This window comes from Pseudopipra pipra, chromosome 18, assembly GCF_036250125.1.
Source record: "Pseudopipra pipra isolate bDixPip1 chromosome 18, bDixPip1.hap1, whole genome shotgun sequence".
NCBI lineage: Eukaryota > Metazoa > Chordata > Aves > Passeriformes > Pipridae > Pseudopipra > Pseudopipra pipra.
The window spans coordinates 14,746,340-14,972,370 of NC_087566.1; the positions used below are offsets into that span (position 1 = coordinate 14,746,340).

General features: G+C 46.8%; 6 protein-coding genes and 4 long non-coding RNA genes across 24 annotated transcripts; 6 read left to right on the forward strand and 4 right to left on the reverse strand.

The window, feature by feature from the left end:
- Positions 1-240: 240 nt before the first annotated feature.
- On the reverse strand, positions 241-24,736 carry PPM1F (protein phosphatase, Mg2+/Mn2+ dependent 1F). 2 transcript variants are annotated; one of them, XR_010435132.1, is made up of 8 exons: positions 24,531-24,736; positions 14,819-14,949; positions 13,578-13,777; positions 12,072-12,260; positions 10,794-10,937; positions 9,805-9,898; positions 8,262-8,764; positions 241-1,338 (listed from the first exon to the last, which is right to left on the reverse strand). XR_010435132.1 is itself a non-coding variant. In XM_064675345.1 (7 exons), the coding sequence occupies exons 1-7, from the start codon at positions 24,704-24,706 to the stop codon at positions 8,391-8,393; spliced, it is 1,308 nt and encodes a 435-aa protein (XP_064531415.1). In that variant the 5' UTR covers positions 24,707-24,736; the 3' UTR covers positions 241-8,390. The 2 variants fall into 2 exon arrangements, 1 of the variants encoding a protein (XP_064531415.1); XM_064675345.1 differs by having other exon boundaries at positions 241-8,764.
- A 2,323-nt stretch (positions 24,737-27,059) lies between these two features.
- On the reverse strand, positions 27,060-117,693 carry TOP3B (DNA topoisomerase III beta). 4 transcript variants are annotated; one of them, XM_064675343.1, is made up of 18 exons: positions 117,586-117,693; positions 41,484-41,621; positions 40,675-40,806; positions 39,575-39,681; positions 38,685-38,759; positions 37,564-37,760; positions 36,387-36,543; positions 35,170-35,283; positions 34,202-34,292; positions 33,208-33,362; positions 32,924-33,029; positions 31,618-31,764; positions 30,725-30,898; positions 29,776-29,904; positions 29,401-29,550; positions 28,886-28,986; positions 28,459-28,660; positions 27,060-27,577 (listed from the first exon to the last, which is right to left on the reverse strand). In XM_064675343.1, the coding sequence occupies exons 2-18, from the start codon at positions 41,551-41,553 to the stop codon at positions 27,096-27,098; spliced, it is 2,589 nt and encodes an 862-aa protein (XP_064531413.1). In that variant the 5' UTR covers positions 41,554-41,621; positions 117,586-117,693; the 3' UTR covers positions 27,060-27,095. The 4 variants fall into 4 exon arrangements, with proteins under 4 accessions (XP_064531413.1, XP_064531411.1, XP_064531414.1 ...); XM_064675341.1 differs by lacking the exon at positions 117,586-117,693 and adding an exon at positions 41,704-41,835; XM_064675344.1 differs by lacking the exons at positions 41,484-41,621; positions 117,586-117,693 and adding an exon at positions 41,371-41,394.
- LOC135424264 (uncharacterized) lies at positions 105,590-111,086 on the forward strand. Its single transcript, XR_010435134.1, has 2 exons — positions 105,590-109,248; positions 110,442-111,086. It is a non-coding gene; the product is annotated as an uncharacterized LOC135424264 (long non-coding RNA).
- Positions 114,204-119,240, reverse strand: SDF2L1 (stromal cell derived factor 2 like 1). The gene is made up of 3 exons (XM_064675354.1): positions 118,894-119,240; positions 117,586-117,782; positions 114,204-115,584 (listed from the first exon to the last, which is right to left on the reverse strand). Exons 1-3 carry the CDS (start codon positions 119,060-119,062, stop codon positions 115,306-115,308), a joined length of 645 nt encoding a protein of 214 aa, XP_064531424.1. The 5' UTR covers positions 119,063-119,240; the 3' UTR covers positions 114,204-115,305.
- Positions 119,241-119,346: 106 nt separating this feature from the next.
- On the forward strand, positions 119,347-139,760 carry YDJC (YdjC chitooligosaccharide deacetylase homolog). 7 transcript variants are annotated; one of them, XM_064675353.1, is made up of 7 exons: positions 119,347-119,454; positions 122,447-122,659; positions 126,795-126,967; positions 134,350-134,509; positions 135,269-135,368; positions 136,052-136,229; positions 138,191-139,760. In XM_064675353.1, exons 3-7 carry the CDS (start codon positions 126,810-126,812, stop codon positions 138,519-138,521), a joined length of 927 nt encoding a protein of 308 aa, XP_064531423.1. In that variant the 5' UTR covers positions 119,347-119,454; positions 122,447-122,659; positions 126,795-126,809; the 3' UTR covers positions 138,522-139,760. The 7 variants fall into 7 exon arrangements, with proteins under 7 accessions (XP_064531423.1, XP_064531422.1, XP_064531419.1 ...); XM_064675352.1 differs by having other exon boundaries at positions 119,365-119,494; XM_064675349.1 differs by having other exon boundaries at positions 119,369-119,694.
- An 873-nt stretch (positions 139,761-140,633) lies between these two features.
- UBE2L3 (ubiquitin conjugating enzyme E2 L3) lies at positions 140,634-158,493 on the reverse strand. Of its 4 annotated transcripts, none has more exons than XM_064675355.1 (4): positions 158,363-158,493; positions 149,839-149,934; positions 145,781-145,967; positions 140,634-143,350 (listed from the first exon to the last, which is right to left on the reverse strand). In XM_064675355.1, exons 1-4 carry the CDS (start codon positions 158,387-158,389, stop codon positions 143,196-143,198), a joined length of 465 nt encoding a protein of 154 aa, XP_064531425.1. In that variant the 5' UTR covers positions 158,390-158,493; the 3' UTR covers positions 140,634-143,195. The 4 variants fall into 4 exon arrangements, with proteins under 4 accessions (XP_064531425.1, XP_064531429.1, XP_064531428.1 ...); XM_064675359.1 differs by lacking the exon at positions 158,363-158,493 and adding an exon at positions 158,032-158,051; XM_064675358.1 differs by lacking the exon at positions 158,363-158,493 and adding an exon at positions 157,764-157,920.
- A 3,276-nt stretch (positions 158,494-161,769) lies between these two features.
- Positions 161,770-162,822, forward strand: LOC135424263 (uncharacterized). The gene is made up of 2 exons (XR_010435133.1): positions 161,770-162,075; positions 162,757-162,822. It is a non-coding gene; the product is annotated as an uncharacterized LOC135424263 (long non-coding RNA).
- A 41,821-nt stretch (positions 162,823-204,643) lies between these two features.
- On the forward strand, positions 204,644-211,958 carry LOC135424361 (uncharacterized). The gene is made up of 7 exons (XM_064675550.1): positions 204,644-204,779; positions 204,987-205,120; positions 205,869-205,907; positions 206,630-206,731; positions 209,459-209,530; positions 210,212-210,329; positions 211,619-211,958. The coding sequence occupies exons 1-7, from the start codon at positions 204,644-204,646 to the stop codon at positions 211,669-211,671; spliced, it is 654 nt and encodes a 217-aa protein (XP_064531620.1). The 3' UTR covers positions 211,672-211,958.
- Positions 211,959-214,112: 2,154 nt separating this feature from the next.
- Positions 214,113-217,599, forward strand: LOC135424266 (uncharacterized). 2 transcript variants are annotated; one of them, XR_010435137.1, is made up of 4 exons: positions 214,113-214,497; positions 215,042-215,115; positions 215,220-215,321; positions 216,460-216,991. It is a non-coding gene; the product is annotated as an uncharacterized LOC135424266 (long non-coding RNA). The 2 variants fall into 2 exon arrangements; XR_010435136.1 differs by lacking the exon at positions 216,460-216,991 and adding an exon at positions 217,515-217,599 and having other exon boundaries at positions 214,114-214,497.
- Positions 217,600-218,013: 414 nt separating this feature from the next.
- LOC135424265 (uncharacterized) lies at positions 218,014-220,546 on the forward strand. The gene is made up of 3 exons (XR_010435135.1): positions 218,014-218,120; positions 218,802-218,919; positions 220,209-220,546. It is a non-coding gene; the product is annotated as an uncharacterized LOC135424265 (long non-coding RNA).
- Positions 220,547-226,031: the final 5,485 nt, after the last annotated feature.

Below are 226,031 nucleotides of genomic sequence, written 5' to 3' on the forward strand. Positions count from 1 at the left end.
GGTAAACAATACAAGATAGTTTTAGTGACATTCATCTTTTTAAGCAAGCACGCTGTGTGATTCCAAGGATTGTTTCCTTGTAGTGCTTCCCCTGGTTTCTTTTCCCAGAAAAGCCCTATGGAAGAAGGTAAGATGCGGTGACAGGGTAACCACTCAAAGATGTGCAACATGACCATTGTGGATCCAGCTATTTGAAGTATTAAAATGAAAGATATATTTAAGGAAAGAAACAAACAGTGCTTTGAATCACTATACTTTATTAATACTTCAGAAACATCAGATCCTACAGTGGTGAGTTCTTATCCCCACCTGTTTCCAATCACTGCTTTGAAACAATTTCTTGCAATATGCAAATAGATACATGAGGCACTGTGTGAATACAAAAGTGACAATACAAAAAATCCCAATTAAACCTCATGCAATACATACATATATAAAAAAATATGGCAATGTAGCATAATACACACAAGCACTATTAGAACAATCCATGTAAATGGAAGTACAATATGCACAGCATTTAATGCTCAGTGACAACAGGGTTCTGACCTGCGCATAAAACCAGTCAGTTTAAATCAGTTTTAAGAGACTAGATAACTGGTTAAGCCACAGCTTATAAAACCTGCTGTACTGCAGCTTTTCTGCTCAGAGTCACAAGTGCAGATTAGCATACAAAATAAATAAGGACTATGATTCTACAACACTTGGCTAACAGCTCCTATTTCAGAGCCCCTGGCCCTCTTACTTTCATTCAAGGTTCGTTAACCAACACAGTGGCAAGAAATGTGCCTAAAGCAACAGCTCTGCTTTTGTACTATTTTAATACTGATAAGAACACATATTTTTTAAGTCAGCAGGAGTAGTCACAGAGGTCTAACTTACCACTACATAAGCCCAGGACTGACATTACCTTACAGAGCAGACCCTGAAGAATGACACTGACTGAAGGGCCGACGAGCCGTGGGACGTGCTCTGTTACCAGCCTGTCTGCTTGGCCAGCTGGGGTGAGAGAGAGAGAGCTGAGGAGGTGAAGGAAGTCAGAAAGCTTTTCCCCCACTCTAAACAGTGCAAATGTTTGAAAACAATCTGCAGGAACAGGGAAATACAGAGACAAGAACGTTTCTGAAGTCCTGTAATCAGGATGAGAACTACTGTTACCTGAAATAAGCTTAAGTATTCCTATGGAGTAATATGCAAATAACAGAATTTTCTTTTTAGACATCCAATACTGGTCCATGCCAAAGACACAACAGCTATTGTAGTCTCTTATCTTCCTAGCTGACATAGCACTGTTTACACTCTGGTTGGTGTTGCAGGCCTCCAAAAATCGGACCACGTTCCCTATGGACACAGATGAAATTAAAATTATAAAATGGCAACTAAACTAACTTAACAGCTAACAGAGTTTACAGTCTAAGAAGCACCATGGTAGTGAGAGGGGCTAGGGTATGACAATGTAAAAGGACATAAAAGATAGAAGAGAGAAAATCGGGAAGAGAATAAGGAGACAGAGCAGAACAGACTTTCAGAAGAGGAAGTTGAAAGTAGTTGAAGTCATTAAGTTAAAAGTACTTAGAGTTAAAACTTAATACTGACAAAAAAGAGGCCAGTATAAACTTTTAACCCACAATAAAACAAATATCTTGCTATTATTAAACAAGGTGAAAGGAAAAAAAAAGATTAAAAGAAAGAAAAAGGGGGGGAAAAAAGCAGCATTAATCATCCAATATTCAGCAGAATACCTTTTAACAAAGTTCAAAAGGGCAGCATGAAAAAAAGGAAATCACAGTATTTTATTGCCCTGAGAAACTCCCCATAGGATCAGTCTAGTTCCCTAGCTATTATCTCTTTATCCTTGGACATCCAAAAAGAACTATCATTGCTTAGATAAAAGGATAAATAGTTCCTAAAGGGAATGATGGTCACACCTTCCAGCTCCATTTGCCAAAGCAACAAACCTTCCACATGCCTAATGTATTGCCTCAAAAGTGATAATTAACTTCAAGAAGCGACACGATAGATCAGGAAGGACCAATGAAGTTCCTGTGCATGGAAATTCAGAACCATTTAATCATTAACAAGTTCAGTACTTCATATATTAATGTCCCCTGGCAATTAGTAATCAATAATCATAATCTAACTAGTCACAAAGCAGAGATATATTCAACTTCCTAAGGAGCTGAATGTATCTTCTCTCTTCAGACTAAAAGCACACAATAAGACATAAAACTCTGACTGAGAGGAGTTTGTTATCAAAATAAAGCAGATGTTACAAAGCAGCCAAATTCATTTGCTTAAAGCAGTGGTTTTCAGCAGACAGTGCACTGCCAGTTCTCCAAGGCTGCTTTTTTTATTCCATTGTTTGCACTCCAAGAAGCCTGAAAACATTTCTTTTCCTATTGATTTTGTCCTCTTCTTTTTAACAAAAGCTGCATCTCACTAAATTTTCTACATGGCCAACACAGCTGGCTCTTGTTTATTTTTGTGTGCATCAGCAACAGCTTGGAAAACACATTAAACCAGGGACACTGAACAGCTTGTGAGTGTTCAGGCTCTGAGGGGTCACACCAAAATAAAGGCTTAAGTGATTCTCTGTAAGATTTTGGTTTCCTGTTCCATCCAGAGATAAGGTTATCTATCACAAGAACCTACCAGCTCATTTTAAGGCAGTATTTTAATAAGTGTCTATGGCAGACAGGTGTTCAGAGGTCCAGTCGCTCCTTCATGTTTCCATTTGATTACTTTTCAGCTGACATGACTGATAACAATAAAAATAGCTTTAGATAAAATAAACCCCAAGAAATATATTAAAACCAATCAAAACACATGCAGAAAGTGTCTGGCTTAGTTCAGAGCTGTCAATGCTGCAAAACAAATACTCCACAGGGCTGGCTGGTTTAGAGGCTCAATTTAGTAACGTGGAGAGGACCAGCTCTTGGTTTTGGTGCTGTTTGAAAGGTTATGATGAGCTTGGCAGAAACCCCACTGCTTTTCAGCACTGTTCAAATGCAACCAGACCTGCTATAAACTTGTGTTTAGGAAGAATACATGACTTCATGTAGATTGGGAAGGTTTGCACACATTTAAAAGCTCATTTTTCTCCTTCTCCAGCCCTTCCTGGATGGCATTTTGCTCATCAGGAAGGTTTGCTCTTCAGAAAGGGGAATGGAGCACTTCTTCCTAGTAGGATTTTGTCTGAAGGTCGAATTGCAAAAGGGACAGTAATAGAACTAAGCAGTGAAATTTAATTCAGGCTTAACTAGAGCTAAATTATCCATGAATCATCTGCAATCTGCTCTGTTGTGGCTAACATCCCCCCACCTTCTCCCTAAAGCATTTGCTTGATACTTCAGTACTATAAGACTAGAATAGACCCTGGCTGGTACTGTGCACTCAGTACCTGCATCTGCAAGAATACGAGTAATTTACCCAACAGAGTCAAACTTATACAAAGAGTGAAGCTGGAATACTAATTTAGACTTTACTGATTATGCCCTATATAGGTTGAGGGTATTTGCTGGTTACCATTTACAAATACCCGTGTTCCTCAGCCACCTATTTTGGAAACACCTTTTTGTTAGTTTTTAAGGCATTGCCTGGGAGGGAATCTTCAACCCCAAACAGTTGCTTTAAGTTATCAACTGAAAATGGGTTTTCTAGTGCAGACAGACAACTTATCTCCAGAGCTGAAAAAGCAAGAGAAGCACTTTTCCCAACATCCAACAGAAAAATGGAAATTTTAGTGGCTCTTCATGACAGAAAGTTAGTGGCATTGGAAATTGTTTTTAAAAGAGCAGTATTGCATCTGACTCTGAATTCAGATAAGTGTCTATTAAATGCTATTAAAGTCATCACTGTGATTAACACTATTCAACTGCCAACTCTCCTGTAACCACTCCCTGCCCAATTACTCATCCTCCAGAGCTCACGGACACACCCCAGGGTGTTTCCTCACAGCAGCACTTGCAGTGAGCAGGAGCTGCAGACCCTGGATGCTCCCTCTCAGCACCACTTTACATGGGAGGATGCCTGGAAAAATCCATTTAGTAGCATTTGCTTCCAAGGCAGTGCTGAGGGGTCACAGTAAGTCACCTCAGACACTGTCAGTGTGATTCCTCCCTTGGCTGTTTGAAGATAGAGTTGCCTCAGCTGAGTTCTGCCTTTTTAATGGGTGTGTTTCTAATTCTTTCAAGCACTGGTATTTTGCTTTAAAGAACTGACATTTGTAGCTCCATTTTCCAGCCCACTTCCTTTTTAAAATAGGCATTAATAATACTTAAATGCATTCCTGTCTCTCACTCCTCCATCACTCAGAGGGTGGATTTTACTTAATCTCTGTTCTAAAAATTTGCCTGCATTTCTATCATATCTTGAGGGGAAAAAAAAGCCAAAATGAACCCCCCCCCAACAAATGTCACTTGTAAAATTTTAATCTTGTCTGTGTCAGACCCAGAAGATTTCACTGCCTTAGGTATGTGCCTCTGTAGGAGAAGACAAGGCAAGGAAGGGAAGGTAGAAGTATGATTTACCCATAAGCTAAAGAGATACTGAATACCCACAAAATGACAAAAGCCAGTTTCCAATCAAGCAACACAAGAATTTAACTGTGCTTGGTTTTACAAATGCAGGCTCCTTTGAAGAGCAATTTTTCTTATGCCGGGTGCTAAAATGCAGCAGCAGATGTTCATTTTGAGCTTAGTAAGACATGAAAATACTTTCATTTTTCATGGAACGTTTGTCTTGAATCCTTCAGCTAACTTCTACGGCCTCAAAGGTTTTGGCTACACTCAAGAACTGCTTTTGTTGAAGGCCCATCAGAAAGACAACATGAAAAATGCACAAATTACTCAATTTGTCATTAGCTGATTTGATACTGGTGGACAACTACTAATATATTGTAGATGGCACTGGGAAGGCCCAGAGAGGCCAGAGCATTCTCTCACCAAAATTAGATCTTATTTTTAGATATAGGAGGGAAGAAAAACAGAACAGTCAACACCAGAAATCCAAGAAGCTTTAAGAGAAAAGATAAGAAAAGGTAACAGTAGTTTAGTACTGCAAATTCAACATACAGCATCATTCCATATTTTGAACTATTTGGTTCAATTTCATACCTTCTGCTAGAGCTCCTTCCCCTCTCTCCTCACCACCCATACTAGTGGTTTTCCTTGTAACAGTATTGTGCATTAGAGACTGTGGCTTCTACAAGTGATATCAAAATGAAAAGTGAAACCAAAATTGATTTCTTGTATCATTGCCATCCCAAGAATAAGACCATCCTGATGATCATTTTAGAAGTGCACTTCCAAAATCCATATTTGCATCCTGTGTCATACTTTCAACATCAAATTGAATTTTTTTTTTTAGTTTAAAATAAAACAAACAAAAAAACCCCAACAAGTTTCCATAGGTTTTGATCAGGCTGTCAAGAATAGATAAGACATCACCAAAATCTATTTTCCCCCAAAACTGCATTTGGGATTTTCCTGTAAATGATACTTAAAGACTTATTTATTCCACTGATGCGATTTTTGACCCATTACAACACCTGCAGACCTGACCAGACTTTTTAAAGTTAGTAAGAAGTCTCTGAAAATGGAATACTTTTAATCCACATTGCAATCTGTATGAGTACCCAAAGACATCTCAAAGAAATGAGGCACTAAGTCATTCAGAATGAATACACTTATATAAGGGAACAGCTTCACAGAATGTAGAATTTTTTCCCTAGGGCACAGCTTGAGAATTGGATTTTTTGATTGCTACAGACAGCTTTCTAAAGGCCCATTTCACTTAGCTCCCATAAAACAAAAATTATCAAATTTGAAACAACAAAGGACATTCTCACAAAGCTGTAAGTATCCATCCTAATGCAAATCTGCCCAGAAAAGGTCGAAATAAAAGGATCACCACAAAGAATTTGGCTTGTTCAGTCCCCTCCATCTTTGAGGAAGTCTGGCAAATTTCAGAAACTATTAAACCATACTATGAACTTACCAACACTTCACACCTCCCTTCATGAATACAATAGCTTCCCCCTCTCCTGATAAACCTCAGATAGCAATGAAATCAAACAATTCTGTGTGATTCTTACCATATTAATACTGAGAACTATTTCCAAGACACCAAGAGGCACTAGTGGTCATCAGAATTTAGCATGACATTGAATATCTGGGTTAGAAATCAAAGAGAGATGAGACGATAAATCCAAAGGGATTACTACAAAGGGTTTTCTTAACTGAAGTAGGTTCACTACAAAAACTGATACCCACCCTCCCAGGCTGCCATCACAGAAAGCCTTCCCCACACATTTCAGGACACCAAAATGTAGGATGGAAAACTGCTCCCATCCTTTTCAGAGGAAAAGCTCCCGTTGTCGCATAGCGAAACAAGGCAGTCACTCTCTCAGCTGCTGTGTCACGAGAGAGTAGCTCATTGAGGAACTGAGCAGTTCCTACATTAAACCACAAGATCATCTGTAGCATTCCAGCAAAAACCTCAGCTCACTCGGGTCACTGCATTGCTCCACACCAGTCAATGATCCAGAGACACTGGGAACACAACCAATGCTGCTCTGTTCTTCCCTTGAGCCATCCCTTCTACCTAAATTTCCTCCCTAAGCAACATTAATGTTCAACATATTTTAATCAACAGGACTGGCATGTTGCAATAACATGTGCTTCTAAGTTAGGCTTACAATCTTGCTGCTAGATGCAAAATGCTTTTTGTTTAGACACTGAAATTAATAACAAATTTACCATTGAGCCTTCAGATCTTGCTGAGTCCCGCGAGCCAGGCAAGACACAACACAACCAGAGGCTCTAGCACGGAATGAATGGAACAGCTGTGCAACACCTTCCACACTCATTAAGACTCTTACATCCTCTGAGCTTCACAGTTCCTTAGAAAGTTATCTAGACTCCAAAGGTTCAGGAAGTAAGGCCAAATTAAGTATGTATTAATAAAAACTGTTACTAAACTGTTTCTAGTTTGTGTTACTGAATTTTCTTGTGAAGGTCAGAAGTTACTTGTTTTTAAATGAAAGGCATGGTGAGTCAGATTGTTACTTTATGATTAACTCACTACAGCTTTTTGCACTGGGCAGGGAGTAATTCAAGTGAAGCTTAAACCACAACATTTGGCAACAATGAAAGACATGTTTTCTTGAAGCCTAGTTACTACTACGATAATTCACAAAACTGAAACATTTAAGTGCATTACTGAAATAAAAAAGTCACATTTTAAAAACAGTAAAAGCTAGCTTATCATGTGATAGGCAGCCAGCAATCCTTGGGTGAAATATTTAAGGCACTTGAGGGTAGTCAGTTTTTTTATACCAGATAATAAACACAGAGCCATCTTTAAAATTCCAGTTTAAATAAAAACCACAACAAAATAAAGTAACACTGCAAAACATTCCTCCAACTGTAAAGTTCAGAAAATTAAAAAGCCACTTACAATAAAAATAAAATTCTCCTTTGTTATAGTACACAAAATAGTGGCAGGAAGAGCACATTTACCTGCTTGAGCACACGTACTGTAAAGATCTCTCTCAAATACAACCTGAGGGGTCCTTTCTTTTCAGGTTGCCAAACAGCCAATAAAGCATGTTTGTTAGGGAGAATAATCCACTGCAGTTAAATATCAGATTCCAGTTTATAAACCAGAGCACCACAGAAAGCAGTTCATTTTCTACCATTTTCCCTGGGATTTTTCTAGTTAGCTTTCCTGCTCTTTTTCTGGAGCATCCAGTTTTCATTTTCTGCTCTCCATACACACAAAATTAAATGTTTCTGTTTGAATAAAGAGGCTGCACCATTCTTGTAATATCATCTTTGGTACAAACCAAAAGCACCTTACACAGCACTCTGGTCACCCAGTCCCTCACACAACAAGCGTGTTCCTACAGAACACACACAGGAGGAAGTTTTCTGTGATGGGAACAGCTTCTCCCCTCCAACCTCCAAAGTAACATTACAATTAAATACAACATACAGTGTTCTTTCTAAGCACTAATTTAAATTTTCACTCAGAATTCATAAACAGGTATTCTTACCCATTAGCTTATACATATTATGGTTTCTTACCACTTCCAAGGTAGAGGGATATATGACCAGCAGCCCTGGGACACACTTTAGTGTCTGCTCCCAGAGATGAAATAACTGTACAAACCTCCACGTCTGCTCAGTGTTTTTTGAAGGGAGGAGGAAGGAAGGAAGGAAGGAAGGAAAAGACAAATGGGAACATAGTAAAAAGGGCCTTGCCTTTCTGTTCCATGTTTGTCCATTTGTCATTTTTCCTGATACATTTTGCCTACTGTATTAGAGGCTTCTTCAGTGGAAAGTAGTTCCTTATGTGAATTTATCTGACCATTCTGGACTAAACAGACTCTGTCACTGTGTGGCTGCTGGCTTGCAGCCGAGGAAATTAAAGGGCGAGCTCTGAGCATCAGCAGCAGCCCCAAGGCTCTTCGGGTCTCTGAGACAGTCTGCCAAGATGTCCTGGGGATGCCTCAAGAACACCACTAGAACAGTGATGTTGTCACTGGATCCGTTCTCCTTGGCAGCAGCCACCAGTCTTTCTGCTGCTTTGAGCCCCTCTCCTTTGGTCTGCATTAAGTGCTCCAGGACCAAGTCTACAACCTCATAGGGCTTGATGGCATCAAAGAATCCATCACAGGCCAGGAGCAAGTAATCTTCTGAACCAGTCAGCTCAAAGGAATCTCCATCTGCATCCCCAGAGATATAGGGCTTCTGGCATATGTCACCTGAGACAAGCAACCAAAACAAAGGCTTTATTACTTCAAATGTAAACAGGCACGTCTTCACCCACCAATCGCTTTTACCGTCCTCAAGGACAGCCAGATCATATTCCAGAGGTACCTGATGCAGGATAAGAGTAGTCAAAAGCCATGGAATAAGCATGGAAGACCTTTGTCTTCGGAACACTTGGAATCTACCTAAATCCAGTGGGTTGCTTTAATTTATGCTTTCCTAATTTTGCAGGGAAACTAAAGAAATTATTACTACGTTTTTTTCTCTCAGAAATATATTTGTGCAAGGAGATGGTAAGGCCTTCATTTTGCAGGTGTGCCTCTTATACAGCCTTTAGCATGCTATGAAAATAAGATTTTTCTTAGCTATACAGTATACAGTACAATGTCATCAGAATCTGTGTTTAGTTCATCAGTTTTATATGGACATACTTAGTAAATATGGGTTGCTACTGACCCAAATAGTATTAATGCAAATTTATACTAATTTGCTTCCACTCATACATTACAGTTATCTACTGTAGTGCCCATGGTTTTTTCTCTTTTTTGTCCTAATCGGTTAATAGCAAAGTAAGCTTATTTAATAAGATTCTGGAATACTAAAATTAAAATACTCTAAATTGCTGGATATGTGTGATTTGAAAGAGAAAGATCCACAGTCAAGGAGAAAGATACATTCATATTAAAGTGGACAAACTCCCCCAAAAAGCAGATATTCGGGCACGTAAAGAAGAATAGATAAACATTTATTGCTTCATCCACTTTTACAAATTAAATGCAACACATTTGTCAAACTACTATAAAACACCACAGTATCAAAGGCATTTATAAGAAGTAAAAAGCTTAGATGTAGAAAAGAATTAGGATTATCATGGCTAGTATGTAAAATAAGTCCTATAGTTTGCCTTATGGGAAAGACAGTAAGAGTCGTTTATTATGTGGTTGATGCTGAGCAAAATACCATTTGCAATCTCGGGTGGTGTATTTCAATCAAATATAATCTGACATTTACTAATTCTTATGGTTTTTCTTACCAATTGCTCTGGAAACAGCCAGGGTACCATTAACCCTCCAGCAGTCCATGTAGGTTACACAGCCACCCAGAGTCTCAATCCGTGCTCTCTCATCCTGAAAAACAGTGGAATACATTTTTTTATGCTGTTTCAGCTTCTGTATTTCTACTGTGAATACAGTAAGCACACATAGCAGAATCTACTGCAGAAACATGCACATAGGGCCAATTCTTCCCAACCATGCTATGGCCTGGCCACAAAAAAGCAGAATTCTTACGTTTCTGTATTGTCATGATCTTTCCCACATGGATGAGTACTCTTTCCTGACACTTCTTGCCATCTCATACAGCAATTGGGTAAATATATTTGGAATGAAATACAAGATAAGTAGGTAAAGTAACAATAGCATTTGCCTTGATACTTCTTTAACTACTCAGTTATTACAAATATTTATGCAATGAAGGCAAAGGGTCATGCAATGCCAGCTAAACTTGCAAGGTCCCCATCCAATTTCATGTAATAAAATATCTGGCTATTCAAAACAGATAGGAAATGCAATACACTTTAAGCCAGTTAGGTCAGTAGATTAGTGTTAGCTTTTCATTGGCAGTACTGCATACTATGAAAGACTTGCATTATGATAACATTTTAAATAGCTATTAATCTCAAAATAGTAAGTTATTTTGAAATAGGCAAATTTAAATTCACACACACACACAAATATCCTGTAAAAGTCTTTAATTACTACAAATTTCAAACAGACAGTCTGAGCAGGAACTGAAGTCAGGACTACCAGTACCATCAGTACTTTCAAGCAGCCAAGGTGTAGGAATCACCTTGTCAAGACACAGGAGTGTACGCAAAAAAAATTTGTTCATTCTCCAGATCCTCTCATACAATATATGTAATTATTTAAAGCACCAAACACTTAACAAGGCTTGATTCCAAAAGGTTTCACGAGAGATTGTGACAACACACATTTAGGAGAAAAATTAACCAGTCAGACTTACTTCTCTTTCTGGTTTGTGAGGTTCCATTAATGTCACAGCTTTTCCTTGCTGCACCAGCATCACCTGTGAGTCCCCCAGCCATGCTATGTGCAGCTTGTTCCCTACAATCAACGCAGACACCCCTGTTGTGCCACTCCGCAGCTTCTACAGAAGGAAACAGGGATGTCTGGTGAACACTCAACATGCCCTACTAGGATATATGGCAATACAGTAAACTTAGGTTTAATCACACTAAAGGCAGCAGAGTAGACCTGCCAATCCTAATTCAGGTACATGAAAAAAAGGTACAAGATCATAGACAAAGTTGAAATAAACTGTTTATAAACATATTTTCTAGCATGCACGTGGTTATTAGGACCTCTGTTATGTTCTTCCTTCTCTGCTATTAATTCCAAAACTGATCTAGGAGAATAAGAGCTCTATTGTTTAAAACACAGAGATATAGAAAAGCAAGAGGATCTGAATTTCAGTATTATGAACACAAACACACACAGGTCTCTCCAAACCCTTTCACATCTTCCACTCTAACACTAGAAACTACAGACACCTTGCTCCACATACATCCCTTTATCCTTGGGTATTTAAATAAGAATGTCAACAAAGGAAAGAATCTAACTGTCCTAGATAAGTGATTCAGACCTCCTGGAGATGCTGGTCCCTCTTTTGTACCTAAGTGACAGATTAACCATGAATACTTCCATATACCACCATAATAAAAGAGTTCTCAAATTGTGTAATAAACCATCCTCCCACTACATAGATTTGAACAAAGAATGTTCATCATACCAACTTGATTCAAAGCTGATCAATAAGTTTAATGAACTGAAGAGTCTGATTTAAATAATAGAACTCTTTTTTCACTTACAAGCACCTGTGACACTAATGGTGGCACAGGAAAGAGGAAGATAGTGCCCATATTATAAGGAAGAGCAAAATATCTTTTCCAGATAAGAGGTAGAAAAATAGAACATCTAGAGGCTCCCCAATTTAGGCAAAGAGGCAGCAGTGTTCTCTCAAATAACTGGTATGTCAGAACCATTTAAACCACTTTAACACCTCTTTTAAATTACTCATCTTGAACTTTCAAGCACTGTCATTTTGATTTTCTTCAAAACAAGAAATGAGTTGATCAAAGAAAACCTTTACATGTAGCATAATTTCATAAAGAAGCCGGTGATTCAAAGAAACCGTACTGTCAGAATTTTCTGGATAATACCACGTTGTCCAACAGTTCTCAGTGTTACTTAAATACAATGGAATTAATCTCTACCCACTCACCTCTCTTTTGGCTTTGAAAAGAAACATTTCATCTGTTTTCTGGAAAGAGCATTTCAAGGCCTCAGCTGGATTCTTAACAATCTCTTCATGTAACCCAACATTTACATGTAAATGGGTTGCTGAGTAATTGGCAGCATCCACTCCACCGTGGCCATCAAATACCGCAAAGTAAGCACGGTCAACATCATCCTTTTGCAGGGAAGGAGAGAGGAGAAGACACGTTCATGTTCAAAAACAATACAGCTTGCAGACTGGTACCAACAAGCAAAGATTCTTTATTCTGGGCTTTCTTTCACACAAACAGCAATTTAAATCCGTTTACACATGTACAAAATGGATAAAATGGGTACTTTGCAAGGGAATTGCTTTTCTTTGTTTACTGGTAGTCACTTAATGCCCTTGAACATAACCTGGAATTGAAACAGCAGATGGCTGGTTATGTAGTCCTACAGCAGTTTCATTAATTGGTATTTATGGTACTTATACAACTGCTGTTCTCCCCTCTTCTGTTCTTAATGTCACCGAATGGTTTGGGTTGGAAGGGACCATATGGTCTCATTCCAGCCCCTCTGCCATGGACAGAGACACCTACCACCAGACCAGGTTGCTCCAAGCCCCATCCAACGTGGCCTTGAACACATTCAGGGATGGGGCAGCCACAGCTTCTCTGAGCAACCTGTGCCAGGGCCTGCCCACCCTCACAGGAAAGAATTTCTTCTTAACATCTCAAGTCAATCTGCACTCTTTCAGTTTAAAACCACTCCTCCTTTTCTTGTCACTACATGCCTTGTAAAAAGCCCCTCTCCCGTAACCCTTTAGACCCTGGAAGGTGCTCAAAGGGCTCCCCAGAATCTTCTCTTCTCCAGGCTGACCAACCCCAGCTGTCTCAACCTGTCTTCACAGCAGAAGTGCTCCTGCACTCTCATCACCTTTTTGGCCTCCTCTGGACTCACTCCAGCAGGTCCATCTCATTTTTTTGTTGTGGGTCCCAGAGCTGGATGCAGCACTTCAGGTGGGGTGTCACAAAGACAGAGCAGAAGGGCAGAATACCCTCCCTTGACCTGCTGCCCATGCTGCTTTGGATGCAGCCCAGGGCACGTTTGGCTCTACGGGTAGCAGGTACACGCCACCGGGTCACTCTGAGCTTCTCATCCAGCACCCCAGGTCCTTCTCCCCAGGGCTGCTCTCAATAAATATCTAAGTTGTGTCAGTCACTAGAACATTGTAACTCCAGCAACATAACACTAGATGAACTTCCCATCTCCCTGTATCACTCATGACATGAAACCCAAAGTCACAAGATCCTCCCTATATCACTTCTTTATCAGGGCAGTAGTTGGCCCCCAGCAATCTGAGTCACTAAGTCCCTGCTCCAGCACAGACATGATAAATAACTTGTGGCAACAAATCTTTGCCATTTCACAGGCCATCAATCACTAGGCCATTGTATTTACAGCAGTGCTGAAAAGCTACCCAACTGGCCTCCCCAGCCGTGTCCAGACTTACTGATAACCCAAACAGCTGGTTGAACTCCGGGAGCAGAACGTGGCGATCCTCCATTTTCCGTCGAGCGTTACGGATGGCGTGAATGGAAACAAGCAGGAACCGCTCCAGGGGTCTCAGTGATGGCAACTGCTTGTGCCACTCGGAGCAAATGTCCCGAAGCTTGTTAAAGAAGCAGCGCTGCAGCGGCTCCCCATCCAGCACTGACAGCACAAAGACAAAACAGTCACTGCTGTGCCCTGGGTTCCTACATTACCTCATCTTTTGGCCTGTCTTTCCTTCAAATTTCTTTCCTTACAGCTACATATACACATCCAGCGCTCTGCCTGTACAGGCTCTGCAAGAATGAAAATGGGGTCCTGAGAGGAAGTTGCAATGGTAACTAGGATGACATCAAGGATAATAGCAGCTTCATTACTTGCTAGTTCTCTTTCAAAACAGAGGCGTATCAAGTAGGTACAAAATCGTAAAGAGACCCAAAAGTCAGTCTGGCATATTAGACATAAATGTTATCATTATGTAAGTAAAATTAATAAGATATAGTGGTAGGAGTTTCTCCCTACTGAAAAAAAAAAAAGAAAAGGAAATAATCAAGTGTTCAGAAAAGCCTTCAAGATGATATTGCTGTTGTCTTGGACACAAGGGTTGAGAAAGCATTAGCCTGGCTTTGGGTTGGTTTATGTCCTACTGAACCACATCCACTGAAACAACAAGGAAGTCTGAGAATATAGGGAGGGTGGCAAGAGAAGAAATCATCGATAAGGCCAGTGACTATTGAGAAACTTGCCAAGAGAAAAATCTGGAGTTTCAGGATGTTCAAGTTGTGGAACGCTAGAGGTCCCAAAATCTGGTTCCCAAGACAGAAGCAAGATGGTTTATACGGATGAATTTAAGGTGTTGGCGTGGCTGCATATCAGCAGCTGTGAAGATGCCACTGTCAACACATAGGAGTCTTAGCTAAGGTCAGCCTACCAATGAGAAAAGGGCACTCTCTTCCTTTTGCAGAAAGCCAACCCACACGATCAGTCCAGGGCTCCAGACATCGCATTTGCATGTTGCCCACAAAACTAGCACAGCTTCCTTTCATCCCACAGATACCCAGCAGAAGCAAATAAAGTTCTGCTCACTGCTGCTTGCCAGGCAGCCTAACCAAATAATCTGGGAAACATTTCAAAACACTGAGGTCTTCTGACAGACAGCCTCTGGGAAAACCACAGATGGAAAGAGTGAAAGAGTATACTTACAGGTGAACCTTTCCTCATCTCCTTCTCCCTCTGTTTCCACATTTTGCAGCTTAAATTCAGTCAAGTCTGTTTGCAGAACTTCATCAACAGCAGCATGGATCAACGATGCTGCAAGAAGTGGTGAAACACCTCTGCTGGCAAGAAAAGGAAGGGAAAGCAAAAGAGTGCATTAGTTTAAAATGAGCTAAAACCTCACTGTGTATGGCTGGTGACCTCAGAAATTAGAGAACTTACACACAGTAATTCCAACTTCGTTAGTAAACTAGTAGAGGAAACCATATGTTCAATATTTATGCATACAAATCTTTAGTAAGATCCTTAGTTAGACAACTGCTTTCTCAAGAATGCAAAGAGGAAGAAGCATATGAATCACATTTTCAAACTGTTTCCTCACACTCCAGTCACAGATGGTACCTCCTTCTCTTGAGCTCTCAAATGGGAACTGCTACCTTCAATTCCAGCCTCTGAACACAAACACTTTGTTTTTACTCACTACACAGTGTTTCTTGTTTGCAGTCCCACAGTATCAAGACCTCTGTATTGTGGTACATGCAAGTCTCCAAAAAGGTTACTTCGGACTCCTCTTCACAAGACAAGTCCTGCTTAGGGCTAACCTAACCTACAGCCCTCGTCCTCTCCTCCCTGTAAGCTCCTCAGAGAAATCACCCAGGAAGAAGGTGCAAAGAGTCTGCACTGGGGACTAGGACAAGAAGAGATTCCAAACTTGTGAGTCAGGTGAAGCTTTTGGGTAAGCATCTAGAAGACAATAATGCTACACAATCTACTCACCCCCTCCTGCATACTGAATGCTTTATTCAAGCTTTATAGAAAGCACACAATTGCTACAATGCCTTCGAACCTGTAAACAAGTAAGTCCCATCCAACTTTAAAATGGGGTTACTAGAAAATAACTCTCTTATATTCACTATATTCCCATGGCAAGCACTAACAACTACAGTACCTAACACAAATTCCACCCATTTTCTATGAGCACAGTGAACATCCATAAAAAGCATTTTATCCATTGTTCATGGAGTGTTTGATTCCCCACAAAATATCAAATTATACAACCAAAGCAAATACCACATTAGGGCACCTGCAGCAAGTCAAGGAGGAGATATTGTTTTGCCAGGAAACAGTCCGAAAGTCCTGCATAAAACTGGTTTGCTGCAGAGGATGAAATGGAGGAAGCAACTGGTGTGTGCAGATGTTGCACAGCGATGACTGGTTTGTGTGTGTACAGCAGGGCAGGGAGGGGAAGACTGCGAGGTTTCAGACCTCAGTGACAACAAGCCGAAATGCATTTTGCCATTGTGTTTCTGAAAGAGAGGCCTTGTCACATCCTCCCAGCCCTGTACGAGTACCTCCCGTGGCAGCAAACAGAAAGCATTGTGTTAGTCAGCAGGCTGCTAACACAGCCCTGCTTTATGCTCCGCGTTCTGTGGCACTGACGACCTCCTTTAATGAGTTATTTCGGTACTTCAAATAGATGGCAATGTGTTTGCAGCCCTTTCAGTGCTAGCTGCAGTCATGTCACATCAAGGGAAAACAGAAAGTGGCTTTTATTTCTTTTTAAAGGCTAATAAGTTTAGGGGAGTCATTCCTTTCCTAGCCTAGTTAAAGTAACAATGCCTGCTTATAATCACTGACACTGATAGACATCCTTTTAAAAGGTCAGGCAAGAAATACATCCAAAAGGGATATGTCAACTCCCCCCTCCCCCAAAATCCTGCTTCCTGTTTTTGTTTGTATAGGAGAAAAAGAAAGGAATATGAAAAAATAAGCCCAACAAACAATGTCAAATGTGTAGCTGACGCTGCTGAAAGTCAGAAGCTTTAGTCAAAGCAGGTTTCAGCTCCAGGAGCAGAGAAAAAAAACATTAAGTGAAGCAGCTATGAATGTAAATGCACAGTGAGAGCCACAGCTTCGTCATCTTCAGGATTTCTCTGCTATGCTGGAACTAAAAAAAAAAAAAAATCAAATCTAGCTTGGGTTTCCAGTTCAGCATCAGAAGAGGGCTTATTACTTTGATTTTAAACTTCATAGATTTATGCTTTCCAGAGTCCTGACTTGCAGAACTGGGTCCATAAAAAGCAGCTTAAACAACAGGCAACCTCCTAAGTGCTATAATTCACAAGTCCTGTATAAACCTCTGTTTACAGGATGCCTGTAACAAAGAAAAAGTTTACAAGTTATTATGTCACATCCTTCAACTTTTTCCAGTTGCCACCCAGCTCCTAAAAAGGAAATTCAGAGATTCCTCAGTACTGATACACTTCATTCAGCTTTGCTTCCTGTGCATTTCCTCCTCCTCCATAGTTCTGCAAATCTATAAAAAAATGCTTGTTTATTGGGATTTTGCCATGCAGTCAGCAACAACATGGAACAGTTGATTCTGACACACTGAACTAAATAGGTAGGGTCATTTTTCAGACCTTTATCTTTTGTCAATGTCAATTCTGAACAGAACATATTTGTGATTTCTTTGTAAGTTTTTTTATAGCACTACCATATTGGTAAGACTGTTTTTTACTCCAGTTCAGGTAAATGGAGCTCCAAGGAATGGCATCTTCCATTCAGGTTCAGTGTTGACCAGTTCTAATTTCATCCTCTAAGTCAGAGACTTCAAGAGTTAACAAAATATGTGATTAAAAAAGAGTAAGAAACGCTGCTTTAGTTGAGGGCTACAAGGTCTCACTTGGCTGGAGAGTATCTGGAAGCAGCCACAGTGCCTACAGCAACAAGGGCAAAAGTAGAAGTCCACTACAACCACTATATCAGACTTCAAACCTTTTCTGTAAGCAAAGAAGAATGTCACGTATTGTTAAAATCTTCCTTTCGAAGAAGCCCAAGACACCCTGGTGATGAGCTGAACCAAGCATAATTTAATCTTCCTGATTCAGAAGGAATACTGTAGCTGTTTCCTAAGAGGGAAAGCAAATGTGTTGGGAAGAAGAGGGCAGCTGGTGGGGTGTGTTATGTGCAAAGGATGTTACCTTAAGAGAGTCTTAGAAGAAGCATGTGTCAGCCCCCTTTCTGTGGCACATACAATACTAATTACCCAGCCCCAGCACAGGCTGGTAGCAAACAGACTTTAAATTTCTTTGCCACAGGCTATTTCTTTGCTAACAAAAAGGGTGTGTTTTGACCACAAAAAAAAATATTAAAAAAGAATTAAAGCATGTCGTAACAGTGTAGATGAGGCATGGTAGCTTCACCAGCAGCTGAAGCCAGATTGGCAGGGGCTGGAGCATGGAGTTCATATCCTCCAGCCACTCAGGGTAAAATACAAGCCTCATTTCAAAAATCCAAGTAAGTGGTAAGTTAAAGAGTAAAGCAAGACTTATACCAATAAAGGGCAGAGATCTGAGCTCTATGTCACCTGGTGGAGGGTGGCACAAGCCTCTCCAGGACAGGCCAAACACCCTGTGTTAACACAAAGCCTTCTGCATTTTTTTTTTCTTTTCGGAAGGAAAAGAATTCAGATCCTCCCATCCCAAATACACACGTTCTCCCACAGTATTGTCAAGAAATCTGTTCATAGAAAGCAAAGCACAAGAGATTACCAACTGTATTGGCCAAGTATTGATCACTTGTCATCTTTCAAATTACAAAAAAAAAAAAAAAAAAAAAGTTACATGATGATGTGTCTAGATATTATTACCAAAGTCATGGCAACAAAGCAGTAGTGGCACTGCAGGCCAGAACACCACTGTATGAGCCTCTTCTCCTCTCAGTGTGCATATGCATATACATGCATATGTTAGGGAAAAAGAAGTGCTATATCTGCTGGCACAAGCTTGTCAGTCAGTCAGCTGCAGCTGCTGTACACTTGAGGGACGAGACGTTTGCGCTCTTATTTGCTACAGAGGCTCTCTAACAGCAGAAGATCACACACGGCACAACTCTGCCAGTAAAGCAAAGTCACTGTGGACTCAGTGTGTGTTTCTAGCACGTTACAGCTCTATCAGCAGTGGGTTTAGAGCAGATCTGCAAATGCCAGCAGTTCTCTAGCAAGTGAAAGATCCTCTCATACTGCCAAAATAATAGCAGGTCACAAGGTTTCTCATAAACAAAAGCTGCTTGTATTCACTATTTTCTCCCCAATCTGCTACTTTTATTTCCCTCTCTCTTTTTATTCTTATAATCAACTACAGAATGTTTCCACTCAAGCAGCATTAGTATTTATTAGAGCAGCACTCACAGTTCCCAGGGTGATGGTGACTAGGAAAGTACAAAAATCTATCTATCTATCTATCTATCTATCTATCTATCTATCTATATCTCCATCCATCGAGGAGAGAACATCTGACATCCTAAAATGCCCAGGAAGTTGTTTCTTGTGTTAATGACATTAGGTCTTTAAAGGAGATGAACAAGATGGAATCAAAACAAATACATAAACAATGCCACACAGAGAATTTCCATCTCTTATGTTTACACGAAGCAGGGCTTTTTCAGCTTTTCTTATGAAACTATGAGAAGCAGCAGCTTTAGAATCCAGAATCCATCTGTTCAGGCCCTTCAGTCATCATGGAACAGTTTTTATAGAAAATGTGCAACAGAGAGTCACCTGCTACTTCCATTTCATTCTCAGCAGGAAGAAAAACCACACAGCAGAACGGGAGAGGTTTAATTCCACAAAAGCCACTTGTCAATTAAGCCCTAAACATGTTGTTTCAAAATTGGGTATTTCTTATTTTGATATCCAATTCAAACAACAACAGAAAGGGTGTTTCACAAATGTTACGAGAGCAAAATATGAAAGCTTTGGAAGACAATTTCAGTTTTCCAAGTAGAACCAAAGAAACTGATTTAAACATCAGCAAGCCAGCCCTGAAAGTTTCCTCATTGTTATGAATTTGATCTTTTTTTTTTTTTAGCATTTCATCAAGTCTTTTCTTTCTTGAATTGCAGGTGTCCCCACCCACATGCTTTTTTTTTTAAAAGCAAAGTGATTCTTTCACAAAATTACTATTGGGAGTATCTTGTAACTGGGAAAACTCCCTGAGAGTTTTGAATTAGGAAACACACATTGATCACAAAATTAACAGTTTATCCAGCCTCTCTGTACTGTTGAAGGTAGGACAGAGCTGCCAAAACCTTTACTATCCAGACACATGTACAGTGTGGGCTGCACATCATTTCTCCCAAGCTGTGTATGATCCTGCCATCAGCTTTAGCAGCAGCAGTGGACAAACCACACACAACAGAACACAAGCTAGTTTTGGTCACCACCCAATATTACTAGAGCCAGTTTGTTAACCCTTTGCCCAATTAACTAATAAATAGTAGACGTGCCACATTCCTCTTACACATTAACTTTACCAAAGCTACGAAAAACTGTAACATTGTTAATCACAAACCAGTGAGAGAGCTGGTGTTCCAAAGCAGGTTGTTTCTGATAAACCCACATTTGCTTCTGCTATGGAGCACAACTGGTTCCATGGAAACTAGAAGGTTTGTTTGCAGGCAATCCCACCTAACATTCACTGTCTTGTCTGAAGTGAACAGTGACACTGCAAACATGTTCCCAGCAATGAGAAGTATTAATACATTACACTAAATAGTACAAATTAGGAATAAGGAAGTATTTATTAAAAGCGGGGGTCACAGTAAACGGGATTAGTAGTTTTCACAGAGGAAAGAACTAAAAAGAGTTTTAAGAAGAGACTGGGGAAATAAGAAGCAAGATAAAATTTCTTTTCTCCCTCTTCATGCTTACATCACGTACAAACATCAAAACATCAAAATATCAGAATTGCTGAATTAACTACTCTAAAAGAAGGGAAATGCTGAAAATAAAGATGCTAGGACCACACCTTGGGTGTGAGTGCTACAGTGTAAAACACAGACACAAAACAGGATGCTGAGGCAACACAGCAGATCCTTTGGGAGGGGGCAGAACGGGAAGCTCAAGTCTCCCAACTGTTTGCTATTGTAGCAAAGCTCCTCAAACAGGAAGGCTACAGGAATTTCACATTGTTCCACAGATATGTCACGGGATGGCCATACAAGTTTCAGGTCCTACCAAGGGGAAGAAGAAATTTCTATATTTGGGGGTCTGATTTTATCTCATGTTCTGTTCCAGTGCAAGTCAGGAATGTTTCAGGTTGATTTCTAAAGCTCTGTAAGTAACTAATGGACTATTCAGTCACATCGATCTGTTTCCACAGACTGTTAGAACACACAGCTCTCACCCAAAAGTGTATGTTAATTAAAATTCTGCAAAACAAGATCACTAAAAATTCTGAAAAATTGGGGCAGGTTATGTACTGCAGTTAGGAGCAGGCAGTTCCATTGATTTAAATGAATTATTTGAAGCAGAATACTGCAAAGCTTCACTAGATAAGTGATTTAAGCACAAGGCCTGCCAGGGAGCAAAAGAGGTTTGCTGTCTTGGCTGGTGTTTGGCCATGGTAGCTGAGTTTGGAGAAGTTTGTTAAAATAATTCATTTTAGATTAGGACAGACATTCAGGAGGGTTAGTCTGAGGTATCCAACTGCTTCCATGTAAAGAGATGTGTGCAGCCTTAGAGAAGCAACAGCACTCAGAGACTCCTTGTTGGACCTCATTGATGTTATTCCTTTGCCCATTCTCTTCTCAACAGCAATCCTGAGCAGTAGTGGAGAAACAATGTTCCTCATTGCAAAGACACAGAGGTTTGTGCCTTCAAGCAACTGGAAGAACAAGCTTAACATCACCATATGTTACCTCATGAGCCAAGGATATTAGCTCAGGCCCTTCAGGGCATGACCCACACATCTGTGCACATGTGAATGAAGTACCTGACAACACAGAAATGAGAAGCAGAACAGCAGAACTGTGTGTCAAACTTGATTCCCAATAACGCTTTGATCTACAGAGAAATCCTTCATCCTTGCTAATCACCATGTAAAGTACATTCTGTGATGCTGGAGTGTTAGAGAAATGAAGGAAGTACACTGAGGAAATACAGGACAAGCATCAATGCCAGCAGTCAGTGAGATACATCCAATAACATCTCCATAGTGTTAAACCTCTTAGATCAACACTGTGATATTTGAAGGCGAGTATTTTCCATTGAGCTGCCACCCATGTGTTTGGGATGCTGCTGTCACAGCCTGCAACAGGAGATCACTGGATCTAAACTACAGTGACCCCTCATGAGGTCACTAATCTGGCACCACTTCTGCATCTTCAACAACTTTATACAGTCTTCTAAGTGTCATCTCCTCCCTTAATTTTCCCATTTTTTAAAATCTTCAACATCCTTCTTTCTCTTATCCCCTTACTATTCCCTCATCTATTTTATTGAGGATTTCAGGGATTCACATCAACCGAAAAGTTTATTTAATCTTCAAAACTGCATTTTGAGTTGATCCACAGTACCAAACATGGGAAAGAAAATGTAATGTTTGGCAATTTCTCACACAATCAGACTTCAGTTTTAGTTCCTAATTACACAGTTTATGAGAAGAAGGCCGGCAATTTCAAAACACCAGATTTCTGGCTTGGCCTTAGGCTGTACCAGTCTTTTGCTGCACACATAAGAACTTAGCCTACCCAACAGGAAAATGCAGCCTTTCTGCATCTGCAAAATGGGGTTTCTCATTGTCACAGGAGTCCAAAACTGAGCTGTAATTCTGTGGGGATCCCTATATTTGACACTTCAGGTATACTACACTATACCCAAACACATGGCTTCACACATGGAGCTGCCTGCAGCCAGCCATGAGAATTCATAAAAATACTTTCCACATCTATTTCTTGTTTTCAATACATTTTGTGAAAAGAAGGATAAGTAAGTAGATTGCTGAATTTATATTCTGCTTTCCTTTCTTTAGCTATCTTTCCCTTTTTTTCTGTTGCCAGCTGAGGACTTGGGCAGCTCCACAAAACAGGCTGTGTAACCTGAACTGGCTGCAGGGCAGGTATGTGAAAAATGCAGCTTCTGACACTGGCAGGCTCTGCTGTGTAAACACGGGGAGCGATAGGTGAGGTGAAAGCACTGCATAACCAGCATGTCTCTCGTGTTTCCCCTTGTTGCTGTGCCCACTAAGAGCACAAGAGAATGTTAACAGATATGTAACTCAGAAATACTGATTTTTAAATCACTACATACGTTTGAATAACATATCCCATAACTCTAGAGCTGCATACCCTCCTCTCTTAAAGAACTGGCCCACGTGGCAGAGGGGTTGCCATGTGATAAGTATTTGTTCAAGACTGCCATTACCCTGCTCTTTAAAGCACTCACCCGGAACCACTCTTGCTCTACAGAGTTCAAAGATTCAGTACATGCAGTGAATTTGCAGTTTCACAGGGGAATCCGACAGCTGTGTTTTGTTCAAGAGCAATTTAGTCAAAGCACAACTAAGTAATGCAATAATCATCTCGGTCTTTTTAAACTACAGCTTAAAAAAAATCATATTTTTTTGTATGCATTTCTTATCTTCAGGTTTAGGCATACCATTTAACTGAGTGATATTATGTTCCGAAGCATCTCTGTAATATAAAGCAAAGGAGTAACTTGATTGTTTAAGGCAATTTAAATATTTAAAAATGACGTATACACTTTCAACAACAACAACAACAAAAATCTATCTGGTGTTTATAAACTCACCAAATGGTAGTTAAAGAGACAAGTAATTCAAACCATGTTTTCTATCTATCAAATTCCACTAGTAACCAGGTAACATTCAGCATATACCTAACCAGAACTAGTCCCCCTTCACTCCCTGACTTCACACTCCCATTACCACAGCACAGTCAGACCACCACTAAGATTCTTTTAGACCACCCACTATCCCTGTTATTGACTCTTACAAACAGGTGAATGAAGCAGACTGTGGTAGGAACTTCGTAAAACCTGGAATGCACAGGCCCTACTGCTCAAGTGCTTCAGAAAGAAAGAAGGGTATAAGCAGACAAGAGGTTGGATCGAGACAACTTGTACTCGATGAAGCAGTAATTTGCCAAAAGTAAGTCACATCCAAATTCTTAGCAGTGTTAAAGTGTAAACCATTCAGGGTGAAGGTTATAAGAGGTGTCTCCCAAAGTCAGGGGATGACACTACTGATGAGCAGCTGTGTGTTCCAGCAGTGGTGTGACTACACTCCTGAAGTTTTGAGAAAACATCCACTCGAGAAACCCACACAAGCACATCCCATTCCCCAGGCCTCAGAAGGGCCGAGGAGCTGAATACCCTTGTAGCTGCTTTGCTTCTTACCCCTGACAGCCCTGCGAGGCTGCAGTTCACAGACTCCCTCCCAGACTTTCAAGCAGACCCACACAGGTGCCCTTAGGGGCTTGAATTCCCGCTATTGGTACTTCCACCACAAGAATCGCCCCATCGCGATAATTGCAGGCTTGTAATTGAATCCCTCCTGCACCGGGAGCGGCAGAGGAATATTTCCGAAGCGCACACGCAAATAATATTATAAAGGCACGGGGCCGGGGCGGCAGGCCTGTGACAGAAGCACGCTGTTAACAGTCACAAAAAGCAATAAGGAGGGTAGTAATAAATAAACAAATAAGTCTCCAAAGGTAACGTTCCCTGGGAGACGCCGGGGGCTCTCCCCCGCTTCAGGCGGGCCTCGCGTCAGGAGGAAGCGCCTCCCGCTCCTGCACCTGCCGCGGCGGGGCGGCCCCGCTGGCTCCCGCCCGCTGCCGGCGCTGCCCCCTGGGAGAGCCCGGCCGGAGCCCCCCGCCCGCACCGCCGCCCCCTCACCTGCCGCCCAACAGGCTCCTCGCCCGCTCGGCCAGCGCGCCGGGAACCTCGGCCCTGCTCAGGGCGCCGCTCCCCGCGGAGCTCCAGGGCAGCGGCTCGCCCGGGCCCAGCGGGGCCGGGAAGTCCCTGAGGAAGGCGCCGAGGGGAGCGGCGGACGGCCCCGGTGCCCGCGCCATGGCGGCGCCCGCTGAGGCGGCGGGGCGGGACCGGCGGGCAGCGCTGACGGCCCTCAGGGCCGCGCGGGGCGGGGCCTCCGGGGCGGGGCCAGAAACACGTCTGGAACGCGGGGATGGAGCGCGCGCGTCCCGGTGCCGCGGGACGGACGGACGGACGGACGGACGGACGGACGGACGGACGGGCGAGAGATTTGTCTGAGGACAGCTTCTGGGGCCCCTCTTCCCCGCACCATCTGCCATCAGAGAAGGGCTGAAAGCAGCAGAAAGGTGTTTCCCAGGGACGCCGCTTCCCCGAGCTCTCCCGGTGCTCAGCGCTCACAGAATATGCTGAGTTGGAACGGACCCATCAGGATCATCGAGTCCAAGTCCTGGCCCTGTGCGGGACACCCAAAATCACACCATGTGCCTGAGAGCGTTGTCCAAACGCTTCTTGAACGCAGACAGGCCCGGTGCTGTTACCACTGCCCTGGGGAGCCTGTTCCAGTGCCCGATCACACTCCGGGGGGAAGAAACGTTTTCTGATATCCAACCTAAACCTCTCTTGACTCAGCTTCATGACATTCCCTCGGGTCTGAAATCTGCCAGATCCTGTGAATGGCTCATCCTAAACACTTGAAATTCCCAGCACTTTATTTCCACTGGGACTAGCACAGCAAAGACATTTTGTGAGCCAAAGTTTGTCTGCAAATAGCCAAAATAAAAGCCATGCTCGGAAGAAGAGGAAAGCATTCCCACTCAGCTCAGAAGCCATGGAGAATGACTAATGACAGGTTCCCCACACTTCCAGGACCATCTCCAAGCACCACAGAAATCCCAGCTGACAGACAGCTCCCAGCAGCAGCAAGCTGGGCACACAGGGACATTTGGAGCAGTGGCCTGGTGTACCAGAGCAGACTACAGGAAATAAGAGGATTTGAACTGAATCAGTACATGCAGCCTGAAAGCCATTATAGTTTAGGCCAAGACCTATGACTCTAAGGCACTACAGCAAGATGATTTTTTAAAGGTGTGGTTCTTTCTAAAAAGAAGCTATTTGCTCCAGGACAAAGGATATGGAAAGACTGTTTTTTACCAGAAAGAACTAAAAAATCCACCAAAAACAAAAAATCAAACTACTGAAAAAACTTTTACCTATGGCTGGATCTTTTAAGCAATTAAAACTATTAAAACACAATTCATGTTTGAGCTGTAACTGCATAAACATTTGATCAGAGGAACAGGCTTGGGGCTGTGGAGTTTGGGCTGTGTTCTCTGGTTCAGTTAATGCACACAGTAGAGTTGTACATTACCTTTGTAGGGACTTGTCTTTCCTCTCTGTTGCCAGTAAATCCTGTGTCAGGTTGCTCTGCACATTCTGTGTTCAAATGCAGCAGCCTCTGAACTCTCATCCAAACACAACTAGTACTGACGCTGTTTTGGGGGTACAGGTGACACAAACTGTACTTGACCAGACAACCAGGCATGCTCAGCCATGCGCACATGGAAGGAAAGGAGAGAGTATTATATATTTGTACAATTAGATTTTGCAGTGTTGTACCCAGTGTCACAGTGGTTAGATACAGCTCCACACAAAACCATGAGGATACCCTCCTTTTGATAACAGAACTAGCCAACTGAAATGATAATTTGGGGAACAGACAGTACAAGCTGTATTTCATCAGGTATGATCTGCTGTGTGACCACAGAGGAAAAGAAGCGCAGGGGTACTCAGTCTGTCCTCCAGCAGCAGAAGATCTCATTTAACTGGGCCCCATTGACAGAAGATACTAACTTGGCTGCACAGGTCGTAAGTTGGGAATCGCTGCTCAAGGCAGATATTCACTTTCACATTTATAATTTCCATCTTGCAGGTCTCAGCATTATTCACTTATGAAGCAGAGTGACAGATTTGAAGTAGTGCTCTTGCTATTGCAGATGTAATTTAAAAATCTGACAACTACTAGTCATTTATTATTTTTGAAGACTCAAAGTCAGATGAAGCAAGTCGCATGCCACACTTAAAGACTACAGCAGCATAATACCAATCTTAATCAGTTCTTATATTCCTGGCACTTGTATCGCTGACAAAGGCACCAGAAATGACAGAAGAGAGAAATTTCATTTCCCTTCTACCAGCCACAGGTAACAGTCCATGTAGACTCCTTGAGTGTCCCTATTGTTTGTGAGCTCTCTTTTTATCAATGAATCCCAATCAAAAGCTTAAAGGTTTACTCAGTTACTAATGGATCATCCAGAAAAATTTGTTTTAAGATTAAATCAAGGCATACAACAACTTATGGTGTTCTAACTGTTCTAAGAGCAGGAAAGCAGTGAAGATTAAAACCACTTAAAAATGACCTCCAAGAGAAACAAATTTTTGTATGAAGTTTATTTTACTGTTGTGTGGCCATTACACAAAGTAAGCAGCCAGAGCTGCCATTTTGTCCTTGGGTTTCTTTGGGTTGACCCTTCCTCCAGGTCTCCGGCTTTTCCCCCTTCCGCGCCCTTGCCTTTTCCCTTGTCCCCCTCGGTGCATGGGGTGCCTCATGGCTGCATGTTTCAGCTCCACCAGATCTTGGAACACAGGGTCACAGAACACGCAGCCGGAGTGCTGGGTCTCATCACCAGGTAGAGGAGATTTGGCTTTGTTAAAATCCACGTCCACGAGCCCAGCCTCACACAGGTCGCAGGTCTCCGGCGACACCCGCACCTTGTGGGCGTTCTCAAAGAAGTGCACGACGACGTTGCACTTGTTGCAGGCCATCTTCCACTTGGGCCCCGACGTTGAGTCCAGCACCAGGACCCCATTCTCACACTCAACGCACTGCCCAATTCCAAGCATGCTAAGGGAATGCTGGCACGTGGGGTGGGTGCATTCATTACAGCCCATTCCTGGCAGGAGAAGAGTAAAACTATACCACAAGGAACCCATTGCACTACTCACACTACACAGTTTGGAGGAAGTGAGACACAGAAGTCAAAAAACTTAGTATATTATATGTTTTCGAAATCACTAAAGAATGAAACTGTTCCCAAAATAGCAACTTGCCTCTTCACACATTCAGAATAATCCCTTTTTCAAAAATTTCTCTATAATGACTTTCAGAGTTGCCAGATACTGTCACCGTACACTACAGGCAGTTTAGACACGAGTGATGAAATTAGTGAAAACTAATTACATTTTCAATTAAATGCATGGCTTCTAGCTACCTACCACTTTATATTTGAACTACTCACTGGTAGTCCAAGACATTTTTAATTAAAAGATGATAATAAAATATATGCCGAAAAGCTCCTGTTACTCAGAGCTTTGATGCACTACTTTAAGTAACTTTTTGTCTCACAGCTACCAAAGTAACTGTAACCTTAACCCCTTCTTATATCCTTCAACAGCTTTTGACACATCATTTAACTCAGTATCATAACATTCTCAAGACCTGGTCTTCATCTAAAGTCCTACCTACGCCTACTCCAATTTACAAGGTGTCAGAATCTGTGTCTTTCACTGCATGCTGAGTGTTCTGAAGGTCACCTACAGTGCCTGCAGGTAAATTAATTTCTTACTTCTTTTATAAAGAAAAAAATTGTAAAAAATTAATTAACTAGTAAATTTTGGTAAGTTTGACGTGAATTTTAGGTATCCAGAATCTAATTTGAACAGCACTTTCTTACTAAGCAACGCTGATTTTAGAACTCCTAAAAAGCATATTGTAGGGACTGTACCTGATTTATTTCAAGTGTGGGCGATATCTGCATGTTTACAGAATTCCTACCTTTTTTCATGTCCCTGAAAGGAGGATGGTTGTAACAGTATGGACACAGTGGATAGCTCTTTCCTCTGGATCCAGATGACCACAGCACCAGCTCAAAGTCATCTAGGGGACAACGCAGCTCTTTATAGAGTTTAATGGTACCGTTCTGTGGGAGACTGTAGGTGTCATCACAGTGGGAGCAGTGCAGGCGACTCGGCTTGGCCTGGAAACAGAACACAAGTCTTCTGAATAACTTCTTTACAACTTGCAGTACATCCAGCTGGAGCTGCTTTCTGATTTGTTCCCCATGGAAAAACTCCATCAGGCATTTTGTTTCAGAAACGCGCTTTGAGAACAACATTTTAACCCAAATTCAATAATAGAAAAGGAGTTTCTACTCAATGCCCCGCCCCCAGCAAGTGAAATTCAAAGTATGAAGTAAACTTACCTGAATATACTTCATGAAACGATGGCATTTACCACAGCGGGAAAGGGGTTTTCCAGTGGCAGCCAAGGGTGAAAAAGAAACTTCCATCAGTTCATCCATACCTGCAAAAGAAATAATCCCATTTATGTTAGAATTCTAGTTCTTAAGAGGAAACTTGAACAAAATCATCTACAAGACCTGTCAAGAAGTCAGAATTATTTTATTCACAATGCCCTTCCTTGTTTACAAAGACATTTTAAATACACTGCGTTTTGCACTGAGCATGCACAAACCCTAGGTTCAGTTAGTCTCAAGTTTTCAAAAACTCACCACTACACAGACACAAAATAAATCTGCAGTAGAGTTTTGGAGACAGGATTCAGTCCATTTCCCTTTGGAGAGCAACTTACTTTAAAACTTCCAGTCCTGGTAGGACTTTTCAGAAAGCCTAAAACTTTGAAAGGAACCTAATATATAAGTATTTTCTATGCAACAATCAAATAATTGAAGGGAACTCTCCATGTAAAAAGTTTTACCTGCAATAGAATCCACAAAATAGTGAAATTTCCTTTTGAAAATGTCAAGGGTGTGCTCCAGGACCTGATGATAATTTGCTTTACCCAGAGCTATTAAGTTGAGTTGCTTCTCTACAGCACTGCGGATCGTAGGGAGAACCAATTCTGCATCTAACAGAAAACCAGAGACAGCAGCAATGCAAGGTTAAAAATGGAGGTAGGAAACTGTCATCAAAATAAACACACAAGTTTTAATTATTATAGTCTTTGGTTAGTAATACTTTCCTGGATACACTGTTTTGAGACAGAAATGCTACTTACACAATGACAAGAGCCCTTGAGATAGTGAAGGGAAAAGAAGGCAAGAGAATGGAAAGGGAAGAGTATTTAACTGACCTATTTTGTAATAACCATGAACCAGAACAATGCCAAGGTTTGTAGGCTTTAGTCTCCGACCACTCTCCACTGTGACATAGTTTCGCTGGCAAATGTTGTTAATGTGGACTGGAATACTGGCATCAGTTCCTGGCACACAAAGGAAAACAAAAGATCCATCTTGAACAAGACAGAGTTGTCATCAAATTACTCACTTCTGACTTCTCCAGTTTCATGTCAAATTGTAGGGCACCTAAGACAGCTTAAAATTCAGATACCTTCTTACTGTTACCCAACTTCCAGTGCATAGCTACTCTCTCTCCAGTAACTTTGATGTTCCTTTGCAGTTCTTAGAAGTCTGAAAAATATGTCTTAACCTTAATCCTTTCATTTCTTCCAAGGAATTACTATTGGGAAGACACTTATTCTCACAATCATTTTTTCTGGAAACACGGTGGAGTAAGAGGCTATGTTTGCTCTAACTGGACAAACTTCATAAAAATACCTCAAAGGAAACAAGTCAGATTGATAAAGACAAGTAGCATTGTGGTAAATGGTATAATAAGATATAGAAGGATTACTGAAGACAGCAAAGCTGAAGCAAGCTGTAAAGACAAGAAATCATTCCTAAGAATGGGGAGGTGCTTCCTTCTCCACACATCAGCTCTTTCAGACAGAGAAGTGACAAGGATTTGTTATGAAAGGATATTGCTTTCTCAGGAAACCTTTGGCCAGAAACTACTGAAAATAAGGATAAGAAAGGGAAAGGAGTGTGGGGGAAGAAACAATCTACCATCTGCTGAGAGGAGCTACAGGCACTGTGGTTTGAAGGGGAAGAGATTATCACTGCATCTACCCAAATGCATGCTGAGGTGTCATTACTGACAGAGAGGGTGCAGAGGAGCAATTGTGACTCTTTGCACTCTTGGTGGATGTATTACAGGATAATGTAAGTTTAACAAGTTCCTACCAATGCCATGCTTTTCCATCAGAGTGATCAGTTCTGCTTCTGTCAGGTAATCAGGGGGACTGGTTTGCTTTTCCAGCAACTTTATTTCACCGATTGGAAAAAGATCTCCTTTCTCACAGCAGGGAAGGCTCTCTTCTAATGGGATGCTGTGCCACGGCATAATTTCTGTGAACCCTGGAGGTAAAGAAAGACAGAAACAAGCAATGAGGGCTTATCTCCACAGCTTTCAGAAAGTCAAGGTATATGTTTCTAGTTTTAACATGGACTGCATTTTACAGATCAAAGTTATGACATGTCTGCCATACCAAGCAGAAAATACATGAGGTCAGGAATGCTGAGGAAATACAGAATCTCAAGACAGTATCTCTCACTACGCCACATCAGATATATTTTTTGTGTGACTTCAATCAGTCTGATGACTGAAAAAAGCAAATAGTTCACATGAATGAAAGCACAGTGCCAGAATGATGGGAAGAGTTTCTTAAAAAGGAAATACAGATAGGAAGTCATATTAATGCAATAAGGACTATTAGGCCAGTTTACCATAAAAATCTCAGTACTAGTGCTACATTCTTTTTACAGAGGCCCAAAAAAAAAAATCTGCCTTTGTGTAATTTATCTCCCACAAGGCATTTACTATCTGCAAAAAGGCTGGTCTTCACACTGGCAAATGTGGCATTAAATCTTTGAGACTACTACATGAAAAATAAGACTTTTCCTATCATAATTGCAGTATGGAAATGAAGACAAGATTTGGTCTCTGGTTTTGACAGACCAAAAAACGTCTTCAAAATTGCAGTTGTCCCCAATGCTCCACTTTTATATACTTTCAGGGTATCAATGGGAAAAAAAATTAAATCTGTAGCCAACTACTTACTCCTGATTAGTTTTACCTGGTGAAGTTACCACCTTTCCAACACAGGTGAATCGTTCAGGGCCAATGCTGAAGGCAATGGTGGTTTGCAGGTACTTGCAGTCAGCACTGACAGTGGCAATGAAGTGCCGAGTTATGTACTCGTAGAGCCGCCACCCGTCTCCACCTGGGGATTACAACACCTCAGCCATGGAACTCCAGTCCTGCAGATTCACATAAAATCTACTCTACAATGTACCAGTTTCCCACAGGTATCACAGGAAAAACTGGCAGCTAAAAGAAAGTAACATTCAAAAGTCTGTCCAGTTCCCCTTTAAAATTTCCCGCCTATGTCACAGGCAGGAGCTGCAGATGCACTTGCAGAAGAACTGCCAATTTAGCCAGCCCCTCTCCCAGTTTTGCAGTGTGTTTGAATGAGAGGGCAAAGTAGGAAAGACTTTTCTATTTTTGCTAAAATAAAGACATATGAACAAAACCAAAATTATCTACTGCTTAGTGCCCCTAGAGACCACATTATAACGTAAACCATAAAATGTGATTCTGGTGGCAACTGCCACTCTGGGCAGCTTAAAGAGATCACTCTAAAATAATACTTATTAACACTAATACACATTAATTTGCAAAACAAAGTTTCATTATTCACAATCTACATATAGGAAGTGGAATATTTGAAAGGTTACACTGCTATGAGCAACTCCTAGTTCTTAGTCCTGTGCTTTGCATATTTTGTCTTGCTGTGTTTAAAGAAAAACGGCCATTCAGTAGCCCATACAATTACTTAAAATTTTAAAGCATTTATTTTTTATCAGAGATAATTTCACCACAGGTATCAGTTTTCTACAACCATCCTAGCTATTCTTAATAAACAATACAATTCATTCACTACACTTAGAACCTTAAAGTCCTCTTTAGAGGGAGCACAGTGTACAAAAAGTCAAATGTTATATTTTAATATAAAACCCAGAAACCATACAGACTAAATTAAAATGCAGTTGAAGTTTGGTTTACAAGCACAAAAATACAGTAATGTTTCCATACTTGGAAGCTACTATTCTGGGGCAAATTTCTCCTAGAAAAGTAGGCATTAAGTTGTTTTTTTCTTAGCAATACTATAGTCCTGAGGATCAACTACCAAAAAGCAGAGCAGCTCTGAACTTCACTGTCACCAGAAGTTTTACTGAGGATCAAGTTTGCTCTCTCTTCATTTCCTGCCATTCAAAGAATTTTATTTTCTGTTGAAACTCAGAGAGTTTCAAACTGGCACCTACACCTCGAGGAACTAATTTCTTCACACAGTGTCCCAACACGACTGAATTTGCCTGTACCTAATTCTGCTTCTGTTGCAGCTCTCATTGGGGTGATGGGAGGATGGTCTCCTGCATCATGGCCTTTCCTTGGATGATTAATGCCTTCTGATAGCAATGCATTTACCTGGGTGAAGAAATTGCTTACTCAGATCCAATCCATAACAATACAACATCCATAAACAAAAGCAATTAGAGATATTTATAATTTCCAAAGGGCTATAGGTTTTAATACACCAAATAAGATTTATTCTAAACACACACTAGCGAATGATGCTAGTACAGGTTTTGCTTCATGTACTCACAGTTTCTGCCCAGTAAGGATTATTGGCTTGTTGTCTCAGACATCCTTTCAAGTCAAAGTTTTCTGGGTAATGGGTGGTTTCTGTTCGAGGGTAGCTAATATAACCCTGAGTATAAAGACGCTCTGCTATTTGCATGGCATGTTGTGGACCCATTCCTAAGATGGGATAGGACAAAACAAAAATCATCTACACATTCACTGTGATTATGGTTTGCTGCATCTTAAAATATACCTTATCCAAGCACCCAAATAAATCACAGTTTGTTCTTTCTGTATTCTGTCACCTTGATCTTCCCAAACGTTTCACTTTTGACAAGCTTTCTAAACTTGATCCTTCTCCCAAAATCATAGAATCATGGAATCAGCCGGGTTGGAAAGGACCTCTGAGATCATCAAGTCCAACCCTTGATCCACTACTGCTGCGGTTACTAGACCATGGCACTGATGCCACATCCAGTCTCATCTTAAAAACCTCCAGGGACAGAGAATCCACTACTTCCCTGGGCAGCCCATTCCAATGCCTGATTACCCTCTCTGTAAAGAATTTCTTCCTAATACCTAACCTAAACCTCCCCTGTCACAGCTTAAGACCATGCCCTCTTGTCTTACTGACAGGTGCCTGGGAGAAGAGACCAATCCCCACCTGGCTACACCCTCCTGTCAGGGAGCTGTAGAGAGTGAGGAGGTCTCCCCTGAGCCTCCTCTTCTCCAGGCTGAACAGCCTCAGGTCCCTCAGCCTCTCCTCGTAGGACTTGTGCTCAAGTCCCCTCACCAGCCTTGTTGCTCTCCTCTGGACCTGCTCCAGGACCTCCATATCCTTCCTGAACTGAGGGGCCCTGAACTGAGGGGCCCAGAATTGATCTATAACGATCTAAATGATCTATTATAAGGAGAGGAAAGTATCAAACTACATTTGATATGTCCTTGATTATTTCATTTGCGAAGCCAAAATATTTTGCTTTAAAACAGTGTGAAAATCTGAACTTTGCACATACCTAAAGCAGCACTGGCCACTCGTAGCATTTCTACCGTGTTCAGAGCCAGTGGTCTCTGCTTCACCTTCTCTTTTTTACTCACAGATTCTACCTAGAAAACAGCATTTTCCCAGTAAAAGTTCTGAAGTTTCCTAACTGGTAAATGTATGATTTCAATCATGACTATAAACACATATCATACCTACCATTGTCTACTCTTGTATCTGCCTTGTTTTCTTAAAACAAGCCACTAATATATTTTTACTTTAGAAAATCTGACTGGAGATAATTTTACCAAGTTCCAAAGTTAAAGTCCTAAAGAGCCTTTGTGCTAAAGACTAGATCAGGTCTATAACTGGGAATGCAGCAAGGCAGCCTATTGCTGTCTTTACTTCCCATTTACCTCAGCAGCACATACTTTCAGTGCTACAAGGACTTAGTGCTCATGACCCTAACTATAAGGATCCAGATTTTTAAAAGCTCCAAGCAGTCTTTGAACCTCAATGTCTAAAAGCACTGAAATCCAAACATATTGTCAAACAAATATTGAATAGAGCAGAGCTATAAGTTAATTGGCTATAAAGACTGTACCATACACATGATTAAAAATTTAACTGCAGGAATATTGCCCTACACATAATTAAACTCTGATTTGTACAATGTCCCATGGGAAATAAGAGGTCGGCTTGGAGAGATCTGAACAGTATTTCCTAGCAGGTCTAGTAATGAAGAGTTCCTATCAGGAGTGATGATCACTTCTAAAGTCAGTATTAAGAAGAGGCTTCTGCTGAGATGACCACATCAGCATACGAACTACAACAAAAAAATCTCTTGCTTTTTATTCTCATTCACACAAAGCTGAACGAAGTAAAAAACAGGATACATATACTCTGCACTCTGTAACAAAGACAAACAAAAACCCCCAATATGCAGCAAATGAAATATTAATGTGAAATATGGGTCTACTGACACTTGGTAAATATTCTTACCCTTGCTTCTTTTGACATCTTTGTTATATTCAGGAACATTTGAGCAACTTCACGATCAAACACTCTCACTCTATCCCAATCTAAAGTGAGAGAACTTTCTTTTTCAGGGTTCACCTATTGGACAAAATAAAAAAAAAATCAATTCCCACCAACTCTACTACTGGAAGTGTGAGAATGCATATTCCCAACAATAATCCAACAAGCAAATCCTAGGACATAAAGGATTTGTTAGGACAAATTTAGGACAAACTCACACTATGACAAGTGATTCAAACACACAGTTCTGCTCCTTTTCACAGGGGCTTTTGAGAAAGGTGGAGCACTTCGAGTTCTGGGGGCTGGAGAGTGACTGTAACTATTCCTGCAGTGAACTAAAATACTATCCTTGTTTAGAGAGAACAGTAAAGGCTGAAGTGGGCAGAAATTCAAAGTTTACCATTTTGATTTAGCAAAATCAATCATTTGTATTAAACTGAAACTAAGTCATGTTTTAAGTCCCATATACAAAAATTAGTATGAAGCAACCAATACAAGAGAGTACAACATTCCCTGAAAACAGGCACCAAGCATTTCCTAGCATGACACGAGACACATCAGAAGAGATGACAGTAGACACCCAATTTCGTCTTTTTTTTTTTTACCTTTAAAATCTAAAAATGGCAACTTTTTACCATGCATCCCTTATTTGTTTAAAAAATCCCTGTGATCACAAGCTGTTGGTTTGCTCTCAGAGCTTGGACAGCAGCGAGGCTGTAAAACTGCTCTAAGCTGCCAAAGTACTCTGAGGATTCAGTTGCCAGTTAACACAATGAGCATTTTATTTGCTTTAAAATTCTAACACTCAGTAATGCCAATGTTTGTTCGCAGTCTAATTAATTCCTGAATTCAGATTAACAACAGTCAGTCCAAGGACCCCAGGGAACAAAAGAAAACCATTTTAAGTAGTCTTTTTGGCTGAATCTAAGCTTAGACGATCAGCACTGAAGAATTCTTATAAGCAGTAGACAATAGCCACTTTAATACAAAACTGACATCGTGGAATCTGTTCTTGAGAGTGGTGACACATGTGAACAGAATGAGAGCACATGAGTAAACTATAGGCATTGTGAATTCCTGTCAGCAGCTTCAAATTTATGAATGAATGAAATGAAAACACAAATGCATTTTTTTTGTAAAAATATATGTCCTCATATATAAACAAGTACTGTAACACTTACTTTAGCTTGCAACACCCAGTAAGTCTCAGGCTTAAATGACTGGATTTTGTCATGCCGTTCAACACAGAACCCAAGTGTTGGGGTCTGACATGGCCCAAAGGAGATGAGGGAACTGTCTAAATTCCCATATTTCCCCTGAAAATATTTAGTCTGAAACCTAAGAGAGGGGAGAAAAAAAAAACAGACTAGGAACAATTATATTAATATCCTCATTCCCATGAAAAATTTTTCATTAACATACACACACAAATATGAGAAATCTATAAAAGCATTCAGGCACTAGGAAAAAAGCATTCTGAGAAACACCATCTCTTACAGCTAATTAAGTCACAATCACTTTGCCTCACTGAATCCTGTTTATTCCCAAAGAAATGTGAGAGAACATTATAGCATAAAATCATACCACATTTGCCAATAGTACTTTACCCAGTTCAGGTAAGTCCACACACAACCTTTTCATTCTTTTTATTTGTCTGTGCATAAAATTGTTCAGTTTGGGGCTGAACAGAATCAGCCAGTAGAGTTCTGAGACATATTCTGGGGTGTCCCGTGTTAGGCTGTGGTAGAGTTAATCTTCTTCATAGAGGCTGGTACAGGGTTGTGCTTTGGATTTGTGCTGAGAACAGTGTTGATAATTCAGGGATGTTTTCACTATTGCTGAGCAGGACTCACAGAGTCAGGGCCTTTCCTACCTCTCACCCCACCCCACCAGTGAGCAGACTGGGGGTGCAAAATGAGTTGGGAGAGGATACAGCCAGGACAGCTGATCCCAACTGACCAAGGGGATATTCCAGACCATATGACACCATGCTCAGCATATAAAGCCGGGGAAAGAAGGAGGAAGGGGGGGAATGTTAAGAGTGATGGAGTTTGTCTTCCCAAGTCACCACTGTGGGTGTCCTGGGGATGGCTGAACACCTGCCTGCCCATGGGCAGTGGTCAATTCATGTCTTATTTTGCTTTGCTTGTGTGTGCAGCTTTTGCCTTACCTATTAAACTGCCTTTACTCTCTACCCATGAGTTTTCTCATTTCTACCTCTGATTCTCTCCCACTGCCCCACTGGGGTGGAAGCAGTGAGTGGCTGTGTGGGGCTTGGCTGCCATCTGGGGTTAACCCACGAGTGGACAGAACCATTCCTTAGCCTTCCATAAAACCGTCTGTGATCCGTGCTGTCACCTTGTGAATGCACAGCCAATCCTCAGATCCAGCTCCTGACGGGCATCCACGGACAGAGCCTCGTTGCGATTGGGTTCTCCCAAGTGATTCATGGCATTGCAGATGTCTGTGTCAGTGATGGAGCTGAATTTAGCTCTGTAAATCGACCTTTCCGTGCCACGAGGTTTGTTCATGACAGGAAGAACAGCATCAAGAACCTAATGAAAGTAAGATTATTTAAAAGATAAAGGGTTCAGTCAGGTTTTCTCTCTAAAGAAACAAAGAAACCAACACTCTCCACAAAATATTTGCCTATATGACACTACATAATTCAGCAAGATGTCATGTCAATACACTAACTGATAGGCCAGAGCAGTATTTGTCCATCCACTCGAAAGTGCATTAAGGATTACCAAAACTGAAGGATTTATTCACCATACAGCAACCGCTGGAAGCAAATCACTATTGTTGGCCAAATACAAAGACATTCACCAGTGCAGCTGCAGCACCTTTTGATGAACATGTACCACTTTCTCTCTGGGTTTATTCTACGTATTGCTAGGGCCAAGCAATGATACAATGGTATATAAAGAACTTAAAAGAATTACTTGATAAAATGTGCTTCTTTAAACAAAAACAAAAAACCCCAAAACAAATACTCTTCGTGTAGACTTCTGGAAATAGGATGTTAAAAAAAAAATATTAAGAAAGTTTTAGTTCTATGTTTTTACATACAGAAACCAAATTCTTGCAGAAGGCCTACACTTAAAAGCAGCCTCGGTGCTCTAAAGCATCTAATTGCTTAATAAACAAAAGATAACAGAGATGAAGTTTTACAAGGACAGAAAAATAACTACTCCAGCTGTGTAATACAGACCAACTCTGAAAGCACTGGAATGTTCTAACATTTAGGAGACCTGACTGTTATCTCAGATGAGCAACATCTCTGAAAGCGATTTTTACTCTTTAACTGACATCTTACAGAGTTCAAAGCACGTGAGTTTTTCCACCAAGGCCCTCCACGCCTTTAGTTTGAATTTTACTGTATACTCATAAACCAATGCATTGATAGTATTGTCACAGACAAATATATTACAAATAATAAATACATATATTATATGTCTTAAAAAGAGACATCTTACTTCAAAACAGATGTTTTCTCCTTCTTTATCACAATCCAACCACAAGACAATACAATCACAGCCTCTTCCCTCCACCTGTGAAAAAAACTAGCAGAGTTGTTCAGCAACAAAAACAGCCCACCTTCCCTCTCTGTTTTGAAGTACCGGAGATAATTTACTCGGTGCTAAAAGGATTGCAAGAATTAACCAGAAGTAATAAGAAGTCACCAGGTACCCAAACAGCGGTTAAAGAGAGGAGCAAGCTGTACTCCATGGGACCAGAAAACTGCATATAAGATGCTTTTCTGAAAATAATAAGCATAGCTCTATAGCAGTGGAAGTCTCCTGAAACAGCTCCAGTCTGCATGCACAGCCTCAGGCATAGCCTCTCCCCTTTCTGGGCCCTCATTTCCAGATATAAAAAAAAAATCCAAAACACCCAAACAAACTGAAGAAACACCTTCCTAGTTCATAAAGATACTGCTAAGTCTAAATTTGTCTGACAGAAATAATTTTTTCACCACATACACTTGCCCTTCAGACAACATATTATTTTGTAAAAGCAACCAAAGTCCTGCTTTCCTCTCAGCAGGACGTGTGAAGGGCGAACAATAACCAACACACTTATTTTAAAGAAGGCATTTATAAGCTCTGCCTTGCACTTGCTGTTAGAAACTAAACATCCATCTAATTCTACAATTCTGAAAGGCAGGATATCAACAATCCAACAACTCAGAAGGCAAAGGTAAAAGCAAATTTAACAAGGCAAGGATTTCAGACAGCATAAGAACCAGCAAAATAAAAAAAATAGATGTAACTGTGACAAAAACCTGCTCCTTGCAGGGGAGAAAATCCTAATTTAAGAACATAGAAAAAGATCTCTCTGAAATACTACTCAGAAGAAAGAATACCTGTAAAAACTTCACCATGGTCAGTTTGGGATTAGCTTCTTTCTTTTCTGTGGGAGCTTTGCTAAAAAGTTCTGCTGGATCCACCTTGTCCCAGCTGTTATATTTTCCTGAAAAGCAAAAGTATATTAAGACATATTAAAAAAAACCACAAACAAACAACAAACAACTTTATTTTGCAAAACACTTGACTTTCAAAATTTGTATGGAAAATTTTCTACCCTAACAAATCTTGCTTTATTGCATATCAAGGGTCCCCTTAGCTTTTTCTGTGAATTGCATCTATCACTTAGAAACATGAAATGTGAAGGAAAAAAAATACTGCTCATCTTTCAGAAATTTTAACATGGGCTATTAAAACACCTTCTCTTGTACAATCAATTGATCAAGGGGAAGGGCTTGTTTATATATACATACACATATATATCATGTATATATACATATAACATGACCGCTGTAGTCTGTTTTACTGTTCATTACATGGCCAGTTATGTCTCAGCCCTAAAGTGCCCTGTGCCATCTGCTCATATCAATGCATTTGTTCATTTTCATTTCTCTCAAGTAATGTCAACAATATTGCTCAGCAATTACACAAAACTGTACTTCTTTAAAGCACTGTGTAAGTAAAGTTCTGAGGCAACTATAATTAGAAGAACTACAACAGTCACATGACTAGTCCAACGTTTCAGAGCAGGTTAGTGACAGGATTCTTTGTGCATAATCCTTAGCAGATCTCTGTTTTGCAGTAATGCACTATAATGCTTAAGAAAATATCCTTTTGGGGTCTGCGTTCTTTAATCATCTTTCATCCTAAGTACCAAAACACTTTTCCAGATAGGCAAACTAAGCCTCATCTCCCCTCATTTTCCAGGGATGTAATTCAGGCACAGAAAAGACAAGTAACATGACTGACTCATGCAAGAGAACTAGAAACAAAAATATAGAACTGCTGACCACAAGCAATCTTTTTGTTCTCCTTTTCTTGCTCCTTCTCTCCCGAAAATCCTTTCTCATTTATTTCCACAATCAGTATTTTCCTATTAGGAATCCTTGACAGCTCTACAAGGTACTAGCAGCAGTTAAAATATCTTATGAACAAATACCTATGAAATCCAAAGTCATGACGTGACCACACACAGATGTCATCTTGAAGTGGGCACTCTGTCCAATAAAGGATCCTGTGTATTCATGCACAGAGCAGGCACCATTCAGTCCCTTGCGAGAGGACATGTTTCCTGTGAAAATAAAACCATAAATACCAATGAGATTAAATTAAACAGCTATTGAAATGAGTTATTTTGTGTGAAATTACATTCCCCTTTTCTTAGATTTTTTTTCCTGATCACAAAAGTCTACTTATGGATCAAGTTTTTATTTCAGTTAACTACCACTTTAGGCCTTTTTTAAAATATATTTCATTTTCAAGTTAAACTATACACTATCTCCTCCATCTTTTCCCTCCCACCAGGAAACCTTACAAAAATATAGACAGTTTCCTAGATGGCACAGTTATAATCAACTAATTTTATTTTCCATGTAATTTACAAAAGTTTTACTATTGCTTCAAAAATCTCAGAACAGCAACTTGCTACTCGATTGGCACTTTCCAGAAACCAGATGCACTAACACACATTACAACAATATTTCAAAACCACATTCCTTTATTATTGAACCATCAGCCTATAAAACCAAACAGAATGTGATGGGACACCCAGCTCTTTTATGAACTGTAACCTGTCCCTGAGACAACCAAGTCGCTGAGCAGGGTAATTCTTAACCTCCCTGCAAGGACAGCAAACCTGGGAACCCTCGCAGACGCTTCCTGGCGGCTCCCACACCTCTCCCGGCGGGGCTGTGCCTCCGGAACGCTCCCGCTGCCGCCGGCACAACAGCACAGCCGCACCCGTCCTACCTCTCGAGAGGATCTTGGCGATGGATTGCGCCAGGGATGGCTTCTCCGCCACCATCAGCACGGTCTTCATCTTGGGCTGGGTGACCCGCGGGGCCGCGGGGCCGGGCCGGGGACGCGGGGACGCGGCAGCTCCCGAGCCTGAGGGGACAGAGCATCAGCGCGGACACCGCGGCGGGCGGGCACCCACAGACCCGCACTCGCGGGCCGGACCCGCTCCCACCTGAACTCTGAGAACAGAGCGCGGCCAAGGAGCCACCGCCCGCTCCGCCGCGCTCCGCCCCGGGCCCGGCCCGCTCCGCGCCTCAGCGGGCCGCCATGGCCGCGTCACTGCCGGGTCACGGCGCCGGAAGGCGCGGGCGGGCGGGTCCGCGGCGGCACGGGCGGGCGCGGCACACACAGGCATAAACACAGATACAAATGCAGACAGACACATGGACACACACACGGCTACAGACACATGGACACACACACGGCTACAGACACATGGATACACACACGGCTACAGACAGACACATGGATACACACACGGCTACAGACACATGGATACACACACGGCTACAGACAGACACATGGATACACACACGGCTACAGACAGACACATGGATACACACACGGCTACAGACACATGGATACACACACGGCTACAGACACGGATACACACACGACTACAGACAGACACATGGACACACACACGGCTACAGACACATGGATACACACACGGCTACAGACACATGGATACACACACGGCTACAGACACATGGATACACACACGGCTACAGACACATGGATACACACACGGCTACAGACACATGGATACACACACGGCTACAGACAGACACATGGACACACACACGGCTACAGACAGACACATGGATACACACACGGCTACAGACACATGGATACACACACGGCTACAGACAGACACATGGATACATACAGACACACACAGACACACACATGCATATACAGAGAGACACGTATACATACAGACACACACATACACGTATATAGACAGACACCTGTATATACATACACACACATACATACATACACACAGACACACTCACATACACATGTATACATACAGGGACACACACATACACATGCATATACAGATAGACACATGTATACATACAGAGACACACATGCACACACACACATACACACACACACACTCCCCCCATATACACACACCCACCCATATGCACACACATCCCCCATACACGCGCCCCCCCATATAGGCCCCCCCAATACACCCCTCCACACCCCATATACACACACCCACACCCATATACACCACCCCCTACTATGCACACACACACTCCCCCCATATACAAACCCACCCACACGCACACCACCCCCCCATACACACATGCTCTCCCCATATACACCCCCTCATACACACCCACCCCCTCATACACACCCACCCCCCCATACACACACACTCCCCCCATATACACCCCCATACACCCACCCACCCATACGCACACACACCCCATATACACCCCCCATACACACCCCCCCATACACACCCACCCATACACCCCCCCCGTATACACCCCCCATACACACACACACCCATACACACACCCCCCATACACACACACCCATACACCCCCCCCGTATACACCCCCCATACACACACACCCCCATACACCCACCCACCCATACGCACACACACCCCATATACACCCCCCATACACACCCCCCCATACACACCCCCCATACACACACACCCCCCATACACACACACCCCCCATACACACACACCCCCCATACACACCCCCCCATACACACCCACCCATACACCCCCCCAATACACACCCCCCCATACACACCCCCCCATACACTCCCCCCCATACACCCCCCATACACACACACCCCCATACACACACCCCCCATACACACACCCCCCCATATACACCCCCAATACACACCCCCCCATACACACACCCCCCCATACACACACCCCCCCATACACCCCCCATACACACACACCCCCATACACCCACCCCCCCATACACACACCCATACACACACCCCATATACACCCCCATACACACACCCCATACACACACACACCCCATACACCCCCCCCATACACACACCCATACACACACCCCATATACACCCCCATACACACACCCATACACACACACACCCCATACACACACACGCTCCCCCCTGACTCTAGCGCCCTCTGGCGGCGCGGGGTGGGGATGGGGGCTCGACCCCCTCGGTCAACTCTGAGCCCGGAGCTGGGCACGGGCAGAGCTGGTGGCACATGCGGGACCCGGCACAAGAACATGGGCAAAATGCACGGCCATCCCTTCCTCCCACAGCCCACGCGCAGCGCTGTGCCGCGGGAAGCGCTTTTTCCGCGCGGTACAGCCGGGCGCGCGCGGCTGCCTCCCTTCCCTCATCTACGCAGGTGCGCAAACCACGTATCGTCAAACTTCTCTAAGAGAACACGCACACAAATTGTGTCTGCTTTGTTCAAGCGACTGCACCTGTGCCCAGTTCGGCACTCAGGTTCCGGTTCTCATACACATGAAACACTACAAACAGTCTCTGACACTGACAGCATCTCCTTCAGTGAAAATGAATTTGCCCTTGAAGTATTAGGAGCACCTGGTACCCTTGCACTCAGATGAGGTAATGGAAACAATACTGATTTTTTGAATGATTCTTGGAAAACTTTTTTTTCCACGTTATATTTAAGTTCAGTATTGATTTCTCACTTAAGCAGAAAGTGAGAGGAGGAGAGGGAAGGGGAAAGAAGGGGAAGGAAGGGGAGAGGGAGGGGAGGGGAAGGGAAGAAGCACACGCTTCCCTCAGCCCACATTTTCCCTGGGAGGAGGCGAAGACTGCCTCAACCAGGTCCTGCTCCAGGGGCTGCATCTCCTTTCCCCAAATCCTGGAGGGACCCTTTGCCCTGGCTGTCACTTCCCAGGAATGCTGAGCCCTGCTAAGGAAATTTGCTCAGTGGACTGGAACAGTTTCCAACCTCTCCTGCAGCCTTCAACCCTTCCACACATCCTAAAATCTTTCTGTCAAGGGAAGAGCTACAGAAGGAAGCCCCAAGCTGATGTATTTTATAATCCTCCACTTAATTTTTAATTCTCCACTTTGTGGAGGAACTCAGCTCTCTATTTTTACCCCTATGGTTGTGCATCAGTTGCTGCCAATGTTTATAGCACTTTTCCAAGAGCTGCTCAGTACCATACAAACCCAGTGAGAAGGGATTAGGAAGCAGCCAGAATCAGGATGTATATCAACTTCATGCTGTCTGGAATAAAAAGGAACTAATTCACCTTCAATTTGATTAGTAGACAATTAATAGATATTGAAGTTATTATTATGAAAGGAAAAATTAAAACAAACTCAAGGCTTTTAATTCTTTGACAATACTGAAGTTAGAACATCTTAAAAAAATGTGTTCTGCTGGTTCAATGCCTGGTTCCTTTTGACATCTGGACAACATCTGGAACAATCAGGATGCAAGTTAAAACTGAGTCTTCAGATATGTCAGATACGTATTTTTTAATTTCCTCTAGTAAAAGCCCTATACAAAACCCAACCTTCCTTTTCCCTTTGAATCCACAACGTAACATGAAATTCCAACTTGTGCTCACCCAGGGAAACGCAGCTAGGTCTCTTCCACACGTGGCCGAGGGACTCCGGTCACTCTGAGTTCCCGTGTACCCCTGCGCTGGTACAGACGCGTGTGTGGCTGGTTCCTTGGGGCCACACAGAAGAGGCTTTCCCGGCCCGAAGAGATCCCACTGCTGAACACCCACATGCGCCAGCTCCGCCTCATGAGCGGACGCTGCAGGGACAGTGGGTCCCGACAACTGCTTGGAAGTGCTTTGGAAAGACCTTGACAGTCTGAAAAGCCTCACCCTAGTGAGGCTGCAGCCTAGTTCTCCGGCATGCAGCTGCATCAGTGCCCGCGGTGCCGGAGGGCCGGGGAGCAGGGCGGGCAGAGCAGCGCGGGCGGGCGCTGGAGGGCGCGGGCGCTGGAGGGCGCGGGCGCTGGAGGGCGCGGGCGCTGGAGGGCGCGGGCGCTGGAGGGCGCGGGCGCTGGAGGGCGCGGGCGCTGGAGGGCGCGGGCGCTGGAGGGCGCGGGCGCTGGAGGGCGCGGGCGCTGGAGGGCGCGGGCGCTGGAGGGCGCGGGCGCTGGAGGGCGCGGGCGCTGGAGGGCGCGGGCGCTGGAGGGCGCGGGCGCTGGAGGGCGCGGGCGCTGGAGGGCGCGGGCGCTGGAGGGCGCGGGCGCTGGAGGGCGCGGGCGCTGGAGGGCGCTGCCGCCGCAGGAGCCGCCCGCGGTCCCCGGGGCGCGGCCGCACTCGGCGGGGACGGGGGTTCGCCGCTCCCGTCCTTCCCATCGCCGTCATCGCTCCCGCCGCTCTCTCAGCGCAGCACTGCCTCTGCACCTCGCACCTTCACTTCGCTCCGACGTGCAGCGCGTTTTCTCCGGGAAGGGGCTCCTTCCCGCTGCGCCAGCCCGGGGAGCCACGCGGAGCCCCCGCTCCCGCCGCCACCTCCTCGCAGAGGCTTCTCTCACTGTGTGAAACGGCCACCTCAGGCTTGGCCCCCGTCTTTAGAAACACTTCTCACCATACTGAGGAGGCTCCAAAAATCGTCTTACCAGACCCCACCGCCCCTGTAGCGAGTACCTGGGTCTGGGAGGCTTCTTATTCCAATCAGGAGGAGAAACTCCAGGGAGAAGAGGTCATGTTTGCCCAAGACACCAGTTGCTCACAGTCCTGTCATCCAGGACTACTAACACCCTGCCCTTCACTTTGCCCAGCTCTAGCTGGTGTGCCTTCACTTTTCCTTTGAAGAGCTGAAGGCCTAAGCACAGCTCTCCAGCTGTGCAAATGGGGCAGAATAATAAAACCCCCAGGCAAGTGGCCTCTCCTGTGGTTTTCACAAAGAAAACCAAGTTTGTTTCTCGCTATAAATAATTAGAAAAGGTTTGGTTTACATCGACTTGGTAAGCATATCAAATCAAGAAAGCTACAGCTCTGGGGAAGCACTTTGCACACTGAGGACACATCAATCTCCTTCCTGGTCCTGCTGCCCGTAGAGTCACAAGTTTTTCAACACCGTTTATCCCTCTGGTGGATGGTTATTCAAGTAGTCAAATCCCTCAGCCTGATTAAGACAATGATGTTTCACTTCTCCATTAGAAGATCTTGTGCAAGGATTAGAGCCCTGGACCTCCTCGTACTGCCACTGACTCACTGATTCATTTTGGTAACTTATGCTTTGGTGCCTCCTCCAGAGCTCAAGTAGCAACTTCCCTCTTCAGGGATGCTTTACTGATCTGTATGCATAAAGCCCACTTTAAGTGCAAGATAGAAAAAGCTACAGAAATACCATGCTCTCTATTGTAGAGAGCAAGATCCTTTCTGTTTTACTTCCCTGGGCTCATTCTTGACCTTAGAGTAACTGTTCCCTGTTTGTTTCCAAGCACACTTGAAAGATTGCCATGAAATTAATAAGTATTGACAGGAGGGTCAGGCAGGCAGAAACATATCTGGAAGGATGCCACAGATATTAGAAATTATGAAAATGCAGATCAAATTATTAAAATAGTTGGGATTTTTTTAGAAAAAACTACATAGGAACTACGAGGCCACAAAAATGTGCCTGAACTCTTGACTACAAATCTGGGCTCCAAAAACTTCAGTGCTGGGAAGAAGATAGAGCCTACCACATGCAGAGCAACAACAGCACTTGAAATGTTTCGTGCCAGAGTGAAAGTTACGCTTGTGCCCCTTATTAGAATTTTTTTTTAAATCTTTGAGGAACGGAAGGGAGAGAAGAGGGCGAATGCTGACGAAACAGGGTATTGCTGGGACACGCACACGCGACACATGACCTATCATTGAATCTTGACTGTTTTCCCCTTAAGTAGTAGCCTTTTGTTCAAAGGAAAGTGCAAAACTTCACTGATAACCAATGCACCCATTTTTCATATGCAGCGTTTCTTCTCACAAAGGCCACTCTAAGTTGAGGAAGAGATGTAGAAGGAATCTGTGAATGGGAGTTGATCCACAGGGATAAAGCAGGTGAAACAAAACACATGCTTTTGTTCAGGTCTGATTTTGCACCAACTGTTGTATAATCCAGCCTGGTTTTGGTATTGACAATAATCCATAATCCAGATAGGCTGACACAGTTCCTCCCAGTGCAGTCTGCAATAGCAAAAACAAAAAGCAGAAAGAAACCCAAAGGCAATATGATGGTGACCATTCGAAAGTCATATCCCATGTGTTTGCAACTGCGCTGCAGACCTGTGAGCATGGCCGGAGGAGGCACAGACCTCAAAGGTCTTCAGGGGGTCATCTGCAGATTAACAGCAACTTTGTAGCTGAGACCTGAGCAGTGCAGCCCTCCTGGGAGCTTATCTGAGTACAAAGATCTACACGAGTTGCAACCTCACCACTTCGATGTGGGCTTGCCTTGAGATCATCAACCATCAGCAAACTCAGCTTCACTGGGAGAGCTCATCCTCCCAGCGCTGCCAGGGGAGGTAATGGTGTCTTCAGGTCTCATATCAGGGAAGGCTCTGGCACAGGGACACTGATATGCAAATCTTCCAAGAGCTGAGCTGGCTCCCCAACCTGCACAAGCCTCTCCAGCTGTGGTTGAGCGTCACCTGAGAAAACTGGCTTTGTTCTGGTCTGCCCTGTGGAACTTCTCATTTCCTACCCTGAAGACCAGCTACTGCTGCCCACCCTCCCTTACACTGGCTTAGGCAAGGCTGGCACTGAGACCAGGCAGAAAACTACCCAGCTGAGCTGGGTCAAGTAGAGTTGCTCACATCTGCTCCGTGTCCTCTGGGAGGACCCATATATACATTGTAGTTCCAACTCCAGTTGTCCTGTCAGAACCCCAGCACTGCTCTGTTGGAACAGACTCTTGTGCTCTGGCCGTGCTGTGCCTGCACTGGGTATTGACTATATTTGCAGTTTCAAAGTCCTTGTTCAAATGATACAAAACTAGATAACAAAATAGCATGCCACAAACAACCTCGTTGCCAAAAAATAATACCTGGATGTGAGGAAATACATAATTTGTAATTCATAACTATACATGGAGGTTTAGACAGCATTTCAGTGTTTACTGCCTACCTCGTTATTCATGTCACTGCTTTCTAAATGTCCAAGTTGTGTAAATTAGGGGTGAGGTAAATTCTTGACTGTCACTTTGCAGAAATAACACGGTTTTGAACAACAGGTTTTATTGTATTTGGAACTTGGAATTTCTGCTTTGAATTGCATTGACTCCTCAGTGCTGAGAGTGCTCCACCAGCTGAACCCAGGTGGAGCCAGCCAAAAACTCATCTTTGCCTTAGTTTCATATCTCACTCGTCACATATTTTCACATGTTCTCTCCTTGTTGCAACCACATTTTCTTATGGCCCTTCCTTATCCTACATCTTTGAAGTTAAAATGATCCAAACAACTGTAGCTATGCTGCTCTTTCTTTGGAAAGGACCACCTGTCTCCCCTCAAGTCTAGGACCTTGCTGAGGTTGAAGTAGCTGTGAAAAAAACTAAGAATCAGCTTTAAAAAAAAAACAACAAACCCAAACCCTAAGACCTCTTATTACAAGAAACCTCTCAGAATGCAGTTCACAATTACAGTGTATTTTAAATTATACCTACATGAGATGCTTATATAGCATCTTCCTTCTGCTGGCTCACTCTACCATCCAGCCTAATCCCAAAATTTTTTGAGTTGTATGGTTGCTCTTTCCCTGGTTGTGGCCCTGGTCTTTGAGCTGTGAGTCAATTTTGCATTATACATTTTGAGCTGACACCCACGGTTGTGCTGAAGTCCAAATCCGCCTTGCATCTCTGCTGTTTGGAAGTTGCTTTGGATCTGGATCCATGCCATAGCTCCCTCACTGCCAGCTGCAAGTACACACAGAGTCCAGGGAAAAGAGCCCCTCTTCTCAACTGACCCAATTGCTTATTATAAAACCTTTTACTTCTCTCCTACAGGACACCAGCGCTGCCCTTGCTCTTAACAATTTGAAGCAAACTCAAAAACCAACTGGTAGAAACATGGTAGAGAGGAAGTGTTAGCTACCAACTCTCCTGTTTTGCAGCTCTTGGCAGCACATTGCAGTCTCCATTGGTACAAAGTGGCTTCAAAATCCTACTAGATGCAGGCTGCAGAGCTTAACATCCCCTGAAAGAGCCCCTGAAGTTTGGTTCCTTCTGTAATGCTCATATGAGTGCCTGCTTAGCCTCCCCACCAGCCTTGACCTCTCTGCACACTTCTGGTCCCAAGGCAGTTCCATCATTCCTGTGTCTTTTCTCCCCACTTCACTTCTGAACAACTGCAGCACAGCAAAGGTACCAAACGAGATCTCTGTAGCCTAAACTGTTGAGGGTTTGATTAACAGAACTGCTCCATTGTGGCTGCCACTTGCAGCAGTGTTGACACTTCATGAAACACGTCCTATCAAGACTATTTTACTATAACAATGAAAACCTGTTTTTTTATTTTCTACAGCTGAGGCCACCTAACTCTACCTGGATAGTAAAGCTGTACAACATCCATTCAGACTGCCTTCAATGAGTTTGTTAGCCCATAAATAACATCAATCAGCAGTTGTTTTTGAGATAGGGGAAGTAACTTGACAGATTCTTTCAAAGGAGAATTAGATTCCTGATTATCTGTGACCTTGCGTATTTCAGAATCATTACAGCCATTACAGGACGTCACTTGCCTTTATTTTGACCGTTCCTGCTTCCTTTGCATTCTCCAACATTTTTCTATTGATTTTCAAAGACTCTGATGGGGTCACGCTGTGGCCCTCAGCAGACAAGAATCCTCAGTACCTCCAGCAGCTCATAATCAGAGTGTGAATGAAAAGCCATATATTGCAGGACCAGTCAAACTCTGCGGCCTGTACTGCTGCCTGGGAGATTGCATCAGAAGAAACCTCCTGAAGGGGATTTGCCAGTTAGGGCAATTGCCTGGAAAATGGGCCGACACCCCGGGGAGCTACTGGGATAATTCAGCCTTCCCAGGACCCTCCTGATTGTGCTGCAGTTAAACCAAAAAGCGACACTCGGGCACACAGCCCGTATTTTCACAGATTTCCCAATTGCCTGCTACAGGCACTTGATGGGAGTAGAGCTGTAGCTCTGGCAACAAAACTTTAACAGAGCGGAGAGCTCTGTGTGGTGACAAGGTGCTGGGGCTGGTCCTGAGTATTTTGAAACCACAGTCATGCCAGCAATTTGATAGCTCTGGAGGTATTTTAATGCACAGCCTGCTGCCATCGTGCTATCACCTGGAGTCCAGGGGACAGAGGCTGGATAAGCCAGGGCAAGGTGGCTGAAATCAAAGAGCAGCCAGCTGTCACAAACATTTCCATGAGAGGTGCCTGAAGTAATTTTTCCATAGTTTTCAGAATAACTCAACGTATCTGCAGGATTGTCTGGAAAATATTGTGCGCAAGACACTCTCTTTCCACTTCCGAGCCTCCATGGGTTGAGTGATGGAAGGGGTTAACTGGGCGAGAGGCACGTGAATTCTGGAGACATTTTCAGATACCTGGGGTACCTTTGGCTCCAAAGTGTTGACCTCTGACTCTCTAAGTTTATCAGCACGTTCATTAATCAGGGGTGTTTAATGGAACAGCCACATGGATTCCTGGCATTCTTGAAACGTTATGACCCTGTCAGTTGTATGAAGACTAAAAGTCTCTTGCTTTTGAACTCGCTGGAGTTTGCACTGTCTTAGAAGCCTTTGATAAATACTTGCTGGATTTCTTACCTAGCTGCTCTAATCTGCCCAAGGTCATCATTCCAGAAAAGAAAACATTTTATTTTGTGGGCATCCATCACTTAAATGGATCAAATTAATGTTTTCTCTAATTCTGGAGTGGTAAAGAGCATTGTGTGTCATGTTTAGAAAAGCCAGCAGATTAAAGATTTATTTTCATGCTACATATGGAGGGGTTTATGTTCACTGTCAGTCTCTAAAGACCAGTGAAAACCAAATGTAAAATACGTTTTCCCATGAAAAACCCCTAACATTACTTAAATACATCACACACAAGTACCCAAAGGTTTTAGCAAAGGAGTCCACATGCATGTTTTTCCTCCACACTACAGAGTTTAGGCACAAAGGTCTGGATGGTCTTACAGGGACCCAAGCCTGGAGGTATATGTGATCCAAACCTTGTCCAGAATTTAAATGGACCCAAATTCGAATGGGTTGAATTCCCCATGAATGAAGTACCCAAGTAACTTTTAAAAATGAAACTAGAATTTATCAGTCCATTCGATTACTTTTAAATTTTCCTTCAAGTCAGGATACAGACATAATAGCAAAGGCCAAGTAAAATAGCTTGAATTTTGAGCAAGAAATATTTTTTTTAATTTCTTGTGAATAAGCTGCATAGAGAGCAAACCTTGCTGGGCCAAATAAGACAGGATAATTCATCAGTGTAAGAAAGCCTTGTAACCAGGGTACTAGCAACAGGCAGAGAAAAGAGGCTGGAAATATCGAGACTTAACAGGTGACTTGACATGGATAGCTGTCTCTGCTACAAGGCTTTTAAAAGCAAACAGTTCACATAATTTATGAATGGTTTCATAGGAAGGCTCACATTTATCCAAGAGGCCATGCCTTGGCAGAGCAGACCTCCCAGGAGACTTTTCAGGTGACTCTTCCTTCGTCACCCTGATTTTATTACTCCTAGTTCTATTCTTCTGGTCTTCCTCATCATATCTCTTGATATTTTTAAACTCGTCACCTACTGGCAGTTTGTCATTAGAGGACATTTTTCAGCTGAGCCATACACCCTTATTTTAAGATGGGCAACAGCAAGAGCCTGACCTTTCCCAGGGCAGGGGGAAAGCACATGAAAAGAATTGAGGAGATCAGATCCTGCACATGGCGGGAGCTGAGATGCTGCTGTTAAACCGAGCACTGAGCAAAAGCATCTCCCTTGCAGGCTGACACAATGCTCACCCGTTGTTCCACACACACTGTCCTCCACCTGTGGGCTTCTACCTGCTGTTGTGAGGAGCTAAGGAATGGGGACACACAGTGAACAAGACTATATTCCCTGAGCTTGGCCCCAGCACCCAGGCAGATGCCAGCTCATACGTGATACAGCACAGCTACCTTGTGTTTCCTGGTGAGCCTCCTTATGGGGGCTCAAAACCTCGGAGGAATTTTGTAGCAATCCTTGGGATGTCTTGCTGTCCTCGTTACCTCTCCTAACCTAGCAAATGGGGGGCAGGATGGGAATGATTTTTGTATCTAGGTCAGATCTTAATCTATTTTCCTTTACTGCAGCATCACTCTCTCCTGTTTCCTCACAGCTCTTGTTCAGGTTTGCCTTTCAGCTCTGGTTGAGCATTTGTCTCTCATTCTCTCCTGCCCTCTTCAGCCCAGGGCAGAATCATTTATACTGAACAGGATGGCACTTTTCTTTGTTTTCTGTCTCACATTTTTCTTTTTCACCCCATCTATTATATCCTCACATCTAACTCATGCAACACAATGAGATATTTAAAACCACAGAAACTGTGCAAACCAGATTTACTTTTTTCCTTACCTAGTGACAGAGCAGAAACCAGCTGGTGTAAAGCTCACTTTACCAGTGAGACTCACTTATCTGTCATGAGGCTGAAGCCTCACGTTCCTTTGGTCAATGAGGCCCTGGAGCAGGTACAACCACTCTGTCTTCAGACTAGAAACTGCTTCACCCAGCATAGAAGGCATGGAGGGGGATTATGCATGTCACCTTGCAGTGCCCTGAGCTCAGAGGCCAAGGGATCTATTGACTTTCACTCCATACAGTTCTGATGTTGGGCACATCTCTGCTGTCTGATCGCTCATCCTGCTATGAACTGTATAACCATGAACACAACACTCATAGCTGCCTTTCCAAGGTGACTTGGTCCAGTGTTGGCCCACAGCTGCACTGGGACCTGGGACTTGCCGCACACCTGATATGCAAACCCCTGGGCAAAACCTCCTCTTTGCAGCCTTGATTTTCCCTTGGGTAAGTGCCAGTCCAACTCCCTAATCATTGCTGGTAAAACCCTGGCACACAGCACATGAAGCTTTGAGTAGAGCAAAATACAATCACAGATTTAATGAGTATCAAAATAAAACAAAAAAATTACCACAATACAGGAAATTGAAGAGCAATGGCAACCACAGGAGGAAAGCAGAATACCACAAAGGCCTTGAAAGGCTGCAGTCGCCAGGCAGAGACATGACTCTTCCTGACCCCTCTCTCCTTGCAGAAGGGGAGAAAACGCCCCTTCTCTGTTCAGCCAGAACAGCCAACTAGAGAGAAGTAAAACTTTTGAAAGAAGCTGCAAATAAATCATGGAACCCCAATGTATAAAACCAGGCAGTGTGATGTGACACCTCTGCACAGGGCAGCTGTGACCTGTGTTAATCTGCCTGGGCTCTGGCACTTGAGAAATTCCAGGAAAAGAATTTTTAGAAACAACTGCTAACTTCTACAAGAACTGCTGTCACAAGCATCCTCTTTTATCCCTCCTTGGGAAGGGGCTGGAAGGGCAATCTGAATCTTCCCTGTGCTTGTGGACTCTGATCCACAAGGTGCAGCAGAGTCAGGCTGTGGGCATGCACCGGTAGCTCTCCTGGTTTGCCCTCATTTCTCATCTCCACAGTTGTCCTCTTGACTTTTAGAGATTATTGCTACGTGAGAGATGAGCATCTTGTGTGTGGCATTCAAGAGGAGAGGAGTTAGTGTAAAGCAGCAGAGCTTTGCTGAGCTGACCCGGCTCTTCTAAATCAGACTATCCCATGAAGGGAGCAATCAACTCCAGCAAAGGGAAGGAGAGCAAGCAGATTAGAGCTGGGGAAGGCTGGAAGAAGAATCAAACAGGGGATGAATCTACAGACACAACAGCTAAGAGAGCCCTGGCTGCCAGACTCAGATTCTACAATCAATGGAGACAAGTAGGTCCATATTTTGACCACATACTTATTTGCTGTTGCAGTTCCTTAGGGTTGTGCACAGGGATGTGAGAGTGCCAAGCACCAGGCAGGTGGATGGTCAGCTTGGACTTCAGCCCACTGCTCAAGAAATGCATGGCAGAGTGGGAAAGCTGCAGGGCAGCCAGGTCCTGTCTGGCATCCACCTCCCATCTCGCCCCTCTCTCAGCTTGCCCTCTAAGAGTGAGTTCTGCCTGTACATTAAACACTGCCTGTATTCCTGCTGTCCTTCCCTGTACATTAAATGCTCAGTAATGCCAGGGAAGTACTGAGTTTTATTCCTTCACATTTGTCCTTTCATCCCTTGATCATTTTAAGAGCAGGGAAGCAAACTCTAGGAAGTGTTTGAAACCTGCCAGTCCCTTGGAGGCTGAAAATCACACGAGTGTTACTGATTTGAGGCTATCGGGCAAATTGCTCATTTATGGCAAACCTAGTGGAATGGTAATGAGGCTGTACCTCTGCTAAGGCTGCAGGATACTTTGGCTACTGGTGAAAGTTTACTCATCCAAGCTTAAGTGAACAATTTAGCTGAAGTGAGCAGTTGGTTTCATGCTTCGCTTATGAAAATGCTCTGAGCTGTGAGACTGCCCGTTTGCTGCAGGTTGCTGTGGCTTGCTCTCCACATGTGTTGCTTGTGTCTGCTGCTCTGATTCTTGAGCACATTCTTAAACTGGAGCAGTGAGAGACTTTAAAGTAGGCAAAGTGGTAGCTGGGAACTTCAGTCACTGCCCAACAGTTGGCACTTGTGGAAAGTGCCACAATCTCTGTGGGTTCCCAGCAGAGAGGAAGTTCAGCCAGAGGAAGGTTGGCTGGGTCCAGCTGTGCACTTGAAGGCGGAGGCTGCTTCCACAGCTCCTCTGCTTCAGCACCTGCAGAGTTCTCCCTCTTTTGCTCCTTGGATAAAGTTATTTTTGGCTGTGTTTTGCTATATTAAATATTAGCTCTAGGGTTTCCCCTATGTACTCTGTAATCCTGTTCTGTGTGGGGTTTATATATTGTTCTTTTGACATTATCAGTATTGCATATTAATAAATTAAACTTTCAATTCATGTTACTCTCTTGGGCCAATGTATATTGCTAGGGGGTGAAAAGAGGGGATTAAACTGGCTTACAGTATTCTGCTCTTGTACCATGTTACAGCAGGCATGTAAGAAGGATCAGGGAGCTTTCTTGGCTTGGAATTGTTATATTAATAGCAGAATTGTGGGGTCATAATTTTTATTACACTCTTTTAATAATTGATGCAGACACATTTTACACCTGTGGGGAAATATAATTATGCTGGAACCGTAACACTGCATGTTCTTAGAATATCTCAGAATATCACAAGGTATTAGGAGGAGAACGAGACTTCAGGTTACGTTGAATGAAGTTTTAGCAAGCCTAGTGGGGAGCAAAGGTTCAAGGTAGAGAAAGAGGAATAAAATCAGCCTGAATGTCTCTAAGTTTGGGCTTTGAGTTACTAATAAGCATAGCCATTGGGGAGAAAAGCCCTTGGTAGGGTACAGCTTATACTGGGGCTTCAGGACATATGTAGCATCTCTGTCTTATCAAATGCAGTGTTGAGTTCTAGAAAGATGAGGCAGGAAAGGAATCAATGTCAGATGCAAGAGCCTCATCACCAGCTCTAAAATAAGGGAAAAGTTGAAGTTGACTGAAAGATTGTCTTTGAGATAGGATTTGATGAGGTAAAAGAAATTACATACTCTGTGAAATCCCTAATAAAAAGCAGAATGACAGGGTTGAAAGCCACAGACAAGGAGAGGCAGAAAGCTCTGTGGTGGGCAGCTACTCTCTGTTAACTCCCACACACCAGAGGAGCCAGTGCACATCCAGCTGCTCTGCAAACACAGTCTCTGTCCAGCTACCTCCACCCCTTCACTTGAAAAAAACTATAGTGGTATGGAGCTGAAGCCACATACCTCCCCCAGAAACCCCACACCCTGTTAGGCTGTTGCAGGGTGTCTGCTGGGAAAGGTGACTTGTTTTGAACAGATTTGATGGCTTTTACGGCCATTCTTACTCTAGTCTGGATTATATTCAAGCAACCAACAGCACAAGCCCTGCATCTGCATTGTCAAATATATTCTGTCCATGGCTTAAAGAAACTCCCCTCAGAAGATAAGATGTTCCTGTGGCCTAATCATCATACATCTAAAATATGTACAGTGCCATACGTAGACAAATATGACTTATTTATACTGTGATTTATTTTATATTCTGTAGCACTATAGTTGTGACAGCATTAAATGAAGTCAATACCTTGCTCTGAAAATTTCACCAAGATTAACTCTTGGTCTTAACTCTTATTTTGTGGTTTAACATTTGCCATCATGCAACAGGTGAGATACAGCCTACTTCTACAGCCAACTTTGCATTTGTGTCCCAAGTAGTGACTCCTGGGTTATGATTCCTGCTTGAATTCCTGTCAAAGGTATCTTAATTTGTTAACAGTTTTGCTCCATTAGGTTGACTCTGCTAAAGGCTATAAAAAGTAATAGTCCATTTGTGAGTTTACTGCTATTAGCTACAAGTGTTAATTCATGCACAAAAACCTATATAGCTGTAGACATGCAGCCAGTAAGAGTAGAGATTACATACTGAGGGAGGAAATTCTTTGGTGCATATTCATCTGCAAATGGTCGCCCCTCCCTGCCTCAAGAAAAGAGTGATAACTTCTTGGTTTTAATCACAATCTGCCAGTTCTAATTGCTTTACAACATCACAGGGTGGGTAATTGGACTCTTCAGCTTCTCCATCATAACAAAGTGACTACTCCGGGGAAGAAAACAAAACCTCACCCATTCCAAAAGCTAAAATAAAGCAAGTGATGGAAAGGGAGCCTTCTAATTTCTATTCAAGGTAACACTTACATTTTGATGTCTAATTATCCAAGTAAGAACACAGATGTCCCCAGTGAGCACGCTTGCCAGGGAATGCATAGACAAAACTATTGCATTTGGACAAGGACAGCCTTAAGTCTGCCACCTGCTTCCACATCCCCGCAAGGAAAGATTAGCCCCTAACCACCTTTCACTGCCCAGTTTGCCAGTGCTTGTCCTTTCTCCAGGACATACAGAGAGGAAAATTAAGCCTGGCAGGTGCTGGGAAGTAAATTTTTCTGCAGAAGCATCTGTTGCTCCCTGAAGCACCGACAGAGCAGCCACCACTCTCCTGACTCCACACTGCATGCCAGGGCTGTGCAGAGCCCATACAGAGGCCACCAAAGTGCCTTTGCAGGAGATCTGCAGCAGCAGGAGGTCAGTCAGTGATACCCCCAGACAGGCTGACATCACCAAGCACTAATTCTTTTAAGTAAGCCCCTAAATTAACTCAAAATATTAGGGATTTATTTTTCTTTACCAGCAAGAACAAAATTCTGCAAAAGTCAAATTCATCAAGGATACCAACTGAACTCAATGCTCCCTAGTCTTATAGGGCAAAGAGCTATAATTTCCTAGCATGGTTACTAAACTCATGCCTCTCCAGGAGACCATAGAATGAGGAAAGCCTGACAGCTCAGCATCCCATTGCTGCAGCAATTTTATGGCTCAAACACTTTGCAAAACTGCATCAAGGAAAAACCTCAGTCCAGCAAAGTGCTCTGTGTGCACCCAACTTCACTTGTACCTATAAGCCATGTTTCTTGAGAAAGCATTTTCTGGCTTTCTGGGCACAACTGCATCAGCTCTGTAACACCAAGACTTTTGCCTGGCTTTACATAGGAAAAATAAATGTGGCTGTGAAGATAAGATAGAACAGGAAAACAAAAGAACTTATCATAGCTAACAAGACTCAAGCGCAATCACATGGAATGAAACAACAGGGAAGCTGGACAAAGAAAAATATTAGAAAAATACAAGTTATATTTGATGGAACGAGATCTTGAAAATCTGAGGATATTTGCAAAACAGTGCTAGCTCCTGTGGATATCAAGTACTAAAAACCTGCCAGAATTTGTTATCTTGAAAAAAAGTAACAATGTTTTTAATTATTTTATTTTTAAAAAGTGGTAGCTCTGTGTACAAAGGTCTCCAGAAGTGAAAAACAGGTTGTGAGCATGGGTGCCAAGAAAACAAAAGCAAAGCAACATGCCTGCAAGAATCTTGCACTACATCACACAGAGCAGAGAAAGCCCAGGGAGCATTACTTTGACTGTCCAATGCATAGAAGCAGGAGACACTGAATCCCATTTTAGCATATGTCTGGAGAAATTATTCTCACCTCACTTTATGAGAATGGGGAAAACAGGACTACTTCTATGACACAGTGGTCTGCAGTGGCACATAGACACTTTTTTTTTGTGCCTTAGAACCTACTTCCTGGTCATATAAACACTATGGTGATTTCTCCCATGTCAAATCTGCCCGAACTGAAGCTGTCCTGGAAATACTTTGTTCAATGCTTAGTTCCTGAAAAACAACATTTGCTTGGTACAAATTTCTTGTTCATTCTTATATGAATGAATTTTAAGAGGGTCACATTTAATGATGTTTTCATTGAGTTCCATCCTGTTTGCGTTACGTCACACAAAAACGCATTGCAGGAAGATTCTTCAGAATACCATTATGCTATTAGTGATAGTGGGAGGAATTGTGATATTTAAGTATCAACGGAAATAACTTCATTGGCTTTCAGAAGAGATGGGAAAGAAAAGAGAAAAAGGGACAGTCAGCTGATATGTCCAACATTCATATACAAATAATGATTCAGAGAAGAGTTATAATGGTACTAAAGCTAATGAGACACTACAGATAACATAAGAGACACAAAATAGAGTTCACTTTATAATCTGAGTGTATTATAGAGCTAATCAAGAGGAAGGAAGAAAACAAATCATTGCTTGTAGAAGTGGAGAGGGGGGAAAATGTCAGCAAATGACTCAATATTCCTGGGTCATTCCAGTTTCAACTATCCATCCACCTGCCCAGGGAAGTTTGAAGAGCGTGTGCTCGCAGTGGCCAGGGCTGCTCTGTTGATGAAACTTTTGTTTTATATCAAAAAAGTTTTGCATGTGCTAGTCTTTAAATAACAAAATTTTTTTTTTTTTTTTTAGTTTGAAGTTTACATCTCTTTCATCACCCATGGGTATAGGAAGGAATATTTTGCACTTTTACACTTTCTATGCACACCTTGCTTGCCAAACTTGTGACGGCAGCAAGCATCCAGCAGTCAGGCAGCTGAAAGGTTTGAAAACACCCTTCCAGGATTCACGTCTGAATATCAGAAATGAAAATGAGCTAGGCTCAGGGTGCATCCAACTCACTGTACCTCTGGGAACAGAACCCAGTACAGTGAAAATCTGGCATTTCTGTTTGCCTCTCTTGGGCTTTCCAGAAATCTTGTTCCTAATCACTGAAAGTCAGAAATTTTTCTCATGTTTCTCTTCCCAAATTTCATGCAAGCAAAGAAACCATTTTGCAACTTCTGTAACAAAGCATCTGATGCTGTCTGGATACACTGTGTATTTGCACTGGGTTTAGATTCTTCAAAGAAAAATGTTTGCAAGCTTCTGTAACTGGATTCAAATAATCCTGTATCAAGTTAAAGAAAAATTCACTAATACATAGTAGGCTGTTATAGACAATGCATTATATTAGCCTGTGTGTCTTGTCATAATATATTCCAACTGATGTGTGATGATGGCAAATCTGTTATCCATTAAAAAGGTGCTGAAGACCAGAAGACCACATCCACTTAGTCCTTTCTTAGGGACTTCAAGATTCATAACAAAAGATTTTGCACATCCACCTTTTGGAAAAAAAGACTCCATGCCAAAGTTTTTATCTTTGCATGTTGCTTCTATGCCTTAATACATCTGATGAAAAGTCTATTATAGACTTTTGTAGGATCTATTTGGAGACAGAGTTCAATGCTATAGATTAGAATTTGTGATGATGGAGAACTATTTTATAAATCAAATGAAGACTGACAAAGAAATGAGTATACCTCAGTATTATCTTGTTCAGAATGATGCTATTAGGAAGTATCACACTGGAGATAAGAGAAGCAGAAACTTATGGAATTCAGAGTTCCCTGGCACAACCACAGTCCCCAGCTGCACCAGGGGCAGAACAGAGATAATGAGTATCTGTTACAGAATATGATGGGTCCCACCACATCTGGTAGGACTCTGAGAGGTCTTTTCCAAGTACTTGGACAATAAGTTTCTTATGGTATACACACATTTTACAGGCTTTACTTGGTGCAGGTAACACTTGTCCCCAAAAAAATGTATTCCAGAAAGTCTGTTATTAAGCATTCAATAGTCAGCATTATTCGGGCTTCTCCCCAGGACTTCTGCCTGCCCATGCAGCTAAGCACAGCTATAATAGTAGGAGTGAGCTCTGTTATAGTAACAGAGAAGTGACTCTTGGAGCTTTATCTGCTCCCATGTAAAAAGCAAGCCTTGGAAGAGACTCTCAGAAAGCTTTCCTGGTCAGACACAGCTATTCTTCTTTCCTGAAAAGAAAAGCAGCTATTCTAAGATATCTCATTGTAAGGACAACCCTGTGAGAGCATATGGCAGCTTTCCAGTATCAACGTGTTTTACTAAAGGTGAAAGAACTTCATCAAGTAGTTGGGCTTTCCTGATCCCATAAGTGATCTCTTGCAAGTCCCTCTATGTATTTGTAAAGGTTTTTAAAGATGTTTCTTTAAAAGAGGGAAACACAATGGTAGAAGACTTCTCTGTGTCAGGGCTCCCAGAAAGAAGATTTTACACTTCTGTTCCCCAGTAGTCACCTTCAGCCTTGCTTTTGCCTAGAAAGTGTTGGAGACCTTCACTCACATTTCTGAGTACAAGGAAGTTCCAGGATCATTTTAAAGGGTGGGAGCTGACAGCAGGCACCACCTACAGATAGAATTGTTTATGCTGATGCAGGAAAAATGGATGGTGATCTCCATTAGCTGTAACCACTGGAGTAAACCTGGAAGTGTTTTCTTGTACAGAGAGATAGCAATGCAGGCTAGGAGCACAACAGGAGCCATGCTGGTGCTGCAACTGGCTTTTTGCAGGGAAGGTTCCTGCTATTAATACCATGGCTATCACACCAGATAACACAGTAAAAGGCAGCAGCCTGCAGAAAGGCTTAGGCCAGAGTAAACCTAGGAGTACTCTCTGGATTACAGTGTGGGGTAAAGTCCACAGGGTATTCTCGTCTCCCTGCAAGCCAAACAGTCCCCGCACACCAGGACAGTCCCACTGTTTGTGCTGCAGGGACACTGCTGGGCATGGAGCTCATCCTGCTACATGTGGTGTAAAACAGCAAGAGTCAGGCCTGTGCCTGCCCCAGAGAACAGAGGCTCCCCTGCTTGAGTCCTTTGGAAATGGCTAATTTACTACAACATAGTGAGAGAAAGAAAGGATAGTGAAATACAGCCCAGCCTGGGCCTCAGGGCCATCTCAGGTTCAGGAGGGAAGAAAAGGACAAAGAGCTCAGAGACCCCCCAGTCTGGCTTTTTGCAGGACTTCAACATATCAAATTGAAACAGGCCTCTTTTTGCCCCTAGCTGTTCCTATAGTTTAAATGCTTTAACCTTTAAAGGTAGCATTCAGGAACCGTGGTACTTAAGTGTTAAAGCTAACTCGGATGATATTTTTGCCAAGGGGAAGGAGTTTTACAGGGACTTTTACCTCCCAGACTTGCATTTCATTTCAGTATAGGTCATGTGCAGTGCTGGCTCCATGGATAACCTGCCCATGGTCCCTCGTCTCACCAATTTCCTCAGTCTTGTCCAGAGGAGATCAACAGATTAAGAGCAAGGAAGATTTAAGGCTTCTTTCCCAGTGGTGCTGAGTGCCTGCTGCTCCTGGTAGTTCTGATAGGAAAGGTACTCAGCACAGCTGCAGGAGGCAGCAATTCATCTTTATCAGTGCTGCTCTTTGCCCTGGTCTTAAAGATTATTTGAGGCACTCGACAAGAAATGAAGAAAAGCCTTTCCCTATCAAAAACCATCAAAACTCTCCTGAATTTAGTTGATCCTGGTATCTCTAACTACAGCCCCTGTTCATTCTCAGAGGCCCTGTACAGCCTTTTTTTCCTCTTAAACTTTTCTCTTGTTCTGCTGTTAAGAAAGCCCACGTCAGATGTGTCACTTTCTCTCTGCTCATGCAGTTGCTCATCCAATCCCCTAATTCCCATTTTTGATCTCCCTGTCCTTTTCTCTCATGTCATCTCCACTATTATTTTCTATGTCCTTTGTTTGCTCCTATATATGCAGTCCTTGGAAAAAGCTCTCTTGACACGATCAGCCTTCTGCCTCCACTTTTCTGTTGTTTTCTAAACTTTGCTATTTTTCCATGTTGAATCCCTTTTCCATTCCTCCTGTGGCTTGAAATGTCTCCTTTCCACAAGCACATTCAGGGGTTCCAGTGGTCTCCTTACAGCCAACCCAAAAGGGGACCTTTCTCTTCTTACACTTGAAAAATCTCATCCTCTCTGGACACAGGTCTGTGTTCCTTCTTTCCAGACCTCCTCAACTACTCATTTCCTTTTTCCCTGTCTGATGCTCAGGCTTCAGTAACTTCTCTTCTGTCCTGCCAGTATCCTGGCAGTGTCCATGGAATTCTGACCATCTGTCAAGCTCTCTTACACAGTGCTTTTTTGCATATGTTACCTACCAGTGCCTATCTCTGCAGGTGACCCCCCACTCATCAGGCAGAAAGAAAGGAGCTTGTTTTCTAGACGCTTCACCTGTTAGAGTCTGTTTGCTGAGCTCAGTGAGAGGATACATTTTCTCATAAGGATCCCTCTACATTAAGAATAAGAATCAATCGGTTGGTTTCAGGCTCTGAAATGATATAGTTACGTTTGGGATTTGCAGGTCATTACCTGCATTTCTTATCTATGAATACAGCAAAATTTCAGCAGCAATCTCCCTCAGACAGGGTAGTCACTGGGAAACAGGCAGCTGCTTCTCAGCCTGCCTTGCATCTGAGAGCAGGGTGGGGAGGTGAACATTCCCAAATGCCATTACAAAACCAGGCTTCCAGTATGACACAGCAGTCAACAGCTTTTCCATGTTTCCATGACTGTGTAGCACTAAGTGTGTAACTGACCATGCACACTGTACAAATAATCCCACTGTTGGACACCCAATTTCAGCAAAGCCTCCCAGAGCAAATTTATTTCAGGTTCTTAGCTAATTCTTCTCTAAAATTGGGAAACAACATGTGATACCTCCACTTAATCAGATATAAAAAGTCAAACCTAATGCCACCAACACTTCAGCAAAGCCCTCCTACTACTCTCACATTCTCATGATTTTACTATTTTATTTATGACTTCTCAGGGCAGAGGAAGCCAAAGCAAAACATTAACTTTAATAGAAACCAAAGCAAGAATTACTGGGGGGGCTTAATGGCATGTGGACATAGCCTGGAGTCAGATGGTCCTAAAAACCCACAAGACACTCCTCCCAATAATTAAGGTGGTGGAGCAGAGATTACAGGTCTATGTCTTCCTTCAACCAAGGAATGCAGCCGTTAGACTCACAGACACACACAGAAGTTAAGACATATGCAAATTGCCTCTGAAATGAGAACAAAGATGCACAAAACACCCTTATAACAGAGCACCCTTAGCCTCAGCCAAGTCCCAGGGCAGTCAGCCTCCAGCACTCTCCAGATGCCTCAACACAGTCCTTAAGATATCAGGCTCTCGGCAAAGAGCAGAGGCCACATGAACTCAGCAGCACTGAACGGCTCCAGCACTTGAGACATGAGCAAGGCCCAAATCCTTGGCATCCCCAGAAGACACAGCAGTTGGCCAGAAAGCAGAAAAAGCTTAAAAATGCAATTACTGCCTGTAGATCTGCATTAGATCACTACTGAAAAGCCTAAACAGGTTTTCAAATCAAAGGTGGTTGATTGCATTTTTCCTTGGTTTTCCTCTTTCTTCTTTTTTTTTTTTTTAAAGTGGCTTTTTACAAAATAATCTTCATCGTTCTGAAATTGTTGTTTCCTCTCTTTTTCTCTTGTTGGTTAAATCTGGGCTGAAGTTTGATTGCTGTAGGACAAGAGTATGTTAGGAAATTTGATGCAAAGGACAATAAAACAAAAATCAGAGGTATTTGGTCTGAAAAGAGGCTTTGTCCAAGGCATAATTCTTGTGTATTTAAGGACAGAGTAATAGATTTGGAAGGATAAGTCATATATCTTAGGATTTTCTTCCCTGCCCCCTTTGATTGATTCATTCCAGTCTCTTCAGATCTTTGCCTGTTCCCACAAACCTGGAATCTCAGGATTGTTTGATTAAGTCATGGTTACCATGACAATAAAAGTGCCTCTGGCCAGTTTGACCTTTGACTGGATTCAATTCACTGAGAGAAATGGACAGAGACTATAGAAAAAGCTTCAGCTTCATGACCACTACTGCATAAAATGGGCTCTCCCGCACTTTCAGAGAGTGAGCTGGCTGCTCTTTTAAAAATATAAATTGGGCTGGAATACTCTGGAACATTTCTAAGGTTTTGGTAACCAATTTCTTGATGAATATCACTTCAGATATAAAATGCACACAGTGGTATGGTTGGAGACTTATTTTAAAATGTGGCATTTAGCACAACAAAAACCAAAAGCTGAAATCAGGCTTCACAGGTCTGGCGCATACACACAGAATTTAAAATCACATCATATCCATAGAATATTTTATAGGTACTCACAAATACCTAGCTCTTTGTAAGTATGTACACATGTATAAAAGCAGATTTCAGACTAAAGGCTTGTTTCTTCTGATCGCAGCCCACCCTACTGCTGCGGGCTGCAGGCATTGTGCTGCTGCTGCTCATATAGATAATTATTCCTTTTCAAATACTTTCATTGTAAATCCATTTCAGCAAAAATAAGAGGAGGGGGGAGGAGAAGAGAGAGAGATTTCAAAATTAAAGCTGTTACGTGATTTGTAAATGGGGCTGACAGAATGACAGCCGAGTGGCCGTTGCAAGGCAATTCATGCATGCAAGATTTCCAGATCCCTGGTGGGAGAGTACGCGGTGCCAGTGCGTGTGGGGGCTCCACTTGTGCTCCTCTCCTGCCTGCCTTGCACTGGGCAGCTCCTCTTTTTTTATTGCTTTTTCCTTGCAAAGAAGGAAAATACTTTCTTTAAGTGTAGCTCAGAATGGTAATTAGAAACAGCTAAAAAGAGGGCTTGCTTCTGGAATCATTGGCTCCCCAAAACACTAACATGGTGGCAGAAAGAATCAGTGGCCATTTGGGAAGAGTTGGCTTCACTGGGCACACCGTGGAGAGAGCAGTGAACAACCCTTCTCTGGGATATCCAGCCAAGGGGAATGTTAGCCAGCAAAATGGCATGGAGCCAAATAAAGGGAAGTAAAATAAACCCAGGCACTGTAAAAACAAGGGGAAAAGGGTGTCTGGGCTGAGGCAACACCTCACTTGGGTTGACCTTACTTGGGTAACAGATGACACTTGTTTAAAAGACAGAGCAGAGTGGGCAAGATAGACCTTAGAAATTATTTTTTACAGTTTAAATAATTTTTTTTTTTTTTTTTGCTTATTTACTGTGATAAAGTTCTTCCTACTTCTCACCTAGTTACTTTCAATTCTGAAGCCATAGGAAATAACTGAAGGGGATTATTTGAGCCCTCCCACACAGGCTCTCGGATGCAGAATCCTCCTGTTTCCATGCTGGCCATCAGGACCGTATTCTGTCAAGTGGCACAATTTCAACAAGTTCAGTAGAGAGCTGCCATTGTTATAGGATTTTGGTTCCCAGAGCAAGAATTGGAAGAGAGATTTGTTTGGAAGGGAATAGGGAATGGAGGATTTTTTTTGGCACTTTTTCCCCCCCCTCTTCTTTTTTGGTGAAAGATAGTGGGGGAAATGTCAAGAAGTGCATACAGGAAAATGATCAATCAGAAGAAATCTGTCCCTACTGGAAAAGCATTTTTGTCTCTAGAAGTCAAAACAAAATTTTCAAAGGCGCTCACCTGACTTTCAAGGAATACAAACTCCTAGAGATCCTTTGACTTTGGAAAAACATATCTGAACCTTCCATGGTTCATAAATGAAACTCTTTGATTTGGTTGATGATGATTTCACCTCTGAAGAAACAGCAGGCACCCACCCCACTGACTCATTCACCATTCGTTGCTACAAAATGGGAGAACATTAATAAGCATCGAATATGCCTGATCCATCTAGGCCTTTCCCTCCCCTAATTCTTTTGATGCTGAGTGCTTCCAGTTGTGCCAGTCTGTAAACTCTCAACAGTATTTTGTATTTGCCTTCAGTCTCTCTCTCCCTCTCTGTAAGATTTCACCAGCCTATTAGTGTTAGAATGCGAGTGTTTATTAAATCCAGATATCTATTTATGTATTGGTCTATCTTTATGCAATTCATACACATGCATGTCTGCTGAGGCATGGTCCTGGGTATAATGTTCCATTAGAGTGAAATGTTTACATAAAGGAAACTGAGGAGTTTAGCTATTATAAACCTGGACACTGTCAGTTTACTTACAAGAATGTCATATACAGTCCATGGCCAACCTTAAACTGAGACCCTATCACATCTCTCCTTTCATATCTGTCCCTTTTTGTCTTCACTTGTGGCCCATTGCAGGCATATCTTGGATTAGTTCAGATGCAACAAGAATCTTAATATTAGTGACTACTATGATTATTGGAAAGACACAGTGTCTGCAGAGAGAATATCAGACCATTTTTTTCTGTCTGAGAAGATACCTATTCCCATAAACTCAGAAAATTATTCCACAGTCTGTTACATCTGTCTCTCCCTCAGAAATAAATTTACACACAGCTACTAATTTTTTTTTCCTATTGAATAAAAAAATACATGATAAGTCCCCAGTCCCAGTTCATGGAAGGTAAGCAGGGATTTGAGAAGGGTTAGGGAAGAAGCAAGGATTGTTGGATGAACCAGAGATACCTACCACATGGAAAGGAATTTGGAAATACCTGCCTTTTCCTATAAGCTATATGCTCTGCTCTGCGAAAACACACTTTATTTTTAGATCTCGTAAATAACAGGATGTTCAGTGATCACCAAAACCAGGAACTGCTCTGTTTAAAACTCTGCCAGCAAGCTGCACTTATCTCCAGAGTAGCTCTTGGCATAATCACAAACAACTGGTGTGATTTTAAACATAAGTGCCTGGCTAGCAATGACATTAGCTGAGGAGAGTGAAATCCAGCCCTTTTCCCCTCTTGTCCCTGCTGATCGCACGGTGGCTCTCGCTCCCGGCAGCGGTGCTGCTGCCTGCCCATTCCACAGCCCAGCTCCGGCCTGCCTCAGCCCCTGAAAGGCAGCAGAGCTCTACTGACCTCCCATGCACTTACATCTAACGGATATGTTTGCCAAAACAGAATCAGACTTCGCACATCTACAACCACTTTAAAAGCCTTCTCACTACACCTTCTACTCTCTATTCCCTACACTCAAGTGGAAGGACTGAACAAAGACCCCCCCTCTCCCCTTCCTTTTTACCTGCCTCTTCCCAACAGCACAAAAATCTTAGAAGAGCCAAAGGAAAGCTAAAGATACAACTCCAGGTCCTGTCTGCTCAGGGAATAATTTCCATATCTGGCTTTTGCTGCTGTTAGAGGGCTGGGCGCAGCTTTACTATCACTCCTCTCCCTCTGTTCCCTCTGTTTTCCGTGGCTTCGTGAGGATTTTGTTTGAGTCAAGCCAGTCAAAGGGAGAATCTTTCCATCACCCTTCCCAAAGACTGTCCCTCTTTCCATCTGATGCTTACCCACTCATGAAAAGGGGAAACGAAATATATAATCCCAGAATCGGTCTTGGTTCACCTCTTCTCCCTTTCTTTATTACTCTGTTACTCCAATAATCAGTTTTACGAACTATCTTTTATTGACCACAGTGGGCTGAGTCATATGAGGACAAATTTACAGGGATGCATTAGACACACCATGTGTCAAAAAAGGTGTATGATCAGAGGCTGGAGATAAACATGTGCATCACTGATACGTTACTGGGACTTGTTCAGAATTGCATTGGTTAGTGCAAATACTCAATATTGTGCAAGAATATAAGAGGGTTTTTCTTCACACTAAAATAAACAAAAGCTCTGTGATAATGAGCCACAATATCCCACCTCAGCTGGTACACATTTGTACCATCTCTGTGACAGAAATGAGATGATGTGCTATAGCTTTGAACACGTAAATGGATAGCAAAGCTGAAAGGTCTACTCAGTCCCTGGTAAGTCAGTAATATAGGGGAAACTAGTTGGGAAGTTTTTAGCATTGGTTCAGAAAAGCCACAGCCTGATAAAAATCATTGCTTGGATATAAACTCAGTCTACAAAGTCTTAACTGATAACAGTTTGACAGGGCAGTCCTTGTGTTGAGAAGTTTTACACCATATCAGGCATCATCTCTCTGTGCCTTTTCCTTGGTGCTGTGCCAGGTGTGCAGCAAATCCAGCAAAACCCCTTGTGCGTGCTCTGGGGAATTCCGCAGGACCACAACCACAGAAGTTATTTTGCCAAGTAGACCAAAAGGACAGCTACAATCCATTTACATTCAACTACGGGAGCACAACACACCTTCCTACATAGGCTCCTCTGCTTTGTTACAATCACCTCCTTCCCAGCAGTCACCTCTGAGGCTCTCTCGGTCCAGCACCACTTGAACCCAAATGGGTTCTTGGAAAATGGTTTCCCTTCCCCAAAGGAAGAGCTAAGGTACCAGTTGCTTCTTACAAACTTCATCTCTTCCACTAATTATTGCCCTCACTTTCACAGTCCCGTTTCCTACCGTTCATCTCTTCCCTAATACCTCTTTGGTGACTAGAAGAGAACAGCAGCAGAGGAGGTGATTCATACAAACTAAATTGGGCATTGATCTTCCTTCAGTTCTGCATTTTTCTTTGAAATAGAGCTGGGGAAACTGCCAGTCAAAGGAGAGCCTCCTCAACCAGTCTATTCCCTCGCTGCCACCCCACCGTTAGCCCCATTTTTCTAGAAGCCTTACGATTCGCTCTTAAGAGGAACCTGAGGTGATGATTTTTCTGTCATTCTCAGGTCAAGGAAAGACTCTGGCTTGGTTGCATGCAAGATGGCAAATTTAATTCTCTTGTCTTAACTGCTTCTTTTCTAAATCTACACTGCTTGCTAATCTCCTGCATCCCTGAAGAAAAGTCACGACTGAAGACTGAAGTTGTCAAAACATCACTTGTCTTTTCCACCAATGCTGGTAGAAGCATGGCTGTACTCAGCTGGAGCAGAGTTGAGCAAGCTTTGAGAAGGTCCCTGTTTCCAATTTAGCACAGCTCCCAGGAGGTATTACATTTCCTGGTGCAGAGCAGAAAATGCTTTGAGATCCTCAAGTACAAAGCCTTGTTGTTTTATTCATTTGTGGTGCTGAGCAAATTCTCTTTTCAAGACTTCCAGTGGGGAAGTTTCCTTCAGTTTCTCCACAGTAGAGTCCAGATTAAAGCTACTTTTGCCCTTTTATTGTCTAGAAAGCACGATTCCTCCAAAGACAGGCTTTATTTCCTGTAGTCCTGGAAGATCTTTTTAATTGCAAGGAATACTCTCTTCCTAATTACAAAAGCATTTGAGCTCATGCTCTGTTCTGTTGTGTTCTTGGCAAAGTCTCTGGAAGAGTTCTCCAACCTGAAACTTCCAAGGAATCTATTAGGAAACCCATCCCAGCTTCCAGATAACACACTGCCAGCTTTATTAAAAGAGCACTGCTGAAGCAGGCTTGCACTCGCATTGCAGTCATTCTTGGCACTCCTGCAGCCTCCTCCATCCAAGTATTCTGCACCACTCGTTCCACTGGCTGCCTCTGCCTGCCATCCCCACAACATACCAAGCACCTCCTGGGATCACCTGGAGCACATGTATTTTACAGAACTTCAGGAATTGTACTTTCATAAAGACCCTCTGATGTCATGCCCACTTCTCCCCAGAGAGAAACTGAGGCAGGGGGCTGAAGGAGCAGCAGCAGTGGGAGAGGGCTTTGCTCCAGGGGACACGGGCTGGATGTCTCCTGATCCTGGGACAGTCTCGCTGATGTTTCACACCTTTAATACAACTTTGTCCCAAGCACTGTGCTACCACTGACTGACCAGATTCCAGGATTTTTCTCTAATTTTCCCCAGATTACAAGCAGGGCAAGTTTATTGCTGCTTCAAAACAGTGTTTCTCTGATTACTACCTGGGCTGACAATTATAGTGATTTAAACCCAAACTAATTGTGGAGTACTTTGATCATGCTTAGCACAACTTGTGGTTTGTAGGCTGCAAACAGTTGAAAGGAACCCTTGGGTTCACAATTTCCTTGAATATAAATTTTATTTTGATACATAATGTATTTTTTTAATATTAAAATTAACTTTTTGTTTTTGTTTTCCTCCTCAACCCTTTTATAACCCCCTGGTATAATTTTCTCTCCCTGAGCTTAATATTTACCACACAATTTGTTTTAGCTTAAACCTACTTTCCTTGTTTATTTGCTTTATTAAGAACAGTTTTCTAAAGGTGTAGTGGTTTCTGTTTGGTTTTTTTTTTGTTTTGGTTTGGTTTGGGTTTTTTTCTTTCAGCCATGTAAAGTTTTGTTTAGTTTTTTTGTGTTTTTTGCTCTAAGAACATGGATTAGCAGTGTAAATGGCTTTCTCTGGAGCAGAGAGAAGGCACCCAACAGCACACAACTGACTTGTGAGGGGTTACTGTGAGGATCTCTGCTGGCACTGCTAAAGTCCCAGCAGCAGTTTGCACTGCATCAATTCAGCCCATGGAGTTTTTTTAATGCAGTATAGGCAATAAATCCTTCCATTTCTCTCTCCTTTCTTTGCATTTTAAAGAGTCCAGGAAGTTTGATTTTGCAAATGATACAGTGACAAGTTGTATCTGCTGGCTGCAGCCAAAACGCCTCTAAATGCTCTTTGCCAAGCACTATACAGGGATCTGTACTGCAAATCACACTTGCCTGCAGCATTCCTAGAGTACAACTAAAAAGTGGTGCAGATTCTGACCCTCTCTAGGGAAATTTTGTGTTTCCTTCCATTATATTCTGCTGCTTCTGCCCATTGCCGGCACAAGCCTCCATCCTGGGCAGCCCTGGACCTTTCCCATCTCCAGCCCAGGGCATGCTTGCTTTCAATGTGGTTGCAGGTATGAGTGGCTGGTTCAAAGGGAGGTGCACATGTTGGCCCCATCCCCGAACTGGCGCCTCTCTGCCTGGGAAACCTGAGAGTTTCTGTCCTTGCTTATGAACCGTGACATCTGCACATTCCTCAGGCGCTGACCCCCGGGGGCCAGAGGTCGCCCCAAGGTCAAGCAGTTTCCTCTTTCACCACCAATAGAGACCTTGACTAGAGGTAAATTATGTTGCAGTTTAAGGAAATAATTTGAAACACTCTTGTAATTATAATAAATTTTGCTGTTTACATTTTAATCTTCAACCCTTTCACCCTCTGGTTCTCTTGTTTAAGAAAAAAAAGTGGGGTATTACATATTTAACAGAAAAACTCCTGCCATGGTGGACAGTTGAATAAATAACTGAAGTTTCGATAGCACAACAGCTCCAAGGTCTTTGTCTGCCTTCAGCATGAGCATGCACTTTTGTAAGTGCAAAATCTACTTAATCTTCAGATAAGTATGTTCCTGCAGCAAGAATGGAAACATAATATTGTGTCAGGAATGTCACGTGACTCCCAATTCTCCATGTTGAGTACCTGTAAAGTTACTTGAAAAATCTCAAGCACCTTACTCAGGCAAAATTCCAGTTGACTCCAGTGAAATTTTGCAGTAAAACAGACTTTGAGTTGTGGCTATAGCAAGAGCTTAGCCACGAGCATACATTTACTGAGCATACATTGTCATTTGATCGTTTTCTCTTGCTGCTCACGAGTGCTGTTGGGCTTGGAAAATCTTCCATTGAAAGGCAAATGCTCAAATAATCACAATAAAGTCCTTTCAGTTTTCAGCTGGGTATCATCACCATAACTCCATCCGATATTTTAAAACCTTGGACATGTACAACTATACCTCATTTATGCAATACACATTGTCATCCAAAAACTAAATTTAGAGCAACACATGGAAGAAGCAGAACAATTGCAACAATAAGGTCTATGATGATGTTAAGAGCTGCAAGAATGCACACTTGAGGAAAGCAGAGAAAACAGCAAAACTCTTTGGCAAAAACTAACACACAGGGATTTCTTTGCAAAGATACCTGAACTGTGTGCCCATCACCGCTCTGAAAGAGAATGAACTCGGGTTCCATCTGTAGGTTTCGGGGTGTTTGTAATCCTACCTCACTCCAAGGACCCTGCTCATGTGCTGTGCAATGTAAGCATAACACAATAAGGCCAAGGGAGCAAACAGAGCAAGTGCAATTGAGATCAGCACTCTCAAATCTTTGTTCTGTCACAAAGATGTGTGTCCAAGGACAGGCGACTTCACTTCTCTGCTTTAGCAATGGCACTTGGAAAACAGATATAAAAACACCTTCATAAAGTTTACAATTGCAAGCTGGTACTCTCAGCAACATTGTGTCTGCATTAGGTATTATTGCAGAGTGTTTTGAGAACCTTGGATCACAACAGCTTATGAAGTGCTATACATTGCCTTTAAGAAAGGAAAAAGGAAATACAGAGAAATAACACAGGCTAAAGGTACTCACTCACCAAGAAGCAGAGAGGAGCCTGCAGCAAGGAACACTCAGGATAAAGCAGGTGGCCTAGAACTAACGAACTTAAAATCTAACCCCTGGTACAGTGGGGCTTTCTGGGAAGAGGTTCCTATAATGGGAGCCTCAGTGCAGCTGGATAAGTGCTAAGTGGATTTGCCTGCTGTAATGAATAGCTCACTAACACCAGGTGATCCTAAAGCATGGGCAAGATAGGGCACAACATCGTTTACTGGAAAGAGAAAAGGGAATATAAGGAATCCCTGACCAATCAATTTATTTGATCTTTACGTACTCACTCCCGAGCTGGGCTGTGTGAACAGTCTCTGCCATAAGAAGCTCCTGCTTGACTATGTAGCTCTGCAGGGTCAGGGCCAAGGGGCCACTTCAGTTCCTCACTTCCCTGAGCACAGCCCTGGCTGGGGCAGCACTTCAGCCCTGGCTGCCTCACTGCTGCCCCCGCCCCACACTGAATTCTGTGCGCTATGCATGTGATGGATGCACAAGAGGTTCCCTCGCTGTTCCCAAATGAAATAACCCTCAACTGAAATAACTTTTGGCCTGAAGTGGTAACTGTGGCAGAGAGCAAGAGCGGACATCTTCTTCTTCAGGAGCATGAGAGGAAGGCATCTCTTCTCTGCTCGAGAGCACAGGGAACAGCAAGACACTGCTGTGAAATGTGGCCAGTCTGTAGCTGGTGAGTGCCATCTTTCTGTTGGCAAGGCATGTTCTAATTCTATCCTTCTTTTCCTTCCTGGGGGAGCCCTTCCCTGGCCAGCTGTAATAGGGTACCAATATCTTGGTCTTCTGTCTTGCCACAAAAAAACAAATCACCTTGTAGCAAGCACTGAGGACAGCAGCAAGCACTGAGGATATTGTCCTGAGATTTGAATTGATATTCCACTTTGAGACACACACGCAGTCTCCAGGATGAAAACTGTTGTGTCCAGAAGCAGACTTTCAATCGTCACACCGATCCACATCAGTGATTTCAGCAGGAGACATTGTTGGCTGGATAGGAACTGGAAGCTCTCCAGATCTCAGTTCTGGACTTTAGCAGAAAGTATGTTTCTTTAGGACTCTGGTGCACTTGTCATACTGCACCGACCGACATAGACTGACAGTGTATTTCTACCTGCATTCAAAACCAGCAGCAAAAGTCTCACTACTTTAGATGGAAACCGTTCCAAGCTCTTAATCTCAATTAAGTGTCCAAAATAGAAATTAATCAGCCTTCCATGTTCAAAGAGTTGGAAACAGTGATACCGTGTCTTCTCAAAATATGACAAATGAACCATTATAAACACAGTGTATAAACCAAACCTGTACAGAAAAGCGCTGAGCTGGTACCCAGGCAGCAAAATAGAAACTCCTTTACCTTTGACGGTATTGCTAAGTCTGGTCAGTTCCCAGATCTGACCTTACTGACAGTCTGTGCGGAGTATGGGAAATGAAACTTAGCTTCTGCGTCCTCATTTTCCATTCAGAATTCCCATCCGTTGCTGAGAGATTCCTGAAAAGCAATCACCATCTCTCAGTGCAGAGGATGCCCCAGCAATAGCTGGAGTTTGACTACAGGGACTAAGAGAGGTTTCCCCATCCCTAGTTTCTATGAGTACATTAAATTAGATCAGTATTTTGTTTTGGGACAAACATACATAGATGCCCATGTTCCTCTGATGACAGGATATCACAGAAGTCATGTAGGAGTTTCCTTGGATCCTCCCAAGGAGTAGCAAATATCTGTCATTCCTATCAGTAGTACTCAGAGACACAGCAGCAGGCTGATCCAGAGTCCCACTGGACAGATGTGCATCAGTGGAGACAGCATCAGACTCTACACTGCAATGAAATGTTTTATTGTTTAATTTCTGAGAGGTTTTTGGAAATAATGTAAAGGGAAGGCAAGCGAAAACTTGCCAATAGACTGGACCATGTTTTTGTCCAGCCCTGGGCTGAACCCAGAAGCCCACAGTGACTTTCCCCTTTCAGAGAAGACAGGTCTCAATCAAATTCTAGTGACAAGTTTCTCTGGGAATTCAGCCACGGAACTCCTGTCCTACACTGGCTGCAAACATGAGACGAAAGGATATAACAAAACACCAAGAAGCCTGGAGTACAGACATGCCAGATTATGAAAGCATCAGGGTGTGGTGATCATTAGCAATCTCAGTATCAAGTGCTAAGAACATGTATTTAAGCAGAACCATGTTCTAAGAATCCTCTCATTTATTTTTCTGTTGACCAAGAGACAGTTTATAAGATTCATGAGCAAAACTTCAGCTCCCTCTCCCATTTTCTCTCTGGAGTGGACAGCTGTATGCCCTACACACAGCTAACCAGATGACATGGTCATGAGGAGTAGGGATCAAGATGTTTGCTTTTCCCGGGAACATGTAAGTACAGCTAAGACCAGGGTAAGACTTGTCTGTGGTTTTATCCTCTGAGAAGGAAGCAAGTGTCCTAGTGACAGACCCACAGGAAACCAGTATTACTCTGAGCATTTTCTCTTCTCTTGCATCTAAACCCACATGAACATGCACATCCAAGATGTACTCATCTCGCAAGAGGGATGTTCTACCACGGGGAGATGGATCAAGGAACAGGAGGAAAGATGTGGAAACATCCTCCTCAGAACCGCTTTACCCAGCTGAGCCAGGTCCAAGGTGCCAAGGATGGCTGTCCAGCACAGGAAAAGGAAAACACAACTTCTCTCCAAGGAGTACCCCAAGTCTTTCACTTTCTTAGGAGAACAATTTTAAAAACCTGCTCTTTCCTTCTGTGGAGACATCTGAAGTCTTTATGTTCCATGTCATTGTATGGAAGTTTTTAGGCTGGTCTGGAAAATGCTTTCATCCCTCCTTCCCGATAATTTGTTTTCTTCTTTTACCTTCTCTAGTTTTAGTTCTGTTCTTACAATTGATCACTATACCTCTGACTTTCGTTTTAATTTACTGATTAGAAATCTAACAAAGAGGTTTTTGCACCATAGGGTCAAAGACTTAATTTCACTCATTCTAGCTACTTTTTCTTGAAACAGAAAAGTTGGGTATTAAAATATTTTGGTAGGTATTCAAGCAAACCTGAAACTCAGGTGGTGCTTAGGTAATCCTGTGGACCACTGGAGAGCATGGCGGGGAAGTGAAAGGAGAGGGCAGCTCGTTCATCTTTCTAATCTCCACATTTCTGTAAGTGTCTGGTACTGACAGGAGAAGCAAAACATGCTGCCTGCTATTGATATGATGTCCTGGTCATCTGTAAAACAAAAACTGGTTGTGTTGGGATAAACTCCTTGCCTGAACTTTAAAGCAGTCACAGGAGTGGGAATGGTTGGTCCCAGCCAAGAATCAAAGGAAAATCAGAGTAAGAATGTGCACCCTGGCACAGAGGAGCTGAGCCAACCTACCTCATATCCTCTTCTGCCTGACTCCAAATAGACTCCTCAGCTGTTCAGCCAAGGCTGCTTCCCACAATAAAAGGGCTCTAAGCCCTGTGGTGCTTGCACAGGATAAACTTTGCCCACTCTCTCCTTTATTGAGACAGCTATTACTGTCCTGAATCAGTGCAAGTTGTCTGGGCTCTGACATTTCTCTCACCCTTCCTGGAAGGCACAAAGTCCAGGAGCCCACTTCTGCTTCTGTTCAGGCAGTGAGGATTATTCACGTCCCTGTTGTCTGACTCAACCCTTTTCAGCTCCCGTATCACCATCAAATGCAGAACTTTTGTTCTATTGTGTATGATAGTGTTGTTGGGAACCAACATGTCCTGATGTTAGATTTGACATCTAAATAAGGATGGAACTTCAAATTTTCATAGGAACTGAAGAAACCACAGTAGAGAAAAAAAAGATTTCAGTCACATCTCATATATACAAGGGTTGCCTTACAATGAAAACGTGAAGCACCTGGAACCAGAACCCCCCACCTCATCCACTGCTGAGAGGCACAGTGGCAATGCAGGAATAGTGGGAATCTCACCAGGATAGATATTTAGGAGTGACCTGTTCAGCCAGTGAAATCATTTTGAACAACAAGACAGCTTTTTTCAGTCTGAAGAAATTGGTACGTTCACCCCAGCTACTATTTATTTTATAAGTGTCCTGCTTATAATGAAAGGAACAATCTTTCTTACCATCTGCCTTGCTGAAAGGCACATTTTGTGTGTCGAACAGTTTCAGAGAGCTAATGGCAAAGTGCACATTACTACCCCAGCAGTGAAAGCATTTGTAAACATCATCATCATCATCAAAGGGGCCTAGAACTGCAAAGGCTGTTTTTTGCCTTGTGAGTTTATGTCTGTAAATGACTAATTGGTAAAGTTTTATCTGCAGAAGGTGGTTGGTGGCAGAAGATATTTACAAGAAAGAAAAGCAGGAAATAATTCATCTTGAGAAGCTGAATCTAATCTGAGATGTTCATGAATTAAAATGGGCTTTAAAAATGAGTCTATTTTCTTTTTTAAAAATACATAAAAATACAATTTTGCTTTTCATGAAATGAGAAACGAGAATACTCAGCCAGAGGGTATAAAAACCTGGAAAACAGGTGAGAGTGAGACCATATGTCTCTTGCTGTTAGATCATGCAAGAGACATCACACAGGAGTGTTTTGGAATGCTGGAGCTGAGCACTTGCACCCACTTGCTGCACTTGCCATAATTTATTAAAACCAAACAAGATACCACATTTTGAGTGAAACAATAGCTTCATTATGGAAAATAACCACTTGTTTTATTTAGTACGACCTCCAAAAATTATTCTTCTTTGAGACAAAACCAAAAAGGAAAAAAAAATGGTTATTGCAAGATGGGGAGCAGTATTTTCCTTTAGCCTATGAAGTTGTTAAAATAATTTTAGTTGAGCTTGGTGTTTAGTCTTCACTGCGGGAGATATTATTCTACTGTCTGAAATAACTCTTACCGGGAAAATAATGCTCACTACCTCTGTTGAAAAATCAAGGGGTGACTCTTTAAAAGTTATATGACCTCTAAAAAGTACCCAAAATAAAGGAACAACAAGGATGCTGGAATCCCTGTTAGTTAAATGGCCTCCTAGGCTTTCATTGGGTTATGGATGTTTAACTAATAGAAAACATCACCCAGCCTGATTCCTGTTCTAGAAGCAAAATAGCGATAATTTAGTAGCAGGGGTGATTAATGTCATTTACTTACCCATTTTGTTATAGCTGTTACTGAATTTAAAATGCTACTCACAAATTAAATATTTTACAACCATTTTGCTCCTAATTAGTTGCAGATCACAGATTTCCTTTAAACATAATGACTGTTTAGGTGGTGAGGTTTGCAATGCGTTGTTTTTTTACAATCGCTTCTGACATTTTGAGAATTTGTTTAATTTTGATTAATTTCAGATAAATGGGAAGAGAATGTACAATCTCTTTGGAATGGTCTGTTGTTTCAAAGTGCGGTTTAAGTGCACAACATCCTTTAGCTATTAATTTGCACACTTTGCCATATACATGTTGGAATTTAAGAGTCTGAATTAATGTAGCTTAAAGAGATGTTATCTTGATTGTTATTTGGATCAGGATAGTTTAACATGCCCTTAATAAAAACAAATACCCTGTCACATAATGGCCCCAAAGTTTTTAGGGATTTCTTTTGATGATATCTTTTAATGAAATGTTTAATTCAAATGAGAAATAGTAAAGGAAAGAGTGCACATCCTCTATATGAGCAGCAGAGAAAGCTGGTTACTTTTTTCCAGCAGGCTAACAAATAGTAAATTTAGGATGCCAGTGACTTCTGAAAGTTGTACTGAAGCCAAGGCAGGTCTGCCAAGAGCCAGGTAAAAGTAGTAAACAAACTTGATACTCTATTTTAGTCTACCCCTCTTAGAACAAAGTTTACATGTATACAGAACAAAGCTTACACATGTACTTGGAAGAAACCTTAATAATCTGTTTAAAATATTATCAAGGTGTTCCTACTGTGTGGTAGTGGGGGTTTTTTGGGTTGTTTTTGTTGTTGTTGGTTTTGGTTTTGTGGTTTTGATTTTGTTTTCGTTTTGTTGTTGTTGTTGGTTTGTTGTTTTTTTTTAAATCACAGTCGATCTACACCTTTATTCTCTTAAATGTATGCATGGCGAAGAGAAAAACTGCCTGAGCTGAAACATAATGACTGAAGTTTTCGCTGTCAAGTCTTAACAGAGAAAATTCTCTCTTAAATTCTGGACTTCTAAAATGATACTGGTGGTGTTCACAGCACCAGAGTAGTTTCCTTCTAAACTTAGGTCCAAAGAAGGTGTTGTCTCTGGTTTCTGCTGCAAATGCACCTCTTTACAGGTGATATTAAATCAAGTATTTGGAAGAATTGGTGAACTGATTCTGTCCTATAGAATCTGTAGTTCCCTTTTAGTATTGTCCACACAAAAATCAAACCTTCCCTGAAGGTAGTGCTAACGCCTCACAATTTTTCTCTGCCTAGTCATGAAATCCTTCCAACACTCTCTGACCATTTGAATCTGCTGCCCTTTTCTCCCCTTTCTGCAGCAGCGCTGCCCTGTGACAACCTTTGCCCACCTCAGAACGTGTGTAATGTGCTACAGCGACCATGCACAGGTTACATTTGCCCCTTCCTTCCCAAATTCAAACATTTGCTCCCAGATCATCCAAATACTGTTTTAAACAGTCTTTGATGTCATTTGGGGAAAAGCATTTGAATGTTTTAAATGTGGACTCAGTCCACTACAAGGAATACTCAGAGGATTGAGACAAACAGGGACCCTTTGCACTCTGTTAACTAATGTCATATTCCCTGCAGCATTTACTAAAATAATTTAGTCACAAAGATAACATTGTGGATAAGGAATATTTTCAAATGTTTTGAAAAGACACTGTTATCTGTTTGATTTTCTACAATCTTCACCAATAGAAAAAGCTCCTATTCTGTGAGAGAGTGTTTATGGAGAACTGTATCTGAATTTGTCTTGGGTTTGGTCACAGGCTCCTAACTTGTTTGAGCTCCAATTGAAAAATTAGTTCTTCTTGTGGGTTGTTATTTTCCAGGTACAGATTTCAATTAGCACGAAGAAGCTCTCATTCTTGCATAAATGTTCCCAGCTACAGATTGGTATATTTAACCAGGACTTCCCAGCTGTAAGGTGTATAAACACCAAAATTTCATTGCTATTTTTCCCCCATTGACATGAAAGGCAAACATAAACATGCTCAAGAGCCAGCAGCGTTGACTGAAATATTTCTAAAAGGTCTTTTACACCTTAAGCACCACCACTTCCCTGTGGTTAAATGCACAGTATGTGTAAGATATGAAGCAAAGAAATTCTGTAATTGCAAAGATAATTTTTCAGGGCTTGTTAATTCATTTATTTTCATTTTCCTCTTGTGCCAATAAAGTCTTGCTAAACTAATTCAGTATCTTTCACTGCAAGTGATGAGGAATGTTAGATTATAACGGAAGGTAGGTGCTCTGCTTGGTTAACCAGAGGTGCCTGGAAACTGGGTGTGTGTTTACAAGTGATATTTTAAATATAATTGAACCATTAATCTTTGATGGTCTTGAATAATTGGCATGAAACTTGAGAGAAAATAATTTAACAAAATGCCAATATTAATTGTTTTGGATTTGTGAGAAGAGCAAACCATACAAGCTGTAAGGGAAGGGGAAATTAATCTTGAAACAAAGTTTTTAATAAATGTTGTTTAAAATTAAGCTTCACCGGTACTAGTGAGCCATGCAAAGATTGAATTTAACTTTGGAAACCTTCACGAAGGCTGCAAGCTTAAAACAAAGTTATATTGGTTAACAACTAAAAGCAATGGAGATGAGTTTTCAGTTCGGTTCTAGACCGCAATTCAGTAGCCAAGCCAAGCTGTGAACATTTCTTTCTGCAGTTCTCTATTGCATTTTGAAAGGACAGTTTATGAGATAGTCAAACCAAGATCGCAGCCATATGTTCATCCCCCTAAATCTCCCAAATTTAAGCTGAATCTTCATGAGCCCTTTGAACTGAACAGTTTGATAACTAAACCATAATTTCATAATTCCATTTGTATAGATCAGCTCCTTTTAAATGTACCAACTGCATCTGCACAAGTGTTTAGTGGTGGAATATTAGAGTTAAAAAGGAAAGGCTGATATCAAAATTTAGCAGAGAAACAAAAACTCTGCTAATGCTGCCCAGACACTGCTCTCACACCTCAACAAACACAACTATCTTCATATCTAGCACCTATTTTACAGATACCATAAGAATACCTTTATAATTATTTGTTTTTATATAAATTCTTAACTCAGAAGTGAGATGTGACCCTTAGAGAAATCTCCCATAATACCCCACTGACTCCTGTTTGGTCAGGGCTAACAGAATCATATCAATTGGAAATTCTGCTGTGGGGGTGGGGGGAGGAAAGAGGTGGTTTTCTTCAGTTACTTTTCTTGAATGTCAAACAGATTAGTGCCATAAAATGTCTGGGAGATAAATATGTCTCAGTTTTCAAACAATGAAATTCCAAAATAGTTTGTTAAGGTGAATTCAGTGAATGAAGGAAATAACCATCCTTTTTTCATGCTTCCTGAACTGCAAGTAGTTCACTTTATTTTGTTTTAGGTTGGTGTTCAGGGTTTTTTTAACTATTTGGAAAAAAAAACAATTAAGCAACAGATTTGGAAAGACAGAAAACTGAATCCTGTGTTTTGCTTCTGATTAAGTTCTGTGGATTGTCTTAACCTAAAAAACAAATAAAATAAAATAATCTGAATGTTCTTCTTGACACTAAAACAAAGAACAAACTCTTAAAACACTGAGAGCGCAGGTTTTGTAGCTGTAGCACTCTCCTAAAAAAATGTTTCAAATCTGTCACAGCCCAACTCCCTTCTCTCTCTCCCTGTCTCAAAGCACATTTTAGTTGCTTGCTACAGCAAAATGACCCCTTTAATTTTCTTACAAAAAGAGCTTAAAGTACAAATCAATAGAATTTCGAAGATGAGCTCATCCTAGGGATTTTAGGAAGGCATTTTATTTTGTCAATATTTTGTTTTAAAATGTCTGTATGAAAGCTTGTAGAATGCTAAAAGGATGAACTTAGAAACTAGTTAACCCTGAAAAAGATTCTTTCTATTTAAAATTTTGTTTGTTACTAAGAAATATGGGGTTTTCTAAAAAGAAAATGTCCTGGAAACCTTCCTTTTGCTTATTCTGGATGAGATAAAAATAAGTGTTGCACATTAGTATGAATTAATGCAAAATGTTTGGGCAGTTTGCTGTAAAAAAAATCGTCAAATAAAATTAGGAAGCATTTGAACTGGGATTTAAATAAAATTTTATACTAAACTATATTTTAAAACATGCTCTTTAAATTTGATAGTGAATATTAGATATAAAAATTAATTTAAAATACTTTTTGTGGTTTTTTTCATATACAGCTCCACTTAAATTATCTCATTCAAAGTAGTGCACTTTTGAACCATTAAACTCATTCTTAAGTTAGTGTTACACTGATAAACTAATTTCAAACAAATGTAACTCAGTGCCAACACACAATTTCAACAAGAAGCATAATTACAACAACAAATATCAAACAATTTGACTGCTTGAGCCTGTGTGAAATCTGAGAAAGGTGGATTTCTCAAACAATTATTATAGGAACTTTGAGTTGTTTGTTGGTTTGGAGCTTTCTTCTGTTTGGTGCAGACATTACCTTTTACTGATGAAACACTTCCAAGTTGTGTTTTGCTTTTAAATTTTAGATTAAAATGAAGCTTCAAGGCACAGATATGAATTTTCTTTCAAATGATTACTCAAAATTGCTTGCTTTCTAAGGAGGAAACACAGCTATTTGCTTTTATACCCATGCCAAACCTCTGCAGTATTTCTTTGAGCTAACCTTTATCCCCTTTCTGGACTTGTACTGGTCTCTGCTAGAAAGCAAGTCAGCTGTAATTACTTACAGGTGAGTTGTTCCATCCTAATGAAATAGCTCCATGAAAACGATGTTATTGAATTGAAATGTAGATGGCAGAAATACATTGATTTATTTTGCATGGATTTTTAAATGCTTAACAATCGCTCCCTCTCCCCTCAGTGCTAAAGAAATTAAGATCCAGCAGAGAGAGAAGTGAACGTGAAGTTCACTTGTAACTTAGACTGGTATCATTTTTGCACAGTTTGGGGATAGAATGAAAAATAAACTTGGTGTAATAGTTTCCTAGTAAAATCTCTCAATTTTTCTTTTCCAAAAGCCCAGTGCTGGACACAGCAAGGCATGGCACCCTTACAACTCTTACCTTAGTCCTGACATTAACTGAAAGATGAATTTGTTTACTCTGTTGTGCTTTTTTTACAAGTGTGGATAACTCCACCCATAACCCTACAACTTCCCACTCACCCAGTCCTTTTTAACCTTTTAAGCACTGCTCCTGACCCTCCATCCTTCGTGCCACTGGCGCAGGCATTTTCAAGCCACATCCATTTTTATTGACCAGAACCACACTGAAACCTCCAGCTCTCAAACTTCAGCCCCCTCAGAAAGTGTCCCCAACAGCTGTAAAAATAGGGACTCTTTCCACACCAGCCTGAAACTGCCTCTGCCCTGGGTTGGCAAAAGGAGCCAACTGTCCCGTCGTCCCCCCCTCCCCCCCCCCCCCCGGTTTGTCTGCAGGCAGGGGTTGCTCTTTTGAGACTCTTTTCCACTCTCTCTCCCCCTATATATATATGCATATATATATATATATACATATAATTATTTTTTTGGCGGAGGAGGGACAGGATTTTGTTTTGTTTTTACAGCAGCCATCCAGAGCCCTGGGTATTGACTTTCGGGCACATGAAAGGGATTTTTTACAGGCCTTCCCTGTGGAAGAGAGCAGCAGTAAAAGGTGATACCACCCACTCCGAAGGAATGCTGTGCATGCAATTAGGAGCAAGCTCCCAGCCAGGGGGTTAGAATTCAAAGCAAGGCAAAAGCTCCCCACCTCCCACAAACAACAAATCCATTAAAACTACCAAAGCCATCAATACTAATCAATGCATCCAGGGGCCATTAACTATTTCGGTGCTCGTTTTTTTCCCCCGGCTGCCTCACAGTCCTCCTTCCACCGCTCCGTAGTCCCTGGGGCTGCACCCCGCTGCTGAAACCCCCCACTTCTGGCTCGGTGGCGAATGGTTTGACCACTTCTGCCCGCGCCCGGAGCCGGCCGGGCACTCCTGGCGCTGCAACAGCCTCATTAAATTCCATTAAGTGCCACTGACTTCAAAGGGCTGGTCAGGAGCGGCGGGAGCGCCAGGACCCGCGCTGGGGCAGCGGCCCTGGGGCAGCCGGGGCTCGGCAGCTCCGGCCCGGCTGGACTCGGCTCGGCTGAGCTGGGCCGGGCTCGGCTGGGGCTCGGCAGCGCGGAGGGGTAGCAGCGAAGTGGTTAATCAATACCAGGGCTGCAGGCAGGGGAGGGGCGGGGTAGAAGGGGGATAAAAAATGCAGAAAGGAAGGAAATGGAGGGAGTGAGAATTAGACTCACTATAAAACCTCCTCGTTCTGATTTACAAAAGAGGAAGGGGGGAGAGATGGGGAACGAGTAAAAAGGGGGGGGAGAAGAAAATGTGAGCCGAGGAGCACAATGCCCCTCTTTCCTGCAGCGGGGATGTGTGTCGGGGTTTGGGCTAAGATGAGTTTAACTACGGGTCCGCAGACGCGGTGGGACCGAGGGAAAAATCACATCCATGTAAACCCGATGGAATTAAACTGATTTTTGCATTAGCTGCCTCTCTCTTCCCGCCCCCCCCTTTTATTTTTTTTCCTCCCATCCAATCCCTCATTCATAACTCGCATTTAGTGACTGGTTTTCTCATTGCCGCTCCCCTCCCTCTCGGACACTGTCAAGCCGAGCACAAGAGCCTGCTTTGTAGAGGTTTGATCGGGAGAGAGCTGAGTTCTTTGGGCTGACTGCATTTTGGTTACATTCAATCACTTTCGAAGCTATCGATTGGATATGTTTATGGAAACATGTAAGGTATTTTTGGCCATCTACTAGCTAGGAAATGATTAAGATTATTTATTTTTAGCGAAAGGAACGAGATCTCTCTCCCTTTCTTGTTTTCGATCCTGCAGATAGGAAAATATCCTAAAGAAAATATTGCATTTTTATCACATTAAAACGATTGCTCCATCTAAATAAAGATGTGGTTGGGGAGTGGTGAATTTGGGTACATTTTAAACTTTTAGAAATCATTTCTGACAACTTTTAAATTACTAAAACGTTTTGGAGGATGCTTTTTTTGTTGTGAATAGAGCTTTTGGGTTTTGTGATTTTTTTATTTGATTAGTTGCTCTTTTTACTTAAAAATCCTTTAACAAGTTGTATTTGTTGAAAAACTAAGAATCTGGGGAAAAAATAAAGGAACAATTTGAATTTCAGTGATACGTAGACATGTGGAGAGAGACAGGCATACACAGAATAATCTTAAATTGTTTTATTCTCATGGGTTTGAATGAAAGTCCATTCAAAGAAAACTTACTTTTTTTTTGGTGTTTTTTTTTTTTTTTGGTAAAATACTTGAGTAAAAGTATGGGAATTGTGAAATCTGACATGTTTTAGGGGCAAGTTTTAGGATCATCCAGATCAGTGTTTAAATTAAGGGTCCACTTAATTTTTCAAGTTAGTGTGTTAAAAAAGAAGTCAAGGTAGCTGTGCTAAATGAGAAAAGAATTTTATAGCTTTTAGCTGAGCTCAGAGGTGTCTTTGATTTCCAGCCTCTCAGAAGGAGTGGTACTGATTTTCTGAAGTTGAAGCAGACCAAAAGTCCAATCTGTTTAAGTTTAAACATGAATAGTCAATGCTGCCCTGTGAACATTTTATGAATCTAATTGTTCCTGTCTCCCATGGAGTTTTATCAATTAGTTTTGAATCCAAACTTATAGTTTTGTCCTAAGAAGCAAATGTTTGCAGCTAGGGAGCTGGGAATAAAAGACAAAATGTAAAAATCAAATCTATCCTTCCTAAATGTAGCAATCTTCCACAAGGATGAAGTTTAAAGTTAATTTGTAACTGCTTCTGTAAATATCTTTGGAAACTTCTGTGAAATTTTTCTTGCCCTCCTCTCTTCTCTTTGTTTCTGTCTGTCACCCACACCCACAAAGTGTATGTATGTTCAAGACCTAATTAAGAAGGTTTTATAAGAGTTTGTACATGTGTTTTCACACAGACGGTAAAGGTGCAGTGTGTTACTATGCTGCTCATGTGGGACTGCATTAACCCTGCAGATGGGAAGAGTGTTATGAAAGAAATTGTAATTAATAGCATTAAGAAGCTGATTAAAATAAAAACCACGTTATTGCAGCGGGGGTCTCATTAAGGAATAGTCATGCCTGTCTGCCACAGATTTAAGAACTTTCAGCCACAAGGCCTTGAACAGAGGCAGCTCCAGTTTAAGCAAACGCAACAGAGACTCCACCCCCAGTGACATCAGATTGAGTTACACTGCAAAAACACCCCAAGATCTGCAGAAAAAAAAAAATCAACTTTTCTCCTTCCCCTCCTTGATGTTTAAAAATTATAAAAACGCCATTCTTCTCCAGCATTAGACGCTTGCAAGAAGCCCTTCTTGAAAGCAAACTAACAGCAGAACAAATGACTTTCCTCAGCCTCCTTTCCGATGGGAGGGGACAGCACAACCGCACATTTGCAGCAAAACACCATCAAAAAAAAAATCCAAAGAATTCCCCAATGTCCCCCAGCCCTGAAACACAGAAATTAAATCAATCAATTCAGCATTACAATAGAGCAATTCTCCTTTCACGGAGCTGGCAGGAGCACGTGGAAAGGGCTGTGGCACACAGCGACAAATCTGGGTCTGGGGATGGACGGTGGGCAGTTGGGACCTTTCATTAACTTTATTTGCAGTTTGTCCAAAGATAAACCGACAAACCCGTTCGGAGCTTGCTGTAAAGTTACACGTTTTTCACATAAATATCCAAGGCAGTTGTCTTTCTCTAGGATGTGTCATTTCCTGTGTAGCTATAATAATATACTAAGTAAAGGGATAGCAATGAGTTTACATATGTATAGACGATGTGCATAGGAAAGATAGCAGGATGTTGCGTATATACAACAGCAAAATTCGGCAGAAAGCATTTTGTTAAAAAGTTTGGAAAATGACCACACTGAAATAAGAAACAAGCTTCAAGTATGCTTGGCATTCAAGACAAGACTGGCAAGTAAAGATTTACGGAGAAGTCAGCGTGGGACAGGAAAGGCTCCCTGTTCAAAGATTTGGGGAGGTGGATGTCATGCTCAGGACACAGGTCACCAAAAAGAGCTACAAAACCAACTTACTTCTTACCTGCGCCCCACGTGCTTTATTTTACTCTGAATCGTACAATGCTGAAAGTGTAGCAAGGCATAAGGAAACTCTCTGGCGACTGATAGCAAGCTGAGGGAATTAACTGCGGGGATATAGGACCTCACCTTTGCTCCAGGAAGGACATCTTCCTTTTTTTGCTGTAAGATATCTACTTTTTTTTTTTTTTCCCCCAGCAGTAAAGTGTCAAACCCACAAAGGAAGCAATATAATTAGTGCTGGTACCTACTACTAACTCGGATCTCTGAAGACAGACCAGTACAGCTTTTCAAATGTCTACCATTTTGAAATCAGAAAAACGTTTTCTAACAGACAGAAGAATCCCTCTTGAATCCCCCCTGGCCCTTTTGAATTCACGCCCTGCCTTACATCAAACGTTTTTTTGCTGATTAACTGCACAATCAGGTCCCCACAGATCAGGGGAAGAATGGAGAAGAGAAAAGCAACCTCTTTTCCAGAGAACAATACCATTATTTCAGCTCCATTGGACAGGAATGTGTGATTTCACAGCCCACTGCCCTTCTCTCCCATCTCCAAAAACACTGCCAGAGATCCACTGCTCCAAGTCCCCACCCATTAGTACCCAGATCCAGCATTTACAACTTGGGTTCAATGTTTGTGCATGGGGGGCTACACACATACATGAATACATATATGGAGAAAATATCCAAATCAGAACCAACTCACAAGCCAAAGAATAGATACAAAGGAAGTTTAGTTTATTTTTAAAAATAGCTAATATCCTTTTTGTATAATGTAAAATTCTAGTTCATACCGACAAAAGTTATATTTTGGGGTTGGATTTGGTATGAAGGTAGTGAACAAATGAAAGGAAAGGATATTTTAAAATTAAATAATGCAACAATTTAGAAAGAAATATACTTCTTTTCCCCCCCAAAAAAAGACAGGTAACTTCGTAAAATGCCAGCAAATACAGTTGAAGGGGAAAAAAACCTCTTTATCCCCACAAAAGTGTACAAAAGTTTATTGCTATTTCGCAGCTCACCCAGTTCCTTTGCTGGTTTGTCTCACTGGTGTATGGAAACATTTTCATTTTACAAACATCTGTTGAAATCGACTGTTGAAGAACTGAGGAACTATGTATTTGGAAGGGGAAATAACTGTACAGTTGTTTGTTAGTTAACAATACAGCAGAAACCTTTCCAAAAGAGAGACTCACCAAGACCTTTCCCTGTGAGAAGGACTGTCTCTCAATACTCTCTCAGTCTTTGTTGATGAATGTTTCAATGATTCCTGTGTTTTGTATTTGCAGGACAAGAGAAATGCTGGAAACCTCACCTCCCTAGCCTGTAAACTTTGATATCGCCTGATTTCAACTCAACGGCGTGTACAAAAGGAAAAGCTCTTGTCATGAAAGTGCACTGGAGTGACCTGGTGTGTTCCAATCGGTCACAATTAAATCCCCTGCTTGGCTCAGCCCGCGGCTGCGGGACGAGCGGGAGGGGAGCGTGGCCGTCCACGCCGCTCCAGGAGGGAGCGGAGCAGCTCCCCCGTGGGCACGCACCCACGGAGCCCCCCAGGGAACGCTCCTCACCCACAGCAATAATTACTATTCTAAACTTGACTAATTTAGCGGTTTGTTTAGCCCGGGCAGTGGTCGCTTTTCTAATTGCGGGAAATATGTCCAGCTTTGAAACCGAAATAGACACAAAATAGCTGCAACCTCTTGGGCAAGGCACCCTCCCCCCCGACCACACTCCTCCGATCCGGGACGGCTGGGGATCAGTTTTGTTCCCCCAACACAGCACCGCCGAACAAAAGAGAGAAAGAGAGAGAAAATAATATTTGCTCAGGTCCCCCCTCTGCTCGCCTTTGATTTATCTGTTTACAACCGGGGACCCCCTCAGTTGAAACAAAAAATTCAATGAAAATGTAGTTGGAGAAAAGGCGGGCAAACTACTGGAAAAAAAAATTTGTGAATGGAAGAATGTGTTTGTGCATTCATTGTTAAAATAAAGAGCGTGCCGTGACGTCGGCACGGGGCAGCCAATGGGCGGAGGGGTAATATTTTTAAATATCCTCCCCGGCAGCCAATGGCGGAAACGGTGGCAAAGACTAGCGCAGGGGCGAGCCAATGGCGGGCGGGTATGCTAATGAGGAGCTGGTCAGGCAGGAGCTGAATGTCAACTAGTCAAAGATGGAGGCTGGAGCGGGGAGGCCATGAGGTTGGTACCGGAGGATTTGCCCACGTTCCGATCGATGAGGGATCGGCGCCCTGGCGCGCCCGGGGCGGCGGCGGCGGGAGGCGGGCGAGGTGTTTAGAGGGGCGCGGAGCCGCGCCGCTCCCGCCACCTCTTTTGCGCTTCTTTTGGCAACTTTCCCCCCCGCGGCGCGGGGACCCCTCGTTCTCTCCCGTGCCGCAGGTACCGCGCGGGGACCGGGGCCCGCCGACCCCGCCGCCGCCCACGGCCGCATCCGCCCGCCCGGGCGAAAATGGCGGGAGCGCGGGCCCGAGGGGGCGCGAGGGGCGCGGCGCTGACAATGGCCCGCGGGGCGAGCGGCGGCGGGACGGGAGGCCGGGGGCGCCCCCCGCCCGGAGCAGAGAGGGCAGGGGCGGGGGGACCTGGCGGGGAGCGCGGGGCGAGGCGAGGGCGGAGGGAGCCGCGGGACGGCGGCGCCCCTCGTCCTCCTCCCGTGAGGAGGCTCCCCCGGCTGCGCTCCCCGGAGAGGTTTCTCCGCGGTGCGGGAGGCTTTTCCTCTCGCATTGTAAGTGCGGCGGTTCCCCGAGTGAAGTTTGGCTGGTCGGTTTGCGTTCTGTCGTGCGATCGATGCGAGGTGTTGAAAGGAGCGGGCGGGCGGAGCCGCCGAGGGCGGCAGCGGGGCTGGGGATAAAACTTGGGAGCGGCAGGAGTGGGGAAGGGGCGGCTGTGCCCGCCGGCAGCGGAGCGGGGAGCGGGGACAGCGCGGGGCGCATCGCCCGTGCGCCGAGCGCGGAGTAGCGCCGGGAGAAGCAATGCCGGCGGGCAGGGCTGGAAATCTCTAGATAGTGGTGAGCTTTTTTTTCTTTTTAACCGTCTTCCTCTCTCAACCGTTTCACCCATGCAAACAGTCCTTAGAAATGGAGTGGGACCCCACGAATGAAATTCTTGTCGCCGGGGCCAGGCGCGCTCCCTCCCCACCCCCAGCCCGCGCTGAGGGCTGTTTCACGGGAGGATTCGCGGGTGCTGCCCGCTCTCATTGTGCCACAGCGCTCCTCCTGCAAAATGCTATTCCCAATTTTAAACGTAGCAAAACTCCTACTCTCTAGATAGCATGTAGAATTGCTTTGCTAAAAGATCCTGTCTTGGAAGCTCCCTCTTTTTTTTTTTTTTTTTTTGGCTAAAGCCCCCCAAAGAGCAAGGCAGTAAGTCACATGCTATCTCCAGCCAGTATTTATATTGGCTTAATATATAAATCTCGTAAAACTAATACTTTGCTTAAATAGTCCAGAGTTTTTGCAATAAACCAGGGTGTGCAGCCTAAAGTGTTTCTTTGGCATTCTTGCACTTTGCCCCAATTCCGCTCCGTTTCCCTCCAGTGTGTGGTCTTCGAGTTGTGTAAGGAAAGCTCGTACCCTCAAACACAAACCTGGGACTCTGGAATTAAAAAAAACCCCACTTCCCAAAGTTTAACGTACACTCTTCTAGTTTTCTTTTTCTTTTCTTTTTCTTTCCTTCTTTCTTTTTTCCTTTTTTTTTTTTTTTAAAACATCTCCAAACTAGCCTAGGTTTCTGCATTAGGGATAAATTATTGTTAAAAAAAAAAAAAAAGGAGGAAAAACTAAAATGTAATAATAAAATAAGAATGATACAATTTAAGATTCTAACTGGGCTGGGACATTTCCAAATCAATTAGCTTTTAGTTAGTACTACTATGATAAAGTGACAACTGCAGTTCATGTAGTGCATTTTCTCACTCAGCCCAAATTCCCCCACAACCAAATCAGTTTAATTCATTTTAGCATTTAGTACAGTTCTTACTTGTCTATACAGTTCATGGAAAGTTGTTTTCTTTCAATCCAAAGTCTGGATTTCTTTGCATAGAAATCCTTTGCATTGTTTGAAATAAAAGAATTTTATAATTTCTCAAGTGATTCTTATTTAACAAATAGTTATATTTTCCAGCTTTAAGTAAATGGTAAACAGTTTAAGCCTAAAGACTAACGAGTTGACTTTTAAATGTTACTTATTGCTAAAATTATTTGGAATCTTTGATTTTTAATGATTAACTGATGTTTTCTCCTTACCACCCATATATTCTTTTGAAAAAGGAAAAATTATAATAGTAATGTTTTCATGGTACAAGTAGGTGATTTTTAAAGGTCTCACTGCTGAATTGCAGTTGTGTTGAAACCTTGCTTAGATGCCTGTGTGAAATAGCAAGACTTCCTTAGCAATTAGAAGTGAAAAATTTAAGCTACTAGAAGCATATATGTCATAAATACCAAATATTTTAGCAGCTGATTCAGATAAAGACAAGAAAAAAGGATATTAACTTATTGTGTCCTTAATATTTAGTTCATACATCTACTTTTGTAAAATACTGGGGTGCTAAAATGCAAGGAGGACAATCCCTATTCTGGTATTTGCTTTCACATGCTCTAATGCAGTAAATTTGTAATTGGTAAGGGAAAAAAAGTCCCTAAAGCAACCTTATCTAAACTCTTGCTGAAGTTAATTCAAAATGCATTTGTGAAATATTAAAATCTAATTTTAAAGAATGACATTGTTTCAATGTGGTTGTTGAAGAAACTCCTTTTTTTTGAATGTAACGAATCTGTTTTAGAGTAAATCATGCACAGAAGGCCATCACTTGGAGAAGTTTCTAACTGATTTATCACTTATTTTGGAAAGTCTCTGAAGTATGCTGTTGTCCAGAGCCCTTTTTCTGTTGTACTACTGGCAATTATGATGAGCAGTGCAATATTAAAAGGGCATTGGCTGGCAGAAACATGACCCCCTTTAGCAGCCCACCCTCTTCAGAGTGGGCAACAACCCTAAAATAGATGCCTCCTCCAGTGTATCTATGCACGTATGTGAAATAAGGTTTTATAAATGTGAGAGTGGTTTTAAATAAGGAGAGAGATTCTGGTTATACATTTTGATGTGTCTGTCTATACAAATGGGCTGGAATAATTTAAACACATCCTATTTAAAACATAAGCTCCAAACATTGCTGGGAGCTTTCAAGGCATCACATTACCTGCTTTGTTTACCAATAGCTTGTGAGTAATTAATTATTAATTTCTACAGACTTCCATACAATATCTACATTGAAATTTTATAATGATTTCTTTATAGTTTTTCCTCTTAGAGAAACTTTCCCCCTTACGTTCAAGGTGGTCCCTTATCAATGTCTATAGGGATTTAGTGCTGATGATTTGTTTCTAAGAATCTGTGGTGTTTATACTGTGATTTTTGAGTGGTGACACACAGATGCATGTGAGATTCAAGCACAGGCACTAGGTATTTTTATACCTAAGTTTCATCTGATTTGTAACATTTCTCATAGCAAATCAAAGCACTGTGTATGTATACCATTCTATATGTATACACCCCCCTCCCAGCTTTTTTCATCTGTATTGGTCAACCATCATAAAATCACAGCACAATTAAGAAAACTTCTGAAGGCACTGGAAAGGGTTGGCACTTTCTGTGATTTGTTTAAATTGTGTAGTTCATATTCACTGACTGACCAATTTGGGGCTTATGGAAACACATACATTTGGGGATGCCGAATTATGTCCCTTGTTGTTTTATTCTCCATTACTGCAGAAAAATATTTTATCGTATAAAACCTTTATAACATATCGTGCCTAGATATACTGGGCATGTAGCACAAGACTTGAATGGTTTGTTTAACAAGCCATACTAACAGTGGTCTTTTTCTATCTCTCTCCCTTTTTTTCTCTCTATCATTTTTTAAACTAACTTTTTGGGGTTTGTTGTTTTTTGGTTTTTTTTTTTTACCTTGTCTAATTACAATTGCAAATAAACTTTGTCATGCAGAGTTTTATTGAGGCTAAACATAAAAACGTTATTGTGGTTAACACTGTAATGTAACAGTCCCTTACAAAAGGATGCAGGGACAGCTGTGCAGAACGTGACAGCGGCTGCTGGTATCGCTGGCTCTGACAATGTTGCACTACTGTCTGCACAAATAAAGCAGTGCAATAATATTGTCAAAGCATTTGGTTCCAGTCCTAATACATCCTTTATGATCAGTTACTGTTGCACACACAACCCTTGACATTATGGCATTCTGTAGTTATTTAATGCATTTTAGTAGGGAACCAGCCTCCTACTCTGATTTCTTCCCTCTACCACAAAGGCTCGAACTAGCATTAAAATGCCAAGATCATGTAGAAATTGCCTAAAAAATCCCTACCCGTGTGTTTGTTTATTTTGTGTTTGGGTTGAGTGGTGTGTATGGAAATTCCTTGGGTTTTGTTCCCCATTTTGACTGCTTCAGTGTACAAAATGGATTGCCCTTTCTGCCACTAGCCTGGGTTTGTGTGTCCAAGTTGTAAAATAAAAAGCTGGCCTATTCACATTTTAAAGCCCTCTTGTCCTCCTTCAGAGCAATCACCACCTTTAAAAATATCTTGACCAGCTTTGAATATTTTCTTGCTTCTGCTCTAAAAATTAGAGTTTTATGAACCTAAGGATGTTACTGTTGTATAAAGAATTCAGTGATTTAATATATATACATGTATTTACACACTATTTAATTTTTGCTTCCTATTGATGTATTTTTCAAGTTCCATCATATTTCACTTTTAGAGAAATTATTGTTAAGATTAAAGCAATATTGATACCTTCATTTTCATTTTAAAAAATAGCATAAGATACCTAAATGATAATCAATTTGGATATGAAAGACAATCTTTCCCTGCACTTCCTAATATCAACGGGGAGCGAGGCTGAGAGACGTGGGGATGATGTAGGCCTAGAAACAGGAAGACTGCATTCAGAATTGATCTTTAAATAACAATATGATGGTGACTGTCACTCGTGGTGTAGTTGGAGGCAGATGTGGTATTTTCCCTTGCAGCTGCTAAGAAAGGGGTTTGGAGGGCTGGGGGATGGGACCTTCCTCTCTCTTTTTTTTCTTGAAGCCTTGAGCTGTTACCTTGGGAGCAAAGGGTGGGGGTGGGGAGAGCCGTCATACTGGAAATCAAATCTAGGTAAACGAGTGCTTTCAGATTGCACAGCACATCCCAAGCCATGCTGGGGTGTGCTGGTGAGTGAGCCATGGGGAGGCAGAAAATGGAGGACCACATCCTGAGGAGGGGAGCGTGTCCCATTTTAGAGGGATGAGGGGAAGCCGAATCCTCAATAACTCCAATTCTTCAATGAACAGGGGAGCAAACAAAAGACACCTTTTCAATCCCTCTGTTTCTGGGGGGAGCTGAAGCCTGTCTCCCTCTCACGCCCAGAGGAGAAGGCTAAGCCTCCATGCCTGATCCGGAGGCACAGTGCTGGTGGCCCATGTGGTGTACTCCCAGGCCTCAGTGGAGGTAACCTGAGCCGGCACGGCTCCCTTTCTCCAGAGCTTTTCTTTTTGTCCATCTCTGCATTGTAGTACGGTGTCCATTTTGGTATGCATTAAAGAACAGGGAGACCTGTTTACCTTTGACACTTTCCCCTCTTCCTCCTTCTAAATCTTGATCAATTAATAGGTAGGAGAGAGCAAAATCTGTAAGGGCTTTGCTGGGGGGTGTCTTCCCCTCACATCATCAAAAGGAGCACAAGAGTGACCAGAGTGAAAGCATAAAGGGCCCTTTCCTGCCCCTGACCAGGCAGGAAGAGAAGGAGAGTGGACCAGTGAGAAGCTGGAAGCCACCCTGGAGCAGGGCAATGCTTTGTTCTCTGTGTGTGTGTGTGCTCATGGAGCCCATCAGTGAGCAAAAACAAGTGCTAGTGAAAGCCCTGGTGGGGCTGATGCAGGGCTGTAAGATGGCCTCTCAGACATGTGAGCCTGCCTTGTTTGGAGGTGGAGAAATCACAGGGGGAATAGATGCACAGTTGTTTTCCTGTATGAAGTTATGTCTTTAAAAATAATATGGTCACTACACTTGAAAACCTCCCTTGGGCGTGGGGGGAATTTGAGGCGTGTGATACAAGGAAAGGCCTGTGCCATGACAAGGACCAAATCCCATTTGCAGAGGGAAAGGGACAACCTTCTGAGGCCTCCTGGCTCCTGCTGGGGCTATGGAGCTCACGAATGCTCTTCACTGAGTGCCAGCTCTTGGGAAGGCAGGCCCCAGGCGTGTGAGGGGAGAGGACGAGGTTCCCTGCAGATTTGGGCCTGGGATGGAGATTACACATTCCAAACCCTCCCTTCCCCACTTTTTTTTTTTTTTTTAACCCTGCCTGGCTGAGGAATGTAACAGGGAAAAAAAAAAGCAGTGGAGGAAAGAAAAAAAAAAGAGGGGGGGATTCGGAAGCAAAGGCCCCTTCAGGAGTCTGTATTTGTGCAAGGGAAACCATTTGCATGTGTGTGGAGATGCCAGAGTTTGTCTCCAGTTGGGTCGGAGGGGGAGGGCGCGGGAGGAATGCGGGGAATCAGGTCGGGCTGCGGGGGGAAGGGCTCCGGCAGAGCTTCCATCCTGTTGTTGCATAAACTTGTTAAAAGAACCCCTCCTCTGTGGAGGCAGCACACATAGGGTATTAGTGTAGTGGAGGAGGCCAGACCTGTGCCCTGGCTACACAACCAATTGGAGCGGAAAGTGAAATCAGATGGTTTAAGTTTTCAGAGGGATTTTTTTTTCAGGGGGACTTTTTGAGTCATTGAATTGAGTGCTAGATCTCTGTTAAGGTCGCTCCTGCTCTGGCCGCTCTTGGGTGGTTTGGTGAAGGGAGGTGGCCGGGCGGGGGCAGGAGGTGCCTCTTCCCCTCCTGTTGTGCCACTGGCCCGGCTGTGCACACTTGGGCTGGGCCCCAGCTAGAAATCGAACCTCTGCCCCTGCAGGCTTGGGGATGGGGGCTTTGTGGGCAGGTGGGGTGTGTGGTGCTGAGGGGAGTCTGTCCCTTGCCATGGGGGAAAGAGTTACTTGGGGGACCCCAAGATTAGCCCCACGTACGCTCTTCCCCAGGCAAGGAAACTACAAGGCCTTTCACTTGCCCTGTACACGCAGGGCCAGCAGTGGGATCGGCACTTCCAGGGTGATAGTATTTAGCCCTATTTTCCTCCTGCATTTAGAACCATAAGTCGTCTTTTTTTTTTTTTTTTTCCCATCAGACAGCAGAGCACTGGTAAACACCATGCAGAAAAGCCGTATTGTGGGGTTACAAAGTCTGGGCTGTTTAAGGAGCTCTGTCATTCCTTTTAATGGAGCTCACTGACGCAGGTCTGGGTTCTGCCAGCCGAGGAAATACTGCTGCTGAGAAAAGGGTTATTGAAACCCACAAACTAAATATTATAAGCAAGAATCAAATGGCAGGACATTCTGGAGTGTAATCCCTCCTGATTTCAGGAGAAGGGGAATGTATTGGTAAGTGGCTGTGGGTGACAGAATCTGTGAGCTTGGTGGGTGAAATGCACTTGGAAAGGTGATGTTTTCAGAGAGGATTATCAACCCTTACTCTCTCAAGTCTCTCACACCTGGACAAGTTGACTCTTGCATGGAAGCAAGAATCCCCTTTTTCTCTGGACAGATTTGTACAAACTTGCTAGATAGACTTAAGGAGCCAGGACTGGAATGCTAAGAATTTTTTCCTCTCTCTTAAAAAAAAAAGAAGGAATTAAAAAGGCAACACTTCCCAGTTTTAAAACAATGATAAAATTATTAAATAGGATGGAAAACTCTAAATCAACTCTCAGCCTACAGCTGTTTCCAAAGTGTTTGCTCTGGCCTTTGGTAATAGTGTCAATTCCACTGCAGAAAATATATTGCAGACTATATAATGTATTTAATTGCAAGATGGCTTTTAAATGGTCTCCTTTCCTCAGGCTAGAGAACTGGCAGTGACCAGGGAAGCAAGGCTGGACAAAGCTTTGTGCCCTTCTATGTTTTGTGAGATTGCAACTGAGATGAAAATTTAAAAAACCTGCTTGCCCCGAGTGACATCTTTAACCACAAGAGAAACAAGCAAACAAAACAGCAACAAAGGGAAGGGGAAATGGCTCCCTAAGCTAAACCAGGGAAGGCAAGGTCTGATCTCACAAGGACCAGAGGCCTCTCAGCTCCAGAGACTCAGCTCACTACTTCATTTATCCCAAGGCTTCATTGTAAGGACACTTCAGTCTATTTGTCTGCTAACATCAGAAAAAGGGGACTTAAACACATAGCAGTGGCTCGCTAAAGTAAGATTCCCCATACGCACTGCCAAATAAAAAGCTTCCATTATTGAGCAACATATAAAATGCTATTTCCATACCAGTCTGGGTGACATTTCCATTTAGTTTCTCTAACTGTGATTAAAGGCAAGAGAGGTTTCTAAACATATCTAGAGATGCTGAGCCTCCTGGTGTATAAATAGCATGCATTTCATAATCTCGTGTTTAAACGTTTATTTTAAAATAACCCCCATATACATTCCAGAAAGTCTCCCTGCTATAGGACATAGTGCAACCCAGGCTTTGCATATTATTTGCAAACTCAGAGGAATATTACTGGAATAATAGTGGAGGCTGATTCAGTCTTTTATTTTTCCTGTTTTGTTTAAAAAAAAAAAAAGGCAAGGTGTGGGGAGGCCTGTGCCAATACACCACTTAGAGATAAGGACATTTTTGAGACACATCTAGGCTCTCAGCACAGATCCAGAAGCATAAAGTAACTTAATTGCCTTTGCTTGGAACTTAACTTGAGGCTGAGGTTTCTAATTACATCTCTTACCCTCCCGTGCCAGTTGTAGCTTCTGCAACTACTGAAGTACTTAAGTTGTGAGGAAGTCATCAAATCGTGCTTCCCCCCCCCACTATCCATGCATTAGTAACATCACTTGATGTGCAGATTGTGTGTTTCCACTGTAAACTTGCCAGTGGGTTTGTCTCTTGGGCCATTGGAGAAGTTAAATTGTGTGTATTAAGTCTAAGTCTTGTTTGAGATAACATCGAGGCTGAAGAGTGGAAAAGACATGGTAAACAATAAACAAAATAGACACCGGATGAGAATAGATGGAAAGGTAAGGCTGAGCCTAGTTGCATCTTTTTTAATGTTCTCAGTCCAACTGGATGTCTAGGTTGCAGGGATTGTTGGGAAGTAGTGGCAGGATTAAACCTGAGGTTTTGCCAAGGTAACAAGAACACAGAAGTTTGATAAAACTCAATTCTGAGCTGCTTTCAGCAATCTCTGAATATAGCCTTCTAATTAGTGTGAGCAAAGATTTAATACAAATAATGTGGAAAAAACATACCTGTTTTCTTCCCCAGGCATCACGAAGGATGGGGAGAGGAAGGGATTGGAACAGATTAGAGATTTTGTTTATCAGGCATTAGAAAAAACCAAACATTGAATGGAGCTTGCCCAGCTCCTCTTTCTTTGGCATGTCAGGCAACATCAAAGGGGATGCAAGGCTGCCTCACCAGCATGCTAAAAGCCAGGAACCTCTAATGGCAAAGACCAGATAAATGTGGCATGGATAAATTAGCCAAGAATCCATGAATTAGGGGATTGTCTCTCCATTACACTCTTATTTAATCCACTGGAAAGCAGACTGAGGAAAGAGAAGCTTAATGTGTCAAAATCATGACCTGGTTTGGGATGGCCTGGGAATGAAGCTTCCTTCCTCTGGACTCTCAAGTGTTCCTATGTGACAAATGTACTGGGGCAGGTTAACTGGGAGCCAGAGTGCAGAGGAAGAGTCTAGCTGGCAAAGCAGCCCTGAAGTCGGAGGTATCTCAGCTCTTCCCTGGGGATCATTTCTGTGGCTGTTAGTGTGTTCAGCACTAAGCCAGCCGCAGTTGAAGATTGTGCCTTCCAGCCTAGGACAGAAAAGGTGCTGGGGAGGGGGAAGAGAAGAAAAAGCCAAACAAAACAAGCTAGGGCAAAACACGTGTGCGTCTCCAAACACTGTTTAATCTGTGTGCATAAATGTGAAGTCAGTGCTGGAGAGCCAGCCCTGGAGATCCTGTTTCACTTTCTAATTTTTGGTGTGTACTTAATCCTGTGATTTCCAGTGAAGGGAGGGGTATTTTAAAACACTGGGCTCTCCAAGTAGGAAAGCCCTAGAAAGGAAGTTCTCTGAAGGCTTGACGCCTGTTACTAAGAGGTTCAAAATACAACTATCAGTTAATCAAATAAATAACGCTTCCCAGCCTCTAACAGCTAGGCAGCTAATTGACTGAGGCTATTAATAAAGGAGAGAAATTTGCACAGAAGAATGTGAGAACTGGGGATGGAGGGAAAAATCTGTTCTGGAGCTAAAAATGTCCTGGGAGAAAGGGATAGCACCCATACACAGATTCTGTGGGTCAGAGATTTACTCCGTTCCTGCATCCTCACTCTCTCAGGAGCACATGGGGCTGTCATCCATAGGGCAGTGCACAGCTTTCTAACTTTTTACCCCTTCCCCATTTGCAGGCATGGAATGAAGCTCCCTCCAGTCACCTGCCGCAAGACACATTATCCAGCTTCCTAACCTTAAGGATGAGACCCTATCAATATTGCCTCTGCTTTTGTGATCAGGGTAGTAGTGCAATATTGCTTATAGGGTCTTTTCTTTTGAGGGTTATTCTTCACGGAGAGAAGAAAGCCACATCAGGAAAAACTAATCCCATGTGCCCACCGAGTTAAGGGAAAAGTTGTGAAATGCTGACCGTTGTTAGATAGGCGAGTAATTGTGCAGAGATGTTATTTGTGACAAATAATCGTGCTATTCTGGTGACTCAGGTTGTGAGTAATGGGTATATTTCTGATGCTATCACACAGGATTCAAAACGGCCTCGTGTTTAAAACACATCAGCAGTGATTGAAACCAGAGAAACCCATCAGGGCTCCTTTTTAAAATACTATGAGTCCCGAGACATTTGAAGGGTGCCTATATTACATACTGATGTAAACACCCACCAAGGGATGGGAGGAGATACATTGCCATACTTGCTGTTTCCGTGCCTGATCCCAGCCCGAAAACGAGTGCGATGCGAAGCAGAGCACAGCACAAAGAGGCCGGGGCTCTAATCCCAATAACCTCCTCGAAACAAAGCTCATGCTTCTGCCTGGTGAGCGCGGCCCGCCGGGCTCCGCAGCCGGGTCCCGCAGCCGGGGCTGTTCCGGGGTCGGGCGGCGCAGCGGGGCCGGGCGCTGCCTCCGGCCCTTCCCAAGAGCTGCTCTCTGAGGTACGTGGGAACGGAGCAGGGATGGGGGTGTTAAATCTCCTCTCCGCTTTGTGAGGATCAGCTGGGGGCTGACAGCAGCCGGGATGGCCGAGTGGGTGGCCCTGCCTTCCATTTCAGGTGGTCCCCCCGGTCCCTTTCGGGACCTCAGGGGCCCAGGGAAAGGGGTGGTGGGAGGGGACTGAGGGCCGGATCAGGGCGCGGCGGAGCAGCCGCTGCCGCGGGGCTTTCCGTCCAGGTCCCCGGGCGCCGCGGGGCCGCTGCCGCGCGTCTCCCCGCGGCGACCGGGCTCGCCTTGCCAGTCCGGGGGTGTGCGGGGGAGGGCCCCGAGCCATACGGCGGGGCCGTGCCCCCTCCCTCCCCATTGTACGGCTGACCCTGCCGCTGCCCTCGGTTTAAACCCTCCTCCTCCCCTCCCCGGCTGCCCCCCCCGCATCATTCCAGTGAGAAGCGGCCAGCTCGGAGACAAAGCTAGGACCTCCCCACCCCACTCAGGCTCTCCCTTCGTGCCCTCAGCCCGGCAGCCGGGCTGCAGGCCGAGGGCTACTGCAGCTGCTGGGCCAGCGCTGGGACCACCGGGCGGGCTGCCCCTCTTTCCCTGTTGCACTACTGTCACGGTCGCAGCGAGCAGTGCAATAATGAAAGGGCGTCAGTGCGCTGGGGAGCGGCGAGAGCCGGGGACGAGCCGGTGACAGCATGCGGGGACGGGACGTCCCGCCCCCCCCCCCCCCCCCCCGAGAGCCACCTTAACAGGGGGATGGGGGACACACATACCACTCTGACGGACGGACTTTGGTTGTGCAACTTTCTTTGTTTCAACACGCAGCGGCGGTGAGTGTGCGCGCAGGGACAGGGCAAGGTGAGCGGCTCCGCGCACCGCTCGCCCCGGGCCTGCGGCCGCCGCCGCTTCCCGCCCCGCCGGCTCCGTCCGCGCTGCCTGGGGCAGCCCCTCTGCTGTACGCGGCCAACACCAAATAAATAAAGTGACCCCAAGTCCCCTGTTGCTGCTTTTCTTCCTAGAGGGGCTTCTTGCAGGTCGGCAGCCCCTCGCAGATAAAAATCCCCTCGACGGGTTTTTGCGCTGTGGTTCGGTGTGCTTTTCACCCGTTTGGTCTTTGTGGGGAGAGACCGAAAATGCGAATAGGAAACGAGCATCTTCCTTCACTGTGGAGCCTGAAAAACGGGCTTGAGTCGTGCCCTAGTGCGGGGTTCAGCAACGGGGGAGCACGGGTAGGGAAGCAAGTGTGGGGCGGGAGGGGAAGGGTTTGCAATAATGGAGATGATAATAGCGTTTTGCATCTGGGAGCTGTGCTGAGAAGGCCAGGAAATAGCCCTTTGATTATTAGTGGCCATGGTGAAATGGATACTTCTGTAAAACAGGGCTGGGGAGGGGTATTTCCTTTAGCAAAGGACCTTTCTGCTCTGGCCTTTTGAACCTGTGCTTCTCTCTGGCACTGTTTCTGCTTCATCATGACTTTTTGCAGAGGTGAGTGCAGAAAGCAGGCTGGAGAGGGATGCAATCTAATCCTGATGAAAAGGCTTTTACAGTTTATGCTTCATTTCCTATTTCTTTTGGGTTCTCTCTTTCTTCCGTTCCTCACATGCACAAGCTGATACAAAAGCTGAATCCTTCCCTGCAGTCTTTCTCCCAGGGAAAAGTCAGCCCCCTCCCCAGCTTCACCTTCAGGCTTTGCGCACACAAAATGGCTGCAGCAGCCTGTGGGTGGGCATGGAGAGCTCAGGAAGCTGCTTTTCTTTTTCCCACCCTGCCTGCCCAGGAAGACCTTCTGCTTTTATTTTCTGTGGCATTTTGCTCTTGCATAGCTCTGTGCAAATCCAAGGGGGTCTCCTATGTGTAATCTATGCATGGAATGGGAGCTGGGGAGGGAAATGGCCAGTTTGCATGAGAAGGGGACCTATCGGGCCCCAGTGTTTATTTTTTTGCTGACCTTCTGGGGATATGGTCAGTGAGAGCTGTGACAGCTGCTGGAAGCGGCAGGGGCTTTGAAGATTGTGAAGGTTGTGACCTCGAGGCCCCTTTCCTCTCTCTATCCCAGGAGCTGCTGAGTCAATCAGGGAAAAGGGGAGGTTGAAATGGGGGCTGCTCTTTAGCCATTTTTCAATCAGTGAATGAAACAGGAAAGGACAAATGCAAGAAGAAAAAAGAGTGATTACTTCCACTTTGGTGCATTACTGAGAAGGGGGAATCTCTCTTTGGCAAAAGATTATAACAATAATGGGAAACCACTGTGCTCCTAAGATCTAGCACCTTGAATAAAGGATTTAACTGGGCAAGGAGCTGATGACAGATCAATAATGGTAAATTAGGGGGAAAGCCTATGAACTTCTCTTGGTTCAAAGCAAGAGGATATCCACCTCTCATTTCCACATGATATCAGCTCTAGATATAACAGCAGCAACATATTCCCAGTTGGCCCACTAGCTCCCACCATCTCCTTGACCCTACACTAACACACCTTCATCTTTGCTGAGCTCAGCTGAACCCTATGGCTGAGACTGCAGAGGCCACTGGGAATGGCTGCACCACACACGCCAAAATAAAGGGACAAAGTACATTGAGCAGGGCTGTTATCCTCGATTGTGTGTGCCTTCAAATGGCACAAGCTCCCCTGGCAATAGATACCCCTGGGCAGCCCACGAGAGGGCTCTCAGCCCCAGACCACTCTCTTAAGCCTAGTGAGTGGGGTTTAAGTCTTTTTCAGTGTCTGGATAACATGATCCTATGGATCTTTCCTTTTAAAATACTAATCAGAACAGCAAACAGAGCACCCGGCTTTGGTTGACCAATACACAACAGAGGCAAAGAAAGCAAATAGCAGGCTTTTCACTTAGTTTACACAGGGGGCACTTAAATACTGTATTGGTTACATAATACCATTTGGGGGTTGGGGCTTTACACATTCTTCTACTAAATATATCTGTGAGATTTGTTTTAAAGTGATCAAAACAAATGCAACCACAGCTTTGAGGCTATGATTAGACATAATACCACTAGGTATCTCATAGTACATTTACTGAAAACCAAGGCACAGTAGAATTCTTTCCCTGGACCTGCTGATCAGTGTTCCACTCGCTCTACTGCAGCAGAGGGTGTACGTTGCCTCTACAAGGGCTGTCATAGACAGCCACTTCCCTGCAGGAAGCACAAGCTGCTGGTTTTTAGGGCTATATCCTGCCACTGCTATACATCCAGTCCTCAGAATTCACCTCAGCACAGAGTGGACAGGACATGTTTTGGCAATTACAGTGAAATAAGTGCTAAGAAAGAGGATGAAGCATATAAAAAATCTAAATCCTAGCTGCAATTGATTAGGGAAAAGGTATACCCTGTTAACTCCTCTAGAGGACGCTGTTCAGATGGAGTACCTGAAAGTATATTCCCTTCCTGAAAAGCCCTCCACTAAACACCCTGTTTCCATCCAAAGGGAGTAGCAGGTGGCCAAACTGCTCCACTGGAGGCTTGACAATGGCATTATCTACCCAGCTTTTCAGCTGAAGCCTGGCTCAGTCTGTACACAACTTCTGAAACTTCAGCTAAACCCTTCCTGGGAATGGAAAGCTTCCCCAGGCAAAGCCTGGATCTAGCAGCCCTGCGTTCTTGCAAAGGACCCATCCCTCTCTGCTCAGAGGTGAACAGAGGGGGGAAAAAAAGCCTCAGAGCATCAGAGCTTTAAAACCATGCTCTTCTCTTTAGTGTGTTGTCACCAGAAGCTTCATGGGCAGAGATCTCTTCCATAAGGAACTGGCAGAACAGTGGGTGGGCAGCTAATTGAGAATGGAAGTTCCTTGGGGCAAACCAAAATAACCTTTGCAGCACTGCATGGAACTGGGTACGCTGCCTGGGCTCAGCATCAAAAACAGACTCTGTAAAACTCCTGCTTACTCATTCACCTGGAAGGTGGGTGAGCCCTTGTCTTTTAAACCTCCTGAGATACAGAGGAATCAGATGACAAAGATAAGCCGCTGTGCACAGTGCAAACTCGAATGTATCATTTTTTATGGGTGTAATAAGTCAGATATCTTAAAGAGCCACCCTGCTCCTGCTACAACAAATAGCAGACCTCTGCTTCCCTCAAATACCAATCTGCTAAGAAGTAACATCTTTGCCAGGAGTCACTACATCTATGTGAGCAGTTTACCCAATTAAAATCGATAGGCAGTTACACTGAGTACAAAAGCCACCTTCACATAGTGCTAGAAACAAACTGGTTTGTTCCCCCATTGTGAATCTCTGTCATATTTCAGAACAAGTTTGGAGTGATGGCACTCTGGGTTCACACAGCCTTCCAGCAGAAAATTCAGTTGCTTGGTTTTTCTTTTACAGCAGATATACCTTTAATACATCTCTACACTATTTTGAAAAATTCAAACAAAAGCGAGGCTGTGCTCTGGGAGAAGCAGAAAATTAAAGATTTCATGTTCTGAAGGAAAAGGGGATCTCTCACCAGCCCTAGGGAAGTATGGAGGTCACCATCATGTGCCAGCTGTTACAGACACCAAGTATGAGCAAAGCTAAGGATTCCTCACTGTCTATCCCCAAACACCAAGTGATTCACTTCGAGCATTTATAGCAGTGTTTGGAGCAAGTGAAAGAGTCATTTTGGTTCCCTGGTTGAATCTCTGGCCAAATTCTCTGGTCAGAATCGATCCTCAGTTCTTCCCCTTGTTTCACTGTCTACACGCAGACATCCCTACTGCAAGCTAAATGTTTACAAGAAAAAAACCTAACAAACCAACAACCACAAATCCCCTCCAAAAGTTTCTCTCTCCCACATACACAGACACACAGACACACAGACAAAAAAAAAAAAAAAAAAAGAAAAAAGGCAGGAGTGATTTTCATTAGGAGCGGGGGAATCAGAATAATATTTAAATGGGAAAAAGTGAAGCCGAACTGTTTTCCATTTGCACCTTGTATTAAGGAGGCAGTGGGGTAAGGGGTCTTCTTTAAAGTCTCGACTAGCTGAATGAATGGCTCTTGGCACTACAGTCAAGAGTGAAGTCAAGAGCCTGCCTCCCCCTCTGGCTGCGGAGCGGTCGCCGGGTCGGTGGTGCCAGGGGGAGGCTCTCCCGGGCTCCGCTCCGCGCCCGCTGCCCCGACCGCACCCGCACGGCGAGCACCGTGCGTCGGGGAGGTGCACCCTGCACCCGTGAAGGAAGAGATTCAGTGCCGCGGGCTCATTTTCGGTACTAGGCAAAGGCCAGTGCAGCGCAGTCGGTCGAGTCCGACAGCTGCCGCCCAGTGAAACCGGCCTCTGCAAACGGGTTGCTTGGGGGTTCCGAAGGGTCTCTGGCTTGTGGCTCTTGAGAGGACCTCGCTAAGAGTCAGCCCCGCCGCTTTGTTCGTAGGCTCTGTCCAAAGGGAAAGCCCCTGGAGCTTCCCCCACGGGGGCAGAGAGATGCAGAGGGAGGCTCCCTTTCCGTCGGGGAAGGTGCGCTCGAAGCCACCCCACCGTCTTCCCCTCCGTTGGGAGGCTGACGAAAAAATCACGCCCGCCGGTCCCAGCAGAGAAGGGCAAAGAAAACCTATGTCCCATATGGGACAAAGAAGTACCGACACGTTTTTGGGATCACTCAGTTCTGCAGCTGTGCACTGAGGGCTGGTCGTAAGTCCTAGTCCAGCACCTTAAGCATAGGTCCACCTATTCCTACCAAAAGGTCCCTTTGACCTCAAATAACACTTTATGAGGATGGAATTTTATTTTAAGGTTGTCTTAAGGCATTCTTTCAGTATGAACCATAGCGTCTCAGAGTGAATAACAGATAATCATTTTCCTTCAGTCTCTAATCGGCACCAAATATAAGAAACTATGATCTAGTTTCAAGGTGGTTTTCTGGCAAGAACAATCTAGGGTAACTTTCCTATGGAGAAGAACGTAGAAAGTAGGTTGGAAATAAAAGAGACATTCTGCATTATTATTATTTTCCCTTCAGAGCACCTTTTAATGTAGCGTCCCACACCAGCCTTCCCAGCGCAGCGTCCCCTCCCCAGTGGGGACAGTGCCGTGGCACGCAGCCGGCAGTACCTCCGCTGTCGGAGCTCCGCCGCGGGGTCCTAGCCAGGGGCGTGCTGTGGGGCAGAGCAGGGGCTGCCTCGGCAGCAGGTTAGCGCTGAGGATGCTGAACCACCCTCCCCGGCCGGCTCTCACTGTACGTCCCCTCCACGCCTGCGCCCTGCCCCCCGAAGCCCCCGCCCCTGCCTTGCTGGGGAACGCCGGGCTCGGAAGCCTTCGTTCTCCGTCACTGACAGGCATATTCACTTTGTTCTGGTGTTCCCCACATTGGAGACCCCACCTTCCTGTCCCGGCACAACAGGATCTGCGGGGGTCGCTCGCTCCCTGGCAGGACTTTCGGGTGGCACTGGGGAGGAAACCGTAAAAGCCGCATTGTCAAACTTCCACTCTTTGGAGGGTTTTCAGGCTTTTTCTCTGCTACCCATCACTACTCTCCTGGAGGAGGGTGTCCCTTCAACTCCAGCTGCCACTTCCAAAAACCACAACAACCTCTACCTTTCGGAGTAGGAACGAATGAAGTTGTGCTCTCCCAGCTGAGAATTTACACCTTAAAGAGCAAATCTGTTGCGGCCGGTCCGGTCGCCCCTCTCCGCCCCTTGAAGAGCAGCATCCCTCCTGTCCTCCAGCGCCCGGCTTTAGTCTTGGGAAAGGCAGACTTCCTAAGGGGCGTCACGAAGCTCTTTACCCCCCCAGAGCCAAGACGGGGGGGGGGGAGGGGGGGCTCCGAGGCTGCTGGGACTTTTTTGCAAGATTTCAGTTAATCACTCACAATAAACAGACTCTCATCTCATAAGGGAAAACAGCGGCCATATAGAAAGACAAATATTTTATTTAAGCTATTTCAGTCTTAGAGACTGAAGTCTCCGAACCTGACCGAGAGCCACTCCCATCACCATGGGTTTGTATTTGCTGAGGAAACGTAGCACAACACAAACGTGTTTTGCTGTGCAGCTTTATAGAAAATTGCCTGCAGCTCGACAGTAATCATCTGCACACCCGCACCCCGTGAAAGCAGAGGTAATGCGTTCAAAAGTATAATATTTGCAAGAGAGAGCAGATGGTGCTCCCTTGGGTGCAATTTCAGGAGAAGCCTTGCATTCCGCACTTCTCGAGGTCTGTTTTAGCCACACAGGTTTAATGCTACAAGAGCTTTTTTTTTTTTTTTTTTGCTGTGGAGTCACAAGCACAGCGTAAGATTTTGCTGGCACGAATCATGACCCTTCCCGCTTTGAACAAGACGGAAGGACACAAGCGGAGTAGACCGGTGATTAAAGGAGAGCCTATGCAATTCTTTTATGACACTCCGTGTGCCCACTGAAGCCAGTTACCGAGCTAGATCGGTTTGTAGTAGGATGGGAACTGCTGGAGTTGCATTAAGGCGTGTTTCTCTCACAGTGCAGCAGCACGGTTAGAATATCCATAAGCACGGAGCCCTCTGGACGTCCTGGATGCAGGACAAGCGCCCGGGAGTGCTCGTGCGCCTCTCGGCTCCCACACCCGGGCAGGTACTGACTCGCTGCTGTGTTTTCTCGGCCCGAGGAGGCACAACGATCCCGTTTGCAGCCTTTCGGACTCTTGAGCTACTGGGCTTTAAACCTGCCGCTCGGCCAGAGAAAGTCGGATGAAGGCAGAGGAGGAACAGGGGAGGGACCCCCGCTCTCCGCCAGCCCACCGGGCACAGGGCGACGGCGCTGCCCAGCGTAGCCCCGTCCTTCGTCTTCGGCCCTGCGGCAAAACATCGCCGCGCCCACGAGGAGCTTCCCACGGGAGACGTGCTGCGCAGCGCCCAGGGCTTCTGCCGGGGGCCGTGCTCTGCTCGCAGCCGGGGGCTCCGGCTGGCCACGGGGCCGGCGCATGCGGTGGGACCTCCCCGCTCCCTCCACGCCCCGCTGCGGCGGAGACGAGAGGGGTGGGGAAGGGGCAAAGAACTGTGAGGACAGATTCGCTACGGGAATGAGGGTCTTGGAGGAAGCCTCTTGACATCACCCAAGGATCGCCGTTAGCAGCGGCTGGCACGCAAATACTGGTACCCGGGATCGCAGAAGGTTCCTGTGCGAGAGCATCTTTCCGCTAGACATGAAGGAATATCAGCAGGCAGTGGATGGTGAGAAACCAAAATTGCACTGCCAGGGAGATCTGCAGAAAAAGAATCTCTGTTTTTTTGGCACATGAACAAAACCCTCGGCAATAACGGCGCCGACAGGAAGGGGAGCTGGACTCACCAGCCCCCGGCCCCCACCGAGGACGGCTGGCGTAGCGCAACGTGGGCGACCCACGCAGCCAGTGGGAGCTGCATCCCCGCAGGATGGCAGGGAGAAGCCTCTCAGCGGCTCGCAAACCGATACCGCGTCGGTAAGAGATGGCAGCTCCTCATGCCAAAGGGAAGCCTCGGCGGGTGGCACGGGATCCACTCCAGGGGAAGTGGTCCAGGAAGAGCCGAGGAGAGCCAGGTGAGTCACACTAAGGACAAGAGCCGTTCACGTAAGTGTTACCACTGACGAGCAACGTATTCTGGCCAGGAACAGATCGTTCAGTTTTCGCTTTTGCTGTCGAGATCTTGCAAGATGCAATGAGTTTTGTTGTAGATTACGGGAGGAGGTGAGCTCCCTGTTTAACCACTCTTTTGTGCCTTTCCTTCCCCCACCGAGCAGAAACCGGTATTTAATTTTACAGTACAGGTAATTGCCTTAGATGTGTACTATAAGCAAATAGACTTCAACCTTGGCCTCACTTTATCGATCCTAAAGAAAACAGGAAATAGAAACGCCTGAAGCACCGCTTCAGAGCCTACGCTACTGTTTTAAACTTCCCTTTCGAATAACCGAGCAGTACATGACTTGGCAGAGCGCACCTAACGCGAGGCACGGCCGCACGGGAGGTCTTGCAGCAGCAGATCGCCTTAGCAGTGTAACGCGGAGGAAGCGGATGTTATTTGTTTCCCCCTGAAGAGTATAAATCCGCAGCGATCAAAGCTGCGCAGCTGAAACACCGCCGGGCTGCCAAAGGCGCTCGACTCCCAGGGAGCCGGCAGCGCTCGGGAGCAGCAGGCGGAGGAGCAGCGCTCACTAGCGGCCGCCGCTCCCGGCCCGCTCCCCGCTTCCAGATGGAGATAAGGGGAAAGACGCGCCCGCCCCTTTCTCCTCAGAACGGCCCTGCTCGCATATACTCCACACAAGTTTTCATACAGCTCATCCACAGGACTGTTCCCTAGGCAGGACAGAGTAGTCACTGGCCAGTCCAGGGAGCCGCGGGCAGGGGGCTGCAGTCAGCCCGACCCTTCCAGCCTGCAGCGGCCGGGCTGGCAGAGATGGGGCCGACAAGGCATCAGCAGAAGAAAAATAACAACACTGGGTACCTATTGCATCTTATGTTTAGCTGTGGTTTGAGATACTTCGACATTCAGTACAGCACACACTTATATTACTAATCAGCAGTCTCAGAAAATGAAGCTTAGGTGGATAAATACATAACCATCACAGAGATCAAGCAAAGAGCCTTAGATCCCAGTCACAGCTCAACAGTCCTCCAGACATGCAATGCCAGCACCCGCACATTATTTTTATAGTTTAAAAAAGCACATAGGAACTAATCAGGCAGCTTTGCAGCTTGCATGTATTCTGATTAATTTCTAATGTTTTTTAAGGGTTTGGTACCCTTGAGATGTCATACAGCTCCTAACGCTTCTTATCCTAATGAAGCAGGACACCATTTTCCCAAAGGATTGAAGACAGCTGAATCCCTCACAGAACAGTGGCTTGAATCAGTATCAGAGGAGGATTTCACTGGGAACTTTGTGCTAATTTAGAATTAGCACAATACCAAATATAGCAAGAAGGTTTTTATAATCAGTTTAATTTGATGCAATTTAAAGAGAAAGAAGCATTGAATGGTGCAGCAAATAAAGTCTACTTTTCAAGGTGGTCACTACATTCCCTCCTTGTCTCATACACACCCAAAGTAATTCAGTACTGTCCTCAGTGGAATTGGTTGACCATCTCAAATAATTCCCACACATTACTCCAATTACTGCAAGCTTGATTCAGGAAACAGAAGAAAAGGAGCTAACCCTGCTGTTCCATCTTTAGAGTAAAAAGAAACTATTAGATACAAATACTCCAGGTCCTGCTAAAGCATTTATAAACATGGGAGCACTAAGATGCTTAGAATGGCAGTGGGAGGAGGGGGAAAAGTATAAAATATTTATTCCTCTAAGCATTTAAAAAACCTTAGGACCTTAAAGTTTATTACTGTTTGTGATTTGCATACATAATAAATGCTACGTCCCCCAGGTTTGAATTGCCTTGTGTTTCCTATGCAACTCCAGGTTGGTAAGGTTCACCACTTTATTCCTCCTTGAGGAAGCAAACCACCCCCTGTGCTTCCTATCCCCCAGGATAGAATCAAACACAATCAAGAGGAAAGCACTTCCTTAGCTCCAAGTATTCCTGTTTAAGGGTAACTTTTTTGTTGTAGTTGTTTCCTAACAAAGCTTAATGACAGAACCACAAGTGCTGCCTTGTATCTCCAAAAACATGGGTTCCTGAAAGGCAACTGACGAAACAGCCACGTTATGAAGCAATTAATGATCAAACATATTTGAACAGTGGCCCAGAGCTGTATTACAGGAAAATGTGTTTCAAGAGAGAATTGCAAAACCAAAAGGACACAGACGAAAACTCAAAACTAGGAAAGAGGGACAGCAGCATCAGGCACCCTACATACAAATTCTCTGCCAGCAGGAAATTTAACAAAGAGGCACCAAGAATGTCAAGCAGGGATTCAGACACGTAGCAAGATGCTGCTGCTGGAAAGAAGGTCCTGATAAGGTTCAGCCTCTGTCTAGTACAGGTGTGAAACATGGCGCATCTACAGTGCCAGCTACTGCTTCAGTGCTGGAGAAGAGAGGCAGAAGAGAAAGAAGATTCAGTAAAACTCACAGGCTTAAAAACACTGCTGAGTAAGCATCACTGTTACAGGGTTGTTTCAATAGTAGATTTTTTTTCTTCCTAAAAAGATATGCTAATTTAACTTATTAAGAGCAGATATACTCAATTAGTATTCCCAAACAAATTAAATTAAAACATCGGTTTATATTTAGGCTCAACATTCAGAATCAATGAGCTGTACATCCCTTCCAGCACTTTTGAAGAACTAAACCCAGTCCTCATTCACACTGAGAAGCCAAAACACATAGCAAGTGTTCATACGCTTAGCAGTTACAGAAAGTTTTAAAAACCTTCCAGAAATAAGAGTAAAAATGTTTGTAGACACATACTTGCCTCCAAAATTAGCACATCTAAGGAACTTTGTCATTTTTACATTGAACTAGATATATACATGTGTAAAATGCAGTATTTGAGAGATTGTCTTCAACATAGTTCAGAGTAGATAGTCTTTAGCAACTATTCCCACTAAGAACAACTATAAATACAGATTCCCCTAATTCTTTCCCCAAAAGTCTTTCTAGTTTACTAAAGGAAAAGTAACAACATCAGTGCACCTTTTCAAAGACTTCTTGCAGTAGTAAGCAAGAAATTTGGAAGCATTTGTTATTTAAAAGAATTATTTGCTAGCATCAGAAATCAAAATAAACAGCTTTCACTTAACATTGAAGCATACAGAGGATTTTGACAGGAGATATTATAAAATTTATCACCTTAAAATAAAGGAAAACAAATAAGCAAAACAGCAATCCCGAGTTTTATAGCTACATCTCTCAGTATTTCATGCTTTATTCTAGAGCCCCAACATCCTTGGGCAGATGATAAAATCACATGGAAAACAAACAACAGCAATATAAAAATGGAGATTCTCCATATCTCTAGAGCTCATCTGTGGTGGAAGGGCTGAAAAGTTGAACTGTAAACAGCTGAAGTAAATAAAAACACCTGAACCACACTCTGGATCTCAGTACTTGCACATGAGCAAGAGCCATCATTTTTCACAGCTATAACTTTAGCACTTCCTACATTAACATGACCTTTCTTCCTAGCCAGCATTTAGCATGCTGGGAGTACCAATGGTTCTTGAAGTCCTATATTAGACCTTTCCAAAGTAAGATGTACTTAAACTGGCCTTATTTAAGAGTCCTTCATTTTTATAGTGATAAAAATCAAGAAAAAAACCTAACCAACTAAAAAAAAAGCCAACTCTTGTGACACATACTCAAGCGAAACATTAAGGCCAAGTTCTTTTACACTTTGGTCATAATAAGAAGTGGAGGAAACTCAGTTCACAGGAATATTGTTGAATATGTCTTTAAATAAGGCATTAATAGATACATATGTGTGGGGAAGTTTGGTTCTTTAGGAACAAAAGGTACAAATATTTTTCAAAATTGAGATCATATCAGAAATTAAGCAATAAGGACTAAAATTATTTTTTTTCTCAGCCTCACTAAACCAATTTGGCTCAAATCCAGAACAGAAAGACAAAGGTCCAGGGAAATCCCACTCAAGCATAATAAATAAGATTGATAAATACCTTTGCTTCGGACAAACATCCAGGCACAGAGAAACATTGGGTAGGGATAGTGCCTGACACACAGACTGAGATGAGCCCCACAGCTCTGTCCCTTTCTCAGCCAACTGTATTCCACAGGTGCACAAACACTAAGCCCGTATGGTTTAGGCATAAAGCATTTTAGCTCTTGGTGACAGAGAACTCATTGCCCAAATTATTTTTTCCTCCTGTCAAATACTCTCACTCTTTTTGTTTTTACTTATATACCATCTTCAAAAGAAAAAGCCCTCCTTTTTAATAAAGGAAAGGAAAAGTCAGCTTGTTTATGCAGAAGGTTTGGTTTGTTTTTAAACAGTTATCCTTTATAGCTACAACTCCAATATCAATTAGTCAGGAATATCAGTGAACCTGAAACATTAATCTCATAAAAGTTTACTTCTATTACAAATCACCAAAATCCAGCCTACTTAACCTCCAAAACACCTGCAATCCTTAAATACCCACGTTCAACTAAAATTAATAGAAAAACATTCTTACCTTCTTCTTTGAAGAAAAATAATGAGCTACACAGAGCAACTGTGACCGGGGTGCTTTGTTCCATAGGGTACAAAGAATCTTCCTTGGTAGGAAACCCTTAAATAAAACCTGGAGCTGGCCTGGCCAACACCTGCACAAGGCACAACAGAGCAGGACCTACAGAGTAGCTGTTGTATTTCTAAAGCTGAACTGCAACCGCTTGGTGCACCTTCTCAACACAACCCTTAACGCTGCAGCACGTGACTGGGGCTGTAAAAGCAGTAAATCACTTTCCTGCTTCTTTAACTGATTGACTAATGAGCACTATAATCAGTAAACTATTTACACATGGAAACAAGGACACCTGAGTTTTCCGACTTTTCTCACTCATTTGGTGAGCTTTTCTGTTTAAAGCAAAGAGCAAATGTATGGTATTTTGAATTTTAATCGGTATTTCCAGTAACACTGTGTAACAAACACATTCAAGAATTAATTTCTCTTTTCACAGAGCGAGAGGAACACAGAAATTCTTAATTTGTTCAATGAAGATTCCCTGCTAGCACTCCACCACACACCATTCTGTCAAAAATCCAGGACCAAACTATTGTCTAAGATTCTTTTTGCTCTTCTGGATTCACACACAAAAATCCCCACATGGGTATATGCCACACTATTTATTCATCTGAATTCTCATACTGATCTTCCAGAGTGACATTGAAGTACAACATAAGCCAAACTCAACTGTCCCTTCGCAGCATAAGGAATTTTATAAAATTCTAATATTAATTAGACAAGCAACTTTCTGCACCAGTTCATAGAGCAGATCAGCCTTACCAACGGACAATTAGCAGTACCACCATTACCAGATCATCTGAACTTCTTGGACAAAGTAAATATATTAAAATTTTGTCTTCTTGTTCCAACATACACAATATTTTCAACTCTTCCAATACAGTACAGAACGAAACTCAGGAAGCACATTGGAAGCTATTTTCAAATGGATACTTTCGTTTACTCAAAGGCTTGATAACTGACTTCAAGCCATTCAAAAAACACCATTTTGATAACCATTTTTCCCTTTCTAGACTCAATCCATCTCCTCATCAATGACATTCTTTCACTAAGAAGCGGAAATCGGTTTCCAAATATTTAATTATAGTTGGAAAAAGATTACAAAATACAAAGTTCTATTGTACTTGGGACTACAGAAATGTATTACTTCTATTTTTCCATTTCCTTCGAATTCAAGAAAAAGTAACAAGCAAACAAACGACAACAAAAACTAACAGATGTATGAACTAGTTCCACCAATAAGCTGGAAAATTCAGAAAGGATTTCACTAAATAAATGTCAGTGGCTGAACCTGGCAGAAGCCATTCCCCGCAGAAGTGCTGCATTTCTAGAATGAACTAATGCCCTTCAGTAACACAGAAAGTCAGTCACCCGGGCAAGACGGGACTTAGAAGAGACCAAGGATTAGCATCTCTGAACTCTGGAGTCAGCTAAAGCTTTTTGGATCCTCTGTCAATTCAGAGCTCATCATGTTTTGCAGGGTCCATACTGGGTTTGATGAAGACTCCCTCCATTGCTTTCCAATAGTTGTGATGATTAGCAGCAGGCATGCCATGGACTTCCCGCTGGCCTCTAATGGGGTGGCCGTACTGTTCTCCTGTTATCGACAGGAACACCTCGGTCCCCACGTGCTTGAAGCGCACGGCGTCATCCCGCTCCCAGTAAGTCCCACTGCACTGCACAATCCAGATATCCAGGTCATCTCCTTCGCCATCATCACCAAAGGCACTTACTTCCTGTTAGAGACACAAACTCCCTGGAGTGAAAATGTAAGCAGACACCTCCAATACACACAAATACCAACCACAAAGTCAGCAGAGTTTAAAGACAAGGATGGGGAAAGAAAAAGTGCTGTTGCTTTGCTTTGCCAACAGTTATCAAATCCAGAAGCAGAAGTTTCTACCATTACAATCTGATCACGAATTGCCAACAAACTTCACCGTGTAATCTGAGCAAAAAGTGCCAACGAATCCTAACATACAAATGAAATAAAAGAGGATTTAGCACAGAGAGACCAGAATAATCCTCCTGAGAAAAAAAATTCAAAAGAAACAACTCTAATGCTGACACAAATTTTCTCCCCACAAAATTAAGTTTGTAACTGTAGACATTTAGCTTTGTAGTATGACTGTCTTCATAGTTACCATTGCAACAGCTTTCTCAGCATGTGTTTTTATCACAACATCCCAACAATTTAGCTCATTAAGTATCATATTCCCTTTATACTTAATTATACCAAGCTTACAGTTCGGTCACCAACTATTAAGGTGACCCAACTCTTTCTTCAGATAGACTGCTACATAGCTCTTTAAAATAAATAAAGATAATGATTAAGACAAATGAATTGCTGCTAAAACAAAATTGAGAGATTAGATTTCATCATGCACCATATAAAAACAAAACCAAGCATTTACAGAAACAGACAGACTAAGCTCCAACTGTTTGAGACTCTAAACAGCCTTTAATTCTTAAAAACTCTGAGAACTAGAAGTGATGAACAACTTGAAAATAGAATGGCAACAGTTTGTACCCAGCAACCTAAAATTTTAGGGTCATGTTAATTCAAGTTTACGTAGCTCCAAAAGTGTGAAAGATAATGCACTAATTGAAAATCCAACTTCTGTAAAGAATATGAAATAAAAGTTTGCATTTATAACTGCATCATATGTCAATAACCTCAATGACCAATAACAAGTCACAGTCCTATAAATCTCTGAGGGACTCAGGCAAGCTTTCCTTTCACTCAGACATTGTACAAACACATATATAAAAAAAAAAGAAACACAATGACAGTTGCTGAATGTTTTTACATTACTGACAGTGTTATACAAAGTGTCTACAATGACAAAGGAAAATTAGGGGAAGGTTTTAGATGCAATCTTTTCTTTAAAGAATTCTTCTGAAATGCTATTTTTCCATCACTTCTTTTAATAATGAGATTATCTAGACACCCTACACAAAGCTGGACCTTATTGTTTTAGCCACTTTACTCATGGTGAAAGATAAACCTTTTTCACAAAGAGTCAGGTCTTCCAATTTTGAATGTGATGACCTATCTACAAAGCCTGATGGAAGACTGAAGTGACTAACAATGACAAACTTACGACAAGCTTGCATTATTTATTTTAAGAGAGATTTTGAACCTTGGAGAAGCATTTGTTCAAGGACAGGACCGGGACTTAATGACAGAAATTACACTCTTCTAGATATGTACAAAATTATAAATAAATACGATTATGAGAGTAGATTCAATTTTCCTGTGGAAGGAGGACAGATAAATAAGAATAGTGAACTGAAATAGGGCTAGCAAGAAGATGGTTGAAGGAACTTGGATACAGGAATGCCTAGTGTTATAATATATGATTAGCTGCCTTGCTCTCAAGCAATCTTCACTGTGTTGAGGGAGGTGCCCATTAAACATTTCAGAACAATGCCAGCAGCAATGGTGCAGAATTTAAAAAAAAAAAAAAAAAAAAAAAAAAAAAGAAAAGAAAAAAACCAGATTTGTTAAAACTACTGCGAAATACCAATAGTGGTACATATTAAATTTCACCTGAAGAACTGATATACATTATTTCAAGATGAAGAAAAACATGTACTCAAACTCTGGATACGCACAGACATACTGCTGCTGCCAGCTGGCACCCAAGGCTGGTTCTCCAAAAACATGAGGAACTGGAGAGACTGTTGTCAATACATTGCACTATTCATAAAAAACGTAAAGATTTACAACTCACTTGGTTATTGGACAGTGGTGATGGGAAGTGATGAGTGTGCAGGTTTTTCCCTGTGTTAACGTGGGTCAGTCGTATTGCTTGCCCACATTTCACCGGTGTACCACGCTGGCAACTGCCATCACTCTTCCCACGGATCCGCCAGTAACTGTTGGCATCGTCTGAAGCTTCAACTCCTGTCACTGACTGCTGCCCACTTCCTGTTGGAGTAGAATTAAATGACAGGAGACTTAACCTGCTTCCCCAGTTCAAAAAGTCCTGAAAGAACTAAAGAAATTTTCTTTAATGTTCTCACACCTTCACGTTCAAGAAATGCTTAATTCTCATAGTCCATTTACCGACTGCAAAGGGAATGCAGGTACCAAATACTCTTTCAGACTGAGGAAGTCGAACACACCATGTGTTAGCAGATGCAAACTGTCAAAGTTTGTGGCGAACACACGAGAAGAAAATGTGATTCATGGCGGACACTATTCACACCATCCCGCCTTTCTCAAAAAAATACCAAGTTCTTTGTGTCCCCAAACAGACCAGCACCCTTGTTGCCTAAACAGACACTGCAAGGTCCTGCTGAGGCCCTTGACACAGAGCAGGGCTCCCCTCAGGGATGGGGGCAAAGCACCCCTGTCACATTCCGACTGCAGGGCACACACAGCGCAGCTGACACGTCCCACACCCCGGGCCTCGGCATCCTGCTGTCCCTGACAGGTCTCCAGCGCACCCCAACACCCCAGCCCTGGCCTGCTGCTTCCCCTTGCACCAAGGACATGAACCTCTGGAAGCTCTCACCTCCTTCTCCTTCCCTGATACCCTCACTGCCCACTCCTCGCAATTTCCCAGCCAACCCCCTGCCGGGCACTGCCTGTCTCCCCCACCTCCTTGCCCCCCTCACAGACACCTCCTTGCCCCCCTCACAGACACCTCCTTGCCCCCCTCACAGACACCTCCTTGCCCCCCTCACAGACACCTCCTTGCCCCCCTCACAGACACCTCCTTGTCCCCCTCACAGACACCTCCTTGCCCCCCTCACAGACACCTCCTTGCCCCCCTCACAGACACCTCCTTGTCCCCCTCACAGACACCTCCTTGCCCCCCTCACAGACACCTCCTTGTCCCCCTCACAGACACCTCCTTGCCCCCCTCACAGACACCTCCTTGCCCCCCTCACAGACACCTCCTTGTCCCCCTCACAGACACCTCCTTGCCCCCCTCACAGACACCTCCTTGCCCCCCGCCATTTTCCCGGCCCCCTCACAGCCTGTGCCCCCAACACCTCCCAGCTCCCGACACCCCCGGCCCGGCCCTGCTCACCGGAGCCATACTTGACCTCATGCGAGTGGAGCCGCACGCTGTGGCGGGTGTTGAGCAGCTTCAGCACCGAGCCGCAGGTCACGGCGCCCGGCGACGGCTCCCTGCCGTGGCACAGCCCGCGCAGCAGCGCCAGGAGCACCAGCGGAAAGAGATGGCGACCGCCCCGCATCGCGCCCTCAGCCTGGCTGGCACCGAAACCGCCACCCCCTCGACCCGGCCGGTCCAGGCGCTCTCGCCCCTCGGCCCGGCCGGTCCCCTCACCGCCGCCCCCTCAGAGCGGCGCTTCCGCCCGGCCGCCCGCGCGGGCCCGGCAATCACCCCGCCCGCCGCCGCGACCAGCCAATCCTCGTCTGCTTCCCGCTCCACCGCGCTCTCGGATTGGGCTACGGCGAACGGGCACGGAGAAAAGCGGCCAATGAGAGCCCGCGGCGTGGCGGCCCCCGGGGGAGGACGCGAAGGAGAACCGCGGGCGCTGCTCCGTTAGAGTCAGTCCCCCGGAACGGGCGGCCCGGAGCGGTGTCACCGCCGAGGCAGCGCTGACACGGCTGTGCTGATCTCACTGTGAGTTTGCCCTTGCCGAGAATGTCGGAGGAGACGCCAGGTCTGTTGCTGCTGTCCACTCTGGGCTGTATGAAAAATTATAGCCAGGTCACACTGACTGGTTGCTCAAAGGCCTTGCGGGAAAACGTGCTGTAAGGAGGACTGTCCAATTAGCATCAGAGCCAGGAGAAGAAAAAAGGTCCTCACAGCGAGAGCACTGTCAGGCACAAAGCTGCTCGGGGGTCACCAGCCCACGTACAGGTAATGGTTTAGATACAGCCTCGGGCAGCCAGAGGTGGCACTAAGAGGCACTAAGTGCTGCTGCGTTCAAGCCACTTTTAGCTCAGAGCTGGTAGGTGGCACATTTAGGACTGCTCCTCCCTGCAGTTCCTGCTCTTAAAGTTGAGTAAATATCTACCCATTTGGAGGATTTGCAGAGAAAAGTAAGATAGTGTTGAAGAACAAAGGGAATTCGTGTTTGTGAATTGACTTGCATGATAATACATCACTGATCCAGTAATTCCTGGATTGTATTTGAGCTTCTGATGATAGGACATAAACACTACACAAAGAAGAACTCATATTGCTTGCTGTAACAGTAAGTTGTAGCAATAACATCTTTGCTTTTGGATCCTGAAGTTCACTTTCTGTGCTTCAGTCTCGTGGAGTTCTAACAAAGAGATTACTAAACTCTATTCTTTAGAAAAAACACCTGCATAAATCAACATACACACTGTCCTTCATTGCATAGTTTTGCAAACTGAATACCCCCCCCCCCCAAAAAAAAAAAGAATCTGAATAGGAAGCGGCCATGGACAAAGGACACATGAACTTCTACACAGTTTGTTAACTTTTGCCTCTGAAACTGCTCATTGGATTGACCCATGTATCACATCAGAGCCTGCTGCGAGTCCTGAGTAACACTCTGAGGAATACAAAGTAATTTGACAGAGCAAAATATTTGGATCTTCTTAGTGGCAAGGAAACGGGAAGATGGGCACCTGCCTTGGGACTTAAGTTTTGGTAACAGTGGTATTATGTGCCTGCAACAGCAAAGAATTGAAACGCTGCACTTTCTATTGCAGGATGATTTAGAAAGCATATTAGTGTTGCTGGCTAGTGCAAACGTCATAAGATGCTCAGCTGACTCTCTTCCTCTTCCACCGGTCTTGGAGCTGCAAGGCTTTTTCCAACCCATGTGATACCACTCAATTGAATGGTTAGTTTTCTTTATGCTGGCTTTGGACCATTTTTTTAGCTATACCTACACCTAAGAAAAATCTCTGACTTAAATGCCAGGTCTGCTTTAAAACAAGCCCTAGTACTAAACTCTGTCACATGCACATGTGTGTACACACACACAGACACACACTGTGCTTTTCTCAGGACTGAAAACTCATTTCCTGGTACTGGAAGTATAAAGGTTTACTCACAGAAAAGCAAAAGATCCCCTATTGATAGTCAAATACCATATTTTTATGTCATTCTAAGTGGCCTTGCTGTTCCAAGACAACATCTCGCATTTGCTGCTGTTGTTTTAAGTGGGGCAAACCCAGATGTCTGTGGTTGCCATTTTAGCCATGGAAAATCAATCATATGGGGCTTTAGCTGGCACCTGTCTGTCTTTCTGGGAGGTCGCTCAGTCTCAGTGCATTTAGTGCCATTTACATGGTGCTCCCTACAACGCTTTTCAGTCCTACTTTAGAAACATAATTGGGTTAGAATGGTTGCCAACAAAGAACCCATCAATGCCAAACACCCACGGCAACTAACAACCACCCATTGTGACAGGGCCCACTATTGTTTCCAGTAGATTGTTGTAAGATACAGGTAAAATTGCCTCAGAAATTATGTGACTGCACACTGGTCATGGAAATATCAGCTTTTTTGATAGGAATCTCATTATGAACAAAATAATTCAACAGTACTGTAAAAGGGGAGAATGTAAAATGTAACTAGAAAACTTTCTGCCTTCAGTCACTTAACTCTGCATTCCTTATGCACATTTGATTTTCAAGGATTTTAAAAATGCCTGCCATTTCTACTCAGGTGCAGCTGTAGGTATAACACAGCCCTCCCTGAAAAACAGGATTTGGTACTGCCAAATGCTTTTAGCATACAGGAATGAAAAATCTGTGTCGCAAGAAAATTTCAGAGTATGCTGCCCCAATGCAACAGATTATAGAAAAAAGGGTTTCCTTTTTATATTGGCCTTTGTTAAAGATGCTTTAAACTTTCTGTTTGCTTTGCATGACAAAAACAGTGACTGACAACTAAGATAGCAGAGCTGGCAGCTCCTGGGCTTGATCTACACCCCAAAAAGCACGGATGCATCTATTGGTATAGAGAGCCTTTGATTTACAGAAAACATTGCAGTAACACCTGGATTCTTTCTCAGACTGACATGAACCTTAGGCAAAAAAGACAGGGCACAATTCCGAAGACATTAGTACTTGATACAAAGACAAATCCACACAAGCTCTTCCACTGATTTTTCTCTGCATCTGATCCTTTCTCTGATATCAGTAAGGAAGAACTGTACTGAACTCAAGACAGTAACAGTAGAGAACCAGGTCTGTAAACATTCTGTGTTTTTTTCTGTCTCCTTCTTTCACCCTACACTGATGAATAGCTGTTCGTAAACCTCACTTCAGATCAAACATTCATCTCCACTGGAATACCTTACAACAGAGCTCTTTTAACTGTGACCCCTAAGCCTGATACAAATAGTGAACAGTAAATAAAAAAATTGCTTGCCAGAAATTTATAGAATTACAGTTCCTTATCACTCAGCCTAAGTTGTTTAAGGACTAGATATCCAAAATAACTTGTTCAGATTTTTGCATTCAGTAGATATAAACATAATGTAAGAACAAGCAGAGTAAGTAAATAAACAGATTAAAAAAAAAAAGAAAAAAGTATTAACATATACATTTATACATGTTTAAATTGAAGATTTTTCATCTGGGGGAATAGAGTTGAGGATTTTTTAATCTCTGTCTTCTGTTTCTAGTCTTTGAGGTAGAGAAGATTTCCTTGGAAGTTCTGCAGAGTCCTGGCAATCTGTGTACAGTAATGTTGTCACCATCTCTCAACGAACCGGATTGGTGCTTCAAGAACGTGGGATCTCCCCTCAGAACTCCAAAGAAATTAATGTGCATTTCCATTCAATCAGCTGAGGTTTTCCAGGTGCTTTCAGTGATGCCGGGAGACAACAACAATCCCTGTGAGTGATCTTCCAGATTAATTTATGTTACATTGCTGAGGCATTCCCAATGTTTTCATTGGTAGCACTAGCTTTTCTGGAGAAGGAACTCTTTTGAGATGACAAGGAATACTCATGCTCCTACAGCCATCTCTTCTTCCATGTCTGATCAAATAGATACTTCTCCCTGGCTGTCATTTGTACTACTAGACTTTTTAGAGGTTTTTTCTCTTAAAGGTTCAGCAGTAGCCTGCTTCATTGAGTGCTCTGCTCTCATGGTAGACTTTTAGGGACTTTTGGAGACATTAGTTCTGTTTTCTAGCAGAGATATTTTGGCTAATGGGTTTCTTGATTAATTCTACTTTGTTGATACTCATTTTCTGATTAGGCAAAAATCTTTTTGTCTCCTACTTCTGATGTAAACTTTTGATATTTGTAAGAACTCTTCAGATTTTCTTACTTCAGCCCTATTAATTTATGCTGATGGTCTCATGCCATTGCCATTGAAGCCAAATATCATTTCAAGGTGTACCTTTGTAACAGGAGCAAACATAAACCAAAGATAATCTGAAAGTATTTTTTCACAGATGAAAGTGTGTCTGACTGCAATTTCAACAGGACATTCAACAATCTCCTCATGACTTTTGAGAAGCCTGAACGCTCCTAACTTAATTTTTTTTCCTTCCTCACTCCATCCCTTTAGGAAGGAGAGTGCTTAGAAGTAAAGGTTGCATAAACTATTTCCAGCCACTGGAAAAAAAACCAACCCAAACCATACCAAAAAACAAAACAAAACATGCCAAGAAATGATAAAAAATTTTATTCATTAATACTTTATATATAAAATATAGATTTTTCTTCTTTTTTTTCCTGAACATGAGGACCTGCCTCTGGTATCTTTAATTCATTTTAACGGCTCTTGATCAACATTTGTGAAAACCGATTTCAGGCTTAACTCTGCTCTGCTTTGGACAGTGTAATTTGAAGCTGAGGAAGTTATTTGGAATTTGTAGGCATGGACTGGAATTGTGGTTTTGATTGCTAACTTTCCGTTTCAGAATCAGAATGTAAAAATGCATGTGTGTTACATCAGGCAGCTTTTACAATTATTTAGTTCTTTATGGGATTTGAAAAACCTCTAGACATAGGTTTCAATCTTAGGTAAATATTAATGTAATTCTGAAAATTCCACTGAACATCTATGCATCTTTTATATAACCTGCCCCTTTCTGACCTCAATAAAAGTGTTATTCTGCCTAGAGATAATTTCTTCTAGGAACCTTTATCATAAATACCAAGAAATGAACTCCAGATAGTATAATAACTTTCAGAGAGGGCAAACTGAAGTCCTGAATTTCAATGCAGAGGCATTTCCCTCCCAAAGTGCTGTAGCAGTTTGCTATGTGGTGTGCAGTTGATGAAGCCTAAAGATCGACTGGGTTCAACCTACCTCAATTCACTGATTCCAAATTCCTTGTGAGGAAACAGACCTGGAAAACCACTAGCTATGCAGGTGTTCATGCCCCCACATACAGATCTTTCATACCTCAGCTACAGGTGTGAAAAGAGTGGAATTCCCCGTGTTGAACTATGCTTGTTTGTCTCCAAACTGATGATTCTTCCTTTGCTGAGGACAGCCAGTCTCTGGTTGTGCCTGCACATCATATCTCTGACTTTGGGGTGTGGATATGTTGTCTGCCTTTCAGGAGCTGAATTCTGCTGATAGAGGGGACACTTGGAGGCTTTGGTTTCTTTATGCAAGGACTGCCCAGAGTAAGTAACCCGAATAACTTTGCCTTATCTATGAATTAAGCAGCAGGATGGTCAGTCCACATAAACAACCCTTGAAGCTTTTTCCAACCTGTTTCACCCAGCTGCTCTTCCAAGAAGCCTGCGCTTGCGCTTAACAGCTCTTTCTTCTTTTACCTCCATACTGGCACAGATTCAGACATGGATATCACCATCAGCCATGCAAGAGTCCCAGTCCCAGTGTGATCCCTGCTTCCTGGAACAGGTTAGCAGCGACCACCAGGACAGCTACCCCAGATCCATGGACATGTTACCGTGGCACTTTCTGACCTACCACACTCCCTGCCCCAAGCATGAGTTTGTTGTTTCTCCTGCAATATCAGAAGCAGGGGTGAATATTTTGGGAAAACATTACAAACCAAAAAGGGGCTCGTTCGGCTTTGATAGAACTTCTTCTTCTTCCACAGGTGAAAAACACAGGCTGTTAGTATCTCCCACTCACCATTTCTAAGCTGAGTACTCGGCACTTTCATTTTGGTAGATCCAGAATAGCTTTCTGCAATAAGAAAAAGCAGCAGTTCAATGCCAGGACAAACAGGATTTTACATGCAGACTGATGGAGAACTGGCTGACATCCAGACTGAACGACAGCATCTTAGAAGCTGCCGTTTGTGAAACTTTTCTGTTCTCCCTGCCCTTCCCCAGCCCAGCACCAAGAACTGTGGCACCTTCTGGCCAGGGTTTGCTGACCTATGGCTCTAAACTCAGACTGAGTGCACACTGCCAGCAAATCAAGGTGGGGAAAAACAAGCAAGTGGCTACTGTGAGAGTCATGGATGGCAGGATTATATATTCATGGCCTTGTTGGGATGATCAATTTTGCACTGAAGCCACCACAGAGCACAAACTGAATTGCTTATCCCACCAGCAGCTCCAGGCAGGTCCCACCTCAGAAGTGTCTTGTACAAGAGAGACATGGAGCTTCTGGAGGGGGCCAGTGGAGGGCAACAAAGATGATTAAGGGATTGAAATAGTTCTCTTACAAGGAAAGGCTGAGATAGTTGGGCCTGTTCAGACTCAAGAACAGACAACTGAGGGGGGTCCTCATCAATGTATGTGAGTATCTAACGGAGGATGCCAAAAAGATGGAACCAGGCTCTGCTCAGTGGTGCCAGTCAGTAGGATGAAGCAAAGGGCAGAAACTGATGCACAGGAAGTTCCACCTGAATACGAGGAAGAACTTCTTTACTGTGTGAATGATCACACACTGGAACAGGTTGGCCTGAGAGGGTGTGAAGTCTTCCTCTCTGGAGATACTCAAGAACCATCTGGATGCAATCGTGTGCCATGTGCTCTGGGATGACCCTGCTTAAGTGGGGAGGTTGGACCAGATGACCCACTCTGGTCCCTTCCAACCTGACGCATTCTGTGGGGAGAGACGTCCGATCCCTGCGCTGCCAAGAGAGCCGGCGGCACAGAGAGCGGCACGGGGCCAACTCCGGGCCCTGCGCCAGAGCACCCCGGCACGGGTCCTGCGGCAGCCCGACTGCAGCCGTGCCGTGCCGTACCGTGCCGTGCCGTGCCGTGCCGTGCCGTGCCGTGCCGTGCCGTGCCGTGCCGTGCCGTACCGTGCCGTGCCGTGCCGTGCCGTGCCGTGCCGTGCCGCCGCCGCCAGAGGCCGCCAGCAGGGCGGATCCCGGTGCTCGGCGCGCTCGGAGGCGCCGGCGCTGCGGCGGGGCCGCCCTGCTCTCGCCTCTTCGCGGGGGAGCTCCGGGCCGGGGCTGCCGCGGGGATGCGCGGCGGGGCGGGCGGGCACAGCTGGCGGCGGCCCTGGGACCGGGACCGGGCTGCAGCGGAGGTACGCGCCGCCCCGGGGGCGGGAGGGGGCCGGCGGACCTCGGTGCCCCTGCCGCTGTGGGAGGGAGAGCCTGGGCCGCCGGAGGCCGCTCTGCTCTCCGGGGACACGGCCCGCAGGCGGGCATCGGTAGCGGCGAGGACGTCACGGCTGCGGGGTGGCCTCAGGTGATCCGCACCCGTGGCCATTTCACTGCGCACCGCGGGCGGGGGTGTGCCCGAGGAACAGAATTTGAACCCCTGACGCGCCCTCGGTCGATAAAATCATTCCACCGAGTCCCTGACCTCTCGCCCGCTCCCCATCCTCGGCGGTACAAAGTGCAGGCAAGGCTTTCCTTCCTCAGGCGAGGGCAGGGCTGGTGTGAGCCCGGCGGCCACACGCAGATCCGGCCCCTGCGCGGCGAGCCAGCGGCGGGATGAGGTGGAGCAGGAGGAGTTAGTCGGGGGCTGAGTCACCATCGAGTTCGACCCCGGTGAGCTTGTCTTTTCCTGTTTGCCTGTGATCTGCAGACTGACGAGTGTTCCGATCTAATCTCCTTTACTTTTTTGCTAGGGATGACATCTAAGGATGCTTCAGGTGAAGCTAATAGTAACTGGAGATGACTTTGGCTATTGTCCTCGGAGAAACCAAGGCATCGTGGACTGTTTCCTGGCCGGTGCAATATCTAACGTGTCCCTTCTAGTCAACGGAAGCGCTGCAGCAGATGCAGCGAAGCTGGCAAGGAGGTAAGCTACTTTCTTTAGCTCCCTCGGGAGCCAAGCCTGGAAAATTTAACATTTTGTGGCCCCAGAATAAATACTGTGTCATAGCTCAGGCTGGTATAAGAAAACTGGATTCAGGCACATTTACTAAGACTCTTCATAGTAAAATCAGTGACCTGCAACCATACCCATAATGGTCTTTCTCTGGTATTAGCCACCACACCTTTTTTCCCTCTCAGGTCAGGAAGCCACTTATACAGTTTGACTAGTAGAATTTGGATTTGCTAGACTTTCTCTTTCCACACTTCTAAAAGATGCATCATCAGAAAGAAAATGCACATTATACACTCAGCCCAATCTGCTACCCCTAAAACTATTAGAGCATAAAAGCACAAATCTTTAAATCTCATTTAATTTGATCCATTTCAGCCAGGATGAACACAAGGTCATCTGGGCTCATTGCAGAATCAGGGAAAGGTGTGATTCTACAAGGGCTTAGTTATAAACCAGCATCTCTCCTCAATTTGCTGTGGTTTTAGGGGTACTTGGATATTGCTTGTAGCTTCTTCAGTGTAGGATGATAGAGGAAAGGCAGGGTGTGGTGTTAGTGACAGACTGGTCTGTTAAAAAGGCTGGAGATTCCACACAAACATCGAGAGAGGAATTGCCTGGGGATGATAAGGGGAGGGGCACCACACTGTTAGGATTCCTAAAGTCCTGTTAGTAAATGAAACAAATGAAATACAAAACACAGAGATAAGGCCAGCACTTCTCTCAGACACCCTGTGAAACCCTTTAAGACCCAGTGGTCCAGCAATGTTGTCAGCTATTTTAGCCATGGTCTTTAGAAGGCTTTTAAAATAGCATCCACCTGGCCTCGTTTCCATTGCCGGAAAGTAGGCCATGTAATCAGAGATTTAAAAAGCATCTTTGAATCCAGGTTATGACACTTGTGCTGAGAGCAGATTTGGGTGTGAAAAGCCAGGCTGGAGAGCAGGTGAAAGCAGAAGCTGCAGCCTGCTGCTACAATTTCATTTTCTTCTTTGGGGGTGGGGGTAATTTTGAATTGTGGATGTGAATAAAATGGATTTAAATCTATTTCTGAACATATAAGCAGGGGTACTTTGGGAACATCTGCCAACACTAAAGATCAACAGCCCAGGTTCTACAGTTCCTCATTTGTGTAACTCTCTGCAGCTGTATTCAGCTCTACCCAGGCATGGGGGGAGCATTTGCAGGTGTGGGGAAAAGGGTTCCTCATGTTCTAATGCAAGCCCAGCCTCAACTGCTGCTTACTTGGCACCTGTGTGTGTAAATGAACTCCTGTGTCACCCCTGAGATGTTCTTCTGTTGCAAAGGCTGATGTACACGAATGCCAAATAGGTCTGACTTACTAGAAATGTCATTGAATCCTCCTCATCTTGTGGTGCAAAAATCAGAAAGCATCACTTGCTTGACTGTCCTGCCATTCTTATTCCCTCTTCCCCCTGCTTGGTGTCATTTAGCATACTACTGTGAATATTGAGGCTTTGTGTTTTAAGGGATGAAAGCCTGCCTGTTTTTTTTCTCCCTGAGTTTATCTTCCCCTATTCAGCCTTGATCAGTGGTGCAAGCAGGAAGAGTGGATCTATCACCAGCTGAGAGAAGAGGCTTGAAGGAAATAGCTTGTTCTTTCCTGGGGCCTGTTCCAGTGCTGTGGAATTTGGTCTTTTGCACCAGAGTGCTAACGTGACGTGGTGCACGTGTGCAGGATTGTCAGAGTGGTGGACTGCTTCTTTGGCTTGTGAAAATCATCTGGGTGGTTCTTGATTAACTGTCTGTGACATGGTGGCTTGTCACTGCAAGTCTTGAGCTCTCTTTCCTCCCCTTGTTTTCAGGAATTGGACACAGGCAAAGCTAATTAGTAGCAAGACAACTTTTCCACCCTAAGCACCTTGTGCTGCCCTGCAAAGTTAGAACTCAGCATCCTTCAGAAAGGAACATGGTTCCTCTGAAATTTAGTTCTAGCTTTCATTTTCATGGTAATTCTGTAGGTTTCTGGGTATACCATCTGTTGCCCTGAGTTTTAAATAGAAGCCTTGGCAGAAATGTGATGATAATCAGCAGATCTTAGTACCAGCTCTAACACAAACTAACTGCAGAACCTGCAGCAGAACCAAGAACTAAAAAATACACCTTCCCTAACATCCAGACTCAGGATATTGGGCTTTTCTCATTCAGTGTCACAACTGGGCTAAAAGAAGGAACCCACTTGCTTCAGACAACAGAGAAGTTTCAGCAGAGGGCTGATCCATCACCAAACGACAAACCTACTGATAGCAACTGCCAGAGAAAAACAAAACCGGAACAGCAGGTGGGAGAACAGGCTACCATTATGGGTTAAAGTTTTTTTCAGTAACTCAAAACTTTTCTCTTTGTGTGGCATTGACTGACTGTGACTTCCTCATTATCCATATAATATAATCTCAGTTTTCTACTTAGCAAGCCCTATCTTGAAGTTAGCCAGTCTTCTTGGTGATTATTCCAGAGCCTTTCCCTGAAATTGGAAGGGTTATTTTGTAACCTGAAATGAATAAATCCCTTCATTTTTCATTGGAAATACAGAGATAGAAAGAGACAGAGATAGAAAGATAGTTTGCTGCCATATCCTGGGTGTTTTTTCACAGTCTAAATGCTGAACATCAGCTACACAAAAGCTGAAGCCCCTACAACATCTGGCTACATTTAACAAAAGAATCTTAACAAACCACATTTAATTGCTCTTTATGTTTTCACTTCCTTTCCCATCAACACTAATTGCAAAATGTGTGTGTAAATTGTGACTTAATTCTGACACTCCCAGTTAACATCTGACTAATCTAGAAATCTCTCATGCTTTCTCATCACCCTTTTATGTGACTGTTAATCACACAGCAGACAGCACCATTGCTGAACTGTTTGGATAGGGGTGGAGCCCAATCCAAGGTCTTAAACTGTAATTCCAGATCATAGTGACTTTACTGGCAACAGCACTTTTTGCTGATGTAAGGTTATAGACACAGGAGCTTCACTTCATACAAAGATGTAATTACAACAGAAACTCAGGTCCCTAAGCTATGTTACAGCACCAGTTCTTAACACTGCAGAGGCTTTGGAGCATTTCTTGCAGCAGAAATAAGGCTTTAGCGGTATTAGAGCAAGAAAAATGCTATTTGAGGAAAGACAAATCTTACAGTTTGCTGAATGATGAAAGTGTGGGGGGGAGGAAGTATGCAAATGCCAACATAGAGAAACTAAGACTTGCATGTTTTTGCACAAAGCACAGACTTGCTTTGTCTGGCCTCAGACTTTGGCTTCAGACGTGGATGTTTACTGAAGCAGGGTGTCTAGGTACATCTAACTTGTTTCACCCTTGGGCTGAAACCTGATGAACAGTAATTTCCTGGATGGCACAAACAGGATGTTGAAGGTGGGAGCTGTTTACACATCAAGGAAAAGGTAAGTGCTATTGTTATGCCAGAGCCTGCAGCATTCAACAACTCAGTTGGGACTGTTCTTGGTGAATCAAGTAATTCCCTCAGCCACTGCAACTGCTCCCAGGAACACAGGGACTGCACAGAGTCCCCTGCCATGGCCAGGCAGAACCCAGGACACTGTTACTCGTCCACCAAGCTCAGAAATGTGCAAAGCTGGTGGGCACTTTAAAAGAGTGACTCAGGGTGGTAACCATCTCCAGGGTGCCTTTACTGCTAAGGATGTGAATGAACAGGGATTGCAGCTGCACAGAGCACTTTGCCTCAGCAGAGACTGTTCAGAGCACCCGTGTGGCAAAACAAGCAACTACTTGAAAAGGAAGCAGTTTAGCTGATTGTATTTCCTCTGTCTGATTACTGGACTGAGCTTGCTGACTCAGAAATCTTTCCAGGGTAAATTCCTTCTTGCCCCTTGTAGCACTTGTTGTGAGGGTATTTCCTTCTTCCCACAACTCCCTCTTTTTTTCTCTACCTCTACAAGAGATGTTGAGCAGAGAACCACAGAGCCAGGCTGGTTTAACAGCCAAATTTGGGTGGAAATAAATCACTAGCAGAATAACCTCAGTGGCTGCAGAAGCTACTGCCCTGAACCTCTTCTCAGCAAGCTCCCAGGCAGCCCAGTCTAATGCTGCTCATGCTGTAGGAGCACACACTTCTAGACACTGTCCTTTGGCTTTATCAGGAGTGAACTGAACCCCCGTGCTAAATCCAGCTTCACATCTGTGCATTCTCCAGAGCATTGGGATGGACTTGAAAACATATGGACATGGGCTTCTCCAAACAGGTTGTGGAAGGGTTGCTGCTGCTTAAAACAACCACCAAGAAGAGCTTAGAGACACCAAGCAGATTCCTCAGCATCATTTTGCTTTGGCAATGGTAGCTGTTACTGCAGTGTTTTCATTGCAGAAACTAAACTACTGCCTGAAGTTCAATGCCAACCCTTTTATTTTGGATCTTACGTGAGCAATTAGCAGTTAGACCTGCCCAGCAGTGAGCGGCAGGGCTCACCCTATCCCCTCTGGAAAGGGCTTGGGCACAACAGCTGAGCTCTGTTGCCAGGGCAGCATCACATGCTATATAAGCTACTTGAGCTGCTGGTCTCAGTATTTCAGCCAGTAAAATAACAGATATTTTACAGCCTTTGAAAAGATATGGGCAACTATAAAGTATGTTTGGGTAGCAGAAACAATCATCTGCCACTCTGAAAAAGGGGCCCTTTCAGGATATTCCCACTACCTGACTTTTCTCCTTTCCTTTTTTACAATGCAGCCTGTCTTGGCATTGCCCTTGGGTTGCAGGATCTGCATTTCAGTAGTGAGAGGTGCTCAGCAGAGTTAGTCCCTTGTGTATAACAGTCTGTGGGGAGAAGAGCTGGCTTGCAGCAGAACTCTGCTGTACTGATTGCATTGTCCTCCTTCCCATAACCTCACAGCCTTCCCAGTACTCCTGCTTCTGTGCATCTCCCACGGAGTGATATTTCTAATCAAGTTTCTCACATGCTGCTTTTTGAGTTTTGGTTTCAGTCCCTGTATCCCAGAGCCATTAAACACGAGCAATTCCTCTTTAGATGCCTCAGCCTGGGCATTCTGTCTAACCAGCCAGGACTAACTCCATGAGAAAACTATTAAGATATTCAGCTGGTGTTGGCCAAAGCTCTGAAACATGCTCTAATGTTACAGTCAGGGTCTCCCCTTACAGCCAGGACAAGGCCAGCTCTCTCTGCACTTCCACATTCCACACATTCCCCAGCTCTGGGGCTGAGTTTGGCTCAGGCAAGGAGCAGCTCTCATGTTCCCCAGTGCAGCACTTGGCTTCTCATTGTCCCACACTTGTTGGAGGGTCTTGCCTTCTCCTGGAAATAACTTAACAAAAAAATTCCATCTGCTGATTCATGGTAACACATGAATCCTTTTTTCTTGCAAACAGCAGTGACTCTGGTACAAATAATGCTCCAGCTGATGCTGGGCAGCTTCCCAAAGATGTGAAAAAGAATCTGGGGTGGACTTCTGAAAAAAGCCAAAACAAAACCACAGGATCTCCCTCTGTCTTTGGGCTCATGCAGGGTGCCCAGCAGGTCACAGGATGGAGGGGAAGCCCTCCTCTCACAGCAACCCTTCTGTAGCTGCCTCCTGCCCAGCTGCCTGCCCAAGGGCCACACTCGCAGTGACAGCACCTTCCACTTCTGTGGAGTTCCTGTGCATGTGTCGTGTGTTCAGGCCTCAGGTGTGAACACCAGAGGAATATTTATCATCAACAAAACAATCAGGCCCTGCTGCACAGAAATCACTAGGTCAGAAAAAACAGTGGAGATCCTTCTCCCCATAAGCTCTTTTGCTCCATTAAACAAACATTCAAACTCCTTAATCAGACAGTGGACTGGAAAGACATGGACTCATTTTGTTCCAAAGATCTGAGCATATAACTTGACTCTTAACATTTATGTCTTTGAGAAGTAGTATCTAGCAACTAACTGCACCATCTACTTGGAGCACGAGACATGGAGGAGCCAGGAAAGAGACTTTCTGCCCTGTGAGGGTCAAAGCTTTAGGACCTGAAGGAGCTAAATTACTCTGACTTGGACCAATCCATCCATAGTCCTGTCTCCAGTAACTTGCTGTTTTACCAGTCAGCTTCAGGGCAGCAGACAGAAGGGGAAGATCTGGTTTTTGCACACTTTGCCTAAACGGAGATTGGTTTTTTTTTCCTCCCTGTGGTACAAGGGCTGTACCAGGGACAGACCAATCTCAGTTTTAGCAGCCTCATGCAGAAGTTCCAAGAACGATTTAAAGCATCACAGACTTGTTGCCTTGAAATTCACTCTGCACCATGACTCAGCCTGGGCAGCACAGGTGGAACATTGCAATTCTGTCACGCACTTACTGGGTCAGCCGGAGGCCAGGGGTTGTCTTGGAAAAAGTTTCAAAGCGTCATTTTGGCTACTGATTCTGAGGATTTGCAGAAATGCTAATGAGACCCAGCACAAATCTGAGCACTCACAAGTCCTGTTTTCACTGCAGGGGAATCCACAGCACAGACCAAGAAGGAAACACCAACACTCCCCTAAGCCCTGTGGCTCAGAGGGGCTCTCCAGCTACGCCAGCTCCAGAGTTTCATTTTTTTAAAAAATGTTAGAGTGCAACTAGTTAATCCGTTGTACCCTTGTGCTTCCTTAGCAAGGTTCTACACTTCACTATGAGCCCCCTGCACTATTCCTTTGGCTGTGCCAGAGAGGTGTTGCTCTATACTGCTCAGCTTTGTCACTCGCTGAGTGATCATCTGCACCAGTACGTAGGAACCATGACACTGCAGGCAATTCCAGCTGCAGCCCCTTGGACCAGGAAACTCTTAAACTCAGACAGTATTTACACTTGTAGCCTGTGCTGTTGCCATAACAGCTGCCTTGGGCACTGGATTCTACTTAAGGGCAGCTTTAGAAGTTGTCAAGTAAAACTCAGATGTCTCAAATGTACCATCTTTAATATGGTGAACAACTCAATGGGATACCTGGCAACAGCTAATGAAGTGTTTTAGAAAAGGATACAAGGTCCAGATTTTTCTGTTGATCGCTGGTAACTGCAGTTACTAAGTGTAGTTACAGCATTTAGCCCAGAGTACCTCATGATGTGAGCCAGGGTGGGAGCAGAGTTGGGAAGTCTCACGGACTGGCCCCTGGCAGACTGCACAGGGTGGTTATCTGGAGATATTCCGCTTTGGTTAGGGTCACTGTGCTTTTCTTTCTAGCAGAGCAGAAATACAAAGATGTGCTCCAGTGAGTACATCAACACTTTTGAGATCAGTCTAGTTCTTTCACTGAAATCTCCTCCCCCCCCCCCCCCCACTTTGGCCACAGTAAGGGAGGTGCAAAGCTTAGCAGATATTTCATTCTTGTTACAGGTACAGCATCCCAATAGGCCTTCATGCCAACCTTTCTGAGGGCTCCCCTGTGTGTGAGGTGCTCAAAACAAACTCTTCTCTGCTCAACCAGGATGGATTCTTCCATGGAAAAATGGGATTCAGAACAGCTCTATCAAGAGGTCTCCTGAACATGTCAGAGGTAGGAGAAGACCACATACAACCCTGCAACTTGCTTTCCTGGTAAAGATCAGCCTGCATTTATCCCAGCACATAACAGCTGAAGAAATTTCCCAGATCCCAGCTGTGAGTAAGCTTAGAGATGACTGTACTGCCTGTGCAGCTGGAGATGGCTTTCCAGGACCTGGGCCTCCTTCTGCCAGAGGCTCTGCAGCCTTTTAGAAGTCATTCCTCCCCATTTCAGTGCCTGCATACGCTAATGTCCTGTTAACTACTTATCTGAGGGGGCAGAAGAGGCACTGGAACTGGTATTTACAAAAAAACTAGAGATCACTAAAGGGCAAATGACAGAGAAGTCCTAAATAGGCACTAGGCTTTTCATCTGCTTGTAACAGGCTTTTGTTCTCTAGGGAGATGGCTGGTTCTGCTCTGTGAGCACTAACAAACGTGTTCAGGTGATCAAAACTGCCTATGGGATATGAGCACCCATTTCCTCAATCATTTTAAAGGGAAATGGGTATTCAAATGCTCTATGTATTTTAGAAAATCCCAGTATCAGCACCATCCCTATGACCAGTACCACAAAGAGCCCTATGCCTGGGGGAAGGCTCTGGGCAACCCAGCAGAGCTGCACATCCATTTGATCCATTTATAATCACAGCACTTGGTGCCTCACAGGGCCAGGTCCTGACTCATGGCCAGTGATGTCCCCAGCAGCCCCTCCACTCTCCTGCTCTGAGCCTCCTGACAGGTCTTGCTCTGACCCTTCTCTGCGGCACAGGTGAAGCAGGAGCTAAAGGCCCAGGTGGAGCTGTTCCATGAGCTGACAGGTCACCTACCTCCTCACATGGATGGGCACCAGCATGTCCACGTCCTCCCAGGTGAGAAGGAAATCTTCCTCTTCCCAGTGCCAAGCAGGTGAGGGAGTCAGAGAGTCACTAAAGAGGGGCCTCCCCTACCACAGCTCCCTGTCTGAGCAATAAGACACTTGCTCTACAGTTTGCAAAAGCTGGTGACTCTTCAGGTGCTACAAGAGCTCCATCCTGTCAGTTAGTTCCATCCCAGTCCCTGCCCACAGGTCCCAGCATGTTTAAGAGATGACCGAGTACCTTTTGTCTTCATTTTGAAAATAAGGTCACTGTGGTACAGAAAACTGAGTAAAAAAAGAATCCAGGTTTCCCCACTCCAGTTCTAAACTGCCTCTGGATAACATTGCTCTGACTTGCAGGGACTTGATGAAGAACTCATTCCTGACAATGCAGTCACCTCTGGTGCACTCTTAAGACCAGAGTCACTCACTTAGAAGGGGGGGCTGGACTAAATGCTCAGTGCTGAAGGGAAGACCTACAAGGCACCTACAGCAGATGGTGAGGGAGAAATATTTCCAGCATAGAAGGTGACCCCTATCCAGACGAAGAAAACCATTTCAGCAGAAGATAAACCAAATGTGATTTTATTTTCTTGAACATGGGAAGGAAAGAAGCCTCTGTGCTAACATCTCACAGGGGAGATGATGAGCTGGTTACCCAATTCCTGACTATACTGTCCCTGGTTATATTTGCAGAGGTCAGGCATGTGTTTGCAGAGGTGTTAGAGGAATATGGGATTAAGTACACTCGTGTCCCAGTAGAGCCAGGCCTTCATAACTGTGACTGGATTCCACCATCCCTGATGGACTTTTATCTGGGAGTAGAAGAAGATTCTTTTAACACAGTGGATGTGTTTACAAAGCACGGAATAAGGTAAGACAGGCATTACCCATCCTTTTTGCAGTAAAACTTTAAGATCTTATCAGTTCCTGATAGTATCTTTCAAAAATGGAACACCACCTTTCTCTTTCCTTTTCTGGGCTTACAGAGAGATTCAGGAGGAGTACAAAAGTGTCAGGGGCACTAGGGCTTGGGAAGTTCTGTTTGAACAGAGATGACTCACTTCCTCACCTGAAAGGGAATGTTCTTTTCAGGGTATGTTTCTCAGCCTTCCTAGTGAAGCTGCATTAGCCTGGCATCTGGGGTGGCAAGAGAAATGCTGCATCAACACTGGAATACTAAAAGTATGATCTAGGGAAAGGTTTCAAGAAATAACTTTTCATCTACCTGGCAGAGTGAAGAAAGGGTTTTAAGTAGGAGGAAAGAGACTAATTAGAAACAAGTGTTTGTCATTAAGGGGAAGCAAGAAGCTCAGAGCTCGCAGTGCCACAGCTAGCAGTCACTGCTCTAAGCAAACAGCCTTGTCTGTCCTGCACCTCAGGGGCCAAGTCCGAAAAGCTCAGCCCTTCCCCCAGTAACATATTTTTCTTATAAGCTTAAACAGTGCCTTATGGATTAAAGACATTTCACTTGATACCCTTGCAGTCACCTGTCCTTTGGGGCAGATTTTGTTACTTTCTCAGTCCACTGAAAAAGTTATTTTTTTAGTTAATTTTTTTGGTATCAGTTGTCCTGAACAGCAGCATCAGGCTGGCATTTCACCCTGCCTCATCCCTCCAGAGCCTGTGGGCTGTGCTCCAGCCTGTTTCTAAGGGAAGGAAGGGCACAACAACTCACAGGGCAGTTCAGCAGGAGAGTAACGCACCTTTCAGGCAGGTGCACACCAGGACAGCGCAGTGGAAACCTTGCATGCTCAGGGGCTGCCTGGGGGACAGGGGAACTGGTGGGGCCACCCGAGGACCTGCGTGTTTGTATCCACCCTGCTCCGGCCGCTCCCGGTGAGGCAGGTGAGAAGGGGTGAGCTCTTACCAAAACATGAACACGGGGAAACCCAGGGAAACACAAAGCACAGGCGGCCGAAAGCTCGGGGAACTCAGTGCTGCAACTCGACTTCAGCACCTGTGCAGAAGGACCGCTCTGAGCCCCTGGAGCCGGCTTGTGATGCCAGAGAGCACAAGGCTCTGCTCATTGCACAGGTGTCGGCAAGGGTACTATATTCACACTTCAAATTCTTCTGCTAAGTCCTGCAGACTCTTTTCAAGAAGAGCCCAGCGTTCAGCTGGGCTGTTCTTTGATCATGCAGGTAAAAACTGCAGCCTTGGTTTCTTCCAAAAATGTTCTCATTCTGCCCTCACATGTACTTGGCTCACCTGCCTTGGGCTTGTTCAGGCTGCACTAGGGCCAGTCTTTGCAGCCAGACTTGAAAAAAGATCTGTGTCAAAGCTACTAAGAACCAGCCTGTAGCTGTCCTCTAGTAGTAGCATTTTGTCCAGTTATTATGGCTCTTTGATACATTCTGGCAGAACGCTTCTTTAGCTGAGTGGTTTCCATTTTATTTCAGTCACTTTTGTTTCTGCTTACCTGAGGGTTATTATTCAGGTGTAAGATTTTGATAGTGTGGCATTTCTGAGTTTAGCTCTGCTCTTCCCCTTTGGGCCAACAAAATGCACCTGTAAGCTCACAGATACCAAACAACCCCTGTGCTGTGACACAGTGTATGTCAGTAGTCTCAGCAGCACTGCTGATGCTGGGGGGTTCCTGTCACTGCAGAACTGCTGCTGGAAATAGGATCCTCGTTTCAATAAGGAAAGAGAAAGCATAACTGGTGTGAGGTTCTGTTTTCACTTTTGCTTATAGTTAAAAGTTTTAAAATCCCCTTCCCCCTTTTTGGTCTTACATTGTAGGTAAATTTTGATTCCTAATCCACTGGACATAACACAGTTCTCTACCTACCTCGTTAGCATTAATATCAGTATTCTCTCCCCTGGCTCCAGGTGGCCTGACATTTATATAGGCCTGAGCACCATGGGCAAGAACATGTCTGTGAGCAGCATCTGGAGTGCCATCAACTCTGCCATCGTGGAGGTCACATCCAGGGCGCCCTCGCCTGCACACCCAGCACTGCAGAGCAGGACAGTGACCATTGAACTGATGGTGCATCCGGGGTACCCCAGTGTCCCACCCGTTGGTGGCTGTGGGGAAGGACCGGATGATTTCTCCCAGTCCTGGGAGCGCCTCCATGAACTCCAGACGTTAATTAAGCCAGAGCTGCAGAGCCATTACAAAAGCAGGAACATTCAGCTGTGTTCATTCAAAGATCTTTAAATAAATGAGCAGACATCCACCCACCCACCCACCAACCCATCCCTCCATCCATCCATCCATCCTCTGAAGCCAGGTAGTTGCTGGTGTCCAGACAAGCCAGACCACTGTTACCAGTGTCACACTCCCTGGCACAGCTGACAGGAGCTGAGAACAGCCTGGGAATGGAAGAGCATTACCCTGTGAGCAGCTCCAGGCAGTGCCCCAGAGCCACGACTGTCAGTTTTTAGGCCACAGCATCTGCTCTGAATGTGACATACCCCTTCTATGACACCCCAACGCAGTGCAGGACAGCGACCAAGGCCCAGCTGCCTCCCAGGGCTCAGCTCCTGTCAACGAAGGAGCAGCACAGAGGTGTGCTCTGTTGTGAGACGCTTTGCACCATCATTTCTCTTTTTAGACTTAATGGTCCATAGGTACCATAGGTACTATCATTTCTCTTTTTGGATTTAATGGCAAAAAAATAAACATTCTGGAGGAGCAGGTGCTGCTTTGGAGCAGCCGCTTGGTGTAGGTCATGGGAGGCCTGGAAACCTTCAGCATTTGGTTTTCCTAAAGCACTGTTATGGTCCCTGCCCCTCCACTTATCCCTGCTCGTAGATGGGGAGAGGTGCAGGGCACGTCACCTTCAGAGTATTCCTCTGCTCAGAGCAGTCAGATAATACATGTGGCACAGTGGGATCTGCAGCCTCTTCCAGGAGCCACCTCAGCCAGCAGTAATTTTGTCCCTGCCTATTTATGTTGCCTCTTAGCATTAAGCTCCTATAGGAAAGTGACATCGGCCACAGCCCTTTCAGAGGTGCTTTCTTATTTTTTGGATGACTTTGCAAGAACAGCAACTGTTGACCCATCTGCTATTTCAGTAACTGCTGTGTACAAGAGCAGCAGCAACTGATCCTGTCCCGCCCACTGCCCCTCAGGACAAACACAGGGACAGCCCTGTGCCAGCTACAAGCAGGTCTGCAAGGGAACAAGGTCCCTGTATCTGTCCCTTTTATTCCTCCCACCAAAGCATTTGAACTCCAGTAAGCCCCAGCAATGCTTCACGCTCTTAACTGCAGCCCTGTCACTCCTATAGAACTTTCACATGGGGAGAAATTATTTTAGACTGTTTATGCTCATTTTCTGCACATAAGTGATTTAATGTAATCGGTTTTGCTAACTATGTTTTTTAATATTAAAAATGTCAATATGATTGTCATTCTTTTAAATGAAAAATAAACTCAGGCCTTTTCTATTGCAGTGCTTCAGGAGGCTTTTGGGTTTGGTTACAGCTGGTGAGTGAACTAAACCCACCCACCTTTCTGCTTCCCCTGTGGCTGCCTGGGAGCTCCAGAAGGGTTTCCATTGTCTTTCTATCCTTAATGGGAACTATCTGATCTTCCCTGTAACACATCTGAGGACATTTTTGTCCTGTACAAATAGGAAAAACAAGGATACTGTAGAGAATATTTTTCCAGATTCTTTCCTAAATCATTGTCAGAGAATTAATTAGATATATGACAAGTTTGTTTTTAAAAGCACTCCCGGCTGGGTCTGACCAGGGCAGTTGTTACCTTTTGGGATGACGTTCTCCCAAAGGTTCTCCTAGTGGGGACAAACCCGCGCTCCGAGCAGCCCCACCCGCCAGCGCCGCCCAGCGCCCACCGCGATCACTGCAACCGCCGTGACGGGACAGAGTTCAGCTGGTCATGCAATGTCATCGTGTTTTCATGGATATTTTTAAGCCTTATTTTTAACGTTTAAATTGCTTCATGTTCTAACCGCTGAATTTGCCCTGATCACAACCAACTGGACGTTACACACCTGTTGATTTTTGAAGGCATTTCCTGGCAGCTGAGCACTAGAACCTGACAGCAGCAGTACCCGAGCACTGTACTGCAAACACAAAATGCAAACAAACAGCATTAAACCCCAAATTTTCGTTTAATTGGAGAAATGAATAAAGAATACTAAAAGACTTCTAAATAGGGAACCTTTCAATTGCATGTAGGGTGATGAAGAAATTTCTCAGTGGTTCTATGAAAGCTTTAAAGGCAACTCAAGTCCAAATTACAAACGATACTACAGTTCCAGTTAACCCCCTCTCTGAAAATAAAACCATGCCACAAAGCCTTTGAGAGCAATTTTTATTAGGGTAGCAGAATGGACTTGCAGGAAGCCTATACCAGTACTCCTGGGTGTAGTTTGACCAGTGCGCTGCTTTTATTGTGGATGTTCAACTGCACGTTCAGAATTCAGCATGGCTTAGGGAACCAGAGAGAACAAGAGCTGGATTTCCTGAGTTAACATAGGACTTCACACTTGGATTTCTTCTCCTCAGACTTCAGCCAAACAACAGTGTCGGATCCCTTTGTTCAGAGGCTGCCCCCAGACAGCATCAGCACTTGGGTTTCACATCTCACAGTTTAGCAATTGGACTATGGAGAACACACCAAGAGAACTGATAGCAGGATCTGTCTTCCATGTGACCTCTGCAGCTGGAATTGGAATGGCTGGTGCAGCACTGCATGACTCGAGTTCCTTGGATCACACAGCCCTTCCCTTCCAACGGCATCCGAGTCACAGCAACGCAGACAGACGCAGTCTTTGACCTGAGAGGCTTTACAACCACAGAGTAACTACTGAGTAGCAATGAGGGCAGCAAACTAATGCTACAGTTTTGTTTCAAATAAAATTTAGAGAATGGTACGTTTCCATGCCAACAGACATGATCAAAGGTACAGTGACTCAGGTGATGTGGAAGTTACACACTTCAGTTTGACAGATAATTTGGCATTATTTTATTATGAATCCAAGTGAGCGTGAATGAAACAGAATCGGTACCAACTTTCTGCAAATGAAGACACAAAGCTGTGAAAATTTGGTAATAGTGCTCTCACAAGCCTGAAAACACTTAGGAAATGCAAGTTTCTGTAAATAAGGTGAATGTGGTTTAACTTTATTTACCTGCCAAAGAATCTGTCTAAGAACACTTAAACATAACATTTCTTAGCTCCCTAACTTATAAAAAAAAATTACTTTCAACAGAGGTGAGGTACTGGGCTGTCATTGTTTACACTAAATCAGAAATGAAAGCCAGATGAGAGGGGTGAATGAGGGAATAGCAAATACACAAGACATTAAAACCAAGAGAGACTTACTGCTTGACACACTAGTTCTGAAAGGTTGCAAAGGAAGAGGCTGTATTAAAACTGAATTTGAGAGTACAGGCAACCACCTAGGTGTCAGGGATTTTCTAACTCAGCTTCTTGCACATCAAAATGATATGTGCTCCCAGATGGATTTCTGGAGATAATTTGTTTGCTCAGTAACAGACCCCAGCTGGAGAGTAGGGGGGACATGGCAGTTTGACTGTGTGGCAGTTTGACCATGGAGCTACAAATCACACTGAACTGGGGAGAGAAGGCAGGTGACAAGCAGCAGGGACACAGCCAAGGATGCTCAGGTGTGAACAGAAAGGGCTTCCTTCAGCATGCGTAGGAGTGCCCCAGAGCAACTGGCAAACAGCTCTGCCTGATTAAGCCACAATGCCAGAATGACACTTGAACACTCACTGAATCACCCAACCAGTGTGTTTAAACACAGGAGCAGCAGCAGCAAAGCACATTCACACATTATTACTCAGCCCTGTCCTTGCTCCAGTGCCGGCAGCAGAGGGCCTGGGAAGGGGCACAAGTGCCATCCTATAAACACAGGTGTTTCTTATGTATTCTGATGGAAAACGTTCAGAGATGACAGCAGTGCTGTCAGGTTTAGTTCTTTAACTCCAAATGAACATCTCCAAAATACCAACTTTAAATTCAAAAAAAGTTTATCACTTTGGTACCTCTTGGTCCTCAGTTTCTAACACTCTCCTGGATTGGTTGCAATGTTGTTCTGTGCACATTCCTGCTGCTCTGCATAGGTATTAAGGATAGAAGTGAAGGAAATTTGAAATCACATTCCACTACTTGTTTGCTACAGATTTTTTTTCCAAAGTATTCCAAAAGCAGAACATAAGCCACATTCTAATTCAATGACGGACACAAAAACTTGGGTTTCCCCGTTTAATAGACACTGGCCAGATTTACATCAGACCCAGACATTATTTCTGATTGGTTTTGTAGGGTTGGGTTGGTTTTTGTTTATTATGTTACAAACTGAAGTTCAGGGGAACTTGCAACAAGTCCCACAAAGCACAGTGCAACATTTAAAAAGAAAAGTAAACGAAACTGCCAAACACTCAATCATTTTCTGCCAGAACTGGGATATTTTTCCTAAGACATCACTTTGAGGAGGGGGTTTAAAATTCAGTGAATGAACTCAAGATAGTGGGAACTGCAAGGAAAAATAAGAAATGACAGCCACAACCTTTTCAATTTAAGGGCAGAATATAAGTCTAAGATATTTTTGATAAATTCTGACAAGAAAAAGAAAACAGCGTACTTTAAAGTATATTGAAGCAGTGATTTTTAAACAAAGAAAGCAGAACTAGAACATCTTAAATTTTAATCCTTTCTTTACAGGTTACCTAGCCCACTTTTGATTAAGAAAACTGTAGAAAGTTAGTAACAGCCACAAGTTCACACCGAAAGGTGGCACTTGTCAATTTTCCATAGAGTCCTGCTTTACGGGGTGTCTCAAATGCACTGCTCCGATCTTCTATCATACGTTGCTGACAGCAGTTGTGTCAGATTAGTCCACTGGTCGCTTTTCACCATATTTCTTTGTAAACTCTTCAGCGTTCTTACAGAATTTTTTACGGTCCTTAGAGTATTCTTCAGCTAGGTCAGCCCGGAGGGGGTGCTCGGGCTGTGGATCATTCACCAGTGCTATGAGGGACTGGATTACTGTCAAAAGAAGTATAGAGACCATCAGACACTAAGATGGTTAATTTTTAAAAATCAAACTATAAGCAAAATTCCCCAGTAAGAAAAGAGCTTTAACTGCATTTAAATACATCCCCATAAATCTCGGGCCTTTTCAAATGCAGGGTATGAGTAAGCTGGAGCATTATGCCAAGATTTTGTTCAATGACCATGAATGAACACCAGAAAATTGTATTTGTAAACAAAATCAACATGAATAGAGACCAAAGTGCACTACAAATGATTTCCCATAACTGGCATCCCATCTGAAATACTCTCCTATGGCTCAAAAAGAATCAAAGTTCCCAGACAAATTCATCTAAAGGGATTGGGTAAAGATGGAATTTCCACCATGAAGCATTTTTCTCAACACCTGTCACAGTGATGCAGCTGTGACTGGGCCTACTTCCGGAAACCCTTTTTTCCAGCTTTATTTCCCTAGGACTCTTAATTCCCCTGCGAACAGCAGGCAAGCCTTCCCTTTACTCTCATAGTTCTTGACCGAGGTAGCCACCAGTAGAGATGCACCAGGCAGACAAAGGGGTGAGAGCTGGAAGGGGCCTTTCTCCCCTGCTCACAGCTGCCCTGGTCACCGAGGAAATGTCATTCCTCAGGAAACAGAAATGCCCCTGACATTTACACAGCGAGCCTCACGCACCACAGTGACATTTACTGCTACATTTTCCTCACACATTCCTCATGGCCACTGAAAGCTCACAAGGATGGGGAGTTCCCCTGTCCTGTCACTCAAAGGTGTCCTGGGGGCAGGTCTACACGAAGAGCACCTCCCTGGCCAACAGCTCAAGCAGCATGAGCAACATTCGTTTGAGGTAAGTCTGTGCTACTCTGAGTAAGACAAGGCAGCACTCCCGGCGTTTTTAATGTGAGTATAACAAACCCTCTTCACTTCATGTACTGCACACCAGGGCCAGCTGTTTCCTCCTGAACTCACTTCCAACGCTGACACCTGCCCCATCCTGCAGAGGAGTGTTCCACAGCTCAGCCGCGTGTGTGTGGAAAGGCAGAGTCCGTCCTTTGTTCTGAAACATCTACTTAGCAGTTCAACTGGGTTCTCCCTTGCAATGCAAGTTCCTACAATGCTTATCACTCCAGCAGAATCAGGAATACTAGAGTGGCTTCTTTTGGAGCATTGATCTTGTCAAGCTCATACTCTTTTCTACCCTTAGCTGACAGGAACGGGAACATACCTCAAACTAAATGCTCAACTCTGGACTGCTAAACAGGAACATTTCTTACCAAAAATCCCGAGTTGAAACTGCAACAAACTATCTAAGGAATGTAGAATTGCTATTAGCTTCCTTCACAGTAACTCGCCAGTCCTGGACTTACAACTGCCATCACATTACTGACTGCTTATGAAACCAGCAGCAACACTGCATGGGACAATCCCTTCTCATTGAGCAAAACATGCTAAAACGCTAGAGGGAAAATGTGTGTTCAATAACCTTAAGAACACAGTAAGAAACACACATGCCAGAAAAAGTCATAACAGAAACTGCCTCAATATCCACAGCATTTAAAAACTATACTGCCACAACAGTCTTTTTTAATATTAAGCATAAATAAATAAAAAGTACAGCAGTAAGATGCACATTTAGTATGTGAATGAAAGGTGAGTTAATGATTTATGATGAACCTAATCTCTCCACTTTCTTGACACCTCACTAAACAAAACCAATCACTTTGATGTTGTACTAATGATGTCACATTATTTCATTGAGAAAGGCCCAAACAGCAAACAGACTGAGGGTGATTTTTTAGTGCAGAAGAAATGTGAAGCAAAAGGAACAGGCATTTAAGCAGGGCTGTAATAACACTGTCACAGGTTCATACAGCCATGTAGTAACAACAGATGCTGACACTGAAACAACTTTTTGAAGAACGAGTTAAAAGACAAATGAAAGACCATAACACAGCAGATCATGAGAGATTTGCATTATTTCTAGCCGTATCAAATCACTGAACCACATGGCAGATTATAAAATATACAAAGCCTTGAAGTATTAGACCCTTTCTTTCAAACATCCAGAAATGTACTGAACACCTCTGGATTCTAAAGTCACTGTTTAAAAAGAAACACAAAATAACCCCCACACAAACTACCACCAAAATTTTCAAGTATACCAAGGACACCACCTTAATAAACTCTTCAGTCATGAGGAGTTTTGTGGTTCCCCAAAGATGGAAGTTGCATGTGTCAGTGCCATCACCTCACATGCCAGTAACAAAATGAGATTCCACAAGTTTTGCATACCTCATGTGATTCATGACACAAGCCTTAGAACAAATACATCCCAAGAGCACCAGCAGCTGACAAGTTGACATATTATTAGCTTTAAACACACTACGAAGTTTCTCCATACCCAGTTCTCTCTCCACATGGAGTCCTACCTTGGTCAGTTTTGGTTGCTGGCTTCCAGTTTTCAGCACTAATTACTGGCAGACAAACCTGCCCCTTTTCATCGATGTTAGGGTGATAGATCTTTGTTTTAAATGTAATCTTAGGAGGTTTGAATGGATATTCTGCTGGGAAGTTGATTTCGATTCTGAAGGCTCCTTTATCATATGGAGGATTGTCCTGCAATAAGAAGGCGGAATGTCAAGAATGTGGCACATGTTAATGGACTCAGGTAAAAAAAGCATGCTCCAGACTTGGATCTATCAAATGACCACTTTGAAAGGCACTTTCTTCCAACATGTACTGTCATGTCTGTGTGTCAGGAAACATCAAAACCTGTTTGGGGACAGAGGCGATACAACCTATAAGTTTGCATCCACCGTGGAAAAAGCAGACTGCCATTGTCCTGCAGCTGGCAGACACTTCTACTAGTGAGAAGGTATCCAGCCCCATTTACTCCCAACTCAAGGCCCTATTTAACAAGTAGTTTTATTCCTACTCTGTGTTTCAAAAAACATCGTAAGCCCTTTCCAAGACACAAACAGGAAGGTTGACAAGGGAAATAGGTTTTCTGAACACAGTTATTTTGTGTGACTTACAACATGGTGGCATCAGCAGCAAAGCAATTCGATTTGTCAGATCTCCCTAAATGTTCTGAGAACGTTTTTGTGCTGACTACACAAAAATCTGCTGAGCATTCATGGGTACTAAAGATAGATATTCACTGCGTCTGCTGATGAGAACATTCTGAATTTGTGTGCAGTTTTAGCACCCACTGTTATCAGATCAGTTTTGAAGAAGCATGATGAGAGAACTGTGAAGTTCTCCATGCTGAAAGAGAAAAAACAATGCCCAGAATCTCACTTAGAAAATCTGTTAGACTATTGATACTGCTTCAGATACTGACTGCAGAAGGGAGGCAGAAGAAAAATAAATAAACCATTGCTACATTTAAAGCTTATGAAAATACTGTTCTGCACTGAAAACAGTAACTGTGGAATGAAGCCTTTTCAAACATGCTGGGAACATGAATCAAAGGATGAGAGTTTCCAGTTGGTGTAAAGTATAATCACACACATTCTTCATTAGCAACCAGACCATTCCCTGCAAACCCACTCCAGGATTTACCAGTATTGGAGGGCAGGGAGTGTTGCATTAAAATATTAGTCAACAGAAAACATTTAAGTTCATCCATATGGAGAATCTGGTTGTGCATTTGTAAGAAATACAGCACAATTTCTGCACCCAAGGGAAGAAGTAACTACAGTGGCTTTAAAATCACTTTTTACCGAAGCAATCCTAAAAGCTTTGGAAGTTTAACAAATAATTTTTGGTGCTGGTGACAACTTAAGCAGTCAGTGCTCTCTCCCCCCACAACTCACTTGTCCTTGCCTCCATCACAAGCTCTAATTTGTGAGGATATTCAGTGAACTGACACGGGAAGTGACCTGCCTTAAAAAATCCATTTTCTTCACTGTACCTGACCAATGCATTGAAACAAAAGTGTATGTAGACTATTCAAGCAATTAATTTCCAATTATTTGTTATATTTATTTTGACACCGACAAGAGAAATAGAATTTTAAACACCAAAACACAACTTGCATTCTCCTGGAGTATTTTTGCTCTGTAAAAGTTTGTCCATAGTCAGCAGTTTTGATTAAGTGAAATGAAATTCATGGTACATCATCAGTACCTTTTACAAGAATAAGGAGCCTGGGGTAGAGATAATCTTGTTTTGATGTTGAAATCAAACAAATAATGTACTTTGGCCACCCAGAGTACACAAATTACCTCATACTACAGTTCAGAACAGGAAAAGAAGTTGACCAGATACCTTCAATTTGCTTCTCAATTGAGTGAACACTCTTAGAAACTGATAGTTGTGCCGAAGAGCAAAATATGTTAGAAACAAAAGCTTCTAAAGCTTTACAGTTCACCTTTACATTACCTTTCACATTAATTCTGTATGAACACAAAAATATTAACCTTTATCTTTAATACCTTTATTAAGCAGCTGACCAAAGTAATGCCTAGTTACAGAGTTTAATAATCAGTAACTGGTTACTCCTACTGAAGCGTACTTCATAAAACCTTAAGCAAGAACATTTTCTAAACGCAAACAGCATGTGAAATTTCAAAAGCAAATACTCAGAGAAAAAAACTCAAAACTTGCAACCAGTTTGTGTGTTGCATTTTTGAGCCATCAACTCTGATACCAAAATAGTTGAAGAGGTGTTAAGACTAAAACATCTCCTATAAAGTATCCTCAGAATAAAAACCTATACTACTGTTTGAATGCATACACAACATTAATCACTATAGGAAGTATAATTTAATTACAAAATTTTCCCTTAACTATGCCAGCAGTGAATTTAACTTGAATTTAACTTCTCCTGTAACAGGGCATATTACAAACCAAAAGGCAGGTCTGGAGCACAGTTAACTTCATCAACATTTAAAGATTTGTGATGCTTTGAATCTTCGCAAAACAAACAACTACACTCATACTCTGGTGAGCAGAAACTGTTAAAAATAGCTGCTGTACATCATACATTCCTAATTTAACAGGAAAAGCAAGTATTTTTGTGTTTTGCTTTATTAGTCGCATTTACCGACCTTACACTGCTTCAAAGTATTATCAAAGCACTAAACTGTTACGCACGAACCACAAACACCAGAGTGGCTGATTAAAGCAGTTGCTCCTCAGCTCTGTCAAATTTCAGTGTCCCATCCCGCTTGCTTTATTTGCAAGAGTAGCGTCAACCACTCCAAGGAATCATTTGCAGGCACATAAGTAAACAGTAACTAAATGTATTCTACAGCATTTAAAGCACAAAGGCCCAGCCGTTATCTCAGCCTGTGCCTTGTAAATTCCAGAACAGCATCCGAGTAAAAAGGCAGAGGCATCACTACAGAGATGTCTCAAAGTCTTATGTATATATTAAAAAGATAGACTTCCACTGGCTGGGGGGGCTTTTTGGCAGCATCCACAGAAAAGCAGAACTGCTGCCCCAGTGGTACAGCCCCAGTTGCTGCAGGCTTAGAAACAACTCATAGAACCAAGGGAGGCATTTCCCGCTGCTACAGCCACAGCAGTGGGAAACAAGAGGTGAAAATCCAAGAGACTTCAACCAAGGGATTCAACACAGCAGATTTCCTGCTTTCTCCTTAGTAATAAATCCCTCTCTAATTGAGTAACATAGTGGTTATCTACTTAGACGAAACATTCTCCATAAGAAGACTGTAGTGTTTATAAAAATATTCAATTTTTTTAAAATTAATTTTTTTGGCACTAACTAATGCCTAAATAAAGACATTTTCTTTTATAGAGCTGACTTCTGAAAATACAAACCCCTTCCTTGCATCAAACTTTTCCCAATACTCAATTTTATCCTAGAAATAAATCTAGTCAATTAAAAAAAATAAATACTAAGGAGTAAAAGTATTTCATATTTTCTTTTTTTAATTATTATTTATGTTGATGTAGATTTTGTACTTTAAGTTTAATGTAAAAAAATTCAATGTAAAAACTTAATATAAAATAAAAGGTCATTTGCTTCCCTCTTCAAACACTCAGTGCCACCACTGAGCTCCACTGTTGGACCAGGCCTACAATAATGCAGCATCCAGGGATGGATCAGAACACCTTGCAGTTACAGAAGGATTTTTCTTCAGGCTAGTTATAACAAACACAAAGTAACATTTATCAGACTTGGATAAAACAAACCACAGAAGACACTCAAAGGAAGATTATGCTCTTTGCCCCAGATTACACAGGGTGTCTGAAGAGAGACAAGATTTAAAACCAGGAGCACATTTCAGATGCTGCAGTATCACCTGTGTAAACTCAACTTGTATTTATTAACAACCAGCTGCTGCCCAAATGAACAACTGCGAAGGATAGGTTTTATAATAATAAAAAAAGATATCCTTGTCAGGGTGCAGGAATTATTTCATGGTCACCAGCCGCACTACTAAACTGTAGATTTGTGACATACAAATGATCCTCATTTTAAAGCTCATAAGAATAAGGAGTAACCTATACTCACAGGAACAATGAGCCCTTGCCAGGTCAATAAATTAGCTTCATCAACCTGGATATTACGGAAGTTTTTCATTCCACATTTGCGGATTTCTTCAAGCTCCTGAAAAGCAAAGTAAAGTGTTAAGTGTAAGTTAATAACTGTATTAAGCAAGGTGCTCATATTTATTTTTCAAGATCTTTAGAGGTCAGTGTGGGTTTCTTTAATGTTAAAGCAGCTTGAGGTTGTAGTGGTGGCAACCCACACAAATAAGAAATAAAATTTTGCACCTGTAAACACTGAAATTCTCTACGACAAAATATTAAAAAGCTTATTTTTTTGTCAAGAAAACACAAGAATACCTTGTTATTAACAGGATTAGAGATACAACAAAGCAAAAGTATTAAAAAAGTACATTTTAAAATGTTTTTCTATCTCAAATGTAAATCAGTGGCTTTGGTAACAGACCATTGATAACACTGTGAGGTGCAGAAATAAAATGCATCCAAGGACTTGTCTGAAGGAGAACAGTGATTTGGAAAAACTATTTCGTAACAGTTTTAAACACAGATAAAAAACACTGAACAGGCCAATTATTTCAACTGAAAACAAAACAAATTCCTGCATGATCAGCTGAAATTGATCCAAATCCAGAAAAATATCAATCTAACCCAAACAAGCCTTGTTCAGACCAGTGACTTGAGAAGATTCAGCTTTCCCTCTCTTTGGTACCTCAAAGCTCACAGTACACATTAAGAGTCCTCTCTTTATAGCTGTGTCACTCTTCAACAAGGTATCTTTCTGCAACAGTCAAACCATTTTTAATCAGTTAGTGATCCAGGTATCACCAAAACAAGTATTTCAGCATTTTTCTATTTAAAATTATTTATAAACCCTAGTGTAGGGACTGTTTCCTGGAGTATTTGCAATGGTTTCACTTTTATTTCCCCCATAACAATTACAATCCTTTGCTGTTTAACTCTGCTGTTTTATCTCTAAAGAGAACTTAACTGAATACAAATTCAAAAGTCATCCACAGTCAAACATGGAAGTTTCCCAGTGCTTTCAAAAGTGCAGCACATGCCTGGTGGCTGCATAGGTTAGGAAAAATGTTGCTTATACAGCAGCACTCGTGTGCTCTGACAGTGCTCAGCTCTGCAATGAGTGCAGGCACCTTGCAAAATTAGGCTGGGTATTACTATGATAAAACCACCAACTACAAGCAAAGGCACTACAGACTGGAAAACAAAACCCACCACTTTTCCTGCTACAAGTGCTGTACTGTCTATTTTTTTTTTGGGTTTAAGGTTTTTTTCCCCTAAAATAGCTCTATGTTCATATTGGATCAAATGCTTCTGCATCTGACTGGTAGATTTAATACTTGCAATAAGTTCTTGCATAAACTCAGCACAGTGATAAGCTCGAAGGGAAATGAGATTTCCAAATGCACAGGAAACAAAAATCACATAAGAGCCACACATCAGAAAACGAACATTTACATTCCCACCCACTGCACCCACAAAAGCAAGAACATACTCCAAACACGGAAGTTTAACCTTGGAGTCTTGGACACTGAATTGATGCCCAACACAGTCTTCATGACACTAAAACTTACTATCCAGTCTAGACCCATGGATTAATCCCCAAATTCCACTGCTGCTAGATTTATGCAATGTCACAGACAGTTTGGGTGGGGTTTTTTTTAAAGAGGTAAGAGGATTATCCTATATCCTTAAAGCAGAAAAACATATAAAAGCTACACAAAAATAATCCCATGAATCATATTTATAGGGATAAGGAGCAAGCCAAAATATTCACAAGAAAATAAGCTTTATTATCGTAGCTCTAAGTGATGCTTTACCCTCACCAAAAGCGCAAATCCCCCCAGTGCCTTCCCTCGAGCGCTCCTGCACAAAGCAGCAGCTCAGGGAGAGCTTGACTGATCCCAGACTGACTCTGCCCCAACAGGGTCAGGGAAGTAACTTGCTCCAAACAGTTTTGATGCTCTCTCTCATCACACACAGAACTGTGAAGTCCTGGCAAACTACTACTCCATAGCATGTAAAAGGGATAAATTCCACTCCATACTAGATGTAACACATCAAACATTGGGAACAAAATAAACTAATTCAGCAGTAAGTATTTAAGCATGAACAAACATGCACAAATAAGCATTATCACAAGTGCCTTCACTCTAAAACAAGGAAAGGAAAACGGGTTTAGATTATTTTCTAGCTACTATATTAAAACATTATGCATATGATAGAAATTTCCCCCCATTATGTCTCAGTGGGAGTGCAGATTTCATGCAGGAGCTTTTATCCTGGGTTCAGACCAAGCATTACGCTGTTGCTGGCCCAGAGAACAACTGTCCAGAAACACAAAAAAAGGGAGGACTGTGACTCTATAATTCAGGTATGTCATTAGGCTAATAAAACAAATTAGAAAAGCGTGGCTTCACATTTCTGGAAGATTAAATGCCCACGTTTTATAGTTAGATTCAGGTTAAAAAAATGGATGCTGAATTAAGAAAAGGAAGAATCCCATACAGAGATCATTACAAAATTGTAAAACTTGGTATGCAAGCAACAAAAAGTTTAAAATAAACATGCGAATAGCTCCTCATTTCCCCTCATGAAGGAATTAAATAAGAAGACACTAAACAACAAGCCAAAAATTATCGAGGCCATCTTCCTCTTTAAACTGACATGTGAGGCCTTTGCAGGAAATCACTTCCAAAATCAGAGAAGTGGTAAATTACTGGAGTGTGTCAGGGTTCTATCCTGCCCTTCTCCGGCGGTTGGAGCTGACAGCTGAGCCAGGGACAGACAGGATAAACCTGGCAGTTCCATCCCTCACACGCAGGCAGGACTGCAAAGGTCATGGACAACCAAGCCACCTTAGCAGGGCACGTGCCTGAACCATGCACTTGTGACAGATCCCAATTTATATGAGAAATTACTTTTCTTATACTAGAAGTGTTTAAGATTTCATTTGTCACTCCAAATGAATCAGTTCCATGTCAGACTTATTTACAAAAAGCTTTTTTTTCCACACTACCGTCCCCACAATCACAATACTACACAAGTCATTTAGGAGTGGTAAGAGCTTAACCATTCACAATTTAAGGGTGTGAGGGGAGGTTGTTTTGTTTTTTTTTTTTCCTTCTGGCAACTCCCAAAGCCCATAATAAAGATTTAACTGCTTTAGAGCCATGGAGGCAGCCACAACTACAGTATAAATCTACGGTGAAGAAAGTGAATGAGCTAACTAAATACTTTCAAGCAGTACAGATTAAAGTTAACATTACATTTAACATGGGCTTGAGCAACTCTAAAGGAACAAAAAGTACTTTATGAGGTAAAAGGATACAATCCAGATATTTATTTCAAAATAATACTTAAGAGTCTAGGCAGACAGTAAATAGATTAATACCCTTTCTTGTCCTCCACCCCTTAATTTTGTCAAGTTACATAATTAAAGGAGCACAGGAAGAGCGTAAATAAAGGGTAGAAGACTGCAGTAAGAATTTCAGTCTTCATTCCCCACTCTGTTATCAACCTTGCATGTGACCTTGCTGCATTGGCTTCCCCACTTACAAAACTCAAAGGTCTTACTTCACAAGGGTCTCTTGAGAAATGATGTTTGTAGTTTGGAAATGTTCAGAGAAAATGTTATACACAGCACATGAAATGGATAAAACATTGTTCCAGAGGTGGTATTTGATCTTCAAGTATATAATGTTGAAGACAGTCACAAAAGTCCATACTACCTCATATACAATGATTAAGGATTTGAAATTGTTATTTTCAGTATTGTGTAATCATTTGTGCTGTTCAAATAAAAAATTAAATGTTTGAAATTAAAAAGAAAAGCAGCATCAGCTTAAAATGCTGTTAAGTCTTTCAAAAACCCTGCAACCTTTTTATCCATGCATCTTGCAAGTTTTGGGACTTCTCTAAATAAACAAGTCAGATAGGAAAATGCAGTTAAGGCAAATATTTGTAAGAGTACCATCCTAGAATATAGGAATAAGTGTAAGAGCTCATACTGATTTTGATAAGTTCTGCATCAAGCCCAAAATGCTACTAAATTCACGAATAAAAACAAAAGTCTACTGAAATAACTAAACCATGATTCTCTAGTGTTTACAACTTATGTTTAAGTCTTTATAAATACATTCTTTAAAAGATGCCTGACAAAGCTAAACAGGCTCTAAAACACTGATCAGGAACTGACCAGTTTCACTTTCTGAATTTACAGTACAGAGAAGTGTTAAAACACCTAAAAATATAATTTTACCACAAAAAAAAACCCCAACACAAACCCAACTAAAACCCCAAATAGAATCTATCTCTTATAAGAAATAGCAGTAAGTTTCCTCTACAAAATTACAACCTTGTATACTCACATCTTATTGACTGAGCAATCTACTTTTTGGCAAAGTATTTTCATTTGATTAAAAATCCTTTTGTCAATTCTCTGTTTCAGAAAGGGAAAATTAATCAATATTCTCACTTCTCCATAGGGACAATCATACATTGCTCAAAACTACATTTCCTTTGTTACTGAGAATGGAAATTTGAATCAATTTTGAACTATTTTTCAAATAATAAAGTTGTCTAAAACCTCTTTATTTGGGAGGGTTACAGTGTTTACAGGACCACAGCATCCTGGAGATAGCAGGTCACCTACCTGGGTGTGGCCTCATGTTTGTGTTTTATCATGGAGTGGAACAGTTGCATAAATGTTTGACTATGCAATTATGGAAACGGAGCAAAAACTATAAGATTAAAACAACTGTCGACGTATCTCACTTCATATTTACTCTTTAAATCTATTTTCAATTTTTAACACTAAAGATACTTTTGAACATCCAAAAACCAGGAAACTAAACCATGGATCTTACAGACTATAGGCAGCCACCATGGAAGGGCACAGCTCCACACCTGGGGCAGCACAGCCTTCTCCAACACCACCCAACACCCTGTGGAATGTGCAGCTCGGCATCATGTTACTACACCTGCAAGTAAGTACTATGAGTATCCAGCACCAAAATAGCTGCACCCTCTGCAGCCCCCCACTACTTCTCCACACAGCATTTAGCTATGGATCTCACATGGAGAACAGCTTGTTTTACAGTAGTGGGTGGCAGCTGTGAAAAGCCTTCCCCTGAAGTCTCCGGGAGATCCGTGATCCCCATCACACGTTTGGAGACAATCTGCTTTATACAGGAAAGGACCTTGAAGCCTCGTACCCCCTTAAAAGAGAAGCCTTAGATCCTTTCCTAAATATAATCACTCCATATCTGCCTGTTTTAACCCTGAGAGATCATCCACAACAGAACATCTTTGACAAAGACTCCTTTATTCCCACCACTCACATTTCACAAGGAGTCAAGATTCAACAACTGTGGCTCTTTGGAGAGGTGTAATGGTGGCTCACAGATCAAACCTCCACTTCAGATGTCACTGCAATACGAGTCATTAGCAATGTTTATTTCCCATTTTTGCTAAGCTAGGTGTGCTCCTGGAAGGGCACACCTCCCTTGAGCTGCTGTGAATCAGGAGGGAAGACTTCAGTTAAGACTATTTGATGCTCTAAAGTTCAGCAAAAATAGGCCATAAATAAGCTCTTTGGCCTAGGGAACATGATTTGCTCAAACACACCCTCAGATAACAAGTCAACCTTATTCTCTTTATAACTTGAAGTCACATTTAAAATTGAATTGTATGAGTACAATGACAAAATTTGTAATGGCTTCTTTCACATAGGGGTTTGCAAATGGCTTCCCCAATCTGTAAAGGACATCCATTTCTACCTGCAGAGCAGAAACTAGACTCATACTTGCAGTTTTCTACAGGTAGACAGCAAGTTATTACGGACGTGCTGCATCCAGCCTCTTTGAGCCACAGTGGTTAATATGAATAACTATGATGCATGACACGAGTCCAGAAAAAAATGCAGTACTTCGAAATGTTGGCAAGACCTTAAAGAAACGGGTGACCTATAAAAGGTTTAAGGTTTAGTCTCACTTATCAAAGACAAACTTGATATTTAGCTCAGAGAAAAGACAGTTAATGCTTATCCTAAATTATTTCAAACATAGTTGAGTGACACAGAGAAAACCCCTATTTCCTTCAGTTATAATCACTCATCATTCCAAGACCCTGAGAAAGACAGCCCACAGACTCTTCCCAATTGCAAAACTTCAACAGCGAATAACTTTAATTTAAAGTGGACCTGTGAATTTGGAACTTCGACAGCGATATTAGGGTGATACACAGGTGAGTTTGGACCTTCAAAGCATCATGCTGCAGCAATCCAGATGATGTCACTCATATGAGCTCTACTTTGTTCCTACTGAGATGAATGGCAAAACCAAAGCCATTTGGGCTGACTCGACTCTCCAGAGGCAGGAAAGGATCTGCTTATTTAACAGCCTTTGCAAACTGTGTGATAGAGCATCTCGCAGCTCTTAGGCCGCATAAAAACCACACACAGCATGAACCCACAGATATTAGGCAATAAAAATGAAACTAAAAATGTAAGACGTAAGTTATCGATGTCTCTCTCCTTCCCACACCCCTCCCTCTGAGGAACAACTGCCACACCAATTTTCTAGAAAATATGGTTACACCGTCAAAAACCGTTTTTACTGCATTTTAATAAAAGATGAAAGTACTAACTAATGTTTCAGAAGTACAGTGAAAATGAGGAGGGGGGCTGAAAAGCAAGAGGTACTGTTGATATTATGAACAATTTTTCTTGCCTTTCAGATTTTTATTTTCTATTTTAAATGAAAGAAAAAAATAATTGTAAACATATATTTTCCCTATCAGAGTAGTAGTGACGTGCTTTTGAACAATTAATGCATTTTTTTCAGAAAAGGCAGAAAAACTGCCTTACAAAAATATAGAATTAAATGGCTGTTTACTATCTCAAACTAAGGGGAACCTTACTTGAGTATACAGCAACAGACATATTGATTATGATACTAAAGCCCCGACAAAACATAACAGCTATCAAAAATGAAATAAAAACCTAATTCCATCTTGCCAGGTTCCTTAGGGACAAGTAAAGGTTTTACACCTACTGATTTAATATATATGAATGACACTGCAAACAATGTATCTACTATTTAATTTTTAAATGCTCTATAGCACATTTAAACTGACAAGTCAAGCCTTATGGAAGCACTGCTGAGCTACTGGTTTCTTCAAAAACAACCAAGTTATAACACTTATTTATATATCTGTACCATTAAGGAAATGCAGTTTCAGAACCTACCATCTACATGTCCTGGTGAAATCCCTGTCCTATTGGGGGTCCACATCTTTGAACCCAGCTGTGAAACTGGTATTAATAGATTAAGTTTAGTAGAATTGCCCAAGTATCTGTCAAATCCTAGTGCAGGGTTATGTTGCACCCCACAGGGGCAGGTTTTTTAATAAGGCTGAAACGTCACCCAATAGTTACAGGATCTTTCCCTTCCATTTCCCTGGACTGGCCTGTAAAGTTCATTGATTTCCTCACAGGCACTTTGTATGCAAATCCTGCTGGGTATTGTCAGAGCATTTTACAGATGACTACATTTTATGCCACTACATCTGCGTGTCCTGGGCAAACCTCACTGCTCACAGTTTGTGATGTTAATTGGGAATTATATACAGCACATAAAATAAATTTGTGTGCTTTGGGGGCAACGGTTACCATTTTCCTCCTAAGTCCCTTACTCCTCAAGCAAAATAACGTGAAACATAATCCCAAGCGGTATTTTACAATAAGCCAAACGTGCTCTTGGTTAAAACCCAACCGGGGCCGAGTTTCCATTTCCAAGTACCATCCGCGGCTCAGAACAAATAGAGCGAAGACAAAAACGTTACCACGTCCGCCGCGAATAAGGAAACTTCTGAACCCAGGTCCACGTTTCAGTGCGATAAACTTCTTACTCATACAAGGAAGAGGCTACTCTCCGAAACAACGAAAACGGAATTATTTCATCCCCGGGTGTTTGGGGACGGTTCCTCACCGGGGCGAGCGCGGCGGGAGCGGCGAACCCCCCCGCAGGGAAGGAGGAAAAGAGGGAGGGAGGCGACGGCGCTTCCCCGCCGAGTCCTCCCTCGGCAGGGTCGGCGCCCCCTCCCGCCACCCCGGGGATGCCCCGGCCCCGGGCGGCAGCGTTTCCTTCTCCCCGTCCCTTCCTCTTTGCTTAGTCACCGTGGAGCCCCCCGAGGGAGGGGGTCAGGGCGGCCCGCGGCGCCCTCCCAACGTCCTCGCCCAGCGCCGGGCGTTGTTCGGGCCCGCGGAGCGCTGCCAGAGCGCGAGGCGGCGGCGGGAGCACGGTGGGGCCCCCCACGGCCGCGGCCCGAGTGCCGGTTACTCCCGCTCCGGCCGCTACGGTGCGGGGCGCCGCCGAGAGGCGCGGAGGAGGCCGGAGGGCCAGGGCGCGGCAGGGGAGGCGGCCCCGCGGTGCCGGATGCGCGTGGGGCGGAGGGGCGGCCGGGGGAGCCAGGCCCGCTCGGTCGGCGGCCCTGCTCGGCGCTGTTACCTTCATCAGCCTCCTGCTGGCCGCCATCTTGGCTCTGCTGCCGCGCCCCACAATGCATCGCGGCGCGGGCCAGCCCAGCCGCCCTGCGCTTCCTGCGGCGGCGCGCGCGGGGCGGGGGCGGGGCCTGCGCTCGGTTTCGGCTGCGCTCGGCTCCGCTCGGGTTAGGATCGTCTGCGTTCGGCCTGGCTCGCCTCGGGTTCGGCTCCACTCGGCTCCGTTCCGGTCGGGTTCGGCTATACTCGGCGCCGCCCAGGTCGGCGGCACTCGGCTCGGCTCGGCTCGGCTCGGCTCGGCTCGGCTCGGCTCGGCTCGGCTCGGCTCGGCTCGGCTTCTGCTCCAGGCGGCTCTGCGGTCCTCGACGGTGACTTTTGTACGACTGCGTTTTTAATCATCGTTCTGAAGTGCTGCTGTGCCTTATTCTGTGTACTGTGCACCCCCCAAATCTTCGTCGGGGGGAACAGACAACCACCTGTAGTCACAGGCTTAATCAAACAAGCCCATGCCATGCTCAGAGCCCTTCTCCGCCTTTATTTCTTAGTTTCTTCCCATACTTAGTTTCTCCCCCTCGAAAGGAGAGGGAAAGGCGTTTCCGGAAGGCGTATCTGATCACAGAACCACCCCCAGCCCCGCTGGTCTCCCATGAAACCCATCCCGGCCTTACCGTACGGTGCCTTGCCCGGCCCAGCCTCGCCCCCCTGCTCCCAGCCGGCTGTGCCCTGCTACCATCTCTGGGAGAAAAGAGCTGTGGAAGGGGAGAAAAGGTCACTGTCAGGATTAATCAGGACTGTAATTTGCCATGCGCTTTTTAGCCCTTTAATGGAGCTCTAACTGTAGCTGCCCTCCAGCTCTGACCCTTCCCAGCTGTGGAGCTGTTCACTGTCAGTGCAGGTGCCCTTAGGTATCCAAGACACAGGACTGGCAGGTATGAAATAGGACCTAACTTACTACATCACATCTAAAATGACATCAGACATCATGACTAGCCCTGAGTCTGACTTCATACCTGGCAGAGTGCTGTGAGTTGCCCTCCAACCTGTCGCTGTCTCCTCTAAATTCTCCCACTCAAATGATGGCAAACTGTATATACCCCTGCGAGGGTCCCCCCTCACGAGTCCCCTTTGCCCCTTGCATGCCCTGCTCTCATCTCTTGACTCACCTTTTTTCCCCTCTTCCTCTCTATTCTCCCCGTCCCTTCCCTTTTCTCTCCCCTTTCCCCCCCTTTCCCTTTCCGGCCCTTTGTCTGCCCTTTCCCTGGTTTCTCTCCCCTTCTGCTCTTATCCCTTCCCTGATCCCTCCCTTGTGCTCTCGACGCTCTCCACACCTTCTCCCCTCTCCCTGCTTTTTCCACCCCTTTTCTCCTCTCCTCTTCTTGTCCCCTCTTCTCCCTCTGTCTTGTGACCCCGATCTTGTACCCACCCTCCCTCTCTTCTTTTCCACCTTTGGGGGTGAGTAAAAAGGGGGATGTAGGGGAGTCTGGAGGGGTGATGAGGTCATTAGAGGGATCCCAATGCCTCTGGGAGAGCGAGGATGCGGCAGAGGAGCAGGTGAGTGGGGGATGAGGAGGGTCGTGTGGGGGTCCTCCCAAAAAAGGGAGATTACAGCACCAAAAGGCCTGAAAATTTATAGGAGGTGGATGTGTGTTAAATGTACTAAAAACTGTAACATTTCTCTTTTTCATAGAATCATAGAACCAGCAAAGTCGGAAAAGACCTCTGAGATCATCAAGTCCAACCCTTGATCTAACATCACTGCAGTTACTAGACCATAGAATCATAGAATCATAGAATCGATTGGGTTGGAAAAGACCTCCGAGATCATCAAGTCCAACCCTTGGTCCAAATCCAGTCCATTTACTAGATCATGGCACTCAGTGCCACGTCCAATCTGCATTTAAAAATCTCCAGGGATGGTGAATCCACCACCTCTCTGGGCAGCCCATTCCAATGCCTGATTACCCTCTCTGTAAAGAATTTCTTCCTATATCTAACCTAAACCTCCCCTGGCAGAGCTTAAGATGATGCCCTCTTGTCTTACTGATAGGTGCCTGGGAGAAGAGACCAACCCCCACCTGGCTACAATCTCCTTTCAAGGAGTTGTAGAGGGTGATGAGGTCTCCCCTGAGCCTCCTCTTTTCCAGGCTAAACAACCCCAGATCCCTCAGCCTCTCCTCGTAGGACTTGTGTTCAAGCCCCTTCACCAGCCTTGTTGCTCTTTTGCTATATATTGAAAAATAATATTAATTTACATATAAATTGATTTCAAAATACAGCCCTGTATATATTGCATTATATACAGGATCCTAGAATATAAGAAATTCTAAATATAGACATATAGGGCTTGAAAATACAAATATAACTTTTGTATATGTAAATTAAACAACAGAGGGCTCAAAAATGTGACAAAATGTGACCGCTTTGGTGGTAATAGAAAGGGCTCTGTGTGTTGGGAGGTTTTTCCGGTCCCCTCTCGCTGCCCCCCCGCTGGGGCGGGAACCGCTGCTGCCGCCTGGCGGCGAACTCGGGTAGTGCGTGTGCGCGGTGACTCGCGGGTGACACCTGGTGACTGAAAGCGGTACTGCAAAGAAGGGCAGTTGTCTCTTTTGCACTTTAATTCTAGTACACTGATACTTGCTAACCACTTATAACCCTAGATGCAGAATGAGAACTTGGGTTATTAACAATAAAGAAGTAAACAGCAGAAAGACTTGAGCTTTCTTTTGAATTGCCCTACAGTGTTACAAAGTACCAAACAAACCTCCTTCCCCAAAGAAACACCCCCCAAAATACCCCAACAACTCACCAAACACAAAATCACCGACAACCAAAAAGCAGAAGTAACAAACATGAACAGCAAGTGGAGGAAGAGTTTGAAAGCGGGCTGGACAGAAGCAGAAGTGTTACTGCCCACTCTTAGGCCACTGTGCTGATTAAATGGGTGTTGTTAGGTTTAGATTAGTAGTTCGTTGTTGTTGGGTTTTTCGGTGGTGTTGATTTTTTTTGTTGTCGTTGTGGGGGATTGTTTGTTTGTTTGTTTTTATTTTGGTTTTTTTTCTGTATTAAAAATCTGGCTCAGTTACTCTCTAGTTCTGGTGTGTTCTCTTTTCCAGGTGGTTGGTGTTTCTGCAGTGTTTGGCACAGGACTGGGGGAGATTTTTACCCAGCTTTCTAAAGCTGTAGATGAGTAGGAGAGGTAAGGGGATAACTTCTGGTCCGCGACCCAGTGACCACTTCCTGAAGGTCCTGATTCATGAGTCTGCTCCTTTGATTTGAAGGAGTGTACAGTTGCCATAGCCAAGGTAGCTTAGGGTGTCCAGTATCAGCATAAAAAGCAGCAGTAAAAAGGAACTATTCAGAGATGAATTTTTTGTGCTGTTCCGTGAAAAAGTAAAAGTTATCTGTGCCAGCAAGTCTGTGAAGTAATTTTTTTCTTGTAGTTCCATACCAAGTTTTGAATTGTTGCTGTTTTAATGAAGTATGTTCATTGATTTTGCATCCATTGGTTTCAGAATCCAAATCTGGGGAAAAAAGTACTATCTTTCTGAAATGTCTCTCAAACATGAAAGCCTAGAGAAAACTTTTTTTTGTGAGTAAAAAGAAGCCTCCAGGATGATCCTTATGCAATACAAATCATGTGTTTTTCAGACTGAATGCACTCCCTTTATTCACCTTTTCAGAGAGTATCGGCCAGAATACGAGCGCCTGAGAAAAACACTGGTAAGTGTTTTTAGCTGTTTTACACCTGAACAGTGTATCTTGGGTCGCTTTTAGGCACACAATTGCCTTTATGTTGAGAGGGTCTAACATTTCATTTACTAGTCGTACTCACTGTGGGAAAACTCCTGTCCTGAAGGAGTCCACCATTTGCCTTTTTTTTCCTAGATGTGGTGGAGCATATCTTTACAAAACTAAAGATTTTGTAAAACAGATGTTGCTCACTGGTTTAGTGCTAATATTTGAGCTAATTGTGTGAAAATGATTGGGAAATAAGATTGTGTCTTCCATTCAGATGGACAGAGAGTTCTTAAAAATAAATTTCCAAAGGGATTTGTTGAGACTATCCCTGTATCTTCCTGCACCAGTGAAGAGTACTAGTTTGACTTAGTAAGAAAGACTGAATCGCAGTGCCAAAATCAGTAGCTCTGCTCACCTTGAGTTCTGGCTGTCCAAAGGACAGTTCTCTGCAGGCACAGCTACACAGAGTTTGGCTTCCCGGCGCTGCTGAAAACGTCCTAGAATCCCACCTGACTGGAGGTTGCTTTCCACGCTTAGTCCGAAGTTCTGTGTAACCTGAGTTGAAATGTAAGACCTGCGTAGTGACTTCTGCTCTCTGACTGGGGGACAGGCTGCTGGGTTTGGGTGAGGTTTCTCTTCTCCTGATGTTTTAAATGTTCTCAGAATCCACAGGTAAATCTTTGTCTACGGGAGAAAGCTCAAAATAAACAAAAGAGAGAGCAGCTGGAACACTTGTGGAAGGACATGGGCAGCGTGTGTGTGCAGGGCAGCACACTGGCAGGTACCTCCCCAGGAAGATAAAGTTTACTGCAGAAGTTTTCTGAAGAGTTTGCCTTGTGAAGTAGTACAGTGCTTCTTTGTCCTCACAGCAGAAATGTGAAAGCAGCTCCATGTTAGAGGAGCGGGGCTTTAGTTCCTGTGGGATTGGTCACACTCAGCTCTTCCTGTGTCAGTCACAGGTTTGGAAGAAACCCCGCTGTGTAGCTAAAGCAGTGGACCTACTAGAAATAATGAAATACTTTAGAAAAGGCGAAACAGTCAGATCAGAATATGAGAAAGCTCTGCTGTTGGCTGCACTGTTCCTTAGATGAGGCGAGTAGGTGCTGATGGAGTCTGTCCTGTGTCTGGGATCCACAAGTAGCTTTCTGTCCCCTTAGAGCAGGTGTTCATTGCTGGGTTTCTGTGCAGGGGGATGGGGGTGGGGGCGGGCACTTAAAGATTTCGGCCAGGGAGCTGATTTCAGCCAGCACCCAGTCGGGGCAGTCTAAGTCCCCGCAGGAGCAGAACTGCTGCGTGGGGAGAGGCGGTCAGAGGCGCACTGCCGCTCTGCGTCCTCCCCGCTCCCCGCTGCCGACTCCCGGCCCACCACGTCGCCGCTGCTCCCCGGTCCCCCATGCCGCACAGTCCGCCTTCGCGATCCGGAACCGCCCCGTGTGCCGGTGGGGGGCTCCCCGAGGGGCTCTGCAGGGGCCTTGGGGCCGGGACCCCGGGGGTGCAGCCCGACCAAGGGGCGGGGCAGGGGACGGGGGTCCCGGGAGCGGGACCCGGGACGGCCACGGACCCGCGGGAAGGGCCCCTCCGATACGGCCCTAGTCCCTCCTCCTGACCACCGAGCACCTCCCGCCACCCCGCGGGCTCCAAGCCCCGCCAATCCGGGCCCGAGGCAGCGTCTGGCCCGCCAATCCCGGGCCGCCTTTCTCGGCACCGTCCAATCACAGCCCGCCTTTTCAATCCGGCAGCGGTCCCGCAAGCTCTGCCCGCTCAGCCGCGGCGCGGCCCCTCCGCGCGGCACCGTCCCCCCGTTCCCCTCAGGCGCTGCTGGGACCACGGAAGGGCGGTGGGAGCTCCGCGGTCACGTCCCCTCCGGGAGCTCTCCCAGGAGAAGGAGAGGGAGGCGGGGAGCGGGCGGGAGGGGCTCCGGGAGCGGGGCCTGCGGGACCAGCGGGGTTCTCGGGAACGGGCGGGCGGGGATTGGCTGGGCTGGAACGGGGGGGCGGGGCCGTGCGGGCCGCGGGCTATAAATAGCGGGGGGGGGAAGCGGGGGGCGGCAGTTCGGCGGCGGAGGTGGAAGCGGCGCTGGACCTGCGGGAGCCGGGGCGAGATCGGCGGTGAGCTGGGGCGGGACTCCCGCGGCTGCCGCTCCCGACGTGCAGGTCCGATCCCGGCCCGCTTTTCTCCGCTCCGTCCAATCGTAGCCCGCCCTTTCAATGGGGCCGCGGTCCCGTAAGCTGTGCCCGCTCAGCCGCGGCGCGGCGCCGCCCCCCTTCCCCACGTTCCCCTCAGGCGCTGTAGGTGCCGGCGCCTTTGCTTCCGGAGCAGCGCCTGCGCTGCCGCAGCCCCCGACAGGCCCTGTTGGGATCAGGGAGGGCGGGTGGCACAGCTCCGCGCTCACGTCCCGTCTGGGAGTTCTTCCGGGAGGCGGGGAGGTGGCGGGAGCGGCGGCGGCCCTTTCAACGGGGCCGCGGTTGAGCAAGCTCTGCCCGCTCAGCCGCGGCGCGGAGCCGCCCCCCTCTCCACCTCGTTCCCCGCGTTCCCCTCAGGCGCCGGTCTCGGCGCCTTTGCTTCGGGATGCGGCGGAGCCGCGCCTGCGCTGCCGCGGTGCCCGCAGGCGCTGTTGAAAGGGCGGGTGGGAGGTCCGCGGTCCCGTCCCGTCCCGGAGTTCTCCCGGGAGAAGGGGAGGGAGGCGGGCAGCGGGCGGAAGCGGAGCAGCCCCTGGGAGCGGGGCCTGAGGGGACAGCGGGGTTCTTGGGGACGGGCAGGGCGGGAACGGGCAGGCGGGGATTGGCGGGGTCGGACGCTGCCGGACGCTGGGATTGGCTGGGCTGGCACGAGGGGGGCGGGGCCGTGCGGGCCGCGGGCTATAAATGGCGTGGGCGGGGGGCGCTGGGGGCAGTTCGGCGGCGGGGCTGGGGGCGGCGCTGGAGCGGCGGGAGCCGGCCCGGGATCGGCGCGGCCGCCGGGCCGAGGAGCGGCGGTGAGCCAGGGTGGGACCCTCGCGGCTGCCGCTCCAGGGAGCGGTGGGGAGTCATGGGGCAGCACCCCCTCGGCTGCCGATCCAGGGGGAGCCGGGGTCGGTCCCCCACAGCTGCCGAGGCAGGGCGTTGGGCAGGCGGTGTCCCGGGCAGCTGTGCCGGCCAGCTTTGGTCAGTGCTCAGTGGGGGAGCAGCCCATGCTCAGGGGTGCTCCCCCGAACCAGAAGGACTAGGATGCAGCCTCTCAGTGGGGCTGGTATTGAAAGTATTGTTACAAAGAAAAGTAATAAAAGATGTTTCATTCTATTATAATTTTATTTTACTTTTATTTTCATCTTTGACTACTTGATTGTTTATTCTATTGTTTTGTTGCTGTTCCCGTTGGGATGGGTGGGACAGCTCCTAGAGATATTTAAGTGAATGACAAAGACTGATTTGTGACCTTGTCAACAGCCCGGGCCTGCAGAGATACCCAGGAGCAGATTTAGGCAGAGGCAGCAGAAAGCTGAGGCAGAGGCAGCAGAAAGCTGAGAACCTGAAGCTCAGGCAGCAGAGCTGGTGGAGACATAAAGACGGTAGGACTGAGGGCAGAACAAGAGTGGGGCTGGATTAGGGAGCATGGACCTGGCATAAGTACTGCGGGGATGGAGCTGGGATAAAAATAGTCAGGCCTGGCCTGGAATGTGGGCTTGAGAGCTGGGGTGGAAAACTCAGACCTTTAACAAAAGAAAGATGCTAGGACTGGAACGTGCAGCAGCTTTACTGGGAGCTGACAGCAGAGCTGGCAGAGAAATAAAGGTTGTGGGTCTGGGTATGGGATAGGGAGATTGGTGCTTGGAAAGGGACTGTGGCACTGCAGCAGAAATCACTGTAGGATTGAGACAGGGACTGGCACCGTCGCTCAAACATCTGTGTGTGAAATAGGGATTGATGGGCGGGAACGTGGACGGGAGGAAGAGCTGAAATCAGTCTAGGGCAGGGATCTGGACTTTGGAGTTGGGATCAGGTCTGTGGGGCTGGAGGAGCACCTGAGGGACTGGGATTGGGAGTGTGAGGGTGGAGCTGGAAAGTGGCAGAGCTGGAGCCAAGCTGAAGATCCTGCAGTGAGAACCTGGAGCAGCTTCCCGTGGCGGCGAGGCAAGATGCAGAGCTACTGCTGAGAGAGCAGAGCTGGCAGTGCAATAAAGCTTGTGGGTCTCGAGCTGAAATCACTGAGGGGCTGGGGTAGGGACAGGGTTCTGGGCTTGGGACTGTAACACTTGGGGCAGTAATCAGAGCAATCACTGTGAGATAGGGCCTGTGGCACCGTCGCTGCAGTGGCTGTGTGTGTGATATAGGGATTGCTGGGTGGGAATGTGGATTGGGTGGGAGAGCTGAAATCAGTCTAGGGCTGTGCTTGTGTCTTTGGAATTGGGATAGGAATTTTGGGGCTGGAGGAGCACCTGGGGGACTGGGATTGGGAGTGTGAGGGTGGAGCTGGAAAGTGGCAGAGCTGGAGCCAAGCTGAAGATCCTGCAGTGAGAACCTGGAGCAGCTTCCCGTGGCGGCGCTGGCAAGATGCAGAGCTACTGCTGAGAGAGCAGAGCTGGCAGTGCAATAAAGCTTGTGGGTCTCGAGCTGAAATCACTGAGGGGCTGGGGTAGGGACAGGGTTTGGGCTTGGGACTGTAACACTTGGGCAGGAATCCGCGTGGGGAGGAGATAGGGCCTGTGGCACCGTCGCTGAAATCTCTGTGTGGCTGTGGAATTGGGATTATAATTGGGAATGTGGACTGAGAGGCTGGGGCTGAAATCAGCATAGTGCTAGGATTGCATCTGTGGAGCTGGGAGGGTGTCTGGAGCTCAGATAGGGCCTGTGGCACTGTCGCTAAAATCCCTGAGTGGCTGTGGCATAGGGATTAATGGGCGGGAATGTGGATGGGGTGGGTGGAGCTGAAGTCAGTCTAGGGCTGTGCTTGTGTCTTTGGAATTGGGATAGGAATTTTGGGGCTGGAGGAGCACCTGGGGGACTGGGATTGGGAGTGTGAGGGTGGAGCTGGAAAGTGGCAGAGCTGGAGCCAAGCTGAAGATCCTGCAGTGAGAACCTGGAGCAGCTTCCTGAGGCGGCGCTGGCAAGATGCAGAGCTACTGCTGAGAGAGCAGAGCTGGCAGTGCAATAAAGCTTGTGGGTCTCGAGCTGAAATCACTGAGGGGCTGGGGTAGGGACAGGGTTCTGGGCTTGGGACTGTAACACTTGGGGCAGTAATCAGAGCAATCACTGTGAGATAGGGCCTGTGGCACCGTCGCTGAGGTGGCTGTGTGTGTGATATAGGGATTGCTGGGTGGGAATGTGGATTGGGTGGGAGAGCTGAAATCAGTCTAGGGTTGTGCTTGTGTCTTTGGAATTGGGATAGGAATTTTGGGGCTGGAGGAGCACCTGGGGGACTGGGATTGGGAGTGTGAGGGTGGAGCTGGAAAGTGGCAGAGCTGGAGCCAAGCTGAAGATCCTGCAGCGAGAACCTGGAGCAGCTTCCCGTGGCAGCGCTGGCAAGATGCAGAGCTACTGCTGAGAGAGCAGAGCTGGCAGTGCAATAAAGCTTGTGGGTCTCGAGCTGAAATCACTGAGGGGCTGGGGTAGGGACAGGGTTTGGGCTTGGGACTGTAACACTTGGGCAGGAATCCGCGTGGGGAGGAGATAGGGCCTGTGGCACCGTCGCTGAAATCTCTGTGTGGCTGTGGAATTGGGATTATAATTGGGAATGTGGACTGAGAGGCTGGGGCTGAAATCAGCATAGTGCTAGGATTGCATCTGTGGAGCTGGGAGGGTGTCTGGAGCTCAGATAGGGCCTGTGGCACTGTCGCTAAAATCCCTGAGTGGCTGTGGCATAGGGATTAATGGGCGGGAATGTGGATGGGGTGGGTGGAGCTGAAGTCAGTCTAGGGCTGTGCTTGTGTCTTTGGAATTGGGATAGGAATTTTGGGGCTGGAGGAGCACCTGGGGGACTGGGATTGGGAGTGTGAGGGTGGAGCTGGAAAGTGGCAGAGCTGGAGCCAAGCTGAAGATCCTGCAGTGAGAACCTGGAGCAGCTTCCCGTGGCGGCGAGGCAAGATGCAGAGCTACTGCTGAGAGAGCAGAGCTGGCAGTGCAATAAAGCTTGTGGGTCTCGAGCTGAAATCACTGAGGGGCTGGGGTAGGGACAGGGTTCTGGGCTTAGGACTGTAACACTTGGGCAGGAATCCGCGTGGGGAGGAGATAGGGCCTGTGGCACCGTCGCTGAAATCTCTGTGTGGCTGTGGAATTGGGATTATAATTGGGAATGTGGACTGAGAGGCTGGGGCTGAAATCAGCATAGTGCTAGGATTGCATCTGTGGAGCTGGGAGGGTGTCTGGAGCTCAGATAGGGCCTGTGGCACTGTCGCTAAAATCCCTGAGTGGCTGTGGCATAGGGATTAATGGGCGGGAATGTGGATGGGGTGGGTGGAGCTGAAGTCAGTCTAGGGCTGTGCTTGTGTCTTTGGAATTGGGATAGGAATTTTGGGGCTGGAGGAGCAACTGAGGGACTGGGATTGGGAGTGTGAGGGTGGAGCTGGAAAGTGGCAGAGCTGGAGCCAAGCTGAAGATCCTGCAGCGAGAACCTGGAGCAGCTTCCCGTGGCTGCGCTGGCAAGATGCAGAGCTACTGCTGAGAGAGCAGAGCTGGCAGTGCAATAAAGCTTGTGGGTCTCGAGCTGAAATCACTGAGGGGCTGGGGTAGGGACAGGGTTTGGGCTTGGGACTGTAACACTTGGGCAGGAATCCGCGTGGGGAGGAGATAGGGCCTGTGGCACCGTCGCTGAAATCTCTGTGTGGCTGTGGAATTGGGATTATAATTGGGAATGTGGACTGAGAGGCTGGGGCTGAAATCAGCATAGTGCTAGGATTGCATCTGTGGAGCTGGGAGGGTGTCTGGAGCTCAGATAGGGCCTGTGGCACTGTCGCTAAAATCCCTGAGTGGCTGTGGCATAGGGATTAATGGGCGGGAATGTGGATGGGGTGGGTGGAGCTGAAGTCAGTCTAGGGCTGTGCTTGTGTCTTTGGAATTGGGATAGGAATTTTGGGGCTGGAGGAGCACCTGGGGGACTGGGATTGGGAGTGTGAGGGTGGAGCTGGAAAGTGGCAGAGCTGGAGCCAAGCTGAAGATCCTGCAGTGAGAACCTGGAGCAGCTTCCCGTGGCGGCGAGGCAAGATGCAGAGCTACTGCTGAGAGAGCAGAGCTGGCAGTGCAATAAAGCTTGTGGGTCTCGAGCTGAAATCACTGAGGGGCTGGGGTAGGGACAGGGTTCTGGGCTTGGGACTGTAACACTTGGGGCAGTAATCAGAGCAATCACTGTGAGATAGGGCCTGTGGCACCATCGCTGCAATGGCTGTGTGTGTGATATAGGGATTGCTGGGTGGGAATGTGGATTGGGTGGGAGAGCTGAAATCAGTCTAGGGCTGTGCTTGTGTCTTTGGAATTGGGATAGGAATTTTGGGGCTGGAGGAGCACCTGGGGGACTGGGATTGGGAGTGTGAGGGTGGAGCTGGAAAGTGGCAGAGCTGGAGCCAAGCTGAAGATCCTGCAGTGAGAACCTGGAGCAGCTTCCCGTGGCGGCGAGGCAAGATGCAGAGCTACTGCTGAGAGAGCAGAGCTGGCAGTGCAATAAAGCTTGTGGGTCTCGAGCTGAAATCACTGAGGGGCTGGGGTAGGGACAGGGTTTGGGCTTGGGACTGTAACACTTGGGCAGGAATCCGCGTGGGGAGGAGATAGGGCCTGTGGCACCGTCGCTGAAATCTCTGTGTGGCTGTGGAATTGGGATTATAATTGGGAATGTGGACTGAGAGGCTGGGGCTGAAATCAGCATAGTGCTAGGATTGCATCTGTGGAGCTGGGAGGGTGTCTGGAGCTCAGATAGGGCCTGTGGCACTGTCGCTAAAATCCCTGAGTGGCTGTGGCATAGGGATTAATGGGCGGGAATGTGGATGGGGTGGGTGGAGCTGAAGTCAGTCTAGGGCTGTGCTTGTGTCTTTGGAATTGGGATAGGAATTTTGGGGCTGGAGGAGCACCTGGGGGACTGGGATTGGGAGTGTGAGGGTGGAGCTGGAAAGTGGCAGAGCTGGAGCCAAGCTGAAGATCCTGCAGTGAGAACCTGGAGCAGCTTCCCGTGGCGGCGAGGCAAGATGCAGAGCTACTGCTGAGAGAGCAGAGCTGGCAGTGCAATAAAGCTTGTGGGTCTCGAGCTGAAATCACTGAGGGGCTGGGGTAGGGACAGGGTTCTGGGCTTGGGACTGTAACACTTGGGGCAGTAATCAGAGCAATCACTGTGAGATAGGGCCTGTGGCACCGTCGCTGCAGTGGCTGTGTGTGTGATATAGGGATTGCTGGGTGGGAATGTGGATTGGGTGGGAGAGCTGAAATCAGTCTAGGGCTGTGCTTGTGTCTTTGGAATTGGGATAGGAATTTTGGGGCTGGAGGAGCACCTGGGGGACTGGGATTGGGAGTGTGAGGGTGGAGCTGGAAAGTGGCAGAGCTGGAGCCAAGCTGAAGATCCTGCATCGAGAACCTGGAGCAGCTTTCCGTGGCAGCGCTGGCAAGATGCAGAGCTACTGCTGAGAGAGCAGAGCTGGCAGTGCAATAAAGCTTGTGGGTCTCGAGCTGAAATCACTGAGGGGCTGGGGTAGGGACAGGGTTTGGGCTTGGGACTGTAACACTTGGGCAGGAATCCGCGTGGGGAGGAGATAGGGCCTGTGGCACCGTCGCTGAAATCTCTGTGTGGCTGTGGAATTGGGATTATAATTGGGAATGTGGACTGAGAGGCTGGGGCTGAAATCAGCATAGTGCTAGGATTGCATCTGTGGAGCTGGGAGGGTGTCTGGAGCTCAGATAGGGCCTGTGGCACTGTCGCTAAAATCCCTGAGTGGCTGTGGCATAGGGATTAATGGGCGGGAATGTGGATGGGGTGGGTGGAGCTGAAGTCAGTCTAGGGCTGTGCTTGTGTCTTTGGAATTGGGATAGGAATTTTGGGGCTGGAGGAGCACCTGGGGGACTGGGATTGGGAGTGTGAGGGTGGAGCTGGAAAGTGGCAGAGCTGGAGCCAAGCTGAAGATCCTGCAGTGAGAACCTGGAGCAGCTTCCCGTGGCGGCGAGGCAAGATGCAGAGCTACTGCTGAGAGAGCAGAGCTGGCAGTGCAATAAAGCTTGTGGGTCTCGAGCTGAAATCACTGAGGGGCTGGGGTAGGGACAGGGTTCTGGGCTTGGGACTGTAACACTTGGGGCAGTAATCAGAGCAATCACTGTGAGATAGGGCCTGTGGCACCATCGCTGCAATGGCTGTGTGTGTGATATAGGGATTGCTGGGTGGGAATGTGGATTGGGTGGGAGAGCTGAAATCAGTCTAGGGCTGTGCTTGTGTCTTTGGAATTGGGATAGGAATTTTGGGGCTGGAGGAGCACCTGGGGGACTGGGATTGGGAGTGTGAGGGTGGAGCTGGAAAGTGGCAGAGCTGGAGCCAAGCTGAAGATCCTGCAGTGAGAACCTGGAGCAGCTTCCCGTGGCGGCGAGGCAAGATGCAGAGCTACTGCTGAGAGAGCAGAGCTGGCAGTGCAATAAAGCTTGTGGGTCTCGAGCTGAAATCACTGAGGGGCTGGGGTAGGGACAGGGTTTGGGCTTGGGACTGTAACACTTGGGCAGGAATCCGCGTGGGGAGGAGATAGGGCCTGTGGCACCGTCGCTGAAATCTCTGTGTGGCTGTGGAATTGGGATTATAATTGGGAATGTGGACTGAGAGGCTGGGGCTGAAATCAGCATAGTGCTAGGATTGCATCTGTGGAGCTGGGAGGGTGTCTGGAGCTCAGATAGGGCCTGTGGCACTGTCGCTAAAATCCCTGAGTGGCTGTGGCATAGGGATTAATGGGCGGGAATGTGGATGGGGTGGGTGGAGCTGAAGTCAGTCTAGGGCTGTGCTTGTGTCTTTGGAATTGGGATAGGAATTTTGGGGCTGGAGGAGCACCTGGGGGACTGGGATTGGGAGTGTGAGGGTGGAGCTGGAAAGTGGCAGAGCTGGAGCCAAGCTGAAGATCCTGCAGTGAGAACCTGGAGCAGCTTCCCGTGGCGGCGAGGCAAGATGCAGAGCTACTGCTGAGAGAGCAGAGCTGGCAGTGCAATAAAGCTTGTGGGTCTCGAGCTGAAATCACTGAGGGGCTGGGGTAGGGACAGGGTTCTGGGCTTGGGACTGTAACACTTGGGGCAGTAATCAGAGCAATCACTGTGAGATAGGGCCTGTGGCACCGTCGCTGAGGTGGCTGTGTGTGTGATATAGGGATTGCTGGGTGGGAATGTGGATTGGGTGGGAGAGCTGAAATCAGTCTAGGGTTGTGCTTGTGTCTTTGGAATTGGGATAGGAATTTTGGGGCTGGAGGAGCACCTGGGGGACTGGGATTGGGAGTGTGAGGGTGGAGCTGGAAAGTGGCAGAGCTGGAGCCAAGCTGAAGATCCTGCAGCGAGAACCTGGAGCAGCTTCCCGTGGCAGCGCTGGCAAGATGCAGAGCTACTGCTGAGAGAGCAGAGCTGGCAGTGCAATAAAGCTTGTGGGTCTCGAGCTGAAATCACTGAGGGGCTGGGGTAGGGACAGGGTTTGGGCTTGGGACTGTAACACTTGGGCAGGAATCCGCGTGGGGAGGAGATAGGGCCTGTGGCACCGTCGCTGAAATCTCTGTGTGGCTGTGGAATTGGGATTATAATTGGGAATGTGGACTGAGAGGCTGGGGCTGAAATCAGCATAGTGCTAGGATTGCATCTGTGGAGCTGGGAGGGTGTCTGGAGCTCAGATAGGGCCTGTGGCCCCATCGCTAAAATCCCTGAGTGGCTGTGGCATAGGGATTAATGGGCGGGAATGTGGATGGGGTGGGTGGAGCTGAAGTCAGTCTAGGGCTGTGCTTGTGTCTTTGGAATTGGGATAGGAATTTTGGGGCTGGAGGAGCAACTGAGGGACTGGGATTGGGAGTGTGAGGGTGGAGCTGGAAAGTGGCAGAGCTGGAGCCAAGCTGAAGATCCTGCAGTGAGAACCTGGAGCAGCTTCCCGTGGCGGCGAGGCAAGATGCAGAGCTACTGCTGAGAGAGCAGAGCTGGCAGTGCAATAAAGCTTGTGGGTCTCGAGCTGAAATCACTGAGGGGCTGGGGTAGGGACAGGGTTCTGGGCTTGGGACTGTAACACTTGGGGCAGTAATCAGAGCAATCACTGTGAGATAGGGCCTGTGGCACCGTCGCTGCAGTGGCTGTGTGTGTGATATAGGGATTGCTGGGTGGGAATGTGGATTGGGTGGGAGAGCTGAAATCAGTCTAGGGCTGTGCTTGTGTCTTTGGAATTGGGATAGGAATTTTGGGGCTGGAGGAGCACCTGGGGGACTGGGATTGGGAGTGTGAGGGTGGAGCTGGAAAGTGGCAGAGCTGGAGCCAAGCTGAAGATCCTGCAGCGAGAACCTGGAGCAGCTTCCCGTGGCAGCGCTGGCAAGATGCAGAGCTACTGCTGAGAGAGCAGAGCTGGCAGTGCAATAAAGCTTGTGGGTCTCGAGCTGAAATCACTGAGGGGCTGGGGTAGGGACAGGGTTTGGGCTTGGGACTGTAACACTTGGGCAGGAATCCGCGTGGGGAGGAGATAGGGCCTGTGGCACCGTCGCTGAAATCTCTGTGTGGCTGTGGAATTGGGATTATAATTGGGAATGTGGACTGAGAGGCTGGGGCTGAAATCAGCATAGTGCTAGGATTGCATCTGTGGAGCTGGGAGGGTGTCTGGAGCTCAGATAGGGCCTGTGGCACTGTCGCTAAAATCCCTGAGTGGCTGTGGCATAGGGATTAATGGGCGGGAATGTGGATGGGGTGGGTGGAGCTGAAGTCAGTCTAGGGCTGTGCTTGTGTCTTTGGAATTGGGATAGGAATTTTGGGGCTGGAGGAGCACCTGGGGGACTGGGATTGGGAGTGTGAGGGTGGAGCTGGAAAGTGGCAGAGCTGGAGCCAAGCTGAAGATCCTGCAGTGAGAACCTGGAGCAGCTTCCCGTGGCGGCGAGGCAAGATGCAGAGCTACTGCTGAGAGAGCAGAGCTGGCAGTGCAATAAAGCTTGTGGGTCTCGAGCTGAAATCACTGAGGGGCTGGGGTAGGGACAGGGTTCTGGGCTTGGGACTGTAACACTTGGGGCAGTAATCAGAGCAATCACTGTGAGATAGGGCCTGTGGCACCGTCGCTGAGGTGGCTGTGTGTGTGATATAGGGATTGCTGGGTGGGAATGTGGATTGGGTGGGAGAGCTGAAATCAGTCTAGGGCTGTGCTTGTGTCTTTGGAATTGGGATAGGAATTTTGGGGCTGGAGGAGCACCTGGGGGACTGGGATTGGGAGTGTGAGGGTGGAGCTGGAAAGTGGCAGAGCTGGAGCCAAGCTGAAGATCCTGCAGCGAGAACCTGGAGCAGCTTCCCGTGGCAGCGCTGGCAAGATGCAGAGCTACTGCTGAGAGAGCAGAGCTGGCAGTGCAATAAAGCTTGTGGGTCTCGAGCTGAAATCACTGAGGGGCTGGGGTAGGGACAGGGTTTGGGCTTGGGACTGTAACACTTGGGCAGGAATCCGCGTGGGGAGGAGATAGGGCCTGTGGCACCGTCGCTGAAATCTCTGTGTGGCTGTGGAATTGGGATTATAATTGGGAATGTGGACTGAGAGGCTGGGGCTGAAATCAGCATAGTGCTAGGATTGCATCTGTGGAGCTGGGAGGGTGTCTGGAGCTCAGATAGGGCCTGTGGCACTGTCGCTAAAATCCCTGAGTGGCTGTGGCATAGGGATTAATGGGCGGGAATGTGGATGGGGTGGGTGGAGCTGAAGTCAGTCTAGGGCTGTGCTTGTGTCTTTGGAATTGGGATAGGAATTTTGGGGCTGGAGGAGCACCTGGGGGACTGGGATTGGGAGTGTGAGGGTGGAGCTGGAAAGTGGCAGAGCTGGAGCCAAGCTGAAGATCCTGCAGTGAGAACCTGGAGCAGCTTCCCGTGGCGGCGAGGCAAGATGCAGAGCTACTGCTGAGAGAGCAGAGCTGGCAGTGCAATAAAGCTTGTGGGTCTCGAGCTGAAATCACTGAGGGGCTGGGGTAGGGACAGGGTTCTGGGCTTGGGACTGTAACACTTGGGGCAGTAATCAGAGCAATCACTGTGAGATAGGGCCTGTGGCACCGTCGCTGCAGTGGCTGTGTGTGTGATATAGGGATTGCTGGGTGGGAATGTGGATTGGGTGGGAGAGCTGAAATCAGTCTAGGGTTGTGCTTGTGTCTTTGGAATTGGGATAGGAATTTTGGGGCTGGAGGAGCACCTGGGGGACTGGGATTGGGAGTGTGAGGGTGGAGCTGGAAAGTGGCAGAGCTGGAGCCAAGCTGAAGATCCTGCAGCGAGAACCTGGAGCAGCTTCCCGTGGCGGCGAGGCAAGATGCAGAGCTACTGCTGAGAGAGCAGAGCTGGCAGTGCAATAAAGCTTGTGGGTCTCGAGCTGAAATCACTGAGGGGCTGGGGTAGGGACAGGGTTTGGGCTTGGGACTGTAACACTTGGGCAGGAATCCGCGTGGGGAGGAGATAGGGCCTGTGGCACCGTCGCTGAAATCTCTGTGTGGCTGTGGAATTGGGATTATAATTGGGAATGTGGACTGAGAGGCTGGGGCTGAAATCAGCATAGTGCTAGGATTGCATCTGTGGAGCTGGGAGGGTGTCTGGAGCTCAGATAGGGCCTGTGGCACTGTCGCTAAAATCCCTGAGTGGCTGTGGCATAGGGATTAATGGGCGGGAATGTGGATGGGGTGGGTGGAGCTGAAGTCAGTCTAGGGCTGTGCTTGTGTCTTTGGAATTGGGATAGGAATTTTGGGGCTGGAGGAGCACCTGGGGGACTGGGATTGGGAGTGTGAGGGTGGAGCTGGAAAGTGGCAGAGCTGGAGCCAAGCTGAAGATCCTGCAGTGAGAACCTGGAGCAGCTTCCCGTGGCGGCGAGGCAAGATGCAGAGCTACTGCTGAGAGAGCAGAGCTGGCAGTGCAATAAAGCTTGTGGGTCTCGAGCTGAAATCACTGAGGGGCTGGGGTAGGGGCAGGGTTCTGGGCTTGGGACTGTAACACTTGGGGCAGTAATCAGAGCAATCACTGTGAGATAGGGCCTGTGGCACCGTCGCTGAGGTGGCTGTGTGTGTGATATAGGGATTGCTGGGTGGGAATGTGGATTGGGTGGGAGAGCTGAAATCAGTCTAGGGTTGTGCTTGTGTCTTTGGAATTGGGATAGGAATTTTGGGGCTGGAGGAGCACCTGGGGGACTGGGATTGGGAGTGTGAGGGTGGAGCTGGAAAGTGGCAGAGCTGGAGCCAAGCTGAAGATCCTGCAGCGAGAACCTGGAGCAGCTTCCCGTGGCAGCGCTGGCAAGATGCAGAGCTACTGCTGAGAGAGCAGAGCTGGCAGTGCAATAAAGCTTGTGGGTCTCGAGCTGAAATCACTGAGGGGCTGGGGTAGGGACAGGGTTTGGGCTTGGGACTGTAACACTTGGGCAGGAATCCGCGTGGGGAGGAGATAGGGCCTGTGGCACCGTCGCTGAAATCTCTGTGTGGCTGTGGAATTGGGATTATAATTGGGAATGTGGACTGAGAGGCTGGGGCTGAAATCAGCATAGTGCTAGGATTGCATCTGTGGAGCTGGGAGGGTGTCTGGAGCTCAGATAGGGCCTGTGGCACTGTCGCTAAAATCCCTGAGTGGCTGTGGCATAGGGATTAATGGGCGGGAATGTGGATGGGGTGGGTGGAGCTGAAGTCAGTCTAGGGCTGTGCTTGTGTCTTTGGAATTGGGATAGGAATTTTGGGGCTGGAGGAGCACCTGGGGGACTGGGATTGGGAGTGTGAGGGTGGAGCTGGAAAGTGGCAGAGCTGGAGCCAAGCTGAAGATCCTGCAGTGAGAACCTGGAGCAGCTTCCCGTGGCGGCGAGGCAAGATGCAGAGCTACTGCTGAGAGAGCAGAGCTGGCAGTGCAATAAAGCTTGTGGGTCTCGAGCTGAAATCACTGAGGGGCTGGGGTAGGGACAGGGTTCTGGGCTTGGGACTGTAACACTTGGGGCAGTAATCAGAGCAATCACTGTGAGATAGGGCCTGTGGCACCATCGCTGCAATGGCTGTGTGTGTGATATAGGGATTGCTGGGTGGGAATGTGGATTGGGTGGGAGAGCTGAAATCAGTCTAGGGCTGTGCTTGTGTCTTTGGAATTGGGATAGGAATTTTGGGGCTGGAGGAGCACCTGGGGGACTGGGATTGGGAGTGTGAGGGTGGAGCTGGAAAGTGGCAGAGCTGGAGCCAAGCTGAAGATCCTGCAGCGAGAACCTGGAGCAGCTTCCCGTGGCAGCGCTGGCAAGATGCAGAGCTACTGCTGAGAGAGCAGAGCTGGCAGTGCAATAAAGCTTGTGGGTCTCGAGCTGAAATCACTGAGGGGCTGGGGTAGGGACAGGGTTTGGGCTTGGGACTGTAACACTTGGGCAGGAATCCGCGTGGGGAGGAGATAGGGCCTGTGGCACCGTCGCTGAAATCTCTGTGTGGCTGTGGAATTGGGATTATAATTGGGAATGTGGACTGAGAGGCTGGGGCTGAAATCAGCATAGTGCTAGGATTGCATCTGTGGAGCTGGGAGGGTGTCTGGAGCTCAGATAGGGCCTGTGGCACTGTCGCTAAAATCCCTGAGTGGCTGTGGCATAGGGATTAATGGGCGGGAATGTGGATGGGGTGGGTGGAGCTGAAGTCAGTCTAGGGCTGTGCTTGTGTCTTTGGAATTGGGATAGGAATTTTGGGGCTGGAGGAGCACCTGGGGGACTGGGATTGGGAGTGTGAGGGTGGAGCTGGAAAGTGGCAGAGCTGGAGCCAAGCTGAAGATCCTGCAGTGAGAACCTGGAGCAGCTTCCCGTGGCGGCGAGGCAAGATGCAGAGCTACTGCTGAGAGAGCAGAGCTGGCAGTGCAATAAAGCTTGTGGGTCTCGAGCTGAAATCACTGAGGGGCTGGGGTAGGGACAGGGTTCTGGGCTTGGGACTGTAACACTTGGGGCAGTAATCAGAGCAATCACTGTGAGATAGGGCCTGTGGCACCATCGCTGCAGTGGCTGTGTGTGTGATATAGGGATTGATGGGTGGGAATGTGGATTGGGTGGGAGAGCTGAAATCAGTCTAGGGTTGTGCTTGTGTCTTTGGAATTGGGATAGGAATTTTGGGGCTGGAGGAGCACCTGGGGGACTGGGATTGGGAGTGTGAGGGTGGAGCTGGAAAGTGGCAGAGCTGGAGCCAAGCTGAAGATCCTGCAGCGAGAACCTGGAGCAGCTTCCCGTGGCAGCGCTGGCAAGATGCAGAGCTACTGCTGAGAGAGCAGAGCTGGCAGTGCAATAAAGCTTGTGGGTCTCGAGCTGAAATCACTGAGGGGCTGGGGTAGGGACAGGGTTTGGGCTTGGGACTGTAACACTTGGGCAGGAATCCGCGTGGGGAGGAGATAGGGCCTGTGGCACCGTCGCTGAAATCTCTGTGTGGCTGTGGAATTGGGATTATAATTGGGAATGTGGACTGAGAGGCTGGGGCTGAAATCAGCATAGTGCTAGGATTGCATCTGTGGAGCTGGGAGGGTGTCTGGAGCTCAGATAGGGCCTGTGGCACCGTCGCTAAAATCCCTGAGTGGCTGTGGCATAGGGATTTAATGGGCGGGAATGTGGATGGGGTGGGTGAGCTGAAGTCAGTCTAGGGCTGTGCTTGTGTCTTTGGAATTGGGATAGGAATTTTGGGGCTGGAGGAGCACCTGGGGGACTGGGATTGGGAGTGTGAGGGTGGAGCTGGAAAGTGGCAGAGCTGGAGCCAAGCTGAAGATCCTGCAGTGAGAACCTGGAGCAGCTTCCCGTGGCGGCGAGGCAAGATGCAGAGCTACTGCTGAGAGAGCAGAGCTGGCAGTGCAATAAAGCTTGTGGGTCTCGAGCTGAAATCACTGAGGGGCTGGGGTAGGGACAGGGTTCTGGGCTTGGGACTGTAACACTTGGGGCAGTAATCAGAGCAATCACTGTGAGATAGGGCCTGTGGCACCATCGCTGCAATGGCTGTGTGTGTGATATAGGGATTGCTGGGTGGGAATGTGGATTGGGTGGGAGAGCTGAAATCAGTCTAGGGCTGTGCTTGTGTCTTTGGAATTGGGATAGGAATTTTGGGGCTGGAGGAGCACCTGGGGGACTGGGATTGGGAGTGTGAGGGTGGAGCTGGAAAGTGGCAGAGCTGGAGCCAAGCTGAAGATCCTGCATCGAGAACCTGGAGCAGCTTCCCGTGGCAGCGCTGGCAAGATGCAGAGCTACTGCTGAGAGAGCAGAGCTGGCAGTGCAATAAAGCTTGTGGGTCTCGAGCTGAAATCACTGAGGGGCTGGGGTAGGGACAGGGTTTGGGCTTGGGACTGTAACACTTGGGCAGGAATCCGCGTGGGGAGGAGATAGGGCCTGTGGCACCGTCGCTGAAATCTCTGTGTGGCTGTGGAATTGGGATTATAATTGGGAATGTGGACTGAGAGGCTGGGGCTGAAATCAGCATAGTGCTAGGATTGCATCTGTGGAGCTGGGAGGGTGTCTGGAGCTCAGATAGGGCCTGTGGCACTGTCGCTAAAATCCCTGAGTGGCTGTGGCATAGGGATTAATGGGCGGGAATGTGGATGGGGTGGGTGGAGCTGAAGTCAGTCTAGGGCTGTGCTTGTGTCTTTGGAATTGGGATAGGAATTTTGGGGCTGGAGGAGCACCTGGGGGACTGGGATTGGGAGTGTGAGGGTGGAGCTGGAAAGTGGCAGAGCTGGAGCCAAGCTGAAGATCCTGCAGTGAGAACCTGGAGCAGCTTCCCGTGGCGGCGAGGCAAGATGCAGAGCTACTGCTGAGAGAGCAGAGCTGGCAGTGCAATAAAGCTTGTGGGTCTCGAGCTGAAATCACTGAGGGGCTGGGGTAGGGACAGGGTTCTGGGCTTGGGACTGTAACACTTGGGGCAGTAATCAGAGCAATCACTGTGAGATAGGGCCTGTGGCACCGTCGCTGCAGTGGCTGTGTGTGTGATATAGGGATTGCTGGGTGGGAATGTGGATTGGGTGGGAGAGCTGAAATCAGTCTAGGGTTGTGCTTGTGTCTTTGGAATTGGGATAGGAATTTTGGGGCTGGAGGAGCACCTGGGGGACTGGGATTGGGAGTGTGAGGGTGGAGCTGGAAAGTGGCAGAGCTGGAGCCAAGCTGAAGATCCTGCAGCGAGAACCTGGAGCAGCTTCCCGTGGCAGCGCTGGCAAGATGCAGAGCTACTGCTGAGAGAGCAGAACTGGCAGTGCAATAAAGCTTGTGGGTCTCGAGCTGAAATCACGGAGGGGCTGGGGTAGGGACAGGGTTTGGGCTTGGGACTGTAACACTTGGGCAGGAATCCGCGTGGGGAGGAGATAGGGCCTGTGGCACCGTCGCTGAAATCTCTGTGTGGCTGTGGAATTGGGATTATAATTGGGAATGTGGACTGAGAGGCTGGGGCTGAAATCAGCATAGTGCTAGGATTGCATCTGTGGAGCTGGGAGGGTGTCTGGAGCTCAGATAGGGCCTGTGGCCCCATCGCTAAAATCCCTGAGTGGCTGTGGCATAGGGATTTAATGGGCGGGAATGTGGATGGGGTGGGTGGAGCTGAAGTCAGTCTAGGGCTGTGCTTGTGTCTTTGGAATTGGGATAGGAATTTTGGGGCTGGAGGAGCAACTGAGGGACTGGGATTGGGAGTGTGAGGGTGGAGCTGGAAAGTGGCAGAGCTGGAGCCAAGCTGAAGATCCTGCAGTGAGAACCTGGAGCAGCTTCCCGTGGCGGCGAGGCAAGATGCAGAGCTACTGCTGAGAGAGCAGAGCTGGCAGTGCAATAAAGCTTGTGGGTCTCGAGCTGAAATCACTGAGGGGCTGGGGTAGGGACAGGGTTCTGGGCTTGGGACTGTAACACTTGGGGCAGTAATCAGAGCAATCACTGTGAGATAGGGCCTGTGGCATCGTCGCTGCAGTGGCTGTGTGTGTGATATAGGGATTGCTGGGTGGGAATGTGGATTGGGTGGGAGAGCTGAAATCAGTCTAGGGCTGTGCTTGTGTCTTTGGAATTGGGATAGGAATTTTGGGGCTGGAGGAGCACCTGGGGGACTGGGATTGGGAGTGTGAGGGTGGAGCTGGAAAGTGGCAGAGCTGGAGCCAAGCTGAAGATCCTGCAGCGAGAACCTGGAGCAGCTTCCCGTGGCAGCGCTGGCAAGATGCAGAGCTACTGCTGAGAGAGCAGAGCTGGCAGTGCAATAAAGCTTGTGGGTCTCGAGCTGAAATCACTGAGGGGCTGGGGTAGGGACAGGGTTTGGGCTTGGGACTGTAACACTTGGGCAGGAATCCGCGTGGGGAGGAGATAGGGCCTGTGGCACCGTCGCTGAAATCTCTGTGTGGCTGTGGAATTGGGATTATAATTGGGAATGTGGACTGAGAGGCTGGGGCTGAAATCAGCATAGTGCTAGGATTGCATCTGTGGAGCTGGGAGGGTGTCTGGAGCTCAGATAGGGCCTGTGGCACCGTCGCTAAAATCCCTGAGTGGCTGTGGCATAGGGATTTAATGGGCGGGAATGTGGATGGGGTGGGTGAGCTGAAGTCAGTCTAGGGCTGTGCTTGTGTCTTTGGAATTGGGATAGGAATTTTGGGGCTGGAGGAGCACCTGGGGGACTGGGATTGGGAGTGTGAGGGTGGAGCTGGAAAGTGGCAGAGCTGGAGCCAAGCTGAAGATCCTGCAGTGAGAACCTGGAGCAGCTTCCCGTGGCGGCGAGGCAAGATGCAGAGCTACTGCTGAGAGAGCAGAGCTGGCAGTGCAATAAAGCTTGTGGGTCTCGAGCTGAAATCACTGAGGGGCTGGGGTAGGGACAGGGTTCTGGGCTTGGGACTGTAACACTTGGGGCAGTAATCAGAGCAATCACTGTGAGATAGGGCCTGTGGCACCGTCGCTGCAGTGGCTGTGTGTGTGATATAGGGATTGCTGGGTGGGAATGTGGATTGGGTGGGAGAGCTGAAATCAGTCTAGGGCTGTGCTTGTGTCTTTGGAATTGGGATAGGAATTTTGGGGCTGGAGGAGCACCTGGGGGACTGGGATTGGGAGTGTGAGGGTGGAGCTGGAAAGTGGCAGAGCTGGAGCCAAGCTGAAGATCCTGCATCGAGAACCTGGAGCAGCTTCCCGTGGCAGCGCTGGCAAGATGCAGAGCTACTGCTGAGAGAGCAGAGCTGGCAGTGCAATAAAGCTTGTGGGTCTCGAGCTGAAATCACGGAGGGGCTGGGGTAGGGACAGGGTTTGGGCTTGGGACTGTAACACTTGGGCAGGAATCCGCGTGGGGAGGAGATAGGGCCTGTGGCACCGTCGCTGAAATCTCTGTGTGGCTGTGGAATTGGGATTATAATTGGGAATGTGGACTGAGAGGCTGGGGCTGAAATCAGCATAGTGCTAGGATTGCATCTGTGGAGCTGGGAGGGTGTCTGGAGCTCAGATAGGGCCTGTGGCACTGTCGCTAAAATCCCTGAGTGGCTGTGGCATAGGGATTAATGGGCGGGAATGTGGATGGGGTGGGTGGAGCTGAAGTCAGTCTAGGGCTGTGCTTGTGTCTTTGGAATTGGGATAGGAATTTTGGGGCTGGAGGAGCACCTGGGGGACTGGGATTGGGAGTGTGAGGGTGGAGCTGGAAAGTGGCAGAGCTGGAGCCAAGCTGAAGATCCTGCAGCGAGAACCTGGAGCAGCTTCCCGTGGCAGCGCTGGCAAGATGCAGAGCTACTGCTGAGAGAGCAGAACTGGCAGTGCAATAAAGCTTGTGGGTCTCGAGCTGAAATCACGGAGGGGCTGGGGTAGGGACAGGGTTTGGGCTTGGGACTGTAACACTTGGGCAGGAATCCGCGTGGGGAGGAGATAGGGCCTGTGGCACCGTCGCTGAAATCTCTGTGTGGCTGTGGAATTGGGATTATAATTGGGAATGTGGACTGAGAGGCTGGGGCTGAAATCAGCATAGTGCTAGGATTGCATCTGTGGAGCTGGGAGGGTGTCTGGAGCTCAGATAGGGCCTGTGGCCCCATCGCTAAAATCCCTGAGTGGCTGTGGCATAGGGATTAATGGGCGGGAATGTGGATGGGGTGGGTGGAGCTGAAGTCAGTCTAGGGCTGTGCTTGTGTCTTTGGAATTGGGATAGGAATTTTGGGGCTGGAGGAGCAACTGAGGGACTGGGATTGGGAGTGTGAGGGTGGAGCTGGAAAGTGGCAGAGCTGGAGCCAAGCTGAAGATCCTGCAGTGAGAACCTGGAGCAGCTTCCCGTGGCGGCGAGGCAAGATGCAGAGCTACTGCTGAGAGAGCAGAGCTGGCAGTGCAATAAAGCTTGTGGGTCTCGAGCTGAAATCACTGAGGGGCTGGGGTAGGGACAGGGTTCTGGGCTTGGGACTGTAACACTTGGGGCAGTAATCAGAGCAATCACTGTGAGATAGGGCCTGTGGCACCGTTGCTGCAGTGGCTGTGTGTGTGATATAGGGATTGCTGGGTGGGAATGTGGATTGGGTGGGAGAGCTGAAATCAGTCTAGGGCTGTGCTTGTGTCTTTGGAATTGGGATAGGAATTTTGGGGCTGGAGGAGCACCTGGGGGACTGGGATTGGGAGTGTGAGGGTGGAGCTGGAAAGTGGCAGAGCTGGAGCCAAGCTGAAGATCCTGCAGCGAGAACCTGGAGCAGCTTCCCGTGGCAGCGCTGGCAAGATGCAGAGCTACTGCTGAGAGAGCAGAGCTGGCAGTGCAATAAAGCTTGTGGGTCTCGAGCTGAAATCACGGAGGGGCTGGGGTAGGGACAGGGTTTGGGCTTGGGACTGTAACACTTGGGCAGGAATCCGCGTGGGGAGGAGATAGGGCCTGTGGCACCGTCGCTGAAATCTCTGTGTGGCTGTGGAATTGGGATTATAATTGGGAATGTGGACTGAGAGGCTGGGGCTGAAATCAGCATAGTGCTAGGATTGCATCTGTGGAGCTGGGAGGGTGTCTGGAGCTCAGATAGGGCCTGTGGCCCCATCGCTAAAATCCCTGAGTGGCTGTGGCATAGGGATTTAATGGGCGGGAATGTGGATGGGGTGGGTGGAGCTGAAGTCAGTCTAGGGCTGTGCTTGTGTCTTTGGAATTGGGATAGGAATTTTGGGGCTGGAGGAGCAACTGAGGGACTGGGATTGGGAGTGTGAGGGTGGAGCTGGAAAGTGGCAGAGCTGGAGCCAAGCTGAAGATCCTGCAGTGAGAACCTGGAGCAGCTTCCCGTGGCGGCGAGGCAAGATGCAGAGCTACTGCTGAGAGAGCAGAGCTGGCAGTGCAATAAAGCTTGTGGGTCTCGAGCTGAAATCACTGAGGGGCTGGGGTAGGGACAGGGTTCTGGGCTTGGGACTGTAACACTTGGGGCAGTAATCAGAGCAATCACTGTGAGATAGGGCCTGTGGCATCGTCGCTGCAGTGGCTGTGTGTGTGATATAGGGATTGCTGGGTGGGAATGTGGATTGGGTGGGAGAGCTGAAATCAGTCTAGGGCTGTGCTTGTGTCTTTGGAATTGGGATAGGAATTTTGGGGCTGGAGGAGCACCTGGGGGACTGGGATTGGGAGTGTGAGGGTGGAGCTGGAAAGTGGCAGAGCTGGAGCCAAGCTGAAGATCCTGCAGCGAGAACCTGGAGCAGCTTCCCGTGGCAGCGCTGGCAAGATGCAGAGCTACTGCTGAGAGAGCAGAGCTGGCAGTGCAATAAAGCTTGTGGGTCTCGAGCTGAAATCACTGAGGGGCTGGGGTAGGGACAGGGTTTGGGCTTGGGACTGTAACACTTGGGCAGGAATCCGCGTGGGGAGGAGATAGGGCCTGTGGCACCGTCGCTGAAATCTCTGTGTGGCTGTGGAATTGGGATTATAATTGGGAATGTGGACTGAGAGGCTGGGGCTGAAATCAGCATAGTGCTAGGATTGCATCTGTGGAGCTGGGAGGGTGTCTGGAGCTCAGATAGGGCCTGTGGCACCGTCGCTAAAATCCCTGAGTGGCTGTGGCATAGGGATTTAATGGGCGGGAATGTGGATGGGGTGGGTGAGCTGAAGTCAGTCTAGGGCTGTGCTTGTGTCTTTGGAATTGGGATAGGAATTTTGGGGCTGGAGGAGCACCTGGGGGACTGGGATTGGGAGTGTGAGGGTGGAGCTGGAAAGTGGCAGAGCTGGAGCCAAGCTGAAGATCCTGCAGTGAGAACCTGGAGCAGCTTCCCGTGGCGGCGAGGCAAGATGCAGAGCTACTGCTGAGAGAGCAGAGCTGGCAGTGCAATAAAGCTTGTGGGTCTCGAGCTGAAATCACTGAGGGGCTGGGGTAGGGACAGGGTTCTGGGCTTGGGACTGTAACACTTGGGGCAGTAATCAGAGCAATCACTGTGAGATAGGGCCTGTGGCACCATCGCTGCAATGGCTGTGTGTGTGATATAGGGATTGCTGGGTGGGAATGTGGATTGGGTGGGAGAGCTGAAATCAGTCTAGGGCTGTGCTTGTGTCTTTGGAATTGGGATAGGAATTTTGGGGCTGGAGGAGCACCTGGGGGACTGGGATTGGGAGTGTGAGGGTGGAGCTGGAAAGTGGCAGAGCTGGAGCCAAGCTGAAGATCCTGCAGCGAGAACCTGGAGCAGCTTCCCGTGGCAGCGCTGGCAAGATGCAGAGCTACTGCTGAGAGAGCAGAGCTGGCAGTGCAATAAAGCTTGTGGGTCTCGAGCTGAAATCACGGAGGGGCTGGGGTAGGGACAGGGTTTGGGCTTGGGACTGTAACACTTGGGCAGGAATCCGCGTGGGGAGGAGATAGGGCCTGTGGCACCGTCGCTGAAATCTCTGTGTGGCTGTGGAATTGGGATTATAATTGGGAATGTGGACTGAGAGGCTGGGGCTGAAATCAGCATAGTGCTAGGATTGCATCTGTGGAGCTGGGAGGGTGTCTGGAGCTCAGATAGGGCCTGTGGCCCCATCGCTAAAATCCCTGAGTGGCTGTGGCATAGGGATTTAATGGGCGGGAATGTGGATGGGGTGGGTGGAGCTGAAGTCAGTCTAGGGCTGTGCTTGTGTCTTTGGAATTGGGATAGGAATTTTGGGGCTGGAGGAGCAACTGAGGGACTGGGATTGGGAGTGTGAGGGTGGAGCTGGAAAGTGGCAGAGCTGGAGCCAAGCTGAAGATCCTGCAGTGAGAACCTGGAGCAGCTTCCCGTGGCGGCGAGGCAAGATGCAGAGCTACTGCTGAGAGAGCAGAGCTGGCAGTGCAATAAAGCTTGTGGGTCTCGAGCTGAAATCACTGAGGGGCTGGGGTAGGGACAGGGTTCTGGGCTTGGGACTGTAACACTTGGGGCAGTAATCAGAGCAATCACTGTGAGATAGGGCCTGTGGCATCGTCGCTGCAGTGGCTGTGTGTGTGATATAGGGATTGCTGGGTGGGAATGTGGATTGGGTGGGAGAGCTGAAATCAGTCTAGGGCTGTGCTTGTGTCTTTGGAATTGGGATAGGAATTTTGGGGCTGGAGGAGCACCTGGGGGACTGGGATTGGGAGTGTGAGGGTGGAGCTGGAAAGTGGCAGAGCTGGAGCCAAGCTGAAGATCCTGCAGCGAGAACCTGGAGCAGCTTCCCGTGGCAGCGCTGGCAAGATGCAGAGCTACTGCTGAGAGAGCAGAGCTGGCAGTGCAATAAAGCTTGTGGGTCTCGAGCTGAAATCACTGAGGGGCTGGGGTAGGGACAGGGTTTGGGCTTGGGACTGTAACACTTGGGCAGGAATCCGCGTGGGGAGGAGATAGGGCCTGTGGCACCGTCGCTGAAATCTCTGTGTGGCTGTGGAATTGGGATTATAATTGGGAATGTGGACTGAGAGGCTGGGGCTGAAATCAGCATAGTGCTAGGATTGCATCTGTGGAGCTGGGAGGGTGTCTGGAGCTCAGATAGGGCCTGTGGCACTGTCGCTAAAATCCCTGAGTGGCTGTGGCATAGGGATTAATGGGCGGGAATGTGGATGGGGTGGGTGGAGCTGAAGTCAGTCTAGGGCTGTGCTTGTGTCTTTGGAATTGGGATAGGAATTTTGGGGCTGGAGGAGCACCTGGGGGACTGGGATTGGGAGTGTGAGGGTGGAGCTGGAAAGTGGCAGAGCTGGAGCCAAGCTGAAGATCCTGCAGTGAGAACCTGGAGCAGCTTCCCGTGGCGGCGAGGCAAGATGCAGAGCTACTGCTGAGAGAGCAGAGCTGGCAGTGCAATAAAGCTTGTGGGTCTCGAGCTGAAATCACTGAGGGGCTGGGGTAGGGACAGGGTTCTGGGCTTGGGACTGTAACACTTGGGGCAGTAATCAGAGCAATCACTGTGAGATAGGGCCTGTGGCATCGTCGCTGCAGTGGCTGTGTGTGTGATATAGGGATTGCTGGGTGGGAATGTGGATTGGGTGGGAGAGCTGAAATCAGTCTAGGGTTGTGCTTGTGTCTTTGGAATTGGGATAGGAATTTTGGGGCTGGAGGAGCACCTGGGGGACTGGGATTGGGAGTGTGAGGGTGGAGCTGGAAAGTGGCAGAGCTGGAGCCAAGCTGAAGATCCTGCAGCGAGAACCTGGAGCAGCTTCCCGTGGCAGCGCTGGCAAGATGCAGAGCTACTGCTGAGAGAGCAGAGCTGGCAGTGCAATAAAGCTTGTGGGTCTCGAGCTGAAATCACTGAGGGGCTGGGGTAGGGACAGGGTTTGGGCTTGGGACTGTAACACTTGGGCAGGAATCCGCGTGGGGAGGAGATAGGGCCTGTGGCACCGTCGCTGAAATCTCTGTGTGGCTGTGGAATTGGGATTATAATTGGGAATGTGGACTGAGAGGCTGGGGCTGAAATCAGCATAGTGCTAGGATTGCATCTGTGGAGCTGGGAGGGTGTCTGGAGCTCAGATAGGGCCTGTGGCCCCATCGCTAAAATCCCTGAGTGGCTGTGGCATAGGGATTAATGGGCGGGAATGTGGATGGGGTGGGTGGAGCTGAAGTCAGTCTAGGGCTGTGCTTGTGTCTTTGGAATTGGGATAGGAATTTTGGGGCTGGAGGAGCAACTGAGGGACTGGGATTGGGAGTGTGAGGGTGGAGCTGGAAAGTGGCAGAGCTGGAGCCAAGCTGAAGATCCTGCAGTGAGAACCTGGAGCAGCTTCCCGTGGCGGCGAGGCAAGATGCAGAGCTACTGCTGAGAGAGCAGAGCTGGCAGTGCAATAAAGCTTGTGGGTCTCGAGCTGAAATCACTGAGGGGCTGGGGTAGGGACAGGGTTCTGGGCTTGGGACTGTAACACTTGGGGCAGTAATCAGAGCAATCACTGTGAGATAGGGCCTGTGGCACCGTTGCTGCAGTGGCTGTGTGTGTGATATAGGGATTGCTGGGTGGGAATGTGGATTGGGTGGGAGAGCTGAAATCAGTCTAGGGCTGTGCTTGTGTCTTTGGAATTGGGATAGGAATTTTGGGGCTGGAGGAGCACCTGGGGGACTGGGATTGGGAGTGTGAGGGTGGAGCTGGAAAGTGGCAGAGCTGGAGCCAAGCTGAAGATCCTGCAGTGAGAACCTGGAGCAGCTTCCCGTGGCAGCGCTGGCAAGATGCAGAGCTACTGCTGAGAGAGCAGAGCTGGCAGTGCAATAAAGCTTGTGGGTCTCGAGCTGAAATCACGGAGGGGCTGGGGTAGGGACAGGGTTTGGGCTTGGGACTGTAACACTTGGGCAGGAATCCGCGTGGGGAGGAGATAGGGCCTGTGGCACCGTCGCTGAAATCTCTGTGTGGCTGTGGAATTGGGATTATAATTGGGAATGTGGACTGAGAGGCTGGGGCTGAAATCAGCATAGTGCTAGGATTGCATCTGTGGAGCTGGGAGGGTGTCTGGAGCTCAGATAGGGCCTGTGGCCCCATCGCTAAAATCCCTGAGTGGCTGTGGCATAGGGATTTAATGGGCGGGAATGTGGATGGGGTGGGTGGAGCTGAAGTCAGTCTAGGGCTGTGCTTGTGTCTTTGGAATTGGGATAGGAATTTTGGGGCTGGAGGAGCAACTGAGGGACTGGGATTGGGAGTGTGAGGGTGGAGCTGGAAAGTGGCAGAGCTGGAGCCAAGCTGAAGATCCTGCAGTGAGAACCTGGAGCAGCTTCCCGTGGCGGCGAGGCAAGATGCAGAGCTACTGCTGAGAGAGCAGAGCTGGCAGTGCAATAAAGCTTGTGGGTCTCGAGCTGAAATCACTGAGGGGCTGGGGTAGGGACAGGGTTCTGGGCTTGGGACTGTAACACTTGGGGCAGTAATCAGAGCAATCACTGTGAGATAGGGCCTGTGGCATCGTCGCTGCAGTGGCTGTGTGTGTGATATAGGGATTGCTGGGTGGGAATGTGGATTGGGTGGGAGAGCTGAAATCAGTCTAGGGCTGTGCTTGTGTCTTTGGAATTGGGATAGGAATTTTGGGGCTGGAGGAGCACCTGGGGGACTGGGATTGGGAGTGTGAGGGTGGAGCTGGAAAGTGGCAGAGCTGGAGCCAAGCTGAAGATCCTGCAGCGAGAACCTGGAGCAGCTTCCCGTGGCAGCGCTGGCAAGATGCAGAGCTACTGCTGAGAGAGCAGAGCTGGCAGTGCAATAAAGCTTGTGGGTCTCGAGCTGAAATCACTGAGGGGCTGGGGTAGGGACAGGGTTTGGGCTTGGGACTGTAACACTTGGGCAGGAATCCGCGTGGGGAGGAGATAGGGCCTGTGGCACCGTCGCTGAAATCTCTGTGTGGCTGTGGAATTGGGATTATAATTGGGAATGTGGACTGAGAGGCTGGGGCTGAAATCAGCATAGTGCTAGGATTGCATCTGTGGAGCTGGGAGGGTGTCTGGAGCTCAGATAGGGCCTGTGGCACTGTCGCTAAAATCCCTGAGTGGCTGTGGCATAGGGATTAATGGGCGGGAATGTGGATGGGGTGGGTGGAGCTGAAGTCAGTCTAGGGCTGTGCTTGTGTCTTTGGAATTGGGATAGGAATTTTGGGGCTGGAGGAGCACCTGGGGGACTGGGATTGGGAGTGTGAGGGTGGAGCTGGAAAGTGGCAGAGCTGGAGCCAAGCTGAAGATCCTGCAGCGAGAACCTGGAGCAGCTTCCCGTGGCAGCGCTGGCAAGATGCAGAGCTACTGCTGAGAGAGCAGAGCTGGCAGTGCAATAAAGCTTGTGGGTCTCGAGCTGAAATCACTGAGGGGCTGGGGTAGGGACAGGGTTTGGGCTTGGGACTGTAACACTTGGGCAGGAATCCGCGTGGGGAGGAGATAGGGCCTGTGGCACCGTCGCTGAAATCTCTGTGTGGCTGTGGAATTGGGATTATAATTGGGAATGTGGACTGAGAGGCTGGGGCTGAAATCAGCATAGTGCTAGGATTGCATCTGTGGAGCTGGGAGGGTGTCTGGAGCTCAGATAGGGCCTGTGGCACCGTCGCTAAAATCCCTGAGTGGCTGTGGCATAGGGATTTAATGGGCGGGAATGTGGATGGGGTGGGTGAGCTGAAGTCAGTCTAGGGCTGTGCTTGTGTCTTTGGAATTGGGATAGGAATTTTGGGGCTGGAGGAGCACCTGGGGGACTGGGATTGGGAGTGTGAGGGTGGAGCTGGAAAGTGGCAGAGCTGGAGCCAAGCTGAAGATCCTGCAGTGAGAACCTGGAGCAGCTTCCCGTGGCGGCGAGGCAAGATGCAGAGCTACTGCTGAGAGAGCAGAGCTGGCAGTGCAATAAAGCTTGTGGGTCTCGAGCTGAAATCACTGAGGGGCTGGGGTAGGGACAGGGTTCTGGGCTTGGGACTGTAACACTTGGGGCAGTAATCAGAGCAATCACTGTGAGATAGGGCCTGTGGCACCATCGCTGCAATGGCTGTGTGTGTGATATAGGGATTGCTGGGTGGGAATGTGGATTGGGTGGGAGAGCTGAAATCAGTCTAGGGTTGTGCTTGTGTCTTTGGAATTGGGATAGGAATTTTGGGGCTGGAGGAGCACCTGGGGGACTGGGATTGGGAGTGTGAGGGTGGAGCTGGAAAGTGGCAGAGCTGGAGCCAAGCTGAAGATCCTGCAGCGAGAACCTGGAGCAGCTTCCCGTGGCAGCGCTGGCAAGATGCAGAGCTACTGCTGAGAGAGCAGAGCTGGCAGTGCAATAAAGCTTGTGGGTCTCGAGCTGAAATCACTGAGGGGCTGGGGTAGGGACAGGGTTTGGGCTTGGGACTGTAACACTTGGGCAGGAATCCGCGTGGGGAGGAGATAGGGCCTGTGGCACCGTCGCTGAAATCTCTGTGTGGCTGTGGAATTGGGATTATAATTGGGAATGTGGACTGAGAGGCTGGGGCTGAAATCAGCATAGTGCTAGGATTGCATCTGTGGAGCTGGGAGGGTGTCTGGAGCTCAGATAGGGCCTGTGGCACTGTCGCTAAAATCCCTGAGTGGCTGTGGCATAGGGATTAATGGGCGGGAATGTGGATGGGGTGGGTGGAGCTGAAGTCAGTCTAGGGCTGTGCTTGTGTCTTTGGAATTGGGATAGGAATTTTGGGGCTGGAGGAGCACCTGGGGGACTGGGATTGGGAGTGTGAGGGTGGAGCTGGAAAGTGGCAGAGCTGGAGCCAAGCTGAAGATCCTGCAGCGAGAACCTGGAGCAGCTTCCCGTGGCTGCGCTGGCAAGATGCAGAGCTACTGCTGAGAGAGCAGAGCTGGCAGTGCAATAAAGCTTGTGGGTCTCGAGCTGAAATCACTGAGGGGCTGGGGTAGGGACAGGGTTCTGGGCTTGGGACTGTAACACTTGGGGCAGTAATCAGAGCAATCACTGTGAGATAGGGCCTGTGGCACCGTCGCTGCAGTGGCTGTGTGTGTGATATAGGGATTGCTGGGTGGGAATGTGGATTGGGTGGGAGAGCTGAAATCAGTCTAGGGTTGTGCTTGTGTCTTTGGAATTGGGATAGGAATTTTGGGGCTGGAGGAGCACCTGGGGGACTGGGATTGGGAGTGTGAGGGTGGAGCTGGAAAGTGGCAGAGCTGGAGCCAAGCTGAAGATCCTGCAGCGAGAACCTGGAGCAGCTTCCCGTGGCAGCGCTGGCAAGATGCAGAGCTACTGCTGAGAGAGCAGAACTGGCAGTGCAATAAAGCTTGTGGGTCTCGAGCTGAAATCACGGAGGGGCTGGGGTAGGGACAGGGTTTGGGCTTGGGACTGTAACACTTGGGCAGGAATCCGCGTGGGGAGGAGATAGGGCCTGTGGCACCGTCGCTGAAATCTCTGTGTGGCTGTGGAATTGGGATTATAATTGGGAATGTGGACTGAGAGGCTGGGGCTGAAATCAGCATAGTGCTAGGATTGCATCTGTGGAGCTGGGAGGGTGTCTGGAGCTCAGATAGGGCCTGTGGCCCCATCGCTAAAATCCCTGAGTGGCTGTGGCATAGGGATTAATGGGCGGGAATGTGGATGGGGTGGGTGGAGCTGAAGTCAGTCTAGGGCTGTGCTTGTGTCTTTGGAATTGGGATAGGAATTTTGGGGCTGGAGGAGCAACTGAGGGACTGGGATTGGGAGTGTGAGGGTGGAGCTGGAAAGTGGCAGAGCTGGAGCCAAGCTGAAGATCCTGCAGTGAGAACCTGGAGCAGCTTCCCGTGGCGGCGAGGCAAGATGCAGAGCTACTGCTGAGAGAGCAGAGCTGGCAGTGCAATAAAGCTTGTGGGTCTCGAGCTGAAATCACTGAGGGGCTGGGGTAGGGACAGGGTTCTGGGCTTGGGACTGTAACACTTGGGGCAGTAATCAGAGCAATCACTGTGAGATAGGGCCTGTGGCACCGTTGCTGCAGTGGCTGTGTGTGTGATATAGGGATTGCTGGGTGGGAATGTGGATTGGGTGGGAGAGCTGAAATCAGTCTAGGGCTGTGCTTGTGTCTTTGGAATTGGGATAGGAATTTTGGGGCTGGAGGAGCACCTGGGGGACTGGGATTGGGAGTGTGAGGGTGGAGCTGGAAAGTGGCAGAGCTGGAGCCAAGCTGAAGATCCTGCAGCGAGAACCTGGAGCAGCTTCCCGTGGCAGCGCTGGCAAGATGCAGAGCTACTGCTGAGAGAGCAGAGCTGGCAGTGCAATAAAGCTTGTGGGTCTCGAGCTGAAATCACGGAGGGGCTGGGGTAGGGACAGGGTTTGGGCTTGGGACTGTAACACTTGGGCAGGAATCCGCGTGGGGAGGAGATAGGGCCTGTGGCACCGTCGCTGAAATCTCTGTGTGGCTGTGGAATTGGGATTATAATTGGGAATGTGGACTGAGAGGCTGGGGCTGAAATCAGCATAGTGCTAGGATTGCATCTGTGGAGCTGGGAGGGTGTCTGGAGCTCAGATAGGGCCTGTGGCACTGTCGCTAAAATCCCTGAGTGGCTGTGGCATAGGGATTAATGGGCGGGAATGTGGATGGGGTGGGTGAGCTGAAGTCAGTCTAGGGCTGTGCTTGTGTCTTTGGAATTGGGATAGGAATTTTGGGGCTGGAGGAGCACCTGAGGGACTGGGATTGGGAGTGTGAGGGTGGAGCTGGAAAGTGGCAGAGCTGGAGCCAAGCTGAAGATCCTGCAGTGAGAACCTGGAGCAGCTTCCCGTGGCGGCGAGGCAAGATGCAGAGCTACTGCTGAGAGAGCAGAGCTGGCAGTGCAATAAAGCTTGTGGGTCTCGAGCTGAAATCACTGAGGGGCTGGGGTAGGGACAGGGTTCTGGGCTTGGGACTGTAACACTTGGGGCAGTAATCAGAGCAATCACTGTGAGATAGGGCCTGTGGCACCATCGATGCAATGGCTGTGTGTGATATAGGGATTGCTGGATGGGAATGTGGATTGGGTGGGAGAGCTGAAATCAGTCTAGGGCTGTGCTTGTGTCTTTGGAATTGGGATAGGAATTTTGGGGCTGGAGGAGCACCTGGGGGACTGGGATTGGGAGTGTGAGGGTGGAGCTGGAAAGTGGCAGAGCTGGAGCCAAGCTGAAGATCCTGCAGTGAGAACCTGGAGCAGCTTCCCGTGGCAGCGCTGGCAAGATGCAGAGCTACTGCTGAGAGAGCAGAGCTGGCAGTGCAATAAAGCTTGTGGGTCTCGAGCTGAAATCACTGAGGGGCTGGGGTAGGGACAGGGTTCTGGGCTTGGGACTGTAACACTTGGGCAGGAATCCGCGTGGGGAGGAGATAGGGCCTGTGGCACCGTCGCTGAAATCTCTGTGTGGCTGTGGAACTGGGATTATAATTGGGAATGTGGACTGAGAGGCTGGGGCTGAAATCAGCATAGTGCTAGGATTGCATCTGTGGAGCTGGGAGGGTGTCTGGAGCTCAGATAGGGCCTGTGGCCCCATCGCTAAAATCCCTGAGTGGCTGTGGCATAGGGATTTAATGGGCGGGAATGTGGATGGGGTGGGTGGAGCTGAAGTCAGTCTAGGGCTGTGCTTGTGTCTTTGGAATTGGGATAGGAATTTTGGGGCTGGAGGAGCAACTGAGGGACTGGGATTGGGAGTGTGAGGGTGGAGCTGGAAAGTGGCAGAGCTGGAGCCAAGCTGAAGATCCTGCAGTGAGAACCTGGAGCAGCTTCCCGTGGCGGCGAGGCAAGATGCAGAGCTACTGCTGAGAGAGCAGAGCTGGCAGTGCAATAAAGCTTGTGGGTCTCGAGCTGAAATCACTGAGGGGCTGGGGTAGGGACAGGGTTCTGGGCTTGGGACTGTAACACTTGGGGCAGTAATCAGAGCAATCACTGTGAGATAGGGCCTGTGGCACCGTCGCTGAGGTGGCTGTGTGTGTGATATAGGGATTGCTGGGTGGGAATGTGGATTGGGTGGGAGAGCTGAAATCAGTCTAGGGTTGTGCTTGTGTCTTTGGAATTGGGATAGGAATTTTGGGGCTGGAGGAGCACCTGGGGGACTGGGATTGGGAGTGTGAGGGTGGAGCTGGAAAGTGGCAGAGCTGGAGCCAAGCTGAAGATCCTGCAGCGAGAACCTGGAGCAGCTTCCCGTGGCAGCGCTGGCAAGATGCAGAGCTACTGCTGAGAGAGCAGAGCTGGCAGTGCAATAAAGCTTGTGGGTCTCGAGCTGAAATCACTGAGGGGCTGGGGTAGGGACAGGGTTTGGGCTTGGGACTGTAACACTTGGGCAGGAATCCGCGTGGGGAGGAGATAGGGCCTGTGGCACCGTCGCTGAAATCTCTGTGTGGCTGTGGAATTGGGATTATAATTGGGAATGTGGACTGAGAGGCTGGGGCTGAAATCAGCATAGTGCTAGGATTGCATCTGTGGAGCTGGGAGGGTGTCTGGAGCTCAGATAGGGCCTGTGGCACTGTCGCTAAAATCCCTGAGTGGCTGTGGCATAGGGATTAATGGGCGGGAATGTGGATGGGGTGGGTGGAGCTGAAGTCAGTCTAGGGCTGTGCTTGTGTCTTTGGAATTGGGATAGGAATTTTGGGGCTGGAGGAGCAACTGAGGGACTGGGATTGGGAGTGTGAGGGTGGAGCTGGAAAGTGGCAGAGCTGGAGCCAAGCTGAAGATCCTGCAGTGAGAACCTGGAGCAGCTTCCCGTGGCGGCGAGGCAAGATGCAGAGCTACTGCTGAGAGAGCAGAGCTGGCAGTGCAATAAAGCTTGTGGGTCTCGAGCTGAAATCACTGAGGGGCTGGAGTAGGGACAGGGTTCTGGGCTTGGGACTGTAACACTTGGGGCAGTAATCAGAGCAATCACTGTGAGATAGGGCCTGTGGCACCATCGCTGCAGTGGCTGTGTGTGTGATATAGGGATTGCTGAGTGGGAATGTGGATTGGGTGGGAGAGCTGAAATCAGTCTAGGGCTGTGCTTGTGTCTTTGGAATTGGGATAGGAATTTTGGGGCTGGAGGAGCAACTGAGGGACTGGGATTGGGAGTGTGAGGGTGGAGCTGGAAAGTGGCAGAGCTGGAGCCAAGCTGAAGATCCTGCAGTGAGAACCTGGAGCAGCTTCCCGTGGCGGCGAGGCAAGATGCAGAGCTACTGCTGAGAGAGCAGAGCTGGCAGTGCAATAAAGCTTGTGGGTCTCGAGCTGAAATCACTGAGGGGCTGGGGTAGGGACAGGGTTTGGGCTTGGGACTGTAACACTTGGGCAGGAATCCGCGTGGGGAGGAGATAGGGCCTGTGGCACCGTCGCTGAAATCTCTGTGTGGCTGTGGAATTGGGATTATAATTGGGAATGTGGACTGAGAGGCTGGGGCTGAAATCAGCATAGTGCTAGGATTGCATCTGTGGAGCTGGGAGGGTGTCTGGAGCTCAGATAGGGCCTGTGGCACTGTCGCTAAAATCCCTGAGTGGCTGTGGCATAGGGATTAATGGGCGGGAATGTGGATGGGGTGGGTGGAGCTGAAGTCAGTCTAGGGCTGTGCTTGTGTCTTTGGAATTGGGATAGGAATTTTGGGGCTGGAGGAGCACCTGGGGGACTGGGATTGGGAGTGTGAGGGTGGAGCTGGAAAGTGGCAGAGCTGGAGCCAAGCTGAAGATCCTGCAGTGAGAACCTGGAGCAGCTTCCCGTGGCGGCGAGGCAAGATGCAGAGCTACTGCTGAGAGAGCAGAGCTGGCAGTGCAATAAAGCTTGTGGGTCTCGAGCTGAAATCACTGAGGGGCTGGGGTAGGGACAGGGTTCTGGGCTTGGGACTGTAACACTTGGGGCAGTAATCAGAGCAATCACTGTGAGATAGGGCCTGTGGCACTGTCGCTGCAATGGCTGTGTGTGTGATATAGGGATTGCTGGGTGGGAATGTGGATTGGGTGGGAGAGCTGAAATCAGTCTAGGGCTGTGCTTGTGTCTTTGGAATTGGGATAGGAATTTTGGGGCTGGAGGAGCACCTGGGGGACTGGGATTGGGAGTGTGAGGGTGGAGCTGGAAAGTGGCAGAGCTGGAGCCAAGCTGAAGATCCTGCAGCGAGAACCTGGAGCAGCTTCCCGTGGCGGCGCTGGCAAGATGCAGAGCTACTGCTGAGAGAGCAGAGCTGGCAGTGCAATAAAGCTTGTGGGTCTCGAGCTGAAATCACTGAGGGGCTGGGATAGAGCTGGGGGCTAGAATATGGACTGGATGCTTTGGTCAGGTACTGTTGGTTTTGAGTAGAAATTACTGTGGGATTGGGATTGTATTTTTGTGCGCATTGGGGAGTCTAGTAATCCTATTGCAAGCCATTGGAGGGAACTGGGAGTACTGGGTAGAGTCAGCTGTTCTATGGGGAAGGCCCAGGTGTTAACAATGAGGGGGAGGAGGGGCCAGGACTTGGGCTGAGGCCCCTTGGCTGTTGTTCGGAGTCAGGAGCTGTAGCAGGACTTCTTAGACCATGACTCAGGTGAGTGTTTCAATTTCACCTTTCCAGTCCCTTCCCACTGTCCCCAGTCCCTCCCTACTCTTCCCAGTCCCTCCTGAGTCCTTCCCAGTTTCTCCCAAGTACCCCAAACCCCATCCCAGTGCAGCCAGTCCCCTCCCTGTTCCTTCCCCAGTGCTTCCACTACTTTCCAGTTGCTCCCACTGCACCCCAGTCCCATCCCAGTCCATCCCTAGTACCCTCAGTCCAACCAAGCTCCCTGTGCAGTTCCCTCCAGAACCTCCCCAGTGCTCCCAGTCCTTCCAAAGTTGCCTCAAACCCATTGCAGTCCCTCTCCAGTGGCCTCAATCCCATCGCAGTTCCCTTCCCAGTGATCCCACTTGCTCCCAAGTGCCCCCAGTGCAGCCCAGTCCCAACCCAGTGCCCCTGGTACCTTCCCAGTGCCCCCAGTCCCTCCTAAATGATTCCTAGTCCCTCCCCAGTGCTTCCAATCGAATCCCAGTCCCTCCCCAGTCCCTTCCCAGTACATCTGCGCCCCATCCCAGTGGTCCCAGTCCCTCCTCAGAGATTCTCAGGCCCATCCCAGGCACACTCTCCAGTCCCCTCCCCAGTCCTGTCACAGTCCCCTTGCAGTCCCTTCCCAGTCCTATCCCAGTCCCTGCAGTCCCTTTCCCAGTCCCATCCCAGTTCCCTTTCCAGTGACCTCAGTCCCATCCCTGTGCCCACCCAGCACATCTCAGTCCCATCTCAGTGCCTGTAGTCCCACTGTCCCCAATCCCTCCCCAATGACCCCTGTCCCATCCCACTTCCCCCAGTCCCGTGCCCCTAGTGCCAGCCCAGTTCTCCCCAGTCCATCTCCAGTGCCCTCAGTCCCATCCCAGTCCCTCCCTACTACCCCCAGTCCCTCTCCAGTGCCCCTAGTCTCAGCCCAGTGCCCCTAGTCGCACCCAGGGCATCCAACTCCCTTGAAGTGTCTCCAGTCCCATCCCAGTCCCTCCCCACTGCCCCCAGTCCCTCCCCAGTGTGTTGTGCTCCTTTTCCCTGTGCATCCCATTCCCATCCCAGTCACTTCGTAGTCCCTCCCTGCTCCCTCCCCAGTTCCCCCAGTCCTAGCCCAGTGCCCTCACTCTCATCCCAGTCCCTTCCCACTTCTCTCAGTGCAAGCCAGTGCACCCATTCCTTCCCAAGTGTCCTCCTGCAGTGCAACCCAGTCCTTCCCCAGTTTGCCCAGTCCCATCCCAGTCCTTTCCCACTGCCCCCAGTCCCATCCCAATTCCCTCACCAGTGATCCGAGTCCTATCCCAGTGCTTCCCTGCTGTATTACCGTCCCTCCACAGTGCACCCCTGTCCTTCCCTACTGGCTCAGTCCTATCCCAGTTCCCTCCCCACTGACCTCAGTCCCATCCCAGTGGTGCCCCAGTGTGTCCTAGTACCTCCCCAGTGCCTCCAGTCCCTCCCCAGAGAATCCCAGTCCCAGCCCAGTTCCCCCACGTGCCCCCAGGGCCTCTCCAGTGCCCTCAGTCCCGGCCCAGTCCCTCCCCAATGACCCCCAGTCCCATCCCAGTGTCCCCTCCCCGAAAATCTCACTCCTATCCCAGTGCATCTCACTCCTATCCCAGTGCCCCCAGTCCCACGGTCCCCAGTCCCTCCCCAATGACCCCCAGTCACATCCCAGTGCTCCCAGTCCCCCCCCCCTAAAAATCTCAGTCCCACCCTAGTGTCCCCACTCCCAGCCCAAATCCCCCCAGTCCCTCTCCAGTGTCCCCAGTCCCATCCCCATCCCTCCCCATTGCCCCCAGTCTCTCCCAGTGCATCCCAGTCGTTTTCCATGATGCAAGAGGCACAGGGGGCATGAAATCCCTCAGCTGCTCTGAGGTTCTACAATTCAGTTGTTCTAAATTAGGTAATTTTCTTGGTGACCAATTTGAGTTGTTAGACAGCGCAGACTGCAGAAGCATTTTTCGTTGAACTGATTGTTTTTTAGTTTATTTTAAAGCTGTCCTAAAAACTCTACACTGGTGTGTGTTCGCTGCACCTGCACTGGGGGCTGCAGGGAGAAGCAGATGGGGGAGGTTTGCTCTCTGCCCCTTTCCCACCTTCCCCTCGGTTCCCTGGGACTCCAGGGAATCCCAGCTCCCCTTGGCTTCTCCGGGGGCCTCATGGCAGGGTTTCTAAGTGTGACCCTGAGATTTTCTGGCCTTGGAACTTATTGCTGTTTCAGGGCATGGCTCACCAGGCAGTCTGACTTTTAACACTTCCTGGGGCAGGAGAATTGCAGCAGAAGAAAGCAAAGGAAGCCCAGAGCCAGGACTAGGAAGGCCCAAGCCTCTGGCAAGCCCAGGCCTTGCTGCTCGGTGCTGATTGTGCTTGCGGCTTGTTCCTCACCATTCGGTTCCCAATGAGAGGGGAGCAAGAGGCAGAACAGCCCGCTGCTGCTGCTGCTGCTGCTGGGGCTGAACTGTCTGCAGTGCCCGGGGGCCGGGCAGGACTTGGCCCCGATGCCTGCATTGCTCTGCAGCGGCCAGGAAGGGGTCACAAAAGTCATCCCCCCGCCTGCTGTGCTGCACAGCAGGGGCTGGCTAGGCCGGTTCCCGGCCGGGGGAGCCCGGGGGAGGCCGTGCTGGGGCTGAGGGGCTGCTGCTCTCTGGGCCTCTCGGGGTTTGCCTTGGAATCCCAAAGCCTGGGCCTGCATGGGGAGATGAGACAAAGGTGACTCTAAATTGGTTTCTTGTGGAGTGTTTTGGGGCCGAGTTAATGCTCTTGGCTTGTTGTGTGTCAATTCCCAGCCTCGGTCAGGGCTTCCCAGGGAGCGCTGCTGCTGCTGCTACCGCCGGGAGAGAGAAGTCCTTTGGGAAGCTGGGCTAGAAGGGCAGGTTTCAGGGAAGAAAGGCCCGTCCTCGCGAAAGGCGCCGCGGGTCTCGCAAGGGGGGGGCGCGGCTGCAGTGCCGTTCCCGGCCGTGTCCGCCAGGCGGCGACTGCGAGGCAGCGCCCGGCGGTCGGGGCGGGCTGGGAAGCGGCGCCTGCGCAGAGCGAGGCGTTGGCCGGGCCGGGCCTGGAGCGCTCGGGGCGGCCGGGCCGGGCCTGGAGCGCTCGGGGCCGCCGGGCAGGGCAGGGGCGGGGGGTGGTGGTGGTGGGGGTAAGAGCAAGTTTTAGGGAAGAAACGCCTGTAGTGAGTAATCAGAAAAGAAGGGTGAAAGCCAAGAGCCTTTGACTTCCCCAGTGCACTTAATTTTCTTGTTCTCCTCTCTTTCAGGACAGGGAAAATCATTGACTTGGGTCCAGCAATGCCAAATGTGTTGGGGTGTGAGCAGCCAAAGCAAAAGGCTCCAGCCCCACCGACCAGTGCTGGGTGCACCTGGTGCTGCCCGTGGGGTGGGGTAAGTCGGAGGGAGACGTTTCTCTCCTCCTGGCTGTTGGCATTTGCTCTCTGGGCTCTGTTTCCCACTGCAGGCTGGTCCTTGCCATGCTGGGAAGGGTGGAGAGGAAGGGGCGAAGGGCTGGGTGAGCGTGGGGTCCCTGAGCTGTGGGGTTGGGCTGTGCTGAGTGGGGCAGGTGGGTCCCCATTGGTGAGCCCGAGCCTTGGCTTGGGGGTTCAGGAGCCCGGGGGGCCGAGCTTTGCAGCTCTGCCAGGGCTGGGGCTGACACAGCGCTGGGGGAGAACCTGGAGCTGGGCTGGGCCGGGGGACAGATGCAGGGGAGCTGGGGGAGGGTTTGGGACTCCCTGGGGGAAAAGGAGGGATGGATGGGCTGGATGGAGCCACAGGCCTGTACTCCTGGGAACACACTTGTCCAGGGCGCTGGGATCTGGGTCAAACTCTAGTTCCCCTCGTGTCCAGGGGTGCAGGGTCTGAGGGATTGGATTTCCCTGGGGGTTTGCAGGAGACCAGGAGTGAGAGGAAACGCAGTGCCAGAGCAGGCTGCGTTTGCCTCTGAGGACAGAGAGCCTGTGGGCTGAGGTGAGATTGCTGTGAGTGTTGGGATGAGCATTCCAGGGAACTAGGAGCTTGGAATTCCAGGTGCTGATGGAACCATTGCCTTAGGTGTGTTTAGTTTGTGTCTGTGGGAGCTGGGATTCGGGCTGGAGAGCTGTTGCTGGGAACAAAGGGTGGAGAAAACCTGCTCCACGGATGTGTAAAGAAGGATGAAGTAGCAGGGAAGGGGAGTATTTCTATACAGTATCAATATTCTCCATGTGGGATGGAGCAGCAATGGGGGTGGTTGGGTTTGGCCTGGGCCGGTCAGGATCTGCCATAAACAACCCACCAGACCCTGAACCCTCACTGGACATGTCCAGCCCCTCAACAGAAACCCAATTTCTTCATTAACTGTTACAGAGGAAAAATGGTTGGTAATTGCTTCTGATCTGTGAAGAATCTCCTTTGGAATGATCAAGCAGAGAGCGTACCAAGGCAGGCAGAGCATTTCTTTTGGCTCTTTTTTTTTTTTTTCTGGTTTGTCATTTTCTCTTTGGCTTCAATGCGGTTTGTGTGCTCCTGTTCAGGAAGCAGCATATTTTTACCTTGAAATTCAGGGTGGTTTTGTTTGTTTGTTTAGGGTTTTTTTCTTTCCCAGTTGAATCAGACCTTCCGTGCGTAGTCCGGTGTTGTCCTACAGGTCTGCTTTGGTGCTGGGTCAGAGACAGAGAAGGGAAATGACTTTTCATTCTCTTCCAAGCAGAAGTGGGAGGTTGTCTTGTCCCTCCCCAAAGCACTGCAGGCACATGGGAGTAGCTCAGTGCTACTCTGAGAAACACCCGTGAGGGAGAGGTTTAAGTCTTAATGTCAACGCTCTGGTCTCTTAGTGGCAAAGACTGGGTCCTACAGTCCCAGCCTGATGAGGGAGAACAGGAACCTCTGTTCTTCGTGGCAAACCTTCTGTTACTCCTTGTGCAGTCTTTTCTTTCCGTTGTATGTGTTACTGTCCAGAATCTCTCTAAGGAAAGCTGTTAGAAATTTAGAGGTAGGACTGGAATTTGGGTCTGTTCCCCACAAATTCCTGCAAAGCCTGAAGGACTGGGCTGATGACTGCTCTTAACAAAGGTGGTTTATTAATATTCCTTCAGATTTCCCTCAGCTCTGGGCAGGACAGGCAAGGGTTCGGGTCGGGAATTGTGCAAGCAAGACCTGTTATTTCTCCTGTGCGTGTGTCAGTTTGGCAGGGCTGGGACAAGGAGGACTCGTGCGGGCACCTCCAGAGACAGCGGGAACGGGAGCGTGCTGCAGAGAAGGAAAGTTCCAGGGGGTGGGTGCTGAGAAATTTGTCCTTCCCTTGCCCTGTGCTCTGCACTTAGCAATGGGTCAAGTGCAGAAGTTTCCTGGGGACCCTGGGAAATGATGCCGGGTCTGCTAAGAAAAGTGGGGCCAAAGGAGCAGGACCTGGGTCTGCGAGCGTGGGAGAAACAAGGGCCGGGTCATCCTCTGCCTCCAGGAGGGAGGGCAGCAGGAAAGGCCACGGACTAAAGCACTGAAGTGCCGTTCCCCAGGGAGCCCCTGCCCAGCACTGAACTTGCTTGTGCACTTGCTGTCCCTTTCCCAGCGGAGCCGAAGCGTCGGGTGCGGGTGCCGGGGGGATGGAGCTGCCAAGGACAAACTGGGAGGGTGTTTGCGAAGGAAGGGGGTAGAAGGAGCTCTTGACGTGCTTTTTTTACTTCTTCATCCCACAGAATTGCCACGAGAGGAAATACTTCAGAGGGGCTTCCCTCCAGATAAGCCCTGAATGTGCCAGGAGGTTTCAGCCGGGAGAAAGGAGCTGTGGAAGAAAAGCAGCCTAAAAATAGCCAGCGGGCATCATCAGGTTTTCCAGGCAAGAAGAACAAGGAGAGAGATGAGGGAATCGGGTTCCAATTCCTAATGATTTGGTGGGTGCAGGAATGATTTGTGTGTGTTTTCCAGTCCCTTTTGATTCCTGAGATGATTTTAAAATGATGGCTTTAGCAATCAACTAAATCGGAGGTGTTGTTTTTGAGAGGAAATGATGCCAAATAAATGCAGAGTTTTGGGTCAGTTTTTGGGATGATTTGAGTCAGTTTTTGGGGTCAGTTTGGGGTCATTGTTTGGGGTGATTTGGGTCACTTTTGGGTCAGCTTTTGGGGTGATTGGGGTCAGTTTTGGGTCAGCTTTTGGGAAGATTTGGGTCAGGTTTTGGGGTCAGTTTTGGGTCAGCTTTTGGGGTGATTTGGGTCGGTTTGGGGTCAATTTTTGGGGAGCACTGGGTGTTACTGGGGGTTGTTGGGGAGCACTGGGTGTTTCCTGGGGAGCACTGGGTGTTACTGGGGGTTGTTGAGGAGCACTGGGTGTTACTGGGGTGCACTGGGGAGCACTGGGTGTTACTGAGGGTTGTTGGGGAGCACTGGGTGTTACTGGGGAGCACCGGGAGAGCAAATGAAAAATAAAGGGAATAAAAAATAACCGAAATAAAAAAGGAAATATAAAATAGAAAAGAAAATTAAAAAAAAAAAAAGGCAAAAAAACTAAAAAGGAAATAAAATGAAAATGAAATAAAAGAGAAAAAAAAAAAAAAAACAACCCCTTCTTGGGCACCCCGTTTCCTCTCCTCCCCCCCCCCCCCGAACCGTAAATTGCGGGGTCATCACCCCTCGAATGTGAGAAGGGGACCCCAAAATGTGGGTGAGGGAACCCCAGGGAGCCGAAAAAGCGGAGGGGGAGCCGCAGTAAGAAAGCGAAGCCGGGCGGTCGGGCGGCGGGGTGGAAGGGGGGAGCCAAGGTGGCGACGCCGGCGCGTGCGCAGTCGTTGGCAAGACGCCGGCGATCACGTGGTAACTGAGGGCAGCCAGGAGAGGGAACGGCGACGCATGCGCGGTGGCTCTGGTGCCGGTGCAGCGCTCCCTGCTCGAGCTAAGGGCCGGTTCCGGCGGCAGGGCGGGACTGGCGGTCTCCCGTCTCTCCCGGGGTGCGTGTGGGGGGAATAACATGAAGATTTTTTGGGGTGAAAGCGCAGAAATTAGCGAGGAGGGACGCTAATTTGGGTAAACTCGGTCACCGGAAGTAGAGAGCGACCGGAAGTCCTCCAAGGCCCCGGCGCGGAAGTCCGCCAAGCCCACAGTAAAGATGGCGCCGCCAGGACCGGAACGACCACACTAAAGATGGCGGCCCCGGCCCGGAAGTCCGCCAGCCCACAGTAAAGATGGCGCCGCCAGGACCGGAACGACCACACTAAAGATGGCGGCCCCGGCCCGGAAGTCCGCCAGCCCACAGTAAAGATGGCGCCGCCAGGACCGGAACGACCACACTAAAGATGGCGGCGAGAGCGCCCCTCCCCCCCCCCTCCCCCCTTCGCTTCAGAGAGGCGTTTATCCTGTTGCCTGACCTCCGCCGCCACCCGGACCCCCGCCCCGCGCCCGCAGCGCCGTCTCCCCGCGCCGCTTCCCGCTGTGGGGACAGGGCGGGGCGCTCCGCGGCGCCGGGCGCAGGCGGCAGGTTCGTGGGCGGCGGCAGGCACCGGCGCGCGCAGCCCCCGTCTCGGCACCGCCCCCCGCCCCGCTCCCGCTCCCGCTCCCGCTCCCGCCCCCGCCCCGCTCGGTCCCGCCGTGGCCTGGAGATGCTGTCGGGGTTGCGCCGCCGCCTTCCCCCCCTGGAAGCGACCCACGGCGGCAGATCCGACGGAGATCGTCCCCGGGGTAACCTGGGCGCGGTGGGGGACGCGGCGGGGGGGCGCGGCCGCTCTTCTGCCTCTCCCGCGGCCATCGGCGACTGCAGGCAGGGGAAGCGACAGGCAAGTTTCTCGCCTCTGCGGAGAAACTTGCACCTGCGTGCCGCCGCAGGGCCGGGTTCGGATGTGCCCTGGCATTGCGCCCCCCCCTCCCCCGCGGGGAGGGTCTGCGCTGCCTCGGGGCCCCTGTGTGTGCTGCCGGGAGAGAGAAATCCTTTGGGAAGCTGGGCTGGAAACAGCAACTCTGTGAACTGCTCAGCTTTTCCTAGGGAAGGGCAGGTTTTAGGGAACAAAGGCCCGTACTCGCGAAAGGCGCCGCGGGTCTCGCCAAGGGGTGGGGGGGGCGCGCGGCTGCAGCGCCGCGCGCGGCTGCAGCGCCGCTCCCGGCCGTGTCCGCCAGGCGGCGACTGTGAGGCGGGGCCCGGCGCTCGGGGGCGCTCTCGCAAGCGACGCCCCCGGGAAAGCGGCGGGCTTTGGGCGCTGCCGGCCTTCCCCCGCAGTGCCCGGGCTGGCCCGGCGCCTGGCAAAACCTCTGAGGGAAAAGGCAAGCAACAGCTGCGCTTCTTCTGCCCTTTCTTTAGCCAGGGACTGGAACACGGACAAAATCAAGGGGCTCTTTGACCTGTGCAGGCTCCGAGCATTTTTCAGCCTTCCCTAGCAGGGCATTCTCACCCTCTGGAAAGCTGAAAGGCTTTAACAGCTGGAGACGCGCCTGCAGCTGTGCAGATTAATGTAGTTTCTTTTAGGAAACAAAGGGGAAGTTTTCCTGTTGTGAGCCTAAATACCGAGTCTACTCTGCTTTTTCAATCAGGTGACGAAGCTTATGGAAAAAAAGACCAAAGGCCTCGAGGTGAGTACATTCTACCGAGTTCTGCTTTTCTGGGATCGGTTTGGGAAAATCACGTGGAATTCTAAAAAGCTTCTCTCCGTGTTTTCTAGTTGTTTTTTCAGCCTTGGTCTAAGTTTCCTGTAGAAAAGGGCATAGAATTATTAGAACAGACAAACTAGGCTTTCTCGGGAGAGATGGAAGAAAAGGCTGCTGATTCCAGTTCTGCTTTTCTCGTCTTCCCTTCGACTGTCATTTTCTCTCCCCTGCTGTTCAAATAGGCAGCAATTAATTGCTCTGCTGAAGAGTCTGCTGTACTAAGTGTCTGTCAAATTGATGCCTTCAACTCAAGACAGCACCTGCTACTTAGTTACAAAAAGTTCCTCACAGGAAATTTCCAGGCGTGCCCATAAATCTCCTTGCTGTTTGTTTGGGAGAACAGGGTTTTCTCGTCTGTAACAGAATAGTCGTGGCATTTGCTATGGAATGCTGGTGGCAATCTAGTCAGAAGAGGACCCCGTGCTTCACTAATTTTGCCTTTTTGCTGTTGGGGGTGACTTCTTCCCAGGGATGTTCTTCTTGATCCCCCGGGGCAAACGGAGGTGTCAGCGTCAGGAGCCATCCTAACTGAGGCCCTGGTAGGTCAGTGCTTTTTGTGTGACTGGACGGTGAAGCTGTCTGTGGGAATGACCTGGCTAGTGCTCAGTGTAGTCCTAATTAAGGTGTCTTTTACTCCGTGTTCCCAGGCTCCCTCTTTCCCTTCGGTCGCCGTGGGTGTGCCGGCCGCCTCTGGCAGGACTAACCCTGTGGCTTTTATGTCCAACGTGCTGTGCTGTGTGTGCCTGCAGGTAAGAAAAGCTGGGAGTGCAGTCCCTCTGCTTTGATTGCTGTGTCTCTTGGGTAGTGATTTTGGAAGCGGCGCCCGCGCAGGGCGAGGCGTTGGCCGGGCCGGCGCCTGAAGCGCTCGGGGCCGCCGGGCAGGGCAGTGCCCGGCTGGTGGGTGCCTCGCAGAGAGAAGAGCCTGGCCCTGGGAAGGCAGGAGCCTGGTCTCAAGCTGCTCTGGACCGCTGTGGGGATGAGTTTGAAGTTTTGGGATCACTTGTTTCTGTTCCTACCTTCCCACTGAAAACAATAACTTAAGAAGTTCTCCTCTGGACTGGTCCAGAGAAATTGTGGAGTCTCCATGCCTGGAGATGCTTAAAACACTTTTGCTCAGGCAAAGTTGTGAGCAACCTCTTCTGCCTAATCCCGCTTTTTGAGCAGGAGAGACTGGACTAGATGATCTCCAGAGGTATTGTCCAACCCCCACCATTCTGTCCTTCTGTAAAGGGGCTTGGCACTGCCCTTTTGAACTGTAATCTGTTGATGACCTGTGTTGAGGTCACACTGCAGCTTGTTACACTGCAGCTTGTCACACTGAATGGCAGCCTGAATAATTTAATATTGAACTGTGATTAATCACAAGATGAAAGCTCAGATAGGCTGGTAAGAGGCAGTGTTCTTTGCTGCAGCATTTCCCACCTGAGGTAATTTTCCTTGTTCTGAAAGTGTCAAGTACAGTTGGGCAATGTACTACGTAGGAAGAAGGGAAAGAATCTCAAAAGCAAATAAATGAACAAAAAAACCCTTTATATTTGCTTGTGCAAGAAGAAGATTGTTATTCCACTCAACCAGGTTTTGAGAGGACAAATTAATTGTTTCTCTGACAACAGTATACACTGGAGGCTGTTAATGATCCCATAGTCTGTGCTAAAGGTTTTAGCTGATTGTGTTTGTCATCAGCTTTTACTAAAGAAAAAGCAAGCCTTCTTGGCTGTGTGGATATTACAGGAACGAAATGATTCCATTCATGTAGATAATGATAACAGAGCCAAACCAAAACTATTGTAAGTGTCCTGTGTGGAACAATATACAGAATTTCAAAAGGGATTGTAGTGGTCCCATATACAGAACTAACATACTTCCTGTTCCTTATTTGCTGATCAGGTCATGTTTATCTGCCTGTCAGGACTGTTGGAGCACTGGATGGAGAGCAGGTCATATGAGGAGGATTACGGAGTAAAAGGCAGCTTGTACTGAAGTGCAGGGAAAGTATAAATATTGATATATATTGGCACAGCGCCTGGCCTTAATGCTTAAAATCCTTTGGAGAGCTGTCTGCATATTTACTGTATTAATGATCAAATGCAAGGCTGTGTTGGGAAAGGTCTTCCATTTGGAAGTCAGTAGTTGAGACTGTCTTGCCTATGAAAAAGAGGGAGAATTTTCGTTAGAGGATGTAGGATTCTGGCTGGTAATAGTCTTAATTCAAGGTATTTTTAGAGAATTGATTTAATACAAGCAGAACAAATGGCCAGAAGTGTAACGAGAGACAAGTTGAAATTAGAAAGTAGATGTGCATTTTGAATGTATTGTCATAGCAACTGATTAAATTCTCCCTCTCTTGCTGTTCTGGGGACCTTTTAAATGTGCTTTGGCTAAATAAAAAGTATTAGACTATTTCAGAGCCAAAAGGTCAGTTCTTGTTGTCTCTTTTGCACTTTAATTCTAGTACACTGATACTTGCTAACCACTTATAACCCTAGATGCAGAATGAGAACTTGGGTTATTAACAATAAAGAAGTAAACAGCAGAAAGACTTGACCTTTCTTTTGAATTGCCCTACAGTGTTACAAAGTACCAAACAAACCTCCTTCCCCAAAGAAACACCCCCCAAAATACCCCAACAACTCACCAAACACAAAATCACCGACAACCAAAAAGCAGAAGTAACAAACATGAACAGCAAGTGGAGGAAGAGTTTGAAAGCGGGCTGGACAGAAGCAGAAGTGTTACTGCCCACTCTTAGGCCACTGTGCTGATTAAATGGGTGTTGTTAGGTTTAGATTAGTAGTTCGTTGTTGTTGGGTTTTTCGGTGGTGTTGATTTTTTTTGTTGTCGTTGTGGGGGATTGTTTGTTTGTTTGTTTTTATTTTGGTTTTTTTTCTGTATTAAAAATCTGGCTCAGTTACTCTCTAGTTCTGGTGTGTTCTCTTTTCCAGGTGGTTGGTGTTTCTGCAGTGTTTGGCACAGGACTGGGGGAGATTTTTACCCAGCTTTCTAAAGTTGTAGATGAGTAGGAGAGGTAAGGGGATAACTTCTGGTCCGCGACCCAGTGACCACTTCCTGAAGGTCCTGATTCATGAGTCTGCTCCTTTGATTTGAAGGAGTGTACAGTTGCCATAGCCAAGGTAGCTTAGGGTGTCCAGTATCAGCATAAAAAGCAGCAGTAAAAAGGAACTATTCAGGGATGATTTTTTGTGCTGTTCCGTGAAAAAGTAAAAGCTATCTGTGCCAGCAAGTCTGTGAAGTAATTTTTTTCTTGTAGTTCCATACCAAGTTTTGAATTGTTGCTGTTTTAATGAAGTATGTTCATTGATTTTGCATCCATTGGTTTCAGAATCCAAATCTGGGGAAAAAAGTACTGTCTTTCTGAAATGTCTCTCAAACATGAAAGCCTAGAGAAAACTTTTTTTTGTGAGTAAAAAGAAGCCTCCAGGATGATCCTTATGCAATACAAATCATGTGTTTTTCAGACTGAATGCACTCCCTTTATTCACCTTTTCAGAGAGTATCGGCCAGAATACGAGCGCCTGAGAAAAACACTGGTAAGTGTTTTTAGCTGTTTTACACCTGAACAGTGTATCTTGGGTCGCTTTTAGGCACACAATTGCCTTTATGTTGAGAGGGTCTAACATTTCATTTACTAGTCGTACTCACTGTGGGAAAACTCCTGTCCTGAAGGAGTCCACCATTTGCCTTTTTTTTCCTAGATGTGGTGGAGCATATCTTTACAAAACTAAAGATTTTGTAAAACAGATGTTGCTCACTGGTTTAGTGCTAATATTTGAGCTAATTGTGTGAAAATGATTGGGAAATAAGATTGTGTCTTCCATTCAGATGGACAGAGAGTTCTTAAAAATAAATTTCCAAAGGGATTTGTTGAGACTATCCCTGTATCTTCCTGCACCAGTGAAGAGTACTAGTTTGACTTAGTAAGAAAGACTGAATCGCAGTGCCAAAATCAGTAGCTCTGCTCACCTTGAGTTCTGGCTGTCCAAAGGACAGTTCTCTGCAGGCACAGCTACACAGAGTTTGGCTTCCCGGCGCTGCTGAAAACGTCCTAGAATCCCACCTGACTGGAGGTTGCTTTCCATGCTTAGTCAGAAGTTCTGTGTAACCTGAGTTGAAATGTAAGACCTGCGTAGTGACTTCTGCTCTCTGACTGGGGGACAGGCTGCTGGGTTTGGGTGAGGTTTCTCTTCTCCTGATGTTTTAAATGTTCTCAGAATCCACAGGTAAATCTTTGTCTACGGGAGAAAGCTCAAAATAAACAAAAGAGAGAGCAGCTGGAACACTTGTGGAAGGACATGGGCAGCGTGTGTGTGCAGGGCAGCACACTGGCAGGTACCTCCCCAGGAAGATAAAGTTTACTGCAGAAGTTTTCTGAAGAGTTTGCCTTGTGAAGTAGTACAGTGCTTCTTTGTCCTCACAGCAGAAATGTGAAAGCAGCTCCATGTTAGAGGAGCGGGGCTTTAGTTCCTGTGGGGTTGGTCACACTTAGCTCTTCCTGTGTCAGTCACAGGTTTGGAAGAAACCCCGCTGTGTAGCTAAAGCAGTGGACCTACTAGAAATAATGAAATACTTTAGAAAAGGCGAAACAGTCAGATCAGAATATGAGAAAGCTCTGCTGTTGGCTGCACTGTTCCTTAGATGAGGCGAGTAGGTGCTGATGGAGTCTGTCCTGTGTCTGGGATCCACAAGCAGCTTTCTGTCCCCTTAGAGCAGGTGTTCATTGCTGGGTTTCTGTGCAGATAGAAACCTTACCTTTAGCAAGCTGCTGTGCTGTGTGTGTGCCTGCAGGTAAGAAAAGCTGGGAGTGCAGTCCCTCTGCTTTGATTGCTGTGTCCCTTTGGTAGTGATTTTGGAGGGGAATCCCAGAGCGATTTGGTTTGAAGGGGACCTTCAAAAGCCAGCCTGTCTTCCGTGGGCAGGGACACCTTCCACTGTCCCCGGTTGGATGCTCCCAGTCCCGTCCAGCCTGGCCTGGAACACTTGCAGGGATGGGGCAGGCTCAGCTTCCCTGTGCAGTGTGCTCTAATATCTCTCCACTGGCATCCTGAAAAATGTTGTCAGCGTGTTTTGTTGGACGACGGTAAGCAGGACCTGGGTGAAAAGGACATTCTCTGAGGTGCTGGGAGAAGGAGGACTCGTGCGGGCACCTCCAGAGACAGCGGGAACGGGAGCGTGCTGCAGAGAAGGAAAATTCCAGGGGGTGGGTGCCGAGAAATATGTCCTTCCCTTGCCCTGTGCTCTGCACTTAGCAATGGGTCAAGTGCAGAAGTTTCCTGGGGACCCTGGGAAATGATGCCGGGTCTGCTAAGAAAAGTGGGGCCAAAGGAGCAGGACCTGGGTCTGTGAGCGTGGGAGAAACAAGGGCCGGGTCATCCTCTGCCTCCAGGAGGGAGGGCAGCAGGAAAGGCCACGGACTAAAGCACTGAAGTGCCGTTCCCCAGGGAGCCCCTGCCCAGCACTGAACTTGCTTGTGCACTTGCTGTCCCTTTCCCAGCGGAGCCGAAGCGTCGGGTGCGGGTGCCGGGGGGATGGAGCTGCCAAGGACAAACTGGGAGGGTGTTTGCGAAGGAAGGGGGTAGAAGGAGCTCTTGACGTGCTTTTTTTACTTCTTCATCCCACAGAATTGCCACGAGAGGAAATACTTCAGAGGGGCTTCCCTCCAGATAAGCCCTGAATGTGCCAGGAGGTTTCAGCCGGGAGAAAGGAGCTGTGGAAGAAAAGCAGCCTAAAAATAGCCAGTGGGGATCATCAGGTTTTCCAGGCAAGAAGAACAAGGAGAGAGATGAGGGAATCGGGTTCCAATTCCTAATGATTTGGTGGGTGCAGGAATGATTTGTGTGTGTTTTCCAGTCCCTTTTGATTCCTGAGATGATTTTAAAATGATGGCTTTAGCAATCAACTAAATCGGAGGTGTTGTTTTTGAGAGGAAATGATGCCAAATAAATGCAGAGTTTTGGGTCAGTTTTTGGGATGATTTGAGTCAGTTTTTGGGGTCAGTTTGGGGTCATTGTTTGGGGTGATTTGGGTCACTTTTGGGTCAGCTTTTGGGGTGATTGGGGTCAGTTTTGGGTCAGCTTTTGGGAAGATTTGGGTCAGGTTTTGGGGTCAGTTTTGGGTCAGCTTTTGGGGTGATTTGGGTTGGTTTGGGGTCAATTTTTGGGGAGCACTGGGTGTTACTGGGGGTTGTTGGGGAGCACTGGGTGTTTCCTGGGGAGCACTGGGTGTTACTGGGGGTTGTTGAGGAGCACTGGGTGTTACTGGGGTGCACTGGGGAGCACTGGGTGTTACTGAGGGTTGTTGGGGAGCACTGGGTGTTACTGGGGAGCACCGGGAGAGCAAATGAAAAATAAAGGGAATAAAAAATAACCGAAATAAAAAAGGAAATATAAAATAGAAAAGAAAATTAAAAAAAAAAAGGCAAAAAAACTAAAAAGGAAATAAAATGAAAATGAAATAAAAGAGAAAAAAAAAAAAAAAACAACCCCTTCTTGGGCACCCCGTTTCCTCTCCTCCCCCCCCCCCCGAACCGTAAATTGCGGGGTCATCACCCCTCGAATGTGAGAAGGGGACCCCAAAATGTGGGTGAGGGAACCCCAGGGAGCCGAAAAAGCGGAGGGGGAGCCGCAGTAAGAAAGCGAAGCCGGGCGGTCGGGCGGCGGGGTGGAAGGGGGGAGCCAAGGTGGCGACGCCGGCGCGTGCGCAGTCGTTGGCAAGACGCCGGCGATCACGTGGTAACTGAGGGCAGCCAGGAGAGGGAACGGCGACGCATGCGCGGTGGCTCTGGTGCCGGTGCAGCGCTCCCTGCTCGAGTTAAGGGCCGGTTCCGGCGGCAGGGCGGGACTGGCGGTCTCCCGTCTCTCCCGGGGTGCGTGTGGGGGGAATAACATGAAGATTTTTTGGGGTGAAAGCGCAGAAATTAGCGAGGAGGGACGCTAATTTGGGTAAACTCGGTCACCGGAAGTAGAGAGCGACCGGAAGTCCTCCAAGGCCCCGGCGCGGAAGTCCGCCAAGCCCACAGTAAAGATGGCGCCGCCAGGACCGGAACGACCACACTAAAGATGGCGGCCCCGGCCCGGAAGTCCGCCAGCGCACAGTAAAGATGGCGCCGCCAGGACCGGAACGACCACACTAAAGATGGCGGCCCCGGCCCGGAAGTCCGCCAGCCCACAGTAAAGATGGCGCCGCCAGGACCGGAACGACCACACTAAAGATGGCGGCGAGAGCGCCCCCCCCCCCCCCCCCCCCCCCCCCCCCCCCCCCCCCTCCCCTCGCTTCAGAGAGGCGTTTATCCTGTTGCCTGACCTCCGCCGCCACCCGGACCCCCGCCCCGCGCCCGCAGCGCCGTCTCCCCGCGCCGCTTCCCGCTGTGGGGACAGGGCGGGGCGCTCCGCGGCGCCGGGCGCAGGCGGCAGGTTCGTGGGCGGCGGCAGGCACCGGCGCGCGCAGCCCCCGTCTCGGCACCGCCCCCCGCCCCGCTCCCGCTCCCGCTCCCGCTCCCGCTCCCGCCCCCGCCCCGCTCGGTCCCGCCGTGGCCTGGAGATGCTGTCGGGGTTGCGCCGCCGCCTTCCCCCCCTGGAAGCGACCCACGGCGGCAGATGCGACGGAGATCGTCCCCGGGGTAACCTGGGCGCGGTGGGGGACGCGGCGGGGGGGCGCGGCCGCTCTTCTGCCTCTCCCGCGGCCATCGGCGACTGCAGGCAGGGGAAGCGACAGGCAAGTTTCTCGCCTCTGCGGAGAAACTTGCACCTGCGTGCCGCCGCAGGGCCGGGTTCGGATGTGCCCTGGCATTGCGCCCCCCCCTCCCCCGCGGGGAGGGTCTGCGCTGCCTCGGGGCCCCTGTGTGTGCTGCCGGGAGAGAGAAATCCTTTGGGAAGCTGGGCTGGAAACAGCAACTCTGTGAACTGCTCAGCTTTTCCTAGGCAAGGGCAGGTTTTAGGGAACAAAGGCCCGTACTCGCGAAAGGCGCCGCGGGTCTCGCCAAGGGGTGGGGGGGGCGCGCGGCTGCAGCGCCGCGCGCGGCTGCAGCGCCGCTCCCGGCCGTGTCCGCCAGGCGGCGACTGTGAGGCGGGGCCCGGCGCTCGGGGGCGCTCTCGCAAGCGACGCCCCCGGGAAAGCGGCGGGCTTTGGGCGCTGCCGGCCTTCCCCCGCAGTGCCCGGGCTGGCCCGGCGCCTGGCAAAACCTCTGAGGGAAAAGGCAAGCAACAGCTGCGCTTCTTCTGCCCTTTCTTTAGCCAGGGACTGGAACACGGACAAAATCAAGGGGCTCTTTGACCTGTGCAGGCTCCGAGCATTTTTCAGCCTTCCCTAGCAGGGCATTCTCACCCTCTGGAAAGCTGAAAGGCTTTAACAGCTGGAGACGCGCCTGCAGCTGTGCAGATTAATGTAGTTTCTTTTAGGAAACAAAGGGGAAGTTTTCCTGTTGTGAGCCTAAATACCGAGTCTACTCTGCTTTTTCAATCAGGTGACGAAGCTTATGGAAAAAAAGACCAAAGGCCTCGAGGTGAGTACATTCTACCGAGTTCTGCTTTTCTGGGATCGGTTTGGGAAAATCACGTGGAATTCTAAAAAGCTTCTCTCCGTGTTTTCTAGTTGTTTTTTCAGCCTTGGTCTAAGTTTCCTGTAGAAAAGGGCATAGAATTATTAGAACAGACAAACTAGGCTTTCTCGGGAGAGATGGAAGAAAAGGCTGCTGATTCCAGTTCTGCTTTTCTCGTCTTCCCTTCGACTGTCATTTTCTCTCCCCTGCTGTTCAAATAGGCAGCAATTAATTGCTCTGCTGAAGAGTCTGCTGTACTAAGTGTCTGTCAAATTGATGCCTTCAACTCAAGACAGCACCTGCTACTTAGTTACAAAAAGTTCCTCACAGGAAATTTCCAGGCGTGCCCATAAATCTCCTTGCTGTTTGTTTGGGAGAACAGGGTTTTCTCGTCTGTAACAGAATAGTCGTGGCATTTGCTATGGAATGCTGGTGGCAATCTAGTCAGAAGAGGACCCCGTGCTTCACTAATTTTGCCTTTTTGCTGTTGGGGGTGACTTCTTCCCAGGGATGTTCTTCTTGATCCCCCGGGGCAAACGGAGGTGTCAGCGTCAGGAGCCATCCTAACTGGGGCCCTGGTAGGTCAGTGCTTTTTGTGTGACTGGACGGTGAAGCTGTCTGTGGGAATGACCTGGCTAGTGCTCAGTGTAGTCCTAATTAAGGTGTCTTTTACTCCGTGTTCCCAGGCTCCCTCTTTCCCTTCGGTCGCCGTGGGTGTGCCGGCCGCCTCTGGCAGGACTAACCCTGTGGCTTTTATGTCCAACGTGCTGTGCTGTGTGTGCCTGCAGGTAAGAAAAGCTGGGAGTGCAGTCCCTCTGCTTTGATTGCTGTGTCTCTTGGGTAGTGATTTTGGAAGCGGCGCCCGCGCAGGGCGAGGCGTTGGCCGGGCCGGCACCTGAGGCGCTCGGGGCCGCCGGGCAGGGCAGCGCCCGGCTGGTGGGTGCCTCGCAGAGAGAAGAGCCTGGCCCTGGGAAGGCAGGAGCCTGGTCTCAAGCTGCTCTGGACCGCTGTGGGGATGGGTTTGAAGTTTTGGGATCACTTGTTTCTGTCCCTACCTTCCCACTGAAAACAATAACTTAAGAAGTTCTCCTCTGGACTGGTCCAGAGAAATTGTGGAGTCTCCATGCCTGGAGATGCTTAAAACACTTTTGCTCAGGCAAAGTTGTGAGCAACCTCTTCTGCCTAATCCCGCTTTTTGAGCAGGAGAGACTGGACTAGATGATCTCCAGAGGTATTGTCCAACCCCCACCATTCTGTCCTTCTGTAAAGGGGCTTGGCACTGCCCTTTTGAACTGTAATCTGTTGATGACCTGTGTTGAGGTCACACTGCAGCTTGTTACACTGCAGCTTGTCACACTGAATGGCAGCCTGAATAATTTAATATTGAACTGTGATTAATCACAAGATGAAAGCTCAGATAGGCTGGTAAGAGGCAGTGTTCTTTGCTGCAGCATTTCCCACCTGAGGTAATTTTCCTTGTTCTGAAAGTGTCAAGTACAGTTGGGCAATGTACTACATAGGAAGAAGGGAAAGAATCTCAAAAGCAAATAAATGAACAAAAAAACCCTTTATATTTGCTTGTGCAAGAAGAAGATTGTTATTCCACTCAACCAGGTTTTGAGAGGACAAATTAATTGTTTCTCTGACAACAGTATACACTGGAGGCTGTTAATGATCCCATAGTCTGTGCTAAAGGTTTTAGCTGATTGTGTTTGTCATCAGCTTTTACTAAAGAAAAAGCAAGCCTTCTTGGCTGTGTGGATATTACAGGAACGAAATGATTCCATTCATGTAGATAATGATAACAGAGCCAAACCAAAACTATTGTAAGTGTCCTGTGTGGAACAATATACAGAATTTCAAAAGGGATTGTAGTGGTCCCATATACAGAACTAACATACTTCCTGTTCCTTATTTGCTGATCAGGTCATGTTTATCTGCCTGTCAGGACTGTTGGAGCACTGGATGGAGAGCAGGTCATATGAGGAGGATTACGGAGTAAAAGGCAGCTTGTACTGAAGTGCAGGGAAAGTATAAATATTGATATATATTGGCACAGCGCCTGGCCTTAATGCTTAAAATCCTTTGGAGAGCTGTCTGCATATTTACTGTATTAATGATCAAATGCAAGGCTGTGTTGGGAAAGGTCTTCCATTTGGAAGTCAGTAGTTGAGACTGTCTTGCCTATGAAAAAGAGGGAGAATTTTCGTTAGAGGATGTAGGATTCTGGCTGGTAATAGTCTTAATTCAAGGTATTTTTAGAGAATTGATTTAATACAAGCAGAACAAATGGCCAGAAGTGTAACGAGAGACAAGTTGAAATTAGAAAGTAGATGTGCATTTTGAATGTATTGTCATAGCAACTGATTAAATTCTCCCTCTCTTGCTGTTCTGGGGACCTTTTAAATGTGCTTTGGCTAAATAAAAAGTATTAGACTATTTCAGAGCCAAAAGGTCAGTTCTTGTTGTCTCTTTTGCACTTTAATTCTAGTACACTGATACTTGCTAACCACTTATAACCCTAGATGCAGAATGAGAACTTGGGTTATTAACAATAAAGAAGTAAACAGCAGAAAGACTTGAGCTTTCTTTTGAATTGCCCTACAGTGTTACAAAGTACCAAACAAACCTCCTTCCCCAAAGAAACACCCCCCAAAATACCCCAACAACTCACCAAACACAAAATCACCGACAACCAAAAAGCAGAAGTAACAAACATGAACAGCAAGTGGAGGAAGAGTTTGAAAGCGGGCTGGACAGAAGCAGAAGTGTTACTGCCCACTCTTAGGCCACTGTGCTGATTAAATGGGTGTTGTTAGGTTTAGATTAGTAGTTCGTTGTTGTTGGGTTTTTCGGTGGTGTTGATTTTTTTTGTTGTCGTTGTGGGGGATTGTTTGTTTGTTTGTTTTTATTTTGGTTTTTTTTCTGTATTAAAAATCTGGCTCAGTTACTCTCTAGTTCTGGTGTGTTCTCTTTTCCAGGTGGTTGGTGTTTCTGCAGTGTTTGGCACAGGACTGGGGGAGATTTTTACCCAGCTTTCTAAAGTTGTAGATGAGTAGGAGAGGTAAGGGGATAACTTCTGGTCCGCGACCCAGTGACCACTTCCTGAAGGTCCTGATTCATGAGTCTGCTCCTTTGATTTGAAGGAGTGTACAGTTGCCATAGCCAAGGTAGCTTAGGGTGTCCAGTATCAGCATAAAAAGCAGCAGTAAAAAGGAACTATTCAGGGATGATTTTTTGTGCTGTTCCGTGAAAAAGTAAAAGCTATCTGTGCCAGCAAGTCTGTGAAGTAATTTTTTTCTTGTAGTTCCATACCAAGTTTTGAATTGTTGCTGTTTTAATGAAGTATGTTCATTGATTTTGCATCCATTGGTTTCAGAATCCAAATCTGGGGAAAAAAGTACTGTCTTTCTGAAATGTCTCTCAAACATGAAAGCCTAGAGAAAACTTTTTTTTGTGAGTAAAAAGAAGCCTCCAGGATGATCCTTATGCAATACAAATCATGTGTTTTTCAGACTGAATGCACTCCCTTTATTCACCTTTTCAGAGAGTATCGGCCAGAATACGAGCGCCTGAGAAAAACACTGGTAAGTGTTTTTAGCTGTTTTACACCTGAACAGTGTATCTTGGGTCGCTTTTAGGCACACAATTGCCTTTATGTTGAGAGGGTCTAACATTTCATTTACTAGTCGTACTCACTGTGGGAAAACTCCTGTCCTGAAGGAGTCCACCATTTGCCTTTTTTTTCCTAGATGTGGTGGAGCATATCTTTACAAAACTAAAGATTTTGTAAAACAGATGTTGCTCACTGGTTTAGTGCTAATATTTGAGCTAATTGTGTGAAAATGATTGGGAAATAAGATTGTGTCTTCCATTCAGATGGACAGAGAGTTCTTAAAAATAAATTTCCAAAGGGATTTGTTGAGACTATCCCTGTATCTTCCTGCACCAGTGAAGAGTACTAGTTTGACTTAGTAAGAAAGACTGAATCGCAGTGCCAAAATCAGTAGCTCTGCTCACCTTGAGTTCTGGCTGTCCAAAGGACAGTTCTCTGCAGGCACAGCTACACAGAGTTTGGCTTCCCGGCGCTGCTGAAAACGTCCTAGAATCCCACCTGACTGGAGGTTGCTTTCCACGCTTAGTCCGAAGTTCTGTGTAACCTGAGTTGAAATGTAAGACCTGCGTAGTGACTTCTGCTCTCTGACTGGGGGACAGGCTGCTGGGTTTGGGTGAGGTTTCTCTTCTCCTGATGTTTTAAATGTTCTCAGAATCCACAGGTAAATCTTTGTCTACGGGAGAAAGCTCAAAATAAACAAAAGAGAGAGCAGCTGGAACACTTGTGGAAGGACATGGGCAGCGTGTGTGTGCAGGGCAGCACACTGGCAGGTACCTCCCCAGGAAGATAAAGTTTACTGCAGAAGTTTTCTGAAGAGTTTGCCTTGTGAAGTAGTACAGTGCTTCTTTGTCCTCACAGCAGAAATGTGAAAGCAGCTCCATGTTAGAGGAGCGGGGCTTTAGTTCCTGTGGGGTTGGTCACACTTAGCTCTTCCTGTGTCAGTCACAGGTTTGGAAGAAACCCCGCTGTGTAGCTAAAGCAGTGGACCTACTAGAAATAATGAAATACTTTAGAAAAGGCGAAACAGTCAGATCAGAATATGAGAAAGCTCTGCTGTTGGCTGCACTGTTCCTTAGATGAGGCGAGTAGGTGCTGATGGAGTCTGTCCTGTGTCTGGGATCCACAAGCAGCTTTCTGTCCCCTTAGAGCAGGTGTTCATTGCTGGGTTTCTGTGCAGATAGAAACCTTACCTTTAGCAAGCTGCTGTGCTGTGTGTGTGCCTGCAGGTAAGAAAAGCTGGGAGTGCAGTCCCTCTGCTTTGATTGCTGTGTCCCTTTGGTAGTGATTTTGGAGGGGAATCCCAGAGCGATTTGGTTTGAAGGGGACCTTCAAAAGCCAGCCTGTCTTCCGTGGGCAGGGACACCTTCCACTGTCCCCGGTTGGATGCTCCCAGTCCCGTCCAGCCTGGGCCTGGAACACTTGCAGGGATGGGGCAGGCTCAGTTTCCCTGTGCAGTGTGCTCTAATATCTCTCCACTGGCATCCTGAAAAATGTTGTCAGCGTGTTTTGTTGGACGACGGTAAGCAGGACCTGGGTGAAAAGGACATTCTCTGAGGTGCTGGAGAAGGAGGACTCGTGCGGGCACCTCCAGAGACAGCGGGAACGGGAGCGTGCTGCAGAGAAGGAAAATTCCAGGGGGTGGGTGCCGAGAAATATGTCCTTCCCTTGCCCTGTGCTCTGCACTTAGCAATGGGTCAAGTGCAGAAGTTTCCTGGGGACCCTGGGAAATGATGCCGGGTCTGCTAAGAAAAGTGGGGCCAAAGGAGCAGGACCTGGGTCTGCGAGCGTGGGAGAAACAAGGGGCCGGGTCATCCTCTGCCTCCAGGAGGGAGGGCAGCAGGAAAGGCCACGGACTAAAGCACTGAAGTGCCGTTCCCCAGGGAGCCCCTGCCCAGCACTGAACTTGCTTGTGCACTTGCTGTCCCTTTCCCAGCGGAGCCGAAGCGTCGGGTGCGGGTGCCGGGGGATGGAGCTGCCAAGGACAAACTGGGAGGGTGTTTGCGAAGGAAGGGGGTAGAAGGAGCTCTTGACGTGCTTTTTTTACTTCTTCATCCCACAGAATTGCCACGAGAGGAAATACTTCAGAGGGGCTTCCCTCCAGATAAGCCCTGAATGTGCCAGGAGGTTTCAGCCGGGAGAAAGGAGCTGTGGAAGAAAAGCAGCCTAAAAATAGCCAGTGGGGATCATCAGGTTTTCCAGGCAAGAAGAACAAGGAGAGAGATGAGGGAATCGGGTTCCAATTCTAATGATTTGGTGGGTGCAGGAATGATTTGTGTGTGTTTTCAGTCCCTTTTGATTCCTGAGATGATTTTAAAATGATGGCTTTAGCAATCAACTAAATCGGAGGTGTTGTTTTTGAGAGGAAATGATGCCAAATAAATGCAGAGTTTTGGGTCAGTTTTTGGGATGATTTGAGTCAGTTTTTGGGGTCAGTTTGGGGTCATTGTTTGGGGTGATTTGGGTCACTTTTGGGTCAGCTTTTGGGGTGATTGGGTCAGTTTTGGGTCAGCTTTTGGGAAGATTTGGGTCAGGTTTTGGGGTCAGTTTTGGGTCAGCTTTTGGGGTGATTTGGGTTGGTTTGGGGTCAATTTTTGGGGAGCACTGGGTGTTACTGGGGGTTGTTGGGGAGCACTGGGTGTTTCCTGGGGAGCACTGGGTGTTACTGGGGGTTGTTGAGGAGCACTGGGTGTTACTGGGGTGCACTGGGGAGCACTGGGTGTTACTGAGGGTTGTTGGGGAGCACTGGGTGTTACTGGGAGCACCGGAGAGCAAATGAAAAATAAAGGGAATAAAAAATAACCGAAATAAAAAGGAAATATAAAATAGAAAAGAAAATTAAAAAAAAAAAAAAAAGGCAAAAAAACTAAAAAGGAAATAAAATGAAAATGAAATAAAAGAGAAAAAAAAAAAAAAAACAACCCCTTCTTGGGCACCCCGTTTCCTCTCCTCCCCCCCCCCCCGAACCGTAAATTGCGGGGTCATCACCCCTCGAATGTGAGAAGGGGACCCCAAAATGTGGGTGAGGGAACCCCAGGGAGCCGAAAAAGCGGAGGGGGAGCCGCAGTAAGAAAGCGAAGCCGGGCGGTCGGGCGGCGGGGTGGAAGGGGGGAGCCAAGGTGGCGACGCCGGCGCGTGCGCAGTCGTTGGCAAGACGCCGGCGATCACGTGGTAACTGAGGGCAGCCAGGAGAGGGAACGGCGACGCATGCGCGGTGGCTCTGGTGCCGGTGCAGCGCTCCCTGCTCGAGCTAAGGGCCGGTTCCGGCGGCAGGGCGGGACTGGCGGTCTCCCGTCTCTCCCGGGGTGCGTGTGGGGGGAATAACATGAAGATTTTTTGGGGTGAAAGCGCAGAAATTAGCGAGGAGGGACGCTAATTTGGGTAAACTCGGTCACCGGAAGTAGAGAGCGACCGAAGTCCTCCAAGGCCCCGGCGCGGAAGTCCGCCAAGCCCACAGTAAAGATGGCGCCGCCAGGACCGGAACGACCACACTAAAGATGGCGGCCCGGCCCGGAAGTCCGCCAGCCCACAGTAAAGATGGCGCCGCCAGGACCGGAACGACCACACTAAAGATGGCGGCCCCGGCCCGGAAGTCCGCCAGCCCACAGTAAAGATGGCGCCGCCAGGACCGGAACGACCACACTAAAGATGGCGGCGAGAGCGCCCCCCCCCCCCCCCCCCCCCCCCCCCCCCCCCTCCCCTCGCTTCAGAGAGGCGTTTATCCTGTTGCCTGACCTCCGCCGCCACCGGACCCCCGCCCCGCGCCCGCAGCGCCGTCTCCCCGCGCCGCTTCCCGCTGTGGGGACAGGGCGGGGCGCTCCGCGGCGCCGGGCGCAGGCGGCAGGTTCGTGGGCGGCGGCAGGCACCGGCGCGCGCAGCCCCCCGTCTCGGCACCGCCCCCCGCCCCGCTCCCGCTCCCGCTCCCGCTCCCGCTCCCGCCCCCGCCCCGCTCGGTCCCGCCGTGGCCTGGAGATGCTGTCGGGGTTGCGCCGCCGCCTTCCCCCCCTGGAAGCGACCCACGGCGGCAGATCCGACGGAGATCGTCCCCGGGGTAACCTGGGCGCGGTGGGGGACGCGGCGGGGGGCGCGGCCGCTCTTCTGCCTCTCCCGCGGCCATCGGCGACTGCAGGCAGGGGAAGCGACAGGCAAGTTTCTCGCCTCTGCGGAGAAACTTGCACCTGCGTGCCGCCGCAGGGCCGGGTTCGGATGTGCCCTGGCATTGCGCCCCCCCCTCCCCCGCGGGGAGGGTCTGCGCTGCCTCGGGGCCCCTGTGTGTGCTGCCGGGAGAGAGAAATCCTTTGGGAAGCTGGGCTGGAAACAGCAACTCTGTGAACTGCTCAGCTTTTCCTAGGCAAGGGCAGGTTTTAGGGAACAAAGGCCCGTACTCGCGAAAGGCGCCGCGGGTCTCGCCAAGGGGTGGGGGGGGCGCGCGGCTGCAGCGCCGCGCGCGGCTGCAGTGCCGCTCCCGGCCGTGTCCGCCAGGCGGCGACTGTGAGGCGGGGCCCGGCGCTCGGGGGCGCTCTCGCAAGCGACGCCCCCGGGAAAGCGGCGGGCTTTGGGCACTGCCGGCCTTCCCCCGCAGTGCCCGGGCTGGCCCGGCGCCTGGCAAAACCTCTGAGGGAAAAGGCAAGCAACAGCTGCGCTTCTTCTGCCCTTTCTTTAGCCAGGGACTGGAACACGGACAAAATCAAGGGGCTCTTTGACCTGTGCAGGCTCCGAGCATTTTTCAGCCTTCCCTAGCAGGGCATTCTCACCCTCTGGAAAGCTGAAAGGCTTTAACAGCTGGAGACGCGCCTGCAGCTGTGCAGATTAATGTAGTTTCTTTTAGGAAACAAAGGGAAGTTTTCCTGTTGTGAGCCTAAATACCGAGTCTACTCTGCTTTTTCAATCAGGTGACGAAGCTTATGGAAAAAAAGACCAAAGGCTCGAGGTGAGTACATTCTACCGAGTTCTGCTTTTCTGGGATCGGTTTGGGAAAATCACGTGGAATTCTAAAAAGCTTCTCTCCGTGTTTTCTAGTTGTTTTTCAGCCTTGGTCTAAGTTTCCTGTAGAAAAGGGCATAGAATTATTAGAACAGACAAACTAGGCTTTCTCGGGAGAGATGGAAGAAAAGGCTGCTGATTCCAGTTCTGCTTTTCTCGTCTTCCTTCGACTGTCATTTTCTCTCCCCTGCTGTTCAAATAGGCAGCAATTAATTGCTCTGCTGAAGAGTCTGCTGTACTAAGTGTCTGTCAAATTGATGCCTTCAACTCAAGACAGCACCTGCTACTTAGTTACAAAAAGTTCCTCACAGGAAATTTCCAGGCGTGCCCATAAATCTCCTTGCTGTTTGTTTGGGAGAACAGGGTTTTCTCGTCTGTAACAGAATAGTCGTGGCATTTGCTATGGAATGCTGGTGGCAATCTAGTCAGAAGAGGACCCCGTGCTTCACTAATTTTGCCTTTTTGCTGTTGGGGGTGACTTCTTCCCAGGGATGTTCTTCTTGATCCCCCGGGGCAAACGGAGGTGTCAGCGTCAGGAGCCATCCTAACTGAGGCCCTGGTAGGTCAGTGCTTTTTGTGTGACTGGACGGTGAAGCTGTCTGTGGGAATGACCTGGCTAGTGCTCAGTGTAGTCCTAATTAAGGTGTCTTTTACTCCGTGTTCCCAGGCTCCCTCTTTCCCTTCGGTCGCCGTGGGTGTGCCGGCCGCCTCTGGCAGGACTAACCCTGTGGCTTTTATGTCCAACGTGCTGTGCTGTGTGTGCCTGCAGGTAAGAAAAGCTGGGAGTGCAGTCCCTCTGCTTTGATTGCTGTGTCTCTTGGGTAGTGATTTTGGAAGCGGCGCCCGCGCAGGGCGAGGCGTTGGCCGGCCGGCGCCTGAAGCGCTCGGGGCCGCCGGGCAGGGCAGTGCCCGGCTGGTGGGTGCCTCGCAGAGAGAAGAGCCTGGCCCTGGGAAGGCAGGAGCCTGGTCTCAAGCTGCTCTGGACCGCTGTGGGGATGAGTTTGAAGTTTTGGGATCGCTTGTTTCTGTCCCTACCTTCCCACTGAAAACAATAACTTAAGAAGTTCTCCTCTGGACTGGTCCAGAGAAATTGTGGAGTCTCCATGCCTGGAGATGCTTAAAACACTTTTGCTCAGGCAAAGTTGTGAGCAACCTCTTCTGCCTAATCCCGCTTTTTGAGCAGGAGAGACTGGACTAGATGATCTCCAGAGGTATTGTCCAACCCCCACCATTCTGTCCTTCTGTAAAGGGGCTTGGCACTGCCCTTTTGAACTGTAATCTGTTGATGACCTGTGTTGAGGTCACACTGCAGCTTGTTACACTGCAGCTTGTCACACTGAATGGCAGCCTGAATAATTTAATATTGAACTGTGATTAATCACAAGATGAAAGCTCAGATAGGCTGGTAAGAGGCAGTGTTCTTTGCTGCAGCATTTCCCACCTGAGGTAATTTTCCTTGTTCTGAAAGTGTCAAGTACAGTTGGGCAATGTACTACGTAGGAAGAAGGGAAAGAATCTCAAAAGCAAATAAATGAACAAAAAAACCCTTTATATTTGCTTGTGCAAGAAGAAGATTGTTATTCCACTCAACCAGGTTTTGAGAGGACAAATTAATTGTTTCTCTGACAACAGTATACACTGGAGGCTGTTAATGATCCATAGTCTGTGCTAAAGGTTTTAGCTGATTGTGTTTGTCATCAGCTTTTACTAAAGAAAAAGCAAGCCTTCTTGGCTGTGTGGATATTACAGGAACGAAATGATTCCATTCATGTAGATAATGATAACAGAGCCAAACCAAAACTATTGTAAGTGTCCTGTGTGGAACAATATACAGAATTTCAAAAGGGATTGTAGTGGTCCCATATACAGAACTAACATACTTCCTGTTCCTTATTTGCTGATCAGGTCATGTTTATCTGCCTGTCAGGACTGTTGGAGCACTGGATGGAGAGCAGGTCATATGAGGAGGATTACGGAGTAAAAGGCAGCTTGTACTGAAGTGCAGGGAAAGTATAAATATTGATATATATTGGCACAGCGCCTGGCCTTAATGCTTAAAATCCTTTGGAGAGCTGTCTGCATATTTACTGTATTAATGATCAAATGCAAGGCTGTGTTGGGAAAGGTCTTCCATTTGGAAGTCAGTAGTTGAGACTGTCTTGCCTATGAAAAAGAGGGAGAATTTTCGTTAGAGGATGTAGGATTCTGGCTGGTAATAGTCTTAATTCAAGGTATTTTAGAGAATTGATTTAATACAAGCAGAACAAATGGCCAGAAGTGTAACGAGAGACAAGTTGAAATTAGAAAGTAGATGTGCATTTTGAATGTATTGTCATAGCAACTGATTAAATTCTCCCTCTCTTGCTGTTCTGGGGACCTTTTAAATGTGCTTTGGCTAAATAAAAAGTATTAGACTATTTCAGAGCCAAAAGGTCAGTTCTTGTTGTCTCTTTTGCACTTTAATTCTAGTACACTGATACTTGCTAACCACTTATACCCTAGATGCAGAATGAGAACTTGGGTTATTAACAATAAAGAAGTAAACAGCAGAAAGACTTGACCTTTCTTTTGAATTGCCCTACAGTGTTACAAAGTACCAAACAAACCTCCTTCCCCAAAGAAACACCCCCCAAAATACCCCAACAACTCACCAAACACAAAATCACCGACAACCAAAAAGCAGAAGTAACAAACATGAACAGCAAGTGGAGGAAGAGTTTGAAAGCGGGCTGGACAGAAGCAGAAGTGTTACTGCCCACTCTTAGGCCACTGTGCTGATTAAATGGGTGTTGTTAGGTTTAGATTAGTAGTTCGTTGTTGTTGGGTTTTTCGGTGGTGTTGATTTTTTTTGTTGTCGTTGTGGGGGATTGTTTGTTTGTTTGTTTTTATTTTGGTTTTTTTA

What these genes read in the sequence shown, in the direction of transcription:
- PPM1F (XM_064675345.1), bottom strand. Translation starts at nt 24,706, where the DNA reads ATGGCGCGGGCACCGGGGCCGTCCGCCGCTCCCCTCGGCGCCTTCCTC. An exon ending in AGGAGCCTGTTGGGCGGCAG is followed by an intron (nt 14,950 to 24,530) that starts GTGAGGGGGCGG and finishes TCTTGCCAGCAG; the next exon opens with AGGTGTTTCACCACTTCTTG. An exon ending in GGCTGTTTCCAGAGCAATTG is followed by an intron (nt 8,765 to 9,804) that starts GTAAGAAAAACC and finishes TGCTTGTCTCAG; the next exon opens with GTGACATATGCCAGAAGCCC.
- TOP3B (XM_064675343.1), bottom strand. Translation starts at nt 41,553, where the DNA reads ATGAAGACCGTGCTGATGGTGGCGGAGAAGCCATCCCTGGCGCAATCC. An exon ending in CCATGGTGAAGTTTTTACAG is followed by an intron (nt 38,760 to 39,574) that starts GTATTCTTTCTT and finishes TTTTTTTCACAG; the next exon opens with GTGGAGGGAAGAGGCTGTGA. An exon ending in GTTTCATGAAGTATATTCAG is followed by an intron (nt 28,661 to 28,885) that starts GTAAGTTTACTT and finishes TTCTGTTTCCAG; the next exon opens with GCCAAGCCGAGTCGCCTGCA.
- SDF2L1 (XM_064675354.1), bottom strand. Translation starts at nt 119,062, where the DNA reads ATGCGGGGCGGTCGCCATCTCTTTCCGCTGGTGCTCCTGGCGCTGCTG. An exon ending in TGAGGTCAAGTATGGCTCCG is followed by an intron (nt 117,783 to 118,893) that starts GTGAGCAGGGCC and finishes CTACTCCAACAG; the next exon opens with GAAGTGGGCAGCAGTCAGTG. An exon ending in CACCACTGTCCAATAACCAA is followed by an intron (nt 115,585 to 117,585) that starts GTGAGTTGTAAA and finishes TGTCTCTAACAG; the next exon opens with GAAGTAAGTGCCTTTGGTGA.
- YDJC (XM_064675353.1), top strand. Translation starts at nt 126,810, where the DNA reads ATGCTTCAGGTGAAGCTAATAGTAACTGGAGATGACTTTGGCTATTGT. An exon ending in GCAGCGAAGCTGGCAAGGAG is followed by an intron (nt 126,968 to 134,349) that starts GTAAGCTACTTT and finishes TTCTTGTTACAG; the next exon opens with GTACAGCATCCCAATAGGCC. An exon ending in GCATGTCCACGTCCTCCCAG is followed by an intron (nt 135,369 to 136,051) that starts GTGAGAAGGAAA and finishes TTATATTTGCAG; the next exon opens with AGGTCAGGCATGTGTTTGCA.
- UBE2L3 (XM_064675355.1), bottom strand. Translation starts at nt 158,389, where the DNA reads ATGGCGGCCAGCAGGAGGCTGATGAAG. An exon ending in CCAGCAGGAGGCTGATGAAG is followed by an intron (nt 149,935 to 158,362) that starts GTAACAGCGCCG and finishes TTTGCTTTTCAG; the next exon opens with GAGCTTGAAGAAATCCGCAA. An exon ending in AGCAACCAAAACTGACCAAG is followed by an intron (nt 143,351 to 145,780) that starts GTAGGACTCCAT and finishes TTCTTTTGACAG; the next exon opens with TAATCCAGTCCCTCATAGCA.
- LOC135424361 (XM_064675550.1), top strand. Translation starts at nt 204,644, where the DNA reads ATGGCGGCGAGAGCGCCCCTCCCCCCCCCCTCCCCCCTTCGCTTCAGA. An exon ending in AAAAGACCAAAGGCCTCGAG is followed by an intron (nt 205,908 to 206,629) that starts GTGAGTACATTC and finishes CCGTGTTCCCAG; the next exon opens with GCTCCCTCTTTCCCTTCGGT. An exon ending in GCAGGGCAGCACACTGGCAG is followed by an intron (nt 210,330 to 211,618) that starts GTACCTCCCCAG and finishes TTCATCCCACAG; the next exon opens with AATTGCCACGAGAGGAAATA.